This window comes from Mesoplodon bidens (assembly GCF_964165515.1).
Source record: "Mesoplodon bidens genome assembly, chromosome: 1".
Classification (NCBI taxonomy): domain Eukaryota; kingdom Metazoa; phylum Chordata; class Mammalia; order Artiodactyla; family Ziphiidae; genus Mesoplodon; species Mesoplodon bidens.
This window is the reverse complement of record NC_138176.1, coordinates 170,168,652-170,408,397: the sequence shown is the minus strand read 5'-3', so window position 1 is coordinate 170,408,397 and position 239,746 is coordinate 170,168,652. Positions and strand designations below refer to the sequence as shown.

Here is a 239,746-nt window from a genome sequence, read left to right as displayed (position 1 = left end):
GAGGTCCCCGTGAGCTCTGGCCCTGATTGGAATGATCAGAAGCACCTGACCTAGAGTGAGGCCTCCCCACCTGAAACCATGGCCTTGGGCTGCTGGGCTGTAGAAGAACCAGTGAAGGTCCTGGTGTCTCTGCACTATCTGGGATTCCGTGTCCTCCCAGCCACCACGGCTGGCCAGAGACGGGCACATGGGGGTTCACTTTGCCACTCAGCCATCTGGGTGGTTCCCACACCCCGTGTAAGCAAGGCAGTGTTCCCCCGACTGACATGGTCCAGAGGGATGACGGAGGAGAAGCAGTGTCCTGCTCTGGCCCTCATGCCCTATCCTGTCCAAGCCAACCGTGGATGCTTATTTGCTTCTCCCCTCCCTTCTGACCCTCTTTCCTCTTCTTTCCTGCATCTCCCTGCCGGGTCTTGCAGCTGGCAAATGCCTCTCCAGTTGGGGCCACTGGGGCAGAGGAAGGGAGCAGGAGATGGAAAATGAACCAATCCCTCTGCAAGGGACATTGTGGGCATCTGATGGGGTGATGAAAGCAGAAAGAATTGGAGGAGACTTCCAGAAGGCCTAGACATGGGCAGAAGGGTCAGGGAGCCAGGCCAGGATCGCCCAGGGGAGGCCAGGCCACTTTGGAGGGGGGTGGGGGGGTAGACAAGCCCTGCTTCAGCCCCGGCACCTGCTCTGACTGATTTCTTCTCCATTTTGATCCAGGGCTTGAACAGCATGTTCGAGGTGTACCTGGTGGGGAACAACTCGCACCACTTCATCATCTCCCCCACCTCCGTCCAAGGGAAGGCGGACGTTCGCATCCGGGTGGCCATCCCCCTGGACTATGAGACTGTGGACCGTTACGACTTCGACGTAAGGCCCGCTCACCCTCTCCTTGGCCGAGTGGGGGATTTCAGGGGAGGGTGGGGGTGGCACCGTCCCCTTAAATCCCCCCTTCCACCTCTCCCCATTCTTCCCTCATGGATCTGACCCAGAGAAGCCCACTGAGCTATGGCAGGGGCTAGGCTGGGCCTCCTCTTTTCCAGGAGGACGAGGAAATGTCCAAGAATTGAGTGGAATTTCATTAGGTACCATCAGAGCCTCAGAAACACATCAGGAACCTCTACTGCCCAGCATCAGCCAGCACGGCCCCCGTTAGCCTCTTCCTTCCCAGCAGATTCTGTAGCCACCCTAACCCTCTGAGCACTGATGAGGGATTCACAGTAGCATGCATCTAGGATGGGCAATGACTCAGACTGGTGTTCTGGGTTGGAATGGGCAGAGGCCCCAGGGGGACTCATGGGAACGAGGGCTCCAGGAGCATGTGAGAGCTCACCTGGCCCCTGCTTTACGCATCCAGCTCTTTGCCAATGAGAGTGTGCCTGACCACGTGGGCTACGCCAAGGTGAAGATCACCCTCATCAACGAGAATGACAACCGGCCCATCTTCAGCCAGCCACTGTACAACGTCAGCTTATACGAGAATGTCACCGTGGGGACCTCTGTGCTGACAGTCCTGGTGAGTCTCCGCTCTCCTGCAGGGCAGCTGAGCTCTGGGGTAGACCATCAGGAGGCATCCAGAGGGATCCAAGGAGTCTGAGCAATCAGGGAACGGGGTGCCCCCAAGCCCTCAGAGGCTGTGATGTTAGTATACTAGAGCATCTGGACTCTTCAGGATGGGCTTCCTTGGCCAGGGCAGCACTGTGGAGAAGGGACCAACCTGGGGAAGAATGAGGTTAGGCCCAGGATACTTTGGTTTTCTGCCTTGTCCCTGAGAGATACTGAGCCTGGGTGGGCCAGGAGCCCTGGACCTGCCCTCTAATGGAGACAAGTGCCAGCCATCTCTCAGGAAGGTGATCCTCTCTATCTGAGCACAGACACCAGGGAAGAATGGGCTCCTTGAAGATGCCTGGACATCCCCCGCTGTCTTTGGCTGGGACTTTGACAGGGGACTCCTGCCAGTGTCCATTTGTGTCCATTAGTACTCGTGGTCACAAGGGATAGAAACCTTTAAGTGGCTCAAGCAAAAAAGGATTGGCTCATGTAACTCAAAAGTGTAAGTGATTTCAGGCATGGCTGTATCCAGGCATTCAGCTGAGCAGGAATCTGACTTCAGCACTGGGCTCTGCTTTTTTGTATTGGCAGAGAGGGACACCAGCACCCTTAGGCTCGCTTCTCACCAATTTATCAACCCCAGTGGGGGAAAAAATATTCTTTTTCAATAGTTCCAGCCAAAGTCCCAGAGCTGATTCTCACTGACCCAGCTTATTGGGCCACCCTGGAACCAATCATCATAATTCTGATATACCAGAGATGGGTCATACTCCCCTAGTGGAACAGGGGGTTGGGTCAACTCCATTCAAATTATATGGGCTGGGGCTTCCCTGGTGGCGCAGTGGTTGAGAGTCCACCTGCTGATGCAGGGGACACGGGTTCGTGCCCCGGTCCAGGAAGATCCCACATGCTGCGGAGCGGCTGGGCCCGTGAGCCATGGCTGCTGAGCCTGTGCGTCTGGAGCCTGTGCTCCGCAACGGGAGAGGCCACAACGGTGAGAGGCCCACGTACCGCAAAAAAAAAAAACAAACAAACAAATTATATGGGCTGAAAATGGGACAGGATATTCTATAGCAGCTTCTATTATCAGAACAAAGAGGGTTGCTGAGCAGACCAAAGTGGTAGATGTGTGCTACACAAGCTCAGGGGCTTGCCCGTAGTAGGTGCTCAATAAACGTTATGGAGTTTAACTCGCTGCTGCCCCTCCCTGCCCACTGAGGCCCCCAGAGTCCTTCCACTTCTGGCTCCATTCTCACTCCAAGCATTGAGATTGCCCGCCGATCTCAGGCCCCTACTCCATAGGGCGTTTACTCTACAGAAAGATGGTATGAAACTGTTTTGAGCCCCCAGGCCCTTCCCATCTGACAGTTATTAATATTTCAAACAGATGTTTAGCTAGGCAGGCCGTCAGATGTAAACAGTAAGTCTGCTGCGGCTGTTTTCCTCCCACCTGCTTCCCCAGCCCATGGCTCTGCCAGCTTTCACCAAGTTGCTCATTTCAATCAGTCACCTGGTGCCTGAGGCCCCTTGGGCCCTCCTGCACCCTCGAGGGGCCCAGCCAGAGAGCAAGAGCCAGAGGTTCTGGCCTTCTGGACCCAAAGAGAGCCTCTTCAGCCCCCCAGCCACCTTCCAATGTCAGGATGAAGGACACCCAAGCAGCCTGTCCCCCACAGGGCCTGGAGCCACATGGCAAAGAATTTGGATGTGAAGCCCAGGCTTGGCGGGTGGCCGGCGATTCCTTCGTGTCGTTCTTGCTGGGGATGGAGGGTCTCACTTTGCAGTCCCCGGTTCCTGTGGCCCTGGCAAGGGTTGAGGGGAGCCTAGGATGTAGGGTGGGGGTGGGGGGTGAAGTGTGGAATGGCATACCTCTTGGCTGATGGCCGGCTGCAGGTGCCATGGATGATGTGTGAAGCCCAATCCCATCTGGGGTTGGCACTGGAGAGCAGCTTCTCAAACTGGGTTTCCTCAAGCACTGGAGAAGTTCCTGGGCCTGCATGGACCCCTGCCTGCTGCCTATGACCCCTTTTCCAGTCCCTCTCCCAATGTTTAGCAGGTGCGTTCAGCCTCCTCTGTGGCTACCTGAGGGTCTCCGTCCAGGACTGGCTCATCTGGGCAGCCTCTAGTTCCTCAGTGTGTCTGTCCAAGCCCTGCCCACCTTCCTATCAAACCCTCAGCCCCAGGGTTTGTGAAATTGTGCAGCTCTGAGGGGGCTGTTTCACCCAACGATAAGCTCTAGCAGCAGGGCTGTGTGTCTGAAGGAGATCAGGTCCTGAAGTGAAACAGTGGGCCCTGCACCCCTGCCTTCTCTGTGCGCTGGTCTAACTGTATTACCTCTAAGAATCTTCATTTCCCATCTGCAGAATGGGTATGAGTTCCCCCCACCACTCCCGCCGCCACCAAGGCTGCTAGGTGTGAATGACAGATGTGAAAACATCCCCTGGTGACCCCCACTCACCATCATCTCCCAGTCTCCCCAAGGTACTTCCAGATCTCCTAGCAGGGGGCAAGTTTCACGGCCACACCTGCCACACCCACTGCCCTGGCCTCTCCCACCCTGCCCTTCTCCACTCAGACCCAGGGTTAGCCCGGTCTCTCTACCTCCTTTACTCCAGGAGGGGCTGAAATTATAGCTATCTGCTCAGGGACTGTGAAATTCCTTCTCCCTGACCTTTTCTGGGATGTTATTAAAACGTTTCATGGGCAGTTGTGTCAGAAAAAATAATTATGAAGAAAAGGAAAATGTTTCAGTTTGCACCGAAGGCCAGGGCAGAGCCTGCTGCAAGGGGCCTCCCCACCCCACGCCATGGCAGGGCCCCATTTCTGTGCCTCATCACCTGTCCTGGGGGAAGGTAGCAGTTCACCAGGGAGCTGGGAAAGCCAGGATAGGAGGGTGCCGTCGCCTGCAACCTGGGCATCCCAGCTCGGGTGGCATCCTTTCTCACCTCCCTGCTCCCCAGACCTTCCTCAGCCCAGGTTCTGAGGCCCTTACAGCCCCCAGTTATAGACAAATGAGTTTCCACTGGTGGAGGGGAAAGAGCAGGGATGTAATGGTCAAAGACTTGACCTTGAGCCCCAACTCTGAAGGGTGACCACATAGAGGAGGGGTGTGTAGGGGCACATTTACCCACGTATGTTTGCTTGTGGGGGGGGGGTGTGTGTGCGTGCACGCACACAGGCATGCCCTTGTGTCTGTGCCTTTATGTGTGTGTGCAACTACATGCACTCAGATATGTGTATATAACACGTGTGCATGTGTGTGTGTGTGTGCAGGTTCCTGTATGATGCTGGTGGCTCCCCATCCTCTGGGTTCTATGGTTTCTTTCCCTCTCATATCCCCAGGCTGCTCTGATTCTCTCCTTCCAATCCTGCCTCCTGACCTGATAATAGGGGTTGGGTGGGAAGGCTGTGGGGTATCTTCCTAGGATTCTGCTGGGCTTCGGGCAGCCCTGTATCCTGGCCGATGGCTACCTGGGGCCTGGTGGGGTTTGTGGGTGCTGCTGGACAGTAGGAGAGCAATCTGAACGTTCAACAAATGTTTTTTTAATACCCACCACTGTGTCAGGCACATGGCCCTGAGGATACAATGGTGACGTGAGTCTTGCCCTCATGAAGTTTATAGTCTCTTGGGAAAACCTGATGTTAGTACTAAGAAGTGAATCTTTACATTAAGCGTTACTTGCTGTGATGGAGAGATCAGGGAGCTATGAAAACCTGTAACAGGGCATCTGAACTTGATTGGGGTCAGGGAAGCCTTCCCTGAGGAAGTGGCAATTGAGTAGGCATTAACAGGTAAGCGAATGGAGAGAAGCACATTGGAGAAAGAGGGAATAGCATGTGCAAAGGCCCTGTGGCTGGAATGCAGTGGTGGGGGTGTGATGTGCAAGGAAGTAGAGTGCTGCTCCTCTGAGGCGGCGGGGGTTGGGGGTGGGTTAAACTGTCTCTCCTGAATTGCGCCCACCCTAAACATAACCACTGGGCTGCTGTTCTGATAGTGGAGAAGTCTTGTATCAACCCATCCACATTCTCTTACCTATTCCATCCTGGTGGCCCATGGCCAGCATTTGGGAAACAGCTGGCAGAAGCTGTTCCTGGGATGTGCAAGGAGCCAGCCTGGCCTCCTGCAGTACGGAGCTCGTGTCCCCAGATTTATTAGCTCCATGTCCCCTGGGCAGTGAGAGAGGGACACTGAGGAGGAGCAGCAGCCAGGAGGGCAGGTCTTCCCGCACTCCAAGAGGCCTTCCCTCCCTGCTCCAGGGGCGTGGAGCACAGCAAGGATGGGCAGAAGATGGAGTGCCGGACAAGACAGGATTCTTCCCCAGGCAGGAATCAAAGCAAGAAGGAGAGGTACATAACAGCCCTGATGGGGCAGGTGCAGGGCCCAGGACCAGCTCAGTTTGCTCAGCCCAGGGTTGGAGTGTCACCCCTCAACTCCAGGCAGACAGAGTGGCCTGTGGGGGCTGAAAGGCATGGCTCCTCTCTCCCTTCCATGCCCCTCTTCCCAGCCAGTCCTTGGGAGGCTGGTACCATCTTGGGCAGGGCCCTGAATCCTGTTCAGTTGTGGACTGTTCACTCCTTCTCCAGGATGTGGTTTTCTTCCCATTACGTGAGGAAAATAGTGTCTGCCCGGCCTGCGTTGGCTGGGCTGTTGGGAGGCTCCAGTGCAGTGATGTGTATGTAATTGGTAAGTGATTACAGACCTAAGTTGTGGTTCTTGCTATCTTCGGCCTTAAAGGGCCCCATCTGGCCGCCCTTCAGCCTGTGTGTAAGCCCAGCTCGCAGAGCTGGGCCTCTTTCCTCCTCTGTTACCTGGGGAGGTACCCTGACAGGAACCTACCTGGGAGGGTTGTCATGAGAGTTCAGTGGAATGGTTGGTGAAGCCACTCGGTACCGAGCCTGGCCGGGGACACTCAGAAAATGTCAGCAAGTCATGCCAGCCTCCCGCCTGAGCTTTGATGTAGCCAGGACTCACTCGGAGTCTCGTAACCTGAGCGTGTCCCTGAGCCTCTGGGGCCCCATCGTCCTCATTATAAAGCTAGATGGTTGGGCCGATGCTGCTTCAGGGCCTTCTGGCTCCATGCGGCTTAATTCCAGTGCACTCTGCCCAAGAGGAAAAGTTGATTTTTGCTGTTTAGTTTCACTCCTGGCAACACAAACATGCTTCCTGTCCTTTGAGGGTCCCTCACCCACCCACTGTTCTCTAGAGCTCCCTTGCCTGCCCTGCCCTCCCTCTCCCAGCCCCCATCTGGAAGTTTGGTGAAGGTTCCAGGTGGTCACTTCCCTGCTCCTGGAGCTCACCAGCTGTTCCTAGTCATCCAGCCTGGCCTCCCTCCCCAGGGACATCAACAGAGGCAGCCGTGCTCCTGCTGGCCCCCTTCACTCCCTCCTCCCCTGCCCGCTGACACCAAAGGCAAAGGTGTGTGTGATGTGACTGCCCCAGGCTGACCCTGGTGAAGGCCATCCTCAGTCCTGGAAGAACTGAAATGCAGCGTGCCTCTTCCATCAGCTGTCAGGCTGCGGGGCCTCTTCCCCAGCCCTGAGAGCCTGCAGGCTCAGGGCACACCGCCCACCCCACCCCCCCAACATTGCTGAATCCAAGGAATTTAACATGGGCCTCACCCTGGGTGCTGGGAATTCGATGGCCCAGCCAGGTGGTCTGGGAAGGCCAGTCCCCTGCCTCGGCCTCAGGTGGTGCTCCCTGGTCCCTCTGGCCCCTTGCAGAAGGACTTCCTGCTCTGCAAGTGGGGGGGCACCTCCCAGCTGCATCAGCACCTGCAGGAGGGAACTTGAGGAGCAAAGCTTTGAAACCAGGGAGACTCAGGTTGAAATTCTGCCCCTACCCTTGCTGTCTCTGTGACCCTAGACAGATGCCTGGCTGTGTCTGAACCTAAGTCCCCAAAGTTTGCTGTGGGGATGATAGTAATTATATCTATCCCGTGATTTAAAAAGATGTATTTTAGAACTCTTACACCCAGAAAGTGCTGGGTGACTGACAGCTGTGCTTGCTAGTGCTGTTGCTGTTTTTCTTCTCCACCATCATATTTGGGGGTCAGTGGAGCTTCAGAGAACACTGGCTCTTAAACCTAGGTCTCTGGGTTCCTGGATTCTCTGCCTTTGGCTCCGACTTCACTGGACACTGGGTCCTCTCAGTTGACACACTGGTGAGTTCTTGTCTGTGCCCGACCCTGGGCCTCTAACATTCAGGCCCCAGTGTCAAGAAGCAGAAGAGAGAGATTAAATGAGGATGCGGCCGGAGGGCTAAGACTCAGAGGAGGCAGGCAGCAGGTGCGACAGGAGGACTGGCTTCATGCATGTGCGGCCTGGGCATTTGCTTGGGAGGCTGGAAGTAGGAGGGCCTCACCCTGGGTTTGATGCTCTACTGTCGCCGTCTTGAGATTCTTAATTTTTTAACAAGGGGCACTGCATGTTCATTTTGCACTGGAAAATTATGCAAATTATGTAGCCTATCCTGGCTATAGGAGCTCCATAATTCTGTGCCCAAAGGAGCTCTGTGGTTGTCCGTTGTTTTCGTCTATTCCCACGTTCCATCGGCCCTGGCTCAGTAATCGCTTGCCTTGTGCCACGTTCCAAGCAAGGGCCCACCGAGCTTGTTTCGGTTCCAAACGCTGTGTGAGAAACCATCCCACACTTAGCGGCATAAAGCTACAACCGTTTTGTTACGTTCGTGGATCGGGTGGGTCAGTAGTATGGAAAGGGCCCAGCAGGGGAGCCCTCCTCTGCTCCAAGTCTGGGGGTGACTCTAGCCACTGGCGGCTCCTCCCTCTGTCTGGCGCCTGGGCTGGTCTGGCTGAAGGATTGGCTCAGCCCGACACTGTGTTCTGAGCCCCTGCCTGTGGCCTCTCCACATGGTACAGGCATCTCAGGCATGGCTTGTAGAGAGAACTCCTCAGAGGAGGCCTCTGGGAAACGGGTGTCCCAAGAGAGCCAGGCAGAAGCTGTGTGGCCTTTTGTGATCTGGCCTAGAGGTCACGCTGCATTTCCTCTGAATGCTATCGGTTACAGTGAGACACCAAGGCAGGTTCACGTTTAAGAAGAGGGGCTATAGACCGTCCCCAGCTCTCAACGCTCCTTTCCTGAGATGCATATAAGCGTGGCGCCGGGATACAGCGGATTCCCGCTCTTCCTGGGTGCTGTGCAAACATAAGCAGGAGAACAGAAGCGGGGAACCCTTCAAACCCCATTATCAGCCTGGAAGTGTTCTCTGCCAATAGTGGGAGGAGGGGAGAGAAAAGAGAGTAATCCCAGGCACTCCCTGGCCGGTAAAGCTCCAGCGCCCTAGGCCTGGGTTGGCAGTCAAGGTCCCCACACCCTGGCCCTGAGCCGCTTTCCAGCCATCTGCCCGCTACACCTCTCATACCCCTTCTCTCCTGCCTGACCAGAGTCCCCAGCTTCCCTGCACACCCTCTGCACTTCCTCACACCCCTCCCCCACCTAGCTCTCCCTCCCTCCTGTCTGAGACCATCAAAAGCCTGCTGACCCTCAGAGCCAGCCCAGTTGGCAGCCTCCCCATGAGAAGCCATCTCCCTCTGGTAACGGGCACGTGCCCACCTCCCCCGAGGTCCTCCCCCTCCTCTCCAGCTCCCCTGCGTGCCTGCACCTCGCTTTCCCTGGCTGCTCTCACCACTCCTGTGGGGGCAGCATGGCTCATGTCCTCTTCTCCCCACTCCACAGAGAACCTCCTGAAGGCAGGTTCTCTCTGTCTGGGTGCCCCCATCCCTGGGCTGTGTGGCACAGAGGAGGTTTGACTCCTGTGGTCTGGAGTGTCTAGGGCAGCTTCCTCGGAGGAGGGATGGAGGCAGAGGTCTCATGGGGAAACTGAGGCATGGAAAGGGGAAATTATACACCCAAGTTCACCCAGAGAGTCAAGGGCAGAGATGTTTGTCTGAATCCAAAGCCTCGTACCCCCATGTTTCACTGTGTGTGCCAGGCTCCCAAGCACCCGCTCTGGCGATGGGCACAGGGGGAAGACGGCTGGACAGGGAGCCCCGAGGCCTGGGCTCTAGATCACTGACTCGCTCTGTGACCCTGTGCCAGTCTCATTCCATCTCTGGACCTTGGCTTCCTGCTCAGTCCAAGGAGAGGGTAAACTGGATGCCCTCTGATTATCCTTCCTCGGTCAGGGGAGGTCTGGGGATGCAGACCCCAGGCCAGGAGCAAAGGCCAGGGTCCAGAAGGTGCAATGGCCACCAGATTCCAGGATCCCTTCGGCCTCCTAGTCCTAATCAGGGCATGTGATTACAAGGTCAAGGCTGAAATGTGCCCAGCCCTTCAGCCTGCCTCTGCAGACAGGTATGCAGGAGCTGACCTTGCTTTCTTGGCTGCTGCTGGCAGGGCCGGGTGCCCTGTGAGCCCCTGTGTCTCCCCTATAGCAGCCTCCCCTCTGCCCCTCCCAGAACAGGACTCTACACTCTCTGGGGGAAAGGGGGCTCCCAGATGCAACTACCATACTCCTTCATTCCGTGACTGTTTATCGAGGGCTTGGAATAATGGCAGTGAATGAGACAGACAAACATCCGTGTATGTACCAGGGGTGGAGACAGATGGCGAACAAGGAAATACAGAGCGTGTCAGAGGGGGATGCATGCCTTGGGGGAAAGTATAGCTGAGGGCAGTAAGGAGTGCTGGGGGTGGCATTGTTACTGTATTCTACCAGGTGGTCAAGGAAGGCAGGCCTCTCACAGAAGGTGACCTTAGACAGAGACCTGAAAGAAGGCAGGGGAGTCTGAGTTGAGGATTCTGCAAAGAGCTGCCCCAGGCTAAGGGAGCTGCAGGTGAGAGGCTTGAGACAAGAGCCCGGTGGTGGGTGGATATGCAGAGAGGAAGAGGGAGGACCAGAGGAGGTCAGGATGTGACTGTGCTGAAGGGGAGCCAGATGGATCACGGAGGCTGCTGTGTGGAGAGCAGGCCAGCGGGAGGGGCCGAGGACACCCAGGTGGAAGCGGGCGACTAGGTGAGAGACGATGGCCCCGACCACCCAGGTGACAGTGGAGGTGAGGAGAGCTCTCCTAGCCTGTGCTCAGGTCTGAACAGCGGCTCCACCATTCTCCTCCCCAGACCCAGCAAGGCACACCCATCTTCATCCCCACCTGGCTGCCAGGTGCTCCCTGTACCTTCACAGACACTGAAGTGGGTGGACAGGCCCCTGTTGGGGTCCTGCCTCAGCTTCTCACCAGCAGGTTGGCTTTGGGCAGGTTATTCACTGTCCCTGAGTTTCGGTTTCCTCCTTTATAAAATGGGCAAAGTAATTCCATCTCAGCAATGTTGTAGGGTGACGTGTGGAAAGATAGTGGTCTGGAGCCCGCGCACAGCAGATGCTCCGGTTGCGGTCCCAGCCCCTGCTGCAGGCCAAGCGTCCAGTGTTATCCGTGCTGCTCTGCAACAGTGTCCTCTCCCTGTTTCTGATAGCCTTGCTTCAGCTCGATTCTATCATTGTGTAAAGCTGGTGACAGAAATTGCCAACGTGAATTATTAGCAAGTTTGGGAGATAATAGCCCCCAATGGGCAGGCCCCATCCAGACACTTTAGCAAAACCCAACAGAGGTGTGCAGGTCAACACAGGAAAGAGTGGAAGCAGGGCTCCTGGCAACTGGGTCCCCTAGGCTGTCCTTCTCCTTCCTCCTGCCCCCCTACCTCTGCTGTCTTTCCCCACCCCCTCCTGACACCCCTCACCACAGGCATCTTAATTGATCTCATTGTTCTCCAATCCCTAGAGACCTGAGGCTCCAGCTGTGCTTAAACAGAACAAAATCTCTTCCAATTTCCCCACCGTTTAAAAGAAAATTGAATTCTTTATCTGCAGCCTGGGGAGGGGAAGAGAGAGGCTAGAGACACACGCACACACGCACGCACGCACACACGCACGCACGCACACATAAATAGTAGTCACCTTAGCTCGGCTCCCAAGCGGGCCTGGAAGGCCTTTGTAGACACACCGTCCCCCATTTGAGGGGGTGTCTCGGCTGTACTTCTGGGCCCCTTTAATCTGCTCTTTGGTTCATCTCCAGTCAGAGGGGCCAGGCACTGGGAGGAAGCTGAGCTGCTTGATGGTGATTGACGGGTCCAAGTTCCTCTGTCTGTCAGGCCTCAGTGCTCCTCGGATGTGTTTATCTCTTTAATCTAAATATCAATCCATAAAACCAAAATGGGATGGAATTAGAGGTAGGACAGGTGCTAAGGAGAGAGAGAGAGAACAGAGCTGGCTGCCCGCTGCCACCCTGGGCTTCTGGAAGGACCTCGGCAGGGCATGTGGGTTGGAGGCCGCAGGGGGCCGCCTGAGACTGGCTAGAGCCTGGGTCAGAATGGAGAGCGGGACTCCCCCAGCTTTGCCCCTGAAGTGGATTGTCCCAGACTTTGTTCACGGTCCAACAGTTTCCCGCCATTTAGTCGCTTGACTACTGGATTTTTGTCAAATTGATCTAAACCCTCGTTTCCCATCAAGCCTTTGATGTCTCCCTCATTGGCGCCTCTAGAATCCCCCATCCTTGACAGGAGCGTCTCTGTCTGTTACTGACCTTTGCCCCTTTGCAAAAAAAACTGGAAGGATGCTGTTGTTTATCATCATAGGCCTGGTGAGCGGGTGATGTGAGCTTAGTAAATGGCAAGTACTTTACAGAATGGTACTTATCTCTTCTGTACCCATTGTGCAGAAGAAAGAAACAGAGGCCCAGAGTGGTAAGTAACCTGTCCGGGGCCAGCCAACAACGAGTGACCAAGCCAGGATTCAAACCTGGGTCTGCCTGATTCCAAAGCCCCTGGGTCCCCCTCCCGTTTGCCGGTCACCATCAGGTGCCCATTCCCACGCTGGGCTCCAGCCTATTGTTGAAATCAGCTGTCTCCAGGGTCCAGGGAGATGGGCCCAGCGCTGGCCTCAGAGACCGGACTCACCCCATCACTGGGTGACCTTGAGCAGGTCCCTGGCTCCCAGGGCCCTGGTGTCCTCATCTGTAAAATGAAGGGATTGTGCTGGCTGCCCTCTAAGGCCCCCTGTGCCAACAACGTGCGACCACCGGCCCCTGACAGCCCCCTCCTGCCCTGAGAGCTGTGATTCCCTGCCCTCTGCGCCTGTCAGAGTCCCCCTTCAGTAGGGTTGCTGCTGATTATTCCTCTCAGGCAGTCGCTCAAAGGGCATGAGAGGGAAGAAAATATACCCCCTGGGTGAGGGGACAGTGGGTAGCTGTAAGCGTGGCCAGGGCCAGAATGAGTTCATCAATTCAGTAAAGCCAATGGCTGTACAAAGTCCACCTGTGCCTTGTGCCAGGAGGGTCAGGAGCCCTGGGACCAGCCGACAGGGGAGGGGCCCAGGCCTGAGAGCTCGTCCTGGGAGCAGGTGGGAGAAAGGCTGAGGGAGCAGGAAGAGGGGCCCGCAGAGGTTTAGGGAGAAGTTGAGCAGGGCCTATGGGTTTGGGGTGACTTAATCTTGCTGCATAATTCTTGTCAGAGGGTATGACACCTGTGGTTCCTGTCACCTTGTTTCCCTACTGGCTCAAAGTCCCGTATGCCCATTGGTTTGGTTAGTGTTTTTCAAACTTTTTCTTACCATGGTCCATAATAAAAACCACATTTAACTTCATGACCCAGAATACACACTCAAACACGCACATCCACATGTAGAACAAAACAGTACTTCCCTGCTAAGTGTGATAATACACCCTAGTTGTATTTTATTCTGCTAGGTTTCATTTTTTCATGAGAACTTTTAAGATCTACTATCTTAGCAACTTTCAAATGTACAATAAAGTATCACTAACTATAGTCACCATGCTGTATGTTGCATCCCCAGGACTTATTTTATAATAAGTTTGTACCTTTTGGTCTCCTTCACTCCTTTCGCCCACCTCCACCCCTGCCTCTGGCAACCAACAATTTGTTCTCTGTAGCTATGAGCTCAGTTTTGGTGGTGGTGTTTGTTTAAATTCTATATATAAGTAAGAGCATATGATATTTGTCTTTCTCTGTCTGACTTATTCCACTTGAGGGCATAATGCCCTCAAGGATGTCCATCCATGTTGTCACAAATGGCAAGATTTCCTTCTTTTTTATGGCTGAGTAATATTCCACTGTATGTATGTGTACTGCATCTTCTTTAACCATTCTCCATCAATGAACACTTAGGTTGTTTCCATATCTGGGCTATTGTGTAAAAAAAAAAAATGTTGCCATCAGCATGGGAGGTCAGATGTCTTTTCAAGTTAGTGTTTTCATTTTCTTCAGATAAATATCCAGAAGTGGAATTGCTGGATCATATGGTAGCTCTATTTTTAATTTTTTGAGGAATCTCTATACTGTCTTCCACAGCGGCTGCACCAATTTACATACCCACCAACAGTGCACAAGGGTTTTCTATCCACATTCTCATCAACACTTGTTATTTGTTATCTTTCTGATAATAGCCATTCTAATAGGTATGAGGTGATATCTCATTGTGGTTTTGATTTTCATTTCCCTGATGATTAGTAATGTTGAACACCTTTTCAAGTACCTGTTGGCCATCTGTACATCATCATTGGAAAAATTCCTATTCAGATCCTCCGCCCTTTTTAAAAATATTTATTTATTTATTTATTTGGTTGCACCGGATCTTAGTTGTGGCTCACCTGCTCCTTAGTTGCGGGCAGGTGGGCTCCTTAGTTGTGGCATGCATGTGGGATCTAGTTCCCTGACCAGGGATCGAACCCAGGCCCCCTGCATTGGGAGTGCGGAATTTTAACCACTGTGCCACCCTCTGCCCACTTTTTAATCAGATTGGGTTTTTGATAGTGAGTTATATGTGTTCTATAGACATGGATATGACCCCCCCTTATCAGATATGTGATTTGCAAATATGTTCTCCCATTCAGTAGGTTATCTTTTCATTTTGTTTGTTTCTTTTGAAGTTTGGAAGCTTTTTAGTTTGATGTACTCCATCTGTTTATTTTTTAATTTGTTGCTCTTCCTTTCAGTGTCAAATCCAAAAAAATCATCACCAAGACTGATGTCAAAGAGCTTCCCACCTATGTTTTCTTATGGTTTGAGGTCTTATATTTAAGTCTCTCATCCATTTTGAGTTCATTTTTTAAAGTTTTATTAGAGTATAGTTGATTTACAATGTTGTGTTAGTTTCAGGTGTACAGCAAAGTGATCCTGTTATACATATACATATATTCATTCTTTTTCAGATTCTGTTCTCATATAGGTTATCACAGAATATTGAGTAGAGTTCCCTGTGCTATACAGTAGGTCCTTGTTGGTTATCTACCTTATATATAGTAGTGTGTATATGTTAATCCTAAACTCCTGATTTATACCTCCCTGCCACATTTCCCCTTTGGTAACCATAAGGTTTTTTTTGATATCTGAAAGTCTGTTTCAGTTTTGTGAATAAGTTCATTTGCATCATTTTTAAAATGAGATTCCACATATAAGCGTTATCATGTGATATTTGCTTTCTGTGTCTGACTTACTTCACTTAGTGTGATAATCTCTAGGTCCATCCATGTTGCCACATATGGCATTATTTTGTTCTTTTTTATGACTGAGTAATATTCCATTGTATATATGTACCACATCTTCTTTAACCATTCCTCTGTTGATGGATATTTAGGTTGCTTCCATATCTTGGCTATTGTAAATAGTGCTGCAATGAACATTGGGGTGCATGTATCCTTTTGAACTATGGTTTTCTCCGGATGTATGCCCAGGAGTGGGATTGATGGATCATATGATAGTTCTATTTTTAGTTTTTAAAGGAATCCCCATACTGTTCTGCATAGTGGTTGTACCAATATACATTCCCACCAATAGTGTAGGAGGGTTCCCTTTTCTCCATACCCACTCCAGCATTTGTTTGTAGACTTTTTGATGATGGCCATTCTCACTGGTGTGAGGTGATACCTCACTGTAGTTTTGATTTACATTTCTCTGATAATTAGTGATGTTGAGCACCTTTTCATGTGCATTTTGGCCATCCGTATGTCTTCTTTGGAGAAATGTCTATATAGATCTTCTGCCCATTTTTTGATTGGGTTGTTTGTTTTTTTGATATAGAGCTGCATGAGCTGTTTGTATATTTTGGAGATTAATCCTTCGTTGGTCGCTTCATTTGCAATTATTTTCTCCCACTTTGTGGATTGTCTTTTCGTTTTGTTTATGGTTTCATGTGCTGTGCAGAAGCTTTTAAGTTTAACTAGGTCCCATTTGTTTGTTTTTATTTTTATTACTCTAGGAGGTGGATCAAAGAAGATATCGCTGCAATTTATGTTAAAAAATGTTCTGCCTATGTTTTCCTCTAAGGGTTTTATAGTGTCCAGCCTTACATTTAGGTCTTTGATCCATTTTGAGTTTATTTTTGTATATGGTATTAGGGAATGTTTTAATTTCATTCTTTTACATGTAGCTTTCCAGTTTTCCCAGCACCACTTACTGAAGATACTGTCTTTTCTCCATTGTGTTGTCTAGCCTCCTTTGTCATAGATTAATTGACCATAGGTGCATGGGTTTATTTCTGGGCTTTCTATCCTTTTCTGTTGATCTATATTTCTGTCCTTGCACCAGTACCATACTGTTTTGATGACTGTAGCTTTGTAGTATAGTCTGAAGTCAGGGGGCCTGATTCCTCTAGCTCCATTTTTTCTTTCTCAGGATTGCTTTGGCTATTCAGGGTCTTTTGTGTTTCCATACAAAATTTTTAAATGTTCTAGTTCTGTGAAAAAAATGCCATTGGTAATTTGATAGGGATTGCACTGAGTCTGTAGATTGCCTTGGGTAGTATAGTCATTTTGAAAATATTGATTCTTCCAATCCAAGAACATAGTATACCTTTCTATCCGTTTGTGTCATCTTCAATTTCCTTCATCAGCATTTTATAGTTTTTCAGAGTACAGGTCTTTTGTCTTCTTAGGTAGGTTTATTCCTAGGTATTTTATTCTTTTTGATGCCATGGGAAAAGGGATTGTTTCCTTAATTTCTCTTTCTGATCTTTCATTGTTAGTGTATAGGAATGCAGGAGATTTCTGTGTATTAATTTTGTATCCTGGAACTTTACCAAATTCATTGATGAGTTCTAGTGGTTTTCTGGTAATATCTTTAGGATTTTCTATGTATAGTATCGTGTCATCTGCAAACAGTGACCCTTCTTTTCCAATTTAGATTCTTTTTATTTCTTTTTCTTCTCTGATTGCCATGGATTTCCAAAACTATGTTGAATAAAAGTGGCAACAGTGGACAACCTTGTCTTCTTCCTGATCTTAGAAGGAATGCTTTCAGCTTTTCACTGTTGAGAATGTTAGCTGTGGGTTTGTCATATATGGCCTTTATTATGGTTTTTTTTTTTTGCTTTTTCTGCATTTATTGATATCCTATTAAGAGAATAAAAGGAAAAATTAAATTAGTTAATTTTTGAATGTTAAGTCAACCTTGCATACCTGGGATAAAACCTAGTATGTGATGTATTGTTGAATTTGATTTGCTATTATTTTATTAAGAATTTTGGGGTTTATATTCATGAAGGATATTGGTCTATAATCTTTTTTATGGTAATGTCTTTCTCAGGTTTTGGTATTACATTTATCCTTGTCTCATAAAACGAGTTTATAAGTAATCCCTTCGGTATGTTTTAAAAAGTTTGCGTGAGATGGGTCTTATTTCTTCTTGAATATTTGAGGGGATTCACTGGGGTTACCATCTGGTCCTGGAATTTTCTTTGGGGGAAGCTTTAGATTCATATTCCTTAATAGATATAGGTGTATTCAGATTTTTTTGTTATTTTTCATGCGAATTTTGGTAATTTTGGGGGGGAGAGGGATTTGTCCTTTCATCTCAGTTTTTGAAAATTTTAGCATAAAGTTGTTCATAGCATTCTTTTTATTATCCTCTAATGTCTGTGAGGTCTGTGCTGATCATCTCTTTTTCATTCCTCCTTTTGGGGTTTTCTCTTTTTCCTTGATTAGCTAGAAGTTTGTCATTTTTGTTTATAAGTTCAAAGAATCAACTTTTGGCTTTGTTAATTTTCTCTATTATTTATTTTCTATTTTATTGACTTTCCTCTTATTATAATTTATTTCTTTTTTACTTTGTTTTTTTTTTAGTTTCTTAAGATGGAATCTTAGGTCATTGATTTTAGATTTTTCTTCTAATATAAGTATTTAAAGTGATGGATTTTCATCTAAGCATTCATAAGTTGTATCAAGAAAAATTGATATTCAGTACATTCTTTGTCATTTAGTTTAAAATTTTTTCTTTTTCATTTTATTTTTTATTGAAGTATAGTTGAATTACAATATTGTGTTAATTACTGCTGTACAAAGTGACTCAGTTATACATATAGATATTCATTTTTCATATTCTTTTCCATTATGGTTTATCACAGGATATTGAATACAGTTCCCTGTGCTATACAGTAGGACCTTGTTGTTTATCCATTCTGTATATACCAGTATACATCTGCTAATCCCAAACTCCCAATCCAACTGTCTCCCATCCCCCTCCCCGTCGGCAACCACCAGTCTATTCTCTATTCTGTTTCTGTTTCATAGATAGGTTCATTTGTGTCATCTTTCAGATTCCACATAAAAGTGATATGATATGGTATTTGTCTTTCTCTTTCTGACTTGCTTCGCTTAGTATGATACTCTCTAGTTGCATCCATGTTGCTGCAAATGGCATTATTTCATTTTTTTATGGCTGAGTAATATTCCATTGTATATATGTACCACATCTTCTTTATCCATTCATCTGGCAGTGGGCATTTAGGTTGTTTCCATGTCTTGCCTATTGTGAACAGTGCTGCTAGGAACATAGGGGTGCATGTATCTTTGTGCATTACAGTTTTGTCTGGATATAAGTGTGGGCTTTATTGTGTTAAGGTAAGTTCCCTCTATGCCCACTTTCTGGAGAGTTTTTATCATAAGTGGGTGTTGAATTATATCAAAAGCTTTTTCGGCATCTACTGAGATGATCATATGGTTTTTATCCTTCAGTTTGTTAATGTGGTGTATCATACTGATTGATTTGAGTATACTGAAGAACCCTTGCATGCCTGGGATAAATCCCAGTTGATCATGGTGTATGATCCTTTTAGTGTACTGTTGAATTAGGTTTGCTAGTATTTCGATGAGTTTTTTCTGTGTCTATGTTCATCAGTGATATTGGCCTGTAGTTTTCTTTTTTCATGGTATCTTTGTCTGGTTTTGGTATCAGGGTGATGGTGGCCTCATAGAATGAGCTTGGGAGTGTTCCTTCCTCTGCAATTTTTTGGAAGAGTTTAAGAAGCCCAGGTGTTAACTCTTCTCTAAATGTTTGATAGAATTCGCCTGTGAAGTCATCTGGTCCTGGATTTTTGTTTGTTGGAAATTTTTAAATCACAGTTTCAATTTCATTCCTTGTGATTGGTCTGTTCATATTTTCTATTTCTTCCTGGTTCAGTCTTGGAAGTTTGTAGCTTTCTAAGAATTTGTCCGTTTCTTCTAGGTTGTCCATTTCATTGGCATATAGTGGCCTGCAGTAGTCTTTTATGATCCTTTGTATTTCTGTGGCGTCCATTATAACTTCTCCTTTTTCATTTCAAATTTTATTGATTTGAGCCCTCTCTTTTTTTTCTTGATGAGTCTGGCTAAATGTTTTTCAATTTTGTTTATCTATTCAAAGAAACTTTTGAATAACTTTTAGTTTCATTGATCTTTTCTATTGTTTTCTTTATTTCTATTTCATTTATTTCTGCTCTGATCTTTATGATTTCTTTCCTTCTACTAACTTTGGGTTTTCATTGTTCTTCTTTCTCCAGTTGCTTTAGCTGTAAGGTTAGGTTGTTTATTTGAGATTTGTCTTGTTTCCTGAGGTAAGATTGTATTGCTACAAACTTCCCTCTTAGGACTGCTTTTGCTGTGTCCCAAGGTTTTGGATCATCATGTTTTCATTGTCAATTGTCTCTAGGTATTTTTTGATTTCCTCTTTGAGTCCTTCAGTGATCCATTGGTTGTTTAGTAATATATTGTTTAGCCTCCATGTGTTGGTGTTTGTTATAGTTTTTTTTTTGTAATTTATTTCTAATCTCATAGCATTGTGGTCTGAAAGGATGCTTGATATGATTTCAGTTTTCTTAAATTTACCAAGGCTTGATTTGTGGCCCAAGATGTGATCTAACCTGGAGAATGTTCCATGTGCACTTGAGAAGAACGTGTATTCTGCTGATTTCGGATAGAATCTTCTATAAATATCAGTTAAATCCATCTGGTCTAATGTGTCATTTAAGGCCTGTGTTTCCTTATTGATTTTCTGTCTGGATGATCTGTCCATTGATGAAAGTGGGGTGTTAAAGTCCCCCATTTTTATTGTGTTACTATTGATTTCTCCTTTTATGGCTGTTAGCATTTGCCTTATATATTGAGGTGCTCCTATGTTGGATACATATATATTTCCAGTTGTTATATCTTCTTCTTGGATTGATCGCTCAATCATTATGTAGTGCCCTTCTTTGTCTCTTATAATAGTCTTTATTTTAAAGTCTATTTTGTCTGATGTGAATATTGCTCCCAGCTTTCTTTTGATTTCCATCTGCATGGTATACCTTTTTCCATTCCCTCACTTTCAGTCTGTACGTGTCCCTAGATCTAAAATAGGTCTCTTGGGCTTCCCTGGTGGTGCAGTGGTTGAGAATCTGCCTGCCAATGCAGGGGACACGGGTTCGTGCCCCGGTCCGGGAAGATCCCACATGCCGCAGAGCAGCTGGGCCCGTGAGCCATGGCCGCTGAGCCTGTGCGTCTGGAGCCTGTGCTCCACAACGGGAGAGGCCACAACAGTGAGAGGCCCGTGTACCGCAAAAAAAAAAATAATAATAAAGTGGGTCTCTTGTAGACAGCATATATCCGGGTCTTGTTTTTTGTATCCATTCAGCCAGTCTATGTCTTCTGGTTTGAACATTTAATCCATTTTTATTTAAGGTAATTATTGATATATATGTTGTTATTGCAATTTTGTTAATTGTTTTGGATTTGTTTTTGAAGGTCTTTTTTCTTCCCTTCCTCTTTTGTTCTCTTGTGATTTGATGTGTATCTTTTGTGTTGTTTGGTTTTTCTTTTTTGTGTGTGTAGATTTTTTGGGGGGGATTGTAGATTTTTGGTTTGTGGTTCCCATGAGGTTTTGATATAGCAGTCTATATATGTACAAGATTGTATCAAGATGCTGGTCTCTGAATTTCCAGTGCATTTCCAATATCCTGTATTTGTACTCTCCTTTTCTCACAGTTGCTGGTGTTGATATCATATTTGTATGTGTGTGATTTCTTACCTTTGCATTATGTTTGCCTTTACCAGTGAGCTTTCCAATTCATAATTTTCTTGATTCTTGATAGTTGTGGCCTTTTCTTTTGCACCTAGAGAAGTTCCTTTAACATTTGTTGTAAAGCTGGGTTTGAGGTGCTGAATTCTCTTAGATTTTGCTTGTTTGTGGCTTTTGATTTCTCTGTCAAATCTGAATGAGAGCCTTGCTGGATAGAGCATTCTTGGTTGTAGGTTTTTTCTTTTTCATCACTTTAAGTATATCATGCCACTCCCTTCTGGCCTGCAGAGTTTCTGCTGAAAAATCAGCCGATAACCTTATGGGGATTCCCTTGTATATTGTTGCTTTTCCCTTGTTGCTTTTAATATTTTTCTTTGTCTTAATTTTTTGTCAGTTTGATTAATATGTGTCTCAGTATGTGCCTCTCCAGGTTTATCATATGTGGGACTCTCTGTGCTTCCTGTACTTGAGTGTTTCCTTTCCCATGTTAGGGAAGTTTTGGGGTATAATCTCTTCAAATATTTTCTCAGGCTTGTTCTGTCTCTGTTCTCTTTCTGGAACCCCTATAATGTGAATGTTCATGCATTTCATGTTGTCCCAGAGATCTCTGAGACTGTCCTCATTTCTTTTCATTCTTTATTCTGTTCCATGGCAGTGATTTCCATCATTCTGTCTTCCAGCTCACTTATTTGTTCTTCTGCTTCAGTTATTCTGTTATGGATTCCTTCTAGTGCATTTTTCATTGCAGTTATTGTATTGTTCATCTCTGTTCTTTAAATCTTCTAGCTCTTTGTTAAACTACTTTTGTATCTTCTCAATCTGTGCCTTCTTTCTTTTTCTGAAGATCTTGGATCATCTTTACTATCATTACTTTGAATTCTTTTTCAGGTAGGTTGCCTATCGCCTCTTCATTTAGTTGTTCTTGTGGGTTTTTATCTTGTTCCTTCGTCTGGAACATATTTCTTTGCTATCTCATTTTGTCTAATTTTCTGTGTTTGTGGTCTCCTTTCCACTGGCTCCAGGATCATAGCTCTTCTTGCTTCTGGTGTCTGTCTCCTCGTGGTTGAGGTTGGTCCTGGGGCTTGTGTAGGCTTCCTGGTTGAAGGGATTGGTGCCTGCCCACTGGTTGATGGAGCTGAGTCTTGTCCCTCCATTGGACATGGCCATTCAAGGGTTGTGTTTAGAGGTGGCTGTGAGCTCAGTATAACTTTAGGCAGCCTGTATGCTGATGGGTGGGACTGTGCTCCTATCCTGCTGGTTGTTTGGTCTGAGGCATTCCAGCAGTGGAGCCCGTAGGCTGCTGTAGGTCTTGATGCCAAAATGGCGAATTCTGGAAGAGCTCATGCCAATCAGTATTCTCTGGGGCCTCTGCCGCCAGTGTCCTTGTCCCCTCAATGAACTAGAGCTGACCCCCACTTCCCCAAGAGACACTCCAAGATTCATAGGTAGGTCCAGCCCAGGCTCCTATAGAGTCACTGCTTTGTGCTGGGTCCCAGTGTATGTGAAAACTTGAGTGAACCCTCCAAGAGTGGAGTGTCTTTTTCCCCCAGTCCTGTGGACCTCCTGCACTCAAGCCCAGCTGGCCTTCAAAGCCAAATGCTCTGGGGAATTCCCTGGCAGTCCAGTGGTTAGGACTTGGTGCTCTCACTGCCAGGGCCCTGGCTTCAATCCCTGGTCATGGAATTAAGATCCTGTAAACTGTACAGCACAGCCCCCCCCAAAAAAAGCCAAATGTTCTGGGGGTTCCTCTTCCTGATGCCAGACCCTCAGACTGGGGGGCCTAACGTGGGGCTCAGGACTTTAACTCTTGTGGGAGAACCTCTGCAATATAGTTATTCTCCAGTTTGTGGGTTGCCCACCTGGGTGGTATGGGATTTGATTGTCACAAAAGTGCCTCTCCTACCGTCTTGTTGTGACTTTGTCTTTGAATGTAAAATATCTTTTTTGTTAGGTTCGAGTCTTTTTTGTTGATGGTTGTTCAGCAGTTAGTTGTGATTTTGATGTTTTCATGAGAGGAGGTGAGCTCAAGTCCTTCTACTCTGCCATCTTTTCCAGAATTGAGGGACTGCTTTTAGTTTTGATGCTCGCTGTCTCTTTCCTCAGCGTGTGTTGGCCGTTATCCCTTTGATATGGGGTGTGCAGGTGCAGTGGTCCTTGCACACTCCTGGGAGAGTGGGGCAGCCCTTGGCGCCTGCTCATGAGTCTCCTAGGGGTGGCTGCTCTCTGAGCACTCACAGGACAGTGGGGCAGGGCTTGGCACCTGCTCGCAGGTCTCCTAGGGGTAGCTGCTCTCTGTGCACTCCCAGGATAGCAGGACAGTGCTTGGTGCCTGCTTGCAGGTCTCATACCGGTGGCCTGTTCCCACTTCTGGAGCCCAGAATAGCAGCAACAACTCACGCACACCCCCCAGAGCTTCTGTATGTGGTGTTCTGTTGCCTGGGAGTACTCACAGGGAGAGAAGCTCTTACAGTCGTCCTGCCCCCTCTCCTCGTGCACCCCCCCAATAATGGCACCTTTCTGGTGGGCCCTGGCTTCTTCTGAGTACCCCCTAAGGTGCCACAGTCCAGCCTCTTAAGGCTGTCTTGGTGAAGCCAACCCCAGTCCTCTCCCTGGGTCTGATCTCTGAAGCCTGCACTTCAGCACCCAGCCCCCACCCACACCGACAGATGAGTGTCTGAGGCTGGGGGAGTACAGGGCAGCAAGTTACAGTGCAGGTTACTCTCTGTTTTGCCTTCTGAAAACTGGTTGCTGTGCTCTCCTCCTAGTCTCCGAAGTTCCCCTCTATCCAGGCTGATCTACCTGCTGATGCAGGGACTCTCCAGGGTGCAGGAACCTTTCCTTCTTCAAAGCTCTCTGCCTGGGGCATAGGCCCTGTCACCGATTCCTTTCTTTTTCTTTTTCCTCTTGTCCTACTTGGTTACATGGAGGTTTTCTTACCCTTTCAGAAGTCTGAGGTCTTCCGCTGTCATTCAGTAGATGTTCTGTGTGAACCGTTCCACTTGTAGATGTGGTTTTAATATTTCTGGGGGAGAAGGTGAGCTCCCCATCCTACTCCTCCACCATCTTGATCCCCATCCCCATTTTGAGTTAATTTTGTGTATGGTATAAGATAGTGGTCCAGTTTCATTCTTTTTCACATGGCTGTCCAGTTTTCCCAGTTTTACTGAAGAGATTGTCCTTTCCCATTTGTATAGTCTTAGCTCCTTGTCATGAATTAATTGACCATATATACATGGGTTTATTTCTGGGCTCTTTATTTTGTTCCATTGATCTGTGTCTGTTTTTATGCCAGTACCGTACTGTTTTGATTCCTATAGTTTTGTAGTTTGAAATCAGGGAACATGATGCCTCCAGCTTTGTTCTTCTTTCTCAAGGTTGCTTTGGCTATTGGGGGTTTGTTGTGGTTCCACCCAAATTTTAGGATTTTCTGCTCTGTTTCTGTGAAAAATTCCATTGGAATTTTGATAGGGATTGTATTGAATCTGTAAATTGCTTTGGGTAGTATGGAAATTTTAACAGTATTAATTTTTCAGTGCATAACCATGGAATATCTTTTCATTTATTTGTGTCATTTTCAGTTTCTTTCATCAATGTCTTAGAGTTTTCACCCTAGTATTTTCTGTTTCATTCTACTAGATTTCTTTTTTTTTTAATGATAGTCATGACCCACTAAATTGATTTTATTACCAATTAACGTATGGTAACCTAAGAAGGAAATTTCTCCCCTAATATAATGATGATGATAATGATATCTCATGTTTCTCAAGTGCTCACTACAGGGGGCAGAGTGGTAAAGACCCCAGGCTCCAGACTTACACGATCCAGGTTTATTCTGACTCACCCATTTCTGAGCTCTATGACTTTGAATAGGTTACTTGTATTAGCAATGACTCAATACAGCTACCACTAACAGAAACCCCCCAAATCTTTTCTTAAACAAAATCAAAGTGCATTTCTCTCACATTTAAAAGCTGTTTAGAGGTAAGCAGCCTTGGTTGCTTCTTTCAGGTTCTCTCCTTCACCATTCCTAGAGTATGGGCCTCATCTCCATGATCCAAAATGGTTGCTGGAGCTCCAGCCGTCACATCCAGATTCCAAGCTGCAGAATGGAGAAAATGAGGCAAAGCACTCTCATTTCCTTTTAAGGAGACTTCCAAAGAAAATGCCTTGCAAACTTCTGCTTTCATCTCGTTGGCCAGAACTTAGTTTTGTGGCTGTGCTTAGCTGCAAAGAAAGGTGGGAAATGTAGTATTTTAGCCAGGTAGTGTTCTACCTCCTAAAAAGCATGGTTTCTGTTCAGTTGAGAAAGGGAGTATAGATGTTTAAGTCTCTGCCAAATAACCTGTGTGTGCCTCAGTTTCCTCCTCTGGAAAACGGTGATCACGATAGCTCCATATGGATTTGTTGTGGGGGTTCAAGAGGATAATGTAAAGGACTTGGCAAAGCACCTGATGTGGAGTAGGTGCTAAACAAATAACAGGCACTAGTATTGAGTGCCTGGTGCCAAACTGAGCCCCTTCTGTGTGTTATCTCATCGAAGCCCCATGACAACCCAGTGAGGTAGAAATTAGTGTCCTTATCTTATAGATGAGAGCCCTGAGATTCAGAGTACTTAGCTGCTTGCAAAGGTCACACCTGTGGAGGGGGCAGAGTGGAGGCATGAACCCTTGTCTCTAGGATACCAATGTCCTTTCCCTTCACCATGAGGCAACACAGCCTCCTCATGGAGACTGAAACCCTCCCTGAGACTGCCCTGGTAAAACTATGGGGCCAAGAGGTATGACAGGTTGGAAACTGAACTTGACTGGCTGACGTCCAAGCTGAACCCAAGGCCCAGAGCCCCCTCTGTCTGCCCAGCCACCTGTAGGGGGTACCAACTGCCCAAAGGAGAAACAGGACCAGGACACACACACACACACACACACACACACACACAAAAGCCCTTTAGGCTCCCATTGTAACAAGACCTGCAACCTTCGGGTCAGAAGGTCAGGGACTCCAAGTTGCTGAAGGACCCTGGGCAAACCCCTTTCCTCCATGAACCTGTTTCTCTATGGAGAGAAGGCTGCTGGACCCTCTCCCCATTCTGGGACATTTTTAGAACAACGTGGCTAGAATGTCTTGAACTCCTTGGGAAGCAAGTCTTTATAAATGAGATATGCTGCTCTCCTGTCAGGGCATTTCTCAGTCTGAGTTAGAACATTCTAAATACCGGAGGCGGGATGGGCAGAAGAGTGAGTGAATCCAAATGTCTGTGGACAGAGGCTGTTTCTCGGGTGTGAATGCTCCCAGCACACCCTCGCCAGCCTGCACTGATACACAAAATCTGATTGTCTCACCATCAAGCCCTGGGCTGGACTGGCCCATGTGAGTGAGGGGCTGGGGCTGTAGCCCTCTGCTGGTCTCAGGATCATGGGTGATTTATAGTTCCTTTGTCTGACTTTGACCTTAATTTCTTCTGTCGTTGTGGGGCTGTAAAATTCATTAGGGACATGCAGGCGGAGTGATGGAGATGTCAGGCGGGCAACTGTGTGGGTATTTAATCTATCAGATGTGTGGCTTGCCATTTAGGGAGACAACAGGAGGATGTGGAATCAATATGGTTCATTAGTGAGCTGCGCGTGATGGCCGAATCGGAGCCCGCCAATGGCAGCAGGCACGGGGGCCATGCCACCCAGCTCCAAGTCACCTTGAGTGAGGATGTGTCCTGGCACATGGGTGGGGACCAGTCCCCACCCAGGTACCTCTCCTCACCTTCCCACTAGGCCTGGAGCTGCCTGTTGCACCCCATGGGGGCAGGGAAAAGGAGGGAGGGGGTCAGACTCCAGGCAAGGATACAGTGGTGAGGGTCCCACAGTGGGGAGAGGCGTTCCCAGCCATGGTTTTGCTGCATCCCCAGGGGGTTGATTGGACTGTCTTTTCTTCCTCCTTCCATCTCCTCTGCACACAAGGCCCCACTTAACTGAGCCTCGGCCGCGGTGTCTGTCCCCACATCTCTCTGGCACCCTCCCCTTCTCATCTTCTACCACATAATCCCAGCCTGATAACTGGCCCCAGATGGGCCTCGAGTCCCTTCTGACTATGAACATCTTGTTCACCCCCAGCCACCCTCCTGCATCCCTGGGAAAATGGCTTTCTTCATCCCACTCTTCTTTGTTTGATGGTCAGATGTGATTTTTTTTTTTTAAAGGCACCCAGTTGAGTCCTCCTCACATCCAACGGCGTAAAAGAAGGGGCAGCATTGTAGAAGGGCTAGGAGCGGGATTTTTTTCCTCTTTGATTCGTGTGTGCGAGTGTCAGACAGACGAGGGTTCGAGTCCCAGCTCTGCCGGTGACCAACTGCAGGACCCTGAGCCCACTAACAGCCAGCCCTGAGCCACTGGCCACTCTGAGCGCCTTGACGGCCGGGAACCGTTGCATGTCCATTGTCCAGCCTGAGGCTTGTGTCTAAGGTCTGGCTCTCCAGAAGCAGACCCTGAGACAAGGACTCAAGGACCGGCAGTTTACTTGGGAGGTGACCCCAGGAAACTCAGGTAGGAGCAGGAGGTGAGACGAGGTCACTCAAGGGGGCGCTGTGAAGCCGGTTACCGTGGGGGCTTCTGGAACTCTGTCCGCTGGGAAATCAGCAGGAGGGCTGTGTCTGAGCTATCCAAGCTCAGGGCAAGGAGGCTGGGGTATTGGTCCATCGACTCCTAGCCCCCATTGAGTGGGGACAGCTTCTGGGGATGTGGACACCGCATCATTCCAACTGCTCCCTTGAGAAGAAGGCTCACAGGCCAAGGGAGGCATGGACGATTCCACTAAAGCAGCCCCTGGTGTGTGGAGGTGGACACAAGGGGTCGTGTGTGGCACCACCAGCTTCTGCCCCAGCTGGGAACTTTCCACACGCATAAGACAAAGGTAGTATTAGTACTTATCTCATGGAGTGGGAGTGGAAATGAAATGTGCTAATACATGGAGATTTCTTGGAATAAATCCTGGAACCCAGTAAGGACTAAACAAGAGTGAGCTGCTGTTACTGTTTTTGCAGTCATATCAGCTGGAGTTGCTTCATCTGTAAAATAGGACTGTGACCCCATCTTGCTGGTTGCTTGCAGGATTAGGGACAAATTGTGTCAAGTTTCTCACACAGTGGCAGGCCAGGCCCGTAGCTTGACACTCAGCAAGGTAGTGATTGCACTTATCCTATCCCTCTGCCTCCGGGAGACCCCACGCTTGTCCTGCAAGCTGGCCTGGGGGCCACCAGGCAGTGCCAGGCATGGGGCGCAGGCAGCTGTGGCCACCCTGACAGCCCTTGACATCCCGTAATTGCTTTCCCGTGACAACTCCTTTAAGCATAGAGCCGCTGGCCAGAGCAATTTGCTCCCCATCAATTTTTGTTTCCAGGTTTTAAAATAAGATAGAAATAAAGAAGGGGGTGGAGGAGCCCAAGAACAACACTGTGTCTGCAATAACAAGCAAGCCGGGGACCCCACACTTTGAGTGCACCTGTCAGCCCAATTTCTCATCCCTCCTCCCCAGCCGCAGACTGACACGTTAATAGGCGGGCCTCAGGTCTGGCCCCCAGGAGCACCCCCTCCGGTAGGGCTCAGTGCCACTTCCCCTCCCCCTCCACCCGGCCAGCTGCTGGCACAGCCCAGGCGGGAGGGCCAGGCTGAGAGAGGGCTTAGCAGGAGCATGTCTGCAGAGGACTGGAAAGAGTGAGTGGTTAGAACTGGGGGGTGGAAAGACACGTACTGGCTCCACTTAGCGGCTCCTGTGTGCCAGGCACTGGTCTAAAGCACCTTGCTTCAGTACCTTCTAAAATCCCCACACCAACTCCATGAGACAAGTACTGTTATTAGCCCCATTTTACAGATGAGGAAACTGAGGGTTAGAGTGGATGTTACTGTAGTTGTTGGCAGATGGGCCAGGAGAGGAGGTCAGGGGCCACAGAGGCTGGCCCACATCAGGCCTCAGGGGCATGGCAAGCAGTTTGGGCTTTGTCTTCAATGCCCCGGGAGCCTTCTAAGCTGGAGACTGGTGTCTCGTGTGGTCAGACATCCCCTCTGGCCCTGGTGGAGGATGGGCTGCTAGTACCAGAGGAGGAGCGGGCAGATGGGTCAGGAGGCTGTGCAGCCCAGTGTCTTCCTCAAAGTCCCACAGCTGGATGGTTGGGCAGAAGCTGGACCAGAACCCACATCTCACGCTCCCCTTTTGAAGGGGTTTTCATGACCCTACACAGAGCCACAAATCCTTTTGAGGCCCTTGGTGCCTGGTCTTGTACTGTGCCTCCCAGGGAGAAGCAGGTTTCTGACCCTGCAGGGGCAGAGAGCCCAGTAGACATAGCAGAGAGACTTTACTCACATCCCACTGTTCACTGACTCCCATAGGGAAGGTGGGGCTGAGAGAGATCCTGAGGCCTTCTCTGCACTCAGTACTGTGACCGATGAGTGATGCGGCATGGGCATGCGTGATGGAGTGGTGGCCACCCACCCCAGGTCCACGATGGAACGTGAGGGAGCCCCACCACCCACCGAGTCCCCACCCTTTCCTAACTGCCCTCCCACTCGGCAACTCACCTGACCGTGTGCTCTGAGCCTCTGTCCCCAGCCTCCCCAGTAGCACCCTTTTGTCCTAAGGCCTTCTGCACACTCAGAAGGCCGAGAGCAGGACCGAGGGCTTTCCTGAATGCATCTTTCTTCCTATGACCCGCAGCCTCCCCGGGATCTGTCCTGTACCCTCTGGTTCACTCCCTGGTCCCACTGCCCACCTGGAGCACCCCTCTTCTTATCCCTGCATGAAGTCCAATGGGAGGCATTTCCTTACAGATGCTATCATTTCTTCTCCCAGGAGTGTGACATCCCCCCTGGCCAGGGACCTCCAGGAAGATGCTCAGAGCAGCAGCTTCCAACCAAACCTTATTTTGCCCACCCAGCACTCACCATGCCCTCACCCATCAGCCCTGGCTTCCTACTCAGATAGCTTCCTTCTGAGAGGACGAGGGAAACTGACACACCGAGCATTTGCCCGGAAGTGTGGGGCAGTCCAGATGATATTTCCTGGCCATTGGCTTCTACCTCGCGTCCTAGAGAGAAGCTGAAATGCTTGTCCACAGCATGGGAGGGAGTGTGGGAACAGGGGAGAGGACCGGGCCCCATGGGCCTAATCAGGCCAAGTGGAGGTCACCCCAGCCTCTGGGCTACCAGGTTCCTCCAGAGGAGTACCTCCTGCCTCCCACTGGCCTCCCCAGAGCTTGCAAGAGTGCAGTTAATCTCACATAGTTTAAGGGGTTGTTCAGAGGGACTCAGCGAATGATGAATGTGGAAAGCACTACCAGTGAAGCACCGGGGCTCCGTGGAGCTGTTTAAAAATGCATTCTCCCATGTAAATTTCTGCTCCATCAATCCTTATGACATGTCAAACATTGCTATTGTTTCCTGAACAAATTGTACCGTGTGCCCTTCTCTGCAGATTTGTGCACGGGAGCAGAACTGCTTGTCGGTGCCCGCTGCCTGCCACGGTTGCTGGGACCCAGGGCTGCTGAGAAGGCAGCTGGGCCCGCCTTGCTTCAGAGCAGAAGCCCCGGTGCGGGGCATCCGGGCGAGCGTGCGTGACGGGGGTGTGGACGCCGGCGGGGAGTGACTGAGTGCGTGCCTGCCAGCAGCCGGCCTGCAGGGAGAGGTGCACAGGTGGCTGGGGAAGGGGCGTGGAGGGGCCCCCGGGGCTGAGGCTCGGATGGGCGTGGGGGCTGCTCGAGACTGAGGGTGGGTGCAGATGTACATGAGTTTCTGCGTGTGAGTGCATAGCGGGATGGGGTCCACCTGAGCCAGACAGAGGAAAAGAGAGAAGGCTTCTGTGAGAGTATGTGAGGGTGGGGGTGGGACAGGGAGGTATTAGGGGCTGCCTAAGACACAGGGAGGAAGAGAGAGAGAGAGAGAGAGAGAGTGTGTGTGTGTGTGTGTGTGTGGAGAGAGAGAGAGAAGTAGGTAGGGAAGCGAGAGGGCACAGGTGGACAAAAGAAGACACAGGGCAGGACTTTCTAGCTATAAGGAAGGGTACAGGGTGTTTAGAAACCTGAGAGAGGAGGGCGTCTGGCCCAGGGAGGGGATCAGGGGATCAGAGTGCGGCAGCGGCATCCAATGAGCAGCCGTTGGAGGCAGACCCGGGAAGAGGCCAGAGCAGGTGGGGGTCAGGTCGGGGCATAAGGCCCAACGTCAGCAGATGGGCGTCTGCAAGGCCATGACGAGGGACAACAGGGAGGTGCAGGGATCCATGGGGATGGTGTGTCGCCAAGGCAGATAGCCTGTAAGGGAGGCCCCTGGTTCAGGGCAAATGAATGGAAGAGGGTGAGAGATGGCCACTGTTCATCGTCAAAACAGGCTGGGTCAGAAGGGGGCTCTTGGGAGGAGACAAAGAGACAAGAGGACCTGATCGCTGTTGAAATGGTGGATTCCTGGGAGTGGGCATGAGATGTTGTGATGAGCATCAGAGGGCAGGGAGCTGGGCTGAGCATAGAGCCCTGGCATCCAAGTTGAAGGAAGAGCTATATCCACAGGGTGCCGGGTGAAGAGCCCTGCAAGGGTCAGATGGGTGCCCACAGCCAGCCAGGCTGCCCCGGCCTTTAGCAGGTGACAGCCTCCCCCAGTCTAGGCCCTGAGCCACCTGCACACACCAAGACCAAGCTTGGGTGGGATGGGATTGGGGGGAACCTTTGAGGATGAAGGATCTTGGCTAAGGGCCTGCATCCTGGGAAATGACATCCAGGGACCCCTGCATCCTCTGCTTACGGGCACAACCAGAATTGCTGGAGCCCACCCACTCAAGGCAGAGGCTGGGGGCAGAGCCTGTGACAAGAAGGAAAAGACTGCCTGTTGGGGCCTCATCTACAGGGTGAGTACAGTGACCTGGTAGGAGCACCCTGGATCCCATGGCTGAGCTCTCAAACTGCAGGAGGATGCCTCTCCTCCAGCCCCACCAATGGGGGAGGGGAGTGTTTGAGAGCATCTGCCTTGCAGTTGACTGTACTGGGTTCATGTCCTGGTACCGTGGCTGTTTGACCTTGGGCAAGTTGATTGACCTTTCTGAGCCTCAGTTCCCTCCATCTGTAAAATAGAAATAATACTGGTGCTTCCCAAAGGGAAGAACTTCCCGAAAGTCCTTCCCATAGGACTTTTGGGAAGATGGAGTGAACTAAAGCATGAGAAATGCTGGGCACAGTGCCTGACACTCTAAGTGCTCAAAGGGAAATGGCAGGGGGTCATTTGACCCCCTCCCACCCTATATAGCCAGGGGAAAGTTGGACGTTTCTGACATGAGCCTGGCTGGTCTGGGGATCTGGCTATTCCTCCACTGCAGGCTCACCTTGTCTTAACCTTTGGAATTTTCCCCCCCGCCGTGTGTATTTATTTTTTTCTTTTTTGTCAGCAGAAGAAAAATTACACTTTTGCCGGCATTGTCCATCACGGAAATAAGCATTCACGGATGCAATTATAAAGGCCCAAATGAGGGAATTAGTTTTGCTGGTAATGCCAGTGTTGAGGAGAATCGGAGGAGATGCCTTATAAATCAGGCGCTGGGCAGCAGCCAGTCCCGGAGGCACCCTCTCCCATGAGCTGACCACAGGGACAGATGCTGACCCGCCGGCCGGTCTTCCTGGGCTGCAGACGCTTCCGCTGGGGGAGACAGAGATGTTCTGAGCTGCCTCCGGGCCTCAGTGAGAGCGGTTCTCACCAGGACCTCCCAGGCTTCTCAGTGTCCAGCCAGTGACTGTCCTGTAGACCCAGATACACTTTGCCAAAGATCTTCTCCAGGACTAGTCAACCTAAGATAGCAACCCAGTCACCTGCTAGCCCATTTTCTGCTGTATTTCCCCACAGTTCTTACCACTGTCTGAAATTGTTATTTAGCTATTTCTCTCCTCCGTTATTGTCTGTCTCCCCTTTCTGATCATAAGTCACATTCCAGCAAGGGCATTGTCATGCTGATGGCTGTGGCTTCAGAGCCAGGCACAGTAGCTGGCACATTGGAAAAGCTCAGAAAGTATTTACTGAGCACATGACTGAGTGCGAGTCTGATCATCATCTTGGTGAAGGTTCTTTCTGTGGTGTGCCAGGCTCCCCCCCGCCATCTGCCCCTCCACACCCACGCTGTCCTTCTCACCTGCTCTGCACGTGCCTGCAGCCTGACGGTGAGGGCCGTTCAGTGAGTGTTCCCCCCACCCCCCATCCCACCTGCCTCTAAGGTTTGGCCAGTAGGGAGCTTGGATGAGAGACCTGAGCTTGGGAGACTTACTGGAGATGCTTTATAAACCCCAGCCCTGCCTCCTGGGCAACCTAAGGAGCCCCACTCTGGCTGCTCACGGCCCACCAAGGTGTTTGCTGATGGGGGCACTAGCCCCCCAGAAGGAAGGTCATGCTGGCCCTCAGTGTCTGGCAATGGAAATCCCAGATTTTACTAAATTTGGCAAAGATTTTGAACCCTGTGCCAGGCACAACACAGGATACAAAAATAAGTTAGGTACAGACTTGTCCGTCAAGGGGAGGGAACGGGGCATACACAAGCAGGTTTCAGGGACAGCAGACTGCTGAGTATTCTAAAACAGGTCCAGCCAGGGGCTCTCAGGTCAAGAACAGCTAGCAGCCAGGGAGCTCCCTAAGGGAGGGGGCATTTGGAGGGGTGGGCAGCAGTTACAGAATGAAGGGATGATGCAACCAGGCAATGAGAAGACAGTTTGGGTGCCTCAGGGAGAGATGGGTACAAAATCGCCAAGGCCAGCCCGGCTCTGCAGAGCCTTGACGACAGGTGCTGGTCTGAATTTAATTCAGCAGCAGTGGGGAGCCGTTGAAGGTCTTTGAGCAGAGGAAGATCATTGTAGCCATTGGTTTTGACTTCTTACCCCTGGGCATCTTATGAGAGTCATGGCAAGTAGCAAAATGTGCTACTGTGTACCTGTGTGTGAGATTCTAGCCCAGGTGGAATAGTAACAGGGACACAGAGGCATCAGAGAGGGGGCTAGCAGCAGCAAGATCCCGGAAGTGACCCTGCACAGAGACAGAACGTCCCAGAACGTGGCAGGAGGAAGGGTGTTCATGGCTTGAGGAGGACATTTGTTCTCTCTGCACAGGTCCCTGGTCACTTCTCAAACCCTCCTTCCTAAAGTGGGCCCGAAGGTCACTGTCTGTTTGGCACGTGATTCGTCTGTTGATTTTTCAGTTGCTTAGGAGCAAAGCAGGTTCTGGGAAGGAGGTTGTTGTGAAAAGTACTGTAACAAGCAGAGTGGGGCTGGGACAGAGACCTGCCTGGGTGGGACAGGTTGCAGGGTGGGTAGTGGAGCAGGCCCCGGCAGCGCCCCCTACTGGGCTGGCCAGCACGGCCAAGCGGCTCCTTGGCCTCCACAGGACACTGCTCCGAGGGCGTATGCCACAAGCTGCTAAACGGTTTTCAACACAGGGATCTGGAGGCCAGCTCTGGCTCTTACCAGCTGTGAAATCTTGGAGAAGTTCCTTATCATCCTGCCTCTGTTTCCTTGTTTGTTAAAGACAGGGAGCACAGGGTTCTAACAGTACTCGCCACGTATGGGTGTGGTCAGAATGAAACAGTATACGTACATATGTGGTGTGGATGTGGACGCAGGTGTACCTGTAGATGACGGATATCGGAGCTTTCCTGAGCCTCCCTGATGTCCAGGCCCCGTGTCCCACCCTGGTCTCGGGGATCCGCGGCCTCCTGGGGTGGGAAACACATCAGCCCACAGCTCCAGCTCCACAGGGCGGTCACAGCTGGGAATATCACCAGCAGGGTGGAGCCCTAACCCAACCTTGGGGAGCCAGGGGGACAGGAGTGGGTGAGCCAGGTGGGAGAGGAAGGAAGCGATCCCGGCAGAGGGCGCAGCGTGAGCAGAGCCTGTCAGGCCCAGGAGCCGCACATGGTCCAGCCTGCACGTGGTCAGAGATGAGGCCGGAGCTGGCAGCAAAGGCCCAAGTACGGGGCTAAGAATGCATGTAAAGGAGGAGGGCCTTCAGCACGGCCGCCTAGTGGGCAGATTTGCTGCCTTCTCTGGGCACAGGCCCCTATCAGGCCCCACAGCAGCCTGGCACTGGCCTGAGCACCCTGACCAGGCCCTTTGTGTTGGCGCTGGCTGCTCCCACCCTGGCAGGCGCACAGAAGTAGCTTTTCGTCTTCATATTATTCTGCTTCGTGCACGTGAAAAATGAAAGTTCTCCCTCTCCTCTTCACCAGGCATACATATTTCATACGGTCATTAGACGGTGGCACTAAAGGACTCACAGATCTTCCCCGGTTAGCATCGGCGGCCTGGGCGGGCAGCAAGAGGCCCCTGGGGAGAGGAGTCACCGGGGGAACCATGGCTGTGCTCAGTCCACTCGGGGAGGGAGTGGGGACTCGGCAGGGGTGGTAGAGGCCAGCATCTGTCTGGAGAGAGAAGACAGTTCTGTCTTGTTCCCAGGGGCTCGTCACCTAACTTCCCTGAGCCTCAGGGTGAAGAGGACTGGACAGGGGGACCTCGGGGGTCCTTCACCCTAACAGTCCGAGTGCAATTCCATAGGGCACATAGATGTGGAGGACTTGTCCCCAGGGTCCCGATGTGACCTTCAGGGGCAGGGAACCCCCCTTGTGGCTTGGCCCAGCCTACTCTGCTGACCCCTCTGCCCCTCCTAGCCTCTGCCCTCCTTTTCCCTCTCTCCTTCTTTTCGCCCCTCCCTTTCCCTTAGAATCCGCTCTCCTCGCTTTTGCCCCCATCTCTCCACCACCCCCTTCTTACTAGAATTGGTTCCTTCATCTTCCAAGAATTTGTGAAGCATCTGCCATGTGTCAGGCACTATCCAGGCTGGGAGGTGAGCCTGGCAGACGCAGCCCTACCCTCTTTGCTTCCCCAAACCCTTTCCTTTGACAAATGAGGATGCCGAGGCCCCAGGAGGTTGCTGTTTGGTCACACGGTGACCTGGGCTGCTGACTCTGACCTGGAGCTAGGGTCTCTACATTACACTCACCCCTCGCCAAGGGGCTTGATGGCGTCTGGTCAGCTGCTCCCCAGACTGAGCTGCAGTTATTATAGTCTAGTAATACCATGCGTGGTGGTGATCATTTGTTGGTGGAATGAAAGGGGACTTATGGGTGCCTCCCCGCCTTCTCTGGTCCCTGAAAGGGGAGGAGAGAGGTGGGCTTATTATGAGAAGTTTTGGTCTCCTCTGCCCTGGAATAACCAGACACCTCTCCTTCTGAGAACAAGTTCTCTTCTTGGTTTAAAAGCAAGAACACGTTGAGGCGAAGGATGTGACAAGCCGGCACTGGGTTCAAATCCTAACTTTGCCGCTCTTTTAGCTGTGAAGCCTTGAGTGAGCTGTTCACTCTCTCTGTGCCTCAGTTTCCCCATCTGTAAATTGGGGGTGGTAGTAATAATAGCACCTACGTCATAGGGTCATTATGAAGATACAATACGTGATAAGTGTGAGGAGTCGATAAATGCAGTTGTCGGGAAGAGTGGCTCAGGGCACGGGGGAGGGTCTGCCCTGGAATCGGTCCTGGGTTAGAGGGTGGGTTACATAGCTCGGCGTTTACCTTTCCATTTATTAGACACGCGTCCCCCGAGAACCTGTGATGCTCTTGGAGCCTGGCCAGGGCGGTGTGAAGACGGAGGTCCACACACAGTCTGCTGAACACAGTGGGGACACTGAATGGGACAGTGGGTACAAGAGCCTGTCCTTAAAAGCAGGCTGCCACAGCCCCTGGAATTGGCTTCCTTCTGGATAACCAAGTTTTCTGGATAACTGAGATCTTAACCCTTTGGGTATAAACACTTTTTTTCATTTAAATCTTTTGGAATATATCATTTACTTCTCTGCCTTCCTGAATTCAATATACTGAACACAAATTGGCGTTTTCTTGAAATTCGGGTTTATCGTAAAGAACACAGAATGGAATAGATTTCACAGAATCCAAGAACTTTAAAAGGAACCTCAGAAAATACTTAGTACCAAGGTATTGAGCAGGAGGAAATAGGGAGAGGCTGATCAACGGGTACAAACTTTGTTATAAGATGAATAAGGTCTGAGGATCTAATGTATAACATGGTGACTATAGTTGATAACACTGTACCGTACCACTGAAAGTTGCTGAGAGAGTAGAACTTAAGTGTTCTCACCAGACAAGGAACAAAAGGGTAAATCTGTGAGGTGATGGATGGGTGGTTAATTAACTCAGTAGTGGGAATCCTTTCCGTTGTCAAGTATACCTCAATATAATATATTATCATAATAATTTTATTGTATAATAAAGTTATAAAATAATTTGTCAATTATACCTCAAAGCTAAAAAATAAAAATAAACAAAAGTAGGTATTGAAACATATTTTTAGCAGCAGAACCTTTAGTCAGTTGTGATCTTAGAGAAGCCCTGAGTGTAAAACAGATGACCCCAAGGTCAGCCCAAGGCCCTCCCCTCCAGGCTTCTGGTGGCAGGTAGCAGTTTGCCCAGCTCTAGGGCATGGCCTGGGAGGGAGCAGAGGTCACAGTGCCTGGCACAGAGTACATGCTTACTGAGTAACTATTGAATGAATGCATGAATGGTGTCACTTAGTCTGCACTGTGGACTGTAACCATGCCAGCGACAATGCAGAAGCCCAGAGGTTCCAGCCACAAAAGCCAAGCCTCTACTATAACTACCATTGTCCTGGACAAGGGAGGGGTTGGAGAGGGGCCCCACGTAGGTGGCCTAAAGGAAGGAACCCTGGGATGGGAGTAGGGATCGCAGGTTCTGCCCCACTCTGCTTGAACCTGCTCATGACCTAGAGTGGTGACAGGGTTACACCAGACCTCACTGTGGTCTGGGCCTGAGTTTTGTGATCTGTGTGATGGGTAGAAATGTGTGCCTTCCTCATCATGTTGTGACAGTTGTGAGGTCTTAATAAACCTGGATGCCCTTTGACAATGTAAAATATATGATAGAGTGCAGGCTGGCAGTGGTCACCATTGTTGTCATCATCATCAGGCATAAGGCAGGCCACTCTCGCTCCAGTCTCTTTTGACTGTAGGTGATAGAAAGCCAACTTGGGCCAGCCTGGATAAAAGAGATCTTGTTGGACTCACAAACAAAACTGAGGTGGGAGGGGATGTCAGATTCAGGACTCCAGAACTACCAAGATCAGCCCCTCTCTTCATCGTCCCTACACATCCAGCAACTTCCACTTCACATCGTCCCAGCTTCACTGGGGACTCGGCAGGGGTGGTAGAGGCCAGCATCTACCTGGAGAGATAAGACAGTTCTGTCTTGTTCCCAGGGGCTCGTCACCTAACTTCCCTGAGCCTCAGGGTGAAGAGGACTGGAGGAAAGCTTTTATCCCCAGCAACAAGAAGAAGAATCCCAGGGAAGGATTCGAATAGGCCCCTGCTGAGGTCAGGGACCACTCCCAGCCTAGTCCCTGAGGTCACGGCACTAGGTCTCACTTGGCCCACTTGTTCGAGCAGAGAGGGATGCCAAAAGATGGGTGGGGGTGGGCAGCAGACTGTTTCCAGCAGAAGAGGTTGCCAACCAGATGACAGTCTGCTTGATACATGCAGTGGATTATTCCCAGGGTCAAAGGAGGGGGAACACCAGAAATCCACCCAAGAGGCCTCCCCCACCAGGTACCACGTCTGACTTGGAGGCTTTGGGGACTGGAGGAGAGTCACCGGAGGAGGCCACCAGATGGTTGAACCCATCCCCACTTTTGTTTGAGATATTTTGTAAACCTACAAGTTGTGACCCCAAGCCACAGGTCTAGGGTCTCTCGCCCAAGCCCTCTGAGCATCTACAGAGAATGTCTGACATGAGTCCAGGAGGGGTGGTTTCGCAAAGTTAGAGATTTAGGTAGCAGACTGATCCTCCGGAACTGTGTGCTCCAGTATTAATTTAAATCGCCATTTGTGACTGGTGAAAACATTAAACAGCGTGGTTCTAGAAAATTCGGCCTGGGCCTGAGGAGCTGTGTTGGGGGAAGCATGGGTTTGCTGTGGACATTTCCTGCTGAGATTGGGAGCCTCGGCTGGTTCTGGCAGTAATGACTTCTTTTTCTTACCTTTGTAGGCAACAGACAATGACGTGGGCACCTTCGGGGAAGTCAACTACTTCTTCAGCGATGACCCTGATCGGTGAGCCCCTGCCCCTGGCCTTCCGAGGTGGCCCTCTGCCACTCAGCAGGCCCAGGACGCTTCTTGGTGCCCAGGAAAAGTGCTGTGCCCCTGTGGCTAGGGAACTGGACTGTGAGTCAGAACTCATGGGCACTGCTGCTCGTTTGGCCCTGATTGTGGTACAGTGTTGCTCAAGTTCCCTAAACTCTCTGGGGCATAGTTTCTCTGACCCTCAAAAGATAGCTTTTAGTTTGGGGAATGAAGAAGCTTTTTTTTTTTTTCAATACTTTGCCTAATGTCTTTATTTTACAGGGGGGACATTTAAGCCAAGGGAGGAAAATAACTATTTTTACAAACTTTTCTGTGTCCTATTGTTCTGTTGTTGAAAAATGAAAATCAAATGACAGTAGATTTTCCCTTTTGCTTTAGTTTCTAAAAATATCAGAGTGAAATTGTCCACACATAGTTCTTTTTTTTTTTTAGCTCTTCAATACTTTGTTTTAATTTAATTTTTATTTTATATTGGAGTATAGTTGACTTACAGTGTTGTGTTAGTTTCAGGTATACAGCAAAGTGATTCAGTTATACAAATATACATATCCATTCTTTGTCAGATCCTTTTCCCGTATAGGTTATTACAGAATATTGAGTAGAGTTCCCTGTGCTATACAGTAGGTCCTGGTTGATTATCTATTTTATATATACTGGTATATATCTATTAATCCCAAACTCCTAATTTATCCCTCCCCCATCACCTTTCCACTTTGGTAACCATGAGTATGTTTTTGAAGTCTGTGAGTCTGTTTCTATTTTGTAAATAAGTTCATTTGTATCATTTTTTAGATTCCACATATAAGTGATATCATATGATATTTGTCCTTCTGTCTGACTTACTTCACTTAGTATGATAATCTCAGGGTCCATCCATGTTGCTACAAATGGCCTTACTGCATTCTTGTTTATGGCTGAGGAGTATTCCATTGTATATATGTACCACATCTTCTTTATCCATTCTTCTGTCGATGGATATTTAGGTTGCTTCCATGTCTTGGCCATTGCAAATAATTCTGCAGTGAACACAGGGGTGCATGTATCTTTTTGAATTATGGTTTTCTCCGGATAGATAGCCAGAGTAGGATTGCTGGATCATACGGTAGCTCTATTTTTAGTTTTTTAAGGATCCCCCATTCTGTTCTCCATAGTGGCTGCATCAATTTACATTCCCACCAACAGTGTAGGAGGGTTCCCTTTCTCCACACCCTCCCCAGCATTTATTATTTGTAGGCTTTTTTATGGCCATTCTAACGGGTGTGAGGTGATACCTGATTGTAGTTTTGTTTCTTCGTTTTTTAAATTTATTTATTTATTTATTTATTTATTTTTGGCTGCATTGGGTCTTCGTTGCTGCATGCGGGCTTTTTCTAGTTGCGGTGAGCGGGGGTTACTCTTCGTTGTGTCGTGTGGGCTTCTCATTGCGGTGGCCTCTCGTTGTGGAGCATGGGCTCTAGGCACACGGGCTTCAGTAGTTGTGACATGTGGACCCAGTAGTTGTGGCTCGCAGGCTCAGTAGTTGTGGCTCACGGGCCTAGCTGCTCCGCAGCATGTGGGATCTTCCCAGACCAGGGCTCGAACCCGTGTCCCCTGCATTGGCAGACAAATTCTTAACCTCTGCGCCACCAGGGAAGCCCCCTGATTGTAGTTTTGATTTGCATTTCTCTAATAATTAGAGATGTTGAGCACGTTTCCAAGTGCTTTTTGGCCATCTGTGTGTCTTCTTTGGAGAAATGTCTGTCTGATATTCTGCCCATTTTTGATTGGGTTGTTTGGGGGGTTTTGTTTTGTTTTGTTTTGTTTAATATAGAGCTGCATGAGCTGTCTGTATATTTGGAAGGTTAGTCCCTTCCCAGTGGCTTCATTTACAAATATTTTCTCCCATTCTGTGGATTGTGTTTTTATTTTGTTTATGGTTTCCTTTGCTGTGCAAAAGTTCTTTAGTTTAATTAGGTCGCATTTGCTTATTTTTGTTTTTATTTTCATTGCTCTAGGAGGTGGATCCAAAAGGATATTGCTGTAATTTATGTCAACGAGTGTTCTGCCTATGTTTTCCTCTAAGAGTTTTATAGTGTCTGACCTTACATTAAGGTCTCTGACCCATGTTGAATTTACCTTTGTGTATGGTGTAAGGGAGTGTTCTAATTTCATTCTTTTACATGTAGCTGTCCAGTTTCCCCAGCACCATTTTTTGAAGAGACTGTCTTTTCTCCATTGTATATTCTTGTATCCTTTGTCATAGATTAATTGACCTTAGGTGCGTGGGTTTATTTCTGGGTTTTATATCCTGTTCCATTGATCTATGTTTCTGTTTTTGTGCCAGGACCATACTATTTTGATGACTGTAACTTTGTAGTATAGTCTGAAGTCAGGGAGCCTGATTCCTCCACCTTTGGTTTTCTGTCTCAGGATTGCCTTAGCTATTCGGGGTCTTCTGTGTTTCCATACAAATTTTTAAATGTTTGTTATTGTTCTGTGACAAATGTCTTTGGTAGTTTGATAGGGATTGCATTGAATCTATAGATTGCCATGGGTAGTACAGGCATTTTGATAATATTGATTCTTCTAATCCAAGAACATGGTGGATCTTTCCATCAGTTTCTGTCATCTTCGATTTCTTTCATCAGTGTCTGTATAGTTTTCAGAGTACAGGTCTTTTTTCTCCTTAGGGAGGTTTATTCCTAGGTATTTTCTTCTTTTTGATGCAATGGTAAGTGGGATTTTTTCTTTAATTTCTCTAACTGAACTTCCGTTGTATAGGGACTTTAGTGTATAGGAATGCAACAGATTTCTGTGCATTAATTTTGTATCCTGAAACTTTACCGAATTCACTGATGAGCTCTAGTAGTTTTCTGGTAGCATCTTTAGGATTTTCTATATAGAGTATCATGTCATCTGCAAACAGTGACAGTTTTACTTCTCCTTTTCCAATTTGGAATCCATTTATTTCTTTTTCTTCTCTGATTACCACGGCTAAGACTTCCAAAACTATGTTGATTAAAAGTAGTGAGAGTGGGCATCCTTGTCTTGTTCCTGATCTTAGAGGAAACGCTTTCAGCTTTTCACTGAGAGAATGTTGTTAGCTGTGGGTTTCTCATATATGGTCTTCATTATGTTGAGGTAGGTTCCCTCTATGCCCACTTTCTGGAGAGGTGTTTTTTCATATTTATTTTATTATTTATTTATTTATTTTGGCTGCACTGAGTTTTAGTTGTGGCACATGGGATCTTCATTGCAGCATGTGGGATCTTTGTTGCAGTATGTGGGATCTTTTTAGTTGCAGCATGTGGGACCTTCTTAGTTGTGGAATGCAGATTTCTTAGTTGCAGCATGCAGACTCTTAGCTGCAGTGTGCAAACTCTTAATTGTGGCATGCATGTGGGATCTAGTTCCCTGACCAGGGATTGAACCCCAGTCCTCTACATTAGGAGCATGGTGTCTTACCCACTGGACCACCAGGGAAGTCCTTGGAGAGTTTTTATCATAAACGGGTGTTGAATTTTATCAAAAGCTTTTTCTGCATCTATTGAGATGATCATATGGTTTTTATTCTTCAATTTCTTAATGTGGTGTATCACACTGATTGATTTGTGGATATTGAAAAATCCTTGCATCTCTGGGATAACTCCCACTTGATCATGGTATATGATCCTTTTAATGTATTGTTGGATTTGGTTCGTTAGTATTCTGTTGAGGATTCCTGTGTCTATGTTCATCAGTGATGTTGGCCTTTAATTTTCTTTTTCTGTGGTATCTTTGTCTGATTTTGGTATCAGGCTGATGGTTGGCTTATACAATGAGCTTGGGAGTGCTCCTTCCTCTGCAGTTTTTGGAAGAGTTTCAGAAGGATAGGTGTTAACTCTTCTGTAAATGTTTGATAGAATTCTCCTGTGAAGCCTGATCTAGGACTTTTCTTTGTTGGATTTTTATTTATTTATTTATCTTTTTAATGTTTTTGGCTGTGTTAGGCCTTAGTTGTGGCACATGGGATCTTTCACTGAGGCACAGGGTCTTCATTGCAGTGTGCAGGCTTCTCTCTCGTTGTGGTGCACGGGCTTCTCTCTAGTTGTGGCATGCAGGCTTCTCTCTAGTTGTGATGTGCAGGTTTTCTCTCTCTAGTTGTGGCATGTGGGCTCCAGGGCATGTGGACTCTGTAGCTGTGGCATGCAAGCTCCAGAGTGCGTGGGCTCTGTAGTTTGCAGCACGTGGGCTCTCTTATTGAGTCGCGCAAGCTCAGTATTTGTGGCATGCGGGCTTAGTTGCCCCGTGGTATGTGGGACCTTAGTTCCCCGACCAGGGATCGAACCTGTGTCCCCTGCATTGGAAGGCAGATTCTTTACCACTGGACCACCAGGGAAGTCCCTTGTTGGATGTTTTTAAATCACAGTTTCAATTCCAATACTTGTGATTGGTTTGTTCATATTTTCTATTTCTTCCTAGTTCAGTCTTGGGAGATTATACCTTTCTAAGAATTTGTCCATTTCTTCTAGCTTGTCCATCTTATTGCCATATAGTTGCTTGTAGTAGTCTCTTATGATCCTTTGTATGTCTGTGGTGTCCCTTGTAACTGCCCTTCTTCATTTCAAATTTTATTATTTTCAGCCCTCTTTTTTTTTTCTTGATGAGTCTGGCTAAAGGTTTATCAATTTTGTTTATCTTTTCAAAGAACCAGCTTTTAGTTTCATCAATCTTTTCTATTGTTTTCTTCATGTCTATTTCATTTATTTCTGCTCTGATCCTTATGATTTCTATTAACTTTGGGTTTTGTTTGTTCTTTCTCTAGTTGCTTTAGTTATAAGGCTAGATTATTCATTTGAGATTTTTCTTTTTTCCTGAGGTAAGATTGTATTGCTCCAAACTTCCCTCTTAGAACTGCTTTTGCTGCATCCCAAAGGTTTTGGATCATTGTGTTTTTGTTGTCATTTGTCCGTAGGTATTTTTTTATTCCCTCTTTGATTTCTTCAGTGATCCATTGGTTGATTAGTAACATATTGTTTAGTCTCCATGTGTTTGTGTTCTTTTTACAGTTTTTTTTCTTGTAGCTGATTTCTAATCTCATACCATTGTGGTCAGAAAAGATGCTTGCTGTGATTTAAGTTTTCTTAAATTTACCAAGGCTTGATTTGTGGCCCAAGATGTGATCTATCCTTGAGAATGTTCCATATGGACTTGAGAAGAATGTGTATTCTGGTGCTTTGGGATGGAATGTTCTATAAATATCAATTAAGTCCATCTGGTCTAATGTGTCATTTAAGGCCTGTTTCCTTATTGATCTTCTGTCTGGATGATATGTCCATTGATGTAAGTGGGGTGTTATAGTCTCCCACGATTACTGTGTTACTGTAGATTTCTCCTTTTATGGCTGTTAGTGTTTGCCATATGTATTTGGTGCTCCTATGTTGGGTGCATATATATTTACAATTGTTATATGTTCTTCTTGGATTGATCCCTTGATCATTATGTAGCATCCTTCTTTGTCTCTTGTTGTAACAGTCTTTATTTTAAAATCTATTTTGTCTGATGTGAATATTGCTCCTCCAGCTTTCTTCTGATTTCCACTTGCATGGAATAACTTTTTCCATCCCCTCACTGTCAGTCTGTATGTGTCCCTAGGTCTGAAGTGGACCTCTTGTACACAGCATATATCCGGGTCTTGTTTTTGTATCCATTCAGCCAGTCTGTGTCTTTTGGTTGGAGCATTTAATCCATTTACATTTAAGGTAATTATTTATAAGTATGTTCTTATTGCCATTTTGTTAACTGTTTTGGATTTGCTTCTGTAGGTCTTTTTTCTTCCCTTCCTCTTTGTCCTCTTGTGATTTCATGACAGTCTTTATTGTTGTGTTTAGATTGTTTTCTTTTGTGTGTGTGTATCTATTGTAGATTTTTGGTTTGCAGTTCCCATGAGGTTTTGATATAGCAGTCTACATATATACAAGATTATTTCAAGTTACTACTCTCTTAATTTTCAGTGCATTTACAATATGCTGCATCTGTACTCTCCTCATGAATGCTGGTTTTGATATCATATTTGTGTGTGGATGATTTCCTACCTTTCCTGTATGTTTGCTTTTACCAGAGAGCTTTCCCATTCATAATTTTCTTGTTTCTAGTTGTGGCCTTTTCTTTTCTGTCTAGAGAAGTTCCTTTAGCATTTCTTGTAAAGCTGGTTTGGTGATGCTGAATTCTCTTACCTTTTGCTTGTTTGTAAAGATCTTGATCTCTCCATTGAATCTGAATGAGAACCTTGCTGGGTAGAGTATTCTTGGTTGTAGTTTTTCTCTTTCATCACATTAAATATATCATGCCACTTGCTTCTGGCCTGCAGAGTTTATGCTGAAAAATCATCTGATAACCTTATGGGAGTTCCCTTGCATGTTATTTGTTGCTTTTCTCTTGTTGCTTTTAATATTTTTTCTTTGTCTTTAATTTTTGTCAGTTTGATTACTGTGTGTCTCGGTGTGTTCCTCCTTGGATTTATCCTGTACGGGACTCTGCATATCCTGGACTTGAGTGAATATTTCCTTTCCCATGTTAGGGAAGTTTTCAGGTATTATCTCTTCAAATATTTTCTCAGGCCCTTTTTCTCTCTCATCCCCTTCTGGGATCCCTATAATGTGAATGTTGGTGCATTTAATGTTGTACCAAGGGTCTCTGAGACTGTCCTTATTTCTTTTCATTCTTTTTTTTTATTCTGTTGCATAGTGGTGATTTCCACCCCTCTGTCTTCCAGCTCATTTATTGCTCTTCTGCCTCATTTATTCTGCTATTGATTCTTCCTAGTGTATTTTTCATTTCGGTTATTCTATTGTACATCTCTGCTTGTTCTTTTTTTTTTTTTATAGCCGTGTTGGGTCTTCGTTTCTGTGTGAGGGCTTTCTCTAGTTGTGGCAAGTGGGGGCCACTCTTCATTGCAGTGCACAGGCCTCTCACTATGGCGGCCTCTCTTGTTGTGGAGCACAGGCTCCAGACTTGCAGGCTCAGTAGTTGTGGCTCATGGGCCCAGTTGCTCCGTGGCATGTGGGATCTTCCCAGACCAGGGCTCGAACCCGTGTCCCCTGCATTGGCAGGCAGATTCTCAACCACTGCGCCACCAGGGAAGCCCTCTGCTTGTTCTTTAAATGTTCTAGCTCTTTGTTAAACATTTCTTGTATCTTCTGAGTCTGTGCCTCCATTCTTCTTCTGAGGTCTTTGATATCTTTACTATCATTACTCTGAATTTTTTTTCAAGAAGATTGCCTATCTCCACTTCACTTAGTTGGTCTTCCAAAGTTTTATCTTGTTCCTTCATCTGGAACATATCCTCTGCCATCTCATTTTGTTTAACTTTCTGTGTTTGTGGCCTCCATTCCTCAGGTTGTAGGTTCGTAGCTCCTCTAGCTACTGGTGTCTGCCCCCTGATGGGTGAGGTTGGTCCAGGGGCTTGTGCAGGCTTCCTAGTGGAAGTGGCTGGTGCCTGCCCACTACTTGGTGGAGCTGGATCTCGTCCCTCTGGTGTGCAGTGACATGTCAAGGGGTGTGTTTATCAGGCAGCTGTAGGATCAGGATGACTTTAGGCAGCCTGTCTGCTGATGCGTGTGGCTGTGTTCCCACCCTGTTGGTTGTTTGGCCTGAGATGTCCCAGCACTGGAGCCTACAGGGTGTTGGGTGGGCCCAGGTCTTAATGCCAAAATGGTGACTTCCAGCAGAGCTCACACCAGTGAATATTCACTGAGGTGTTTCTACCCCCAGTGTCCTTGCCCACACAGTGAGCCACAGACAACCTCCACCTCCGCAGGAGGCCCTCCAAGAGCCTCAAGTATGTCTGCCTCAGGCTCCTGTGGAGTCACTGCTTTGCCCTGGTTCCCGGTACATGTGAAACCTTGTGTGTGTCCTCCAAGAATGGAGTCTCTGTTTCCCCCAGTCCTGTGGAACTCCTGCACTCAAGCCCCACTGGCCTTCAAAGCCAAATGCTTCGGGGGCTCCTCCTCCCGATGCCAGACCTCCAGGCTGAGGAGCCTGAAAGCGGGGCTCAGAACTCTCACTCCTGTGGGAGAATCTGTGTGATATAATTATTTTCCCATGTGTGGGTCACCCACCAACGGGTATGGGATTTGATTATATCATGAAAGCACCCCTCCTACCATTTTGTGTGAGTTCTACTTTGGATGTAGAATGCCTTTCTTGATAGGTTTGGGTCTTTTGTTGATGGTTGTTCAGCAGTTAGTTGTGCTTTTGGTACTTTCATGAGACAGGGTGAGCTTGAGTCCTTCCACTCTGCCATCTTCAGGAATGAGGAAACTGAAACGCTAATGACAGCACACCAGCTGCAGCAGCAGCAGTGGCTGTATTTATGAAGCCCTCACTTCGTATCAAGCTCTTTGTCAACTGCTTTACCCATGTTATCTGATGTAATCCTCACAACTAAATGCTGGAGAACTCAGTACTAATACACTTATCATCCCCACTTTACTGAGAGTCTGTGTTACTTGACCAAAGTCACACAGCTGGTAAACGCCAAGGCCAGGCCTCAGCATGTGGTCTTCACCACCTGGATACACAGCCTCCAGCAGGAAGGGGCTCTCAAACTGCCGTAGCCGTTAGGTGGGTTCGTGTGCTCACTGCCTGACCTGTGCCAGCTTTGCCATGTCACTCACCAAGGTTCTAGGCCATCTCTTTCCCTTGTCTTTAGTTAAACTGAGCCAAGGGGAAGCCCTCTCATTTTCAGCATGATCAAAGCCAGGGTGAATTCAGAGGACATGTCTGTTCCTGAAAACAAAGTGTCTGATGCATCTGGAAGCCCAACAGGATGAGTAAGAGGGTGTCTGTCAGCTTGGATTACCAGTTCCAAATCTGTGTAAATGACTAGGAAGAGACAGAGACTGTTAGGTGTACCTAGCTATTCTCAGCCACTCTCCAGCTGGGAGGAAGGAACCAACAACAGGACCATTTCACAGGACACCCCTGTCCCTCGGGACACCCGTGTTCATGTGGCCTTGTCCTGATCATCTTGGATTTTTCTCATCCCTTCCCATCTTCTGGGGTGGGGACTTTCCTGGTCTCAGAGCCAGAACCTTCCAGGCTCAGTGGCTGGCAGCTGTGGAACAGCTCAGAGCACACAAACGCAAACTGACAGAGGAGGTTCCTGAGGAGATGTTCATGGAGGGATGGTCTCACTGGACCTTACTCCTCCCCCAGAGACATTTGCCAGCCTCTTACTCAAGGTTCAGCCCCTTGAGTGGAAGACACGCTCCCAAGAAAGGACCAGTCACCCTTCCCCTTGCTGGCTGCCCGTTTAAAGCTTTTGATGCACAACCATCTGGATGGAAGAATTTCTTTTTTTTAAATGCCCCAATACATTTTACTTTTTATTGAGATATAATTACATATAACATTATATTAGTTTCAGGTGTACAACATAGTGATTCAGTATTTGTATCAATATATGTGGCAAAACGATCACCACAATAAGTCTAGTTAACATCCATCACCATTCATAGTTACAAAAATTTTTTTCCTGTGATGAGAACTTTTAAAATCTACTCCTTTAGCAACTTTCAAATATGCAGTACTGTATTATTAAAGATAGTCACCATGCTGTATATTACACCCCCATGACACTTATTTTAGAGCAGTAAGTTTGTCCTTTTTTTTTTAACATCTTTATTGGAGTATAATTGCTTTACAGTAGTGTGTTTCTGCTTTATAACAAAGTAAATCCGCTATAGCTATACATATATATATATATATCCCCATATCTCCTCCCTCTTGCATCTCCCTCCCACCCTCCCTATCCCACCCCTCTAGGTGACCACAAAGCACCAAGCTGATATCCCGGTGCTATGAGGCTGCTTCCCACTAGCTATCTATTTTACATTTCGTAGTATATATAAGCATGCCACTCTCTCACTTCATCCCAGCTTACTCTTCCCCCTCCCCATGTCCTCACATCCATTCTCTACATCTGCATCTTTATTCCTGTCCTGCCCCTATGTTCTTCAGAACCTTTTTTTTTTAGATTCCATATATGTGTGTTAGCATATGGTATTTATTTTTCTCTTTCTGACTTACTTCACTGTGTATGACAGACTCTAGGTCCATCCACCTCACTACAAATAACTCAATTTCGTTTCCTTTTATGGCTGAGTAATATTCCATTCTATATATGTACCACATCTTTATCCATTCATCTGTCAATGGACACTTAGGTTGCTTCCATGTCCTGACTATTGTAAATAGAGCTGCAATGAAGGTTGTGATACATGACTCTTTTTGAATTATGGTTTTCTCAGGGTATATGCCCAGTAGTGGGATTGCTGGGTCATATGGTAATTCTTTTTTTAGGGAACCTCCATACTGTTCTCCATAGTGACTGTATCAATTTACATTCCCACTAACACAGCAAGAATGTTCCCTTTCCTCCACACCCTCTCCAGCATTTATTGCTTGTAGATTTTTTGATGATGGCCATTCTGACTGGTGTGAGGTGATACCTCATTGTAGTTTTGATTTGCATTTCTCTAATGATTAATGACATTGAGCATCCTTTCATGTGTTTGTTGGCAATCTGTATATCTTCTTCGGAGAAATGTCTATTTAGCTCTTCTGCCCATTTTTGGATTGGGTTTTTTTTTTTTTTGATACTGAGCTGCATGAGCTGCTTGTAAATTTTGGAGATTAATCCTTTGTCAGTTGCTTCATTGGCAAATATTTTCTCCCATTCTGAAGGTTGTCTTTTCATCTTGTTTATGGTTTCCTTTGCTGTGCAAAAGGTTTTAAGTTTCATTAGGTCCCATTTGTTTTTGTTTTTATTTCCATTTCTCTAGGAGGTGGGTCCAAAAGGATCTTGCTGTGATTTATGTCATAGAGTGTTCTGCCTATGTTTTCCTCTAAGAGTTTGATAGTGTCTGGCCTTACATTAAGGTCTTTAATCCATCTTGAGTTTATTTTTGTGTATGGTGTTAGGGAGTGTTCTAATTTCATTCTTTTACATGTAGCTGTCCAGTTTTCCCAGCACCACTTTTTGAAGAGGCTGTCTGTTCTCCATTGTATATCCTTGCCTCCTTTATCAAAAATAAGGTGACCATATGTGCGTGGGTTTATCTCTGGGCTTTCTATCCTGTTCCATTGATCTATATTTCTGTTTTGTACCAGTACCATACTGTCTTGATTACTGTAGCTTTGTAGTATAGTCTGAAGTCAGGGAGCCTGATTCCTCCAGCTCCGTTTTCCTTTCTCAACATTGCTTTGGCTATTCGGGGTCTTTTGTGTTGCCATACAAATTGTGAAATTTTTTATTCTAGTTCTGTGAAAAATGCCATTGGTAGTTTGATAGGGATTGCATTGAATCTGTAGATTGCTTTGGGTAGTATAGTCATTTTCACAATGTTGACTGTTCCAGTCCAAGAACATGATCTATCTCTCCTCTGTTTGTATCATCATTAATTTCTTTCATCAGTGTCTTATAGTTTTCTGCATACAAGTCTTTTGTCTCCTTAGGTAGGTTTATTCCTAGGTATTTTATTCTTTTTGTTGCAATGGTATATGGGAGTGTTTCCTTAATTTCTCTTTCAGATTTTTCATTGTTAGGGTATAGGAATAAAAGAGATTTATGTGCATTGATTTATGTGCATTGATCCTACTACTTTACCAAATTCATTAATTAGTTCTAGTAGTTTTCTGGTAGCATCTTTAGGATCCTCTATGTATAGTATCATGTCATCTGCAAACAGTGACAGCTTTACTTCTTCTTCTCCAATTTGGCTTCCTTTTATTTCTTTTCCTTCTCTGATTGCTGTGGCTAAAACTTCCAAAGCTATGTAGAATAATAGTGGTGAGAGTGGGCAGCCTTGTCTTGTTCCTGATCTTAGTGGAAATGGTTTCAGTTTTTCACCATTGAGAACGATGTTGGCTGTGAGTTTGTCATATATGGCCATTATTATGTTGAGGTAAGTTCCCTTTATGACTACTTTCTGGAGGGTTTTTATCATAAATGGGTGTTGAGTTTTGTCAAAAGCTTTTTCTTCATCTGTTGAGATGATCATATGGTTTTTCTCCTTCAATTTGTTAATATAGTTTATCACATTGATTGATTTGTGTATATTGAAGAATCCTTGCATTCCTGGGATAAACCCCATTTGTTCATGGTGTATGATCCTTTTAATGTGCTGTTGGATTCTGTTTGCTAGTATTTTGTTGAGGATTTTTGCACCTATGTTCATCGGTGATATTGGCCTATGGTTTTCTTTCTTTGTGACATCTTTGTCTGGCTTTGGTATCAGGGTGATGGTGGCCTCATAGAATGAGTTTGGCAGTGTTCCTCCCTCTGCTATATTTTGGGAGAGTTTGAGAAGGATAGGTGTTAGCTCTTCTCTAAATGTTTGGTAGAATTCGCCTGTGAAGCCATCTGGTCCTGGGCTTTTGTTTGTAGGAAGATTTTTAATCTCAATTTCAGTTCTTGTGATTGGTCTGTTTATATTTTCTATTTCTTCCTCTTTCAGTCTTGGAAGGTTGTGCTTTTGTAAGAACTTGTCCATTTCTTCCAGGTTGTCCATTTTATTGGCATATAGTTGCTTGTAGAGTGTGTCCTTTTTGACCCCTTTCACCCATATTTCCCATCCACCTCCCACACCCTGCCTCTAGCAACCACCAATGTTCTCTGTATTTATGAACTGTTTTTGTTTGTTTGTTTTAGATTCCACATAAGTGAGATCAGACTGTATTTTTCTTTCTCTGTCTGATTTATTTCACTTAGCATAATGTCCTCAGGAGATCCATTCATATTGTCACAAATGGCAGGATTTCCTTCTTTTTTTTTTTGCAGTACGCGGGCCTCTCACTGTTGTGGCCTCTCCCATTGCAGAGCACAGGCTCCAGACGCGCAGGCTCAGCGGCCATGGCTCTCGGGCCTAGCTGCTCCACGGCATGTGGGATCTTCCCGGACCGGGGCATGAACCCGTGTCCCCTGCATCGGCAGGCAGACTCTCAACCACTGCGCCACCAGGGAAGCCCAGGATTTCCTTCTTTTTATGGCTGAATAATATTCCATTGTGTGTGTGTGTGTGATGTGTACACACACACCCCACATTTTCTTTATCCATTCATTCTTTGATGGACATTTACATTGTTTCCACACCTTGGCTATTATAAATAAAGCTGCAGTGAACATGGGGGTACAGATACCTTTTCAAGTTAGTGTTTTTGTTTTCTTCAGGTAAATGCCCAGAGGTGGAATTGCTGAATGATATGGTAGCTCTATTTTTAGTTTTTTGAGGAACCTCCATATTGTTTACCTCAGTGGCTGCTCCAATTTATTGATACATTCCCACCAACAGTGCACAAGCATTCCCTTTTTTCACATTCTTGCCAACACTTGTTACTTCTTGGTTTTTTGATGATAACCATTCTGACAGGTGTGAGGTGATATCTCACTGTGGTTTTGATTTGCAGTTCCCTGATGATTAGTGATGTTGAGCATCTTTTTGTATGCCTGTTGGCCATTTGTATGTCCCCTTTAGAAAAATGACTATTCAGAGTCTCTGCCCATTTTTAAAATTGGTTTTTGTTTTATTTTGTCTTTTGTTTTTTCTTTTTTTCTTTTTCTTTTCTTTTTTTTGGCTATTGAGTTATATGAGATCTTTATATGCATATTTTGGATATGAACCCTTTATCTGATGCATGATTTGCAAAAATATTCTCCTATTCCGTAGGCTGTCTTTTGATTTTGTTGATGGCTTCCTTTGCTGTTCACAAGCTTTTGAGTTTAATGTAGTCCCACTTCTTTGTTTTTTATTTTGTTGCCTTTGCTTTTGGTGTCAAGTCCAAAAAGTCATCATTAAGAGTGATGGCAAGAAGATTACTTCCCAGCTCTCCTTCTAGTTTTGTGGTTTCAGGTCTTACATTAAGTTTTTAATCCATTTGCAATTGATTTTTGTATATGGTGTAAAATAGTGGCCCAGTTTAATTCTTTTGGTGTTTTTTTTCTTTTTATAATTTAATTTTTATTTTATACAGGAGTGTAGTTGATTTACAATGTTCTATTAGTTTCAGGTGTACAGCACAGTGATTCAGTTATACAAATACATATATCCATTCTTTGTCAGATTCTTTTCCCATATAGGTTATTACAGTATATTTAGTAGAGTTCCCTGTGCTATATAGTAGGTCCTTGTTGATTATCTGTTTTATATATAGTAGTGTGTATATGTCATTCCCAAACTCCCAATTTATCCCTCCTCTCCCATGGCCTTTCCCCTTTGGAGAGGGGAAAGTTTGTTTTCTAAGTCTCTGAGCCTCTTTCTGTTTTGGAAATAAGTTCATTTGTGTCATTCTTTTTTAGATTCTGCATATAAGTGATATCATATGGTATCTGTCTTTCTCTGTTTGACTTACTGCATTTAGGATGGTAATCTCTAGGTCCATTCATGTTGCTGCAAATGGCATAATTTCGTTCTTTCTTATGGCTGAGTAATATTCCACTGTATATATGTACCACATCTTCTTTACGCATTCAGCTGTCAGAGGACATTTAGGTTTCTTCCCTTTCTTGGCTATCATAAATAGTGCTGCAGTGAACATTGGGATGCATGTATCTTTTCGAATTATGGGTTTCTCCACATATATACCCAGGAGTAGGTTTACTGGATCATATGGTAGCTCTATTTTTATTTTTCAAAGAATCTCCATGTAGTTCTCCATAGTGGTCGTACAAATTTACATTCCCACCATGCCCTCTCCAGCATTTATTGTTTTTAGACTTTTTGATGATGGCCATTCTGATGGGGGTGAGGTTTTATCTCATTGTAGTTTTGATTTCCATTTCTCTAATAATTAGCAGTGTTGAGCATCTTTTCATGTGCCTTTTGGCCATCTGTATGTCTTCTTTGGAGAAATGTCTGTTGAATCTTCTGCTCATTTTTTGATTGAGTTGTCTGGTTGTTTGCTTGTTTGTTTTTGGATATTGAGCTGTTTGTAGATTTTGTAGATTAATCCCTTGTCAGTTGCATCATTTGCAAATATTTTCTCCCATTCAGTGGGTTGTCTTTTCATTTTGTTTATGGTTTCTTTTGCTGTGCCAAAGTTTTGAGTTTAATTAGGTCGCATTTGTTTATTTTTGTTTTTATTTCCATTACTCTAGGAGATGGATTGAAAAAGAAATTGCTGCGATTTATGTCAAAGAGTGTTCTGCCTGTGTTTTCTTCTATGAGTTTTATAGTATCTGTCCTTACACTTGAGTCTTTAATCCATTTCAAGTTTATTTTTGTGTATGGTGTTAAAGGATGTTTTAATTTCATTCTTTTACATATAGTTGTCCAGTTTTCCCAGCACCATTTGTTGAAGAGACTGTCTTTTCTCCATTGTATATTCTTGCATCCTTTGTCATAGATTAATTGAACTTAAGTGTGTGGGTTTATTTCTGGGCTTTATATCTTGTTTCATTGATCTATATTTCTGTTTTTGTGCCAGTAGCATACTGTTTTGATGACTGCAGCTTTGTAGTATAGTCCAAAGTCAGGGAGCCTGATTCTTCCAGCTCCATTTTTCTTTCTCATCATTGTTTTGGCTATTAAGGGTCTTTTGTGTTTCCATGAAAATTAAAAAGTTTTTTGTTCTAGACCTGTGAAAAAATGCCATTGATAATTTGATAGGGATTGCACTGAATCTGTAGATTGCCTTGGATATTATAGTCATTTTGAAAATATTGTTGCTTCCAAACCAAGAATATGGTATACCTTTCCATCTGTTTGTGTCATCTTTGATTTCTTTCATCAGTGTCTTATAGTTTTCAGAGTACAGGTCTTTGCCTCCTTAGGTAGGTTTATTCCTAAGTATTTTAGTCGTTTTGATGTGATGGTAAATGGGATTGTTTCTTTAATTTCTCTTCTGATCTTTCATTGTTAGTGTATAGGAATGTAAGAGATTTCTGTGTATTAATTTTGTATCCTGCAACTTTACCGAATTCATTGATGAACTCTAGTAGTTTTCTGGTAGCATTTTTAGGATTTTCTATGTATAATGTCATCTGCAAACAGTGATAGTTTTACTTCTACTTTTCCAATTTGGATTCCTTTATTTCTTTTTGTTCTCTGCTGTGTCCGGGAGTTCCAAAACTATGTTGAATAAAACTGGTGAGAGTGGACATCTTGTCTTGTTCCTGATCTTAGAGGACATGCTTTCAGCTTTTCACCGTTGAGAATGATGTTAACTGTGGCTTGTCATATATGGCCTTTATCATGTTCCCTCTATTCCCACTATCTGGAGAGTTTCTGTAATAAACCGGTATTGAATTTGTTCAGAAGCTTTTTCTGCATCTGTTAAGATGATCATAAGGTTTTTATTCTTCAGTTTGTTGATGTGGTGTATCACACTGAATGATTTGCAGATATTGAAAAGTCCTTTCATCCGTGAGATAAATCCCACTTGATCATGGTGAATGATCCTTTTAATGTATTGTCAGATTTGTTTTGCTAGTATTTTGCTGAGAATTTTTGCGTTTATGTTCATTGGTGATATTGGCCTGTAATTTTCTTTTGTGTGTGTGTGTGTGTGGTATCTTTGTCTGATCTTGGTATCAGGGTGATGGTGGCCTCATAGAAAGAGTTTGGGAGTGTTCCTCCCTCTGCTATATTTTGGAAGAGTTTGAGAAGGATAGGTGTTAGCTCTTCTCTAAATGTTTGATAGAATTTGCCTGTGAAGCCATGTGGCCCTGGACTTCTGTTTGTTAGAAGTTTTTAAATCACATGTTCAATTTCAGTTCTTGTGACTGGTCTGTTCATATTTTCTATCTCTTCCTGGTTCAGTCTTGGGAGATTGTACCTTTCTAAGAATTTGTCCATTTCTCCTAGGTTGTCCATTTTATTGACATATAGTTGCTTATAGTAGTCTCTTATTATCCTTTGTACTTCTGAAGTCTGTTGTAACTTCTTTTTCATTACTAATTTTATTGATATGAGCCTCTCCCTTTTTCTCTTGACGAGTCTGGCTAAAGGTTTATCAATTTTGTTTATCTTTTCAAAGAACCAGCTTTTAGTTTCATTGATCTTTTCTATTGTTTTCTTTGTCTCTATTTCACTTATTTCTGCTCTCATCTTTATGATTGCTTTTCTTCTACTAATTTTGGGTTTTGTTTATTCTTCTTTCTCTAGTTGCTTTAGCTGTAGGGTGAGGTTGTTTATTTGAGATTTTTCTTGTTTCCTGAGGTAAGACTGTATTGCTAAAAAATTCCCTCTTAGAACTGCTTTTGCTGTGTCTCATAGGTTTGGGGTTTTTTTCTTTTTTTTTCTTTTTTTTATTTTTTGAGAACTGCAGCTGAAAATTTACACAAGTATTTAACAGTTGATATCATGTGATATCTGGGATTCACTTTAAAATACTGCATAAAGAGGGGTGGTGGGAAGGAGTGATCAAGAGATGAATGAAAAAATCTGGTCAGGATTTCCCTGGTGGTCCAGTGGTCAGAATTCCCTGCTTTAATTGCTGAGGGCCTGGATTTGATCCCTGGTTGGGGAACTAAGATCCCACAAGCTACAAGGCAGAGCCAAAAAAAAAAAAAAAGGTTATCCACGTGTTGACAATGTTGAATGTGGGAGTGGATCATGAGTGTTCTTTATATTAGCCTCTCTATCATAGTGGAAGTCTGATATTTTCCATAATAAAATTGTTGTTCTTCCTCTCATTTTTAATCAATGTTGGTTTAACTGAGCAAAAGACCTTAAGGTAGTTGGTAGAAGGGAAAACCAAGTGAGGATATATATATCCATCTGGATATATAAAGATGCAGAGAGGGGACTTCGCTGGTGGTCCAGTGGTAAAGATTCTGAGCCTGCACTGCAGGGGTCGTGGCTTCCATCCCTGGTTGGGGAACTAAGATCATGCCATGCAGCTGGTGGTGGGGGAAAAATGCAGTGATGAATTCGATGCAGTTCCTGCCTTCAACAAGTTTTCATCTGCTGGGTGAAGAGATATAATGAAGGCATCTGAGAAAAAGTGGCACCTATAAGGAGCACCAGGCACTCTGCTCAGGGCCTCAAGTCGGTTGCTTCCTCTTCACAGCCACCCTAGGAGGCTGGCATTATTATCTCCATCCTGCAGATGAGGAAACTGAAGCTCTGAGAAGTTGAGAAACTTGCCCAAGATCTCACAGTGGAAAGTGGTAAAGATACAATTAAAGCTGAGTCCGTTGGACTTCCAAGTCTTTTTTTTTTTTTTTTTTTTTTTGCGGTACGCAGGCATCTCACTGTTGTGGCCTCTCCCATTGCAGAGCACAGGCTCCGGACGTGCAGGCTCAGTGGCCATGGCTCACGGGCCCAGCCACTCCACGGCATGTGGGATCTTCCCGGACCAGGGCACGAACCTGTGTCCCCTTCATTGGCAGGCGGACTCTCAACCACTGCGCCACCAGGGAAGCCCTCAGTGGGCACTTTGACATCCCTCTTATCTGGTCTCTAGGAAACATTTGGCTCTTGACCTTCCTGTCCTTAACACTGTCTCTTCTGCTTGTGGTCAGCCCACCCCTCCTGGTTGTCCTTCCATCTCTCTGTCACTCCTTCTTTCCTGGATCCTCTGCTTTCTCCTGGTCTTGATAGCTTCTAGTTCCTCAGATCATGTCAGGGATCTTTTTTTCATTGCCAATCCTCTCCCCTGAGGTGATCTCATGCTTCCTATGGCCTTCAACACCATTTTTTAATGCTTTATAACAAAATTAATCAGTTATACATATACATATGTTCCCATATACTCTTCCTCTTGCGTCTCCCACTCACCCTCCCTATCCCACCCACCCTCCCTATCCCACCCCTCCAGGCGGTCACAAAGCACCGAGCTGATCTCCCTGTGCTATGCGGCTGCTTCCCACTAGCTATCTACCTTACGTTTGGTAGTGTATATATGTCCATGCCTCTCTTTCGCTTTGTCACAGCTTACCCTTCCCCCTCCCCATATCCTCAAGTCCATTCTCTAGTAGGTCTGTGTCTTTATTCCTGTCTTATCCCTATGTTCTTCATGACATTTTTTCCCTTAAATTCCATATATATGTGTCAGCATACAGTATTTGTCTTTCTCTTTCTGACTTACTTCACTCTGTATGACAGACTCTAGGTCCATCCACCTGATTACAAATGGCTCAATTTCGTTTCTTTTTATGGCTGAGTAATATTCCATTGTATATATGTGCCACGTCTTCTTTATCCATTCATCCGATGATGGACACTTAGGTTGTTTCCATCTCTGGGCTATTGTAAATAGGGCTTCTATGAACATTTTGGTACATGTCTCTTTTTGAATTATGGTTTTCTCAGCATATATGCCCAGTAGTGGGATTGCTGGGTCATATGGTAGTTCTATTTGTAGTTTTTTAAGGAACCTCCATACTGTTCTCCATAGTGGCTGTACTAATTCACATTCCCACCAGCAGTGCAAGAGTGTTCCCTTTTCTCCACACCCTCTCCAGCATTTATTGTTTCTAGATTTTTTGATGATGGCCATTCTGACTGGTGTGAGATGATATCTCATTGTAGTTTTGATTTGCATTTCTCTAATGAGTAAAGATGTTGAGCATCCTTTCATGTGTTTGTTGGCAGTCTGTATATCTTCTGTGGAGAGATGTCTATTTAGGTCTTCTGCCCATTTTTGGATTAGGTTGTTTGTTTTTCTGTTATTGAGCTGCATGAGCTGCTTATAAATTTTGGAGATTAATCCTTTGTCAGTTGCTTCATTTGCAAATATTTTCTCCCATTCTAAGGGTTGTCTTTTGGTCTTGTTTATGGTTTCCTTTGCTGTGCAAAAGGTTTTAAGTTTCATTAGGTCCCATGTGTTTATTTTTGTCTTTATTTCCATTTCTCTAGGAGGTGGGTCCAAAAGGATCTTGCTGTGATTTATGTCATAGAGTGTTCTGCCTATGTTTTCCTCTAAGAGTTTGATAGTGTCTGGCCTTACATTTAGGTCTTTAATCCATTTTGAGCTTATTTTTGTGTATGGTGTTAGGGAGTGATCTAATCTCATACTTTTACATGTCCCTGTCCAGTTTTCCCAGCACCACTTATTAAAGAGACTGTCCTTTCTCCACTGTACATTCCTGCCTCCTTTATCAAAGATAAGGTGACCATATGTGCGTGGGTTTATCTCTGGGCTTTCTATCCTGTTCCATTGATCTATCTTTCTGTTTTTGTGCCAGTACCATACTGTCTTGATTACTGTAGCTTTGTAGTATAGTCTGAAGTCAGGGAGCCTGATTCCTCCAACTCCATTTTTCATTCTCAAGATTGCTTTGGCTATTCGGGGTCTTTTGTGTTTCCATACAAATTGTGAAATTTTTTATTCTAGTTCTGTGAAAAATGACATTGGTAGTTTGATAGGGATTGCATTGAATCTGTAGATTGCTTTGGGTAGTATAGTCATTTTCACAATGTTGATTCTTCCAATCTAAGAACATGGTATATCTCTCCATCTATTTGTATCATCTTTAATTTCTTTCATCAGTGTCTTATAATTTTCTGCATACAGGTCTTTTGTCTCCTTAAGTAGGTTTATTCCTAAATATTTTATTCTTTTTGTTGCAATGGTAAATGGGAGTGTTTCCTTGATTTCACTTTCAGATTTTTCATCATTAGTATATAGAAATGCCAGAGATTTCTGTGCATTAATTTTGTATCCTGCTGCTTTACCAAATTCAATGATTAGCTCTAGTGGTTTTCTGGTAGCATCTTTAGGATTCTCTATGTATAGTATCATGTCATCTGCAAACAGTGACAGCTTTACTTCTTCTTTTCCAATTTGGATTCCTTTTATTTCCTTTTCTTCTCTGATTGCTGTGGCTAAAACTTCCAAAACTATGTTGAATAAGAGTGGTGAGAGTGGGCAACCTTGTCTTGTTCCTGATCTTAGTGGAAATGGTTTCAGTTTTTCACCATTGAGGACAATGTTGTCTGTGGGTTTGTCATATATGGCCTTTATTATGTTGAGGTAAGTTCCCTCTATGCCTACTTTCTGCAGGGTTTTTATCATAAATGGGTGTTGAATTTTGTCGAAAGCTTTCTCTGCATCTATTGAGATGATCATATGGTTTTTCTCCTTCAATTTGTTAATATGGTGTATCACGTTGATTGATTTGCATATATTGAAGAATCCTTGCATTCCTGGAATAAACCCCACTTGATCATGGTGTATGATCCTTTTAATGTGCTGTTGGATTCTGTTTGCTAGTATTTTGTTGAGGATTTTTGCATCTATGTTCATCAGTGATATTGGCCTGTGGTTTTCTTTTTTTGTGACATCTTTGTCTGTTTTTGGTATCAGGGTGATGGTGGCCTCATAGAATGAGTTTGGGGGTGTTCCTCCCTCTGCTATATTTTGGAAGAGTTTGAGAAGGGTAGGTGTTAGCTCTTCTCTAAATGTTTGATGGAATTCGCCTGTGAAGCCATCTGGTCCTTGGCTTTTGTTTGTTGGAAGATTTTTTTATCACAGTTTCAATTTCAGTGCTTGTGATTGGTCTGTTCATATTTTCTATTTCTTCCTGATTCAGTCTTGGCAGGTTGTGCATTTCTAAGAATTTGTCCATTTCTTCCAGGTTGTCCATTTTATTGGCATAGAGTTGCTTGTAGTAATCTCTCATGATCTTTTGTATTTCTGCAGTGTCAGTTGTTACTTCTCCTTTTTCATTTCTAATTCTATTGATTTGAGTCTTCTCCCTTTTTTTCTTGATGAGTCTGGCTAATGGTTTATCAATTTTGTTTATCTTCTCAAAGAACCAGCTTTTAGTTTTATTGATCTTTGCTATCGTTTCCTTCATTTCTTTTTCATTTATTTCTGATCTGATTTTTATGATTTCTTTCCTTCTGCTAACGTTGGGGTGTTTTTGTTCTTCTTTCTCTAATTGCTTTAGGTGCAATGTTAGGTTGTTTATTTGAGATGTTTCCTGTTTCTTAAGGTGGGATTGTATTGCTATAAACTTCCCTCTTAGAACTGCTTTTGCTGCATCCCGTAGGTTTTGGGTCGTCGTGTCTCCATTGTCATCAGTTTCTAGGTATTTTTTAATTTCCTCTTTGATTTCTTCAGTGATCACTTCGTTATTAAGTAGTGTATTGTTTAGCCTCCATGTGTTTGTATTTTTTACAGATCTTTTCCTGTAATTGATATCTAGTCTCATAGCATTGTGGTCGAAAAGATACTTGATACGATTTCAATTTTCTTAAATTTACCAAGGCTTGATTTGTGACCCAAGATATGATCTATCCTGGAGAATGTTCCATGAGCACTTGAGAAAAATGTGTATTCTGTTGTTTTTGGATGGAATGTCCTATAAATATCAATTAAGTCCATCTTGTTTAATGTATCCTTTAAAGCTTGTGTTTCCTTATTTATTTTCATTTTGGATGATCTGTCCATTGGTGAAAGTGGGGTGTTAAAGTCCCCTACTATGAATGTGTTCCTGTCGATTTCCCCTTTTATGGCTGTTAGTATTTGCCTTATGTATTGAGGTGTTCCTATGTTGGGTGCATAAATATTTACAATTGTTATATCTTCTTCTTGGATCGATCCCTTGATCATTATGTAGTGTCTTTCTTTGTCTCTTCTAGTAGTCTTTATTTTAAAGTCTATTTTGTCTGATATGAGAATTGCTACTCCAGCTTTCTTTTGGTTTCCATTTGCATGGAATATCTTTTTCCATCCCCTTACTTTCAGTCTGTATGTGTCTCTAGGTCTGAAGTGCGTCTCTTGTAGACAGAATATATATGGGTCTTGTTTTTGTATCCATTCAGCCTATCTGTGTCTTTTGGTGGGAACATTTAGTCCATTTACATTTAAGGTAATTATCGATATGTATGTTCCTATTCCCATTTTCTTAATTGTTTTGGGTTCGTTATTGTAGGTCTTTTCCTTCTGTTGTGTTTCTTGCCTAGAGAAGTTCCTTTAGCATTTGTTGTAAAGCTGGTTTGGTGGTGCTGAACTCTCTCAGCTGTTGCTTGTCTGTAAACATTTTAATTTCTCCATCAAATCTGAATGAAATCCTTGCTGGGTAGAATAATCTTGTTTGCAGGTTTTTCTCCTTCATCACTTTAAATATGTCCTGCCAGTCCCTTCTGGCTTGCAGAGTTTCTGCTGAAAGATCAGCTGTTAACCTTACGTGGATTCCCTTGTGTGTTATTTTTCCCTTGCTGCTTTTAATATGTTTTCTTTGTATTTAATTTTTGACAGTTTGATTAATATGTGTCTTGGGTATTTGTCCTTGGATTTATCCTGTATGGGACTCTCTGTGCCTCCTGGACTTGACTGACTAATTCCTTTCCCATATTAGGGAAGTTTTCAACTATAATCTCTTCAAATATTTTCTCAGTCCCTTTCTTTTTCTCTTCTTCTTCTGGAACCCCTGTAATTCGAATGTTGGTGTGTTTAATGTTGTCCCAGAGGTCTCTTGGACTGTCCTCAGTTCTTTTCATTCCTTTTTCTTTCTTCTGCTCTGCAGTAGTTATTTCCACTATTTTATCTTCCAGGTCACTTATCCATTCTTCTGCCTCAGTTATTCTGCTATTGATCCCATCTAGAGTATTTTTCATTTCATTTATTATGTTTTTAATCGTTGCTTGATTCATCTTTGTTCTTCTAGGTCCTTGTTAACTGTTTCTTGCATTTTGTCTATTCTATTTCCAAGATTTTGGATCATCTTTACTATCATTATTCTGAATTCTTTTTCACATAGACTGCCTAGTACCTCTTCATTTGTTAGGTCTGGTGGGTTTTTATCTTGCTCCTTCACCTGCTGTGTGTTTTTCTGTCTTCTCATTTTGCTTATGTTACTGTGTCTGGGGTCTCCTTTTTGCAGGCTGCAGGTTCGTAGTTCCCGTTGTTTTTGGTGTCTGTCCCCAGTGGCTAAGGTTGGTTTAGTGGGTTGTGTAGGCTTCCTGGTGGAGGGGACTAGTGCCTGTGTTCTGGTGGATGAGGCTGGATCTTGTCTTTCTGGTGGGCAGGTCCACGTCTGGTGGTGTGTTTTGGGGTGTCTGTGGACTTTTTATGATTTTAGGCAGCCTCTCTGCTAATAGGTGGGGTTGTGTTCCTGTCTGGCTAGTTGTTTGGCATAGGGTGTCCAGCACTGTAGCCTGCTGGTCGTTGAGTGAAGCTGGGTGCTGGTGTTTAGATGGACATCTCTAGAAGATTTTCGCCGTTTGATATTATGTGGAGCTGGGAGGTCTCTTGTGGACCAGTGTCCTGAAGTTGGCTCTCCCACCTCAGAGGCACAGCACTGACTCCTGGCTCCTCAATTTGGGATGATTCGTTGTCTATTCATGTATTCCACAGATGCAGGGTACATCAAGTTGATTGTGGAGCTTTAATCCGCTGCTTCTGAGGCTGCTGGGAGAGATTTCCCTTTCTCTTCTTTGTTCTCACAGCTCCCGGGTCTCAGCTTTGGATTTGGCTCCGCCTCTCCATGTAGGTCGCCGGAGGGCGTCTGTTCTTCGCTCAGACAGGACAGGGTTAAAGGAGCAGCCGCTTCGGGAACTCTGGCTCAGTCAGGCCGGGGGGGAGGGAGGGGCACGGAGTGCGGGGCGAGCCTGCAGTGGCAGAGGCCAGCGTGACGTTGCACCAGCCCGAGTCGCGCCGTGCGTTCTCCCAGGGAAGCCATCCCTGGATCCCGGGACCCCGGCAGTGACGGGCTGCACAGGCTCCCCGGAAGGGGGACGTGGAAAGTGACCTGCGCTCGCACACAGGCCTCTTGGTGGCGGCAGCAGCAGCAGCCCCAGCATCCCACGCCCGTCTCTGGGGTCCACGCTTTCAGCCGCGGCTCGCGCCCGTCTCTGGAGCTCCTTTAAGCAGCGCTCTTAATCCCCTCTCCTCACACACCAGGAAACCAAGAGGGAAGAAAAAGTCTCTTGCCTCTTCGGCAGGTTCAGACCTTCTCCCGGACTCCCTCCCGGCTAGCCGTGGTGCACCAGCCCCTTCAGGCTGTGTTCACGCCGCCAGCCCCAGTCCTCTCCCTGCGCTCCGACCGAAGCCCGAGCCCCAGCTCCCAGCCCTGCCCGCCCCGGCGGGTGAGCAGACAAGCCTCTCGGGCTGGTGAGTGCCGGTTGGCACCGATCCTCTGTGCAGGAATCTCTCTGCTTTGCCCTACCCAGGTACGTGGGGAGTTTCTTGCCTTTTGGGGGTCTGAGGTCTTCTGCCAGCATTCAGTAGGTGTTCTGTAGGAGTTGTTCCACGTGTAGCTGTATTTGTGGTATATCTGTGGGGAGGAAGGTGATCTCCGCGTCTTACTCTTCCGCCATCTTTCCCGGAAGTCTCTGTCCCATAGGTTTTGGATCATTCTGTTCTTATTGTCATTTGTCTGTAGGTATTTCTTTATTTCCTCTTTGATTTCTTCAATGATCCGTTGCTTGTTTGGTAATATATTGTTTAGCCTCCACGTGTTTATGTTTTTTACAGTTTTTTTCTTGTAATTGATTTCTAATGTCATAACATTGTGGTCTGAAAAGAGGCTTGATATGATTTCAATTTCCTTAAATTTGCCAAGCCTTGTTTCATGGACCAGCATGTGACGTATCCTGAGAATGTTCCATGTGCACTTGAGAAGACTGTGTATTCTACTGCTTTTAGATGGAATGTTCTATAAATATCAAATAAGTCCATCTGGTCTAATGTGTCATTTAAGGCCTGTGTTTCCTTATTGATTTTCTGTCTGGATTATCTGTCCATTGATGTAAGTGGGGTGTTAAAGTCCCCTACTATTGTTATGTTACTCTTACTTTCTCCACTTGTGGCTGTTATCATTTGCCTTATATATTGAGGTCCTCCTATGTTGGGTGCATATATATTTACAATTGTTATATCTTCTTCTTGGTCTTATCCCTTGATCATTATGTAGTGTCCTTTTTTGTCTCTTTTAAGTCATTATTTTAAAGTCTATTTTGTCTGATATGAGTATTGCTACTCCAGCTTTCTTTTAATTTCCATTTGCATGGAATACCTTTTTCCAGCCCCCTCACTGTCAGCCTGTATGTGTCCCTGGATCTGAAGTGGATCTCTTGTACACAGCATATATCCGGGTCTTGTTTTTGTATCCATCCAGCCAGTCTGTGTCTTTTGGTTGGAGCATTTAATCCATTTACATTTAAGGTAGTTATCAATAAGTATATTCTTATTGCCATTTTGTTAACTCTTTTGGATTTGTTTCTGTGGATTTCTTTTTGTTCCTTTCCTCATTTGTTCTCTTCTCTTGTGATTTGATGATTATCTTTAGTTGCATGTTTGGATTGCTTTCTTTTGTGTGTGTGTGTGTGTGTGTGTGTGTGTGTATCATAGACTTTTGGTTTGTGATTCCCATGAGGTTTTTTTTTTTTTTTTTTTTTTTTTTTGTGGTACGCGGGCCTCTCACTGCTGTGGCCTCTCCTGTTGTGGAGCACAGGCTCCGGACATGCAGGCTCAGCGGCCATGGCTCACGGGCCCAGCCGCTCTGCGGCATGTGGGATCCTCCCAGACCGGGGCACGAACCCGCGTCCCCTGCATCGGCAGGCGGACTCTCAACCACTGCGCCACCAGGGAAGCCCTCCCATGAGGTTTTGATATAGCAGTCTATATATAAACGAGTTGCTGGTCTCTTAATTTCAAATGTATTTCCAGCATCCTGTAGTCTCCTCTTCTCATGAATGCTGGTTTTGATACATATTTGTGTGTGGATGATTTCTTACCTTTACTGTATGTTTGCCTTTACTGGTGAGCTTTCACATTCACAATTTTCTTGTTTCTAGTTGTGGCCTTTTCTTTTCTGCCTAAAGAAGTTCCCCTAGTATTTGTTGTAAAGCTGGTTTGGTGGTGCTGAATTCTCTTAGTTTTTTTTTTTTTTTTTTCGGTACGTGGGCCTCTCACCGTTGTAGCCTCTCCCATTGCAGAGCACAGGCTCCTGACACGCAGGCTCAGCGGCCATGGCTCACGGGCCCAGCCACTCCGCGGCATGTGGGATCTTCCCATACCGGGGCACAAACCAGTGTCCCCTGCATTGGCAGGCAGACTCTCAACCACTGCGTCACCAGGGAAGCCCTTTTAGTTTTTACTTATCTGTAAAGCTTTTGATTTATTCGTCAAATCTTTTTTTTAAGATTTTTTTTTTGATGTGGACCATTTTTGAAGTCTTTATTGGATTTGTTACAAAATTGCTTCTGCTGTTTGTTTTGGTTTTTTGGCCCTGAGGCATGTGGGATCTTAGCTCCCCGACCAGAGATTGAACCTGCAACCCTTGCATTGGAAGGCAAAGTCTTAACCACTGGACCACCAGGGAAGTGCCTCCCCATCTAATCTTAATGAGAGCCTTGCTGGGTAGAGTATTCTTGGTTGTAGGTTCTTCCCTTTCATCACTTTAAATATATCATGCCACTCCTTTCTGGCCTGCAGAGTTGCTGCTGAGCAATTAGCTGATAAAATTATGGGAGTTCCCTTGTGTGTTATTTGTTGCTTTTCTCTTGTTACTTTTAATATTTTTTCTTTGTCTTTAGTTTTTGTCATTTTGATTACTCTGTGTCTCGGCATGTTCCTCCTTGGGTTTATCCTGCCAGGGACTCTCCATGCTTCCTGGACTTGGGTGCCTATTTCCTTCCCCCTGTTAGAGATGTTTGCAGCTATTATCTATTCACATATGTTCTCAGGTCTTTTCTCTCTCTTGTTCTTCTCTGGGACCCCTATAAATGTGAACGTTGGTGCATTTAATGTTGTCCCAGAGGTCTCTTAGACTGTCTTCATTTCTTTTCATTCTTTTTTCTTTATTCTGTTCCGTGGCAGTGATTTCCACCATTCTGTCTTCCAGGTCACTTATCGTTTTTCTGCCTCCATTACTCTGCTATTGATTCCTTCTAGTGTATTTTTCATTTCACTTATTGTATTGTTCATCTGTTTGTTCTTTAGTTCTTCTAGGTCTTTGTTAAATATTTCTTGTGTCTTCTTGATCTGTGCTGCCATTCTTTTTCTGAGATCTTGGAACATCTTTACTGTCATTTCTCTGAATTCTTTTTTGAGTATATTGCCCGTCTCCTCTTCACTTAGTTGTTCTTCTGGGGTTTTATGTTTTTCCTTCTGGAAACATATTCCTCTGCTGTCTTATTTTGCCTAACTTTCTATGATTACGGTTTCTGTTCCACAGGTTGCAGTGTTGTAGTTCTTCTTGCTTCTGCTTTCTGCACCTTGGTGGATGAGGCAGTCTGAGAGGCTTGTGCAGGTTTCCTGGTGGGAGCTACTGGTTCCTGCCCACTGGCAGGTGGAGCTGGATCTTGTCCCTCTGATGGGCAGAGCTTTGTCAGGGGTTGTGTTTAGCAGGCAGTTTTGTGGTCAGGAAGACTTTCAGGAGCCTGTTTGCTGATGGGTAAGGCTGTTTTCCCTCCTTGTTTGTTTTTTAGTCTGAGGCATCCCAGCACTGGAGCTTACAGGCTGTTGGCTGGGGCCAGGTCTTTGTGAGAAAATGGCCACCTCCAGGAGGGCTTATGCCAATAAGTACTCACCAGAACCGTGGCTTCCAGTGTCTTTGTCCATGCAGTAAGCCACAACTGCCCCCACATTTGCAGTAGATCTGCCAATACCAGTAGGTAGGTGTGGCCCAGGCTCTTATGAGGTCACTGGTTTTTTCCTGGATCCTGGTGTGTACAAGACCTTGTGTGTGCACTCCACAAATGGAGTTTCTGTTTCCCCCAGTCCTTTGGAATTTCTGTGATCAAACCCTGCTGGTGTTCAAAGCCAGATTCTCTGGGGGCTTCCCCTCCCATTGCCAGACCCCCAGGCTAGGGACCCTGATGTGAGGCTCAGAACTTTGACTCCTGTGGGAGAACTTCTGTGATATAATTTTTTTCCAGTTTGTGGGCTGCCCACCCAGTGGGTACGGGATTTGATTTTTTCATGATTGCACCCCTCATATCATCTCTTTATGGTTTCTTCTTTGTCTTTGGATGTAGGATATCTTTTTTGGTAGGTTCCAGTGGTTTTTTTTTTGTTGATGGGTATTCAGCAGTTAGTTGTGATTTTGGTCTTTTCATAAGAAGAGGTCTACTCTGCCATCCTGTCTCCCAACAAGAACATTTTTTTTCCTTTCCTTTGTGCTTCATCTAGCTTCACTTGCTCATAGAGTACCACAGACAGAGGCCTCTACCCAGCACTTCAGACCAGAGTTCCTCTGATCTATGTGTTTGCTTTTATGCCACTACCATACTGTTTTGATTCCTATAACTTTGTGATATAGTTTGAAATCAGGGAGCATGATGCTTTATTCTTCTTTCTCAAGATTAGTTTGGCTACCGGGGGTCTGTTATGGTTCCACACAAATTTTAGGATTGTTTGTTCTATTTCTGTGAAAAATGCCATTGGAATTTTGATAGAGACTGCACTGAATCTGAAAATTGCTTTAGGTAGTATGGACATTTTAGCAATATTAATTCTTCCAATCCATGAACTTGGAATATCTTTCTATTTATTGGTCTTTTTCCATTTCTTTCATCAATGTCATATTTTTCAGCGTGCAGGTCTTTCATCTCCTTGGTTAAGTTTATTCCTAGGTAGTATTTTATTGTTTTTTGACGCAACTGTAAATGGGATTTTTTTCTTAATTTTTCTTTCTGATAGTTCATTATTAGTGTGTAGAAATGAAACCAATTTTTGTATATTGATTTTGTATACTGCAACTTTACCAAATTCCTTTTATTCTGACAGTTTTTTGGTGGAGTCTTGGGTTTTCTTTATATAATATCATGTCATCTGCAAGTAGTGACAATTTTACTTCTTTTCAGATTTGAATGGCTTTTTTTTTTTTCTTGCTTAATTGTTCTGGCTAGGACTTCCAGTACTACTTGAATAAAAGTGGTGAGAGTGGACATGATTATCTTGTTCTGATCTTAGAGATAAAGCTTTCAAGTTTTCAGCATTGAGTATAATGCTAGCTTTGGGCTTGTCACATATGGCTTTTATTACCCTGAGGTACTTTCCCTCTATACCCAGTTTGTTGAGAATTGTTATCAGAAATGGATATTGAAATTTGTTACATGCTTATTCTGTATTTATTGAGATGATCATATGATATTATCTTTCACTGTGTTAATGTAGTATGTCACATTGATTTGCAGATGTTGAACCATCTTTGCATCCCTGGAATAAAGCCCACTTGATCATGGTATATGATCCTCTTAATGTTCTGTTGAATTTGGTTGGCTAATATTTTGTGAAGTTTTTACATCTTTGTTCATCAAGGATATTGGCCTGTAATTTTCTTTTCTTGTGTTGTCCTTGTCTGGTTTTGGTATCAGGTTAATGCTGGAATCATAAAATGAGTTTGGAAGTACTCCTTACTCTTCTGTTTTTGGGAAGAGTTTGAGAAGGTTTAGAATTGATTGTTCTTTAAATTTTTGATAGAATTCACCAGTGAAGCCACCTGGTCTTGGACTTTTGTTTGGGGGAGATTTTTTTTAACATATTTATTGGAGTATAATTGCTTTACAATGGTGTGTTAGTTTCTGCATTATAACAGAGTGAATCAGTTAGACATATACGTATATCCCCGTATCTCTTCCCCCTTGCGTCTCCCTCCCTCCCACTCTCCCTGTCCCACCCCTCTAGGTGGTCACAAAGCACCAAGCTGATATCCCTGTGCTATGTGGCTGCTTCCCACTAGCTATCTATTTTACATTTGGTAGTGTATATATGTCCATGCCACTCTCTCACTTTGTCCCAGCTTACCCTTCCCCCTCCCCATATCCTCAAGTCCATTCTCTAGTAGGTCTGCGTCTTTATTCACGTCTTGCCCCTAGGTTCTTCATGACCATTTATTTTTTGATTTTTAGATTCCATACATATGTGTTAGCATACGATATTTGTTTTTCTCTTTCTGACTTACTTCACTGTGTATGACAGACTCTAGGTCCATCCACCTCACTACAAATAACTCAATTTCGTTTCTTTTTATGGCTGAGTAATATTCCATTGTATACATGAGCCACATCTTCTTTATCCATTCATCTGTCAATAGAAACTAGGTTGCTTACATGTCCTGACTATTGTAAACAGAGCTGCAATGAATATTTTGGTACATGACTCTTTTTGAATTATGGTTTTCTCAGGGTATATGCCCAGTAGTGGGATTGCTGGGTCATATGGTACTTCTATTTTTAGTTTTTTAGGGAACCTCCATACTGTTCTCCATAGTGGCTGTATCAGTTTGCATTCCCACTAACACTGCAAGATGGTTCCCTCTTCTCCACACCCTCTTCAGCATTTATTGTTTCTAGATTTTTTGATGATGGCCATTCTGAACAGTGTGAGATGATATCTCATTGTAGTTTTGACTTGCACTTCTCCAGTGATTAATGATGTTGAGCATCCTTTCATGTGTCTGTTGGCAATCTGTATATCTTCTTTGGAGAAATGTCTGTTTAGGTCTTCTGCCCATTTGTGGATTGGGTTGTTTGTTTTTTTGATATTGAGCTGCATGAGCTGCTTGTAAATTTTGGAGATTAATCCTTTGTCAGTTGCTTCATTTGCAAATATTTTCTCCCATTCTGAGGGTTGTCTTTTGGTCTTGTTTATGGTTTCCTTTGCTGTGCAAAAGCTTTTAAGTTTCATTAGGTCCCATTTGTTTATCTTTGTTTTTATTTCCATTTCTCTAGGAGGTGGGTCCAAAAGGATCTTGCTGTGATTTATGTCATAGTGTTCTGCCTATGTTTTCCTCTAAGAGTTTGATAGTGTCTGGCCTTACATTTAGGTCTTTAATCCATATTGAGCTTATTTTTGTGTATGGTGTTAGGGAGTGATCTAATCTCATACTTTTACGTGTCCCTGTCCAGTTTTCCCAGCACCATTTATTAAAGAGACTGTCCTTTCTCCACTGTACATTCCTGCCTCCTTTATCAAAGATAAGGTGACCATATGTGCGTGGGTTTATCTCTGGGCTTTCTATCCTGTTCCATTGATCTATCTTTCTGTTTTTGTGCCAGTACCATACTGTCTTGATTACTGTAGCTTTGTAGTATAGTCTGAAGTCGGAGCCTGATTCCTCCAGCTCCATTTCTCTTTGTCAAGATTGCTTTGGCTATTCGGGGTCTTTTGTGTTTCCATACAAATTGTGAAATTTTTTGTTCTAGTTCTGTGAAAAATGCCATTGGTAATTTGATAGGTATTGCACTGTATCTGTAGATTGCTTTGGGTAGTATAGTCATTTTCACAATGTTGATTGTCCCAGTCCAAGAACATGGTATATCTCTCCATCTATTTGTATCATCTTTAATTTCTTTCATCAGGGTCTTATAGTTTTCTGCATACAAGTCTTTTGTCTCCTTAGGTAGGTTTATTCCTAGGTATTTTATTCCTTTTGCTGCAGTAGTAAATGGGAGTGTTTTCTTAACTTCACTTTCAGATTTTTCATCATTAGTGTATAGGAATGCAAGAGATTTCTAGGCATTAATTTTGTATCTGCTACTTTACCAAATTCATTGATTAGCTGTAGTAGTTCTCTGGTAGCATCTTTAGGATTCTCTATGTATAGTATAATGTCATCTGCAAACAGTGACAGCTTTACTTCTTCTTTTCCAATTTAGATTCCTTTTATTTCCTTTTCTTCTCTGATTGCTGTGGCTAAAACTTCCAAAACTATGTTGAATAATAGTGGTTAGAGTGGGCAGCCTTGTCTTTTTGCTGATCTTACTGGAAACGGTTTCAGTTTTTCACCATTGGAAATGGTGTTGGCTGTGGATTTGTCATATATGGCCTTTATTATGTTGAGGTAAGTTCCCTCTATGCCTACTTTCTGCAGGGTTTTTATCATAAATGGGTGTTGAATTTTGTCAAAAGCTTTCTCTGCATCTATTGAGATGATCATATGGTTTTTCTCCTTCAATTTGTTAATATGGTGTATCACATTGATTGATTTGTGTATATTGAAGAATCCTTGCATTCCTGGGATAAACCCCATTGGTTCATGGTGTATGATCCTTTTAATGTGCTGTTGGATTCTGTTTGCTAGTATTTTGTTGAGGATTTTTGCATCTATGTTCATCAGTGATATTGGCCTGTAGTTTTCTTTTTTTGTGACATCTTTGTCTGTTTTTGGTATCAGGGTGATGGTGGCCTCATAGAATGAGTTTGGGGGTGTTCCTCCCTCTGCTATATTTTGGAAGAGTTAGAGAAGGGTAGGTGTTAGCTCTTCTCTAAATGTTTGATGGAATTCACCTGTGAAGCCATCTGGTCCTTGGCTTTTGTTTGTTGGAAGATTTTTTATCACAGTTTCAATTTCAGTGCTTGTGATTGGTCTGTTCATATTTTCTATTTCTTCCTGATTCAGTCTTGGCAGGTTGTGCATTTCTAAGAATTTGTCCATTTCTTCCAGTTTGTCCATTTTATTGGCATAGAGTTGCTTGTAGTAATCTCTCATGATCTTTTGTATTTCTGCAGTGTCAGTTGTTACTTCTCCTTTTCATTTCTAATTCTATTGATTTGAGTCTTCTCCCTTTTTTTCTTAATGAGTCTGGCTAGTGGTTTATCAATTTTGTTTATCTTCTCAAAGGACCAGCTTTTAGTTTGGTTGATCTTTGCTATCATTTCCTTCATTTCTTTTTCATTTATTTCTGATATTTATGATTTCTTTCCTTTTGCTAACTTTGGGGTTTTGTTGTTCCTCTTTCTCTAATTGCTTTAGGTGTAAGTTTAGTTTGTTATTTGAGATTTTTCTTGTTTCTTAAGGTAGGATTGTATTGCTATAAGCTTCCCTCTTAGAACTGCTTTTGCTTCATCCTATAGGTTTTGGGTCATCGTGTTTTCATTGTCATTTGTTTCTCCGTATTTTTTAATTTCCTCTTTGATTTTTTCAGTAACCTCTTGGTTATTAAGTAGTGTATTGTTTAGCTTCCATGTGTTTGTATTTCTTACAGATTTTTTTCCTGTAATTGATATCTAGTCTCACAGTGTTGTTGTCAGAAAAGATACTTGATACGGTTCCAATTTTCTTAAATTTACCAAGGCTCGATTTGTGACCCAAGATATGATCTATCCTGGAGAATGTTCCATGAGCACTTGAGAAGAAAGTGTATTCTGTTGTTTTTGAATGGATTGTCCTATAAATATCAATTAAGTCCATCTTGTTTAATGTATCCTTTAAAGCTTGTGTTTCTTTATTTATTTTCATTTTGGATGATCTGTTCATTGGTGAAAGAGGGGTGTTAAAGTCCCCTACTATGACTGTGTTACTGTCTATTTCCCCTTTTGTGGCTGTTAGTATTTGCCTTATGTATTGAGGTGCTCCTACGTTGGGTGCATAAATATTTACAATTTTTATATCTTCTTCTTGGATTGATCCCTTGATCATTATGTAGTGTCCTTCTTTGTCTCTTGTAATAGTCTTTGTTTTAAAGTCTATTTTGTCTGATATGAGAATTACTACTCCAGCTTTCTTTTGGTTTCCATTTGCATGGAATATCTTTTCCCATCCCCTAACTTTCAGTCTGTATGTGTCCCTAGGTCTGAAGTGGGTCTCTTGTAGCCAGCATATATACGGATCTTGTTTTTGGATCCATTCAGCCAGTCTGTCTTTTGGTTGCAGCATTTAATCCATTTACATTTAAGGTAATTATTGATATGTATGTTCCTATTACCATTTTCTTAATTGTTTGGGGTTTGTTATTGTAGGTCTTTTCCTTCTCTTGTGTTTCCTGCCTAGAGAAGTTCCTTCAGCATTTGTTGTAAAACTGGTTTGGTGGTGCTGAATTCTCTTAGCTTTTGCTTCTCTGTAGAGGTTTTAATTTCTCCGTCAAATGTGAATGAGATCCTTGCTGGGTAGAGTAATCTTGGTTGTAGGTTTTTCCCCTTCATCACTTTAAATATGTCCTGCCACTCTCTTCTGGCTTGCAGAGTTTCTGCTGAAAGATCAGCTGTTAACCTTATGGGGATTCCCTTGTATGTTATTTGTTGGTTTTCCCTTGCTGCTTTTAATATTTTTTCTTTGTATTTAATTTTTGATAGTTTGATTAATATGTGTCTTGGCACATTTCTCCTTGGATTTATCCTGTATGGGACTTTCTGTGCTTCCTGGACTTGATTAACTATTTCCTTTCCCATATTAGGGAAGTTTTCAACTATAATCTCTTCAAATATTTTCTCAGTCCCTTTCTTTTCCTCTTTTTCTTCTGGGACCCCTGTAATTCGAATGTTGGTGTGTTTAATGTTGTCCCAGAGGTCTCTGAGACTGTCCTCAGTTCTTTTCTTTCTTTTTTCTTTATTCTGCTCTGCAGTGGTTATTTCCACTGTTTTATCTTCCAGGTCACTTATCCATTCTTCTGCCTCAGTTATTCTGCTATTGATCCCTTCTAGAGAATATTTAATTTCATTTATTGTGTTGTTCATCACTGTTTGTTTGCTCTTTAGTTCTTCTAGGTCCTTGTTAAACGTTTCTTGTATTTTCTCCATTCTATTTCCAAGATTTTGGATCATCTTTACTGTCATTATTCTGAATTCTTTTTCAGGTAGACTGCCTATTTCCTCTTCATTTGTTAGGTCTGGTGGGTTTTTACCTTGCTCCTTCATCTGCTGTGTGTTTCTCTCTCTTCTCATTTTGCTTAACTTATTGTGTTTGGGGTCTCCTTTTCACAGACTGCAAGTTCGTAGTTCTCATTGTTTTTTTGTTTTTTTGGTAGAAAGGAAAGTTGCTTTTAATCAGAATGCTGGCAATCTGGGGAGAAGGTGGACTCATGTCCCTCAAAAACTAACTCCCAAGATTCTGCTTTACCATGAAAGGTTTTAAAGGGAAAAGGACAAGTAATTTCAGTTAATCATTGAGGTGGGGGTCTGAGTCATTGCCATCTCCCACTGAATGCAGGCTTGTTGACTCCTAGTGATCTTTCTTTAGATGCTATTTTGTTCACACAGTTTGTTCACAAAGTTTATTTGAAAGATTACTGAAGGGGAAGCTAGGGAAACAATCTGGTCATCTGTTAATTACTTTTTCTTCATTTCTACTTCTTTGATCTATGGAAAGAACCAACAGGTTAGGCAAGGTATGTGTGATCAAAAGATATGAAATGTGTGCTAGGGCCAGAGATGAGCAGAGCATGGGGGTGCCTGGTTATATTAGTTACAATATAGCTTTGCTAAAGTGACAAAACAAAGGGGCCTCCTGCGGAGTGCTCTTTTCTGCAAATAGCTCTTTCCTGCCAAAAGCTGCTTACAGATCCCCACTTGTCAGAATATCATTCCATTTTTGTGGGATTATGGGTGAAGGTCCATCTTCTGTAACTTCTTCCTGCTGACATAGGGTGCCATATTCTTAGAGTGGAAAATGTCAACGTAGTTCTGTAACATCACTTTGCTGACAGTTTTAGTTGCCTATTTACATACGTGGGCAGAACAAGCTACAGTTATTTTGATGCCCATAAAATTATAGATTATTTTGATGTCTGCCCACAGTGGCTAAGGTTGGTTCAGTGGGTTGTGTAGGCTTCCTGGTGGAGGGGACTAGTGCCTGTGTTCTGATGGATGAGGCTGGATCTTGTCTTTCTGGTGAGCAGGTCCACGTCTGGTGGTGTGTTTTGGGGTGTCTGTGGCCTTATTATGGTTTTAGGCAGCCTCTCTGCTAATGGGTGGGGTTGTGTTCCTGTCTTGCTAGTTGTTTGGCATGGGGTGTCCAGCACTGGAGCTTGCTGGTCATTGAGTGGAGCTGAGTCTTGACGTTAAGATGGAGATCTCTGGGGGATTTTCACCGTTTGATATTACGTGGAGCTGGGAGGTCTCTTATGGACCAATGTCCTGAACTTGTTTCTCCCGCCTTAGAGGTGCAGTCCTGATGCCTGGCTGGAGCACCAAGAGCCTGTCATCCACACAGCTCAGAATAAATGGGAGAAAAGAAAGAAAGAAAGAAGAAGATAAAATTAAATTAAATTAAAAATTTATTAAAATTAAAAATAAAAAATAATTATTAAAAAAAATTTTAAGTAATAAAAAGAGAGAGCAACCAAAACAAATCCACCAATGATAAATAACAAGTGCTACAAACTATACTAAAACAAACAAACAAAAAAAAAAACGGACAGACTGAACCCTAGGACAAATGGTAAAAGCAAAGCTGTTCAGACAAAATCACACACAGAAGCATACACATACACACTCACAAACTGAGAAAAAGGGGAAAATATATATATATCGGTGCTCCCAAAGTCCACCTCCTCAATTTGGGATGATTCGTTGTCTATTCAGGTATTCCACCGATTCAGGGTACATCAAGTTGATTGTGGAGATTTAATCCACTGCTCCTGAGGCTGCTGGGAGAGATTTCCCTTTCTCTTCTTTGTTCGCACAGCTCCTGGGGTTCAGCTTTGGAATTGGACCCGCCTCTGCGTGTAGGCCGCCTGAGGGCGTCTTTTCCCGCCCAGACAGGATGGGGTTAAAGGAGCAGCAGCCTTGGGGGCTTGGGCTCACTCAGGCCGGGGGGAGGGAGGGGTACGGATGCGGGGCGAGCATGCGGCGGCAGAGGTCGACGGGACGTTGCACCAGCCTGAGGCGCGCCGTGCGTTCTCCCGGGGAATTTGTCCCTGGATCACGGGACCCTGGCAGTGGCGGGCTGCACAGGCTCCCTGAAAGGGGGTGTGGACAGTGACCTGCGCTCGCACACAGGCTTCTTGGTGGCGGCGGCGGCAGCCTTAGCGTCTCGTGCCCATCTCTGGGGTCCACGCTGATAGCCGCGGCTCGCGCCCGTCTCTGAAGTTCATTAAAGCGGTGCTCTGAATCCCCTCTCCTCGCGCACCAGGAAACAAAGAGGCAAGAAAAAGTCTCTTGCCTCTTCAGCAGCTCCAGACCTTTTCCCGGACTCCCTCCCGGCTAGCTGTGGCGCACTAGCCCCCTGCAGGCTGTGTTCACGCCGCCAACCCCATTCCTCTCCCTGGGATCCGACCGAAGCCCGAGCCTCAGCTCCCAGCCCTGCCCGCCCCGGCGGGTGAGCAGACAAGCCTCTCGGGCTGGTGAGTGCTGGTCGGCACCGATCCTCTGTGCGCAAATCTCTCCTCTTTGCCCTCCGCACCCCTGTTCCTGCGCTCTCCTCCGCTACTCCGAAGCTTCCCCCCACCCCCCGCCCCGCGCAGTCTCCGCCCGTGAAGGGCCTTCCTAATATGTGGAAACCTTTCCTCCTTCAGAGCTCCCTCCCAGAGGTGCAGGTCCCGTCCCTATTCTTTTGTCTCTGTTTTTTCTTTTTTCTTTTGCCCTACCCAGGTGCGTGGGGAGTTTCTTGCCTTTTGGGAGGTCTGAGGTCTTCTGCCAGCGTTCAGTAGGTGTTCTGTAGGAGTTGTTCCACATGTAGATGGATTTCTGATGTATTTGTGGGGAGGAGGGTGATCTCCATGTCTTACTCTTCTGCCATCTTGAAGCTCCTCCTGGGGGAGATTTTTGATTACTGGTTCAATCTCCTTACTAGTAATCAGTGTGTTCAGATTTTGTATCTCTTCATGATTCAGTCTTGGCAGGTTGTATGTTTCCAGGAATTTACTCATTTTGTCTAGATTGTTCAATTTGTTGGCATATAATTTTTCTTAATAGTCACTAATGATCCTTTGTATGTCTGTGGTATCAGTTTTAAGAATTTCTGACCATCACAGTTCTTCAACATCTAAATGTCTCCAGTAGGCAGAAAGTCTTGTTCTCAGCAAGAAGAGGGCCATTCTGCCTGTCTCCTCTTTGATTAAATCAACACATTCCTGCCCGTTCAGTACCTGACCACCACTCCACCCCTCATGTGGCACTGATCCCTGCCCACCACATCCTGCCCCACCTCCTGTTAAACTTAGCTGTTCTTCTTATTTAGGGAAAATGAAAGAGAAGGCAGATTTCAGACTTCATTAATATCTCTCTGTTTATCACCTTGGACAAGGACAGGCTGGTAAATGCAGGACCTTATCTGCAAGCTGCTTGAAACCAAGGTGTCCTTTCCCTTCCTCCTTCCTGCCTGACATAGGTTCTCTCTGGACAAGGACACGGGACTCATCATGCTGATTGCCAGACTGGACTATGAGCTCATCCAGCGCTTCACCTTGACAGTCATTGCCCGGGACGGGGGTGGTGAGGAAACCACAGGCCGGGTCAGGATCAACGTGTTGGACGTCAACGACAACGTGCCCACCTTCCAGAAGGACAGCTATGTGGGTGCCCTGAGAGAGAATGAGCCTTCCGTCACACAGCTGGTGCGGCTCCGGGTAAGATGCTGGGCTGCCCTTTGATCTGTCTACCTTGTCCTTCTCTCTCTGGTTTCCCCTTGACGGCCCGCTCAGGAAGCCACTGCAAGAAGTACTAACTGCCCATCCACAAAGAATTCTGCTCAGATCGGGGGTCACATTCTTGATCTGTGTCAGGCCACCTCTGAGTGGCACTTCATGTCCCTGGTTACTGAGTGAGGCTAGTGTCTATCTCAGCTTAAATTTTAGGTCTCCATTCACCCCCCATCTCCCTTTGGTGAGTTCTGAGCAGTTCCCTGTGTAAGGCCCCCCATCCAAGCCCTTTAATGACTGCTTAGAATCCAGTACTGCTACAGGTGGAAGGCACCAGAAACCATGGGCACAACCCAGTTCATGGAAGGGGAAACAGGAGGGGAGCGACAAATGCCATGAATTAGTAGAGGAGAGAGCCAGGACTAGAACTTGGGACTCTACGCTCCAAGCATCCTCCTGCAATGAGTCCCCACCACATGTTGGTGACCTCTGACCAGAAACTTCTTAATGTCCTCGTGCCCCCTCCCCACTCTGCCGACCCAGGATGACAGGACCCAGAACCTCCATTTAGAACTTATTTCTGAAGGAGGCAGGGATGAAGGCAAGGTGGAGGAGGTGGGCATGGGGGATACACAGAACACAGGACCACGTGCCCTCCTAATGTAGCCTTGGCTCCCTGGTGGACCCTGCCCTCCCTCCCCACCCATCTCTTACATGCAGAGTGGAGGGAGGCCCCTGGTGGCTCTCTAGGGTCAAAGACATCTGGAAAGAGCTAATTAATGCAGCCACCCCAGAGACAGTCAAGAGAAAGGAGGATCCCTGACCCAATTCCAAGTGCCTTCTTCCCTTCTTGCATTCATGCAACATGCATTTATTAGATTACTTACTGTGTTCCAAACACTGTGCTGGATTCTAGGTATCAGCTTCAGTCAGGAAGCAAAGTTCCTGCTTCCATGGAGCTGACAGGCAGGCAGAACGAGGAACACAGAAATTAAATAAGAAGTTACAATCGGGAGGGGGGACGAATGGGGTGCCCAGCACAGGGCCCTAACCCAGTCCAGAGGTCAGGGAAGGCCTCTGTGCATGAGATGCTCCAGCTGGTGCTGAGGGTGCCAGGTATGGTGGCAACCCTTTTCATCCTCTGGGCAAGGCTTGGCCTTCCTCTATTCCCCCAGGCCTTCAGCCTGCCCTCTAGATTCCCCAGGATACCTCCACACCCCAACATGAGGTGTGTCTGCTGGGAGCCAGAGAGTAGCCTCCAGCTGAGGGACAGGGAGGGCCTGGATCACCCAGAAAAGGGGGCTCAGGGAGGGGCCAGCCCTCCCCTCCCACCTGCCCTCTTCTGGCCCCAGGGTCACTGAAAGCTCAAGGGCCCTGTCCGCCCTCTTCCTTCCAGGCAACAGATGAAGACTCTCCTCCCAACAACAAGATCACCTACAGCATAGTCAATGCCTCCGCCTTTGGCAGCTACTTCGACATCAGCGTGTATGAGGGCTATGCAGGTACGCGTGGGGCAGGACTGAGGGCCCAGCCTGGGGAGGAGGGTTAGCAGGTGGGAGCAGGGTTGCACATGACACCTGTCTCAGGAGGGAGCCCTTCTGTCTCCCAGACACCCTGGACCACTTGGGAAGCTGCCCCACAGCTCCTGTCGTCTGGAGCAGCACGTGGTATGGGGTCATCATTTCATAGGCTCAAGATCTGTGTCTCAGTTCAGCCAGATCTTTCTTTGAGTCTTAGGCCTGTGGCCAGTCAGACATCTGAAGTTACCACAGTGTGTGGGGTTCCTATTAAGAAAGGCTGCCTGGCCAGATCTGTGGCGGGGGATGAGGGGGAGGGGAGCCAGGTAGAGGCTTGTTAGCCAAGTTTCCCCATCCTTTGGGCATGCTGTGGCCACTTCCCAGATCTTCTGGGCTATGGACTTCCCCTGCTTGGCCAGGCACAGTTCCATACTCTGGACCTTGCCCTGCCTGCTGCACTGTGAGTCCATGAAGGGAATAGCAGCAACAACCTCAAGCTTCAAGATCCCAAGAGACCACCTGGTTTTTTTGTTGAAGCAACTGGGGCCCAGTGACAGGGGGTGATTTGCCCAAAGTTACACAGCAAAGCTATCCAGGGAAGCCCTGTGATCTGGCTCTTGGTGGCTTTTCAGCACCTGCCTCCCCACCAGAATCCGACCTCTTTGAACTTCTTGACACTCTCTCCCCTTACAGGGGTCACTTCCATGTCTTTGAAGAGTCTGTTCCTTCTGCTGGAAAAGCCCTTCCTCCCTGTCCCTTTGCCCTGCTTCCCTTTAACCTCTGGTTTGCTTTAGGGCTCATTTGGACATCCTGTCCTCTGTGAAGCTTCCCTAATGCTTGAAGATGGTCTAGGTGTCCCCAAGGCAGAGCAGATGTGCACTGGATGTCTCTGAGTGCAGTGCTCACGCCTCCTCCCACCCCACATTTGTGTCAGAGAAATGCTCTTGGAGAAGCTGCAGTCCTGGCTCTGGATGCTACAGCCCGATGGCCTCTAAAATCTGTGTCCCCCCTTTTAAGAACGTAACAGTCCCATGCCTCTGCCCACCCTCACACCTCACCACCTTCTCAGCCAGAGGAACCCTCCTTGGGTTTTATATTACTAAAGCAACAATTTTGTTTCTGTTTTCCAAATAGAAAGTGGCAATTTAATATTGTGGTAATGCCTTTGCAGACTACCCATGCCCCCCACTCCCAAGCCAATACATCTACCCTCCCAAATTGAGAATCAATGGCTGAGCATGAAAGATACTCAGGGTGAGAGTCCAGGCATGTGCAGTGTGCCTTTGGGGAAGACACTGAACCTCTCTGAGCCTGGTTTCCTCATCTGTAAAGTGGGGCTTACGTTACCACCAAAATAGTTACCACCTGCTGGACTCAACACTATGCCTGGCACATATCAGGCAGTCAGTAAACCTAAGTCAGGACCATGGGGCTCTGGGAGTTCAGAGGCAGGCGGGGAAAACAAGGCAGAGCTGGCTCATGCTGAGCCAGCCACACCCTCTCTGCCCAAAGGGGAGCCGTGGCTGGATGGACATGTAAAGTCTGCTTACAGAGGGCCTGGGGCCCTATCCTGTCATTTCAGTGATCAGCGTGAGCCGCCCCCTGGATTATGAACAGATACCCAACGGGCTGATTTATCTGACGGTCATGGCCAAGGATGCTGGCAACCCGCCTCTGAACAGCACTGTCCCTGTCACCATCGAAGTATTTGTAAGTACCCAGGGGTGCACTGGCCTTGCCCTTCCAGGATATGGGGTGGTGAATGCTTCCCAGAGTATTGGGGCCCTGCCAGAACCCGCTGTCCCCACAGCTCAGAGAGTTACTCAGCAGACTGTCCCAAAGGCTGTCCCCTAGCAAACTGCCTCGCAGCTCAGCCATGGAAGGCACAGGGCCCTGGGACCCAAGAAGAGCCCAGTGGTCCTGCTCTAACTTCATTCAGGGACCTCAGGACACCCTCTGAGGGGGAATAGGAGCTGGGACTCAAGCAGGGGGGAAATGTCATAGACTCCTTCATTTATAGCCATATTCGGTGAAGTTCAAGGGAATTCCTGGAAGGTCATCTTCTCTGTCTCTCTGGTCCCCTCTTTCTTCTTCACTTCCTTTTTCCATTCCTGTGAAGATCTAAAAGAGGCCTGAAACCAAACCACAGCTTGTCTGACATGAATATCAAGCACACGTTAGTGCTTTCCGTGTCTGAAATTATGTCACTGAATCCATCTCCACACTGGTTCATTGACCCCATGCAGCTCCCCCAGCAATCGCAGGGATGCAGATCACAGTCTGACAGTAGCCCAGTGGGCCTTCCCCGCCGCCCCGCAAGACATTCACCCCCATCTCATAAAGGCTGCCGCCTGCGGAGAGTGTGACCACGTGTTGATGGAAGAGTTAGTGTATTACTGGCTCCAGAAGGATTCGATCAGATTGCCAGGTTAGGAGATACTCTGCGATTTGACAAACACTCAGCAAAATCTTGCCCAGAGCAGGTTTCTGGATGACCTTCCTGTCCCAACTGGCTTCGGTAAGAGCCTCTGGTGCTGCCTTACTTCTGGCTTTAATGAGTCTCATCCTTTCAACCCAAGTCCAAGGCTCCAGGGCCAGCTCTGGACAAGGGACCCCACTTGCTTATGGAATAGGACAGGGCAGTGATGGAAAAGTTGAGGGTGATTCCTGCGGGGAGCCCTGCAGCTTGGGCATGTGGGAGCAGCATTTCAGGGTAGGAGAGGATGGAGAGTCTCTGCAGAACCAGGTCCAGTAATGGAAAGTCAGAGTCTGGGACCCTAGATTTGGCACTTCAGCCTCCAGGGAATGGCCAGGAGGAGATCCACAGAAGCCCAAACGCATGCCTGCCTTTAATCTGCAACCTCCCACCTTGAAATGCCGAGGGTGATAGCAGAGAAGCAGAGTACGCTCCCTGCTAATCCTGGACAAGTCCTGGTATTCATCCCCACATGGCCCCAACCCTGACCACAGCCCCCAAACCCCCGCTAACCCTGGCCACACTTATAACCCTGACCGACGCCTACCCCCACCCCCCATCACTTTCAACCAGAATCTTGCTCTACTCAAGCAAGCAGTGAATTCCTCCTGTGTGCGCGGTGCAGTAGAAGGTCCTGGGGGGATGTGAAGGCGACTATGAATCCTGCTCCCCCCACAAAGGGACACTGTGAATAGAGGGAGGAGCACAGCTTGGGAGGCGTATGGCTTTGAAACCCAGCTCTGTCACCCTCTAGCCATGTGACCTGTGGGTCTTGTCCTCTCTGAGCCTCAGTGTCCTCATCTACAGAATGGGGACACTCATGGTACTGCCTCATGATATTGTGAAGATTAAATGAGATCCTGCAGGTGGTACCCGGCTCCGGTAAGGTGGACCGTCATTACAGCTGATAGGACAGATGTGCGTATGAGCAGCAGCATCCGTGCGCCAGGCTCTCTGGCGCAAGGGGAATTCCAGACAACTCAGCTGGGCAGAGAAGGACCCTCTCTAGGCTTTAGGGAAATGGAAGTGAAAGAGGATGAGAATAGGGGAGGTTTGGGGAAATGAGTTGAGGTGTTCCACGCCACCCAGAGATGGGCAGGCAGAATTGACCAAATGGAAATTAAAACGTCTCTAGGGCTTCCCTGGTGGCGCAGTGGTTGATAATCCGCCTGCTGATGCAGGGGACACGGGTTCGTGCCCCGGTCCGGGAGGATCCCACATGCCGCGGAGCGGCTAGGCCCGTGAGCCATGGCCGCTGAGCCTGCGCGTCTGGAGCCTGTGCTCCGCAACGGGAGAGGCCACAACAGTGAGAGGCCTGCGTACCGCAAAAAAAAAAAAAAAAAAAAAAAATCTCTAGCTCCATACTGAGCCAACTGCTTTCACGTAACACAGTCTCTCTCAATCCCATTCAGCAAATGAGGCTCAGGGAGGGAACATAAGGTGGTACAAGGTCACCAGTGCCTTCCTCACTTTCTGGCTAGTAAGTGGCATTTGAATTTACTTCCAGTCCTAATAAGCTAGGATTTGAATCCTGACCTGTGTGACTCCTAAGTTCACGTTCTTTCCACCACAGCCCTAGGCTTGGAGGCTTGGATATCCCAATCTTCATGTGACTGAGACCAGTGTGCCTCAAAGTTCACATGGATTCCCTGGGTATCTTCTTAAAATGCAAATTCTTATCTAGTGCATCTGGGGAAAGAGCTGAAGCTCTGCATTTCTAACATGCTCCCAGGAGACACTGATGCTTCTGGTCAGGGGACCACACTTAGAGTAGCAAGGCCTTCAAAGATCCGCCCTCGTGGTATCTTGAAACCCAGGGACTGCCCCAAACCCCAGCCCACGTCCCAACCTGTGGTCACTTAAGGAAGGGACCTGGGGAGGGCCTCTTTCTCTTTTTGCCTCAACTCGTCACATGTAGCCAGAGCAGGAAGTGGATGGCCCAGGGACAGAACTAACCTTTTATCCGCTGTGAATAAAAGAGTGATGAGCAGCCTCAGCCTCCCGCCCTGATACCAGGCAGCGGGGGCTCCATGTGCAGAGGCCGGTGGGGGCAGGAGTCCACCTCGCTCCCCTCTCAGCAAAAGCCAGCATGTGCCCTGGCCTGGAGCCACCTCAGATTTCCTCAAAGCCGTCATGCGGGTCAGCAGGAACCCTGCACCGCCCTTCCAGGTCTGCCCTTGCCCATAGCAGCAGGGCGGGTCTGGCAACAAAGATAAGTGCCACCTTGACTGTGAGTGAATATCATCTCTTGAGCAGAGTCTTGGGATGGTGTAGTCACTTGTGTCTAAGGACCACACTTGAAAAGGCCAGCGGAGCCAGGTGATTCCTTTTCATCCACTGCTTGTTGGTTTTTAATAAAGAAGTCAAACTCGGTTTGTAGATTTCCCATTAGGGGACAATAAGCTTTTGTAGAGGGAGCCACTGAATTAGAACTAATAGTGAATGTAGCGCCAGGATCCAGGGAAATATCACCGCTAATAAGTTTCTGCCTCATGCTCTGTCACTGACATTCTCCGCGCCATTGTGTGCAGCCAAGCAGAAGGCTTAAATAGATACATACGTATATATTTAAGGCAATTGTGCCCACACCAGGGATGCCCAGGCGTGCTGCTGGGGCATCAGACATGGGGTGGGGCCTCACACTACCAGTTCTCTGAGGCTGGAGAGAGGGACAGGTCAGCGGGAAGCAGTGTTTGGTCCAGAGCCAGGGGCCAGATGGGGGAAGAAGAGCATCCCTCCACCCACAGTCCCGGCACGATGGGATTCTCTAAAGTCCCACGGAGTGGGCAACCAGATACCGGGCCACCTCCTCCTCCTTTAAATTTTGTTTAAATTCGTTTTACTGAAGTATAGTTGATTTACAAGGTTGTGTTCAGGCTGCCTCCTTCTTCATAGTGCTCAGCCAGAAGTGAGTGACTCGCTACAGGAGCCTTCCTGTCAGGGGGCTCCCAGTGCTTGGGGGAGGGAGGCCCTGGGAGCCTGCCTGGCTGAGAGCTGAAGCCTTCAGACTCCACCGGGGTCTGAGACCCAGTCTGACCTCTGAGCTCCATGCTGGGCTTTTGGGGAAAGGGGAGGAGGTGCTGAGTCAGGTGGGCCAGCGAGGCTTCCTCCAAGAGGGGAGCAGGGAGGAACTTCTGTGGAGTGACCGCAAAAACAGTTGGTGAGGACAAGAGAGTCGTAAAGGGTAGGAGAGTCTCCCGGTTGTGGAGCAGCTGCAGGTGCAGGCGGAGGCTGTGTCCCGGGCCCACCCTGCTGGCTCGGCCCGTAGACCTAGCAGCATCCCCTGGCCACTGGTGAGGGCTGGGCCAGAGGAGGAATTGCTCTAGAACCGCAGCTGGTGGTGGTGGGCTGGGTTTGCCCAGGCGGGTGGAGGAGCTGTTGTTCTTTTATGTGTGCAGAAGGGTCTAGAATTCAGGCTCTGGGAGCCACCTGCCCCTGCCTGCCACTGCATACTTCAGGATTGAGGTACTCCTTTCTCCCTTCATTTCTAGAAGGCAGAAGATAGGAGGGTTCCTAGAACCTTCCACTGTCACCTTGGCGGAGCTGGATGGGAAGTTCCGAGTGAGGGTGCAAGAACTAGAGGGAGCTCAGAGTTCAGCCGAGAGACCGGCAGGGAGAACCAGGGGAGCTGGGAGTCCCGGGCAGTCCCAGCTGCTGCCTTCATTCTCCATCTCTCCGGCCATCACTGTCCCTTCCTGACCCCACATGTTTCCCCAAGGCCTATCCTGCCACCTTGAACTGTAGCCCAGCTAGGGGGCCACCTGGCCACCCTGTGACACCCCACCTGGCTCTGGTTATACATTGAGGCCAGAGCTCCTCGGTGCCAGCCTGCAATGCTGACCAGCCCCGAATGCCTCCCTGGCTCCTGCAACGTGTCTCTCTTCTGTTCCAGGATGAGAATGACAACCCTCCCACCTTCAGCAAGCCTGCCTACTTCGTATCCGTGGTGGAGAACATCATGGCAGGTACGGCGTGGGCTGGGGAGGCACGAAGGCGGGAGGCCAGCAGACATGGCGCCGACGACATGAAAACCTGACCTTGCACACGATCACCAGAGGCCCGTGCCCTCCCTGTGTTTCCCAGTGACAGGTGGAACCTCTGGAGATGTCCAGTTGTCTGCCAGCCCACAGTTCTTTACAGAGCACCTACTGTGTGCAGATGCTTGGCTAGGCACTTGGTCCCTGCCCCCCTGCAGCTAGTTTTCCTGCAGGGAAGAGAATAATGACCAATGATTAATTCAGCAACCTTGGTTAAACAAGAGTATGCAGAGAGTTCTGAGTTTACGGGGCTATAAGGCCAGTCCCAGGGCCCATAGTGGCCAAAGGGGTCACCTTGGAGGATGGCATGTGTTCCTAGGTGAGGACGAGAATGGGAGGCTCCTCCCTGGGCTGTCTCAAGTGCCAGGGCCCAGCTTGCAGACCCAGGGCCACCAGCTCCACACTCAGGTTCCAGGGGACCTGCTGTGTCCTCAGGGCAGGCCGGAAGCTTCACCCTTACACCCAGAGTAGACGTTCTGTGGGGGAAACTCTCATATCAGGAATTGCTGCAGCAGCTGGAGGAATCAGGGACAGTGGAATCAGACGTAACCTTCCCTGGCATCACAGGGCCTTCTGAAGAGAACCTTCAGGTACCTTCCTGGTATCTGATGATTTGCTGGGCAGGTGCCAGACTGTGCCCAGCCCACCCTTACCCATCCCAGTCTCAGGCATCCCCTGGAGAATATCACTCTGAAGCAGCCCCCTGCACTCCCCATCACCCCCAGAGACCCTGACAAGGAGAGACCTTCACCAGGGCACTTAATCCTCTTCCAAGCTGAGTATGCTGGGATAAAGGAGTGTGTCAGGGCAAAGGTACCTGTCCTCCTGCTCAGGACAGGACTGAGAGTCAGATCAGAGGCCCCACGGCTACCTGGAGGGGCCCAGAATGACCTGACTGTCCACAGCCCCCCTGCCTGGCCCCTCATGCCCCCTGGGACTATTGATTCATCAGCATAATAGTAACCATGGTCTGCAGTTCAGTGGGAGCTACCGTGGGCCAGGCCTGTGCCCTGCATGTTTTATCCTTTGGAATCCTTGCCAACAACCCCACAAGTTGGTCTTTATAGTTAGACCCACTTTACAGAGGAAGAAGCTAAGGCTCAGAGAAGTTAAGGCAATTGCCAGAGGTGCTACCAGATTCCAGCCTGGGTGTGGTGACTCTAAAAGGCCACACGCTGATCCTCCTCGCCATCCTGCCAGAGCTGGCAGCTGGGTGGCAGGCGGGGGCTGAATGCCTTTGCAGGAACGGCTACAAGACAGACTGCCCCCAGAGTCTGGCCAGGCAGCTGGCAAGGTTGGTCCCCTGACCCAGGATTTCACAGAGATGGAAATGAAGGTGAGGGCCTTAACTGGACATTAAAGAGAAAATAAAAACCCTTATAAATTCTCCTTGTGATCAAGATAAGACCAAAATTGAATACAATACATGTAGAATAATTTAATATGGAGCTTCATTTCTTTTTGAGTCAAAGTCAAAGCTGGTCGGTCTGAACATATTTAATATGGTGACCAGGCAGGGAGGGATGGGGTGGGGCAGTGGTGCACTCTCTGAGGCCGGGCCAGGAGTGAGTTGGGGGCGGAGTGGGGAGGACTGGATCCATCCCAGGCTCCACCCCCTCCCATGGAGCCTTGTCCCCACGCAGCCCAGGACCCTGGGCCACAGGAACAGGCGGTTGAGCCCACTCTCATCCCTGGGTCTCCCCAGCGGCAGGCTTCCTGCCTCCTGAGGGCTCCTTTCCCTTGGGCCTGTGCCCCTGTCCTGCCCCCGGAGCTTGGGGCTGTGAGCCCACGGTGAGCAGCACCCCACTCCTTTTGTCTCCCGGAAGGAGCCACGGTGCTCTTCCTGAACGCCACGGACCTGGACCGCTCCCGGGAGTACGGTCAGGAGTCCATCATCTACTCCTTGGAGGGCTCCTCCCAGTTTCGGATCAACGCCCGCTCAGGTGAGCCCCCCGTGGCCCTCGTCCTCTGCACCTCAGGCTGACGCTCCGCACTCAGCCTGGGGACCGGCCTCTGGACCAGCGTCTCCTCCCTTTCACAGGAGGCCCGTGTTTCTGAGCAAGTCAGCTTTGAGCACCTGGTTTTATCCCTGAAATACGCATTTGTGTGAGATTACTGATCTTACCCCACCACCAAAAAAAATCACAACATTCATTCATTCACCAAAGAATGTCTTTCAGTGATGAAGAGCCCTGTTATGTTTAAAATGTGTTCCATTTTACAAATACCTGGCTAACCCACTGCTCTTCAGGGCCACCTTTCTTCAAGCCTAAGTGTCTCCCCTCCTCACCTGCAGACCTCATTCTTGAATCCTGGCTCCTCTTCCTAACATGGTGTGTGCCTCAGTTCCCCACCTACAGAGGATGCGCAGATCAGGGCTGTTGTGTGAATTCAGTGAGTCATTATAGAGAACTCAGAGTAGTCCCTGGCACGTAGTAAGTGCTAACAAAGTTAGGTTATTATCATTATTTTCTTTGGTCTTTTCACCCTGGGGCCCCCATCCCCAGCTCCCTGCTCCGCCCATGTAACTCTCCTTTCTTCCTCATTTCTCCGTATGCCTCCCTCTAGCTTTCTCTCCTCCTTGAGGCAGGGAGGGAAGGGGCGCAGAAAAAAGCAATAAGAGAACCCAGCCTTCTAAAAGAAGCTGGGAAGGAACGGGAGGCCCCCGATATTCACTCATACCTTCATTCAGATATCAGTGGGGGCCTGCTCCCCTCCAGGTGCTATGCTGGGGAACAGGATGGAATAAGACATGGTCTCGCCCTCACGGGGTTCCAAGTCAGCTTAGTGGGCATGCAAGGCTCCCCAATTCCACATACCCACTTGTGTATTAGGTAAGGGAACTTGTAGATGCCAAACAGGCAAACCCTGAAACCTCAGTGGCTTAACACAATAGAAATTCTAACTTACACAGCAGTCCAATGCTGTGTTCAGGGGACAGTCTTCCACATGATGATTCTGGGACCCAGGCCCCTTCCATGTTGTGGCTCCAAGGTCACTGCAGAAAGGAAAAGGGAATATGGGATCTTGTGCAAGGAGATGTTTATGGGTCAGGCCTGGAGGTAACATACATCACTTGTGCCCACATCCTGTTGGCCAGAACCAAGCAATGGCCCCGCCTAGATGCAAGGAAGGCTTGGGGAACATCATAGTCCCTGGCCTGGCAGCCCCTCCCCAGCAATCATTCTGGCCTGGGAGGGGAGCAGGAATCTTTGACGAACACTGGCCATCCCTGCCACAGGTGATCGGTGGCTCAGCCGGACATCGAGTCTTCCTGTTATTCGTGCCTCCCTGCTCAAAGTCTGCCTTCAATCTCTCTTTCATCCCCCTTTCCTGGAAGCTTGGGGAGCAGATGGCTGGTGCTGATGTGTACAAAGACTGAACACACCCAGGGCTATCCTGAGCCTCCCTTTCCACCTCTGACAAAACAGGTGCCTCCCTCCCTGCTCTCAGGAGCCTCCACCCTCAGCGAGCCAACATTTCTAGGGAGCTCAGAGGAATATCGTTAACGAATATTAACTGTGTGCTCAGCACTGTTCTAAGTGCTCTGACCAGCATCACCGCCACTCTGAGGCAGGTACTAGCCTCACAGCATCCCCATTTTCCATACAAGGAAACTGAAGCATAGGAGAGGTTAAAGTCACTTGACTGAGGACTCACAGAGCCTGAACTTCCAACTCCAGAGCCCACACTTTCAACGCTCCATTCTATAAAGCCGTGTAGAGCCACATGCCACCCCCAGATACAACGGCGGGCCCAATGACCTTTCAGCACCTACCCAGCCTTCCCAGTCAGGGACTCCATCTCCACCCCGGAGCCTTTAATAATGACATGGACATTTTCTTGCTGCCTTAACACGGCTCCTTCAGCTCCAAAGGTGTAAGTGTTTTCCTCTGAGCACCTTGGTCAAATTAGCCAGGCCTGCTCCACAAAGGTGGCCTTAATTGGATCTAATTTCCCAGAGAGGAGGAGCCATCTATCATGCCAACAAGTTCATGTTTAAAACTTTTTAGAGCTTAATTTCTTCCTCACGCTGCCAATTAACTGACACCACCCCAGCAAGCAGCGTGGCTCTGTGGGCAGACCTTTGTCAGGCTTTTGTTCCTGGCTTTAGCACCACCCCCAGCTCCCTTCTCAACCCTGCGCAGGCCAGAGATGGGCCAGCATGGCAGGAAGGGAAATGTGAGAGTGAAAGAGTCCTAGGGACCACTGGCCCCGCTCCCTTATTTTATGGTAGAATAAATCAAGCACAAAGAATTTAAGTAACCTGCCCCAGGTCACACGGCTCAGGCAAGGGGGATAGCACACAGTCCCTGCCCTTGGAGAACCCTCACTGTCCTTTGGAAGGAAATGAGCATTTTCTGAGTGTTGGGAACTTCACCTAGAGTTATTTAACCCTTCCAAAGCTCTTATTTGAAAGCATACTAATCTCTCTTTTACACAGGAGAAAACTGAGGCTCAAAGAAATTAAGTGACTTCCAAGGCCAAGCATCTGGAAAGGGCCATAATCAGAATTCCGATCTGGGCTTCACTGTCCTCAAAGCATCGGCTCTTTCCCGTGGCCCACGTGCGATGGTAGATGACCTGGCTACTGTACTGTACTGAAGCTGGCTTGTGCTGGCTCACACCTGCTCACGAGAGCCAACTGTATGCATCTCTTCCCAACTCCGGGTTCAATGCCATCAAGTGGGCAGCTTAAAATGGGCCCTGGTGGGAATATTTATAACTATGGAAATCAGCAAATACCATTTTTTTTCCTTTGGGGAGCCAGTTGTCAAACATTTACCGTCACACCACTGCCAGATGACTTCCACACTTTAATTACACCAAAATTCAAAGAAAAGCCCAAAGCAGGCTGACAAAGATTATGGTCTATTTTAAATGTTTATATTTAATAGAATAACTTGTTTATACACTAAAAAAAATTCAAGGCATTATAATTATGTCACGTACAAGGTAATTAAGGAAATTATTTTATAACTTAAATCTCAGTGCACTATCGGTTGAGCAATCTAGAATGAGCCACAAGTTGGAACATGCTTAAAGCACTTGGTGTGTTTCAGTCCTGTTGCTGTATTTCTGTGACCATGTGAATAAACAGTGCCAGGTGCTGCTCTAAGCTTTAGAACTAAATTAGGTGAATTAATCCTATAACAGCCCTATGAGGTAGGCCCTATTATTGTTCCTTTTTAACCAGATGAGGAAACTGCAGCACAGGGGATTTAAGTAATTAGTTCCAGTTGATAAAGCCAGTGAGGTAATGTCAGCAGTCTAAGTGAGAGGTCGTTTGTGACTGAGCTCGAGGCCAAATGTCCCTCCTGCCCTGTTTTCCAGCCCCTAACTGCCATAATCAACCTAGATTTTCCCACATCTGAAAATACCTCCTCCCCACGGGGTTATACTGCCCAGCTCTGGGATTCAGGTTCCCAAGGCATGGGTGCTATGCCCTCTCTCCTTTGAGCACCATCTCACCACCCCCCATGCATACCTGTACATTCACACATGTGCAGCCAGGTCACTGGATCTTACAAGCGTCTCTTTTGCACACTTGCCCTTTCCCTCCTTCCCCAATCCCTCCCTGGCCCACCCAAACCCTCGCTCACGCACCCCTTTCTCCTGCAGGTGAAATTACCACCACCACCCTGCTGGACCGTGAAACCAAGTCTGAGTACATCCTCATCGTACGGGCAGTGGACGGGGGCGTGGGCCACAACCAGAAAACCGGCATCGCCACTGTGAGTGCCTGGCCCTCCCCTGCCCCCAGCTCTCCACTTGCCAGCCAGGCTGCTGCCCCCAACTCATCCTCAGCTTTCACCACTTAGGCCCCTGGGTGCTTGTGTCCTGAGGCAGTGTGAGGCCTTGTGGGAGTGGAGGGAGGGTAGCAGGTACCAATTCATTGTCAGCCAAGGTCAGCCCTGGGGCCTCCACAGCTATGGGAAGAAAGACATTCCCAGGAATTCCCTGGCGGTCCAGTAGTTAGGACGCAGTGCTTCCACTGCAGGGGGCACGGGTTTGATCCTTGGTGAGGAAAAATCCTGCAAGCCACACAGCGTGGCCAAAAAAAAAAAAAGAAAAAAAAAAGGCATTCCCACCTGGGACATGGGGGCATTCCGGAGGAGCAAATACTCTCTCTCCTGCCCCCAAAGACCAGCTGGGAAGAAGGCATGAGCCCCATAGTTCCCTCCCTGCCTTGGCACCTGCCAAGAAGCCGGAGCAGGTATTCCTGCCAGAAGAGTGGCTCAGAGCAGGAAGCAGGGCCCTGGAGGGTTCCTGGGGGCCTGTTACCACCCCACCCCTACATCTGCAGCCTAGGTTTGCAAGAGATGATGAGAAATGATGCCTAGGTTTCCCTGCCATGAGCAAGTAGGACCCAGGAAGGCCCAGAGCCCCATCCAAGGCCTTGGTGCCTCCAAGAGTAGGAAGCTAGAGGAAAGCCATTTGAGGATCCTCACTGAGCTCTTAGCTGCAGAAGAGGATGGGGGAGTGAGACACTCCCTCTGTGGGAGAGCAAGCAGGAAGAGCAGCTGACAGGTCACTCCAGCTGACAGGTCCCCTCCTTATCCTCATTTGCTCTCCACCTGGAGCCTTCTCCTGACCTCTCCTTTAGCCCTCATCCCCCCCACAGCAGCTACCCCCATCCTTACCCAGCCAGAGGAGCTGGGGTTGCTATCACTCGGCCAGGCCCTTGGCTGAAAAATCCCCAGTGCCCTATTCAGTCACAGGAGGCCCCTGCTAATAAGACTCAGAGCTCTATAAATAATTTACCTGGGTGGCAGGTGAGCAGGGAAATTGCTTGGCTTGTAGCTGAGACTGACGAGGGAAGCTCTAAGGATTCTATCAGGTTTCCCACCCCAAACCTCCCCCATGCTGTCTGTCACCTTCAGCCAAGACTAGGGGTGGACAGAACAAGTCCCGAGTCCCAGGAACGATTTCAGGGGTCATCTCGTCCATTCCTCTGCCTCCTGAGGGGACAGCGCCTAAACCCTCTGAAGGGTCGTGGCTCCCTCCTGTCCTTGAAAGCCCAGACCCTGCCCCGAGCCCCCAAAGTGGGTGGACCTGGTGGAGTTAATGCCAAGGTGCCCCATTAGGCATCTGAGTGTGTCCCCCAGTGTGGGCACTGTCCTCGCACAACTCAGCTAGGCGCGTCCCACAGCGCCCCTTGTGGCTTTGCAGGTGAACATCACCCTCCTGGACATCAACGACAACCACCCCACCTGGAAGGACGCTCCCTACTACATCAACCTGGTGGAGATGACCCCTCCAGACTCTGATGTGACCACAGTAAGTGGCGGCGGGAGGCAGAGCTGCCAGGCGGCCCTTCGCGGGGCGTCTGCCGTTCCCACGTGAGCCCTATGGGCCTGCCAGTGTGGTGCTGACGGGCTTAATGTTTCCCTCCGAGCCAGCTCTAGGAGCAGAGTTCCAGAAGCTCTCTTGCACGGTGAAAGGTAGCCAGAGGTTGGGGGAAAGCCCTCACACAGTCCTCAGTGACAGTGGACTCCAGGCTTTGTCCAAAGGAGCACAGGCAGCCCAAGGACAGTGCCAGAGGAGCTAGGGCTGGTTCAGCTCGGAGCCACCCTTAGGACTGAGACCCTAGGACTCTGGCCACCCCCTCAGGAGAACCCCCAACCTCCCGTTCCCCCCCCACCTCAAATCGCACAAGCTTCAGCTCTGCCCTCAGCGCCTTCCTTCACCACTTCCATCACTGCAGCCATCGGCCTGGGGCAGCTGGCCCAGGGCTGCCCCAGCAAGGGGTTCAGAGTTCAGGGACTTTCGGGCACGGGATGTTCCAGGTTTTCACAGGCTCCTGTGTGTGCTGTGCGCAGGGAATGGGACTCGGGGTGGGGGAGGGGAGACACAGCCAAAAACCTCAGGGCATCCAGAAGGGAGAGCAGAGTCCTGAGGAAGCTGAGCAAAGCCAGGCCTGAGCACCCGCCTCGATCCGCTCTGCTCTGGGATTCACATTGGCGAGCCTTTCTTTTCCCCCTCATACTTGTGCCCCATTTGGCCTCATTCAGGGAGGCTTCTCCTCAGACGTCCAGCCCCACAGACACCAGCCAGCCCTGTGATAGACATGAACCTGACAGATTACGGCAACCCTGCCGGGACATGCCAGATGCTGTGCTGGGCACGTCTCATGAATTCTGTCATCCTTGTGGTGATCCCACGTGGCAGGTGGATTCCTTGCTTCCCCTGTATGATGGAGAAAATGGAGAGTTAGCATTTGAGGGGTTTGCCCAAGTTCGCAGAGCTAGTAAGATAGTAAGAGACAGTGTCAGGACTGAAACCCAGGTCCCACCTCGCCTTTATCCCTCTGTTGGCTCAGCAGTGCTCTGACAGGTGGCCCAGGTCCCTAAAAACTGGAGAACTCAGGAGGGAGGAGAGAAGGGATGGTAACTTTCATATCCAGCTCCCCAGGAAGGCTGCCCCACACTGAGTGCAAGCAACCTTGGGGTGGTGATGCCTAGCCTCCCTGCCCCACGCCACATCAACCACAGCTGGTAGTGACAGGGTCCACCTGGTCTAGATGGGAGAGGATGTCAACCTGGAAGGAAGGACAGAGAGAGAGAGGGAGGGAGGGAGAGAGAGAGGGAGAGAGGGAGAGGGAGGGAGAGAGAGAGAGAGAGAGGGAGAGAGAGAGAGAGAGAGAGAGAGAGAGAGAGAGAGATGGCCATCACATCTGTCCTGTCTTCCTTTGTACAAGTTCAAGATCCTAATGACTCTCAACTCGTGGGCGGGTCCCCCTTGCAAGGATTCCTGTAGGGCGGGGGGTGGGGGTGGGGGGGGTTAGGGATCTGGAATCTGTGTTTTCTCAAAGCCCCAGACTGGGAGAGTCCTTCCAGCTCAGAGCCAGATTTGGCAAGCACTCCCCTAGGCCCTTTCCTCTGTGCTCTCTAGGGCTACAGATCCGATGGGCGCTCTCTGCTGCCACCTCATGTACACTAGGGGTCTAGACTAGGACAACCCCAGCCAGAGACCCCAAGAGCTGGGGCACAATATTCACCTCTGAACATCTGTCTGGTCAACTCTTACCTTTGCTTTACGTGACTGAGAAACTCCTCCCAGAGGGAACTGAGGAGAGAATGTGGCTGCATGGAACAGCAAGCAGGGGTGCCATTATTAAAGAATCCACCTGCCAGGTAAAAAGTAGTTCAGCCCGGCTGGGACTGCACTTGGCCTTGGGCAGTTCCCAGGTCAGGTCCCCAGTAGCCTTCTCCAGGTCGCCAGTCTTTCCTTACATCCTCTGAGCCATGAGCAGGTAAGGACAATGGGCCAGGGGCCTGCTGCCCAGTGCCCCCTCACTCTCCAGGAAACCTCCACAAACCTTCAGTGAGCATCTACTATGGGCCAGACCCTGTGCTTGGCAGGAGTACAGGAAGCAGCAAGTTTCCTCTCTGCCTTCAGGGAGCCACGTGTCACTCCTAGGCTCAAACCCACCACTGGTTCCCACCTTAACCCTGTGTGAAAGCCAGAGTCCTCACTGGACCTACCTGGTGCACAGGATCTGCCCCACCTTAACTCTGGGGAGATGGACATGTGAGTCCACCCCTCAGTATAGAGTGGACATGGCCATTCCTCCCCCAGCTTGGGGCGGCCACAGGGATGGGGGACTTCAGCTTTTCAGTGACTCACGGTAGTGTTTGAGCCCTGAAAAAAAAAATGTTAATGACTCAGAATTTCAAAAAGAAAAGAGCAGAATCAGAATTAAAGCTTGTTGTATTAAACATCTGCCAAATATGTTGTGACAACCTTAGAAATTACGCATTTAATGTGTGCAAAAATTTCATTGCATTTGAGGACAAATTATGGGTTTGATTTTCTGGAATTCCCAGTTATGTGTGATGATTGTCAGGATGCCAGAAATTAAGAAGCCCATACATTAATTGAGTTTGTTATAGCAAAATAATTTCAAAAAGAATAGTCATAAAAATCTTTCAAATTTTATAGCCATAAAATGTATGTATGCATATATACATGGGTACATTGTAATACCTTTGAGGGGGCCCCCTGGGGCCTTCTAAGGCCTCACAATGGCCCTGGGTGAGGTAGGGGTTGTGGCTGAGGTGTGAGAAAAGTGGGCTTCAGGCAGGGAACAGCTAACCCAGAGGTGACATCAAGGGGGAGGTAATATTTGAACAGAAACTGGCCTACCTCCTGACTCATCTCCCCCCCCTTCTCAGACCCACCACACACCCCCACCACACTCCCACCCCCAGCCCAAACACACACACACACCAAACACACACACACACACACACCAAACACACACACACACACGCCTTTCAGTTTCCTGAACCTGCTGAGCTCTTTCCTACCTTGGAGCCTCTGCGCAAGCTCTTCCTGCCCCCCCAGTGTGCTCTTCTTCCTCTCCTCCCCACCCCTGCTCTTCCCGTGGCTGGCTCATTCTCCTCCATCTGTCCCAGCTCAAAATGCCACCTCTCTACACTCCGTTTCTTTCAGAGATGGCCACACAATCCGTGTTTATCTGTTTGTTAGGTTGCTTGCTTATTAAGAGGCAGTATAGCTCAGTGATTAAGTGGGCGCCTCTGGTAGCAAAATGTCTGGGCTCTAATCCCAGCCATACTACTTACCAGCTGTGTGACCTTGGGCAAGTTACTTAACCTCTCTGTGCTCCCACCTTCTCAAGTAGAAAACAGGGAAAAATTCTTCACTTGGTAGAGTTGTAGTCATACTTAAGGAGCCAAAATACACAAAGTACACCGGCACAGGGTGAGTGGTCAGCAAATGACAGCTGTTGTCACCATCAGCTGCCCCCGCTGCTGGAATCACATCTGTCTTTTCACTGTTGAGCCCCAGTGCCTAGCACAGTGCCAGGCACATTGTAAGGGTTCAGAATTTGTGAATGAGAGCTGTTGATAGACTTGTTCACCTTCCGTCCCCACCCTACCTGGCTCTCCACTCCACCAGGTAGGGTTGAGTCTTCCTTGTCAGAGGGAGACTAGGGTGTGTGACCAAGGGCCCCTCTAGAGGGGGCCCTGGCCACTGCCCCTGGTGTCTGAAGTGCAGGGTGATTCCAGTGATTTTTTTTCAGAGCTGTGTGCAGACGAACATGTGCCATATTCGTGTGCACCGGGAGCTGACCAGGGGGGCGTCTGTGTGCACATGTGCCCCGCGGGTGTCCACCCGCACAGGCGTGAGCTTGCAGAGTGGCCGTTCTCTGTTTCCAAGTGAGATTTTTTTTTTTTTTTTTTTTTTTTGTGGTATGCGGGCCTCTCACTGTTGTGGCCTCTCCCGTTGCAGAGCACAGGCTCTGGACGCGCAGGCTCAGCAGCCATGGCTCACGGGCCCAGCTGCTCCGCGGCATGTGGGATCTTCCCGGACCGGGGTACGAACCCGTGTCCCCTGCATCGGCAGGCGCACTCTCAACCACTGCGCCACCAGGGAAGCCCTGCAAGTGAGATTTTGGCCCAACTCTCCCTCCCCGTTCCTGCCGCCTCCTTCAAGGACCTGGCTGATGGGCATTGATTTAGAGCCTTTCAAAGCCCTCCAGCAAAATAAAGGAGAGGGGAGAGGGAGAGAATTATTCCCCATCAGGCCAGGAGAAAAATGACGAGCATGAAATGGGAAATAATGAGGGGAAAGTGGTGAGGTTCTATACAATCACCCAGCGGGGAGCTTGCAGGAGGGGTCCCAGCCCACCGCCTTCTCCTGTGCCCCCATCCCATGACCAGGGCGTGGGCCAAGGAGCCAAGAGTAAGTGCCCACCCCCAACCATGGTCACTTGGAAGCAGCTGCCCAAGGTACCCCCACCCCAGCACTCAGCGGTGGTGGAAGGTATCAGCGCATTCAGCAACAGGCTGCTGCCCTGGAACGGGTGGTTTAACTGCTCTGTACCTCAGTTTCCCTATCCAGAAAAATGGGAATAAAAACTATCTCCCTCCTCTAACTGGAGAGAAGCATTGTAGAAACACAAGGCTTGCCGGTCTCCTCTGTCCATCAGTGGGATGACTTTGCCTGGCTGAAATGATACCAGGAGAGCCTTGTCCCCTACTGTCCATACAGGGATGATTGGGTCCCCATTATAGAGATGGGGAAACTGAGCACCATGCCCGCAGCACAGTGAGGGCTCCTCAGGCCTGGAAGGCTGGGGCCTCCCCCATCCCCGATGGCACAGCAAGGCTGGGAAGGGAGGACATGGGCTGGGCAGCTGGGGTGGCAGTAGAGCCATGCCCCACTCTCTGAAGCAGAAGAGGGGCCCGGAGTGGCTCGGGGTTCAGCGCCAACATTGGCCTCTCTCCCTGACCTCCCTGGGGCCCAGGGGCAGATGGACACCCTGAGCAGGCCAACCCACCTGTCTGTCCTGGTCTAATGACCCCTGAGACACCGCGGGCTGAGGATTAAGCCAGAGGAGGGACAGATTCTGCTGCCAAAGCACAAAAGACCCCACATCAAGTAAGCTGAAGGAGCTGACAAGGCCAGGCTGTCATCGCCACGTGTTCTGGAGTTAAGAATGACACCGTCCTGATGCGGCCCCTGGGACTGCGGTCACCACCACCCCCATTGATCTTGTCCACCTCTGGTGCTGCAGTGGCCCCTGCAGCCAGGGTTGGGGGTGAGCTGAGCAGTGGGTGCCACTGCTGTCCAGGGTGGGAACTGAGTCAGCTCCAAGGCTGGTGCTGTCTGACCCTGAGTCTGGCCCATGCCTCTCTGAGCTCTGCTTTCCCCTTGTGGGAGGTGGATGGTAGAGAAGTTCCTACAGAGCAGGGGATTGGTGGGCATGGGGACCTGGGAGAGAATGGGTTGCAGGGTTTGTTGCTCGGGGTTAGGTCAGCAGTGAGGTTGATCCCTTCATGGGGAGGGGCTGGAAAGTTAAAGGGGCCAGAGTGTCTGGGGCCCCTGTCCTGAGACCCTCCCCCTTCTCGGGGATGGCGTTCCCCTTCAGGGAAACTCAGGCCTCTCCCTCCTCCAGCCTCCCCTATCCCCAGCCCCATGACTGGCCCACCCTCCGAACCAGGGGACTTATCCATGGCTCCCTTCCCATGCCCTGTCATCCTTGGTGTCACAGGAGGCCCAGTTCTTTTCAAATTGCCTCACAATCTAAAGCTCCAAAGGAAAGAAGAGAGGGTTTGAGGATGAGGAACCCAGTTCCCAAAATCTGTGGTTTCAAATCCTTTCAAAAGATCAGCCAAGGATTTGGACTCCCCAACCCTTCCCAGCCCCCACCCTGAAGAATTTCATGGTCATGGGCTACAGGGACTCCTCCCCCAAAAGCTCCCTGAACACGTTACCCCACATGTCTGAAAAGGAAGGACGCTGGCGGTGTTGCCTGCCGGAGGGACCTAGAGCCACTTCCTGGCTGGGAGACTTTGGGAGACTCACTGTGCCTCATCTATGAAATGGGCTTATTTATAGGTGTCCTCCTCGTAAGACTGTTGGCACAGTAGGTGGAGAAGGCCTGGTGTCTATGAGGTTCGGGGAGCCTCCTATACACTATCAGGTGCTAAGTGTTGCTTTTACAGATCAGAAGCCGAGGCTTGAGTGGGGAAAGGGACTTACCTAAAGTCAAAACAGCGGATGGAGAAACCAAGAAGCCCAGGACTTCCAGTGCTGGTTCATCTTCTGAACCTCCTGCCTCCCCACCCCCAGAGATACCCCTGCTGAAGCCAGGAGGGAGACCCATTTCCCAAGTTTGAGCGAGGATACCTCTTTCTCCCAGACAGTGGGGTGCCCGGGACCAGTGTGTGAGCTCAGACAACCCAGGCAGGCAGCCCGGACCACAGAGACCCCCTCCCTGGCCTGGGCTCAGTGGAGGGGTCGGTTCCTCCCGGGCAGGTGGTGGCCATTGACCCAGACCTGGGGGAGAATGGCACTCTGGTGTACAGCATCCAGCCACCCAACAAGTTCTACCGCCTCAACAGCAGCACAGGCAAGATCCGCACAACCCACGTCATGCTGGACCGGGAGAACCCCGACCCCCACGAGGCGGAGCTGATGCGCAGGATCATCGTCTCTGTCACGGACTGTACGTGCCCCTCACGCCTGGGCCGTGGCCCCTGACACTCAGTGAACTGGGGACCTCCCCCAGTGGCATGTCCCCTGGGCGTCCTGGGGCCTACCGAGGAGGGCTGTGTCTTGATGACTAAGAGTGGAGTGACACCCACTCCCCAGTTGTGACCCAGCCCTCGCAGAGGGCAGAGGGAGCTGGGGGTGCAAGGCCCAGGCTGCTTCGTGAAGGGGCCCCTGGGATGGAGGGCTACTGAATCACCTTTCTCCACCACCCCCCTTTTTCTCCTGCACCCCTCTTTCCCTCTCCTGTCCCCGGTCCCCCTAGGTGGCACACCCCCTCTGAGCGCCACCAGCAGTGCCACAGTGTTTGTGAACCTCTTGGACCTCAATGACAATGACCCCACCTTTCAGAACCTGCCTTTTGTGGCCGAGGTGCTTGAAGGCACCCCTGCGGGGGTCTCCGTCTACCAGGTGAGTTTCCCTTTCCTGGCCCGGATCCTGCTCTCTGCCATCTCCCTCACCAACCAGCCAGCAAGGGAGCAGTGGGTGCTTGTGACGGACACTTGGCAGGGGCGGGGCAAGGGAGGCCAGCCCGAGACCATCAGACAGGACACAATCCACACCAGACTTGGAGAGCCAGTGCTCTGAGAGATGGAAGTGGAAGGCTTCCTGGAGGAGGAGGGGCTTGAGCTGGGTCTGGAAGGGAAAGCAAGCACCACAGGAGATGGTTAAAGGCGGAGGGAGGGAGGGGACAAAAAATAGAATTCTAGGAAGCCAAATCAGTTTCTCAGGGCCTGATTGTGGAGGTCTGGCCCAAGACCCTCAGCACTTCATGCCTATAGGTGGTTCTAGAACACGAAGAAGGTCAGACGAGTGTAGCCCGGGCATCCCGCCTGCATGGGCAGCCCCCTCTCTCCTGTGCTCTCCTGTAAACCCCAAGGCAGCGCCACACAGTGGGTGGATTCCCCCTCTTTTCGGGAGACTTATAGAGACTTGCCTAAGTCCCTGTAGCCAAGAAGAGGTAGGGCCTGATCTTGAACCTGGGCCCTCTGCCTCCTGCTTCATCACCATTCTGGTCAGGGAGGCCCTGAAGGTACAGGTTGAGGGGAGGTGATGCCCTAACAGGGGCTATTTAGAAACACTGGAAAGCCCTCAAAGTTGAGATGGGCTTTGGAGTATGACCAAGATGGGTGTGGGTCCCAACTCCACCACCTGTGTGCTGGGTGACTTGGAGCACACTTTAACCTCTCTGGGCCTCAGTTTTCTCACCGTGAAATGGGGATCAGAAGAGTACCTGGCTGGCTGTGCTGTGGGGATTCAATCAGACACCTGCGTAAGCAACCTGGCACTTGGATTGCAGGAGATACACAGTAGCCGATGTGCTCATGATTTGTGTGTCTATCGTGAGGATTTATACCCTAGAGACAGCGGGAGCCCGTGGCACAGGGTTAGCCTGATCCCATTTGAAGAAGACAGCGTTATTTGCCAGGATGCCAGAGTGGTTAACCTTGGCCACGCCCTGCAGGCCCACTGTGCTTCAGTTTCTTCATCTGTAAAAGGAGATTAAGGATCCAGGGAGCATTCACTCTCTCCAACAGAACATTCTCCCCAAACCCCCAGCAGGGGGAGCTGTGATCCAGGGAACAGCAGCCAGTCCCTGAGAAGTCCCCCAAATAGGAGGGAGGTTGGTGAGAGAGATGAGCCCCGAGACCTGGTTCTCCAGGGCTCAGAGACAGCAGAGGAGGGAAATGCCCACCAGCACAGCTTCTGAGTTCACAGAGGAACTGGCTCAGAGTCATGAGAAGATGGTGGGAGGAGCTGGGAGCATTTAACTGGGAAACTGTCTTCAGATACAGAAAGAGGGCTCTGACCCAAGCTCAGCGATTCCCCAGGTGCCCTCTACAACCTTAACCAATAATGATTTCTGCTGAATGTGCAGAAGAACTTTCCCCAGGGATTAGAGCTGTGTGCAGACAAATTGGAAGTAGTGAGCCCCCCATCGTGGAAAGCATTCAAGCTGAGTCTGGATACCCTCTTATCCAACTTGTTGGATGTAAATTAGACCAGATGACTTTGACATTGTCTTTCAATCCTGAGAGTCTTAGCTTGATCCAAAGCTCTTATTTTAACTATTATTGTACATTTTTTCTCAAATGTCTTGAATCGTCTTCTGTAAAACTTTCAGCATCTCAGGGTCTTGAGTCAGGAGCTCTCATCAAGACTAGAGGTGCAGATGGGAACAGTGTAGGGACTGGAAGGAGGTTTGCCTACACATGGCCTCGAATGGCCTGTTTAAAATAATAATCAAATCCTCAAGTGACTTTTAAAAACAAGTTCTTGATATCTTATTTTTGTTGTCTTACAAGTCAAAACAAAGTAGGGAAGGGAGTCCTTTTGGTCAAACGTTCTGTGTAGTTGAACTCCATGTAGTTGAAGGGGTCTGAGCTGTTAACAGCTGCTCCTAGCCAGCAGCACGAGGGCCGGGGGTGAGGGAGACGGCCGAGTTTGGAGGGTCCCGAGCCAGCTGGGGTGAACCTGGGAGGGCTTCCTAACGAGGAGAGCAGGGTTTTGAAGGGGGGACAGCTATGGACCTGGACTCTTGTTCTGAAAAGCCCCTTTCCCACGCCACCCCACTCCCGGCCACACTTGTTACATCTGGATACCTTTCAGCTCTGACGTGCTGCCCCCTTAAAGAGCATCTGGGAGGCTGCGCTGGGGACAGTGGCCTGGCCTGAGGCTCTGGGTTGTGGTGGGGGCAGGTGTGTCTGCCGGAGCCAGGCGTGGGTCAGTGGGAAGGAGGGAGTACTTCTCAGGGGATGAGCGTCAGTGCTGGTGTCCCCACCCCTCACACGGCCCCTCCTCTCCCTCAGGTGGTGGCCATCGACCTGGACGAGGGCCTGAACGGGCTGGTGTCCTACCGCATGCATGTGGGTATCCCCCGCTTGGACTTCCTCATCAACAGCAGCAGCGGTGTGGTGGTCACCACCACCGAGCTGGACCGCGAACGCATCGCCGAGTACCAGCTGCGCGTGGTGGCCAGCGATGCGGGCGCACCCACCAAGAGCTCCACCAGCACGCTAACCATCCGAGGTGAGGGCGCAGGGGTGCCTCCTGCTGCACTGAGCATATGGCACGGGCCCTGGGGCAGTGGCAGGCGGCTGGGAGCCCACGCTCACCACTGCTGTCCACTGTCCAGGCGGCACAGGCTGCCTTGCCGAGGGGCGCCCTCTTCAGCTGGAGCCATTCGACACAGCAGAGCCCTCTCTGTCTCCACTAAGTCAAAAGTGCCAGCAGGGCCTTCTTCCCACCCGGTCACTGCCTTCAGGGTCCCAGAGCCCAGGGGCAGTGGTCTGGACCCACTGCTAAGGTCTCCCTTTTTGATCCTGGCAGCAGCAGAGAGGGCTTGCTCAGGGGGTGGCGCTCTCGGGGTCATGAGCAGGCAGGGGCCGTTCAAAACCCTTTGTCATCGTGTTTGGAGGGACAGACTTTCTATTTGGAGATGTAAAGGGGCGCCTCCCCTCCCGTGTGTGGGGAATGCCTGGAATCGCGGTGGAAGGGCATCCCCCCCGGAAGAGGGCAGCTGGGATTCCCAGACTCCCTAGGATTCCTCATCTTCCTGGGGCCCTCTCGATAATTCCCACCGTCTCCACCCTCTATCAGGGCGGGGCCAGGCCAAGGAGGGTTACTATTGCTTATCTACTCTGGCTGTTATCTTTAATTCTTAAGACAAAACTGGGATGTGGACATGAGCTGTTGACAGAGGGCCAGGAGTAACCCCAGGGAAGTAAGTGCAGAGCGTAATGGGCAGGATGTGGCCTGTTCTCTAGGACAGGCCTGGTCCCATCCTGGGTCCTGCCAGCCTCTGTGGGATGGGGGTTGGGTGGTGGTTGGCTGGGCACAAACATACACCCTCCTTAAGCACGACCCAAGATGATGAAGGCTAGAGAGAGCCGAGTGTTCTCTCTCCTGCGGGTCCAAGGCTTGTGGGCTCCTGGTGCCAATTTGAGGACACACGTCTGTGCCGGTGATTGACAGGGCAGGGGTCCAGTCCTCTGAGAGAGGACCCCAGATTTTTTCCCCAAGGCTCCGCAGAAGCCGTGTCATCAAATGAGCCTATCATTTCTCCTCATGGTATCCCAAAGAGGAGCCGAAGTGGCGCGGGGCTCATTTCACTGAAGGTCACCCCAAGCCCCATCTGCCAAAGGAATGGGGGCCTGGCATGCAGAGCTGAAAACACAAAGCTATAAGGGAAATTAGACTTTTTTTGGCTGGGGTGTGTGGGGTGGGGAAGGGAGGGTAGCTTTCAAAGCCAGCTACTTTCCCTGGGACAAACTGGGGACAGGCTTCCCCAGACCCCCACCCCACCACTCTCTCACTGTGTGACTTTGGACAAGTCATTCAGTTGCTCTGAGCTTCCTCGTCTATATAGTGTGTCTAATGATGGCTGCCTTGTGAGGATGATATGAGGGGCCCGTGTGGTCCTGTAGAGGAAGCACTTAGCATCGCTTGGCACCTGGGGAGAGCTGAGAAATGGTGATCACCGTCATCATAACTGTTGTCATCGTCGTCGTTGTTAGGCATGTATTGGAAAGAGGCTGTGGGGTCTGGACAGCGTGAGCAGCCACAAGCCCCCAGGGGAACGGGAGCTGTGGGAGGGTGTGGATCTCTGGTCAGCTCTGTCCCGGCCCCAGCCGCCATGGGGGCCCTCAGCTCATGACCCGCAGGTGTCGACTCCTAGGAAATGTGCTTCCTATGGGTCTGTGGCATGAGCCACTGCCTTTGGAGCTGGTTGTTTAGAGCAGAAGCCAGGACTAGCCCTGACCACCGACTCTGCCCACAGTGCTGGATGTGAATGATGAGACACCCACCTTCTTCCCTGCCACGTACAACGTCTCCGTGTCCGAGGACGTGCCGCGGGAATTCCGGGTGGTCTGGCTGAATTGCACCGACAACGACGTGGGCCTCAACGCTGAGCTCAGCTACTTCATCACAGGTCCGGCCCTGCCTCCACCCCCTCCCAGATGAGCAGCCAGCCGGCAGAGGGGAAGGGGCCCGAGTCAGCCATCGGGTTTTGCTGCTGCTGGGGCCTCCCTGAGGATTTGCTCTTGACTTCTCCTGAGGACTTTGCACCTGGGTCCCTGTGGTCTGGCTCTCTGGGGGCCTCCTGAACCTGTAGGGGGATGGGGGTGGGGGATGGACTTCATGAAGTTTATTCTAGAGGGTGGTGGAGCCAGTGACTCCTGGGGAGGAGCCCTGCCCCCCACTCCACCCCATATCAGGGTGACAAAGCAGTGACTAGAGGAATGTGGCCTTTTCCTTCCTTGGGGACCTTTCACCCATGAGGAGAATTTGCATCTGTTCAGAGGCAGATGGCTTAGACATCCCTGAGTGAAATGGTTTTCGCTTAAAAGTGTCAAGTGGAGGGCCTCCCTGGTGGCGCAGTGGTTGAGAGTCCGCCTGCCGATGCAGGGGATACGGGTTCGTGCCCCGGTCTGGGAGGATCCCATATGCCGCGGAGCGGCTGGGCCCGTGAGCCATGGCCGCTGGGCCTGCGCGTCCGGAGCCTGTGCTCCGCAACGGGAGAGGCCACAACAGTGAGAGGCCCGCGTACCACAAAAAAAAAAAAAAAAAAAAAAAAAAAAAGTGTCAAGTGGCTACCACTTAGAGACCTGTGGAGAAATACTATGAGGCCATGTCTGGCTCAACAGTAGAAGGGGAGCCTTGATCGATTAGTGATGTCTACCACGACAGTCGACTTGGTAGGTGGTGGCAAACATGCCATGTATTAGTCATTCCTGGATTAGAACAGTCTACCAGCATTCTTCAGTCCAGCACACACAGGAGAGGTGCTGGAATGCATGGCAGGGAGCAGGGCAGTTCTTTCACATTCCTCAGCCCTCCCTCGGCCATTTTATTGGCTCAGTCTTCCCTCTGTCCCTGGCCCACCTGCAGCCACATTACATACACACTCATATACACACGTGCGCATGCACACACCAGCCTCCCTGATGCCTCTCCCTTGGAGCAAGGAATCCCAGACTACGGCCCATCCACAGTTGCAGCCAAGGTGAACTCCCAGGCCTCTGCCTCTCCTGCCCAGATCCTTTCCCTCCTTCCCCTCCCTAAAGGAGCCCCACACCCTCAGGCCAGCTCCTTACAGGCTGGTCCTCAAGACTGCTCTGGAAAAGGCTGTTATCAAGACCCCCACATGGCACCAGCCATGGTTTGGCCACCAGCGCTACTTGTGTCCTAGTTCCTTCCCTGCCCCTTGGAGTCAGATTGTGTCCCTTGTAGATGGTGCTTCAGGCACTGGGGAGCCGATACTGGAGGCTCAGGGAACGGGGGCAAACCATGTGAGGACAAGGGAGCACCTGATGGCAGCCCCCAGGATGACTTCCCAGTGCCCCAAAGTGGCCAGTTCCTGCTGACCTGAGAGCCCTCCCAGCCCTAGGTTTCTCGGATTTTAATTCTGCACATTCCGCCCGACACCGTGCTGTGTCCTGAGCCAAGCTAGCCCAAGCCCAATGCAGTGGCGCCCTCTGCTGCCCAGAATGCCACACTGCCTCCCAGCTGGCAGGGGAAGGGTCTCCACACTGTTCTAATGGAGTCCTTTCCTGGCTTGTGTCTGCCTCAGGGAGGAGGCCCTCACCCTTCCCACCTGTCCCAGAACTCAGGAAGACTGTCTGAGGCATGTCTCCTGTCCACCTGCTCCTACTCTTTACTCTGTGGAGCCTCCAGGAGTCCCCACTCAGAGGGCCCAAGAACGCTCAGCTGACTCCAAAGTCCTCGGCCACATATAAAAGCCCCAGCCCGGGTTAACTGCTCAGACACTTCTACCAGACAGGCAGGTGGCAGAGTGGAGAAGGACTCGGACTCAGGAATGAGACTGCTGAGTTGGGAGTCCTACACCCCGAATAGGTGACTGTACCCCGTAACCTCACTAAAGGACCGTTTTCCTTCTCTGCAAAGTAGTGATAGTGCAAATGAGAGGAAATGCTCCATGAAGTGCCTAGTACACAGTAGGTGCTCAATGAATGTTAGACCCTTATGATTTTCAGGCATTTGACAGTTCACCTAAGCCCACGTAGGCCACGCCCTCATCAGAGTCCCCCAGGACCCCCTTCCCTGGCAAAGCCGAGTGGAAAGCACAGCCTTTCACCCCTGGACCACCCCTGGAGTGTCCTGGCTCAGAAGCAGAGCTGGGTGCCACTGCCCTTTCCCTGGCTGGGAGCTCTGTTTCCTGACCAGAGCTTCATTGTCTCTTGCCCACAGGTGGAAACGTGGATGGGAAGTTCAGCGTTGGCTACCGCGACGCCGTCGTGAGAACAGTGGTGAACCTGGACCGGGAGACCACAGCCTCATACACGCTCGTCCTGGAGGCCATCGGTAGGCACCAGCCCACCCACGGAGTTCACATGGGGTGGCCTTCCAGGAGCCAGGCCTTGAGCCAAAGACTCTGCCCTGATGCCAGTGGAGAAAGGGCAACCAGACCCTCAGTATACTACTGTGCACTTGCGGGCCATGAGGCTCGGCGCGTGGCGCTACATGCTAAGGTGGTGTGGCAGGGGCTGTGTGGGACCCATATGGGAGAGCAGCATGTAGACAAATCACTGCAAAACCAGGAGAACAAAGCAGAAAGGGAAGAAGGGCTTGCCCAAGGGTAGCCAGCACAGAGGGTGGTGGAAACATGGGGAGGGGGGTGATCAAAGCAGGCTTCTCGGAGGAAGTTGCCTCTACGAGTGCCTTTGAATTAGTTAGGACTCTTGGTGGCAAATTTTAAAATAAACTGACTTCAACAGTGTAGGCTCACAAAACCAGTCCACGGGGAGATGGAGCTTCAACTATGACTGGCTTTGGGGCTCAGGTGATGCCACCAGGCCTCAGTCTCTCTGCATTGGCTGGCTCTGCCCCCTGCGTGTTGGCTCCATCCTCTGGCTCACGTGGTGACAAATCCTTGCTGCAGTCCCAGCCTTAGTCTGGGTTCAAGTGCAGCAGCAGAATCCCTCCCTAGGGTGACCATCCTTGTCTGGTCATGCAGCACTGGGCACAAGCTCCTTCTCCCAGGGAGGATGATCCAACAGCTGCCCCTGGGTCTGAGCCCTGGGAGGGTCCTGCAAGGAACCGAAGGGGCAGGGATACCTTAGGCTTAGAAATCAAGCAGAGCCGACATCCCTGAATGCAGAGACCCAATCCATCCTGTAGGTGGGTTTGACTCAACTCATGTTTCATAAGAAATGACAATTCATTGTGGATGTTTAAAAATCAGGAGATTTTATTTAAAAGCTCAGACGTTTGATTTGTCTTGAGAAATCAGAAGATCTGGTGTCACTGGGCCCCCTCCTGCCTGTCCAGTGTGGACCGGAGCAGAGGACAGCTGCCCCTTGAGGCAGGCATGCCCAGGTGTGCAGATCTTACCTTCCTGGCCCTGACAGCAGTCGGGTTTGGCATCTCAGGACCTGTATCTGGTTCTTAGGGCTGCTGTAACAAATTACCACGGCCTTGGTGGCTTAAAGAACAAATTTATTCCCTCATGGCTCTGGAGGCCAGAAGTTCAAAATTAATTGTCGACAGGGTTGCATTCCCTCCGAAGGCTCTAGGGGAGAATCCTTCCTTGCCTCTTCCGGTTTCTGGTGGCCCTAAGTGTTCCTTGCACGTGGCTGCAGAACTCCAGTCTCCGCCTCCAACTTCACATGGCCTTCTCCTCTCTGTGTCAAATCCCACCCGCCTTTCCCTCCTAAGGACCCTTGTCATGGGGTTTATGGCCCACCCAGATAATCCAGGATACCGGATACCTCATCTCAAGATCCTTAACTTACTTACATCTTCAAAGACCCTTCTTCCCAATAAGGTTACACGTACAGGTTTCCAGGGATTTGCCATGGGTGTATCTTTTGGCGGCCACCATTCAACCCACCTCATGCCTCAGTTACCTCCTTTGTAAAATGGGGGTGATGATAAGAGCACCCGCTTGCCAGGCTTGCTGTGAGGATTGAATGAGTTAGAATAGCATCTGGAACGTATTAGATACGGTCAGTGTTGTTCCTAATCTAAAGAGAAAAAGAGCCCCCCCCACCGCCTTGCAAAGGCCAGAGCAGGTGGGGGAACAGGGCATACCTGTGGCTGGTGCCCGGGAACGTGCCCCTCAGGCAGCTGCTAACACCCATCCTCTTTCACCTCCCACAGACAATGGCCCCGTGGGCAAGCGGCGCACAGGCACGGCTACAGTGTTTGTCACCGTCCTGGATGTGAATGACAACCGGCCCATCTTTCTGCAGAGCAGTTATGAAGCCAGTGTCCCCGAGGACATCCCTGAGGGCCACAGCATCGTGCAGGCAGGTGGCGGCCGGGGCACAGGCAGCTCAGCTCAGAGCGTACACGCTCAGTGGCCTCGCAGCAGAGCAGGATGGAAATAGGAGAGGGTCCAGCTGCTGCTCCAAAAGTAGCCAGCGCTATGGCCAAAGGGGGGCCCAGGCTCCCTTCTCCCTCCTGGGGAGAGTAGGCCCCGAGGTTATGTAGCCCAAGATGGGGCCTTGCTCCCCGCAAAACAGAAGGAGGGCCTCGGCCCTCCTCTCCTCCCTCCCTCCCCCACAGTCCTCTCCCATCCCCCACTGCACCCAGAAGGGCCTTTCAGAGCAGGGGGAGCTGGAGATGTCACATTTTCCCAGAAAGGATTGAGGAGAGAGAGCCAGGGCCCAGTGAGGCCCAGAACAGAGCTGCTTTCACAGGGCTTTTGGCTGAAGCTCCCCTCTTGGGAAATAAACCGGCACAAAAAGAAAGGGCTCCTTTGCCTGGGGAGCAGGAATGACAACTTTGGGCCGAGGGAGGAAGGGGCCGACCTGGAAAGGAGGCTGGGTGCCCTCCCCCGCCCTCCCTGGAGGCCTCAGTTGCTGCGTGGGGAGGGAGGCCGGGCATGAATTACCCTCTTTACCAGCTGAGCGCAGGGTTTCCCACTTGGAGGCTGAGCCAAACAGAGCGAATCTGGGCCTGCTCACTGGGCCAGGCTCCGGGGCTCGGGAGGGGCGGAAGAGCAGGAAGCTGGGAGTGTGCCCGCCTCCCTGCGTCAGGGCCAGGCGTGGGGCAGGAGGGGAGCTGGGGGCAGGGTGCTGACTTCCAGAGGTGCCGAGAGTCCAGGAAGCCACGGGGGGTTGCTGGACTCTGGGGGCTGGTTCCAGAAAAGGGGTCTGTCCCTCTGAGCCTCAGCTCCTAGGGACTTAGAGACACCCCACACACACCAAGCTGTGGGGTCCCGCCTCTCCCCTAGCCTGAAACCTAACACCCGCCTCCCCCAGCTCACACAGTTCTCCCAGGACCAACCTGGGGACACAGCTGGGGGTATGGCAGACCTTTGCAAGCCCCTCCTCCTCCCCAGCTTTTCGTCCTTCGGGCCGGGGGTAGCCTTACTCCCCACCCCTGTGGCACCACATGCCAGGCAGAGCACGCTGGCCAGTGGGGGTCGGGGGACCGGCTGCAGGCAGAATTCAGCCTGGGATGCCTCAGGGAGAGCTGGCGGGAGGCAAAGCAGGGAGACGTTACTAATCTGGAAGGGAGGGGGACACAGCGCTGCAGGAGGGGGCCTGCGCACTTTCTAAACCCCAAGAATTGGTTTCTACTTGTACAAACTACTCAGACTGAAATCCTAGAGCCTGTGAGTAATATAAGGCAGGCCTGATTCTCCCCATTTCTCAGGGAGAAATCCAGGCACTGGTGATTTCTCCAAGGCCACCCTGGAAGTAAGTTTCTGGCCAAGGCGGGCTCGCTCTTTGATGTCAGACTGACCCAAAAGGAAGGTACACTGGGCCTGTCCAAGAGGGCCTGCTTGGACAGAGAGCTTCTCCGTAGAGGCATCAGAAGGAAGAAGGGGATGCCCCCCAGGACTAGACGGGGCCACCCTTCACTCAGTCAACAGAGGCCCCGTACTTCTAAGCCCAGAGCTGGTGAGGCAGAGTGAGGGGTTGGACATGGTCTCGCTCTCCGGGAGCTCCCAGGCTCGTAGGAAGGCGGAGACACAGGGATGACCCACACTGCCAAGAGGAAGTGATCCCTGCCCTCCCTTGGTTTCAGGTAGGAGGTGGTTTCAGGTGTAGAGCAAAGAGGGCTTCACAGAGGGCGTGCCAAGTAAGCCGTAGCCAGGGGAGGACAGGTATTTCAGTTTACCTGGAGTCTTGGGTCAAGAAGAGGCTAGAAGGATCATTCACAGCCAGCTCCCAATGGGCACCAAACACCAGACGAAGGAGCTCTGGCTTGATCTGGTAGTAGGGAGCCAGTGAAGGTTTTGGAGCCGGGGAGTGACAAAATCGGAGCTCACCCTGTGAGGAGACTTGGCTGGCTGTGCTATGAGCTGTAGCAGGGTGGGGTGGAGCAGTCCGTGGTGGGGTACAAGGTGGCCCTGGCCAGATGACTCTCTGGGGCAGAAGCTGGGCAGTTCAGACCCCTCTGCCCACCCTCCAAATTTGGGACCCAACCAAAGTGTTTAACCCCAGCATTGTGATGAGAGGTTGAAGGTTTGGGATTCTGAGAAGCCCACCTTGGTGTGGGATTACTTTGACAAGTAGCCAGTCAATGAAGCAATTGCCAGAAATACAGATAGCACACGTTATGTGGTCCAAGCCTGAGGTCCCACAGCTGTCCTGGAGAGATCTGGACCCTTCCACTCGAAGGAAGGCCGCCTCCTTCCCTGGGTGAGGCATGGAGCCGCTATGTTGTGTCCTCAGAGCCCAGATAGCAGCACCTCCAGCTGCTGGCAGTGCCTCCTCCCACTCTGACGCAGGACCAGTCCTGGCCTGTGCAAGGAGCTTAACTCATTCTCAGCGCCTTCCTCATCCATCTTAGCGGAGGCACGTGGGGTCGGGGGGGTGGGGTGGGGGCAGGCCAAGATGACAGCCAAGATTGTGATTGGCTGGGTGGTGTTGAGATCCTCCTGCTTGCCCCTCCTCCCAGCAGGTACCCAGCATCTGATCCACCCAAGGGTGCTGGCTGCTCCCGTGTATCACAGGCAAATGCTGGCGGGCCCAGGAAGTCCGAGGAGAAGAGTCCCTGGGTTCCCCTTTGCCTTGGGCACTGAGTTGGCACAGAGGGCAGGACACTCCCTTGCCCCCAGCAGGGGCTGAGTATTTCACTCGGCTGGAGGGAACCTTTGGCTATTCAGCAACTCTGGGTTTTGGCACCTGGAGGGCGGGCAGGTCTTCTGTTGGGAAGCAGGGGTGCTGCTTCCTGGAGACGGTTGGTGCCTGGTGGTCAGAGAGGGGCCCTGGGGGCCCCAGGTTTGTACATTTCAGAGCCTTGGCCAAGGGTCCACATGGCTGCAGGTGCTCAGCTTGGTCCAGGAGTCTTCCAGCAGGCAGCAGCTAGAGTGTCTGAAGGAAGGAAGGTATTCTTGCAGGGGCCATCTCTGGGAAAGGCCACGGGCCTGGACACACAGGGAACCAGTGGGTGAGCGCGTGGCCCATGTTGTTTGGGCCACCGTACTCTTGCAACCTGTGGTGCCAGGTCCCGTCTGAGGCAGGAGGGCCTGCAGATGGCCCTGGAGTAGGGGGACACTCCTGTCACATCTTTGTAGATTCTATGCAGTCACAGTCGTCGTGGTCCTCTCTGCCCGGCAGGGGGCGCCTTGGGGCAGACCAGCCACGGCGGAAGCTGTGCAGGGAGCGGCGCACCGAGCCCAGGCGCTTCCAGAGCCGGAGCTGGGGCTCACTGGGGCTCCCCGGGTGGTGCGGCATGCACTCGCAGGCCCAGCGGCGCCTCGGATCCAGCGCAGCGGGCTTGCAGAGGGTCATGAACAGCAGACAGGTGGCCAGCAGGAGGAAGATGCAGGCCAGGGCAATGAACATGGGGATGGGGTCAACTGCCTCTGAGAGCCGCCCTGGAGTGACAGGAGCTGTGAGGAAGGTGAGGGGGCTGGGGCCCTCTGTGCTCATGGCTCCTGCAACAAGAATGGGACAGAAACAAATCAGCTGGACTCGGGACTGGAGTGGGAGGGGAACTTTGATGGGCTCTGGACACTGCTAAACTAGCTGCAGATAGCATTATGGTCATTTTACAAGTTAGAACAATGAGGCTGGGAGAGGTAACAGGTCTAAGGTCACACACTGGGAAAGTGATGGAGCTGGACCTGAACTCATGGAGGAGGCAGGAGGGTAGTGCCTTCCGGCATGTTAAAGTCAATTTTCATGAATTACAATAGAGTCTTAGACTGAAAACTTGGGATCTAAGACCAACTGCATCACTAACTTGCTCTGTGACCAGGAACGATTCATCAATTATAGGAGGTTGCGGCAGGCAAGGACCCTAGCAGTTATCTAACGCCAAGACTGCAAACTGGGGACGCACCAGTGTGTTTTGTTGGCTTCTTGCAGTGTTTTTATAAATTTAAATTAATTGTGAATATTTTTTAAAAACAAAAGAAAACCAAGATATTTCACATAAATATCTGAACATCTGGCTTCTCTTGAAATTTCAGAATTTCAACACTGGCAACATGGGACCAGTTGCTGCCTGGCACCCAGTGGCCACGGCTGAGCCGTAGCTGCCGTAGCTGCCCCTTTTAGACAGGGTGCTGGCCCCCAGCTCACTTCACTCCCTGCCCTCAGGCCCCCTGCACACCTATGTCACCTGCCTGGCCCCAGGGGAATTCCTATTGGTGCTTCCTGAGGAAGACCAACCTGCTCCCTTGACAAGTGAGGAAACTGAGGCCCAAATAAGGGACTGCCAAGGTCACACTGTGAGCCAGTGGGCAAGCAAGGCCAGAACCAGGTTTCCTGACTCCTGGCCCAGTGGCCTTGCCACCCCGTTGGCTCCCAACTCTCTCCCAGGACTCCCTGAGCTGCTCTGAGAACAGGTGGGGAAGAACCCAGAGAGAGCAACTGAGGTGACAAGATGGGGCTCGAAACCCTGACATCGTCACCTGTTATCACTTAGGATCATCCCACTAGAGGGAGGACAGCAGGTGGTCCTTGTCGCTGGAAAATCAAACTGAGCTTTTGGTTGCAAATTAAAATGCTTACAGAGCGCAAATGGTAGATAACATGTGACCAGCGGGACAGGTGGGCAGGCCTACCTGGAGAGCAGAGGCAGAGGGGCCTCGGCCAGGCTGATGGAATGCCGGAAGGCAAGCCACTGTGGTCCCCTTCCAGGTTCCCAAGAGAAGCCAGAAATCTGGATTTTTTAGGCAAACGTTCCTGATGTTTAAATATTGGCAACTAATTCATATCTGGTTGAGGGCGGGGGGAAGACACTGCAAAGGACAAACAAACTTGATTTTTTAAAAAATCGAAATGAATTTTCAAATATTTAAAATACTGCAACAGGCCACGCAAAATATGTAAGGAGGCTACATCCAGCTTCCAGGCCAGCATTTGTGATCTTTGATTTCTACAAACACAGTACAGGAAATCCAAAAGGGGGGTCTAATAAGAAATAATCATTTATTTCTCTTTGACCTTGGAGACTTCCATGAGCCTGATGGGTAACAGATTTCCCTCCTTTTCCCAACTTGCAGCTTATTCTAACTCAGTCAAGGTCTAGCACCAACACTAGGCAGGAGGAAGGGCTTTAGGTCATGCGGAGGCTCTGCATGTGGGCTGCAGAGTCCAAGTCAGCAGGCAGAGGGGCGTGGAGAGGGGCGGCCCAGCCCCACGCTCCCCAGGCACTCGCCTGCAGCCTCCCCTGTGCCCAGCGACTGAGGGCATCCAGTGCACCCCACCCCCCTCCCACCCAGCTCCCACCACACTCCTTCCAGCATTTCCAGATAGGACATGACCCCTCCCAGCTCCCAGATGGAAACTCTGATGCCCATCTAGCTGCCCAGGGCCTCCGCCTCTCAGGCATCAGGCCTAGAGAGTGCTCTGGCCAGGCCATACGTGGGTTGGCCCTTCCTTGAATCTGAGCTGGGAGGAAGGATGGAGTGTGCCCACCACCATGTCCCATGGGGAGAAAACTGCCTGTCCGTTTATCCTACCCAGGGCAGTGCTGGGCTGGGAGTAAGAAAAGGGCAGTCGGAAGTGGGAGAAGTCTCAATCCTACTGGTCCTAATGTTATTTCAAGGCCTTCCCATGGATCTGGAGACCCTATCAGGCCAGGAAAGCAGGTCCAGGCTTCAGTCCTTGGGGCAGCGCTTTACAAAAAGATAAGTGAGGCTATAATTAGCATTTGAGTATTTTCCTTCAAAGCAAGAGGTTCCAAAGTGCTTGAAAAAATCACGCCATCCCCCCTAGGACGCACAGCAAAGCCAGCTGCAGGCCCCCTTGATACCCTCTCTGAGCAGCCAGCAGGGGCCCGTGGTTCCGGGGAAAGGAGACCTCCATCAGACCAAGGCTAGGAATGATCTTGAGAGCAGCTGAAGCCTCTCCCTGCCTGCTGGAGTCCAAGGCATGCCGGCAGGCCTTGCTCTGGACATATCTCTGCAAGCTTAGTCTAGAACCTTCTTTCTTCATTCAGAGCTTCATAGAGCAGGGCACACTGTGAGCAGAGGGGACTGACCTCAGCACGACTTTCCGTATAGCCTCGGACTAACCACTGCTCCTACCTGGGCCTTTCCACTTTCCAGAAAAGTGGAGGGAGGCCCCAGGTCTGAGCACGCCCTCACATTCTCCCTAGAGTACACCAAGAAGGGTGCAGCCCCACTTTCCTGCAGTCCCCCAGCACTGACCTCAGAGGCAGCCCTCAGCAGTCCCCAGCCGGGTGAAGAGGTCTTCTCAGCTGTCCAAGGGAGGCCCCAGGAGCACCGGGCACCACTGTGACCCAACCTGCCCCAGGCTCTGCCTTGCCCTGTGCCCCTCAGCCAGCCAGGCAGAGTGGCCTTCGCCCCTCACTCTCCAGTTAGACCTGGCTTTGTCTGGAAGAGCCTGGGCCCTGCCTTGGGGGAGGGGACAGCCAGGAGGGTAGGGATGGCAACTGGGCTGGGAGCGTTGCAGAGGAGTTGGGAGCTCCCGAGCCTTCCCACTGCCTCACTCCAGCCTGTCTCCTTGGAGCCCTCTGGAGGGGCGGAGGCACTGGGGAGATGCAGGGGGAAGGTTTCCCTGCCTCTGCACCCACAGCTCTCACCTTCGTTTGAATAGTATGGTCAAGGGCAGCCAGCGGGTTGCTATTCAGTGCCTGCCAGCCTTCAGGTTACCAGGGAGAGGGGCTACAAGCCACACAGTGGGAGGGGAACAGGCAGAGAGATGGGCCCTGGCAATCCCCAGGCCCCCCTCCCCTCAGCTTCCCAGCAAAGCACCCTCCCTTTGAGGGCGTCTGGCTGCAGAAGTGAGGGAGAGAGGCATTTTCAAAGGTCAGAGAGATAACAGGGCAAAAAGCACCGGATTGAGAGACAGCCAGGGCTGTGCTGCTTGTAGTTTGGGTGGGCCCTTGGAGACCCTCCAGGCGGTGGCTCTCTCTCTCTCTCTCTCTCTCTCTCTCTCTCTCTCTCTCTCTCTCTCTCTCTCTCACACACACACACACACACACACACACACACACACACACACACACACACCTACCTCCCTCCCCCTCCCCCTCCCCCTGCCTCCTTTCTTCCTGGAAGCCAGCACTTCCCTGGCAACCAGCTGCCTGCTTAGGAGCCTAAGTCTTAAGCAGCTTTCCCATCAAGGACCCCCAAGCTCCCAGAAATATAACACGGATGGGGGGAGTTGTGGCTCTGCCCAAGACCTGAGCCTGGGGTCCACCTGCTTGTTTTGGAGCCTCAGTTTTGGGCATTTAGCTCTTCCTTCCTGCCCTTAGCCCTTGACAACAAAAGAAGTATCCTCTGCATAGCCCCAAATGGATAGGATTGTCAAAGTCCGTTAGACGACTGAGGGGTCATCTCGTCCATCCCCCTGTCTCTCAGATAATGAAACTGAGATCTAAAGAGGTGTGGCCTGGCCAGGGTCACCCAGCAAGTTAGTGGTAGGATTTGGTGCTTTCCCTGAAAGGAGTGGGCAGGCATGGGCACCATGTCCTGAGCCCTTCCAGATCGGACTGTTGAAGTGCCCCACTACATCCCTCCACCTATTAGCTCTTAAGACTTCTCATGGGAGAGAAGAACTCCACAGCAAGGGGCAACCCAGCCATACCACTTCCAGTATAAATCAAGAGGGCCTCCCAGGAAAAGGCGGCCTATCTCATAATGTCCAACCTTCAACGTCTATCTCTGCACCAGGCATCAGACCAGATGCTTTGCAGAGATTATTTCTAATCTTCCCATCGACCCCGCAAGGTTGGTTATCATTGTACCTACTGAGGCTCGGCGGGGTTACATATCCATGGCCACATAGCCAGTAAGTGACAAAGCCAGGATTCATGCTTGAGTCTTCTGACCCAGACCCTCTCTGTTCCTTTCACACCAACAGACTTCCCCTCCTCCCCACCATCAACACACCTTTCAAAATCCTTAGACGCACAGCACAGGGTTGAAGTGATTGGCGGAGACAAAAGGGCAGATCCAGAAGAAGAGGGAGGGTCCCAGGCATTACAAAGCAAGCCACACGAACTGTGGCCCCATGGGAGCCTGCCCAGCCAGGCAGGCTCGGGCCTCTCTCTGTATCACTTTGCAGGGGAGTTCGCTACTCCTTTCCGATATGTGGCGGGTAAAGGAGGTGTTCAGCTCGCAGTTTGACAGGACACACCTCAGGGCCAGCTGTGACTGCCAGTAGCCTCAAGGCCAGACTCCTTGTCAAAAGGGCTAAGCACCGGGCATTCTCAGAGTGAGAACAGCATCCCCCAAGTCCCCCTGGAGATAGTCCCTAAGCCTGAGGTACAGCCAAGCAAGCTGGGTGGGCTGGAATACACTGGAATGATCCTGGTGTGAATGGATATGGAACCTTTGGGAGGTGGGATTTCTGTGTGGCTGTGTGTGGCTGTTATAGTATACAGTGCCTGGCTGGGAGCCAGTGTGACTAGAATAGCTTCAGACCAAGGAAGTGTGGGCAAGGAACAGTCATGCAATCCACCTACCCCTGGTGAGGCTCCTGGAATCTCAAAAGGCTGAAGGAGGGAACTGTGGAGGGCTGAGCTAGTCAAGCCTGGATCCAGAGAGCTGCAGCGCTGTCACCCACCTTCTCCTCCGTGCTCCCCGAGAACCTGGAGGAGGGTCAGGGAACAGAGCTGGCAGGTGCCTCGCCATGGACAGGGCAGCATGGGGCCATCAACAGACAGGTTTCCTAGTGGGGGATGAGAAAGTTGTGTCTCTCTCCTCCCCCACACCCCCAGCCTCGTGGGAAACCATGGGCTTAGGCAGGACGGGCTGGGAGTGGTGTGAGGGAAGGGGAGGGACTCCAGAAACACCTTCTCTGCCTGTGGGTGGAATTCAAGGCGTAACCGCGTGTCTCATTCTCCCTCAGCTAAAAGCCACGGATGCGGACGAGGGCGAGTTTGGGCGCGTGTGGTACCGCATCCTTCACGGTGAGTGGGCTGCCCTAGGATGGCGGGGAGGGGGGCAGGCCCTCCTGCCCTGGGGGTAGCAGAGCTTCTCTAGGCTGCCAAGGGTTTGGGAAGTGCAGCCAGAGAGGCCTCAAGCGCTATACACACAGGGCGGGCAGATCAGAGGGAGGAACCAGGGATGTTCTCTAGTCATTTGCACCAAGTTGTTTGTATTTTAAGTGAGGATGCATTCAATTGCTATGCTCCCCATGTCCCATGTCCCCCTGACAGAGGGGGCCTTGGGGAATAAGGCAGCCCCTGGCAGTGAGCTCCCAAGAGATTGAGCCTCATTGGCCCAACATGTATCATGTGCCCATCCCTGAACCAATCACTATGGCCTTAGACACTAGGACAGCCCCCCAGTGAGCTCCCCAGAATGAGTCTCACTAGACCAATGGAATCACGGGACCATGCCTGAACCAATCACTGTGGCCAGAGACTAAAATGTGCTGATCTGCTCACTTCTGGAATCGGGTGAAATCACCCCTATGCAAAGCACACGGACTGAGAGTGGAGGTGGGTGGATCCCAAAGGAATATCACCATCCACAAGATGAGGAAATGGGAGCGTCCCCACTAAACCCCCAACAGAGAATTTGATTTGAGTTCCTTTCTTTGTAATGCCCCAGAGTCCTCTGAAATATTGAATCTACTGACACCGCTGGGTATGGGGGTCTCAGGGGACCTGCACGCCTACCATAGGGGTCACAGAGTGAGCTTCTGCCCTCTCCCTCAAATCCTGCTAGGCCAGGGCAGCATCAGGCAGAGACTTCTTTGCCACTTCAGGCTTCAGCCAAGCTCCTAAGACCTCGGGGCAGGGTCTGCATTCTGTGGGTCTGGGCTCCCCAGCTTCCCTCCCACCACCACCACAATCCCACGAGCATCGTACTCCAGGGCAGAGCCCATGCCTATCATCTATCCCTCCACGCAGGTAACCATGGCAACAACTTCCGGATCCATGTCAGCAATGGGCTCCTAATGCGAGGGCCCCGGCCCCTAGACCGGGAGCGGAACTCATCCCACGTTCTTATAGTGGAGGCCTACAACAATGACCTGGGCCCGATGCGGAGCTCCGTCAGGGTGAGGCCGGGGGCGCTCGGGCTTGGCGTGTGGGTGGGGGCGATGCGCACTGGGACAGCTCTCGGTGAAGCCCTGTTTCCTGTTCAGCGCTGACCTCAGGGCTGGGCCAAGGCCTCAGGTGGGCCAGAGTTGGCCACCAGTTGGGACCCGGTGGGGGCAGGGCCACCTCTAGTTTAGGTGCCAAATGACACCTGGAGCTCAGGTACGGTGGGGGAGCCTGGGATCTTGGACGTGTCATTTTGCTCTAAGCCTCAGTTTCTCCAGATGTAGAAAGGGATCAGTGATACTGATGTCTATCCTAAAGGATGAGGTGTCCTGACTATACTAACCCTCTGCATCCACACGACTCTTTAGGGTGGGCCAAGGAAATCTCACATACGTGATCTTGGAGCTGTAGATGTTGCCAGCTTCATTTTACAAATGAGGAGCCTGAGGCACAGAAAAGTCACTCGTGATAGAACCAGGACTTGAGCCCAGGTCGTTGAGTCCAAGTTCGGTATTCTTTCCACTGGAAGTGTCCCCCAGATATTCCAGTCAGCACTCCCAACTGCCCCATCAGATATATTCCTTTCTGCCCACCCTCACTCACCTCAGGCCTCTCCCCTATGGAGCTAAAATCAAATCGACCTTAATCTTCCTGAATGGTCAAAAATATGCACCCAGATATTCCGCTGGCTGGGCTGGTTGATGTACTCTCCTGCCCTGTAACAAGGGGATGACTGAGATGAATGAGATAACCTTCAAGTCACCCCCATCCTGCCCCCACTGCACACTCAGCAGCTCACAGCCCCTTCCCCTTAACCAGATGGAAAGTGAGTCAGACCCTAGAGGTGAAGAGTAGGAGGAAGATGGGAAAAGATGGGGTGGGGAGCAAGCAGGGACTTTTACCCAGAACTGAGTGGGGCTGAATCAGCTCCTCTTATCACCCCATCTCCGCCCCGCTGTTTCCCTCTGGCTGGAAACAGTGAACAGAAGCCTGCCTCGGGTCACCATCACGAAGGAGGTGCTGGGGAGCGAGTGACTCAGCCTTGGCCCATCTTCTGATGTTGCCCCCGCAGCTCTGCCCCAGGAGGAGATGGGAAGGGAAACTTGGGTCCTTTTAGGCTGCCCCTCTAAGTGAGATCTTCCCAGATGGAGATGGCTGAGGGGGTCAGATCCCTCAGGTATTTATACCTTGGGACTGCTTGATTCCAGGGCCCTGGTGACTTAGGGTGAGACAGTTACCCGAATGTGCACCAGGGCAGCCCCACACAGCCACACTCACCTGCATGACTGCGAGATATCAAATCAGCATGTGAATTACTTATTGAACTCATTTAAGCCTCATAAAAACCCCATGAGGTAGGCACTGTTATTATACCCATTTTATAGATGAGGAGACTGAGGCAAGGAGGGCTTGGCCAATGTGTTTAGGGTCCCATGGCAGTAAGGGTAGACAGAGCCAGGCTTCACACCCAGGCAGTCAGCTCAGGGCTGTTCTCTTAACCACAGTAATATGCTGCCTCACGGAAGGTTCCAGAGCACAGAGACCACTGCTGCCTTATCCCCAAAGAGTCATTTTTAAGGTGGGAATTTGGTTGCTGGCCCTAGGGCCAGAACTTGATGGCCCTTACAGTACCCAGCTCCCACACCCCTGAGCCCTGGGAAAGCTGGGGACCTTCCTGAAGACAGTATAGGAACTCCCTGGACTCATTTTCCCAGCAGCAGCAGACCTGGCTTGTAGGGACAATCCATATTCTCCTGTTCCTGCTTCAGAGACCAGGACAGCACAGATGAGGGGCCAGGGAGTGTGAAGTGAAATGGTCCTCGTAGAGACTAGGGCCTCACGTGCGCACTGCGCATGTGCACACGCACACACATCTCCTGCCTCGTCCCCTTTGGGTGGCACAGCATTGGACAGAGAGTGGGGCTGGGAACCCAGGGAACCCGGTAGCTCAGTCGCTGAGCCTTCCTGCTCAGCAAGAACTTGGCAGACCTGGCTGTTTCCTGTACATCTGTGTCTCTCAGGTTTGCAAACCACATACCATTTTACCTCCTGTCTCTGCTGCTAAAAACAAGGCTGAAACCGGTTAGAGGACAGTGGCATGCAGCCAGTCTCATGGAGGACCACACCCAGGCTCCATGCCACCTCCCTCTGTTTATTGCACTGTCAGACTAGCCCTGTGTTTTCCCCACAACCCTTGGAGTCAAGGCCATTTGGACAAGCAGACTTGGGAAGGGGAAGGTTCACAGTTTGAAAAGATGGATGGGCAGCTTCTGTTTACAGCAGGAGAGTTCCTGAAATTCATCCATGTAAATCCCCCCCACACCCACCCACCCCACCCAGGATCTCCCCAGCCAAGTTCTTGGTGAAGCCAGACTTAGAAGGTTCTGGCTTGTGAGCAGCTGTGCTCTGAAGTAGGCACGCTAGTTTGCATAGTGGGTTCTGGGTGTCTGGACATGAAAATTTGATGACATAGCAGGGCTACACGGGCCCCAAGAGCAGGGAAATAGAGAAACCTTAACCCCCATAAACTTCTCCTCCCCACTGGCTCTGCCACCCCACTCACCTCACAGTTCTCCACTGGTCAGGGCACCATTTCCACTTATACCAACAGAAGCCCCTTCCCTTCTGTCCAGCTAATTCCCAGCTAACCCTGCAAGAGAAGCTGGGGCTGATCTGAGAGGCAGTGATCAGATCAGAAACCAAATATGTGTGCTCTCAGATGGGGCCTTGCGCCGCCATTGGTGCTGGTGACCACACATGTGAAATCCATGCCACATGTCATTGCCCCTACCTCATTGGCTCCCCACCTGCTCTGCTGACCAGTTCCTGCTGGCCCTGGCTCTTTTAGACTGGAAGTAGTGTATCTCTCCTGTTTTGGGGCCAGCTCATCCCCAGGATATAGCAAAGAGTGGTAAGGTTGCTAGACCCGGAACCAGGAGAAGCCCCACTCTCTTTCCAGCTCTCGGTGACCATGAGGCCTTGGGCAAGTCCCTCCCCATCTTTGGGCCTCTGTTCCCTCATCTGGGAAAAGAGGCAGAAGCCCTGGGCCTCCTTGAGTGCCACCACTCTCTGGTCTCTGCCTATAACTCCCCTCCCCACCACACTGATCCTGCTAGACATAGCCCTGGTCCTGCCCATACCTGGACCAGACCCTCCCGTGCTCCTGTGTGTGGCGGGGGGGGATGGAGGTGCACAAAAAGAAGGGTGGGGTGCTGATCTCTAGCTATAACAACTCTCTCCATAAACATCTTTTGAACTGCTTTTTTTGTTGTTGTTATGTAAGACATATGTTCATTAAAGGGAAATTAGAAAATGTAAATAAGCAGTGATGAAAATTATGCATAATTCCACAATTCAGACATAGCCACTGTCTTGGGCAGGGTCTGCAGAAGCAAATCCTGAGACAAGGATTGGTGTGAAAGTGATGAGTGGGAAGTATAGGAAGTGTTCCCAGGAAAAGCTGGAAGGGGCTTGGGACCAGGAAGAAAAGGCAGCCAGCAAAGTGGAACACAGGAAACTGTGACTCAGTCCCACAGGGAGCTCTGGAGAGAGTCATCTCAGCTGCCCCGTCAGTCAGTGGCTAAGGGCTGCCTTAGCCAGTGTGGGACGTAATTCCCAGGCACCTCCGGCTCTCTGGGTGTCTCTGGCTCCGGCAGCAGCGGGGGCTGGGGTTAGTCCCCAACAAAGAACCACAGTTCTGGCCGCTGGCAGTGAGAGCACCAGAGAAAGCACAGGAGAATCTAGAGTAGTCTGAGCACCAACATCCTCTGCTACCACCATACTTAACGTTTTCATTCCTGTTCTCCCAGATGTATCTTGATAGTTGAATGGGGTCCCTTTAAACTTTTCAGGCACTTTTGCAAGGCCCTGGCTCATTTTGTCTTCATAACCATCCTAGGAGTGGCACAGGGCGTGAACTGTTAAATTGATGTTACCGTTTCATAGCTGAGAAGTTGGATGGCCCAAGTTTCACTAATTAGCCACAGGTTCCCACAGGAGCCAAGAGCAAGACAAAGTTTGTTCTCTAACATGATATTTAAGCACCTGCCATGCGCCAGGTACTGTGCAGGGTGGGGGAACACGGTGACCAACCAGACAGCCCTAGGCCCTCCGTAGGGAGCTCACAGCTGGCCCAGGAGAGCAGTGACCAGACACACAGGCTCGGGTGGGCGCAGCCCTGGGCTTGCCCAGCCCCCCCCACCCAACCCTGACCCGGCTCCTGCAGGTGATAGTGTACGTGGAGGATGTCAACGACGAGGCCCCAGTGTTCACGCAGCAGCAGTACAGCCGCCTGGGGCTTCGCGAGACGACGGGCATCGGCACGTCGGTCATCGTCGTCCGAGCCACAGACCGAGACACTGGTGAGGCTGGCAGGAGGAAGCCGGGGAGTCCATTCCCCAGAGTGACCTGCCCCGGCTCATGCCTCCTTCTCTCGCGGGGCCTGTCATCCTTGGGATGCCTCGGGCTCCCCCATTGAGTGGCTCCCAGGGGGGGAGGGGCTCGTGGGACAGTTTTGGTGGCATCCCCACCAGATTCCCAGTCCCAGGAGGATGGGAGTCAAGGGGAGTTGCAGAGAGAGGAGAGGTCACAAGCTTGGGAAGTCCGGATTTGTCGTCCCAGAACCTGGCAGCTCCTGGCTAACCTTTGGCTAAGGGCTAGGCAGGGCTGGGAGGGATAAAGGACTTGTCCAAAAGCTGGTTGAAGCCTGCTCCTCCAGCCAGCACAGCCCAGGGCCTGGCACACACACATTTCACAAGAGGCAGCGTCCTGTTCTACAGGGCTGTGGCCATCCCTGAAGGCAGCCCGGACCTCGCCAAAGACCCCGAGCCCTAGAGGTGACTACCGTTAGCAGCACAAAAGGAAGGAGAAAGATGGCCAGGTCACTGTGGCCCTCTTCACAGGGCCTGGCTGTCTGAGCCTGTGCCCCAGGCCAGGGATACAGCCAGAGAAAACCTCCTTCCTGTGCTTCTAATTTCCCAGCTCCTGCCCTTCTTTCATGTCAGCTGCTCTGGTGGCTCCCAACCCAGCCCCTGTCAGCATCCCCAGCTCACCTGGAGCAAGGGATGGAGTAGAGGGAGAAATAGGCCTGAAAACTCCCGAGTGATTGTTCTTCCTTAATAAGTGGCACCTTTATACATCTCAGATCACATACATTGCTGGGGGCTAATGGTTCAAGGCATTTTCTGGGTCACTAGTGAAAGCTATGGATCCCTTCCCAGAAAGAATGCATGCCCAGAGTTTTGTAAATAATTTCAAGGAAGTCTGGGATTTCCTGAGTGATTTTATAATCATTCTCTTTGAAGTATGTGGACTTCAGCTAAGGAATCCCAACTCTAGCTCCTGGTTGAAGCATGTATTCCAAGGCACAGGAATTGGGGGTGGAGGGAGTGGGGAGAACAGAGAAAGGTGACCCTGGCACTGGAACCCTTTGGCTATATAGGGACCAAATGAAGGCTTAGCCACTTGTGAGGATGCTGCCCCGGTCTAACGCTTTCTAAATCAAAGCCTCCACTACAAGGGATCCCTAATTTCCCCACCCTCTCCTTGTCCAGATACCCAAGGGAGGTGCTTGAGCTTGAATTTTACGGCTCCAGGAGCAGAACCAACCTGCTCTGGCATATCTCTCATCTCAAGGCCAGGCCCCAGAAGGTGTCAACCGTGTGCGCTGGGCCTTGCCGTCCTTGACCTTGATCCCGTCCTCGGCAGTTTCTCTTGGGACAATCGGACCCAGAGTCTGGTGGGGGGTGCACACTGGGTAGGTGAGCCAAGGCCGCTCACCCTGTCCCTCTGGGACAGCAGTGGTCATGCTGGGGCAGCTTGTAAAGCCACAAGGCAGCCCACCCCCACCTGGGACTGCACAGCCTCTTGTGCCCTCCTGTAGGGGATGGTGGCCTGGTGAACTACCGCATCCTGTCTGGCGCGGAGGGCAAGTTCGAGATTGATGAGAGCACGGGGCTTATCATCACCGTGGATTACCTGGACTACGAGACCAAGACCAGCTACCTGATGAACGTGTCCGCCACCGACCAGGCACCCCCCTTCAACCAGGGCTTCTGCAGTGTCTACATCACTCTGCTCAACGAGCCGGACGAAGCTGTGCAATTCTCCAATGCCTCCTATGAGGCTGCCATCTTGGAGAACCTGGCACTGGGCACCGAGATCGTGCGGGTCCAGGCCTACTCCATTGACAACATCAACCAGATCACCTACCGCTTTGATGCCTACACCAGCGCCCAGGCCAAAGCCCTCTTCCGGATAGATGCCATCACGGTGAGGGATGGCACAGCAAGGTTCAAGCACAGCAAGGGTTCTCTCTGAGGGCAGGAAGCTCAATTCCTGTAAAGCTAACCAGCGTTTATTGAGCTCCTTCTATATGCCCAGCGCTCTTCTTTGTCATAAAGATAAACATCCCCGTAATACATCCCTTTAATATGCAGGGATAAGGTAAAGTTTATACACAGGCAACTTGCTGTCTCCTTGTTACTAGATAATGAAAGCTGTGCAAGTCATCGTGTTTCCCTTTGTACCGTGGCTCAGATATAAATTTCACGCTTCACTGCAGTAGCTAGTCTTAGTTAGGTGTCTGGTGCAGCGATGTCTTATCTACTGCCTGGATCTTACTCCTGCATCTTTGCGTTAGTGTGTTTTCTCTCAGAATCCCTTCTTTGAAAATAAGCATGGTAATAATTGCTACAATGTGCCATGCCTTGTTCCGGGTCATGCTGGGGACACAGAGATGAACAAGGCCCTTCGCAGCCCTCAAAGAGCTCTCAGGCTAGGAGGAGAAGTGGGAATAATCAAGGATGCAGATCAGAGCATCACAAGGGAAGATATGAAAAGATCTACAGTAGAGGTGTAATGGAGCGCCTCTGGGGCCCAAATAAAGAGAGTGATCGTACCTGGCTGGGGAAGCGGGAAGCCTGCATGGAAGAGGTAATATCCGAGTGGGATTGAGAGAGAAGTAGGATTTCAGTGGACAGAGCTTCACGGAGAAGTTATGCCAGCAGAGGGAGTAATGTGAAGGTGGGAAAGTGGACAGAATGTCCCGGGTTGGCAAGGAGTCTAGTTTGGCCAGGGCACAGGACTGCTTGGGATACCATGTCACTGCCCATCTGACCCCCTCCCTGCAGGGTGTGATCACCGTCAAGGGCCTGGTGGACCGGGAGAAAGGTGACTTCTACACCTTGACGGTGGTGGCAGACGACGGAGGCCCCAAGGTGGACTCCACTGTGGTGAGTGGATCCCCGGCCGAGAGCCCCACGGGTACAGCCTGTCACCGCTCCAAGTCCCCCCAAACTGACATCTTCACCAGCCACCCAACATGCAGGCAGGCAGTGGGTGAGGGTTTAGGTAGCCCAGGGATGACACTGTAGCCGGCCATGCCACACCTTCCCGGGCAGCCTGGGCAGGGCTGAGACCTCAGGTGGGGAGAGGGGTGGCATCCTCCACAGACCACTGCTTGGAGTGGGGCTGGAAGAGCTGGGACTGCTAACCACCTGCATCTTTGCCTTTTCTCTCCCTTGGCCACCTCCTGCCGCCTCTGCCTACAGAAGGTGAGTAGCCCACGGACTCGTGCCCTCCCCTGTGGGTTGCCTGTGGCCAGTGCTGGCTTGGGCCCTGCGTGGCGCTGGGCCTTCTGCCTCTCCTGGGGGAGAGGGTCACATGGACAGGACTGCAGCTGGTCCCTGCTCAGACCCCTCCCAAACTCCGCCGCCCATCCACTCTCACACCTGAGCCCAGGCCCCTCCCGAGCACGAACTCCACATCCAGCTCTGTCCCCTCTGCCCTCCTTGTCCTGTCGAGCGCCCCCAGTGGGTCCTGGGGTGGGCACCGCACTAACACGGAGTGTGTGGACCATACAGTGGAGGGAACACTGAAGCCTCATCCCAGTTCTGCTCCTCAGCGGCGGTGTGACAAGGCTAATTGCTCAGCCTCTCTGTGCTTCCTTTCCTCGGGCCTAAAGTGGGTATCATACCAACTGCCCTGCCTTCCTCAGAGGATGTGATGGAGATGGCAGATAGGAAGCCTTTGTAGACTGGGAGGGATGATGGGAGCGGGGTCTGTACGGGGGACCCCTTCCCTCTCTCGGGGTCAGTGTAAGGAGTACGTTACAGTAGTCATGTGAAGTGGGGCGCCACAGCCAGGGGAGTGTGGACAAGGGCAGCAGTGGGCATATGGTGGGAGTCACTGCCCTTGAGGGCTCTGAGTAAAGGCACAAAGCCCTTGTGAACTTCGGGGAGGGTGACTGCTGAGGTCAGAGGTGCAGACAAGACTCCTAGAAGGGTAGAGAATTGGTGACCTCAAGCTAGGGGTGGATATGAAGGTGGGCCCCAGGGGCAGGTCGTGGGGTGGAATCCTGCAGTGATCATGAGAACATTTAACAATCAATTTGGCTTGGGCCCCAGCCAGACAGGTCTGAGGCCATCTGTAGACCACATGGGTGTCCAGCTCATCATCAGCCTTGGTTACAGCCACGTTTTCACCCCTGCTGAGTCCTTGTCACCTTAGCCTAAAGGGACAGACCAACCTGGTGTCCAAGCTAAGAGCCAAATGGCAGCTGCTTGGCATTCTGTGCCCCGTGGCTCCCTCAAGGTGCCGGCTCCAGTGGCCCTGGTTGTGGCTTTGCCGTACCCAAAAGGCCCCTCCATCCACGGGGCGAGCCTGGGGTGAGTGAGGCAACAGGCAGCAGTGAGCCCACACAGCTCCCCTCGACCCCCCAGGTCCCTGAGGGCAGCCAGTGAGCAGAGCCCTCAGGTGGCAGATGGTGGGCAGGTGCCCTGTGTCCCACAGCTCATGGTGAGGCTCCTGGTCTTCCCCACCAGAGGATCTAAGACTCAGCGGGGTTAAATGGAGCCCTCCCACAAGCCTCAGCAGCCTCATCCATAAAATGGGCCCAGTCTCCCCTCGCCCCTGTTGTGCGGAGTCAGGGGGGTTGAGGCCAGGTAGAGCCTGGTGAGCAGTAGGGCTGTCCCTCCCGAGGCTGCCGAAGCCCCTCGTGGACCAGGCAGCTACTTCCTATGCTGGGGCTGGCGAGGGCGTTTCAGAACACACACGCCTCTGTGGGCCCCTGTATTGCCACAGTCCCTTCACCCTCTTCCAGGAAGCAGGACCCACCCCGCTTTGTTCTGCCCTGGCTTCCTCTCAGAGGCTCCCAGGGGCCACTGCCCCAGATACACCAGCCCTGTCAGTCCCAAACTTGTTGGAGGTGCCAGGGTGGAGGCAAGCTGAGGGGCCTTTTAAAGGCACCAGCATTTCCTCTGCGAGGCCGGAACCCCCAAACCACAGCTCACCTACACCTGACTGCTCCTCAGCGCCAGCAGCCCCCGTGGCCCTGAGAGGGGTGGGGAGGCAGCAGAAGGGGTAGGCTGGGTGAGGGTGGCTGGGGGGTTGCTCAGAGCCGTAGGAGCTCTGAGTAACACCCCCGGGCTTTTGAGGGATCAGGGAGGGAGATTTGGGCCCTGAGACCCTGGGTGGGGACACAGGCCCATAGCTCATTCCCGTAGATCTTGGTACCTGCCTTCCTAACTCACTCACTGATGCAGACTCCCCACTGCTGGGATCACCTCATCCGAGTAGCAAACATGGAGGGAGCACCTACTGTGTGCCAGGCTCTGGGTTGGGCTCAGGGTACCTACAATGGGAAACCAAAATCAGACGTGGCTTCTGCCTTCACAGGCATAAGATAGAGTAGGGGAAAGACACTGATCAAATTACCACACCAATAAATATATGCCACGAGAGAGTGGATAACGAGACGTCAGGGAAATCAAGGAGGGCTTCCCGGAGGAAGTGACTCAAGCTGAGCTCCTCAGAAATCATAGGAGTTTACACAGTAGAGAAGGAAGAGCATTTCAGGCAGAGGGAACAGCAGGTGCAGAGGCCCTGTGGTGGGAGGAAGCATATGGAGTCCCAACAAGGCCTTGACCAGAGTGAGAGAGTTTGGGAGGGATCAGATTGCAGGGGGCTTGTTTGTTTTCTCCCTGAGAACAGGGTGGTAGACATTATTATGCCCATTTCACGGGTGAGCAGACTGGGGTTCCGGGACTCCACAGAACTCTCTGACCAAAATTTATGATGGGTGGGCAGCGTCTTGGCAGGTGAGATCCTGCCTGTCTGCCAGGCCAGAAGCAGGACAAGGACCACACTTGTTGGCTCATTTATTCCTTCCAGCATCCTGATTCTGTAGGTGTTCTCGTTCCTACTTTCATCTGAGGAAATGGAAAATCAGAGAGGTTGAATAACTTTTGCCAAATCACACAGCTAGTAAGTGTTAAGGTTGGTCCTGCTGTGAAGCCTGGGTTTATCGCCTACAGTTCTGACAGCTGCCTGATATATGGAAGTGTGGCTAGAACTGAGAAGGGGATAGTCCTGATTAGGAAGGAGGGAGGATGAAGTGGAATCTTCTCTGAATCGTGGTGAGAGGTTCCACAGGCTCCCCACGGAGTCCTGTGCACACCAGGAGGCAGGTAGGCCTGGGAGCCCCGGAGCCCCAGGCCTGGGGAAGGAGAGGATGGGATCTGGCCTGGAGCAGGGTGGTGGGAGAAGGCCTGGCTTGGGATTGCTAGAACCTGAGCCTCCTCCCCTCCCCCCACACTGCAGTCCCCTCATCAGTGAACCCGAGGGGTACCTACGATGCTGGCTGCGTGGCCCATGGCCATCCATGAGCTGGAAGCTGCACCCCCAGCCAGGCCTTCTCTCCAGGCTTGCTATTCAAACCCCGCAGGAGAAGCCTGAGCTGCAGACACAAAACAATGTGCTTTTTGCGTGCAACTTGCATGTTCCCTGTTTTTATCTGGTAGTTGGAAATTCCCCTCTCTTCCCCATCTGTCCTCTCCCCACTGGGACCACCAAGCCGCTTTGTGACCCCTCTCCTGCTCCTGAGCCCTGTTTCCTTCCCTCTAATCTAAAGGTGCAAGTGAAGAGGCCTTTGGGCAATATCTGGTTGCCAGATGTGTTTTAGCTGGCTCACACAAAAAAATTTCTTTTTACTATCGCACCTAATTCCACATAAAAATCTGGATTCCTAGTTCCTTTTGAAAAACAGGAAGTTCTGCCAGTGCCAGGCTGACACACCCTCACGGATCTGGAGCCGAGTAGCCTCCATTTCCTTTAGCCAGGGCCCGTGCCTTCCGGTTTTCCAAGGCCTCACCACCTCTGAGTCCCCCCGCCAGGCCCCAGCATTTGAGCATGTGCAGCCCTCCCCCACCAGACTTTCAGAAGAAATGCACTCAGGGCCTCTGTGTAAAGTCAGGGTTGGCCTAGGCAGGCTCTGAAAGCTTGCTGACCTTCTGGAACTGATTGGAGGTCCAGTCCCCACTGGGCCCACGATGGGACCCTGTGTTTGGGGTCAGGGAGGGGAAGAAGGTGGGAGGTCTATGGCCATGTTCACACCCAGGTCTACATCACTGTGCTGGACGAGAATGACAACAGCCCCCGGTTCGACTTCACGTCCGACTCGGCCGTCAGTGTGCCCGAGGACTGCCCCGTGGGCCAACGTGTGGCTATTGTCAAGGCCCAGGACCCCGACGCCGGCAGCAACGGGCAGGTGGGCACCAAGTGAAATAGTCCAGATCTGCCCTGTCAGTAGGGGCTCCCACAGCCCCTCAGCCGGAGGGGACCACCAAAGCCATCCCCTCCCTGAGCAGGAAGCAGGGTCATCCAGGCTCTGCCGGGCCCCGAGCAGGTCCGCCCTGCCCTCACCGCCGTCCGTGGTCCAGGGAAGGAGACAGAGCTGTGCAAGCTGTCCCTGCCTGTGTCCAGGGAACACGAGGCCCAAGGCTGGCCACGGCTCAGTCCCCGTGGCAAGCTGAACACAGAGGGGGTTTAATTTCCCCCGTGACTCCTTGGTCACCTCATCCACAAACCACACAGCATCTCACCCCTGTGTGCCAGCCCTGGGCCAGCCCTCCCCACGAGGACCCAGGGCCCCAAGAGATGACACTCCTCCCCCTGCTTCTCAGGCCCCCCTCCCTGTCCCCTGGCAAGAAGTGCTCCCCACCACTGCAGGTTTGGGCACCCACCCCCTGAGCACAAGGAAGAGGGGTGACAGAACACACCACTCGTCACACCACTTTGATCTGTCCTACAAATTGAGGTGTGTTTCAGGAGGTTTCCACTGGTTTTTAAATGCTTGCACACCTCTAGGGGGCCGAGAGATGCTGCCTCTGGAGTTGGAAGCCTACGGGCTCAAATCCTTGCTCTCTTGGGCACTTGCAAGCTGTGTGACCTTGCCAGTGACTTCTTGTTCCTGAACCTCCTCTCTGAGCTGAAGAGAACAGCTCCCTTTGACAGGGTTGCTGTGAGAGCCGAACAGAGCCCATGTGACACCAGGGCCATGCCTGCTCCTCGCAGGGGGGCTCAGTGCTTCCCCGCCCTGGGAAATCCCATGTGGTGGGACTCGCACCTGGCCCCAGGCCAGTATGCTCACATCCCCCCCCACCCCTAGCCTGTCATAGGCCCTGCACCCGCTCTGTGGACCTGCCACCCCCACTTTGAAGGATGTAACCACTTCTGAATAAAACACATTCTTCTCAATCTCCCAGGCTAAGCGGAGGGCTCAGGTGGGCGGGAGAGTGCTCCTTGGCCTGGCCAGCTGCTTGTCCTCCCCACTTCTTCACCCCTCGCCCCTCATCCTCTCTCTTCCCTTACAGGTGATCTTCTCCCTGGTCTCTGGCAACATTGCCGGGGCCTTTGAGATCATCACCACCAACGACTCCATTGGCGAAGTGTTTGTGGCCAGACCCCTGGACAGAGAAGAGCTAGACCACTACATCCTCAAGGTGAGCGCCAACTGCCTTCCATCCCAAGAGAGCTCAGCCCATCAGCACGCCCTGGCTGTCAGCTTCCTGTTGTCACCAAGTGCCGTGGGCAGGCAGCACCCCTTAGGACCAAGAGCGTGAGTGAGGCTGACCTGGAAATGGCATCCTGGAAGGGGTTCCTGGACCTAGAGCAGGAAACAGCAGAGGTGTCTGTGCCTGCTGCCGGAGCCAGGAGAGAAAGCCTGGCAGCTGATAGAGCCGACTCCTCCACAGACATAGTGTGACCTTGGGCAAGTTGTTTACTCTGTCTGGGCCTCAGTTTCCCCTCTTGTGCAGTGGGCAGAAAAACCTGGCTTCCTCTGCTGAGGTGAGGAATAACGAAGGCCACCACTATTGCTGAATTGCTGAGGCTACCATGTTTCCTGAGGGGTCTCTGGGGACCCCAGGGCCATGCTTGTGCAGGCATCTGAGCTCTAGAACACTTTCTGCAGGCCTCCAGGAAACATCAGGGCTCCTAGGGGCAGGCTCAGGCTATGGTTAGGACTCCAGCTCATTGCCAAAAAGATTATTTGAGACTGTTCTTCTATTTGCCAGAGACCAGGTCAGAGTGCATGGAACAGAGGCCTTGAAGCTAAAGGCAGGAGCCCTGGGTCTGGTTGCAGGCCCAGGGTCACAGTCAGGGGCAGGATGGGGAGGTAAAGACCGTGCACGTCGGAGTCAGATTGCAAAGGACAGTTACCAAACAGACAAGTATTGGGCAACGGTTGTTTGCAGCATGGGGCAGAAGGCGAAAGCCTTGGGGAAACCCCAAGGGGCAGGGGGCAGGGATGGGCCAGCAAGTCTCTCTGGCCTCTCAATCCACCCCCGCCCCACCCCGCCCACTGAGCAGGCAGCCCATTTGGACTCCATATTCCTGATCCTTTTAGCCCTGACTCCAGTCATCCCCCTCCTCACAGGTTGTGGCATCCGACCGTGGCACCCCTCCACGGAAGAAGGACCACATCCTGCAGGTGACCATCCTGGATGTCAATGACAACCCCCCGGTGATCGAGAGCCCCTTTGGATACAATGTCAGCGTCAACGAGGTAAGGGTGGCTCTGGTGCCCATAGAGCTGGACGTCTGGAGTGGACAGTGGGTGTGAGCCGACCGTGAAGCACCTGTTTAAATATCTGCCTGGGGACTTCCCTGGCGGTCCAGTGGTCAAGACTCCATGCTTCCACTGCAGGGGGCGCAGGTTCAGTCCCTGGTCGGGAAACTAAGATCCCACGTGGTGTGGCCAAAAGGAAAAAAAAACGCATAAATATCTGCCTGACCCATAGTTTCTCAGATCACAGGGATGGGGACGTGGCTTACTCATTCATGATTCTATCCCTGACACCTAGGCCAAGTCCTGGAATGTGGTAACTTTTTGTGGTTTGGATGGAAAGGAGAGGGGAAGAAGAAAGTGGCCTTTCACCATCAACAGGAAACTGAGGTTTACCCTGGGAGAGCTGCTTTTAAATAAAACAGCTCATTTTTAAAAAATGGTATTGGAGTATAGTTGATTTACAACGTTGTGTTAGTTTCAGATGTACAGCAAAGTGATTCATTTATACATGTATTCGTTCTTTTTCAGTTTCTTATATAGGTTACCACAGAATATTGAGAACCTGTGCTATACAGTAGGTCCTTGTTGATTATCTAGCTTATATATAGTAGTGTGTACATGTTAATCCCAAGTTCCTGATTTCTCCATTCCCCCCACATTTCCCCTTTGGCAACCATAAGTTTGTTTCCAATATCTGTAAAAACAGCTCATTTATTACTCAATAAGATTGAGTCATGTCAGGAGAATTTTTGCCCAGGCACTGCTGGGTATCATGCCCGGTTGGACATTCATGAAGGCCTCCGTCAATTCAGACCCTGGCTCTCCCACTGACTGGCTGTGTGATTTGCACACATCCCTTCCTGGCACCTCAGTTTTCTCATCTGTAAATGGGGTTGACCTAATCTGTAGCATTATAGAGAGGATTTGATGAGTTAACTCAGGCCCCCCGGCGTGTAGTAGATACCCACAGAATGTTCGCCCCCGTCATCTTTATCTTCCTCATCGTTGCCCCAGGGTAGTCAGAGCAGAGCTTTCTAGAGGTCCAGATGCAGCCCTTGGGCTCTCAGGAACAGGAGCTAGACTTTGCCCCAAAGGCCTTGAATCCGGAATGACCGCTTTCCTGCTCTCCCCCCAGAATGTGGGCGGGGGTACCGCTGTGGTCCAGGTGAGAGCCACTGACCGTGACATCGGGATCAACAGCATCCTGTCCTACTACATCACTGGGGGCAATGAGGACATGACCTTCCGCATGGACCGCATCAGTGGCGAGATTGCCACGCGGCCTGCACCACCCGACCGTGAGCGCCAGAGCTTCTACCACCTGGTGGTCACCGTGGAGGACGAGGGCACCCCTACCCTGTCGGTGAGTGATGGGGGATGGCCTTGGGGAGAGGGGTGGGGGAGGGGCAGCTCCACCTTCTGTGTGACAGGGACGAGATGGGTGGGAGTGGAATGCCACGCGCCGATGAGTCCTCCACAACTCCTTTATTGCACCTTGAGTCCATCAGTCTATGAGTATTTATGGAAGGCCAGTGTGTGCCAAGCTAGGGTGTCGGTTCACCCACCTCTGCAGCCACTCAGCCTCTATTTAGCCGTGTTTGCTTGCTCAGTGCAGCTCTATGGGATGGTACAGACTGAGCCTGAACCTCAGGGCCTGGCCAGCCCCCACTCCGCCTGCCAAGCTGCGCCATGTACCTGTGGGGCCTCTGTGCCAAATGGGAAAAGGTGCCCTCTGGCCTCTTCCCCTGCATCACGTTGGTGTGACACGCTGTGGCAACACATCAGGGTCGGAAAGGGCTGATATCCGTGGTCCAGTCTGATGCGTGAATGGGTGGGGCCACTGCCCAGGGCAATGTGCAGAGTCCACAAAGTTGCAGAAGGAGGCGGGGCCTGCAGGGCTGGATGGTGACGCCGCTGTGTGGGGTGATGAGCTGGGGGATGACGATGTCTACTGTAAGCTGGCTTCATGATTGTGAGCAAGTCAGAACCTCTCTGAATACTGGTTTTGTCATATGAGAAAGAGAGATAATATCTCCTTCATAGGTGGTGTTTGGGGAATTGAGTTAGCTCTTGTCTGTGGAAGCACTTGGTAAACCACAAGGTGGAGGATTGTATCAGCTATCTATCGCCACAATAACCCTGCATTATAAACCAAACAGAGAGGCATAAAACAACCATTGACTTAGCTCCAATTCTGCAGGCTGGCAGTTGAGACCAGTCTTAGCTGGGTGGTTCTTCTGCTGTCAGCTGGGCTCCCAAATGTGTGCATGGGCAGCTGTATGTCAATTAGACGGCTGTTCTTTTGGGGGTTGGCTGCCCATCAGTTGGGATAACAGGGCAACTGGGCCACCTGTCTCTCCCCTTTCAGAAGGCTGGTCAGTGCTGGTTCTCATGGAGCCAGAAAAGGTCTGGGGGAAAGAGCAGAAGCATGCAAGGCCTCTCAAGGCCCAGGCTTGGAACTGGAACAGGGTTATTTCTGCCACATTCTGTTTGCCAAAGCAAGTCACAAGGCCAGCCCAGGTTCAAAATATGGGGAAATAAACTCTTTCTTTTGAAGGAAGGAACTGCAAAGTCACATTGCAAAGAGTATACATACAGGGAGGTGTAAGGATTGGGGACATTTGTATAATCTGTCTACCCTAGGGACCCTGATTGTAAATGAGGCCTCAGCTCTATCCTTCTACCCCCAAAAGGTGACTCTGTTGGACCCCTCTCCTTTGGCAGTGGCACTGTGGACTGTGGGATCAGAGCAGGCCTGGGTGGGGCTTTTTATCTGGAGTGACTCTGGGGAGGATGGTGGAATTGGGTCAATTCCACAGTCTGAAAAGCCCAGGATAATACTAATCACTTCAGCCAGTCATACCCAGTGGGCCAAATGGAGACACATTTACAGGGCACATGTAACTAACTGAGAGGAGGATAGGTAGGGGTATCATTTATTGTGGTGACATGGAGGGACTCAGTTTTGACATAATCCCTCCCTACCTGCACCTAGCTTCAGAGTGAATCATCTTCTTGGTCATCTCTCCAATAGCATTTACAGATGTGTTTGACTACAAGTAACAGAAACTTAACTATGGATTCATAAATAAATGAGAATGCATTTTTCTCACATAACAACAATTCCAGAGAGAATTACGAATGTTGATTTCATGCTCAGTGATGTCAGAGCTAATGTTTTGTGGCCTTTCCTTCATGGTTGCAAGATGGCTGCTATAGCTCCAGCCATCATGTCAGAGTTCAAGGCAGGAAATGACAAAAAAAAAAGAGCTATGCAAGCCACCTCTGCCCTTTGGTTAATTACTTGGGGGCCACGTATAACACTGCCTCAAATAAAAGCAGGGCTCTGTTAGTGAAGAAGAGGTGGGCAACTCATAGCATCTGCCATGCTGCTCTTTTTCATCCTGACCTAGGCTAGTGAACACACCACTCTTACCCCCACTCCCCACCCTTCTCTATAACCCATAGTCCTAGAGTTTTCCAGGGAGGCAGATGGTGAGACCCATAATATTCTAAGACCCTGAGTTCGGGAGGCAACATCTGGTTTCCTTTTGGTCCCCAGAAGAAATGAGAATTAGAGAAATGTGAAATCACCCTAGCCACATTTAGCCGCCCCGAATGGTGGGCCACTCCCCAAGCAGTCCCTGCAGAACCTGGGACTAGTCCCCATGGCCAGAAGCTTCATCTGTTGACCAAACTCTCCTTAGAGATCCACCCTAGCCTGATGGAGACCTGTGAGCACTGCCTTCTCACACGCGGGCCCCTGACATTCTGGCTGTCCTTGAAGCAGGTCTTGGCCTGTTCCAGCTCCCTGGTAAGAGTGTGGGAAGTTGGGTGGTGAGAAACGCAGTCTCCCTTTGTCTACCTTCCTCATCTTGGTCATCACCAACTCTGCTCCAAGGAAACAACTTCAGGATGACCAAGATCAGGAATGGGGTACATGTATATGTGTGTATATGGTTCCTGGGCTGTACTATAATAATACAGACAAACAGCATCAGGTACCAGCTGGAAAAACATTTAAAGGAGAAAACTTTTAAGTCAAAAAGTATCCATCCTTTCCATTTTTTTCCTGCTTCATGATGGGAAAAGATCACTTTTATTTGATTTTTGTCGGCGACACCACAGTGAAGAACTACAGGGACCACAGGGGCATTGTTGAGAACTTAGCACTGGATCATATTTGTTCATTTATTCATTTATTCATTCAGCCAGTGTCCCCTGAATACCCTCTATGTGCCAGGCCCCAGAGATACAGAGATGAAGGCAGTGCGGGTCCTGCCACGATGAAGTGCAGCTGAGTAAGGGAGGCTATGAGGACATCCCTGTGCAGGGCCAAGGTGCAGATGGGGCACTGAGAAGGCCTAGGGGAAGGCTTCCCGGGGCAGGTGACACCTGGGCTGTCTTGTCAGTCAGTCACAGTTAGCACAGCAAAGGGGGAAAGCATATTCTGGAACTGGGCATCAACCTGAACAAAGGCCTAAGAGCAAGCAATAATCCGGGGTGGGTCCAGGGAGCTGCAGGTATAGTCTAGACCCTTGGCAGCATTCAGAGCCCAGAGCAGGGCTCTGTATCTACATATCCTCCCCATCACATTCTGTCTGGGGCAGGCCCCAGGGGCCAGTCCCAATACTTTCCCAAGTGTCCCCTCCACTCCCTCCTGGCTCAGCTAAGCCAGGGCCCTACAGCCAGTGCCCCTCCATGATTGGCATTTGTCTCCGAGGAGTGCTGGACCCTTGAAGGTTTGCTGCCACTGACCAGGCTGTTACTTCTGGACAGTGAACCCTCTGGGGTCATGAGTGCCCCCAAGCCAGAGGTGACCAGAGGAGGGACCTTGTCTGCTATTGGGCAGATTTCACTGGCTGAGTGTTGAGGAAGTAGGATCACTCCAGCGTCTTCTAGACCAGCCAGAGCCCTGAGAAGCCTCAGACCAGCCATCTCGAGGTTCCAGGAAAGGTCACCGTGGTTTAATAGGGGGGCATACATCTGTCCAGAGATGCCCGGCAGACCCACACGCCATCCTCTTGTTCCCACCTACAAGTACCTGCCTGGTTCAAGCAAGCTCTCACTGGCACAGGACCAGCCTTCCTGTTGGACAGGGCAAGTAAGAGTTATTCATTCATTCATTCATTCATTCAGCACCAAATATGTGCCAGGCCTGTGCTAGAGGCCAGGAAGTCAGAAATGAGTTGGACACAGCTCTGCCCTCAAGGAGCCTGCAGTTAGTGGGGGAAATGGACACATAACAGAGAGTTGACACTCTAGAATGTGATAGAATGCTAGGATGTCAGAGCCAGGAGCCATGGAAGGTTCTGGACAAGGCATTTGCATCCATGTCTTAAAGGATGAGGCTTTCTAAACGGGGGTGGGGGGTTGGGATTCAGCTACAAAGTCTCCCTAAAACCAAGAGAAATCCTATATCCGAGGCCTCCCATCTCTTCTTTTCTCCCTAGGGTCCCCTCCCCCACAGTTTCCCGAGAGCAGAACATTCCTGCAAGTAACCCAGGCCATCCCCACCCAGCTCTCAGCCCCATATCACCCAGAGCTCAGAACAGCTGTGCTGCAAGGGGCATCCGGGCCAGCCTAGGCCTGTCACACAATGGTGTGCACCCAGCAGGGGAAGTCGTAGTACAGCCTTGGCCCTCTGCCTCGCTCCAGGCCACAGACAGGGAGGGCAGGCTTGGGGGAGGTGTCCAAGTGGCCGTCAGGAGACCCCTGCAAGAGGAAGGGCTGGGCCCAGGGAGGAAGGACGGAAGGCAATTGGGAGGTCAGGAGCTGAGCCCCAGGCACAGAGGCACCTTGGCAGGGGGATGGGGAGACGGAGGTTCCTGAGGGGGGCCTCCCCGCTGTGCGAATCACAGCCAGAGATTAGCAATCCCAGATAACCAGCCCTGGCTTCTCAGGCTGGTGGGGACCTGCAGAAGACACCTGACCAAGCAGAAAGACAGAAAATCTCCCACCACCCACTTCTGGTACAAGAGCCGCCAGCAACAGCCCCATGAAAGTCTGTGAGCAGGGGATGCTGCTCTTGGCAACTCACCTCATATTTTTAGAGCTGAGGCTCCTCTGTTTATTAAACTTGGACCCTGCTGCTGTTTGTGAAGCCTGCTTCCCCTGGCTCAAGCTCAGGAAACCCCAGCCCCACCCCTTCCCTGTGCTGCACACCAAGTAAGCCGGCCTTCTCCGGCCCAGCATGATTAAATTCAGACCCTTCCCGTAGCCCTGCTTCTTGAGAGTGTTCTGCAGCTGCTCAAATGCTACACATGCAACTGGCTCAGTTCCTCCAAGAGACCCTGGGGCTCTGCAGGTAGATGAGTTTCTCCCTTCCCCATTCCCCTCCTGCAAGCAAGTGGGGTGCATGGGCCGCCATGCCCACCAGGAGTCCTGTGGTTTCAGGGCTGCCAGGCAGGAAGGGGAGTGAAAAGACTGATGTGGAAGGAGTACAGCCACGGGCTTGTGGGCACAGGTTCATCCCCCAGGGCCCGGTATGTACTGTGAGCAAGTCCATGTCCTGGCCTGTACTGCCACTCGCTTCAGTGCAGAGGAAGGAGCACAGGCCTGGGAAGCAGGAGACCCAGGCTTCAGTCCCAGTTCCACATTCAATCGTGACAAGACACAAACCTTTTGGACCCTCAGTTTCCCTATGCATTAAATGGGACAATAAAACCTTCCAGGTTTTTCCAGGGGAGGGGTAGGGAGGAGTAGGAACCAAAGAAGTAATAACACCTGGTAAAGCGTTTTGGAAAGCACAGTATTATCACAGAAGAGGCAAAGATATGGAACATATACTGCCCTTGCCTATCCTGTGCCCAAGGCATGCATTGCTAGCGGATGTCAGCACTTTCTCATTAAACTATATTGATACTTCAGAATCCCTCTTAACATATCTTCCAGGAAGCCATACCAAGAGATCAGAATTGCAAAACAAAATGAAACCCATGCCCATTGGCCTGCAAAAGCTCAGGGCATCATTGCTGTTGAGGAGAGAGCCCAGACGAAGCTGCTGGGAACTCGAGCTAGCCAAAAGTCAGAGGTGGCCCTGCCGATTGTGAGTGGTCCAGAGGACAGAACCCTGGCATCCTGGTTCGGCCCATCACCCAGTGGATGTGTTTCAGTCATCAGCTCTACAACCAGGTCCAAAGGGCGGGCTGTTGTTGGATCTCTGCCATAGAACTCACAGAATAGTTAGGGAGACACAGCGTCCATGCAGGATAGGTGACCATGCAAAGCGGGTACAGTGAATGCCCAGTGAAGGGGCTAGATGGTCAGTGCTCTCAGTGGGCTGGGACAGATGGTCACTGGGGCTGTGAGTGTCAGCTTCTCAAGAGGACTTTGCACCTAGCATCCTGGCTGCCAACCCCACTTCCGCTTTCTGCCATTGTTATTCCCTTTGAGTTCCCTGAGCAAATCTTAGCCCAGCCCCCAGCACAGTTAGGCCAGCCCTGGAGAGCTCTAGCTGTCACCCAGGAAGGCCTCTTCCAGGAGGCAGGGCCGCAGAGCCCCAGCTGGGGTGGAGAGTGATAAGGCCTCTGCAACCCCCAGCCCCACCTCGTCTTCCCAGTTTCCCCACCGCAAAGCACTCCGTGAAGAAGGTGATGCATTAGCCCCTCTATCCCAGGCTGCCGCGTGTAGGAGGGAGCTCTGGCCAGGCAGGAGCCAGGGTATCCCCAGGGCTGGTCTTGACGAGAAGTGGCCCCGGGGTTCCTGCACACCTACCCCAGTCCATCACCACAGACCCCCAGGCAGGGCCAGCCTGATCCAACAGCAGCATATCCAGTGGCTTCTGCAGTGTGTTTTCAGAGAGGGTCAATTCCATTCCCTTAGCTCATCACTTGACGGAAATAAAGGCAGGAGATCTTTATTAAATGTGAACATCAGGAGATAGGTTACAGGCCCCAGAATTCCTGATACATCTCTTAACAATGACTTTGTGCCTAAAAGCACTAATTTCCCTCCCACGGCCTCAGACAGTGCCATGATCCATGAGTTTCCTGCCTCAGTCCCACCCTGCCCAGAAGGCCCCAGGGCTCCTCCCAGCCTCCTTGGAGGCAGGCACCATGTTCTTGCTCCCCTATTCCGTTCCATGCACCCCAGCCCACAGACACTGAGCCTGTAGGAACCGGCCACCAGAGCTGGCATCTCCAGAGGCACTACCACCCTGGGGCGGGCACAGAGGGATACCCTAGTGCCCTGCCCCTCCCCACAGCGTCAGGGAGGGTGCCTTTAGGGTTGCTAGGGGCAGGGCGTGTTGTCATGGATGAAGATGGAGCCTGGAGCTCAGAGTAAATTTCACTGAAAACAGGAAACCACGAAGCGATATGTTCGCTAGTAAGGGTCCAGAGAAGAAGAACTCTGAGGCCATGCAGGAGGAAGCTGGGGAGGAAGTGTGGTGTCTTTCTGCTGCGGGGCCTCCGCCCTCCTCCACACAGCGTAGCTGGCCCTAGGGTCTGGCAGCCAAATTCTTAGAAGTTGTCTCTGCCTTGAGGTCAGAAGCTGAGGTTGGGCCAGGCCAGCCTCCCCATTGGGCAGGAACATTCTTTCTGCGCTGGGGCGTGAGGAGGCTGGTCCATGGGCTTGTCCTTCAACCCTAGGGGTAGCCTGGCCCTGCCTTGAGCAGGTATCACCCTGCCCATCCCTGCTCCCTGGGCCCCCACAAGCTGTGAGAATAGCTCCCTCTTTCTGCAGCAGCTGGCACTGAGTCCCCAGCAGCAGATGAAACCGAGGGGTAAGATCCCCAGGGACAAAGCAGGAGCCAGGGTTTAGCATTCTGGCCACTGGAGGAGTCAGTGCAGAGTCTCGAGGCCCATGGCCTGTGCCCACCTTCTCCTCAAGGCCCCCAGGCACAGCTAGAGGCCCACGTTGACCTACAGTCTTGGGCCTGAGAAGGGAGCTTTTGGAGGCCACCAAGGGGCTCCCTGGCTTCACCTGCAGGCCCGGGGCTCACTGCTGCTGGAGAGCCTTGAGCTGTTCCCTTCTCCCACCCCAACTCCCGTCCCCAACCAGGCCCGGCGGGCTTCTCCCTGCCTGCTGGGCCCTTACCCTGGCCTGAAGCCCTGGCTCTCAGCACCCAGGCCTGGCTCAGCAGAGCCAGCGTAGGCCGCTGGCAGATGAATGCCCAGTTGAAATGACACCCTCCACAGTGCAGTGCCCGGGGCTTCTGTCCAGCTCAAACTTTCTCCTCCCCTTCTCGGGCCCCACCACCCGTTTTCACCCCACAGTGTACAGAGACCCCTCCCCACTCCTCTCCATGCTCTAAAACTCTTTAATCGAAATTCCACAAAGGACTCCCCTCATATATGTGTATAAAAACAAACCTGGGTCATGTCCTGAAGCGGGAGGTGGGGCAGAGGGTCCAGAGCAGAGCGGGCATAAGACTTTCTAGGGACACGCCCGCTCCTGCCACCCGACAGGATCACGCTGCAGTGAAGGCTCAGCACAGATTGACTGGGCGGGGGGGTGGGGGTGGGGAAGAGGGCTCCCTGGGCCTCAGGCACCTCAGAAGCAGGGTAGGGATTTAAACCCAGCTCTTACGATCCACCCACAGGTTTTGCACTGTTGCCCAAGTAGTTTTGAATAGCACCCCAAGAGCATCACAGTTTGAGCAGTACATTCTGTGGTCACCATCTCTCTCGACCGCAGGGGGCAGGCGGTGGAGCCCTCTCCTCTCACCTTCCCAGCAGGCCCCTGGCTCTCCCCTCCACTCCCATCTGTGGTGGGTGGTGCAACCTCTGGCCTGGTTCCCATTGCCCAAGATGCCAGCTGGCTCACAGTGGCCACCGTGCCGCAGCATATACTTCCCGTTTTGGGGCTTCTGGCCAATGAATTCTGGGGACCAGAGTGCAGGCAGTGGGAGCCCCAGATTTGTGTAACGTGCTGATGGCTCTTCAGAGTTGGCTGCTAGAAGGCAGCTGGGGAAGGCTCCCACGGCCCAGGGTCATGCAGGCCCAGCCCCAGAGCCTCATGATTACAGAGAGGTTTGACAGATGAGCAGTCTCAGGCGAGATGGGGGAGCTGGGTCCACCACGGTGGAGAGGAGTCTCTCCACATCTTGTCCTATGCCTCGTGCCTAGAGGGTGGCACCGGGAAGTCTGCCCAGTGCCCATCTCGGCTGTCAGGTCCCAAGGCTTATGTCCCAGGGAGAGAGGCTGCCGCACAGCTGGCAGTTCTGGGGCTTCTAAGATGGAGGTCATTTGGCATCAGTAGCTGGTGAATTTCAGGTCTCTGGGGTGGGATCCCAGCACCCCACCATCCTTGAGACAGGGGCTGAGCGATCCAACACCTCCCTTCTGCCGTGTAGCATCCAGAGAGGCTGAGGGTCTGGCCATCAGGGGTATTTCAAAGAGCCTGAGCTTAGAGCAGGAGAAAAGAAACCAGGGCCAAGGCCAAGGCACCACTCAGAGGGCCAGCCCTAGCTCAAATGCACCTGCCCCAGGCCCGGCCACAACTGCCCACGGCCCCCAGCTGGTCTAGATGGCCTCAGAGTTTGGAGAGTCAGGGACAGGGTCTGCAAAGGAAAAGAGAAGCAGAGTGAAGTGGGGGATCCTCTGTCCTTCATCCCCCCAACCCCACACCCTGAGGCTGTGAGGATTCCCCAGGGAGGGCGGGGAGTGAGGCTGATGCCCTGCACACCATGGAGAGGTCATGACCTTGCAGGCCATAGAGCTGTGAGGGCAGAGAAGCACTTACCTAGGGAGGGGAAGAAGACATCCCCGGGGCCTGGTGGAGACAGAGGAGTGTTGGGCTCAGAGAGCAGATGCCGCCCAGACTCAGAAGGCTGCCTCCGGGCCACATAGGTCAGGGGTTGCCTGGGCTTGGTCTCTGGCATCCCATGGGAAGGTGGAGGGATCTCAAAGCCGGGGTTTTCAATTCCTTGAGTGTTGTTGCTAGAGAATCAGAACTGAAGGTCATCCGTGCTGCCTGGGGCTAGGCCTCTGCCCTCCCGCCTGCCTTCCTTCTCTGCTCCCTTCCCCTCACCTGCCTTCCCACCCCAGGCCTCAGCAGCCTCTCCTAGCAGCAAGGGAGGATCCAGGGCCAGAGGGAAAAGGCCATGGGCTGCCCTCCCCACCTGCCCTGAGCTAAGGGCATCTGACCTCAGCTCCACCCTGTGGTCTGACCATCTGCCCCAGGCCCAGGAAGGAAGCCCAGGGTCAGAGGCGCCTCAGGAATCTGGGGACAAGTCTCTCTTTGGTCAGTAGAGTTAATGGCATTAGCACTGAATGTCCCCACAGCTTGTCTTGAGCTGAAGGGAGGCGTTCTTCCTGCTTGGGAGTGGGACAACCTCTGAGGACCCCTCCAACTCTGAGATTCTAGCAGGATCGCTAGCAGGACTTCCTGTGACCCGTCTTGAATATCATCCCTTTCAGACATCAGGGAGGAGCTCTGAATTGGGTGTTGCATGTACCGGGGCCAAATTTCTAAATGTGGCTCATTCCCAAGCACGCCCTCCGTGCCAGGCTCCATGCCAGCTTCCTGCCCAGAGTGCACCAACACACATTCCCTCTCCACTCTATCCCCAACCTGCCGCCTTCCGTCTGAGCCCGGTCAGCCTCTGCCCTTGTAGCCTGACAGCCTTCTCCTTGGGGTGCCCTGCAGGGAGGGGCCACAACTCCAGGTGTGCTGGCCTCCTTTGCATGTTTCAGTGTCTGCCTGGGCTCAGCTGCTTCCTCCCCTCCCCCACCCTGGCCTGGCTGACCACTGAGGCCCGAAGGTGGGTGTGTAGTTCATCCAAGCATCCTGGAGCTCAGACTGCTGGGTGAGGGGTGGCAGGGAAAACAGCCAATCGGCACAGATGGGTAGGCCTCGGTGGCAGATGGCAAATGCTCTTCTAACCAGCTGTGCCAGGCAGCTAAACAGGGGCCCTACTGCCCAGAAATATCTCCTTCCTGACAGCTGGCCCAGAGCACAGGGAGGACCAGGGAGGCCACACCTGTGTTCTCAGCCCTGTCGTGGTATAAGCAGTGACCGGAGAGGAGAGGGGAAGAGATCCTGGTGAAGTTGGGAGAATCGGTCTGTCCTGGCTAAAAGATCCCCCTCCCCCTTAACTGCTGCAGAAGGAGTTTGGGTGTAGATGCTGCCCTTCAGAGATGACAGCCCAGGGAAGAGAGACAGCCTGCCAGACTCTTAATCGGGGTGGCACAGCTGCTGGAAGTGTTCTCAGGAAGGTCTCCATGGGCCTTACCTGTCCATCCGCACCAGCTCCTGGGCACCTAGGGACAAACAGAGAAGCTAGTCACAAAGGGAAGGCTTCCCCAGATAGCATCTCTGCCCTCACTGGCAGATGCCCCTCGGGGAACGGGAGCAGTCCTGGATAGGGCCGTGCTCGGCCCTGGATCCCACTTCGGTTCACTCAGGAAGCCCGTATGGCAGGCAGTGCTCTGCGTGTCTACCCAGCAGGTGAGGCCTCAGTGAGCGGCCCGTTTTGACCGGCGATCAGTGAAATTTGGGCTGCATTTTACAAGTGTCTGGGACAACATTTGTTGCCGGGAAACCAAAGGCAGCCAATGATTTCTCCCATGTCTTAACTTGGTGATGTTAGACATTCATGATCAACCAAAGGCCTGGCTCCTGAACTTGCTGTTTCCTGTTTGGACGTTTGTCACGTTCTGGTCGTCAGCCATGAGTTACTGGGCAGGAGTGTTGCAAGGTCAGTTCCTAATTAGAGTTCCTGGTCCTCTCTGTCCCATCCTCTGCATTGCCTAGTAGGGTGGCTTTCAAGGCAACATCTCTTAGAGAAAACTTAGGGGGCCTGAGACCCTATCACTTCTCAGCCATGTTACTACTACTTTCTACTCTGCAGCCAAGCTGCTACCACCCTGCCCCACTGTGCGGGTTCCCCACCCCCCAAACTGGCCACCAACCAGATGTAGTGACCCCAACTTCCCTCTTTCTTGCAGCTCCCCATGTACTCCCACAGATCTTTCTCGTTTTTTACGAGCTTTGCTGCTGATTACGATGGGGAAACAAGCGGTAGGGGAGGGGCACAACAACAGAACACCCACGGGAAGTTGCACACAAGTTCCTGAAATCTCTGAGGTATCAGAATCATGGCTCCTTGTTTACCAAGTGACTGCGTGGGGCTTCGTGCAGGTTTCTGCGTTCCCTCAGCTTATCCTCTCCTCTGCCCTGGGGACACCGAGGCTCTAATACTAGAGAGGTTGCCACACCCATTGGCCTCCGCAGCACACGCCTTCCTCAGTGCCCCCAACCCTTTCTCTTTCTTTTTTCCTGAGTTTGGCTCGTTCCCAAGCATACTTTCTGTTCCAGGCTCTGTGCCAGGCTCCGTGCCATCATCCTGCCCAAAGTGCACCACACACGCTCCCGTGCACTCTGTCTCCGACCTGCCTCCCCGCTGCCCCACTCCGGGCCACTCGGCCTCTGCCCTGTGGCCACACTCCTGGCATGTCCCAGGTGACTTCTGTCGCCATAATTCCAACAGCTGCTTCTAGAGTCTAGATCAAGAAGAATGACCTGAATCTCCACTCCCTCTCCATTTCGTACCTGGTTTCTCTAGCATCGTCCCCTCTGGCATCTCTTGTGTCTGTCTCTAAGCCTTCGACCATGCAAGTCATTTTTTTTTTCTTTTTGGAGAGGACAGAGGACTGGCCTCAAAAATACTTTTTTTTTTTTTTTTTTTGCGGTACGCGGGCCTCTCACTGTTGTGGCCTCTCCCGTTGCGGAGCACAGGCTCCAGACGCGCAGGCTCAGCGGCCATGGCTCACGGACCCAGCCGCTCCGCGGCATGTGGGATCTTCCCGGACCGGGGCACGAACCCGTGTCCCCTGCATCGGCAGGCGGACTCTCAACCACTGCGCCACCAGGGAAGCCCTCAAAAATACTTTTATTAGGAGATAAATGATTGATACCTTCCTGTTACGGCATATATTAAATCTGGGGAAAGGTGCCTATGAAGTGGCTGCCCATCACAGACATGGGGCTCATTTAGAGTTTCAGAAGCCATGCTCAACGCTGGTCATGGCACAGCCCTCGCCGGCCCAGCGCACCCCCTCGAGCCTCCCTTCAGTGCAGTTCTTCAGCACCCAGCTCATCTGTCCCGTCCTCTGCGAAGCCCTCCGTCTGCAAGTGTCCCAGTGCGTGGAATAAGAGATACTGGGGGCTGACCCCGGCTCCCCGTGTCCTCAGGACACCCCACAGTGCTCTGGCCTGGGGATGTCCCCTCTCTGGGTTTCCTTCCTCCAGCCCGGGACAGGGGCAGAGCCTTGGCCAACCCCTTGGGGCCCTGTAAGGAAGGCTGTGAGGCGCCAGAACAGGGTCAGCGGTGCACCTCCTCCACCCAATGCTGTCCTCTGCCAGGAATTTGTTTCCCAGTTCCCGTTCCCTGATGGAGACAGCCCTGTGGTCTGGAGTAAGGGGGACAGAAAGCACCTCTTTTGCTGGGAGCCAAGCCTAGCTGAGCGTGGCCCCCTCCTCGTCCCCTTGTGGAAGTGCTCCACAGACGAGCAGGAGCTAAGGGCAGCTCTGCAATGATTTCTCTCCCTGGTTGATCCCCTGGGTTCCTCTTTCTGCTCCAACCCCTTTACCCTCCCCCACCCCAGCCCCAACCCCAGGGTATTTGTGTAGATAGACTGTGGTGGATTTCGTGAGAGGAATAAGGGTGTCCTGAGAGGAAGGGAGAGGTGGCCACAGCCTCTGAGTGACCCAGGGACAGAGGGGTGTCAAGTTGTTACAGTCCAGCCGAAGGCAATCAGGTGCAAGCCAAAGCCTTCCTGCAGAGGACAAGAGGGGAAGAGGCGGGGGAGGCGAAGCGAGGGCCCGCACCCTCCTGCTCTTGGAAGACTGAGACTGGACGGGGCTCATGGGTGGAGTCAAAGGAAGGGCAAGGGGCACTGTCACCCAAAGAGACGGGTGAAAAGGTGGTTGTGGTCACAATTTGAAACCTGGCTCCACCACGTACTCGCTGTGTGGTTCCTTAAGGGAGTTACTGAACGGCTCTGTGTCTCAGTTTGCTCAGCTGTAAAACGGGGCCAATGGTAGGACCAAACTCTTAGAGGGGTTATGAGGAATATGTGAGAGAATGTATATAGCAAGCTTGGCATGGTACCTGACACAGCAATCCTACTGGTTAGGGGTCGTCTGCTATGACGCGCATGCTGATGAGCGTTTTTCATTATGTGATGGGACTATATTCCCTGAAAAGCGTGAGGTGAAAAGCTCTGAGTCTGAGTCTTAGCTCTTCCACTTACTAAGTTATATAACATTTGGTTAGTTATTTAACCCTGCTGATCTTAGGTTTCTCACCTGTAAAAGGAAAGAGTTGAATCAAGTTATCTCTAAGATCCCTCCCAGTTCTGATAATCCAAAGGTCATTTTGTCCCAACAATTGCTACCAAGACAAGCCTACCCATACATTAAAGCAGGGCCCCAAACAATCTCCAGGTGGTAGCACTTTTATAAACCAATTTCAGCTACTCCGTATGATTATTCATTCATTCAACAGTTATTAATTGAGCGCCAAGGGGCTAGTGGATCCCCTCCTCTCTCCACCATTGAGCCCAGCTCCTTGCAAGGACTGTAGCAGCTCCTGTCTCTTGAAGAGCAGAAATGTGCCTGCCTTTAGCCTTTGCTAATCCCCGTGGCTGAGAGGGGGGCTGGGGCAGGTCACTCACACACCCACCTAGCCCAAGCGGGCAGGGATACTCACGGCGGTTGGAGGCCACCTGCCTTTGCTTGTAGACCAGGAGCAGGATGAGGGGGAGGCAGAGGATGCCCACGATGCAGGCGCTCGTAGCCAGGGCAGCAGCTGTGATGCCTGAAAGGACAGAGGCAGCCAAGGTGAGGCCCCGTTCCCACTGCACCTCCGGAGGGGAAACTCAGGCCCAGAGAGGGAAGGCCTGGCAACAGGGGGACCCACCTTTACCCACGCCCCACAGCCAGACCCTCACTGACTTGCAGAGGCACTGAAGGTCTGGGGACCCAAGGGGGGCCAGAGCACCAGAAATCCGGCCAGGCGCTTACAGCTGAGGCTGCTCAAGTGGGGAAAGAGAAGGGTCCTCATCCCAGCCCACTGGGAACAGCTCGACCACCCTGGGTGACAGGTTGTTCCCTGAAAAGGGAGAGCAGGCCCTTCACAGACCTCATGCCACAGAGTTCAAGGTCAGAAGGAGCCCGACAGATGAAAAACTTTTGGAAATAGTGGTGATAATTGCACAACATTGAGAGCATAATTAATGTCACTGAATCACACACTTAAAAATGGTTAAAATGGGGCTTCCCTGGTGGCGCAGTGGTTGAGAGTCCGCCTGCCGATGCAGGGGACGCGGGTTCGTGCCCCGGTCCAGGAGGATCCCACATGCCGCGGAGCGGCTTGGCCCGTGAGCCATGGCCACTGAGCCTGCGCGTCTGGAGGCTGTGCTCCGCAACGGGAGAGGCCACAACAGTGAGAGGCCCGCGTACCACCAAAAAAAAAAAAAAAGATTAAAATGGCAAATTTTATGTATGTTTTATCTCAATGAAAAATAAATGAATAAAAAGCCCTATTTATCCCCGGAGAGACTCCTTGGCTCCAGCATGGGGCCTCTAAACTGATCTCACATGTACAATTCATGGGGAAAAATCTTGGGGCAGGAACTAGGGAAATGTGAATCCTTGTCCAACATTTAAATTTTTTAAAACTTTTGAAATTACACACACAAAAAATTACAAGTTAAAAAAAATTCAAAAGTTTCTTCCTCCCCCTCTACCCAGGCCCCCTCCAAAGACATAATCACTGTCAGCAGTTTTTTTGTGTATAGTCTAGATATATTCCCCGCATATATGGGATCACAGGACAATTGCTTTTCCCACTTAGCACAGCTTAGACACCTCTCTGTATTGGCACAGAGATCTACCTCATTCTGCCTAGGGCTTTATCACGTGGCTCACACAAAATTTATTGAAACAGTCCCCTACTGGAGTGTATGTAGGTTTCTTCCATTTTCAACATAACTAGTAAAGTAGCAATGAACTTCTTGTGTAGGCATCTTTGCTCACTTGGGCAAGTACATCTGTACATAAAACCCTAGTAGTGAAAGTGCTGAGCCAAAGAGTAAGTGTATTTTCTTTTAGGCTATTGCTAAATTGTCCTCTAAAAAAAACTTGTACTGCTTCAAGATCCCATCAACAGCATGGGAGGTTTGATTTATTTCAGTCCATCTGCTGACTCCAGGAGTTTGGCTGGGAACAGACGTGGCCTCAGAACCACAACTAGTGTAAATGCATTTCCTTCCCAATTTTAGCCCTTCCCTCTGACAGAAAAACCATGGGCTGGGATACCTTGTCACAGCGTCAGCTTGGCTCCAGCGAGCTTTGGGGAGGTGAACGGACTCAATGTTGCCTTTGCACTACTTATTTGGGAAGAAAGCCTGTTTTTATCTCATTGTATTGCTGAACAACCTGACGGTGTAAACAAGCTTTCAGGGGATTTGTTCAGACCTCAGAAGAGAACAAGCTGTTTTCAGGCGATTTAGAAGTACCCGCTGGTACAGGAACAGTTGCTGTGCTATTACAAAGCAAGTTCGACTCCACATTAAAGCAGGTTCCCCGCAGATCTTAGCGAGGCTGCACTTTGAGAGTATTGAAAGTTAAATGTTCTATAATTCAGACATTTGAGTATCTCTGAACCCCATCACAGGACCTTATTGTGGGCACTGAGAAACCGGCTGCACAGCGCTCTTTTCTGGTCTTCAAAGCAGGTCTCCTCCAGACTGGTACTAGGCAGCATTTGGTGTAGTCCATCATTGACCACTGAGTCCAGCTCCCTGTTGGCTGTGGGTGGCTTGGCCCAGCCTCTACCTGACTCCTGTCCCCAAGCAAAGACTCCCTCTCTTCGGCCCCTCTAGGGGATCAGGACTTGGTTTCCTTACAGCATGGCCTGGGAGTTGAGGCTAGGGCCAGGGGGCAGGGTTTGGGGAGAGTTCTGTGGGCCAGTTGCCCTCCGACACCATGGGCTCCTCTGCAGAGCACAGCCTCGCCACAGCTCCCCAGCCCTCCTGCTATGTGTGGCCAGTACCTGGGGGTGAGGTTGGGGGCTCCTGCTCTGTAGCCATCCAGAGCCAGACTCATGCTTAGAAGGTGATCAGGCACCGGCGGAGGCACCTGCCTAGCCAGCAGCAAGCAGTGTGCCAGGGCCTTACACAGCGGGGTGGGATGGGAGGGGCCCAGCCTGCTCAGCGAGTCTTTGTCCAGGGCCTGCCAGTAGTACCCCGAGGGTGTTCATGGAGGAGGGGATGGGGCTGGATGAAAGCAAACCATACCTCCTGCTGTGTTGGGGGATAGGGAGGTTGCTTCTCAGGGAGATGGGCTGCCCAACCCCCTTCCCCAGGTTCAGTGAAAAACCACAGCCCCCCAGCAACTCGGGGCTCCTGGGCTCCATGGGTACCACCTTCCTCAGCCCCACTCCTCTCTTATCACCTCCCCTGCCACCTCAAGCTGCTGTGAGCGTTCAGAGGATTTCATAGACCAACTACTCTCCTCCTCCCCAGAGATAATGCTAGGAGACTGGGGCTGCAGCCAGAGAAGGGAAACTCAAAGAGCTTCTTGGCTGGAAGCATCGTTAACTGATCAGGTACCAAGGCTGGCTGGGGGGCACCTGTCTTACAGCAGGGACTGGGATCTTTCCAAAGGCAAGTGGCAGTGGAGGGCAGTACCCAGCGGTCAGCCCTGGGGCCTACTAAGCACATGGGTCACCAGGCAAATGTTTCGAACTGTTAGAAAACAGGATATGTGTCCACTGTCTGCTGCCATCTACTTGCCATCCTGCCTTGGCACAGGGGAATGGATGAGATGACTTGGGAAGCCAGGCCTAGAATTCCACATTAGAAGTAATAGTAGCCAACACATACACAGCACTTACTCCGTGCCAGGCGTGGTTCTTAGCGCTTTCTTTACACAGAGTACCTCATTTTAGCCTCATAACAACCTGGAATGTATGATTATAACTGTCATCTCCATTTTACAGATGAGAAAACTAAGGCACAGGGAGGTTAAGCAACTTGGCTGATTTCAGGATCTGTGCTCTTACCCACTTTACCACACTGCCTTTCACTAGAATGGACTCAGGTTGCAACTATGGCCGACACAGTACTTAATTTTTTTTTAATTAGTTGCCAACATTTTAAAATTCAGAGAGTTCATGTAAAATCTGGACTTCTGACTTTGCTTGAAAATTCAGTGGCTCTGGCAACCCTGGGCCCCCTTCCTGGCATGTGGCAGTTGGAACTGCAAGTACAGACTGGCAGCTGGGGGCTCACCACAGACTGTACCCCTCCCTTCTGTCCTACCCACCAGCTGCCTGGCCCTGCGGGCATTTAGTTTTTGAGCCCTGACTCAGCACCTTAGATAACACAGGGGGCCTCCCTGTTAGTTGGAAAGGGACACGCTTGCTCACATTGCTCAGAGGACACACGATGCCTGGAGAACGGTAGCACTGCCCGAAGCCCACACACCCCACCCAAAAGCATAGCCGGGTTTCTCTTCATCTGAGACCACTTCCGCCTTAGTGCCAAAACTCCACCACAGCTGTAGTCTGCAGACCTCCAGAACCAAGGGCCTGGAAGGGGGTCAAAAGGGGACTCCAGAGATCATTGACGCTATCCCCCTGCCCTTGACGCCGAGACAGAAGCAAACATGTCCCTTTGGCCTTTAAGTAGCCAATTCCCTGTAGACAGTAGTTCAGGGAAGCAGGGACCAGAGTGAGGCTGCACATCCCGCGAACTGGAGAGGAGGAAAATGTCAAAACCTGAGAGCAGAGGTGCCCAGCCAAGGAAGCCTGACCCTTAACAGTCAAGTTCAAGGTTCTGCCTCACCCTTGGGCTCTCATCAGCCAGACTCCTGGGATTTCCCAGGTGACTCCTGTTCCCTTAATTCCAGCAGCTGCTTCTCTAGAGTCTAGATCAAGAAAAACAACCCAGATCTGCACTCCCTCTCCATTTCACACCTGGTTTCTCTAGCACCATCCCCTCTGGCATCTCTTGTCTCTGTCTCCAAGACTTAACTCATAAAGCTAATTTTCAGAAAACGAGTGTTGACAGAGGGGAAGGCCCCAGTGCTCAGGCAGGGTTTGCACACTGAGAATCAGGCACTCTGGCTTCTCCACTTGGCTCTGGGAGACTGGGAACGAGTCCCTTCACCCGTCTGAACCCCGGTTTCTCCATCTGTGAAATGGCGGCTGTGGCGGAGGTATTTTTGCGGGAGCAGAAGTGGGACTAGGGGGTTGCTCAGAGTGGAAGGGGCGATGGGGAAGTAAACACTCAGGGACCCCGCCACGTGAGGCTCACCCTGTCCTGTGCACAGCACGCATGTGCACACACAGTCATGAAGCTGCTGCATGGGAAGGGAGGGGCTGCTCGGGGTGGGGGGGCCCCCTTTCCACCCTCCCCAGGGAGCTGCCAGTGGAGGAAGTGAGGAAGGCAGCAGCTTGGTGCTGAGGCCACACACGAGCTCTGCGGTGTGCAGGAAGAGGGGCTTGTTCTTAATTCCATGTGGGTCTAACTCAGACCCAACTGTGCATTCTAATTTTGTTCCTGGCTGGTCCATTTGTTGCTTCAAAAAAAATAAGTAGTTCAAATAGAAAGTCACCACAGCCTTTGAGTGGGGGCTTGGCCGGGGCTGTAGCTGAACTGTTCCCATTCCTGGCTTCAGTTTTGGTGTATGTCCTCCTGGAGGGCAGGGAGGAGGCCTGCACTTTTGTGTCTCCAGGGCCTAGGCCGGGGCTGGTCCACACTGGATGCCTGATAAATACTAACAGAGAGAAGGCTGAGGAAGCCAAAACCCCTCCTCTCAGAAGAGGGGCGTGTCCCTAAGATGTCCCCCCTTTGCCTGCTGTCTCCAAGCTGCTGGGCATTCTCGCCTGGCCTTCTAGTGCCCGGGCACCTCTTTTTTTTTTTTTTAATTTATTTAATTTATTTATTTTTGGCTGCATTGGGTCTTCGTTGCTGCGTGCGGGCCTTCTCTAGTTGTGGTGAGCGGGGGCTACTCTTCGTTGCGGTGTGTGGGCTGATTGCGGTGGCTTCTCTTGTTGCGGAGCATGGGCCCTAGGCATGCAAGCTTCAGTAGTTGTGGCTCGCGGGCTCTAGAGCGCAGGCTCAGTAGTTGTGGCACACAGGCTTAGTTGCTCCGCGGCACGTGGGATCTTCCTGGACCAGGGATCAAACCCATGTCCCCTGCATTGGCAGGCGGACTCTCAACCACTGCGCCACCAGGGAAGCCCCAGGCACCTGTTGAAGCAGTGCCCCCATCCCCTGTAGGGCACCTCTGGGCAAATACTAGGGGGCTGACTGACACCCACCACACTGTGTGTCCAGTCTCCTACCCCGACGTGGGAAGAAGGTGATGTGAGCACAGTCCTAGCTGCACTTCCCTTGTCAGCTGTATGAATTGAGGCAGTTATGTCACCTCTCTGGGCCTCCATTTCCATGTATGTAAAGTGAAGTTGGTGATGCCTATTTCACAGGGTTCTTATAAGAAGCCACTGAGATACCAGTACTTGGAAGGACTTAGCACAGTCCTGGCACATAGTAGGAGCTCAAGAAAAGGTAGTTCTGTTCCCCTTCCTGAGCCTCTCCTTCCTCCCTCCCCACACAGAACAAGGAGATTTTAAATAGTTGAGTCCAAGCCAGGAGGACCCCCACCACAGTGATCCAACCTTTGCCTGTGGCAGAGGGCTAGTGGATAGGAGCCGTGCCCACTGAAAACAAGCTCGGCAGCCTGTGGCACCCAGTACCTGTCGTGAGGGCACTTGGCCAAAGGTCACTGCCGGGGCACAGCCCCACTCAGAGAGTCAGGAGCTGGGACTCCAGGAGCCGCCTTCCTCAGGCTTTGGGCCTTGGAAGGGGCATGGGCTTCTGGGGGCTGCAGCCCAGTGGCTCAGGTGAAGGAGGAAACAAAAGGGAGAGGCAGCGACAAAGGAGGAGGAATGGGGGTTCCGTGGGCTCGGTGTGATGAGGTCAGAGGTCAGAATGAGGTCTGGGTCCAGGATGAGGACAGAGGAGCACAGAGAACCCAGAAGAGCCAAGAAGGTGGTTCCTTACTTTCACTCTCCTTGGAGGAGGGTGGGTACACAGTGCACTTGGATGGTGCTTCTTCGCCTGTGGGAACAGAGAGAAGGGTCATTAGGTGGGCGTCAGACCCAGGAGGCCAAGAAGACTTGTCCAGGCTGGCATGCCCCCCCCTCCTGTCACAGGTACTCAGGCTAGTGTCCCCTTGGCAACATTGGCCCAGCTGCACGCACACACGCACGCACACACGGAGGCATATTTTCACTGCACAGCCAGGCATGCCCTGCCCATTGTCATGACACATGACACCCTCAGGGGCATGTCGATACCTGCCCACACGCACACCTCTATCTAGTCTACCGCCCCTTGCCTTCTCACCTAGACACACACACACACACACACACTCTCTCTCTCTCTCTCTCTCTCTCTCTCTCTCTCTCTCTCTCTCTCTCTCTCTCTCTCTCTCCCCTAACTCACACCCCAGGTGTGAGCCATGGAACTGTGGTGAGCAGTCATACTCCCAGCCCAAGTTCATACACCCCCTCCCGTTAAAAAGTCCCACTGTCATAAACAGAGCCACGTACGCCCTTCCGTCCATCACACCCAGCTACCCAGAGAGACGCGCACACAGCTCCACACACCGTGCCACCCCTGCAGGGCCAGCACCACCTATACAGAATCACACAGCCTCCGGCACAGTGTCACACCATCAGATGCACAGCGCCACCCCACAGCCACGCTGTCCTCCTCTCTGCTCCCCCTCCCAGACAAGCACAGGCACCATCCCCAGCGGGACGCCCCCACCCCAGCTGTCCCACAGAGGCAGCCCTCACCTCTCTGCACCTGCAGCTCCATGGCTCCGTAGAGCCGCTGCTCCGAGTGGCGGTGCCTGATCTCCACCACCAGGCAGCAGTAGAGGCCGCCGTCCAGCAGGGTCAGGTTGCGCATGGTGATGGTGAAGTTGCCGTGGTGGTCAGAGGCTGACTCCAGCCCATGGCGCTGGGCCAGATCCTGGCTGGAGTTGGCCTGGTGGCCGCTGTGGTGCAGGTGAAGGTCCTGGAACGTGAGGTTGCGGATGGGCCGGCGCTCCGAGCAGGCCTGCACCTCACCCCGTGAGCTGCGGTACCAGGTCTTGTAGAAGGTCACATCGTGCCCTTTGGCCAGGGGGCCCAAGAGTCTGCAGGTGAGAGTGACGTTCTGTCCCTCGGGACACACATACAGGGAATACGGCGTGGCGACCTTGAATGCTGCCACCAGACCTGCTCAGAGAGACGAGAGCCTGTCACCCGCCTGAGCCGGCGCCACTCCCAGTGCCCCCAGAGTAGGGAAGAACCTTGGTCTGGGGCTTCAAAGATGCGGGTTCCCCAGCCACAAGCTCTGGGCAAGACAGCTGACCTCCCCAAGCCTCAGCTTCTTCTTTAGTTCATGAACCCGGCTCCGTCCCAGGCTGTGTGGGAGGAGCCACAGGAGCTTCTCCAGGTGTAGCTGGATGAGGCATAGGAGAGACTCCAGGCAGGCAGCAGACTGGGCCCGGCCAGCGTGTGTCCCTCTCCCAGGTGGCACATGTGCTTCAGCCCCAGCTCCCATCCCCCTACTGCAGGCACCATGGCTCTGCCCACACCTGGCCCCTGGCACTTCCAGCTTCCATGCCCAGTGCTGTCGGGTGGGAATCAGGGTGAGGAGAGGAAGGCTGTTTGGGAAAAGCAGCGCTTTGCCCTTGACTGCCCCTCTGGGGGCCAGCGGCTCCTGGGGCTGGCCTTGCCTTCGCGTCTCCTCATCCGTGAGCACTAACAGAGCATCTACCTGCGTGAGGCCTGTGCCAGGTGCTACATCTCATCTGGATGCTACAGCTCACCTGGATGTGGCCTCTCCAGGGGCTTATGGCCTAGCTGGGTAGACAAGTCCTGCCTCTTGACGAAATAACCCCATAGGCTAACGGGCAAACCCGTTCCAGCCTTCAGGGCACTTGGAGAAAAGAGGACGCGACCTTCCTGGGGATGGTCAGGAGACTTCTTAAAGGAAGGAGGGTCTTTGGGGTAGATGGACAGAGAGGATTCCAGCAAGTGGAAGGTGGTAGGGAAGCAGGAAAACCCAAGGTGTCTAAGGGTCAAGGACAGGCAATGCAGAAAAGGTCATCTCATCCAGGCACCTGCCTGCCACCCAGTCTTCTTAGAAATATTTTCTAGTTCATTTTGTTTTCAATAAGCAAATGAAGCCATGCCCTGGTCCTCTTTATCCTACCCCAGCCTCCCAGCACTTAACCAGGTTCACCCCGCAAAGCACTGTCCCTTAAAAACAGAAAATTCTGTCTAGCTATGAGCCTCAGTTTCCTCCTGTGTGCAACGAGGAAAATATTAGCTACAAGAGCCTTGTGAGGGAACAGAATGAGGAAAAGAGGAGAACGCGAGATGCGAGCTCTCGTGCCCCCTGCAGACATAGGAGGGATAGCTATAGTTATTACACATTAGTGATACTTTGATTTCAATTGGCTAAAATCAGGGGCTGTTGTGGGCAGACAGGGAAGGAGGACCCTGTAAATATGTACAGGATCAAAATGGATATGTCCTTTCCATGGCCGTTGCCTGAACCCAAGATAACAACACGACTTCTTCCTCCAGATGCCCCTTCCCTATTTTACAGCCCATCCCCCTCTCCCCTCACCTGGCAGAGCTGAAAGCCTGGCCCAGTCAGGAGAAAGGCAGCCTGGTGTAGCTTTGGAATTAGCCCACCCTGCATTGGAGTCCAACAGCTGAGAGTTACATAGACCCTGAGCCTCAGACTCCTCACTATAAAACATAGAAGTGAAACAGCTACCTGCCAGAGTTGAGGCAGAATTACAGATAATTTACATGAAATGCGCTGAAGGTTGGTGCTTGATATCTGGGAAAGATAGGTCTCTAACTCATTTCTGCAATTCAAGAGACGTTAGGACATTAAGAGTGAAAACCGTTCTGCACGATAGAATGGAGAAGCCAGATTCAGATTCTCTCCCACTAAGGTGTGAATGAGTGGTAACAGCTGTGGTCCAGTCTTGGCGTGCCTGCATATTTAAAGCACAGTGTGAGGAGGCAGCAAAGCCACGGCCCCAAAAAATATGTCTGCAAGGGTGGAGTTTTAAGCCCCAGAAGGTAAAAAGGACAGACACACACCAGAGCCTCGCACTCACAGCACCCACATGTGAGAGAGAGCCATGTCTGGGAGCCCCAGATTTTTGGAAAGTCATTGCCAAGGTAAGCAGGGATTTCAGAACTTCTTTAGCGAGATGCTGATCTCCCTTTCCAGCAGAAATATAGAAGACCAGAAAGGGAAAGTTGTTTGCCTGACATTCCAGAGGGTATAAACTCAGAACCTAGAGCATGGGGGCTTCAGGTAAAGCAGGATCTAGTTAGAACTAGAAGAAGGAATAGCATGGGCATGTCTAACAACCCAGTAAGGTAGCTGTTCTTTTTATTCCTGTTTCACCAATAAGGAAACAGAGGCACAGAGATGTTAAGTAACTCAACGAAGTGCACATAGCAAATAAGTACTAGAGTCAAAATTAAACTCAGGCACTTAGACTCTGTACTGAAAGAAAAAATTGTAGAAACTGGCAGCCCACCGGCCATACTCAGCCTTCAAACATATGTTATTTGACTCTCAAAGTATTTTACTCTGGTTTTTTTTTTTTTTTTGAGATCGCCAAAATTTAAAGACCGGGAATTTGATATGAAAATTCCGACTTGTAGCTTCTCTTTGAGAGTCAGTAAATCAGCACTAAAGCAGCTCTCCTATGAGGCAGCCGTCCGCTGGATCTGAGCAGCAGCCTCCTTTTTAGGTGGGACACTGGTGTTCTAGCTGCTGCGGTCCCTCCTACTTACTCCCTAACTTCCCACCTGGCCTGCCTCATTCCCTCACCGTAAATGCCCCGTGGGCATCTGAGTTTCTGATCCATGCGTGTGGCTCCTTGGTGTAACCAGGGAGGGATTCTACTCCCCAAGCCCACTGTTCTACAGTTGAAACCCTCGGGCTCAGAGAGGAAATGATCCACCCAAGGTCCCCAGTGGAAGCCTGACTGCCAAATTTTGGCTGTGCCAGTAAATGGAAGTGGGGAGTAGCTACAGAAAAGACCCTCTAAGGGAGCATAAAAACCCACCCAGAGAATGGACCCTGGATTATTTCTGCCCTGTACTCCCCCCTTTCCCCAGCAGGCCACAGGGCAGCTCCCAGCAGCATCTCTCCCAGCTGGTAACTGGTTTCCCCTTTTCCCAACATTATCTTCAGCCCCAGAACTATCTCCAAGGGTGAGAGCCGAATCCAGATCCAGCAGCATTTGCAGGAGCACACACACCTTGGGGGCCATGGGGAAGCTGGCTCAGTAGAGGCCAGGGCCGCAGGTCTGGGGTGGGCAGAGGCAGACGCAAGAAGTGGAGCACAGAGCTGAGCAGGGCGGGGAATGCTGAGTGGACAGAGGTGTGGACGGGTTGGGGCCAAGATGTGGCAAGCCTGAGGCTAGCTTGTGGGCGGGGTAGGTGTGGGCAGGACGGGAGCAAGCAGCAGGGCCTTCAGTGGGGCACCAGCCCAGGGCCTCCAGCAGGACGTCAGGCCCAGAGCCCCCTGGGTCCAAGCAGTGGTGCTAATGACTGCAGAATTGCCCAGGAAATGGTGGAGAGGGGATTTTCAGCCCGAGGAGCGATTTCGTTGAAGACCCACAGGGGGGGACATAGAGAACTCGGGTTCAGAGACAGAGTTGGGGAGGGGGCATTGCTCAATCCCTTACACCCCACACGCCCCAGAAGGACCTCTTCCCCTTTTAGAAAAAGGAGAAGCTACCCTGGGCTTTAGGTTTGGGCGTGGGTGAGAGTATTCAGTTTGAGCAAAAGGGCCAGATAGGAGTGGGCCAGGCATCTACAGGTTTTGTCCTGGGGGTAGAGAAAACATCTTGTTTGTGGTGTCTGAGACTGCGGCCAGGACAAGGCCCACGGGCAACCTGTCCTTAGGAGGACTCTCAAGGGCACGGCGTTAGGGAAAACAGCGCACGTGCCCCATGCCTTCCGTGACTGCGCGTGCGCATGTGTGTTATCAGGGGCTATAAATAGCCCAGCTGGAATCATAATTATTGGCGGGAGGATGTTGCTTATTGCCAGGGGCAGATCCTTCTGGACACCTGGGGCATTGTCGGAGACTGGGGAGGAAGGCTCCCGGCTCCAGGGTGGCTGAGAGCGTGTAGGACAGGAAAAGGCCCCCAGCCCTGGGCTGAGCCTGTGCCCATGTGGGAACCATCCATCATTGTGCTGTTCTTGGGTCCCTGCACCACCACCCCCAGCCCCCACCTGCTGCCGGGTAAGATGGCAGAAACACCTGGAGGAAGAATGCTGTGATCCTGGGAAATGTGAGGTCTCAGAATTAAAACTCTGCCCTGGGCAGGCAGATCCCTAGGCCCCAATCCCCACTTAGCCATGCCCTTACTTTGTGCCTTTGGGCAGGTCCCATCCTTCTCTGGGCCTCCCTTTCTTCCTCCTATCTGGAGAGACTCCCCACATTCCTAGGCCCCTTCTAGCTCTGAAACCCTGTGGCAGGTGAGAAGGGCTGTCTTAGGGCAGAGGAAGGAGGCAAGAATGGGCTACAAAGGTGATGACGGGCATTTACGAGCCCCTCTTACATGTTAGGACTTGCTGAGCACTTTATACTCGTTTAAGTCTCACAACGCCCCTGATGTAGGTCTCATTATCCCCATTTTAAAGAAGAGGAAATCAAATCAGAAGTCAAACGATTTGCCCAAGGCCACACAGCCCTACGTGGCTGAACTGAGACCCACACCTTGGAAGCCAGCACTACAGGCAGCAAGAGCCCTCCACCCCTCCTGCGGGTGGGGCTGACACCTCATCCTCCAGCTACTTAGAGAGTAAACTGACCTCCGGTTGACATCTGTGCTCTCCACGCAGCCAGCCTTGCTCTGCCTGAGACCCAAACCGAAAACATCATTCTTTCATTCCACAAATATTTACGAAGGTCCCAACATGAGCCAGGCCCAAGGCAGAGAGGCCATGGGAGTGCAGAGTTCCCTAAGGGACTTCTGCTCAGAATTTAGCCCTGCTTCTGCCACTTTCTAGCAGTGGGACCCTCAGCCACAGAGGGCCTCAGCCTCTTGTAAAAGCTCCAGTGTAGGGGAAAGGAGTTCTTGTTTAGCTTCACCTCAGGATGCTAGTTTTTTGTGACCTCTTTCCCCCCATAAGCTTTCACCTCATGAAACCCTGTGGGTGTGCATGGGATGGGTGTGTGTGGGTGTAGACAGGCCTGTGTATTTACCCTGACCCGGCATGAGCTTAGTCCACAGTCGCCAAGGCAACGCCCCAGCCTTTGGAGGTGGGTCCCTGGCTTGATTAGTCAGGCCTAGGAGGCCCCAGCCAAAGAGCTGAACTCTGTCCAGCTGCTAGGGGTTCTAAACAAACAGTTACTGATGGCCTGCTATTGCTGGCCCTGTGCTGGATGCAGAAGGCCAGGTCCTCGCCCTCACAGGGGGCCCCAGACAGACATGGACCTCGTCTCCAGCTCCCTGCCAGACCCTGTCCTCCAGGACAGTCCATGGAGGGTATAAGGAAAGGCTAGGCTCTGTCTTTATCAAGATTGAGAGCACAGAGGGCAAGAGGCAAGGACCAATCAGGACTGGTCCTGATTCCAGTGCTAAGCTCCAGGAAGTACCTCCAGGACAAAGGGCCGAGGGCCCAAAGCCGGCAGGTCCACCCATGGGGCTCCGCGGCCAGTGAGGACAAAGGGCATCTCAGATGTGTTTATTGATACCTGCTCCTGCAGGAAGTGTCCATTCACATTGGACCAGGGAGTCTGGGAAGGGGAAGCCAGGCTCTATCGGAGGAAGCGGCACTTCCAGCACATTGGGAAAGCATCAGTGCATCTGGGGCTGGAGGCTGTTGGCCAGCACACCTCCCCAGGGAGGGCCTGGGCGGTTGGCCAGAGCCGCACCAGTGGATGCGTCTCTGGATGACTCGTTCCTCAGCTCTCCCAGGCCCTCCCTGAGGACAACTGTATGTAGCCCAGACTACCAGCTCCAGCCAGCTACCCTCAAGATCCTGTGCTGTTGAAGACTTCCTAAGGTTCAGATTCAAATCTCTTTGTGCCCTACCCTCAGTGCAGGAGGCTCGGTGGTAATGATATAGTAGCAGGCTCTTAACTCTGTGCCAGGCATCATTCTAATCACTTTTATATGGAGTCACTTATTGAATCCTCCCTCCCTATAAGGTAGGTACTATTATCGTCTCCACTTTACAGATGAGGAAACTGAAGCACAGAGAGGTTGAGTAACTTGTACAGAGTCTCATGAATAGCAAGTGGTGGTGCCAGGATTTGAACCCAGGTCATCTCGCTCCAGAGGTCTGGGGTGTAGAAGTAGCCAGGGATTGACCAGAGGCTCCACCTCCTTCCTGAAGATGGACAGGCTGCCCTGGCCAGTGAGTCTGCAGGCTCCCTCTCCCACTCTCTCCGTAGTTGTTGGGACAGCCCGTTGGCCCCAGCACGGGGAGAGGACCCAGCTAGAGCCACCGTATTTATTTGGGAAAGACAACGGGGGCTGGGAGAATTGGGGCCTGGAAGAAGCCCAGAAAGGCCTGCTGACCCTGTCCTGGCCTCTTAGGATGAGCACTGCCATCTCTCCCTTCTTCCAGGAGAGCTGAACTGTCCCCTGCCCTCAGCCGCCACTCCTCACAGTGGTGAGTTTTCTTTTTCAATGGAGAGGAGCTGAGGGCACCTACAGCATAGGTGGTTTTACTTTCAGTTTCATGGCATTAAATAACACTGAATCGCATAGAGAGAAGGTTATTCCCTTTTCGATTCTCTTTCAGTCCTGATTACATCAAAGAGAAAGTCCCAGTTTGATGCCAGTGTGTCTTCAAAACATCTCTATTATATGCTAAGCTCTTCTTTTTTTTTTTCCTGCAAGGTACAGCAGGCTTGGAGCCTTCCCCAGGCTATAGTTTCCAACTAGAATTGACCTTATTTGGTTTTCCTATTATGTACTTTTATGATTTTGTTCTATTTATGGCAAGTGACACAGGCTTTCCAGTTATGGCGGTGATACAAAGTTTCCTTTTAAAATCTATTTACTTAAGTCAAAGAATGAGTAGAGTTAAAGAGGGCACATATAATGATGGGCAGACACTGGAGAAATCCCCAAAGTGGTGAACAAATGGACTGAAGGTCAGGAAACACCATCATGGAACTACCCTTCCGAAGTGAGTGGTCAGCGTTGCCGAGACCCTGTTACCCAGCCTGCCCAGGGCTCAGATAAAGGCGGAGTGTGTGTCTGTGGTCCCACAGTAAGTGAACAGCAGACACAGGGCTTGACCCCCGGTCCCCATGGGAAGTAAGATCCTATGTAGAAAGGTTAACGGACTAAGCTGGCTCGGTCACGAGCAGAGCAGCTTCATTACTGAGTTACTGATGGACACAATGGTGGCCATTGTCTTTCTCTCTGGGGATGGGCAGCCAAAGTAAACAGGCTGAATGTTAAGCTCAGTTGCAAGAAAGACCCCAATAAGACAAGGAAACCCTGAGCCCGGCTTGCCTTGAAGTGGCAAAGTCCCATCTCTGGGGAACTTTAAGAGGAGAATCTACAGGCACCTCCATGGGCATTACAGACTGTTAAGTGTGTAGAGGTGCCACAGAGGGCTGGGCCCAGCACTTCAGACCTCCAGGATTCTAGAGAGTCCCGTCCCAGTGAAACCAGTCAATGCCTTCCCATGCTCTGGGCGCTCTACCAGACCCTGCAGGAAGCAAGGAGCTAAGGTGGTAAACCAATGGCATGTGGCCTCCAAAAGCCAAGAGGCAGAATAATACTACACAGCCAGAGTTCACCGGGTGCCAGGCACTGTGTTATGCCAGGCTCTGTGTTCCGTGTGCGCCGAGTAGTCACAGCAGCCTCCGAGGGAGGTGATGATAGCGCTTGCCCACGGATGCTCGTAACTTGTACAAAGTGACAGAGCAGTAAAGGACCATCTCGGGATTTGAACGGAGCTCGGACTGACTCCCCAAGCCAGACTGTTAAGTGACAGGGTTGAACGGGAAGCCCTGGCATGCAGGGCACACAACTCCAGGTGCCTTCCATTCTCACACAGGGGGGCATCAGGAAGGCCTTGGGCATGCCCGCGCTGCTGCTAAGGGGATCCAAGGGTCCATCAGAAGCTTCACCGCAGCTCCCTGGTGCCCCCTCCCCTGGTGACGCCAGACTGCTCCTGGATGAATGGTTGGCTTAAAACCTGGCACCTCAAGCTCAGTCTTTGGGGCTTGGTCAATGCTGGTGAGGGGTCACTGCCAGTATGCCTGATGGGCACCAAGGACCCCTTTCTTCCTCTCTTCTTTCCCTCTGTCTGCTTGGGCCTAAGATGCCATATGTGTGTGCATATGGGGAGGTGGCCTTCCAGCGGTGTACCTCCCACCTGGGCCACCCTCTCCTACGGAGGTCAGGCCCCAGCAGGGAACCTTTGCCCTACTTGGGGGAAAGAGAGAGCAACCAGCCCAACTCAGCAAGGGGCTCCCCAGTATTGCTGCGTACGCCTGGCATTGGGTAGAGGCTCCCTTATGCCCATGGGCTGGCCTCAAGCCTGCTTCTCTCCACCTCAGGGCCTCTGGGCAGCAGACTGTGGATTTCCTAAGAGCCGATCATTGCTGCGTCAGAGGCTTGCACCATTGGGTTACTCAACAAGGCCCTGCAACCCTGCTTACCATACAGGGGAAGATGGGCTCTCACCTCCCCAGCCCCAGTGCGCCTCCATGGGCTAGTCCCAGAGTTTGGGACTCTTGGGTCAGCCTGTGAGGACATGGCAGGGACAATAACTTCCACAGATCCTGGGAAGGCCAATAGGGGGAGAAGAGGCTCTGCGACCCTTGGGGTCTGCTGGGTCCTGGCTCCCTAGGTGCTTCCCTCCACCCGTTTTAACCTGGGTCAGGCCCAGTAAAGGGGTATCTGCAACTTTTCCTAGGGTCCTGTGCACCATTATCACCACCACCATTCTCCACGGTGCTGGCCCAGCCCCAAGAGCTAGAGAACAAACAGGTCTGCACTAGCCACCTCCATCTCACCTTCCCAAAGCATCAAGGCTTTGACAGTGAGCGATCCTGCCTAGGGCCACCCAGCACCTCAGCAGGCCGGTGAGCATGTCTTTCCAACTCAGACACCCTCCGGATCATGCCTGCAACCAGGCCTCCCTATCTCTTATCCCCCTTCTGGCACACTGTACTGGGTAGCAGCATGAATATTCATTAGCACACCCATATTACAGTTAGGAACACGGAGTCCCAGAGTAGTTCAGAACTAAGAGAATTCTCCTGACTCCTTTCAGTGGAAAGCTGCTTCAAACCCTAATTATCTCCTTGAGCTGGGCCCAGGAAGAGATGGAGTGCCAAGCTGTTTAAGTAGCCAAGACCTCTGGGGGTGAAGCCTCCTAGCTGTAGAGACAATATGGAGTGAGGGGCTCTGAGCCTCTCTGCTACTGGCTCTGTGCAAGCTGGCTCTCTATGCCCTAGTTCTCTGGAACTCAGTTTCCCAAACTGGGGCTGCTGAACAGAGAGCAGCTCAGCCAGAGGAGGACAGGGTAGGGGTAAGAAAATTGAAGGGCCTCTTGGGGTCACTTGGAAAGGATGGGGCAAGGCAGGCGGTCTGTAGTGGGTGGGATGCTGGCCGGTCCTGCCTGCCACCATCCACTGCTCCTTTGGGAAGCCCTGTCTGCCATAAGCCATGGCCTTGGTGCCAAGACTGCTCCCCCACCCTCTTTGGCTCTTCCTGGGGAGCATCCAGTTCAGGGCTTAGGCATCTCTGTCTGTGGGGTGTGGGCTCCCTCCTCCTTATGGGAGGCCCAGGCCAGCCTTCCAGCGCTGAGATACCATGCTGCCTGCAGGCTCCCCAGTTTCTGAGGTGTTTTCCAGGTTCTCTCCGAACCCTCCTCTTGCTCTTACCCTGTCTTCCCCTTCCTCCTCTTCTTCTGACTCACCCACCGGGTCCCTTGCCAAGCTCCCCACCTCCCTCCTGCCTCCCTCTGACTCCCTGCATGACTCACACTTTCCCTGAGCCTTCCCAGGGAAAAAGTTTAAAGTTTAGTTCCATAGGCTGCCTGCCGGCCCCCTCTTCCCTCAAGATCCAACTGCTTCAGTCCTGGACAGGCAAGAAGCAGGGGCCAGGCTGTGGGTACCGGGACTTTTGCCCCTGACTCAAGGAACCCCTGTGTCCTGACCAGGATACCACCTAGAGTTGTGACAGTCTGGACTTTGGAAGGGGAAAGTGACACCTCCCTGTGTATGGCTTCTGTGTTTGAGCGGAGGAAACTGAGGCCCGAAAGATGCTATAAGTTATCCAAGGACTTAGAAGGGGCTCACAGCCAAGCTGGGAAATGTCCCACATTCTCCCCAGTGCATGTCCTACACCAGTCCCTGAGCTGCAGCTTTGCTAAGATGCTGGGAATCAGCTGACCACTCAACTCTCAGCCATCAGACCCTCAGGATAAGGACCAAAGGGCGCCCATGTCCAGCTGTGGACCAGTGCCTGCACTGACTAGTGCCCACCAAGGCTCAACCAAGAGTGTCACCAGGGTACAGGACACTGACTGAGAGTATACAACTTCGGCGCCTCGTAAGATCCTGGGGCCCTGCGGTGGGGCAGGGAGAAGCCACAGGTGTCAAAAGCCAGTGACATCCACTAGAACACATTGGGCTGTCTCCACCGTGTTTATCTCTGTTCTGCAGAAGGTACTCGTGCCTGGGCTCTCTGGGTTGGGAAGGGCTGGACAGGCAGCTGCTTGGGCAGCTGTTGGCATACACATGTGCCCACCACCCAGCCAGGGCACTTGGCAGAGAGCCGCCGCCCCTGCCAAGCCGTCCTAGCGGCCTCCCTGCCGCGGGCTGGGGTCACGGCAGGCTGAAGGGGGCTCCCAGGGCGCCCCCATCTGACCTGGGACCCCCCCCACCCTGCCCCGCTGTGCTCTCCCGTTGCTCCTCCCTAGCACCCAGGCTCCGCCGACCTTACCTCGGGAGGCAGCCAGGAAGAAGGCGAGGAGCACAGGCCCCCAGCGCCAGGTGCCAGCCTCCGGGACTCGGGGGACGCCCATGTCGCCGTCGGGCAGAGCTGCGTCTGGCGCAGCCGGGCCGGAGCGGAGCCCGGGGGCGCGCAGGGGGCACTCCTGTTTCGCAGGGAGCGGACGGGACGCGGCCGGCGGGGAAACCTCCGCGCGAGTGAGCGCAGAGCAAGTGAGCGCGGCCGGCAGCCCGAGAGCCGCCCGCTCCCAGGGGCCCACAGCGCCCCCGGGCGGCCAAGACTGGAGCGCTGCCTCTCCAAGGGCCCCCGCGAGAGGGGCTTCCCGCTGACTCGCACCCGGCTGGCCTTGTAGGTGGGGGAGCCACTCAGTATGCCAAGAGTCAGCGCCACTTGATCGCCCGTTTGAAGCCTTTTCTTCTCTCCCCCATTACTCTTTGCAGAGGATTAGTATTGTTGTAAAGCCTGAGAAGTACATCTGCGTCTAACTTAGCGCGATACATCGTCATCATCATAGATTGTATCAGCCCTCACCCACCAGCAGAAGCTTGTACCTGACGTCCTCCAGCCCAGCCCAGGTCCTGGCACTCCCAGTAGTGGAATGACTGAATGAATGAATGAATAGATGGATAGATGAATGAAATGTAACTTTTGTAAAGAGCTAGGTGAATGAGTTGGAGGAGGCTTGACTGTAGATTCCAGAGCCTGCAACACCCTTGTGCACGTGCACACACACACACAGACATGGCACAGGTGCAGGAGTACCCAGCAGGCTTGGCACACCCCTACACTAGGACACACACACGTGTGTGTGTGTGTACCATCAGGTAGTGTGTCCCACAGAAAATCAGCAGTACTGCTCTCACCCAGGCCCCAGCCTCTCTTACTCCCCGCACCCTAGATGTCTGCAGGATGCTCTCTCACACACACACCCCCTCTAGTCCTCTGCTCTTGCACCCCACCCAGCACTGGCACTGCTGGCAGTATCTCTCTCCTCTTTCAAGTCCTGGTCTCAGAGAGAAGGGGCTCCGTGGGGCAGCACTATTAGAGCCCCCCACTCTCAGCCCCTGCAGACTGGACGATGGTTAAACCCACTTCCAGGAATCTGGGAAAGTAGGAAATGTCAGTACCACCCCCATTGGTGAGGCTGGAATCCATCCCTTTCCTGTAGGGCGGCACTCGTGTGCTCTTGCTGTGGCCGAAGGGGCTCAGGAGGATGCAATGCTGGGCTCCTCGCCAGTGGCAAGTGCTCAGAGCTGTATCTTGTGTGCAGAGCCACAAGATGAACGCGGTGGCCTTCCTTGACAGTCATCTTTACTCAAGTATTTGGGGCCTCTACCACCATTTTTAATGGAAACTAATGCAAACACATTATGGAAAAGATTGCAAAATTTATATGAGCTTTCAAAGATAACAGGAGAGATTTCAAAGGTATTTCATTCTTGAGACAAATGCTTCAGGCTATTCCCCAACTCAGTGCAGGCTCCCTCTCCACTCCGGTGGGAAAGTTTGAGCAATGTAAAACTAATGCATTTTCCCTCTCTGTGTGATAGTTATTTTTATGAAGATTCATTGAGACTCTAAGACCCAAAGGAATACCTCCCTGATGGAGGAGGGATTCAGACTGATGATGGCAGACCAGATCCTCGGAATGTCTGAGCCAGAAGGGTTGTTAAAGAACAAGTCAAGTCCCTTACTAACAGACAGAAAAGGTCCAGAAAGGACCTCTGTGACATGTCCAAGGTTACAGAGCCCCATCTCAAGGCTGTCAAGCCTACCTGCTTTGGAAACAGTTCCAGCAACCACCTAACATGCCCCGCCCCCCACCCCTCCCCCTGCCAAGATCTAGAGCTGCAGCTCAGGGGACTCATGCCCTCCGCAGGGGCAGTGACAGTCTTCTGTCCATCTGTCCATCCTCCCACAGGTGGTTCCAGAGCCAGCCAGACCCCAGTAAAGGTGCACACAGGTTGTCTACATCCAGCTTTTTGCACCACCTGCTTTTTGTTCCCTGCCCTTGGCAATGGCCTGGTCAGATTCTCTCTACCCAGATGTTTGTGAAGTTGTGATAACCTTATTATTTTATATTAGTCACTAATTACAGTTTGTATCAGTCAGGGTCCTGGCAGGAAACAAGGCACACTCAGAAAGGGCTCAGCTGAAGAAAGTTTAATAGAGGGACTGTTTACAGAGGGCTGGTGAAGCACCCATAGACTAAAAACTGCAGGAAGCCATTATCACCCACGGGTGCAGAAGGACAAGAAGAGGGCGTGAGGTGACTGGAGCCCAGTGAGGGCCAGAGGCGTGAAAGAGGGGCCACCCAGCAGGAGAAACACAGCCTCCGGCAGAACTGCAGTGAGGAAAGGAGGGAGTGAGGGAGAAATGCCCCCACCACCTCTCCTCCTGTCTTCTGCCGGGACCTCCCATTGGCCAAACCATCTGGAAGCCAGATGGCAAGGGAGCCCAGGTGAGGCAGTCCACAGAGGATATCCTCCCAGGTGGAGAAGCAGAGAAGAGAGGAGGGCAGCCGAGGGACACAGAATACCAGCACATGGCTAATTTCTTTCTTCCATTTATCTCCTCTGCTTGTGAAGTGCCACATCAACCATTTCTCAATGGTTCTTGAGTGCTGCTTGCTGAGTTTCGATTGGCTAAATATTACCTGTGGTCTGATTGGATGAAGCATCAGCCAAAAATGGCCAATCACAGGAGAATATGGAGTGAGATTGTCCTTGCAGTGGAGTCATGCTCTATGAGCTTTATTTTTCACAGCTCAACAAATTCTGCACGTGTAGTAGCCCCAAACCCAATGTCCTTCCTCTCAAAAATGCTGAAAATAGGCATTGCTTCCATTTACATGAACAATGGGTGAAGCTTAAATGGGTGGGCTGAGTACATCACATTCTTGCTTTTTGTGATCTGGAAGGAGGCCCAGGGTCAGTAAGGCCCTGGCCCAGTCAAAGCCATAGACTGGAGAATGAAATTGGGCCATTTGTAGAGACGTGGATGGATCTAGAAACTGTCATACAGAGTGAAGTAAGTCAGAAAGAGAAAAACAAATATCATATATTAACGCATATATATGGAACCTAGAAAAATGGTACAGGTGAACCGGTTTGCAGGACAGAAATAGAGACACAGATGTAGAGAACAAATGTATGGACACCAAGGGGGGAAAGTCGCAGAAGGAGGGTGGTGTGATGAATTGGGAGATTGGGATTGACATATATATACTAATATGTATAAAATGGATAACTAATAAGAACCTGCTGTATAAAAAATAAAAGTCTTCCCTGGTGGCGCAGTGGTTGAGAGTCCGCCTGCCGATGCAGGGGACACGGGTTCGTGCCCCAGTCTGGGAGGATCCCGCATGCCGCGGAGCGGCTGGGCCCGTGAGCTATGGCCGCTGGGCCTGCGCGTCTGGAGCCTGTGCTCCACAACGGGAGAGGCCACAACAGTGAGAGGCCTGCATACTGCAAAATAATAATAATAATAATAATAATAATTAATTAATTCAAAAAAAAAGCTATGGGCTGGAGGCAGTTACTGGAGTTCATCTCATATGCCAATTATAATCATTAGATCGGTGTGCTAGCAAGGATCCTGAGGTTGCATCTGGCCTCAGCAGTGCTGTGATTGATTAGTGATGTCATGGACAATAAGAGTGGTGGTGCAAGTGCCATCTTGGACCTAAGCAGTAACCTAGCTTGGCTTTTGACAGAGCCTCTGTGATTTCCTCTATCAGCCTGTGACTTCCCTCGCTCTCATCCTTCTCCCTTTCCCTCACCATGTTGGATCACACTGAGTAAGTGAAGCCTAGGAATACATCCAGCTGGCTCCACCTCAAACCCTCTAGCCAGGTGACCAAGTAACCTGATCACGCTCTTCTCCATAGGCCACCACCCACGTGTACGTGACCATCGTGGACGAGAACGATAACGCACCCATGTTCCAGCAGCCCCACTATGAGATCTTACTGGATGAGGGCCCGGACACAGTCAATGCCAGCCTCGTCACCATCCAGGCACTAGACCCGGATGAGGGGCCCAACGGCACGGTTACCTATGCCATCATTGCAGGCAACATCATCGACACTTTTCACATCAACAGGCACACGGTCAGTGGCTGGTGGCGGGGTCCAGGAAGAGGGTCAGCTGGCCAAAGGGATGGGAGGGGAGCTCAGTGACACCATGGGGGTGGGAGCGGAGCAAAGCTGGAGTCCGGGAAGAAACTGGGGGGGCAGCCAGTGTAGGAGGATGAAAAGGTTGGGTGGGGCCTGGTTTAGAGGACAACAGGGGCTCCCTGTCATGGCCAGGGTGTTAGGGCCTGCCTCCCTCCTGGGGAGGTCAGAGGGTGCCCCAGACCCACCACCTATTGATCCACCCTCGTCCCCTCTACTTATCCTGCAGGGTGTCATCCGTGCTGCCAAGGAGCTGGACTACGAGATCAGCCGTGGCCGCTACACCCTGATCGTCACCGCCACGGACCAGTGTCCCATCTTGTCCCATCGCCTCACCTCTACCACTACGGTGGGTGGGTGGGTAGATGGGAGAGAGCCCCAACTTGGGGGTGGGGTAGGACAGGTCACAGAAAGGTCCTGTGGGGAAGCGGGGTTTCTAGGAGAAACGCCTAAATCCACGAGCCCTGTCCTGATCTCAGCAGCTCACCCAAGCTTGCAGTGTGACTTTGAGGAGGTTACTGAATCTCTCTGTGTGGCTGCAGCTATCAGATAGATGATGACGCCTGCCTTCCCCACTTCATGGCAAGGGCACAAACTCCAGTCACACCAACGGGGGTTCATGTCCCTGATCTTCTACTTCCTAGCTATGTGACTCTGGGCAAGTCACTTAACCTCCCTGAGCTTCACTTTCCTCCTCTGTAAAGGGGGGATAATAAAAAACTGTTTCAGGGTGTGGGAGGAGCAAATGAAACCAGAAAAAAGATGACCATAGCACAGCAATAAATAAAAGTTCATAGCATTATTCTTAATAATATTATTATGCCCATAGAGAGACTTTTCTTTTTTTTTTTTACATCTTTATTGGAGTATAATTGCTTTACAATGCTGTGTTAGTTTCTGCTTTATAACAAAGTGAATCAGTTATGCATATACATATGTTCCCATATCTCTTCTCTCTTGCGTCTCCCTCCCTCCCACCCTCCCTATCCCACCCCTCTAGGTGGTCACAAAGCACCGAGTTGATCTCCCTGTGCTATGCGGCTGCTTCCCACTAGCTACCATAGAGAGACTTTGACAATAACAATAACTTATCCACATGAATAGCTTAAAAAGTCCTCCCACATCCATTAACCAGTATGATTCTTCCATCATCCCATGAGGCAGGATTATCAGATCCAGTTTACAGATGAGCAGGGCTGGCTGGGGTGCAGTGCTGACTAAGCTCGCCCATCATCTCAGGTGCTTGTGAACGTGAATGACATCAACGACAATGTGCCCACCTTCCCCAGAGACTACGAGGGACCATTTGATGTCACCGAGGGCCAACCAGGACCCAGAGTGTGGACCTTCCTGGCCCATGACCGGGACTCGGGCCCCAATGGGCAGGTGGAGTACAGCATCGTGGATGGAGACCCTCTGGGTGAGTGGGGCCTGAGCTGGGTGATGGGGGTGGCATGACCCAGTGGGCTTCTCCCCGACCCCATTCAGCAGCAGGATGAAAAAGGAGGTCTCAAGGCAATTAGCCCCACCATTGTGCGATGGGGCCTCAGTTTCCCCATCCATAAGATGATGGAAATAATCTTCTCCCAGGAATATGGTGAGGACACTCTGAAATCTGGGAGCAGAGGCTGGTAGCCTTGGAAGGTCGCAGACTCCTTTGAGAATCTGGTAGAAAACACCCCTGTGTCATACCCAGAGAAAAGGCTCCAGGCAAGAGGAAAGATGAGCATCCTTGCCCCAGACCTTCAGGACCCCCCAGATGCACACATGCAGGGAGCACCCAGATTTCTCTGCACATCTCATCATCCCTTAATAGCCTTCACAACTACCCTGACTGTTCTCCTCAGTTGAAGAGCAGGGCTTGCCTGGCCAGAGCAATTTCTCAGGATAGTTTTTACTCACTTTTGTAGAGTAGTCCCAAACTCAAGGCCTACTGGGACCATGCAGGGAGCACACATGGGAGAAAAGGTCTGGGCAAGAGGATAGGGAGTAGTGGGGGCTGCAGCAGCCACAGCTCCGCTCTTGCCGATTGTGGTCAGGTTGAAATGCAGGCCCCAGGGTTGGGGCGGGGGAGCCCTTCCCATTTTTAAAAGAAATGCTGGAAATCCAGATCTTTGTGAAACATCCTGATTTTTAATTGAGCCCTCAATAAGTATGTATTGAGCATATTTGCTGACCACATTCCAGATGCTGAGGATACAGAATGTTAAGAAACAGATACAAATCCCTTCCCTTATAGAACATATGTTCCAGTTGGAAGATACAGTTGGCCAGTTGGCCAGTTGAACATAACTGGTTAAGCAGACGACTTAGTCTATTGGGAGGTGCTAAGTGCTACGGAGAAATATAAAGCCAGGAGATGGGGAATGCCAGGGTGAAGGCTGCAGTTTTAGAAAGAGTGCTCAAGGAAGACCTATGCAAGGAGGTGACATTTGAGCAAAGACCTGAAGGAGGTGAGGAATGGGTCATGTGGACATCCAGGGAAGAGCATGACAGACAGAGGGAGCAGCAAGTGCAAAGGCCCTGAGGTTGGAGTGTGCCTGGCTTGTTCACAGAGGAGCAAAGCGGCCCAGTGGCTGGCATGAAGCCAGGCAAGGGGAAGAGTAAGAGGAGATGAGATCAGAGAAGTAATAGAGACAGATGTTGGGCCTTGTAAGCCATTATGAGGACTTGGCTTTTTCTCCGAGTAACATGGGAACCGTAGGAGGGCTTTGAACACAGGAGGGATGTGATTTGACTTAAATTTCAACAGGAGCACTCCATTTCCTGAGCTCAGACCAGACCATAGAGGTTAGGGAATGCCTGGTAGGAGCCTGTTGCAGTCACTGGGGCTAGAGATGGTGTAGCTGGGACCAGGGAAGTGGCACTGGAGATCGTGAGAGTTCTGGTATATCTCATAGACGGCCAACAGGATGTGCTGACTGATTGGATGTGAGATGTAACCTAAAGTCAAGGATGACACCAAGGTTTTGGCCTGAGCAACTGTGCTGTTAGCAGATGGGAAGACTGCAGCAGGAGCAGGGAAGGTGAGGCGGTGGGGAGGAGGGTGAGGTTAGGTTTGAGATGTCAGATAGGCCTTGGATATACAAGCCAGGAGTTCAGGAGAGAGGTCTGCAGTGGAGAGAGGTCTGCAGTGGAGAGAGGTATTTGGGAGTAGTCACCCCAGAGATATTTAAAGGCGTGCGATGAGAGGAGCGCACTGACACAGCAGGCAGAGGAGAGGTTATAGAACCTGGGATGAATTTTCAATTAAGAGGCTAAAAACACAAACCCACTTCTGTAGGGCCAGACTTGGAGGCCCTGCTGTCCAGAGCTTGCGGTGGGTCACTGTGTTCTGACATGTCACCCTCTCATGTCTCAAAAGTCCTTTCCCTGGCCAAGCACTGTGCCTTCCTGCTCTGCAACCAGGAGAGCATGGGCCTTTCTCCTGTGCTCTTGTCACACACACACACAGCGGTTGTATCATTTCATGGGAGTCCTGCTCCTGTTCGGGAGGATGCCAAAGTCTGCTTGACAGGTGGGGGCTGGGTGGGCAGCTGAGCCCCTCCCAGGAAGGGACCCTCTCTGCACCTGCCTCCAGGGTGCAGGGCTCACACTCATGCCCAGCAGACTGCAGACTGCTCCCTGCCACGGGCCTTTGCTGTCCTGAGCAGAACCTGCCAGGTTAAGTGCACACAGGATCGGGGCCAGCCTAGGAACTTGAGGCCTCCTAGGGGCGGGCAGAGAGTCAGGCCCCTGGGGCAGTGAGAGGGGCCAGGAGTTTCCCCAGGCTGACCTGGCCTGGGGCTCCCTCCCCCTGGAAAGGAAGAGTAGACACTCACAGCCCAAAGATAACTTGGGAATCACCGAGCACTGGCCCCACTCCAGAGGAGATAAGCGGAAGCTGGGCGGGGTGAGGTGGATGACCTAGTGCTGTGCTGGAGCGGCTCGCACAGGTCACAACATCCACTCCCCACCTCTCTCCTCACCTCCGGGTTCCCTGACACGGGAACCCGGTTGGTAATTTGAAAAACTGACAAACACTATAAATCAGGGCTGTTTTCCTGGAAAGCCAGTTTAGCAACACCACGGGTGAAAGGATGTACTCCAAGCCACCCGGCTTCAAGGTCACCTTCCCACTACTGCAGCCTGAACCTGGAAGGGGCTCCTGCTGGTGGGAAGACATCAGGGCTGCCTGGGCTCTTATAAGCCCCACTAAGCTGCGAGGAGGCACGTGGTCAAAGAACAGTTGGGAGGACTTCCCCGGTGGCGCAGTGGTTAGGAATCCGCCTGCCAATGCAGGGGACATGGGTTCGAGCCCCGGTCCAGGATGATCCCACATGCCACAGAGCAACTAAGCCTGTGCGCCACAACTACTGAGCCTGTGCTCTAGAGCTCACGTGCCACAACTACTGAAGCCCGCGTGCCTAGAGCCCGTGCTGCACAACAAGAGAGGCCACTGCAATGAGAAGCCCGTGCACCACAACGAAGAGTAGCCCCCTCTCAACACAACTAGAGAAAGCCCACACACAGCAGTGAAGACCCAACGCGGCCAAAAAAAAAAAAAAAGAAAGGTTGGGAAACAGGCCATGTCACTTGCGCCTCTTCCCCTCTATCCCGGCGTTCTCAGAACCTCCAGCGTCCCTTTCTGGTCAGGTCCACTCATTGGACCCCTTTCTTACATCCTCATCTTCCGTGTAAGCCCCCAGCTCCTTCACAGGGCTGCCTGGGCTCCCTTTTAGGATGTCCCTAATGATACAAAGAGCTGCCATGGGTCCAGCATACACAAGGTGAACTGAGCCTTGTCCAGTACCAGCACAACCCTGCTGTGGTACCTCTTTATTAGCCCATTTTTCAGATGAGAGCATCAAGGCGAGATTTTTTTTGGGGGGGGGTACGCGGGCCTCTCACTGTTGTGGTCTCTCCCGTTGCGGAGCACAGGCTCCGGACGCGCAGGCTCAGCGGCCATGGCTCATGGGCCCAGCCGCTCCGCGGCATGTGGGATTCTCCCGGACCGGGGCACGAACCCATGTCCCCTGCATCGGCAGGTGGACTCTCAACCACTGCACCACCGGGGAAGCCCAAGGCGAGATTTAATCACATGCCCAAGGGCACATAGGAGCGAAGTCAGCATTGCAGACCGGGATATGACTGATGGGAAGCCTCTGCTTTTTAACCCTCTATCTCCAGAAGGAGTGGAGTGCTGGGGGGTTCAGGCCCCGGGGCAAGCTGCTGAGGAGGGCATTTTGCTGTTTTGGGGCCTTTGACCTGCCTACCTCCCCCACTGAGCTGACCTTGTGGGGGTCTAGCCTGGGCCCAGCCCCCAGCACCTCAGGCCTGCTCAGGCAGGCTGCCTTCGGAACCTCTTCCCTTCCATCAACGGGGTGGTTCGCTTCGGAGAGAAGGCAGCTGGCCATCTGCTTGCACATGGCCGGGGCTGAGACAGGGCTGGGAAACCCCTAGAAAGGGAATCCCCCGTTCTTTGGAGACCTTGGATTATCAGCCTCAGGAAATCCTGCTTCAAGTGGCTTCCGCCCCTCTAAGCAGGGTGTAGCCCATAGGACTGCTGGGAGCGGAAGGGCTGGTGGGAAATCCCAGTTGCAGGTGGGCCGCGGAGGGGCTGTTTTGGTAAATCAGAGCTGTAGGAGCTGGGGGCAGGGAGTTGTGAGGTAGGTAGAAGCAGGCAGAGAAAATTGCTGGGGAGCTTGGGCCTCTGTTCTTGCTGCACCCTTGCGTGCTGTGTGTCTCTGAGCGAGTCATTGCCCCACTCTAAGCCTTTTCCCCCAGATGCCAAAAGGGAAAGTGAAGGAAGTAACTTTCTCACCGTTCCCAGTTCCTGGGGGAGTGCAGAGAGATGATCCCCTCTTCCTCACACTCTCCCCTCCTCCCTCGTTCATCTTGCCTCACTTTCCTCAGCCCCCTGAGCACTCCTGTCCAGCTGGGACCCCACTCGCTCCCCTGTCATCCTGCCCCGTGGCTCTTCTCCTCCACCCCTACCTGTTCTTACCCCTCCCACCCTGGTCAGCTCTGAGTGGTAAGTCCCATGGATGTAGTGAGCTGAGATGCAGAGCCCTAGGTTTGAGTCTGGGTTCTACTGTTTATTTGCTATGGGGGCTCTAACAAGTCATCACCCTTCTCTCCCGTTTCATTTTCCAAAGGACACGGGATAGTCTCTGAGGTCTCTTCCAGTTCAGAGCCTGAGAATCTGAGGTCCTTGCTCTAGACATCCTCAGACATCTGGCCCCTCAGCTAGGTCAAGACAAGGGTTGAAGCCAAAGGGCCAGCTGAGGTCCTCAGCAGCCTCAAAGAAAGGAAATCAGGGCCAACTAGGGGCCAAGGGATGGCCATAGGCCTGGGAGAACCCTGGCTGTGCTCCACGTGGCTGCATACCAGGGCTGAATGGAAGGCAGTTGGGGGCTTCCCTGTCCTCAATCCCTCCCGCTCCATCCTGCCCCGGTGCCTCACCACTAGCAAGGAGTCCCTTTGGGGTTAGCTTTGCCCTTCCCCAATATTCTGTTTTACAAGATGTGGTATCTGGAAAGGATCGCACCTGACAAAGCTTCCAACACCTTCATTAATTGATTTCAGATCAATAGTGGTGACAAAGAGAGTGCTTGTGTAGAAAGGGAGCCTTCACTTTTTCAACATAACCGTCTTACCCAAGGTGGGTCCCTGGCCTGGCATCTCAGGCCTATCAGGACATGAGTGGGCCCCTGCCCACTTGTACCCCTAGGAGTTATCTGTTCTCCTGCCTCCTGCACTTCCCAGCCCTTGGCAGGTCCCACGAGGGTCTGAAGCGGGGGATGCTGGAGGGCCCACGCCCCAGCTGCCCCTGACCCTGGTGAGTAAGGCTCACTAGAGGAAACAGGGAAAGGCCTGGGCTCTCCACCACTCTTGGCTATTCTCAGCTAACCCTGGCTTCTCCTGGGTGACACCCAGGGGAGTTTGTGATCTCTCCCGTGGAAGGGGTGCTGCGGGTCCGGAAGGATGTGGAGCTGGACCGGGAGACCACTGCCTTCTACAACCTGACCATCTGTGCTCGAGACAGGGGGGTGCCCCCGCTCAGCTCCACGGTGAGTCTGGGGGCCCCATTCCACTGGCTTCACCTCCCTGCTCCCTGAACTCTCCATAGAGACTCCTATAAACGCTGCCACCTTCGTGCCCATACAGCCTCAGGCTGCTCTGGAGCCAGTCCAGGCCCTCAGGGCCCCTACCAGACCTGCAAGTGCCTCGTGAGGCTCACCCGTGGAGGCTGGACCTGGCACCTGGCAGCCACAGCCACACAGAGCTCCCTGGGGAGGCTGTGCTGTCAGCCAGGCCTCTGCACCTGTCACTCTGCCATTTCCATCCCGCCTCTGCCTCTATTTTTCCTCCTTCCCTCTTATCCTCGTTTACATCCTCTTGCCTTTTTTGTTGTCACTTTCTTGGGCTTCCTCTTTTTTCCCCACGACGAGCTGCACCTTTCCTTCCTCCGTTACCACCGCTTTGCTGTCCCGCTCCACCTGCCTCCTTGCCTCTTCCTCGGCCGCCATGTCCACCATCCCGTTCTCTGCCTCCACTCTCTCCTCCCTCTCCCCCGCACCCCCTTTTCTCCTGGTCCTTCTCCTTCACTTCCCCCTCTTCCCTGACGCGCCCCAGATGCTGGTGGGGATCCGGGTGCTGGACATCAATGACAACGACCCCGTGCTGCTGAACCTACCCATGAACGTCACCATCAGCGAGAACATCCCCGTCTCCAGCTTCGTCGCCCATATCCTGGCCAGCGACGCTGACAGCGGGTGCAACGCCCTCCTCACCTTCAACATCACTGCAGGCAACCGAGAGCGGGCCTTCTCCATCAACGCCACGGTAGGGCTGGGTCTGACCCCAGAGAAGCCCCCAGGCTTTTTCCTAAAAAAACAGGACCCTGCCCTAGGGGCTTTTCTACTCTGCTGTCTGTGCTTCTGTTGGTTCCACTTCCTCCTCAAGCCTCTACCCTCCACTGGGATGTGGGGTCTCTGTGGGAAGCATGGAATCTTGGATTCCTAGGTGAGCCACTTCTGGGGTCCCTGTCACCCCAAGGCTTGTCATGTGCAGGGATGGGACCAGAGCTTCAGTACCACTTGGTTTGTACCAAGATGCACCAAGAAGTCCTCACCTGACCTCTTGGAGCGTTACCGGTTGCTGTCACCATGGGGCCCTCAGAGGGACCGTCCCTTTCAGGCAGCAAGACCTGGCATTGGTGGGTCACTCTTGCTCTGGCAAGGCCCTGCTGATCCATTTTGGTCCTTCTAGACCATATCTTTGGTGATTTAGGGAGATCATTCACGGCCATTCCTACAGGCAGAGCAGTTGGGCCTCCGTGGGCCAGAGCCCAAAGTAGGGGACAGGTCATTGCTCAGCTCACCAGCCTCTACATCCCAGACAGGGATCGTCACTGTGAACCGGCCCCTGGACCGCGAGCGGATCCCGGAATACAAGCTGACCATTTCCGTGAAGGACAACCCAGAGAATCCACGCATAGCCAGGAGGGTAAGGCTGGAGGGCATACTGGGGAGCAGGGCCGGTGCTGGATGTACCCAGGCGGCATGGCCCGGGGTTTAGCTGCCCAGGTTTTGGAGTAAGCAAGTGGTGGGTTCAAATCCCATTTCTGCCTGTCAGTGGGTGTATGGCTTTGGCAAGTCATTGTCTCTCAGCCTCCACTTTCTCTTCTGCCAAATGGAGACACACCTACCCCAGAATCGTGGAGAGGACTTGAAGGAGCCAATGTCTGTCAAGTCCTCGGCACAGTGCCTGGCATATGGCAAACACTCAGTAAATACCAGCTATCATCTTTTCTCCCCAAACCACCGATACTTGGGCACACACGACAGCGGTGTCAGGGGTGGCAGTGGGGGGACACATGTACACAAGCACGTACTCTGGGGTTCTGAAAGGGCTGCGTTTTCCAGGTGGCTTTTCCCTCCAAAGCCAAAAGTTTGGCTCTCTTTACTAAGAGGAAGTGGGTATTGCAAAGCAAACAGTCCATTTGGGGGTAGGAATCAGCCCTCTTCCCAGCCCATGAGATGAGCCTAGGTCTGGCTCATCTCAGCTCTGCTTCTGACTAGTTGTATGGCTCAGCCCTTTCTGGGCCTCAGTTTCTGCATCTGTACAGGCCGAGGAGACTTCGGGCTGGAGGTGCAGGCCGCTGGCGTCTCTCATCCTGTGCTCCTCGCCTTCCTTCCTTCTCTCACGTCCTCCCTCCTTCTTTTCTCTCCCTCTGTCACTCCCCCTCCTCTGCCTGTCCTTTGGGAGGGCCTGGGTCATCCTGGAAAGCAGCAGCACTGGGTGGTGGGAATCCAGAAGCTTGGAGGCTGGTCACCACTCTGCTGCTAACTTACCACGTGGCTGTGAAGAGTCACCCCCCTCTCTGGGTCTTGGGTCCCCCACCTCTGCAATGGAGAAGCATCTGGGGCACTGGGAGGTTCTAAGAGATAGGATAACTGTGGTTTTTGAAAGGTATGAAGTGCAGCACTGGGTGGACGTTTGGATGAACTCTGACCAGGGCACCAGGCCAGCCAGGAGGGTCTGGAAACTAAGACTCATCTTCCTGGCTACAGTCCTTCCTCACCATGAGATGGAGCACGATTGAGTACCATTCACCTCCCTTCTCCTGTGAACTTCACAATGTCTCTGCAAGGGACTTAAGATCCCCATTTGTCAGATGGGAAAACTGGGGCCCAGAGAGAGGGAACGATTTGCCCAAGACCACCCTGTGAGCCGCTAGCGCAGCAGAGGCGTGAACCACAGGCCCTGGGCCCCTGGCCGAGGCTTTTCTATCATCTACCTCTCTGCCTTGACCCCCGCCCTCCTTCCAAGTCCTCCTCCCGCTGGAGCGCTTTGCTAGAACATGGCCCACAACCTGTCCCCACCGCTGTCGTGCCTCCCACAGGATTTTGACTTGCTGCTGGTCTTCCTTGCGGATGAGAACGACAACCGCCCCCTCTTTACTGAGAGCACCTACCAGGCGGAGGTGATGGAGAATTCTCCTGCTGGTAGGTGCTGGGCCCACCTGGGGACTCCTGCTGCTGTCAGGCACCCCCTGGGCCCCAGATGCCTGAGGACCTCCCTTGTGCCTGGTGGGGCCCCAGCTGAGGCCTGGCTGAACACAGACCTGGCAAGTGCAAAAGGGTGTGGAGGGGAGAAAGGGGCACAGCTCCGAAGGGCTGGTGGGCCAGGGCTGCCATGCCTCTTAGGGGCCGCCAGAGAGGCCACGGGTCTGGTTGGATGTGGTCATTGGTCTCCAAGGCTGTCTGAGAACAGCCCCACTGCCCCTCCTCGAGGGGCATTAAGGTGTAAGGACTACCCAGGAGGGGAATAAGCCTACTCCTCCCTGCTCCCTCCACTCCAGGAGCATAGGGCACCCTAGAGGCTTCTGAAAGCTCAGGGAGTGTCTGTAATCACAGGTGGGGGGCCGGGACCCCTCACAGGTCAGTGTGGCCCTTTCCCCACACGCATGCACTGACCAGCCTCACCTCCCTTCAAAGGGACAGAATCTCCTCTTCACCGTCTCCCCAGGGGAGTCCCCTCACTCCTCCTCCAGCCTCCCCCGTAGCTTGGATTCTAAGTCAGAAAAGGATGAGCTGAGATACTCCTTGTCTCTGGCTGGGTGTCTCCCCTGAAGGAATTTGAATCTTAAAACGGCCTGTGTATATGCTCACATGTGTGCCAATGCACGTCCGTGTAAGGCATATGTGTGGGCTTACACATGTGCACAGACACACACACAGGCACATGGGTGCCTGCACAGTGCACTCCATGTGCAAATATGCCCACCTGCAGAGGCAGACAGGTGCACAACCTGGGGACTCCCAGGCCTGCAAGTGCTACAGTGTGAGTGCTCGTGGCCGTGTGAACACGGAGTCCTGCACACACATATGGGTTCCTAGCCATGTATAGTCGGACAGCTGTTACAGCATTGTGGACACACATGCATGGACAGACTGGGTTGGGGGTGCATACCTAGACAGGGCCCCCACATAGGGAGGGGACGTCAGGGAGCCCCCAGACCCTCCCTCGGAGGGGCCAGCCTCAAAGGCTGCTGGGAAGGCAGGCGTGCTCCGGGCGGGCCGGAGGGGCTTGCTCACCACTGTTGTGTTTTCTCCCCAGCAGGGCTTTGAGGCCGCTCCCCAGGCATCTGCGTCAGTCTGCCAAGGCTGCCGCAGCCCGGCCCAGGGTCTCCCGCCCCGTCCACTTCACCTCCCTCCCTCCCTCTCATCCATCGTCAGCCATGGCTCACCGGGACTGGCTGGGGAGGGGGAGGGGCGGGCGGGGGGCCAGGTCGGCCCTGCAGTGACCCCTCTCCCCCGGCCCAGGGACCCCGCTGACGGTGCTCAATGGGCCCATCCTGGCCCTGGATGCAGACCTGGATGTCTATGCCGTGGTGACCTACCAGCTGCTGGGTGCCCAGAGCGGGCTCTTTGATATTGACAATAGCACCGGTGAGGCCTCTGCACCACCCCAGCTCTCCCACCCTGGCTCCGGGTCCTCCTGCTAGGGTGACCCCACTGCTAGATCTAGGGTCTCCTTTCTCAGTGCTGGATCCAGGCTCTCCATAGAGACCCCCTTCCTCACAGTCCCCATCTTACAGCTGGATTAGGCCACCCGGGGGCCAGGTGGGAGGAACCAGGAAGACACTTGGGGTCAACAGAAGGGACCTGCTGGTGCATAAGCTGTCAGGCTCGGCAGAGAGCCCCCCCAAACCCACTCCCCCATCTCCCCTTCCCCAGCCCGGAGGATGGGGCTCCTAGTCTGCCAGAGGAAGCCAATGGTCTGTCTTCAAACCAGACCCAAAGCTCCCCAGAGACTGTTACATCAGTCTGGTCCTGGCCGATTGAGTGACAGGTGACAAGGAGGGATATATTAGCACCTCTCTCACCAGAGCTGGCCATTGCTCCAGCCTGGGGCATTCATCCCAGGCGGGACTCGGGAGAATTGCTGAGGGCACCTGGGGAAGAGACAGTCACAGAACACAGGCACCTACGGGACCTCCCTAAACAATGGTTGTTGAGCCTTTGGGGAAGAAAGTCATTGGGTTGCCTTCTCTGCTGCTCTTTCACATCTGTCCCCGTCAAGCCTTATCTTTCTCTGTCCCCTCCCTGTTGGTTCTCACCCGGTCTCCCACTGCATCTCTTTTCCTTTGTATCTCCCCGGCTGGTGGCGCTGGGTGCCAGGCGTGGTGACAGTGAGGTCAGGTGTCACCATTGACCGGGAGGCCTTCTCACCCGCCGTCCTGGAGCTACTGCTACTGGCTGAGGACATTGGGCTGCTCAACGACACAGCCGACCTGCTCGTCACCATCCTGGATGACAATGACAACTGGCCCACCTTTAGCCCTGCCGCCCTCACTGTCCACCTGCTGGAGAACTGCCCACCAGGTACACAGGGGCAGGCCCCAGGCCCCAGCCCCCAGGCAGGAGCTGGCTGGTGGTCTGTGGGGATGGGAGGCAGAAGTCACATCCAGCGGGGAGAAGGATGGGCAGCAGGGTGGGTGGAGAGGGAGTCAGGAGACCCAAGTGCCCCTCACCTCCCTTCTCGGACCCACAGCGTCTTGTCTGCAAAATGAGATTATTAAGGTATGTTCCGTCCGTGTTCCTGGTTGGAAAAAGTGACTGTTGTAAAATCAAAATAGGATTAACATGATTCCCATCAAAATCAAACATGATTGGGGAGATAAATTTGATTCTAATCGTCATCTGGAAGAAAAAGGACATTTTGAAAAATAAGTATAATAAAGCCAGATTTGTCTTACCAGATATTTATAACAAACATATTACCAAACTACAGCATTTAAAACCACGTGATACGAACACAAGACTTTGGGACAAAGTAGCCCAGCAACAGATACCGGTAAATTATAAGGAATGTAATATGTGATAAAGGAAACAATGAAACCAATAGTGAAAACTATTTCGTGTGCAAAACATCTCTTCTTATTTAGTCTAGATTCTCACCCCATATCAGACACCAAAAAGAAACCCAGAGACATCCTAAAGGAACTGTAAAAGAGTATAAAACATTAAAAAATAAAAGAAGACACTTCGGGTGAATATTTATCTGATTTTGGTATAAGAAGGTTCTAAGCATATAAGAAACAGAAGAACGTCAAAAAGGAAAAATACTAAATTTTGGTGCATATGAATTTTAAACTTCTTTACATCATATAATTATAACCAGTATTGAAAGGCAAACAACAAACTGAAAAAAAGGTACTTGTCACAAGTTATCATAATTATACAATTTATATAAATTGATAAAAATGGGCAAAGGACAAAGGACAACACTTTGCATAAGAGAAGATGCAACTAATCATTAAATTATTAAAAATTGTTCAGTCTCACAAATAATCAAAGAATGCAAAATAAAATAGGATACCATTTTCCTACAAAATTGCAAACATGCAAAAGGCATAAAAGATAGATGCTTATTTACAAATCAAAATAGACTCACAGACTTTGAAATCAAATTTATGGTTACCAAAGGGCAAAGGGCGGGTGGGGAGGGATAAATTAGGAGTTTGGGATTAACAGATGCACACCACTATGTAAAATAGACAAACAACAAGGACCTATATTCATTATCCTGTAATAACCTATAATGTAAAAGAATCTGAAAAAGAATATATATACCTATACGTATCTCGAAATATATATCTGAATCACTTTGCTGTACACCTGAAACTAACACAACATTGTAAATCAACTATACTTCAATTAAAATAAATAAATTTAAAAATAAAGTAGGCTTTATATATAACAATAAAAACAAAGATAGATGCTGGCAAGGCTATGGTGGGAAGAGGCCCTTGTGAACCACCAAGAAGAGTATCTCGGTGTGGTGTTTTTAGAAGAAGCCACTGTGTTCAGCTGCTCCCCATTCCCACCCCCACAGGATTCTCAGTCCTTCAGGTCACAGCCACAGATGAGGACAGTGGCCTCAATGCGGAGCTCATCTACCGAATAGAAGCTGGGGCTCAGGACCGCTTCATCATCCACCCAGTCACTGGTGTCATACGTGTCGGCAATGCCACCATTGACAGGGAGGAGCAGGAATCCTATAGGCTGACAGTGGTGGCCACCGACCGGGGCACCATCCCTCTCTCGGGCACAGCCATCATCACTGTCCTTATCGATGACATCAATGACTCCCGCCCTGAGTTCCTCAACCCCATCCAGACGGTGAGCGTGCTGGAGTCAGCTGAGCCAGGCACGGTCATTGCCAACGTCACTGCCATCGACCGTGACCTCAACCCTAAGCTGGAGTACCACATCATCGGCATCGTGGCCAAGGATGACACTGACCGCCTGGTGCCCGACCAGGAGGACGCCTTTGCCGTGAATATCAACACAGGTACAAGGGCCTGCTCCCCTCCAGCCTTCCTCCTGACTCCCTGCCCCAGTCTCCTGGCTCTCTGCTTTCTCCCTTACCCTCCTTCTCTCTGTTCTCTCACTCTGTTCCTCCCTTTCCCTCAGCTGCTCCTTCCTCCTCTCGTTTCCCCACTATTGACAGCACATCCTTACCTCTCTTTGCCACCTCTCTCCTGGCTCTTTCCCTCTCTCCCTTCTCTTCTTCCTTCTCCCTTGACCAGCTCCCTCTCTGTCTGATTCTCTTACTCTACTAGTATTATATGAGAGTGCCCATGTCACCACACTCTTGACAGCATTAGATATTACACAGTTTTCGTGTTTGTAATTTCATAGGTAAATGGCACCTTGTTTTAATATGCATTTCTTTAATAACCGGGTGGTTGAACACTTTCTTCGTATATATCTGGGCCATTTAAGTTGTCTCTAAGTTTCATATATATGTATATAATACAGAAAAATATATATGATATATATACACACACACATATTTCTATATTACATATGTGTGTGTGTATACCCTTAATGGTTTTCTTACACTACCACAAAACAAAGGGAACTGTGGCTTATCTTTCATGATTTACACAGCTTATTATAATTTTGATGGTTTTACCATTTTTCCAAAAGTTCAGTGTTTTTGCTCCTTTGGGGAGTTAAGTAGGGGACATGGGACAAACTTACAGGTGTCCTTCTTGGAAGGCCCAGAGGAGTGACAGAAAAACTAACATGGCTATGAAAAAAGGCTAAAGATCATTGTTATTCAGAGAAATGCATAGTAAAACATCAGTGAGATATTGGTTTTCCGTATGTGATTAGCAGACATTAGGATGTGGACAGTATTGAGTATTGGTGACAATGTGGGGACATCCTATGCTGCTGTAGGAATTTCGACTAACTTTACATCTAGACGGCAATCCAACACAAAGTACACTCATACCCCATGACCCAGCAATTCTGTTCCTGGGTATATGTCCCAAGGAAATTCTCAGGTCGATAATGGGAACATCTGAGGATGTTCACTGCAGTGTTATTGGTGACAGGAGCTTGGAGGCAACCAAGGCATCCATCCCTGGGATGTTGGAGAGTAAAATGTGGTGGGTGCACATCATGGGATACCAGGAAGCTGTTAGAAGCAACAGATGAGACGCACACAGAGAAACATGGGTAGACCTTAAAAACAAGTGCTTACTGGGGCTTCCCTGGTGGCGCAGTGGTTGAGAGTCCACCCGCCGATGTGGGGTACACGTTTCGTGCCCTGGTCCGGGAGGATCCCACATGCTGCGGAGCAGCTGGGCCCTTGAGCCATGGCCGCTGAGCCTGTGCTCCGCAACGGGAGAGGACACAACAGTGAGAGGCCCGTGTACCGCAAAAAAAAAAAAAAAAAAAAACACAAGTACTTACTGAAAAAAATAAGAAATAGAATGGGTTATATATACCAGAATCCCATTGCAGAAATGTAAAATACATACACAAAAACAATACATGATTTTCAGGAACAGCTTCAAATAAAAAATACACTTTAATACATTGCCCAAGGGGAGAGGAGTATGATAATAAAAGGGAATAGATACATACATAAAACAAGAACAGTGCCCGGGACCATAGTGTGCAGTGAACCGGAGAGTATGATTAACTCAGTATGCCTCTGAGGAAAAAGGAAGACAGGAAAACCATGAGCCACTAGGAGGAATTAGGTAGCTTAGTCATGTGTCAGGTTAGCAAAATTCCTGCTGCAGTGGTTTCTCAGGACCATGGAGAGCTGCTCCATGACCCAGCCCAACTTTATGCTGTACTGTTGCCCATCTTTTTCTGTCCTCCCTCCCTCTGACTGACTCTGTTCTCTTCTATTTTCCTTTCCAGTGTCTTCTCTGCCCCTCTTCCTCACGTTCTCCCCCTCCCTTGCTCACCTCTCTCTCCTTTCTTCCTGCCAGAGCCTCAGCCCTCTGAGTGTGCCTCTCCAACTGGGTTCCCACTTGCTCCGCTGGCCTCCTGCCCCTCTGCCTCTTTCCGTCCACCCCATCCCTCCCGAACCTCCAGCCCTGGTCAACTCTGAGCACTTCCATCCCCCATGTCCTACTCTGCTCCGTCCCCTCTGCACCCTGAACTAACTGATGTTGACCCTCTTCTCTCTTCCTCCTGGCTGGCAGGCCCACAGGTTTGAGCTCTGATTCTCTGTCGCCTCCCACCTCATCTCTTCTCTGCTTCACCCCATCGCCTTCCTCCATACCCACCACACCCCTACCACCCTTCCCACCCTGTGGGGCCTGCGCCAAGGCCGTGGCTCAGCCTTTGCAGACTGAATGCAGCCACCCTCTCCCCATCCTCGCTCCCCAGCCTCGGGGACGGGGAGCGAGAGTAGGAAGAGGAGGAGGAGGAGGAGGAGGCGGCGGCCCAGGGTAAGTGACTGCCCCCTGGCTGGGGCCCCGAGGAGGACAGGAGCTCAGCAGAGGGATCTGCCAAGGGGGACGGGAATCCCAGACACCCCAATGCCTGAGAGGGAGCTGGGAAAAGAGAGAGAGAGGAGGTTTCACCCTAGGATGAGGCCAATGGGAGGAAGAGCCACCAGGCCCTCAAACTGGCAGGAAGAAGAGAGGTCCCAACAGAACCAGGCTGAGATGGGCAAAACTCCGTCTGTCCAGTTCAAACCCAAGCCTCTGGAGGACAGGCAGGGCCTTGGGGAGGCGTTGGATAGGAGAGAAGGAAACAGCTCCTTACTAGTACTGCCGTAGGGCGGTGCTCCTTTCACGGTGCCCCAGGCAACCCAGCCCTACGTAATCAAGACGAAGGGGTGGGCCTTACTGTCTAGGCTGTGCCACCACTGTCCCCTCCAGGGAACTCCCTCAGGGTTTTTTAGCTGCCTTGACCTTCCTTTATGCTTGATCTCCCTAGAATACAAGCATTTTTAAAATCTTGATAAAATACATATAAAATTTACCATCATAACCATTTTTAACCGTAAGTTCAATGGTTGTGGAATAAAAGCATCTTTTTTGTGTGTGGCCACGCCGCATGGCTTGCGCATAGGACCCAGGCCCTCAGCAGTGAAAGCGTGGAGTCCTAACCACTGGACAGCCAGGGAATTCCAACAAGCGTTTTTTAAACAAGCAATTACATAGCACTTTTTCTAAGTGCCAAGCACTGTTCTAAGCCCTTTACAAATGTAAATTCAGTTAATTGTTATAATCCTCCAAATAGCCCTCTGTGGTAGGTACTGTAATTATCCTCATCTTACAAATGAGGAAACAGAGGTGTAGAGAGGTTAAATAATTTCCTGGCTAGTAAGCGGTGAGTGAGCGGCAGAGTGACGTGCCCCCAGCTTGCAGATGGCTGTGGTGTCATCCCAGCCAAAGATGAGACCGGCAAGTCCTGGGTCCTTTGGGGATCATTGCCCTTGGTGGGGATTGGCCAGGAGCACCCCTGGGAGGCCCAGACTTTAGGGGGCTCCCCTCAGGCTGAACCTGACCTCGTCTGGTCTACAGGGTCTGTAATGGTGAAATCCCCCCTGAACCGGGAACTGGTTGCCACCTATGAGGTCACTCTCTCAGTGATTGACAAAGCCAGCGACCTACCAGAGCGCTCCGTCAGTGTGCCAAATGGTAAGGCTCCCCACAGGTATCTCCCACATGATCCCATAGAGAGACAGGCCCAGAACCGGCACAGGCCTGGCCCCAGGGAGGGAGCAGCGGGACCCAGCCTCAGGCTGCCAGTCGTCAGGCCGCAGGAGGGGTGGGGGAGGTGGCAGCTACAGTGAGGCTGAGGGTGGCCCTGGGTCCCAGCTGTCAGGCAGAGCTCAGCAGTGGAGGATCCAGAAGCCCAGAATTGTGTGTGATCTTGAACTCCAAAGGCTCAGAGTAGGGAGAAGGCTTGGTAGAGGCTGGAAGGGGACTGGGAAAAGGATGGGTTGACAGAGACTTAAGTTGGAATCCCATTGTCAGAACTGGGAAGCAGGGTGTGGTTGGATGTGAGATCGGAACTTCAGGTCTGATAAGAAGCCACCTGGTCAGGCCAGAGGAAGCAGAGAGCAAGGAAAGGTGAATTGAGGCCACAGACACCACACTGGGGGACGCAGGCACCACGGCAGAGAAGAGAGGGGCACGCATGCTGCCTCCTGCAGCTGGGCACAGGCCACCCTGCCTGCAGCCTGAGCCCGGATGGGCTGCTAGAGGCACTGGATTTTGTGTGGGCCAAGCAGGGAGTGGGGAGGAGGGTGTAGGGATGGGGTGGCCTCACGTGGACTCTGCCATGAGGCAAGGACAGCTGCTGGGGTGGGGAGATAGGCCTGGCAGATACTGGCTGCTTATCTATACAGCCCAGAGGCCCAAGTTTTCGGGAAGGAAGGGCAGACCTGGTCTTCTCCTGTGGGTTGGCCAAAAAGTTCTTTCAGGCTTTTCCATGGCATCTTACAGAAAAACCCGAACGAACTTTTTGGCCAACCCAATACTTGTCCCAGGCTCAGAGAGGCAAAGAACCCAGGCTGGTTATATAGAGGGAACAACTCAGAGGGGAAGCAAAAGGCTGAATCATGGAAAGGGTCTTAAAGATCATCTTAGTCCCATCTCACGGGACAGGTTAGGAAACTGAGGCACAGTGAAGGCCAGGGGTTCCACCAGGGTTACCCAGCCAGTTGGCAGAACCCGAGCCCCTTTTCCAATGGAAGAGTGAGTGGCCACGCCAGAGGCGAGGGTCACAGGCCATGCCACCACCTGAGGCTTGGGGCAAGCTTTAGGGAGCCCCAGGAGGACTGTGAGATGCTGCCATCCTCTCTGGGTTTGGCTGAGACGTAGGAAGGCCTGGCCCAGCCACACTGGGGCCCATTCATGCCACTCTCACCCCCTGCCTCCACCCCAGCCAAGCTGACGGTCAACATCCTGGACGTCAATGATAACACGCCCCAATTCAAGCCCTTTGGGATCACCTACTACACGGAGAGGATCCTGGAGGGGGCCACCCCAGGTACCACGCTCATCGCTGTGGCAGCCGTGGACCCCGACAAGGGCCTCAATGGGCTGATCACCTACACCCTGCTGGACCTGATACCCCCGGGCTATGTCCAGCTGGAAGACTCCTCAGCAGGTAGGTGGGAAATCAGCCAGAGGAGGGTTGGGGAACATGTGTCTGTGCCCGCTTAGCCTCCGAGAGGGACCATGGCTCGCTTCTCACCCTCCAGTTGGGGCCCCTCAGTGGGCTAGGCCAGATCCAGTATGGCTAACATTCTAGTCACTCCCAGATGCCCAAACTACAGGCAAGGACAGAGTGCCTAGCTCTAGGTTGGGATGGAAGCCCCTTTCGGTGTCTGCTGGAAACCTGGAATACTCCATCACCCTCTCTACCATCCAACCTCCACAGTTAGTATCACTTAGGGAGCAAGAAGGCCAAGAGGGAATTGTCCCAGAGGAGGTCCTCAGCATGTTAGTGTGGATTCCTTTGACTTGTGAATAGCTTTCTCGCCCCTCCAGTGAGGAGAACAGCTGGATGCCAGTTATTCTCAGCCCTCTGGCCTGGGCAGTGCTGCCTGGCTACCCTCCTCCTTCAAGGGACCACACTCATCCCTCAGAGCCCCAGATCCCTCTCATCATACTTTAGAGAGCTTCCACGAGTGAGGGGTGGCCAAAATGGCAGTGGGTGTCTCTGTGTCTTAGGGAAGGTCATCGCCAATCGGACAGTGGACTATGAGGAAGTGCACTGGCTCAACTTTACCGTGAGGGCCTCAGACAATGGGTCCCCACCCCGGGCAGCTGAGATTCCTGTCTACCTGGAGATTGTGGACATCAATGACAACAACCCCATCTTTGACCAACTCTCCTACCAGGTGGGTGCCCAGGCCAACAAATTGGGTCTGGGACCTGCATCCATTCCTTGGCACCTTTGGGCATCTCCCACTCCCACCCTGCCAGCCTTTAAGTCCCGTGGGAATGACTACCCATGAGTAGCTTGATGCTCCGGGTTTTCTGCATCAGTGAGTTTCTCGGGCAAGGGCTGAGACTCTAGGACTGACCATGGCTCATGCTTTCTCCCTGCTCACTGGGCTCCAGGGAGCCGTCTTTGAGGATGTTCCTGTGGGCACAGTCATCCTGACAGTCACTGCTACTGATGCCGACTCAGGCAACTTCGCCCTCATTGAGTACAGCCTTGTGGACGGCGAGGGCAAGTTTGCTATCAGCCCCACCACAGTGAGTGGGCAACGGAGGGGCCTGGGTTTGGGGAGTGGGAAGTGGGACGGGCCCTGGGTCACAGGCTGAGAAGCCACCAAAAGTATTACAGTCATCCCCCTGTTTCTGGGTCCTGCCACCTGGACATCTATAGCCTCAGAGGTCTTTCAGCCAAGTTGGCAAGCCCTGTTTTCAGAGTCCCAGACATCCTGTAGACTGCGGCCTATCTGTCCCAGGAGACATGGGAGGAAGTGGCCAAAGTCTTTTGGAACTAGCCCCTTGTGGGACAAAAACTGAGATGTGTCTCCACCAGACCGGAAGACTTGATTCAAGTCCATGCGACTGCTTTTTGAAACTGTCAAAAATAGGAAGCTCTGCGGAAATTGGGCACAGTATTTGAGCACCTACTGTGTACATGGCCCTATCCTCAGTGCTGGGAGAGGGAAGAAGTGCCCATGGACATAGCCCCCATGCTCCCATGGGTCTCAGACTTGTGGGAATGCAGAAGCTCAAGAGAAAAGATGGGTGATGATTTTAAATGTCGGCAAATTGGTTCAAAGTTGCTCTTGCAGTACAGCGAGAGAGGCCTGTGGCCTGAGGGTGGCTGGCCAGGCAGGGCCTTCCCCAGCTGTGGGGCTGGAGCTGGACTTTCCCTCCCACCGCCTGCCCACATCCCCCTGCACTCTGCCCTTTCAGCAGGGTTTCTCTCCCTCCTCTTGGTGTGAACAATAAAACACACTCCTGGCCTGGCACTATGAACAGTGAATACTTATGGAGTACTACTTTGTACCTGGCCAGGTAGTGAGCTCCAGCCTGGGCCATTCGTCCCATCTCCAGGTGACCTGGGGTAGTAAGGACAAGAAGAGCCACTAGAATGAGAGCTGCGCGGGGCGCAGGGGCTGTCGTCTCTTCAGTGCTGTATCTCCAGAGCCTAGAACAGTGACTGCACGTAGCAGATGCTCAATAAATACCTGTTGAATTGACGAAGGACCTGACTCCTCCCTCCCCCTACTAGGGTGACATCTATGTTCTGTCCTCTCTGGACCGGGAGAAGAAGGCGCACTATATCCTGACTGCCTTGGCCAAAGACAACCCTGGGGATGTAGCCAGCAACCGTCGAGAAAATTCGGTGCAGGTGAGGGACCCTTGCGTGGAGCAGAGACGCTAAGGACTGCCATTGTGGAGGCAACAGGCAAAGCCTTTAGAGAATGGCTGCTGCAGGGCAGGAGCAGAGCCACCCTGGCCCCTCAAGAGGTGTGGTGGCAGGAAGGAGAGGCAACAGCTTAGCTGGGGGTTCACGATGGCTGTGGCTTAGGGAGACGGGGACTCTGTAGGAGAAACTTCTTGTGTCAAACCCCTGCTAAGGCAGCTCAACATACCTGGGTGTAACCCAAATAAAGGCTGGGGCTCCACATGGCCCAGTGTCTCCATGCTGTCCCGTTGAAAGAAACACAGTCCAGCAACCAAACATAATTATAAAGCATTTATCTTTATGTCTCTTAAAGAACATTAATGAGGGATCGAATTCACAACCCCATTTCCATTCCAGGTCTACTGTCCACGCAGTTGCTCTGGGGAGGCCAGCATCCCACCTTTAGGCTCTGTCCCCATTTCCATCCAGAGTCCCACACCTCAAGACTCTGCTTTCTCTTTCTTTCTCCCCCTTCTTTCTGCCCTTTCCAGTCCTGTCCTTCTGTATTCAGTTCTTCCAATTCTCAGCAATAACCTAACCATCCAAAGAAAAGTCTCCTGAACGGTGGGGAGGTGAGAAGCTGGGTGGGCAAAGAAGAATTCTCTTTGGCAGGTAGGCAACAGGGCTGGGAGCACTCGCACATACCTGCATTCTGTCCTGTCACATAGGCGTGTGCTGTATTGGGAAGAGCACAGCATTTGTAGTCAGAAGACTAAGGTTCCACTAGCTGAGTACACTGCATTTGTCATGTAACCTCTCTGAGCCTCGGTTGTCAAAGCTGCAGGGAGTGGAGGGCAGGGGCAGTGATGTTGATGCCTCCCTCCCAGGCTGGTAGTGAGTCCAGGAGATGGGAGGTGGGAAAGTGCTTTGTGCACTGAAAGGGGTTCTTAAAATCATGGCTGTGAAGAGCTCTGTTATGGATGCAGTCAGGCAGGGCCACAGCAGCCAGGGAAAGAGGGCCTCCTGGTGTATCCATAGGACCTACCCTGGGCTCTGGGGTCAGCAGACAGAGCCAAGTCCCAGGCTAGACACAAATCCCAGTCAAGAGGGACCTCTGGGAGTGGAGGAATCACAGTCGAGCATTAAGGTCCAGAAATTAGAGTCCGATATATGGGGCCAGTGTGGGAAGGACCAGAGGACAGAGTAGGAGCTAGGTGGGGAGGGGTCCCTGCTTCAGGACCCAGACACAGATTACCTGTTAACCACAGTACTAGTTGCTGAGCATTTACTCAGGCCAGGGACTGTGCATATACCATCACGGACAAGCCTCACAAGCCCCTGAGAGAGAAAATCCTATTGTCCCCAACGTACACCTAAGGAAACTAAGGGTCAGGGGGTTAAATAGTTTGGGGTCAGACTAAACAGCAGGCACTGTCCACCGCGGCTTAATCCTGTGTGACCGGGTCACTGGAAGCAGCCCCCAGTGTGCTCCTGACCTTCGAGCTCAACCTCCCCTCCAGGTTGTAATCCAGGTGCTGGACATTAACGACTGCCGGCCCCAGTTCTCCAAGCCCCAGTTCAGCACGAGCGTGTATGAGAATGAGCCAGCGGGCACCTCCGTCATCACCATGATGGCCACCGACCAGGATGAGGGCTCCAATGCAGAGCTGGCCTACTCCCTCGAGGGCCCGGGCGTGGGTACGTAGCCTGCTCCCCACCGATGATGCCTTAGGGGGTGGGAGGGGCAGGCTGCCTTCCTGCAGCCCCAGGCCTGGCGGAAGCGGAGGAGGAGGGATGGGAAGGAGGTCTTAGCCAGAGCCATGCCCTGCTCTCCTGCCCCCACCTGCCAGAGGCCTTCCACGTGGACATGGACTCAGGCCTGGTGACCACAAGGCGGCCACTGCAGTCCTACGAGAGGTTCAACCTGACCGTGGTGGCCACAGATGGCGGACAGCCCCCACTCTGGGGCACCGCCATGCTCCTGGTGGAGGTCATCGACGTCAACGACAACCGCCCCATCTTTGTGCGCCCACCCAATGGCACCATCCTCCACATCAGAGAGGTACTGCTGCCCTGCCGGGGCCTCCTGCTACCTACACCCCCTTCCAGTATTCAGCCCACTTCTCCATCCTGCAGTCATCCTGCAGCCTGAGAGGGTAAAGGGGCCCCCACTGCAAAAGCAGGGAAACTGAGGCCAGAGTAGGGAACGGGCCAGCTCAGTGCCACACAGGGCAGTATTGAACAGTCGTTAGTAAGAAGGGCTGGGCCAGCAAAAGCTCTTGGATTCACATCAGACTCTATCGCTTATCAGCCAAATGACCTTGAGCAAGTGACTTCCCTGAGTCTGTTTTTTCATCTGCACAGTGAGACTTATAATAGTAGATGCCCCATCTCTTGCTCCTAAATGTCTGCCAAGAAGGACAGTCTCCCCGCAAGTCACTTCCCCTACACTTGTCTCGAAATAAACACGTAGCCCCTTCCGTCTGTCTGTTGTTCCTGCTGATACCAGTGTGGAGACAGCCTGGGACTTGAGGATGAGCATCAAAATAAGAAACAAGGGGAAGTGGCTGAGCTTCTGACTATCTCCAATTCTTCTTTCATGCCTTGCTCTCAATCGCCTTGTAAAGATGGGGAAGTACTCCTTTGACTCCTGCCCTTCCCCTCCTTCCTCTCAGCACCCAAGCCCAAAATGCTCCCTGGTAGAATACTTGGGGTGTCTTCCACTTGTTCTTTGCTCCCCAAACTTCAGAATGTCAGTGTTAAGTCCTTGCTGTCACTCTATCTCCTCTTTGAGGTCCCACAAGAGAAATTTCTCCCAGGCCTGAGCTCTAGGAAACTCTATGCTTTTACCTTGTGATTTGCCCTTTCCTGTGTCTACTGCAATGATACAGTGGCCCTCTTTGCTTTGCCTACTAGGGAGCTCATAGTGGTCAGTCCACCGTGAATGATGTTGCAGGGACTTAGCACACAATGCCTTATCTCCCATCCCTCAGTTTCCATCTTCCTGCCAACCATGTTTTTTCTTTACCCTGAGTTTTTTTAACTTATTTACTCGTATACATTCTTGTAAGCTGCCTCAAATCTTTTTTTGTAGAGTGAGGAAGGGTATCAATTAATAATAATCTAGTTCTTTTGCACGCCAAAGCCCCCCTTTTACTAAGTGTTTTTCCCTTCAAGGGGTCCCTATTTTGAAAGATTCATGTCTCCCAAACAACCAGCATTTGTTTAGTAATTATGTCTGTCATCCCACTTTCTGTCAATTAGATGTGACTGCCATTTGGAGTTTCTGATTGTCGTGATCAATGAGATAAACAGTGAAACCATGCTGAGCTGATAATTTTTGAACTAAACGCAAAGAAACTTGTTTTTTTCTTGTGCACTTGGCAGCCTTTTCATGGGTCGATGTCTGACGTAAATTGGGTTCTTTGATATCTCAGGCTTAACTCAAAGAACTCGGGAGGCTGAGGCACAGAGAGGTGAAGTGACATGTCTAGGTCACGTGGTGATTTAGTAACAGATTAGCATGCACGTGTCCAGTCTCTAGCCACCATGTCATACCATGTCACCCTACCTGCATGCCCCCCATTTTCAGGTACCCCACTGGGTGGATGGTGTTGTTTGGGTATACCTAGAACTCCTGTGATTGGGGTAGCAGAGAGCAAGACAGACCTGGGAACAGAGGGTGGCTGTGGCCTCAGCTTGGGGATTCCCCTTCTGTCTTCTAAACCTCAGCATGCAGTGGGATCGGAGGGATGGGATAGCCCCTGGAAGGGTGTCACCCTGAGAGAGTCTGCAGCATGGTGGATCCCAGGCTGGACTTTCAGTGGGCAGTGGCCTTAGCTGGGGGTGGGGTGAAGGGATGTTCTAGCAGATGCTCAGACTCCAGGAGAGTCCAGCCAAGCAGACAGGCATTTCCTAAGGATGCTGAAAGGTGGCGAGGACATTCTGCTAGGGGAGGAGAAAGAACAAGAGCTCCATCGGGTCTGGGAGCTGGGATTCTCTCAAGATGCCCCAGGAGCCTCCCTCCCGTGCCCCCTGCAGGAGATCCCACTGCGCTCCAACGTGTACGAGGTCTATGCCACAGACAAGGACGAGGGCCTCAATGGGGCCGTGCGCTACAGCTTCCTGAAGACAACAGGCAACCGGGACTGGGAGTACTTCACCATCGACCCAATCAGCGGGCTCATCCAGACCGCACAGCGCCTGGACCGAGAGAAGCAGGCAGTGTACAGCGTAAGGGGGTGGGGCATGGCACGAGGGGCGGGGCCCAGTGAGAGGCGGGGCCGAAGAAGAGACTTTGCTCTGGACACAGGACCACAATGTCCCCACCTAGAATGTCTGCGAGGGTAGTGACCTGTCCTCTGGGGATGCCTGCCTGGGGCCCTTCGTCTCTTCCTCTGACTGCACTTCTCTGCCCCCCAGCTCATCCTGGTGGCCAGTGACTTGGGCCAGCCAGTGCCTTATGAGACTATGCAGCCACTGCAGGTGGCCCTGGAGGACATCGATGACAACGAACCCCTCTTCGTGAGGCCTCCGGTGAGCTCACCCATCCCCCGCACTGGTCACCCACACAGGGACTCACCTGCCTGCAAGCACATGTGCACACACTTTCCTGTGCACACTGTGCCGTAGATACACGTGGTTACATGTGGAAACTGCACAGCACTTCACAGAACAAATATTTATTGAGCAGCTACTAGGTCAAGGCACTATCCAGCAGTCAAAAAAGCAGACAAAAATGCCTGACTCGTGGAGCTGACGTTCCCATGTTTGTACACGCGCTCACACAAGCCTGAAAATCAGTTCTGCTTTAGCGAGCTGGGGCTGAACCTCTTCATGTGGACTTAGACTCTCTAACTTGGTGTTTTTTTCTTCTTGTGTGCCCCTAGGATGTAATGTTCCCTGGAGACTGTGTGCATATGTGTGTGTGTGTGTGTGTGTGAGAGAGAGAGTATGAGAGAGACAGAGAGAGAGAGAGAGCGTGCGCGCTCAAGCTCATGCCCTCCTCATTCAAACATCCATCTAAGTGCTGGGAGATTTCAGAGAATGTGCCAAGCCCAGTCCTGCCCTCATGGTGGATGTCACGGGTGACACTCCCTGAGGGCAGAGCTGGAGTGTCTCCAGCCCAGCCCTTGCTCCCTTGAGGTTACAGCAATTTCTCTCACCCCGCAAGGCCTGGGCAAAAAATTCCCTCAGCACCCACAAAAACACTGCCTAGGGCCTTCTGGCAGGAGCCAGAAGCTCAGGCCTTCCCTTGGCCTCCCATGACCTCCCTCTCCCCCTGCAGAAAGGCAGCCCCCAGTACCAGTTGATGACAGTTCCCGAGCACTCACCACGTGGCACCCTCGTGGGCAACGTGACAGGCGCTGTGGACGCAGATGAGGGCCCCAACGCCATCGTGTACTACTTCATCGCAGGTGAGGCCTGATGGGGCTAGTGCCTACCTACCCTGGGGCTGGAGATGACCCAAATATACCCCCGCCCTGCCCCTCACACTGTGCCATGGTCCCCCCCGCAGCCGGCGACGAAGAGAAGAACTTCCAGCTGCAGCCCGATGGGCGTCTGCTGGTGCTGCGGGACCTGGACAGGGAGCGTGAAGCTATCTTCTCCTTCATCGTCAAGGCCTCAAGCAATCGCAGCTGGACACCTCCCCATGGGCACTCCCCAGCCCTGGACCTGGTCACTGACCTTACCCTGCAGGAAGTGCGTGTCGTGCTGGAGGACATCAACGACCAGCCACCACGCTTCACCAAGGCTGAGTACACTGCAGGTGCAGGGACCAGAGCCTGGGCCTGGGGTATGGGATGGCCTCTGCTCTGCCGCTTACACCGGCCTGCCCATTCCTGCAGGAGTGGCCACCGACGCTAAAATGGGCTCAGAGTTGATCCAAGTTCTGGCCCTGGATGCAGATATTGGCAACAACAGCCTCGTCTTCTACAGCATCCTGGCCATCCACTACTTCCGGGCCCTTGCCAATGACTCTGAGGATGTGGGCCAGGTCTTCACGATGGGTAGGGGCTCCAGCCACTTCATGGACTATCGTCTGGAGGAGATATGGTCTGTAGGGTTACCCCAGGGTATAGGTGGCTGGCCAGCCAACCAGCCACGTCAGTCCTTCCATTCACGCACCCACCCATCAATCCATCCTTCAGCCAGCCAGCCATTATCTGTTAATCCTTTCATTCATCCACCTATCTTTCGATCTATTCTCTAATCCACCTATCCATCTCTACATCTACCCACCCACTTTCTTCTCTTCTTCTTCCCATCTCCTCATGCATCCATCCACCCACCCACCCACTGAACAATCCATCAGTCCACCCACCTATTCATCTATCTGTCCACCCATCCATCCATCCTCTCATTCATCCATCTGCCCACCCATCTACCCATTTGACCATCCATCCATCCATCCATCAATCCACCCACCTATTCATCTATCTGTCCACCCATCCATCCATCCTCTCATTCATCCATCTGCCCACCCATCTACCCATTTGACCATCCATCCATCCATCCATCCATCCATCCATCCATCCATCCATCCATCCTTCCATCCTCCCATTCTCCTTTCCATATATCCACCTATCTTTCCATTTGTGCACCTCACCCTCGCCTGCATCAGGCATTGTGCTAGGTAGGCACTGGGGAGACAGAATTCTCCCCAAGTATACAAAGCACACTTGTACATAGAAGTATGCATGTTTGCTTGTGAATCTGCCTGTGTGGATAGCTGAGCGTCTCTTTCTTAGGTTCTAGAAGGTGTTCTAGAAGGTGTCCCAGTGGGTGTCCCATTACCATACCTCCAGCTCCAGCCCCTTCCCTGCTCTTCTCTGCCCACAGCAATCAATCCAGCCTCCTTGGCCTGGCTTTCAAGGCTCACCAGGTCTTCCTCCTAATCCCTCTTTCTAGTTTCACAGCCCCTTACTACCCTTGAGGGCACTATGCCCACCCAGGCTGACCTGCTCACCATTCCTTCAGCCTGCTCCACACCATCCTCCCCTGGCCTTCACCTCCTGGAATACCATCCTGACCTTCAACTCTGCCTTCAGATATGCTCCCGCTAGCCACCCTTTGAAGTCTAGTTCATGAGCTGCCACCTCCAGTCACACAACCAGACACCATCCCTTTGTCCCGAGTTCGCACTGCTCTTAACCTTAATAAGCGTAGAGAGGCTTGCTAAAGGTCACAAAGCTAGAAAGTGGCAGATTTTGAACCCAGGTCTACTGTCTTTTAAGAGAAGACTATGCTGTACCACTGCTGGTCATCTCTCAGCTATGGTTGTGGAATTATGAAGCACATGTGTATGTGTAAGAGACAGAGAGATGATACTGAGGGAACTCGGAAGTGTTCTATAGCATCCCAGCATGGGACAGCAGAGTCCCAAACTTGTCCAAGTTGTGTCTTAATATGCAGCATGTTTAAATAAAAACTTAGAATTCTCCAGAAAAAGTGCACCACCCCCAGGCTTTCCCTACAGGGAGTGTGGATGGCATCCTGCGCACCTTCGATCTCTTCATGGCCTACAGCCCTGGCTACTTTGTAGTGGACATTGTGGCCCGGGACCTGGCAGGTCACAATGACACAGCCATCATTGGCATCTACATCCTGAGGGATGACCAGCGGGTCAAGATCGTCATTAATGAGATCCCCGACCGCGTGCGTGGCTTCGAGGAGGAGTTCATCCGCCTGCTCTCCAACATCACCGGTGCCATCGTCAACACTGATGACGTGCAGGTACCCCATGGAACCCACCCTGGGTCTAGGGGCAGTGGAGGGAGAAGGGGGACCAGGCCGCAGGGACAGGGCATTGCAGAGAGGTCAGGGGTATGAAAGGGATCAGTCATTTCCTAGATGCATGGCCTTGGGAAAGTCCTTCCAGGTCTCTGGGTCTCAGTTTCCTCAACTATAAAATGGGAGCTAATAATAGTGCCTGGTTCAGTGACTGGCATCGAGCTTGGCCCCTGGTGAGCATCCGGTAGTGACGGGTTCACTGGCAGGGTAGGGCAGGAGAGGCTGTGAGAAGAGGTGCCCATCCCATCCCTTGCTCCTGCCACACACCCCATGATGCCCCTTCTCGCCTAGTTCCACGTGGACAAGAAGGGTCGGGTGAACTTCGCACAGACAGAGCTGCTTATCCACGTGGTGAACCGCGAAACCAACCGTATCCTGGACGTGGACCGGTGGGTGGGCGTCTGTGCTCAGCCTGTCTTTCGGTCTGCCTCCCTGCCCTGGAAGTCGGAGAGGGGACCTACTAAGGAGGCACGGATAACACCATCAGGCCTGCTGTATGGGGGCTCTACCCCAGACGTGGGCAGGGCGGGTAGAGAGAACACGATCTGGGTGTATGAGCAGAGCTCCACCCAGCTGAGCCTTACTCTCCCCATGTGTGAAATGGGAGTATTACAGCAATTGTGAGCATCAGACAGGAGCTTGTGTGAAGGGATGGTGAACCATGTAAGATACAAAGCTATCCGAGCTGGGTGGGCCTTAATCTTGCAAGGCTTGGTCGGGGGTGAATGTGGGGGCAGGCTGGCCTGAGTGGACGGGCTCTCGAGGAATGGCTGAGGATGGGAGCTGAGGCCCCTGCCCCTCGCGCAGGGTGATCCAGATGATCGATGAAAACAAGGAGCAGCTGAGGAATCTATTCCGGAACTACAACGTCCTAGACGTGCAGCCCGCCATCTCTGTCCAGCTGCCCGATGACATGTCCGCCCTGCAGGTACCCCTGGTGACACCACCCCCACCGTCCCCTTGTTGCCCTGGGTGCTCTCAGCCACTCATGCCTGGCCCTCCTGCCCTAGATGGCGATCATCGTCCTGGCCATTCTCCTCTTCCTGGCTGCCATGCTCTTCATCCTCATGAACTGGTACTACAGGACCGTGTGAGTGACCCCTACGTGCCCTGCCTTTTGAGATAGGCTGACCAGAACGCGGCTGGGACAGTCACAGAGGCAGGCAGGGCCGTCAAGGCCGAGACGCCAGCCCAGCCGCAGCCTCCTTCACGGGCCCCTCTGCTTCTTTCCAGACACAAGAGGAAGCTCAAAGCCATCGTGGCTGGCTCGGCAGGTCAGAGGGCTGTGATGGGTGGGGAGGTGGGAGGGCAGGAGGGGCCCCTGAGGGCCTAGGGTGACAGCCCGGGCCCCCAGCCCCAGCAGGGTCTACCCCTCCCCCCACACCCCAACCCTTCTCCTGCAGGGAATCGCGGCTTCGTTGACATCATGGACATGCCCAACACCAACAAGTATTCCTTTGACGGGTGAGTGAGAAGTGGCGTCCCTGAACCCTGCCAGGTGCACTTTGGAGAGACCCACCCAGGACCCAGCTGCGGTGAAGTCCCCGCTGCCTCTCAAGCACTGAGGGCATCATGGACTGGCTGAAACCTGGGGTGTGGGCGCCCCCTGCTGGGCCGGGTACCCCTCTCTCTCCACCGAGTTGGGCTCCCCACCCTGACTGGGTCCCAAGTTCCAGGGGGCGTAGGCTTTGGGCATCGGATACAGGGTGAGGACTCTGCACCAAAGCTGATCCAGATGGACATGTTGTCCTGGTTCTAGCAGGATCCTGAGGCGGGAGGACGCACCCACGGGTACCACAGGCAAGGGCCCTGCTTCTCACGGCCCTGAAGCCCCAGTCCTGTGAAAAGCACAACTACGGCCCGGGAAACGGTTGGGGGGGGGGTGGTTAGGGGCGAGGCTCCAAGGGCATCTGTCCACTCGAGCCTGCCTTCCTCACCCTCCCGCCAACCCCACTCACTCCCCACCTGCAGGGCCAACCCCGTGTGGCTGGATCCTTTCTGCCGGAACCTGGAGCTGGCTGCCCAGGCAGAGCACGAGGATGACCTGCCAGAGAACCTGAGTGAGATCGCCGACCTGTGGAGCAGCCCTACCCGCACCCACGTGAGCCCAGGCCTGGGCTGGGGCAGGGATGGGGTGTGGACAGTCAGGAGGGACAGGGTGGAGGTAGCGTACACTCTTTGCCATCACTGGCCAAGGAGCTGGGTGGCTGGGGGGGAACCGGTCCACTGCCCTGCACGTGCGTGCGCGCACACACGGTCTACCTCACCTCCAGCTAATGCACCCCCTCTCCCCAGGGAACTTTTGGGCGTGAACCAGCAGCAGTCAAGCCTGATGATGACCGGTACCTGCGGGCGGCCATCCAGGAGTATGACAACATTGCCAAGCTGGGCCAGATCATTCGGGAGGGGCCCATCAAGGTGAGCCCTCCTTGCAGCTCCTGCACCCAGACCCCCGGCTGAGCTCAGACTTACTCCAGAGGATGCAGGGAGTGGGGAGGATCCTGGGAAACAGCTTTCTCCACCTCTAGGGACTCAGCTAGACCTGCCCTCCACGGGGCAAGAACACCAAGGCAGAGAGGGGCCAGGGCCCCGGGCTGGTAAGGAGCTGCTTCAGCCTGCAGTGTCCTGGAGGCCGGGACTCTGAGATACAAGCCCACATGGGTCCTGGCTGGCCGCTGTCACCAGGCTCTGCTCAGTCCTCTACCCTAGGATCAGAGGCCTGTACATCCTACACTCCCAGAGTGCCTTCCGTCACCCCCTCCTGAGTTAGTTATGGGAGTGAGTGATGGGAGGGGCAGGCATGGGAGGGCCTCGGTTGGGGGTTAACCCTTTCCCTCCCCCAGGGCTCGCTACTGAAGGTGGTCCTGGAGGATTACCTGCGGCTCAAAAAGCTCTTTGCACAGCGGATGGTGCAAAAAGCCTCCTCCTGCCACTCCTCCATCTCCGAGGTAGCGGGTGGGCCGGGAGCTGTGTGCTGTGCCCCAGCCCTGGGGGTGCTCTCTCTCTCTCTCTTGTTCACCCTCCTCGGAGTCTCTGGAGATCAGGAGCTAGGGCCCAAGACTGCACTGGGTGGGGGTTCAGAGAGTCAGACAGCGGGCTCTGCTTCTGCTCTCTGGGCTCCACAGCGGGCTTCCCCAGGCGTGGGTGGGTGGGTGTTGAGGCAGTGTTTCTTAGATTTCAGGAGCCCCAAGAAGATACCTTTGAGAGGTGATGTCATTTTAAGAAATTGGCTGTAGGGTCAAATAGATATACATACTTATTTGCCTGCAGTGATGTGTCAACACCTTAGCAAGTCAGACTTTATCTAAAAACCCAGATTTCCAGCTGGGCCAATATTCCCAACTGGAGTAGCTAAAACTGAACAGCTCCACAAAGGACAAAAGTGCCATCTGTGAGTCTCTGCTCTACCTTATTAATCCCCTCCAGCTTCAACTGTGGACACTTTCCGGCTGGCCACAGTTAGGAGTTGATCCTGCTTAAGGCCAACGTGGTAATAAATCCAGATTCCACAACTGCAGTCACAGGGTCTTTATAGATCAAAGTGAATACAGGAGATTTGAAAGATTCTCATAGGAAGCCCATGCTCCGGAGAACACATCTGTAGCACCAGAAGTATCCATGGCTCCCCTTTGTACCCAGTTTGAGAAACACTGCCACAGGCCGCACAGGCCTGCTGCTGCACGAGCTCAGGGTTCCTCATGTGCAGCAGGGAGGCAACAGGCCCATAGCAGGTGGGGCTCAGGGCCTTCCACCTGCTCAGGGCTTGGCCCTGCCCTGAATACGTGGGGGTCCCGGCCTCTTGCAGCTGATCCAGACTGAGCTGGAAGAGGAGCCAGGGGAGCGCAGCCCCGGCCAGGGCAGCCTGCACTTCTGCCACAAGCCGCCTACGGAGCTCAAAGGGCCAGATGGGATCCACGTGATGCACGGCAGCACGGGCACGCTGCTGGCCACCGACCTCAACAGCCTGCCCGAGGATGACCAGAAGGGTCTGGGCCGCTCAGTGGAGACGCTGACCACCGCCGAGGCCAGCGCCTTCGAGTGCAACGCCCGCACCGAGTCCGCCAAATCCACGCCCCTACACAAGCTTCGCGACGTGATCATGGAGAGCCCCCTGGAGATCACAGAGCTATGACTAGATGGGGGGAGCCCGACGGGTATGAGCAGCCCAACCCCACCCCTCCCGGGGCAAGAGCAGGGGCAGGACCTCCGGGCGGGGGTGGGGCCTCCCCAGGCAACTCTGGGCGCGCAGCCTTGGGTTGGCCCAGCAGCAGGGCCCACGTCAGCTGCTCAGATTCCACTTTTGCCAGACGCTCATTCGGCATCTGATCTCTACCTTCATAAAATTTGTTATTTTTTTAAGAAAACCAAACAGAAAGGGTGAGTATCTACGAACGAGGTAAGGAGGGTCACTGAGAGCCCAGGAGTCTGAGGATGATCTCAGCCCAGGCTGAGCTGAAAAGAGGCCAAACCGGCCCTCTTCCCCTCCCACCCCACCTCACGGCACAGGAGTCCAGCACCGGCACAGGAGTCCAGCACCGGGGAGGGAGCCCACAGCAGGCATACCCTGCCTGGCCTTGACTCTCTGACTCCAGTTCAAGTCCCAGTGCATTTCTGCCACATCCCTGGCCAGACATCCAGGTGGGGGCAGAGAGTAACCTGCTTCCCCACACAGACATGGTCAATGTCAGCCAGCGGCATTCTCTCCATTTCACTGGCTTTCCAAACGTGCCGGGCTCGTAAAACGACTGATGTTCCCTTGGGTTTTGAATATAGAGTGTTCGTGTGTATTCCTTTTTTAAATTAAGTTATTCCCTCCATATTCTCCCCTTGGTTTTGTTCAACTGCTACGCACTGAACGTTTCTGGCACGGTCTGAATTTAAAAAAAAAAAAAAAAAAAGCAAGTCACAAGGAACCGGCAATTCACTCTGGCTCTGGTAAACTACCCGTGGGGCTGGGCCGGCGGGTTGGGGGGTAAGGACAGGGCAGCTCTGGACCCACCTTTGGGGGCACTCCCCTGACCGCTTGCCCACTGCTGGCCCCAGGTGTGTCAGGGAGGACCAGATGGCATTTTCTTTCTCTGGCCAAATGGGGCCATAGGACTGCTGGGCACTTACAGGTTCACGGCCTCGGAGCTCATCAGCAGCCAAACTCTTCTGGCTGAGGTGTCACAGAAACACTCGGCCTCTGGTTGACAGACTTTATTGTTAAATCACAGAAATTTTAGTGTAAAACAAACAAACAAAATCGGTAAGTTCATTTAATAGCAACTGCACGTCTTGCTGTCTCCTGGCAACTGGAAGTGGAGGAGAAGATGCAGCCAAACAGGAGAGAAGGCAGGGCAACGGCTGAGGCCCCAGGCCAGCAGCCCCTCTACCTGGAAGCCAGAGGCTTAGGAGCTTGTCATCCATTTATTTGCAGGTCAAAAAGACCATCTACAAGGAGGGGGTCAGAGGGGAGGGAGCTGTACTGCCCAGAGCAACGGGGGGCACTGGGCAGCAGGGTGGACACAAGAGCAGGCATGACACAGTCACCACTGTCCACACGCACAAAAGCAGGCCCTCAGGACCTCCACAAAGAGCTAGCAGGTTACATTCAGGCAGACTTTTTCCCCCTCCCACCCCAAACCACAGAACTCCAAACAAACAGGGCATCAACCAGGAAAGCCGAATCAAAGGCTGACCCAAGGGTAGCAAGCCCGGCCCCACCAGGTCTCCTGAGCAGCTGCTTCCAGCGGCTCTATTACAGTGAGAACCACATTGTTTGTTTGTTTAAAAAGCCTAATAATTACTCTGAGCCTCTTATCTTTCATATAAAACTGCCTTTGTCTGGCAGTCAGCAGGCCCACGAGGCAGGAAGGTCCCTCCTCAGAGCAGGCCTCCGGAGGCCTCAGCACCCAAGGCCCATCCAGGAGGACGGACAACCTCAGTCAAGAGGCTCTGGCTCATGCCCACAGCCAGAGCCCCCTCTCCTCCTCCGGGTAACCACCATGCAGGGACAGACTCAAAAGACCTCCAGTGTACGGCATGTCGGCATCCATCTAGCAGACAGGAAAGGGACACTGAAGCAGCTACGCCAGCGGCATGCTGACAGCAATGCTAAGATGAGGGTGAGAAGAAAGGGGCTGAGGGAGAGGGCTCCTATTATTTTTATTACAACAAAGCCAACAGATCTGTGTGTTCGTTCCCCCAGACACACAAGCAGGAAAAGATACTGCAGTCCCTCTAAGACAGACCGTGCCTTCTAGTTCCACACGTGACGCTTGCAATGCTCGACAGCCTGACAGGAGAGAGGAAACAGTTTAGTCTGCAGGTGACAAACCCTATCCCTGGCCCATTAGTGCATCAGCCGGCACCCAAAACTGGGACCCGCTATCCTGTCCTAGATCAGCCGGGATGGCACCAGATGCTAAAGACCCGGGACAGCATCTCATTTAAACTCGGGGACAGTAGGTGGCTATGAGTTTCGGGGACTCATAAGGCAAGCGTCCAGAGCAGTGGATGAACAGCACCCCTGCAGGTAGGACCCAGGACCCCCTTCCTCTGGTTACACACCCGAGCCCCTGCATCGAGGCCCCCAAGGCAGAACTCCTCACCCAAGAGTCAGAGGTATACACCAGCTCAGGCCAGCTCAGAAACGGGCCCAGGTACCCAGGAGAGCTACAGAAATCCACTCCACCACTGACCATGCTGCAGGGTGAGGGTGCTGGGGCAAGGGGCTCGGCAGGGTGGGCCTCACCATCCTCCCTGCAGCAGCCCTGATGCTGGCTTATTGGTCACGAAGAACCCCCACGAGGACGCAGAAGTTGCACAAAAAGGAACATTGAGTAACAGAGGCTGAGCCGAAACGTCCCCACCCAGGAAAGCAGCATGGGTCACCCGGTAGTGGCCCCCAGCCAGGAGCCAACTCCCAGGCCGTTCAAGCAGAGCTCCGCTAGGCCCTGGGTGAAGATTCAGGCCGGGCGCCAGCCAGGGCAAGAGTGACCCAAGAGGCATGAGGCCTTGTGCAAGAATCCGATGGGCTTTGTGCAATCCCTCGGGTGACCTCATGCATATCTGACCCTGTCACCAGGGGACTGAAGGCAGAAGCAAGAAAGTGGAAGCAAAGAACACTGAAGAACATCCACTGCCACCGCTCTCTCCTCAAAGACAAGAATGCAGTGAGCCCTGCTTTTGCTGGTGGCCATAAGTAAGCCTAACTGCCCCCCTGGGCCTCAGTGTCCCCTCCCCACCCAGCTCCCCACCAAAGACAGGGTACAGCTGATTGCCGAGGAGCCTGTTAGAGCAGATTCTCCCTCGAGCTGCCTGCCTGGCGGGGGGCCCTGGGGAGCAGTCACTGAGCTACTCACGTTGCACAGGGCTGCCGACTCCATGTTCTGGCACCAGTAGCTCGGGCCCCAGACACACTTTTCAGTTCCCAAAAGAGGCTTACGGGCTGAGGGACAGGCTCCAATTTTCTATAAGGTCAAAAGAAGGGGGAAGAATTAGATTTCCCCAGCTAATCTTTTTCAAAACTGAGATGATTATCAGCTTCTAGAAGCAGCTAGAATCAGAGCTCTAATAAGCACTTTCCAGAAAAGGCAGGGTTGCTGAGTCAAGGGGTGGGGCCTGGACGCCTGGTTCTCCCACACACCATCCCCAGACTCTGACCCCGGCCCCAAATCTCGGAGGAACCCTTCCAGGGTCCATGCAGCACCTCCCAGGTCACACTGCCCAGGAACCCACACCGGCCCAATGCCACTTACCAGGCACACAAAGGAAGGGTCCATCACGTCCACCAGGATTTCTATCAGCACGGGCTCGTACGCCGTCACAAACTCATCACACTGCCAGGGAAACAGCAATGTGGGTCTAGGTGGGCCCAAGCAGGGCGCAGGGTGCTGGCCATGCTCTTCTACCAGCCCAACGGGCCCAGGGCCTCCCTGCCTGCCCAGGTGACACACCTACCCACACCTGCTCATGTTCTTTTCCCCCTAGTGGCTCCACTTGAGCCAACCGAGCACCTTTAAGAAAATCTGAGTGGACTCCATGCCAGAGGCAGAAATGGCTGCTTCTCCCTCAAAGCTTCAACCAGCAGTACACTCAGTGAGCTACCCAGCTCCTGCGTGTCCCAAGCAAGTTCTGACATTCGGGCCGAAAGCAGCCCACAGCGTACCTGCTTCTGGTACGGGTCAGGCAAGAATCTGCAGCCTTTCTCCAAGGCAGCAAGGATCTCCTCCTTTGTGCTGTTTTTCTCCAGGTTTCTGTCCAAACAGGCCACCAGCTTCTTGCACACCTCACAGAAGCCACCGTCCTTCCGCGGCGTCACGTGTGCTACGCAAGAGAGCACAGGCTCAGTGCTGGCAAGGCCCTCCCTAACCCGAGAGGGGCCAGCCAGCCTCACGCGCACTGGGCTCACCGGTCAGTGCAGGCAGCCCCCGGCTGGAGCAGAGATGGAGCATGCTGCACACCAGCTCAGGGCTCGCCTCCTGCAGGAGGATCGACAGGATGGAGCTGCCGTAAGTGTCCACCACCTCCTGGCACTCCTCGGATAAGGATGTGGGCAGCTTCGAGCACACGCTGTCCAAAGCATGAATTATTTCTTCCTGAAACACAAGAAGAGAGGCTCATGTGAGAAGACGGGAGGCTGTGTGGGAGAGACTCTGAAAATGCTGTGACCAGGGAGCCAACAGCAAGGTGCTGTTTTCTCCCCCAAAGGCTAGACCTACAGAGCAGGGCAAAGAGGCCGCCTCCGGCCCCAGCCCAGGGGGATCGGCTGCTGGCAAGTGGTGGTTCCGACTCCCGGGCTGGTGTCCCATACCCACAAGGGCCAAACCCAGCTCTCGGGCTGGGTCCTCCCACCAGGCCATTCTGCCTCCAGGGCCAGGAGCGCTTCCCTCTGCAATGGCATCATTTCCCAAAATCCACGTACCTCGGTCCTGTTGTTGTCAATCAGCTTGACCACCTCCTTCACCACGTACTCGCACACCTCACAGTAAATATCAGCCTTTGCCGGGACCGGATCCTTCTGTTGAAAGGGCAGAAGAATCCTAACACTGAGGGCCTCGCCTCACTCCTTGGTCCTGCTCCTCTAAAGGAGTGGGGCAGAGGCCAGGACGGGCTAGCGTCACACAAAGGCCACTTCCTGCTGCATTCAGAATGGGGGTGTGGCTTCCTCCCAGTGTCCAAGCCCCAGTCCCTGCTGCTCCTAAATTTATGGTGGGAAACCCATCCCTTTCCCCAGTCCTCTACCACCCCCCCAAAACCAGGAACAGAAGCAGTGAGACTGTCCCCCAACCCCAAAGAGCTGTCCATTCAGTGTCCGCTTGGCTGCAATGACCTCATCATTCAGCATTCATTTCGGGGAGGCGAATGGGGGAGAAGGAACAGAGAGAGGATTCACTATTAGTCTACTGTTTAGAAGACAGCGTTTTAAACATGTTTCAGGTCTGCTCTTGCGTTTCAAGTCTCAGAGCCTACCTTTGATAAAACAATACTGCTGAACATAATTTTCTGTGATAGTGGCAACATTCTCTGGCCGTGCCACACAATACGGCAGCCGCTAGCCACATGAGTCTACTACTAAGCACCTGAAATGTGGCTAGTGTAACCAAGGAACCGATTTTTTTTTTTAATTGGAGCATCACATGTGGCTAGAGTACAAGCTATAACTCTCCATCTTCTCCAGCCACTAATTCAGTCAGCAAGATGGGCCAGAGCCTCTGAGCATCTCGACTGGACAGGAGGGGCAGCAGCAGCACTTCCGACTCTGCCAGACACAACCCTTGTGTGGTCCACGTGGTACACGTGCCGAGAGAAGACAACAGGAGGAGACGAGACAGCTAAAGGTCAAGTGACACTGACATGGAAAGTTCTGGAACAAGAAGTGCACACAAGTGCCATGTGATAAGATATCACATGGCTGGGCGCCTGTTCTGGGAACACCAAGTCTGTACCACAGCTACAGCATGGGGAAGGAGGTGGGCAAGGCCACAGAGAGCACATCGGAAAGGTTCGGTTGGAGCCGGGCACTGAAAAATGATTTCGAATGGTGTGCTAAGAACGTAGACTTGATCCCATGAGCATTAGGGTTTATAACCAAGGAGATAAATGTACGAGGGTAGGGGCGCTGCATCAATTTAGGGGATACTGTAAACTAATGGTCTCAAACTCAAATACCTTTAAAAGCCAAGCAGGGAACCAAAAGAGTGTGTGCCGTGTTGGGTGTGACAATGTGGAGTGGCGGGGCATCATAAAACCAATGGCACCAGGTACCTTTATGGGCTCCACCAGCTCCAGGGCAGGGATGACGTTCTCCGAGACCACCTTGGCAGGCACCAGAGTCTCCATGGGCATCTCCTTCACCTCGTCACAGAACCCAACCAGCCCACAAATCTCCTTGGGTTGCTAAAAAGAGCACAGAAGCAGCAGTGAGAGGCAGGTCCAAACCCACCACCCCTTGTCCCACGCTCTACACACTAAGTTGGGGTGCTGGAGGAACATCCTAGACCCAGTGTCAAAGCTGACTGCCCCCCAGACAGGCAAAGATTCCACATGAAATCTAAAGGGGCTTGTGCAAATGCAGATGTACCAGTTTCACATGGGGAAGGCGGCCATGCAAAGCTTTGAAGAGTGATCAGACAGAACCACTATCTGCTCCAGCCAGGGAGCACCCAGGGAAGCAAAACTCCTGGCACCTTTCAAGGGCAATCGAATCAACTCCAAGGACACCTGGTCTGTTCTAGAACCTGTTTTTCAGTTGAGCTGGCTCGCCCTCAGGAGGAGGAAGTAATAAGCTACACGTTCTTTCTAGAGGAAGAACTACGATGCCCATAAACTAACAGAAAGCCAAATGTGTTAGAAATAAAACCACACCGGATCTTTCAGGAGAAGGACCATTTAAAATGATGCATTAAGGGGAAATAATGGCTTTTTAAAAAGCCACATTCTACATTCACAGCTGCACACACACACGACACATGAAAACCCAGTCTCCCCATGTCGTGAATCTTTTCAAGTCACAAGGTCTCCAGATCCCCTTTCCCCTCCAGACACCAAACCACAGAAGAACTAGATAGTTTGGACGACATCTTGACCATTTCACTACGACAATGGCCAAGAGCAAGTGAAGTATACACACTTGGTATACTTTGTAAACAAATGCAACTAGCTCTGGCCTGATGGCATTTGCTCCCACTGGCAAACCATAAAGCAGCGGGAACAGGATTGCTAAAACGGGCCCTGTTAAGGGGAAAGAGTAGCTCATGGCCATGGTTCACCTTGTTTTAATATGCAGAAGCCTCTAAAATTAAATAAGGCTGGAGAATTCTGAAAAGTATATCCTAGAAGTATCCTATCTCTGGCGGGCTTTAAGAACGGGCAGAAGTCAGAAAGGGGTTAAAGATATAGCAAGCTTTTAGAAAAAGGACAAAGATCAGGAGGTGTGGCTGCTTTGTCTCAGATCAGCTTTGCTGTACTAACTCCTTGAGGAGACCTAGGTGAAAATTCAGATATTTCAACCAAAGTCCTCTCCTATTAGACTTCAAAATACCTTTGAAAATCTTTAATTCTAAAAATGGAGGGCGGTGCTCCAAGGAGGGCAGTGCTCAGTACAACCCCGAAAGGGCACTAGCTCGGTAAGTCTAGTCTGGGGGCTCGGTCCCCATGTTTTGCCACCAATGGCCTGGCTCTTGAGTTGTCTCGTGTGGCTCCAGAACCCAAAGGACCCCGTCACCCAGAGGGGCAGAAGCCATAATCAAGAGACTGTTTCCAGTTCTCCGGATCCAACAGACCGGGGAACAGTCTGCTCGCTATCTGCAAATGACTTGCTCATGCAGCAGAAGCATTTCTGGGGCGATGAAAAACACGACCAATGACATGCAACGCTCTCCTGAATCATGACAGAAACAAGGTGTCCCCACTGAAGTTGGGCCTGCACTGAAGGAAGCTGAGGCCACCGATGGTTCCCCACCACACTGGGGGCCTGCATGTGGCTGGCTGGGCGCTGATTCCGGCCAGAGTGCAAGGCTCTGTGGGCTTCGTCTGCTGGGCCCCCCGAAGGGGAAGTGAGGCCCCTGGCCCCTCCCAGTGCTGAATCACACGGGAGAGACGCGGAAGCCCCCTTGCCAGCCAAGTTATTCACACAGAGAGGGAGCCTGCCTTTCCCAATCTTTCCTTGTATCTGTCAGAGCTGACGATGCCGTACAAAAAAAGGTGAGCAATATTAACAACAAGCAGCAGCAGACCACTACTACAAGCAAATTCCCAGCACATACCTGATCCTGCTGTTGAACAAAAAAACAGGAAATCGGAGATGAAAAAAATAAGAGAAAGGAAAGGACACAACAGTTAAGAAAAAATTAAAACAACAATAATCAAGCAGTTAACCAGGTATAAGGATGTCTGTCACCAGAAGTTTAGGTGAAATGCCCTTCCAGTCACCTATCAGCAACCTACCTTGTTCCTACTATTGCATGCACATGGGGACCCTGAAAGCTACTCTCTCCTTCAAGGGTTAGATCACGCTGCCCCCAGCCTGTTGGTGCACCATCCCCATGTCCCTAACACACCACGGCAAAACACTGAGCAGCAGGTCCCCAGAAAACATGTTAGGAGGGGCTTTCCTGGCTCAGAAGCCAAGCCCACCACGCCTGCAAGGCCCTCACCTCAGGCTGGTGATGAGCAGCCGGGAACAAGACACAGGGCTGCTCAAATCAGGGGTGTGTGTCAGAATATCAAATACACCCGGTGGGGCGGGGTCAGGGATCCCCAGCCCAGGTCTCAGGGCAATCTGCCCCCAGGTGGCCAAATGCCAGCCTGGAAGGCTGGTTTGACAATGCAGGCATACCTCATTTTACTGAGCTTCACAGATTTTACAAACTGAAGGTCTGTCACAACCCTGCTTCAAGCACGTCTACTGGCCCCCATTGTTCCAATGAATAGCACTTCCTCACTGCCTGTTTCTGTGTCACATTTTGGTAATTCTCACAATATTGCAACTTTTTACTACTATGACTCACTGAAGGCTTAGATGATGGTTAATGGTTTTTAGCAATAGAGTATTTTTTAATTAAGGTATGTACATTGTTTCTTTAGACCTAATGCTACTGCACACGTAACAGACTACAGTGTGGTATACACATAACTTTTATATGACTGGGAAGCCAAAAAATTCGTTTGACTCACTTTATTGTGATATTCACTGCACTGCAGTGGTCTGAAACCAAACCTGCAGTATCTTCGAGCTAAGTCTGTGTTATTAAAAGCCCTGCCCTTTGACTCAGCAATTCCTGTCTTAGTTACCTATCTTAAGGGAAAAAACAGGGATGTGCATGTGTAGCTATTTGGCCCTAAGGAGAACAAACTCAAGGACTGTAGGCCAGTCTCAACATAGTTAGGAAGTCAGCATGACAGAGGAAAAAAGGACAACTCACCCCTCACCCACTGCAGATTAGATCTCAGGAGGCCAGTGCATCTTCCCCATGTGAGGATGCCTTCAGACCTCCCTGCCCTGTACAGTTTGCTGCATGGATCCAGCTGGCTTCACTGTGCTTTCTGGATATTTTCTACCTCTAACAATGAAGGAATGCCCCTACCACCTGGATGCATGAGAAGCAAGTGCACGAGTTACGGGCTCAAGCAGCAGCTACAGCTAACAGTGCTGCGGAGTGCAGGACCAACTCTGGGAGGCGGATGCTCCCCCCCTCAGAACTCAGGCTGGAAGAGAGCAATCCTCAGGCCTGGTCTAGCTACAGAGCAGACTATTTATTCCCAAGGGTCCCATAATGAAAGCCAGATACTAGAAATCTGATGGCCAGCTCACATATGCACTGGCAAACAAACCGCCAGTAAGCCAGCAGGGCAGTCCCGGGGGTCAGGCTGCTTCAGCCTTTCCCCTACCTGGGGAAAGCAAGGGGGAGGTACTGAGTTGCAGGTGGACAGTCTGAGGGTCAAAGAGGGCTCATTTTGGCCCAATTCAGTACTCAAAGGTAAAAGGGAAACGAAACCATGTAATTTTCAAAATCCTAGAAATCAGTTTGAGACAAAGAAAAATGCTAACAAGGAGCTTCCCCTGCCACCTACCATATGCATCACCATTTGGATGGCGATTTCCGAATACTGGTTGATATAGTTCTTGCACTGGGGAGAGAGAAACAGACTGTTAGCGAAACTCATTGCTACACCAACATACCAAAACCCCACCCTTTCCAACAGTGTCAACAGGTGAGTATCAAGCAAGTTTCCAAGAGTGGAATCATCAATGCCTGCTCTGGGCAAGTCTCAATAAGATAAAAAATGGCAATTTGGGCTTCCCTGGTGGCGCAGTGGTTGAGAGTCTGCCTGCCGATGCAGGGGACACGGATTCGTGCCCCGGTCCGGCAAGATCCCACGTGCCACGGAGCGGCTGGGCCCGTGAGCCATGGCCGCCGAGCCTGCGCGTCCGGAGCCTGTGCTCCGCAACGGGAGAGGCCACAACAGTGAGAGGCCCGCGTACCGCAAAAAAAAAAAAAAAAAAAAAAGGCAATTTCGTTACTCCATACCTTACAGGAAAAGGTGTGTGCAAAAGTGTTTTGAAAATGTTTTCCAAAGGCCCTTAGAGATGAGGTCCTGCAATCTCCTTCTATGGCCCCTACTTTCCCCGAGGTCACACGGCAACTACTCAGCGGCAATTTAGAGTGAGTGTGGCTGCAAGATACACTGCTGATCAATCCGAGATTAGTTTTCAGATCTGTTCACACAGTCTTGGACAGGATTATAAAGTTTAAATCCAGTATAATCCAGTTAAGTTATCATGATTTTCATAAAAATCTAGGTATTTCCTGCAGACCCTATGTGGTCATGACTGGGGAGCCTCTACATGTGAGAAAACTGAGGGTGATATGAGAACCCTCAGAGAGGTTAACCTGGGGAAGCCAAGTGACAGCACAAATATACCAAGATACTTCAGTGAGGCTGAAAGACTCACAGGCTTTGAAGAAAGTTAACAGAAAGGAACCCTTAGCTCCCAGAGCCAGCCACTCCCACCCAGAAAGGCTGCTCTAGATCCCAGACCCACGGACTTCTTACAGCTGGCCTCCCCACATCCAGTCTTGCAGAGGTTTATTAGTGGTCGGGGACTAAATGGCATTTTGGTTTTAGAAATCAATCTCGTGAGTGTGAGTAATGGGAACAGGGTCCAAGACATAAACCCTCACGGGGCTAACGAAGAGTTTCTGAGCCTGGAGGACCAACATTCACCAAAATAAGGAAGGCATCCCGGGTGAGCCTCTTACAAGCCAGGCGCGTGGCTTTCCCTGGGCAACCACCCTGCTGGTGGCGGGGACAGCACACCTAGAATTACGAATAGACAACAGCCAGGCCTTAGAACCGGAACAGGGTTCTAAGTGGTTCTACGGTTGTTTCTTAAAGTTGTGGTGACGGCGAGGAGAAAAAAAAAAAGTCTTCACAAAAGTGGTCTCTCGGGCTTCCCTGGTGGCGCAGTGGTTGAGAGTCTGCCTGCCGATGCAGGGGACACGGGTTCAAGCCCTGGTCTGGGAAGATCCCACATGCCGCGGAGCAACTGGGCCCGTGAGCCACAATTACTGAGCCTGCGCGTCTGGAGCCTGTGCTCCGCAACAAGAGAGGCCGCAATAGCGAGAGGCCCGCGCACCGCGATGAAGAGTGGCCCCCACTTGCCACAACTAGAGAAAGCCCTCGCACAGAAACGAAGACCCAACACAGCCATAAATAAATAAATAAATAAATAAAGCAAACTGTCAACAAGTAAAAATAAATAAACACTATTAAAAAAGAAAAAAGTGGTCTCCTCCTTCCACTATTTTGTCCCAGGAGTTCTGTTACATATCTAAACTCAATTAACCAACCAAGTATTTAAGTACCCACCACATATCTGGCTGCTTTGTGGGAACTGGGAATTGTTTGAACATCTCTTCCTCAAAGCCCTCAGGCTGGAACTTAAAATGGCACCCCAGGAAGTGAACTTTTCTTGGCTCCCCCACTGCTGTCTCCACAGCCCAGCTCCCTGGCCCAGAACATCCTCCGATGCCTGAGGTAGGGCTCACCATGTCGGCCATGCCAGGCCCCAGGCGGTCGCACTCCTCCTTGGCGTGGTCCACCAAGGCCTCGACAAAGGTGGAGTTGGTCTTCACAGCATTCTGGACGTCAGTCACCATCTGAATGCAGTCCTGGCAAACGTCCCCGTTAGCCTAGAGACACAGGGGCAGTTGGTCTGTAAACACTGCATATTCCTAAAAACAGCTAAGAGTGTTCAGATTCCAACATGCTCGTAACTGCAGCACCATGGGTGAGTCCCTGAACTGTTCCTAATGTGTTTTTACAGGCTCTAAAGGGACTGACAGGTTTAAAATCAAGTGGGCATTGATTATAGTAAAGCGTAAAGGGAAGGGGGAACCATCTCTGCGTCTGTTAGATATCCTGGTTCTTCAGAACCTCCATGGCACAACCATCTGAAGGGTGGGCTGTGGAACTGCAGAATCAAGTAAAGGAATAAGGCCCCAGTCTGAGAGCTGTACGCACACGCTGCCCCCTTTTGTGTCGCGACTCAAACCCAACCAAAGACGGGGCCCTGGGCGGCCAGGCCCACTGCCTCACCTTGTGCTGGGGCTTGCTGTGGGGCCCGTCCTGAGGGTAGAGGAGGAGGGGCACGTTGGCCATGAAGGGAGCCACCACCTCAGCCATATCCAGGTCCGGGATCTGATTGGACTCGAGCTGATTCTGGTGATTCAGCTCTGCCAGGTGCTTCTGAAGAGACTCGCAGAGGTTGAGAGCGGAGCACACCTCCCCGGGGTGGCTCTGGTGGGGGAAGAGGCACAAGTGGAAATCCTCTCCCCAGAAGGAAACAGGCCACCTGGCACCTTCAAATTCTCCCTTTCTTCATCTCCTGGCTTGACTCACGTGCGCACGCCCAGCTAACAGGCACATCTCAAACCAAACCGCCCAACCTGCTTGGCCGGCCCCACGGCTCCATTATAACAAATGGTTCCACCACCGTCCTCCCGGAGGTGCCAGCCACAAACCTGGAAGACATGCCTAACTCCTCCCCTCCACCAGCAAGTCCAGTCCGTTTATCCACTAAGACCACGTGCAGCTGTCCACCTCCACTGTCCCCATCAGATCTCACACCTGACCATCCTGCCAGCTTCCCCTCTTGCAACTCCCAGTTGGTGGGACCCAGACCAGACCAATCCCTTTGAAAAGGGATCATCTCACCTCTCCCCGTGAAACCCTCCAAGACCTCCCCATTGCACTGGCAATCCTGAAACACAGCCTGAAAGGTCTTGCGTGATGTGACCCCTGCTTTCCTCACCAAAACCTTGGTCCCATCTCAGGACACTCCTGCCCCACTGGAGGTTTTTAGGGTCCTTCCAAATTCCACAAGCCTGGCTCCTTGTTCCTTGCTGAAAACCCAACCTCTGGCACATGGTTTATGCGTAACAGATACTTACTGAATGAAAGTCCAGCATCCTTGTAGCTGACATGAGTTATCAAGTCAGCACCTATAACTGTTATACCAGTTTACATTCCTTCATTAATTCTATGAGTTCCCATTTCCCATACCCTCCCCAACCAACCCTTGAACGTTACAAGCAGAGTGGTCTGCTGTGCCAAAGCCATTCTGGACGAAAACTGTACAAAAGATCTGTTGACGAAATCTCAGTCTATGAACGGACTTTCCATTTTAGTCACTGTAATCTGGTCTGGAACCTCCCCTGGGCCCCAGAGGTGCCTTGAAGGAAGAGTCTATCTATTCTCCATCACGTACCATTTGTCCTTTAATCATGTCCAGGATGACCGGGAGGTAGGAGTCGACGATCTCCTTGCAGGAGGCAGACATGTTCGGCTTAGGCAGCCAGTCACAGGTCCTCTCCAAGTACACAAGGATCTCCTGCTAGAGAGGACAGAGGCAAGGGTCGGACCAGGATGGACTTCTTCTCCACAAACGGGCTGAAAGCAAGAGGCCCTCCACAACTCCAGAAACGTGAAGGCTAGAAACAGTGGCCCTCGGGGAAGAGGACCTGGGAGAGGGCTAGTGTGGAGCCGTGGCCCTACCAGGTCAGTGAGGCAAAAAGCAGTGCGAGCACTATTCAAAACGAAAATCCTCTGACCTGCGGTCTCACTGGCACAGGGGATTCTGAGCAGAAATCACCAAAAATGGACCTAAAGGTTAACGGCATGGGATACAAAATCCCAATCAACCTCGGGCATTTGACGCCTAGCCCAGGAGTCAGCAAACTAGGGCCCGCGGCCTGTTTTTGTACAGCCTGTGGCTAAGAATGTTTCTTACACTTTTAAAGGATGGGGTGGGGGACATTACATGACAGAAGCAGTCTGTGGCCCACAGGACAGTTATTTCCAACCTGAGCCTAGACCACTCCTCGCTGGACGTCCCCAGTCACAGCTCTGTACGGAACCGATGCACGTGGCCACACGGCCACCGCTCACACGCAGTCACACACCCTGGTGGCGGCTCACCTCAGTGGCGTTGTCTTTCAACATGTCACCGGCTGCAGTGATGACGTCTTTGCATATGTCGCAGGGAAGGGATTTCTAAGAGGAAGGAACACGAGGGAGAGAGATCTGTATTTGTAGGACATAACTCACACCGCACACAGCTGAAAACTGCCGTGGCTTTTCCTGTTTCATCTAACCATGGCCATCGCTGACACACTGGCACATCCTGGTCCCCCAACCTAGATGAGAAGCACTGGACACCGCGGGGGAGGCTTAGATGTGACTGATCACACTACTCTGTGCTTCTACAGGATAGAAACCCTTTTCCTGTACCCTCTACCCCTCAGCGCCTTGCTCAGTGCACACGGCACAGGCTACATTTCGCATTCATGCTCACAACAGCGCTGTGAAGAAACTGAGGCTCAAAAATCAGCTGGAACTCAGGGCAGCAGAAATCAGAGAAAATCGGTAATGTGACGGAACATCACAGAGTAAGAGGGTGCGGGCAGTGAAACAAGGCCCAGTCAGACCTCCGCGCATTCCCACCAGCACTGCTGCCGGCGCTCTGTCTGCCTTCCACCTCCTGGGCAGTGCTGTGTGCCAGTGAAGGCCACACGTCACCACTGCAGAGCTCAGAGACCTGACACGAGTCTTCTAGACAAGCCTGGCATCCCTACATGGCCCAGGACCACGGAAATTCTAGCCAGTCCTCAAAGCTCTTGGGGCGCTCCCTTCTTTATGTCAACCTATTTTCAACCCATGAAGAAGGAACTAACACATCTGGGTGAGATTAAGGAACACCTGTGAATTTAGCTGCATTTAGAGAAACCGCCTTGAACCTTTGGACCTAATCAGGCTAATACTGTGCATGGGGCCACTCAGGTCACATATGCCTTTCTTTCAGTATCGTGAATTTATGATATCCTGAATTTGTGCATGATGCCCGAGAGGTTCAGGTATCCATAAGACTGTCCTGTCAAGAGGGAAAGATCTAAACTTCCCCCATGATACATTAAACTTCAAAAGAGGAAGCAGGATTACAAACAAGATCAGAAGCAAATTAGAAACCAAATCTGAAAGTAATTTTGGCCACAGAGAGTGGTTTAAGACAGTGAATTCGGAAAACTAAAAGAGCAGTGTTACTGAATTAATTCTTCTTCTCTTACTGAAGGAGTACTAGTGGCCACCGATAAGTTTTAGACCTCAAGTTCCACACAATCAAACCTGCCTTGTACCACAGGCTGAAGCACATCCCAGAGCAAACAAAGAGCACTTCCTGTAGTCGGCTGGCCCAGCCAGCAGAGCTCGGGTGTCTCCTGAGAGGACTCAGGTTGCGTGGAGTATGCACGTGAGGTTTGTCATCTTAAGAGTATTCCCCATATTAATGTGCTATATTTATCACTGTTTAGATGAAAAATCAGTGGCATCTTTTCCAGTTTGGCTATAGTTGGAAATAAAATTTTAGATAGCAATCAAGCTCTAGGGTCTGAATCAGTGATCTGCCTGTTTAAAAGACAAAAATACCAAAAAAGGGGGAAAGGATTTCAAAAGCTTAGCATCTACTTTGAGTGAGTGACCAAGGACAGAGCTGTACCCGTGTGCCCTGTCCTGGGAATGGGAGCTGCACCTGCCGGTCCCTTATGTGGGGTAGAGAGGTGGGAGCTGCATCTGGAGGGCAGCATGGGGCACGCGGTGGAGGACAGGCAGGACCTCACCCTATCTATGCCACCAGGACACTGGGCGGCCTTGGGGGAATGGAGCCTCCCCACTCCAGCCCGCCACTCCTCCGCGTGGGTACCCCCACCCACAAACAGGACTCAGGTTCACCAGGAAGAACAAACAAAAGGAAGCAGGAGAGAGCGCTCCGTAAAGGGCAGCAGGTACAGATGACACAGAGGCCCAGCAGTCGGAGGCACTCACCACGGCCGGCTTGCTCCAGACGGTCTGCAGGCAGTGCTGCACGGCCCCGCAGTCAGACGCCGTCTTCACGTTCTGGCACCACACGGCCGAGCCTCTGGTACATTCTCTCAGGCCCAGGACGGGGCTGGCGAGAGCTGCAAGCAGAATCAGTGTGAGGATGCGGCCCATTCCCACACACCAGGCCCACCTCACTTGCTTCCCCAGCATCAGGGGCCTTGGCATTTTGCGGGACACTAGGCTGGCCCCTCACCAGCTGTATGAGACACGAGCCACAGAGCCAAGGAGCTGCGTTGTCACATATGTCACAGGGCTGAGAGGGACTAATCTACCTGGATCATCGTTTTCCTCTCACACTATTTTTAAACAGTAACAGACAGATCAGTCCTTTTAATCTTTACCATCTTACATTTCCATGAAGTAATGAAAGAAATCACAAGAGAAAAGACTGGCAGGTTTAAAAATAGAAGATTTTAACTTCTGTAGAAATGAAAAATAGCCAAAGTTAAAAAAAATTGTAATGAGAACCCAAAGAGTCATATCCTTATTACATAAAACAATGGCTTTTAACGTTGTTCTAGTAGAAGAGACCTTTTATAATCAACTGGGTGAGTTTCTGCACATAAACAAGTTTGCTAGCAAAAAACAAAACTATATAGCCTGGATATCACAAAGTGTAGGTATGTCCACTCGAAACCAATTGCACACACGGAGTTTCATCTACGGTATAACAAGGAAAGGACTCGGGTGGAAGTCACAACCACAGAAATGGGATTAGGAAAAAAAAAACAGAAGAAAGGTTCAAGTCACCTGGAACCAAAGAAATGCAGGTTAAAGCAAGAAGGTACCATATTTTTAAAATTAAAATAATAGCCAATGGAAAACAAAAACAAAAAACCTTATCACCAAATAGTGATAAATTTGTGGAAAAAGATGCATTCTTATAAGGCTGACAGCAGTGTGACTAGTAAGTACTTCTCAAAATATATTAATATATTTCAAGAACTGAGGGAAAAAAATCCCTCTTCAAAAATCCACTTCTAATAAAACATTTTAGGGAAATCCAGTAATTCAAGAGGTAAAATACAATATGCCTAAGTATATATATATATATTAAATCAAATTCACGATACTAAAAAAAAGGCAGATGTAACCTGAATGGTCAAAACCAGAGGGAAAAAACTAGTGATATTCTTACCAAAATATTATACAGTTGCTAAATATACTTATAAAAATGATGTATGTCAAACAGAAAAATATTCAAGAATATGAAATTGGGGTTGTACAAAAATCAGAAAATAAACAAAACAAGGTGGTTGGCTAAATTACTTTTTTAAATTCCCCATGTCATGTTGTTTGTGTGTAATTTTAAAGAATATTTTATAAACTGCCCTGAGAGAACTATGGTATTCCTTGATTCTGGAACTAAAAACTGGGAAGAAAACTCTCACATTCACACTTCACTAGGAAACAACAGATTACATCAGGCCACATGCAGACGTATGACTGCACAGGGGTCAAACTCCAGCAGCTATCACAGGAAGGTTGAACTAACTTCTACTGTAAGCAGAAAACATTTGGCTTGGGTCTGAGAAGAAAAGCCCACAGCCACGTAAGAAACAGATTTAGAACCTCAGGAGTCATGCTGCATGTTGCGTCACCTTGTAAACCAAGAGAGGACACAGTAATCCTATGGACATGTCTGTCTGTCTGTCTGTCTGTCTCTCTCTCTCTCTCTCTCACACTCACACACACACACACACACACACACCACGGGCTACAACACATAGAGGGCCGTGGGTGTTCTCTCTCTAGGAGAAGGAAGGAAAGGAAATACTGTTATTACTTTACTAGCTATTCAAGCCTAGCTATAGTTCTACAACCTGTTCATGCAGACACGGAGTCACAGGTCCCCAGAAAGCTCAAGCCAGATGATCTGCGCCCCTTCAGACACCACCAAATTCTTAATCTGCCCAGATTACAGCCTTCTCTGCCCTTTGGGGAGCAAAAAATCACAACTCACAACCAGTTCATGAACTCAACAGAAGTGGCCTCATTTCAAAAGCTGTTGGTTTGGTCTGGTCTCTGTGGGAAAACATGTGCCAGATTCAAAACAGTTCTACGCTCCCCAGATGGTTAACCATAACGTAGCCAAGCTAGGCTGGGGCCTTCAGCCGTAGGTCCCGGGAGGTCAGAGGGGAGCAGAAGTCACATCATGAGGGTAAGGGCTCTGAGGAGTGAGGGGGTCGCAGAGACAGCCCCAGCCCTGGCAGCTCCCACCAGCACTTCCCACGCTCCTCCCAGGCACTGGCCTCCCAGTTCTCCTGACCTAAGTACCCACTAAGTACATCGCCTGCTTCTACATCTGAATTAGGAGCTCGAATTATGAACAGGAGGCTACAAAATGAGTCTCTAGGCAAAGGAACATACAGAGATACACAGTGAAGCCGGAAGGATGGACCTCAGCAGATAAAAGCAGGGCTCCCTGCACAAGGCCTGACCACCACTCTCCATCCTTACAAATACTGTCTAGGCATTTTCTCCAACCTTCCAGCCAGGAACCGGCTGTAACTGACCAAAATCTACCAGGTTTCCGGAACACAATGCACTATCACAGGCCCAAGCAGCAAGAATACTTTGTAACTTGTTTACTCCCCCTAGGAACTTGAAATAGTAATCACCTGCTATAAAGACTTGTTACTTGTTTTGGCCAGGCTATTCTGGACTAAAAACGTCGTAGCCCCTTCTGTCTGAAATTGGTCCAGCTACTGCAGAACCCAAGGTCATTTCCCAATCCTAACAGTTGCTGAATAGTAACAAGCCCCCACCTCAGAACTAGAGGTAAAATATATGCCTGGTGGCCAATCTGGCAGACCTAAGAGGTCACCCAACCCAAGCCTAAAACAGATTTCAGGGACACTAAGAAATGAAAACTGAAGTCCCAGCTCCCAGAAATTCAGTTCTTACCAAGACCTCCTCATTTACCTCCAAACTAAAGCCAAATTTATAAAGGTGCATGTTATTAAAATGGTCTGTGGTGCAATTTCCTAAGATGACCCGAAGCAACTGCGTGTCCTCAGGGTTGGTAATGAGGCTGAAACAAGCCTGGTGATGCCAAGTGCGCATCTGCTGAGAGTGCGCATCATCCTGAATCTGCTGAGAGGTTCAGGGGCTTATTTCAGGAGCCGGTCTCCTGAGAGGGAATCAAACAGTGGGTCAGAACAAGTTTGGAACATAGATCCCTTCCTCAGAAAACGTACTAATACACAAAACCCTCACACCACTTCAGGGGGTTCTCAACACTGGTCCAGGGACTCCAGCTGGGGACTGAAAGCTCTCGGGGGCGGGGGGAGGGGGATTCCTGAACATTCAGAGGGAGAGCAGTCATCTTTGCTGACGGGAAAGAACACTTTTGTCTTCTCAGGGGCGGGGCTCCAGCAGACCTCAGGCCCACTGGGAAGGACCCCACCAGGCACTCATCCCTTGTGATGAGTGTTGCCCATGGTCCACGCTGTGGGCGACAGCTCGTGTTAGCGTCACCCAGTTGTGATGTGGCAGAAACGAGGGGGAGGTGGGGAGATCCAGATGATGGGCACCTAAATGGAGTGGAAGGCTCATCCCAAAAAGGCTGAGCAGGGAGCAGGGGCAGCAAGGGCTGAAGACAACAGCTGGGAAAATGAAACTCTCCGGGTTAAATTTAAATGTGAAGTCTGTTGGGCTGCAAGAAAAAGCAGGGCAGCAAGAGCCAACAGCACAAGGACAGAGGTGGGGCTCAGAGGCTGTGGCGTGAGTGGACACAGGTAGGCAGAGCACACCTGCGCACCCTGCTTCCCGTGGGGCAGGGACAAGCACGGGGAAGACAGCAGGTCGGAAGGGGAGGCCCTTAGGAGACTGCAGTTGTTTAGCTGGGAGAGAGAAGGTTTCTGGGATAAGCACAGTCATCTTCACAGGTGAAGGACACCTTCCACCTCTGACATGGGGGTGGATCTGCTCTGGGTGGTGGCTTCAGATCCCAGACCTCAGAGCGGTGGGTAGAGGTGAAGGGAAGCAGACCACAGCTCAAGGTAAGGAACATACTTAACACCCACAGGCTATAAAAGGGGAATCGCAGACTTCCCTGGTGGTCCAGTGGTTAAGACCCCACGTTCCCACTGCAGGGGGCGTGGGGTTTGATCCCTGGTGGGGAATTAGGATCCCCCATGCCACACGGCACAGCCAGAAGAAAGAAAAAAATAAAGGAAACCTGTGAGAGATTAAGCAAGTTCTAATTAATAAGTGCAGAGTCTCAACTTGAAGTCAGAGTTCTCACTCTGAAGCCTGAACTGTCCTCTAACCAATAAACTGATGCTTTAAAAAAAAAAAAAAAAAAAAAGGGAATGAGTTGGCTTGTTATGTGATGACCTCTACAAGAGTGGGAGCAACCAAGCAGAAATGAAATGCCCAACCTAGAGGGATTCTGTGTAAGAGGGATCCTGAGTGGTGAGCGGGCCTAGAAGACCTCTAGGGGCTACAAAAGTCTTCGCTCTTATAATGATGAGGCAAATGACATTTTCAGTATTTACACATAACCAATATTAAAATTACCCTAACCTACTTTCTTATGAGTTACTTCTCAAAACATCTTCCCAGCAAAGCTTTCATCTCTATTTTCATCTTTCCACACTGCCCCCAAAAACCAACTTTCTTCCCTGAGGCAACAGGCTGAACTCTAAGACAGTTCTTAGAATGTCTGCCTGACACCCTGGAGATTTCTGATTAAATCTGTCCTATTAAGAAGGATCACTGCTCAGGGTAAGGCAAGCACTACACTTCTTAGTTCAAGGGCCTGGCATTCGAGCCCTCAGTGACAAATGCTGGCGGGCTGGAGTCAGAGAAATGATCACTTCAGAGACACTAAAACCCCACAACCAAGTTTCATTTTATTAGGACAGGGTTTCAGGTTTGTTGTTTGTTTTTTTAAGACTTCAGTGGTTATTTCCTTAGGAAAGGGGTGGGTGCTCTGATCCCTTCTTACTCCTAGGCTTAGAAGAAAATAAGCAGATGTGCTCTAAACCACTCCACATGTAGGTCACTTATCAAAGATAGGCTGTAGTGGAATTTTACTGTCTTGAGAACAGCTGCCATGAGCCGGATCAGTCATGGGCTTTGTGGCAGCTCTAGACTCTTACCAAAAATCCTCAGTGAGCCTGGGAGGGAGGGAAGGAGGGAGAGCTCACCATAGCCGTGTGTGTTTTAGGTGCTCTTACGATGACTTCTTAAGTGAGAAGGAGCTAAACCCCAAGTTTAGAGTGAGGCTTCTAAGGCAACTTACCCACCACCTAACAAGTTAAATGTTTTTCAAACACGGTATACTGAAAAGAAAATAAGATCTGCCTGCAAGTCCTGTCCAAATGACCCTAAACAAATCACCATCCTTCTGAGCTTGTTTTTCATCTGTAAAATGAGGATGAAGCCATTGATCACTGGATTGTTTTGAGAAAAGAGATGACATAATTATGCACTTTCAACTGCCAAAGTATTACTCTCTCAACCATCATCATCTATCTGTCTGGTATCTTCATCTACCCACATTATCTCGACGCCCCTACCAGACTGGCTCTGAAATCAGACAGTGAAGGTTCAGATCATGGCTCTACCACTTCTAGTCATGTGACCTTCAGACTCTGGTCTTCCAATTTGCAAAATGGGCCTATTACTAGTACCTACTCCAAGGGATTTGTAAAAATTAACCGACTGTAAAACACAGTGCAGTGCCGGCATGCTACAAAAGTCCAGTGAGCACTACTACTATTATTATCCACAGTAGCAACTGGAAGACCTTTTTCACGTCTACTATCTTGCCCAGAACAGGTGTTCCACAAATAGCTGAATCAAGGATGTTCTATTTGCTTTCTCTACATTTAATCAGGTCATTAACTGGCAGCTCAAAGACCTAGAGAGCTGTTTCCCAGCAACCTCAGAAGTTGTTGGTTACTAAATTCAAGACCCAGAAATCAGGAGGAGAGTGAAGCACAGGCCCCACTGTAATGAGCCCAGGAGTTGATACTGTGTAGCTGGGAGCTAAACAAGAAGCCCCGCGTGGGCAAAAAATGAGAGGTGCCCAGCGAAGCACCAGTACCACCACCAGTGAAAAGCTTTCAGTAATTCATGTAATTGGAGCTACAGGCTGATTGCCCTCCAATCCCAAGAAAGTTTCCACTGTTCAAAATATTTTTGGAACCCACTTTTTAGAAAAGCCCCCTCAAAAACCTCTCCTTCTCTGGAAGGGCACAGAGGCAGTATGGCAACATGATCACTGCCCTGAGTGTTGGGGGTAGACAGACCTGACGAAACTCCTGCTCTGCTGTCTACTAAAGCCAAGCCTCAGACAACTTACTAACGCCACAATTATCTGCAAAATATGGAAAATAAGAGTGCCCTTGGGGCTTCCCTGGTGGCTCAGTGGTTAAGAATCCGCCTGCCAACGCAGGGGACACAGGTTCGGGCCCTGGTCTGGGAAGATCCCACATGCCACAGAGCAACTAAGCCCATGTGCCATAGCTACCGAGCCTGCGCTCTAGAGCTCGCGAGCCACAACTACTGAAGCCCGCGCGACAAGAGCCCATGGTCCGCAACAAGAGAAGCTGCTGCAACGAGAAGCCCGTGCACCGCAACGAAGAGTAGCCCCCGCTCAACACAACTAGAGAAAGCCCGTGTAGCAACGAAGACCCAATGCAGCCATAAATTAATTAATTAATTAATTAACTTCCTTTAAAAAAAAAGAGTGCCCTCTTCTCAGGAATTCTGTGAAGATTAATAAGAAGGCACAGAAAGCACTGAGTGTGCCTGGTACTTATGAAGCTCAGTTAATTGTACACTGGCTTGTTAATGGTGGACTTGAGGGAAAGGATGACAAAGGGAGGTGTTCACATTCTAATTTTTGTATACTGGCATAAATTAATTTTTTCTCATGTTACTTTTAAAATCAGAAAAAAATAGTTAAACCTTAAAACCTGTTTCAGGGAACAATTATTGCCCAGTGTGGCACAGACCACAAGTTGCTCCCTGTATCTATTCTCCACTCCTTTCAAAGGAACAGAACCACAAATTCTTAGCTACACACATGGCTGCCAAAATTAAAAACCACATTTCCCAGTCCCCCTTGTAGCAGGGTCTGGCCATGAAACCACATTCCGGCTGATGGGATGTTAGTAGACATTATTGCATTTTTAAAGACAAGTGATGGCTGGAACTTTGGCAGCCACGATGGGCCATGAAGAAAGGGCCTAGACCTCAATGATGCAGAACACTGAGCTAGAAGAGCCTGGGTCTCCGAATTCTTTTGGAAGTAGAACCACTATGCTAGCCCTAGATTGCCTGGCTCCTGAACTCGCTATGATAGATGGGAACAGTTCAATCATAATTAAGACACCATTATTCTAGGTCTCTGTTGTCTGCAGTCAAACCTAAGCCTAACTATAATACCAGCTTAATCATCTACCTCATTCACCAAAATAGTCTCCAAATGACAAGTCTTTACTAAGGCTTACCTCCACTGTGGGTATTTAAAAGTCCATGTACACCATATAATTAACAAAGATTTTCAAAAACAACCTCAGAATGAAAGTGATAATCATTCCTAGAATGTGTTTTATGCCCTATTTGTTAAAACAATCAGTCTTATTATTTTAGCCATATAAAATCTTTTTTATTCCTTTTAAATATTTCAGGTAACATATGCTAAATACTGTTCATACTGTTCGATGCTAAACACTGTTCGAGTCTAATCATCAAAAAAAAAAAAAAGGGTAACAGAAGATGCAAGCAGCCTCCCAATCTCAACAATCAGAGCACACATTCCACAGGGCAGTGGATCTGCTGCCTGGGTAATGCATTGCCATGGCAACAAGCAGGTTGCTAGGAAACCAAGAGAGAGGAACCCCAGGAGAGGCAGTATCTACCTCAGGTCCCCCGCATTCAGACATTTCTCAGGAGAATTTGTGCACTTAGATTCCCTAAGAGCAGGAGATAACACAATGCACTCAACACTGACTACTCGATGAAACAGCTGGTGTCACAAATACCTTCGATGACAAAGAGCACTTGTCCTTTCTTTAGAGGATCTTGCTTTTGGAAAACATTCTGCAGAGCAGAATAAAAATACTGCCCATTTAATCATTCTGAATGGCATACGCTTAGAGGCAGCCTGCCTTGATCTGGAGGAAGTAAGGTCCAAACAGTCCTCTTATCACAAAAGGAATCTGTGGCAATAAAGCTTTCAAGCTGCTAGGCTGACATCCCATCACCTCTGGCTCAGATAAGCTATTATTTCTGTTACTTAAGACAAAGGTTCTTTCTTCCCTGCTTCTCCTCTCGCACTGCCCCCTTGCTTTTTAATTTTCCTCACAAGCCAGATCATTCTAGGACAAGAAATCAATCCACATGAAGAAAGCAACAGAATCCTCAGGTACACTGCCTTGTGTGATAACACACACTGAGGGGCAAGGCTGTGTGATCTTCTTAGATTGTAAAAGAACGATTCAATTTGGCATAATTAATTTGGGGAAGAGAAATTCCTATCTAGTTCATTCAAGAGCACTCCCGGGGTTCCCTGGTGGTGCAGTGGTTAAGAATCCACCTGCCGGGCTTTCCTGGTGGCGCAGTGGTTGAGAGTCCGCCTGCCGATGCAGGGGACACGGGTTTGTGCCCCGGTCCGGGAAGATCCCGCATGCCGCGGAGCAGCTGGGCCCATGAGCCATGGCCGCTGAGCCTGCGCGTCCAGAGCCTGTGCTCCGCAACGGGAGAGGCCACAACAGTGAGAGGCCCGCGTACCGCCAAAAAGAACCCGCCTGCCAATGCAGAGGACACAGGTTTGATCCCTGGTCCGGGAAGATCCCACATGCCGCGGAGCAACTAAGCCCATGCACCACAACTGCTGAGCCTGCACTCTAGAGCCCGCGTACCACAGCTACTGAGCCCGCATGCCACAACTACGCAAGCCCGTGTGCCTAGAGCCTGTGCTCCACAACAAGAGAAACCACTGCAATGAGAAGCCCGCGCATTGCAACGAAGAGTAGCCCCCGCTTGCCGCAACTAGAGAAAGCCTACACACAGCCACGAAGACCCAAAAATAAAATAAATAATTTTTTTTTAAAAAAGAGCACTCTAGTCCTAACACAATACTGTAAATCAACTATACTCCAAAAAAAAAAATTAATTAAAAAAAGAAAAAAGGAGCACTCCAGTCCAATATAAACTCCTGTCAGCAAAGCTCTTCTTCCAAAGTGTCAACCTATCAGGTGATGATCAGACATAAACTTAAATCACCTTAGATAATATTACTCCACAACTGGACCATGAAGAAGCCCCTGACAGAAATGCCCAAGGTCCAGCCAGGTGAATGGGTACAGGCAGAGGTCAAAGGCGTATCTGTATGGTTCTACACTCGGCCCAGGATACAGCCCAGGAATCAATTCAGCCAGCCAGCCAGCCAGAAGCCGGCCCAGGCTCTATCCCATCCCTGCTAACTGGCTGGGTGGTCTCTGCACCCTTGAAGAAGACAATAATATTAAAAAAAAAAAAAAAAAAAAAAGATTTCATGCAAACCCACTAATAAGGAAATTCAGTGTTCTGGGCTCGTCACACATGATTGTTTACTAAGTAAAAAGTTTCAGATACATGCAAGTGTGTCTACTATAAATGTCACTTTTGAGTGCTTAATACTTAAAAGGAATACCACCTTCATTGGAAATGCTGAAATCTAAAATTCAGACCACAGCATAGATTAGGGCAGGATATTAGAATCCCCAGCATTCTGATTTAGTTGCTCTCACCTGAGAGGGCTGCTGTGAGGATAAAATGTTAAGCAAAAAGCACTTAGAACAGTGCTGGGTACACAATGAACACTCAGGAAGTGTCACCTACTATGATGTCTGTAGTTCCTGCAAATCATCTACACTGGTAGTTTACACTCAAAGCATGGTCCACAGAACACTGAGGGTCTCAGAGATTCTTTTAGGGGATCCATGAGGTCAAAATTCTCATAATAGTAATATGAAGATGTTAGTTGCCTTTTTCACTCATTCACTCAAAAATGAGCAGTGGAATTTTTCTGGAAGCATATGACATGTGACAGTGCAAAAGACTGAATGCAGAGGCAGCTGAAAATCCAGCCAGGTGTTAAAAAGATTGCAAAAATGTAAAATAAGCTGTTCTTCTCACTAAATAGGTTTATGTTTAGGAAAACAGCTATTTTTCATTAAAATCACAATGTGTTAACATGTAATGGATTTATTTTTTTTAAGGATTATTTTTAAAATTTTGTCAGCTTAATTTATAAGATGGTAAATATCATAGATATAACCCAGATTAACAAAAGCTCTTTGGGGTCTCTCAATGACTCAGGAGTATACAGGGATCCTGAGACCAAAAAGTTTGAGAACCATTGGGTTAAACATTTTAAAACAACTAAGTTCTGGAACTAAAAAGAGGGGAAGGGGCTTCCCTGGTGGCGCAGTGGTTGAGAGTCCGCCTGCCGATGCAGGGGATACGGGTTTGTGCCCCGGTCCGGGAAGATCCCACATGCCGCGGAGCGGCTGGGCCCGTGAGCCATGGCCGCTGAGCCTGTGCGTCCGGAGCCTGTGCTCCGCAACGGGAGAGGCCACAGCAGTGAGGCCCGCGTACCGCAAAAAATAAATAAATAAAAAAAATAAAAAGAGGGGAAACAACTCCTCAAATTATAGCTGGTTCCCTTTTCAGATTTACCTCAAATCAGGGCCACCAGGGGTATCTTAGTTATGTTAGGGTCCTGTGTCCCTAACCCCTATATAAAATCCTCTCCAAAAGGCTCAGGGCGGGGTGGGGGGGGATTGGCTCTAACCTGGACACGATTTTTTTTTTTTTTTTTTTTTTTTGCGGTACGCGGGGCTCTCACTGCTGTGGCCTCTCCCGTCGCGGAGCACAGGCTCTGGACATGCAGGCTCAGCGGCCATGGCTCACAGGCCCAGCCGCTCCGCGGCATGTGGGATCTTCCCGGACCGGGGCACGAACCCGTGTCCCCTGCATCGGCAGGCAGACTCTCAACCACTGCGCCACCAGGGAAGCCCAGACACGAACTGTTATTAAAAGCCAACACTTCACCTGAGTCCAAAGTCACTCTTGATTTGCAAACTCCTAAACACAATTTCTTAAAATTCGTTTCAGTTAATAAAAAAAAATGCTTTGTTTAATCGTGATAAAGATCTGGCACTACCAGCATTTAAGTTTCATGCACACCGACCCACCAGCAGTTACTGAGCTTAATTAAGTCCTCTTGCTACAGCTCACACCACGGTTCAGCAGGACTGAGCACCTATTACAGGCCAAACATTGTTGTACGTGCTGCAGATCCAGTCAGTGACCACGACAACAAATAAAAACACATCATATGATGCCAGGCAGCGCCAAGTGCTACGAAGAAAAATGAAGCCAAGGAAGAGCAAGACTAGGGCAGAATGGCATGGACATTTCAGACAGAGCAGGGTGCAACTCTGGTAAGGCAACACCTAGGCAGAGAGTAAACTACATGATTACCTGGAAAGGAAGATGACCCAGACAGGTAGAACACAAAATGGGCAACAGTAAGTAAGCAGCCCTGACCTGATGGGAGAGGAAGAACTTTGAACAGCAGCTGAGGGCCAGATGACATGACCTTGCAGAATAAACTTTAGGTTTTACTCCTCGTGAGACAGGAAAAGCCACATGACCCTCTGGCATCAGCGCCTGCACATGGAGACAGCATTCCAGCACAGCTGTTAAAGGAGTTGTTTTGTTTTTTTACTATAATAAGTGACACCACTAAGACTGGCCAAAAGAACTTTCTAACAAAACATCTCCTTCAATCTTATTTACGTAGTTTCCTGTCATGTAAAGAATTTCTTTTCAAAAGCAGTATCTATCCAAATGTGGCCAGAATTTAATTTGAAAATTTGGAAGTGTCATTAGAATCCATCTCACTTTTCCTGTGACACAGATGTCCATCAATAGGTTTAACTAAATTGACACATCCATACAATAAAATACTCTGCAGCTATTTTTTTTTTTAAACAGCTGGGAGGTAGAAGGTGATTAAGAAGACAGGACAACTTAAGTGCAATGTGGTACTCTGGATCCACTCCTGGAACAGAAACAAGAGATTAGTGGGAAAATTGGTAAAATCCAAATAAAGTATGCAGTCTAGTTAACAGTAAGGTTAATTTCTTACTTTTGACAAATGTACAGCGGTTATCTAAGATGTTAACAGTAAGGGAAGTTTGGGTGCAGGGTATATAGAAACTCACTGTACTAGCTTTGCAACTTTTCTGTAAATCTAACATTATTCCAAAATTTATGTTTTTTTAGAAAGGCAGTAGTATAGATCTATCTGTATTAGCATGAACTAACCTCTAAAGATACAAATAAAAGGAGAAATGCAAATGAAAACCATCTCACCCTTTTATCAGGGCAAAATTTCAAGTCTGACATCAAATGTTAATATAGCAACTAAAAACCGCACATTCTGTGGGAACAGAAATTCCTAAAATCATTTTAGAGAGTAATTCAGCAATTTCTAATTAAGGTGAAAACAGATATACTCCACAACTCAGCAATTCTGTTCCTAGGTATATCCTCTAAGGAAATGTCTGTTCATGTGCACAAGAGTATTTATAGAAGCAGTTTGTAACAGAACAATAAAACAACTGGAAATAATCTAAATGTCTATCAACAGAATGGAGAATAAGTATGATATAAATGTAATACTGTAGTGAAAATGAATGAAACAGATCTAAACATTTTCAAAATGAATGAACCTCACTAGCAAAATAAAAAAAAAATTACTAACCCAAGAATATATATTATTCATAAAATGTTTAAAATATCCAAAACGGGACTTCCCTGGTGGTCTAGTGGTTAAGACTGTCGCTTCCACCACAGCGGGCAGGGGTTCAACCCCTGGTCGGGGAAGTTCTGCATGCCGTGCAGTGTGGCCAAAAAGGTTAAAAAAAAAAAAAAAAGAAAAAATCCGAAACAATACTACACATACCGCTGAAGATTACACATATATGTATGAACGTATAAAGACAGACCTGTAGGGGGATGATAAACACCAAGGCCAGGAAGGTGGTTATCTATGGAAGGAGGCGGGCTGTTCTATATCTTAACTAGAGTGTTATATACATAGGTGTTATCATTACTCTTCCACTTTTCCGGATGTCCAGAATGTTCCACAATTTTAAAAAAGAGCAAGGAGCGAAACAGTGTATTATGTGTTTGTGTTAAAAAGAAAAACAGAAGGGGAAATCATACACACAGCCGCCTACAGGTAGCTCCGGAAGGCTCCTAAAGGAGCTGGTACCAGGCTGCCTCTGGGAAAGGCCCAGGGGACAGTGGTGGGAGGGAAACATACTTTTTACTCTATGCACTATTACACCGATGGAACTTGTTTACTGTGTGCAGTTATTATCTGAACAGTTCACCGCCATTGAGGGATGGGGAAACCAGACTGGGGCGGGGAGTGGAGAACAGACTTATCCCAGGTACCATGGTTAGGGACAACCAGCCTAGAATCTGAGTAGTCAGGTTACCGGGAACCAGCCCTGATCTGCTGGGCTGTTCTGTTAAAAACTGATGTATAAACCAAGAGTTTGGCTGCCTAGCCAAATTCTTTCCCACCTCCCTCCTAATGGCTGACTACCTCCCCTAGTTTGTTTTCTGATCTGGTAATTATGTCCAACATAACATATTTACAAGTCAATTTAATTTTGTTTGTTGTTAAATTTACAACATCCAATGAAATGAAAGAAGGCAGGAGACATGACAAAATCAAGGGCAGACTGATTTTGTCCTTGTGCTGGTGGGACAAGGACATTAACAAACATGGTATTGTTTTTTTGTGGTTTAACAACAAACCCTATAGTACTTATTTACCTAAGCCTTGTCGTACAGTAAGTTATTAAAGCATCACTACATCACTACATTATTAATCCCATTGTACAGATGAGGAAGCACAGTTTAAGAAAATTGCCCAAGGTCAGTCAATGATGTGATAAGTTAAACTTCTATTCTACAGTATCATCTCACTCCCATCATAAAGAATTATAAATTCCACAAGAAAGCATGGAGTTTTGACAGGTTATTTTTCAGTGCATAGACCATTACCCAAGGCCATAATTCAGGTTATTTTCTGGAACTTCACGCAACAAAAGTAAAGCAATGAGTGCTTTCGCCAACAGTCAAACTGTTCATCCCAATCACTGTATTTACCATCAGTTTTAAAATGATTTAAAAAAACAAAAACAAAAAACAAAACAGGCAGGGCAGGAAAATCCAGACCCTCCTTCCAGGAAGCAGAACCAAATAACTGGTGCCGGAAGCAAGGCTTAGAGTGACCTAGAATGCCCATGCTAGAAGACTGCTTCCAGAAGCTGCAGTGCACACTTGCCCAAGTGGCATGGTCTTGGCCTTGAGAGCTTCCCATGCCTTATTAGGTGCTTTCCCCCACCAGCAACACCCTGTCGCCCTTCCTCGTCCCCATCCAGTTAAGCCACAGCCTAGCCATTCCAGCTTCAGAGCCCAAGAAAATGGAGGAGCAAGTTCTCCTTCCCCATCTAGAAAAATCCAGACCACCTGATCTAATACGCTTCAGCTATCGTAGGAGGTATTGGATACACCTTGTTAAATGCAATTAAACCACTTACCAAATCCTTGTTATTTTCAGAGTAAAGTTGATTATTGACTAACAATTGATAAACAGGGGAATTATCCAAATTCCTGGCAGGTGAGAACTGGAGTTGTTGACATTCAGCAGGCTGTGCTATAAGTTCATGTCTTGCATCGTAATAAAAATAAGCTATCAAATGAATACATATATTTGTACATAATACATTCTAGCATCCCTAGAGAGCTACCTGCCTCAGTGGCAGGTAAACACTATTCAGCTGGTTAGCCTCTATACAAGTGGCAGTAACAGGGGCAGCTAAGTTTCAAGGAATATGTACCACATCCCAGGCACCAAGCCACTTGTTTTATACTTACCACCTCATTAACACTGGGCCTGCCTTTTCCCACTAGAGGAATCACCCAACAGTATGTCCTTACTATATGATCCCATTTATAAAAAGCTCAAAAACAGTAATTAGGTTTTTACATTTACAGTGCTAGAAGCTAACAAAGTGGTTTCCTTTGGGGCAAGTTAGATAGGGTAAGTGGATGGGGAGGCACAGGGGCTTCTGGATGCTACTCCTTTACCTTGGGGGCTGCTTACAGTGGGCTCGTTCATTCTGCAGTAATACCTCAATTTGTACACTTAAAAGGTGCATGTTTTCTGTATGTAAATTACAGCCCAATAAGCTTGTAAAGTTAAGCGCTTGGTGTTGACGGTGTTGACGGAAGGATAAAGAGCAAGCACTGTCAGAAGTCCTGGGTTCTGATTCTGACTTCCCCAGTAAATGGCCTACGATTTGGGGGAGTCATTTCTGGGGGGCCTCAGTGTCTTCACTCCTAACAGGTTAGAGGAGATACTCTCCAATTCTCTCAGTATACCATCACTGCCATTTCTTTTCCAGGTGGAGAAAAAGGAGGGGACACTGGATGAGTAGGAAAATAACTCGAGAGCAAAAGTCTCTACCACCAGGACATCATTAAAACACAAAGCATAAAGCCTCTCCAGATTCAGGATGACACTCTCTGGCGCCACACTGGAACAGCAAGTTCTAAGCTCTCAGGGAGCAGATGATGGCTGCCGTCACTAGGCACCTTCATTAACAAGCTCACTATCAATATTAAAAATTTTAGGAATACATTTCCAAAAAGCTACACTGGGGCCAGAGCTGTCAAGGCAAGCAGGCATTCATACATTGTGTTCAGAGCATGACCTTGGCATAATCCTAAAGGCTGGGCAGCAAGATTAGAACAAGGCCATTATTACACACTCCTATTCACCCAGGTGTTCAGGGAAAAGGGTATCTAGTTTAACATAACAGTCGGGTTAGCCATACTCCCATATATACCAGAGGAGGATTTTACATTTCCAAACAAACAATTAAGTCCTTTTTGTGTGGGTTGAGTGATTCAGAACTCTTAAGGGTCTCGTGAGGAGTGACTCACTGCCAGTAAGAACAGTTTGACAGTGAAAAACAAAAAAATCGTTTTCAATCAGTATAGAAAATTTAGAGACTAGCATTAGTTTATCATACTGACTATGGAATAAAAGCAGTATCAACCCCAGCAAGAAAGTTTCTTTGGTGACTATAAAACCAAAACTCTTTCTTTATAAGTTGATTGCCTTTCATAATCCACAAGTAAAGCAAGTTTAGGAGCTTGGTTTAAGGTTAAGACACATTCGTGGAAGTTGCTGAAAGCTAACATGAGAAAAACACCTTAAATCTATCTCATCTATAAATATCGTATTTGATTCCCATCAACTCTGTCATCCATTACATTACTGTCTATTAAAATTTGGATTGCTGCATGAGTTAGAATGGAAGCTAGCCCTTAGACTACAGTTAACTAGAAACAGAAATTGAGGATGGGCCTGAAGATCAGGTTTATTGCCCTCAGTAGGCTATTATCTGAAAACATCCAGATTTGGGGTCCTCTGTGTACTTAAATTAAAATCTGGCTCCAAGTCTATCAACCTCACTCCTTTCCCTTTACCATGATGATTTAGATGAGGTTAAGACTATGAAGACAAGAGCTGAGGGTGGAGAGTTGGTCTCGATGACATGGGAAGGGCACGGGACCCCTTCTAATTCCAGGAAGGCAGTACAGCTGGTTCCCAAGCACTGGCTACATAACCTGCGATGATTTTAACAACCATCAGTCCTATTTCAGGACAATTAGTGGGTAAGAGTACTATGTACAACAACTTCTCAGGTACTTAGATTTTCCCCAAAATAAAGGCCACTGCCAAAACCAGCCAATGGCCGTGCAAGATGAAATGAGGGCTCCATTGCAAACTCAACAGGACCACAAAAACCCCACATCATCTTCAAGATGTAGGATCAAGAGTAAATATATAAGCAAAGATAAACGTCAATACAGAAGATATACTTATGTGCTTTCTGCAACTTCAATACTCTTAAAAACTGGGGCAAGTGAGGCCAAGGGCCAAAGTCTGTCCAGAAGTTGGGGCTCCAGTCCATCTCCATGACGTGCGTCCAGCACAAGCACGACACAGCTGCAGGAGGGGTCACCCTACAGGCCCACCCCGAGAGCTGGACCGGCAGCTTAAGGGAGCCCCAGTCCGCCAACTCAGGCCGTGAGGGAGACGCTACTTCCGCGGCCCCGCCCGCCTCGCACACACGACCGACCCCAGCCCCTAGGCAGCCAGGCTCCCAACCGCCCCCCGCCTCCAGCAGCCCCTCCGCCGCCCAGCAGGTACCCGGCTCTGCGCACGCGCCTGCGCAGTGCGCGCCCCTCACTAATCCCTATGGGGAGCGAAGGGGCGAGGCCAGGTACAGCCAGCTCCGGGACTAGCGGGCTGCGTCCTGCGGGGTCCCCTTCCCCAGGCTGGGGGGTCCCAGGGCTTACCCGCGCCCAGGAGGCTGGCCAGAACCAAGAAGGAGTACATGGCGCGTCCTGACTCCGCAGTCTGCAATGCGGAGCGTCAGCTGATCCTCAGCGAATATAAACCTGCCCCGCCCCAAAGCCGCCCACCGCGCAGGCGCAAGCTCCGTCCCGGCCGGGCGGCCCGAATTCTTCCCGCAGCCTGACTCAGCGCCGCACAGGGCGCCTGCGCAAAAGGAAGGCTGGGAGGAGGGAGGAATGTGGAGGCCGAAAGGATTGAAGGAGCATGGGAGGAGGATAAGGAGACGGAAGGGAATGGAGAGGTCATCAAAGATTACAGAAATGGGGCTTCCCTGGTGGCGCAGTGGTTGAGAGCCCGCCTGCCGATGCCGGGAACACGGGTTCGTGCCCCGGCCCCGTCCGGGGGGCCCGGTCCGGGGGGATCCCTTATTCCGTAAAGCGGCTGGGCCCATGAGCCTGCGCGTCCGGAGCTCCGCAGCGGGGGAGGCCACAACTGTGAGAGGCCCGCGTACTGCAAAAAAAAAAAAAAAAAAAAAAAAAAAAACCATAAGTGAGGTCAACGTTAGGGATTTTATATATATATATATATATATAATATCTTTCAAGCCTCACCTTTTTTCTATGAAGTACCATTTTCTATTATTAGTACCATTTTTCAGTTGAGAATCCGTACTCAAAAAGGTTATCTACTTTTTCTAAGCTCTCACAGTCAAAACTCAAACTCACCACTTGACCCACGCTGTCTCTTAAATGACGTTCATAGTATTTTCGTGGCTGGGCCAGCGTGTAACTTCATTCTGGGTCCTGACTTTCCCTCTTAACATTTCATATCCACAA

General features: G+C 50.7%; 5 protein-coding genes across 8 annotated transcripts in view; 2 read left to right on the top strand and 3 right to left on the bottom strand.

The window, feature by feature from the left end:
- Positions 1 to 1,721, top strand: part of LOC308628990 (cadherin-23-like) — a gene marked incomplete at its 5' end in the record, with an annotated part of 201,076 nt that extends 199,355 nt beyond the window's left edge. The window contains 2 exons of the mRNA XM_081256434.1: positions 709 to 858; positions 1,346 to 1,721. Of these exons, the coding sequence (XP_081112560.1) occupies positions 709 to 858; positions 1,346 to 1,585 (390 nt within the window). The 3' untranslated portion in view covers positions 1,586 to 1,721. The remainder of the gene's footprint in view (positions 1 to 708; positions 859 to 1,345) is intronic.
- Positions 1,722 to 112,652: 110,931 nt separating this feature from the next.
- LOC308617894 (uncharacterized protein C10orf105) lies at positions 112,653 to 113,024 on the bottom strand (the record flags this gene model as incomplete). The annotated part of the gene is made up of 1 exon (XM_081235325.1): positions 112,653 to 113,024. The coding sequence occupies one exon, from the start codon at positions 113,022 to 113,024 to the stop codon at positions 112,653 to 112,655; it is 372 nt and encodes a 123-aa protein (XP_081091451.1).
- Positions 113,025 to 133,271: 20,247 nt separating this feature from the next.
- On the top strand, positions 133,272 to 206,082 carry LOC308614999 (cadherin-23). Of its 3 annotated transcripts, XM_081229885.1 has the most exons (34): positions 133,272 to 133,408; positions 134,547 to 134,774; positions 171,303 to 171,524; positions 171,817 to 171,936; positions 172,827 to 173,007; positions 178,506 to 178,639; positions 179,205 to 179,414; positions 179,970 to 180,077; positions 181,477 to 181,579; positions 182,900 to 183,025; positions 183,758 to 183,961; positions 185,475 to 185,933; positions 189,427 to 189,543; positions 190,796 to 191,020; positions 191,587 to 191,756; positions 191,980 to 192,117; positions 193,112 to 193,231; positions 194,749 to 194,926; positions 195,079 to 195,290; positions 197,270 to 197,461; positions 197,651 to 197,764; positions 198,516 to 198,645; positions 198,747 to 198,998; positions 199,078 to 199,239; positions 200,709 to 200,965; positions 201,314 to 201,411; positions 201,830 to 201,950; positions 202,033 to 202,112; positions 202,256 to 202,296; positions 202,426 to 202,486; positions 202,994 to 203,123; positions 203,318 to 203,440; positions 203,866 to 203,970; positions 204,828 to 206,082. In XM_081229885.1, the coding sequence occupies exons 2-34, from the start codon at positions 134,649 to 134,651 to the stop codon at positions 205,152 to 205,154; spliced, it is 5,346 nt and encodes a 1,781-aa protein (XP_081086011.1). In that variant the 5' UTR covers positions 133,272 to 133,408; positions 134,547 to 134,648; the 3' UTR covers positions 205,155 to 206,082. The 3 variants fall into 3 exon arrangements, with proteins under 3 accessions (XP_081086011.1, XP_081086012.1, XP_081086013.1); XM_081229886.1 differs by lacking the exon at positions 203,866 to 203,970; XM_081229887.1 differs by lacking the exons at positions 133,272 to 133,408; positions 134,547 to 134,774 and adding an exon at positions 162,059 to 162,488.
- Positions 141,260 to 167,649, bottom strand: VSIR (V-set immunoregulatory receptor). The gene is made up of 7 exons (XM_081229942.1): positions 167,405 to 167,649; positions 156,234 to 156,659; positions 155,434 to 155,490; positions 149,070 to 149,177; positions 145,590 to 145,617; positions 144,098 to 144,294; positions 141,260 to 143,915 (listed from the first exon to the last, which is right to left on the bottom strand). Exons 1-7 carry the CDS (start codon positions 167,484 to 167,486, stop codon positions 143,878 to 143,880), a joined length of 936 nt encoding a protein of 311 aa, XP_081086068.1. The 5' UTR covers positions 167,487 to 167,649; the 3' UTR covers positions 141,260 to 143,877.
- A 124-nt stretch (positions 206,083 to 206,206) lies between the features above and the next one.
- Positions 206,207 to 239,038, bottom strand: PSAP (prosaposin). 2 transcript variants are annotated; one of them, XM_081229917.1, is made up of 14 exons: positions 238,913 to 239,038; positions 221,390 to 221,523; positions 219,491 to 219,565; positions 218,781 to 218,906; positions 217,610 to 217,810; positions 217,060 to 217,203; positions 215,081 to 215,137; positions 211,274 to 211,405; positions 209,931 to 210,026; positions 209,418 to 209,604; positions 209,175 to 209,332; positions 208,765 to 208,845; positions 208,369 to 208,476; positions 206,207 to 207,299 (listed from the first exon to the last, which is right to left on the bottom strand). In XM_081229917.1, exons 1-14 carry the CDS (start codon positions 238,950 to 238,952, stop codon positions 207,264 to 207,266), a joined length of 1,575 nt encoding a protein of 524 aa, XP_081086043.1. In that variant the 5' UTR covers positions 238,953 to 239,038; the 3' UTR covers positions 206,207 to 207,263. The 2 variants fall into 2 exon arrangements, with proteins under 2 accessions (XP_081086043.1, XP_081086044.1); XM_081229918.1 differs by having other exon boundaries at positions 218,781 to 218,903.
- Positions 239,039 to 239,746: the final 708 nt, after the last annotated feature.

Excerpts from the sequence above, each read along its gene's own strand:
- LOC308614999 (XM_081229885.1), top strand. The coding sequence starts at position 134,649 with ATGACCTTCCGCATGGACCGCATCAGTGGCGAGATTGCCACGCGGCCT. Across the intron at positions 171,525-171,816 it reads TTCACATCAACAGGCACACG|GGTGTCATCCGTGCTGCCAA; the intron begins GTCAGTGGCTGG and ends CTTATCCTGCAG. Across the intron at positions 198,999-199,077 it reads CAAGGCTGAGTACACTGCAG|GAGTGGCCACCGACGCTAAA; the intron begins GTGCAGGGACCA and ends CCATTCCTGCAG.
- VSIR (XM_081229942.1), bottom strand. The coding sequence starts at position 167,486 with ATGGGCGTCCCCCGAGTCCCGGAGGCTGGCACCTGGCGCTGGGGGCCT. Across the intron at positions 145,618-149,069 it reads GCAGGTGGCCTCCAACCGCC|GTGCCCAGGAGCTGGTGCGG; the intron begins GTGAGTATCCCT and ends GTTTGTCCCTAG. Across the intron at positions 143,916-144,097 it reads TGTCTTCTTCCCCTCCCTAG|ACCCTGTCCCTGACTCTCCA; the intron begins GTAAGTGCTTCT and ends TTTCCTTTGCAG.
- PSAP (XM_081229917.1), bottom strand. The coding sequence starts at position 238,952 with ATGTACTCCTTCTTGGTTCTGGCCAGCCTCCTGGGCGCGG. Across the intron at positions 219,566-221,389 it reads TCTGGAGCAAGCCGGCCGTG|AAATCCCTTCCCTGCGACAT; the intron begins GTGAGTGCCTCC and ends CCTTCCTCTTAG. Across the intron at positions 208,477-208,764 it reads ACCCTTCCTTTGTGTGCCTG|AAAATTGGAGCCTGTCCCTC; the intron begins GTAAGTGGCATT and ends TTGACCTTATAG.